The 281,869-nt window shown below is 47.6% G+C and overlaps 2 protein-coding genes and 2 long non-coding RNA genes across 28 annotated transcripts; 2 read left to right on the top strand and 2 right to left on the bottom strand.

Moving 5' to 3' along the window:
- Positions 1-682: 682 nt before the first annotated feature.
- LOC147342854 (uncharacterized) lies at positions 683-154,142 on the bottom strand. Of its 16 annotated transcripts, XR_015156758.1 has the most exons (7): positions 36,626-38,050; positions 30,390-30,561; positions 29,405-29,616; positions 28,903-29,045; positions 11,984-12,132; positions 3,590-3,748; positions 683-1,258 (listed from the first exon to the last, which is right to left on the bottom strand). It is a non-coding gene; the product is annotated as an uncharacterized LOC147342854 (long non-coding RNA). The 16 variants fall into 16 exon arrangements; XR_015156767.1 differs by lacking the exons at positions 28,903-29,045; positions 29,405-29,616; positions 30,390-30,561; positions 36,626-38,050 and adding exons at positions 121,925-122,041; positions 142,354-142,463; positions 154,026-154,142; XR_015156764.1 differs by lacking the exons at positions 28,903-29,045; positions 29,405-29,616; positions 30,390-30,561; positions 36,626-38,050 and adding exons at positions 55,545-55,701; positions 121,925-122,041; positions 135,012-135,453.
- On the top strand, positions 11,219-15,140 carry LOC147342855 (uncharacterized). Its single transcript, XR_015156771.1, has 3 exons — positions 11,219-11,643; positions 12,386-12,456; positions 13,333-15,140. It is a non-coding gene; the product is annotated as an uncharacterized LOC147342855 (long non-coding RNA).
- Positions 154,143-211,757: 57,615 nt separating the features above from the next.
- Positions 211,758-217,032, bottom strand: RPS24 (ribosomal protein S24). 8 transcript variants are annotated; one of them, XM_086381814.1, is made up of 6 exons: positions 216,991-217,032; positions 215,505-215,570; positions 215,204-215,413; positions 214,419-214,529; positions 212,199-212,220; positions 211,758-211,846 (listed from the first exon to the last, which is right to left on the bottom strand). In XM_086381814.1, exons 1-5 carry the CDS (start codon positions 216,991-216,993, stop codon positions 212,218-212,220), a joined length of 393 nt encoding a protein of 130 aa, XP_086237940.1. In that variant the 5' UTR covers positions 216,994-217,032; the 3' UTR covers positions 211,758-211,846; positions 212,199-212,217. The 8 variants fall into 8 exon arrangements, with proteins under 8 accessions (XP_086237940.1, XP_086237939.1, XP_086237934.1 ...); XM_086381813.1 differs by having other exon boundaries at positions 212,199-213,793; XM_086381808.1 differs by having other exon boundaries at positions 212,199-214,292.
- Positions 217,033-218,507: 1,475 nt separating this feature from the next.
- Positions 218,508-265,215, top strand: POLR3A (RNA polymerase III subunit A). Of its 3 annotated transcripts, XM_086381804.1 has the most exons (32): positions 218,508-218,690; positions 224,194-224,329; positions 224,600-224,737; positions 225,257-225,428; positions 225,563-225,717; positions 231,544-231,783; positions 231,898-232,060; positions 232,233-232,369; positions 233,802-233,905; positions 234,688-234,829; positions 237,070-237,210; positions 238,172-238,241; positions 238,606-238,733; positions 238,900-239,038; positions 240,755-240,919; positions 243,893-244,065; positions 245,997-246,108; positions 247,332-247,450; positions 249,085-249,222; positions 251,054-251,224; positions 252,134-252,247; positions 253,186-253,221; positions 256,564-256,650; positions 256,738-256,820; positions 257,989-258,159; positions 259,238-259,331; positions 259,525-259,617; positions 260,280-260,444; positions 260,939-261,103; positions 261,311-261,442; positions 262,668-262,800; positions 264,574-265,215. In XM_086381804.1, the coding sequence occupies exons 1-32, from the start codon at positions 218,647-218,649 to the stop codon at positions 264,720-264,722; spliced, it is 4,209 nt and encodes a 1,402-aa protein (XP_086237930.1). In that variant the 5' UTR covers positions 218,508-218,646; the 3' UTR covers positions 264,723-265,215. The 3 variants fall into 3 exon arrangements, 2 of the variants coding, with proteins under 2 accessions (XP_086237930.1, XP_086237932.1); XM_086381806.1 differs by lacking the exon at positions 253,186-253,221; XR_015156772.1 differs by lacking the exons at positions 259,238-259,331; positions 259,525-259,617; positions 260,280-260,444; ... (2 more) ...; positions 262,668-262,800; positions 264,574-265,215 and having other exon boundaries at positions 253,186-253,766.
- Positions 265,216-281,869: the final 16,654 nt, after the last annotated feature.

Genomic DNA, 281,869 nt, shown 5'->3' on the forward strand with positions numbered 1-281,869 from the left:
AGCTGGTCCAGCCCCAGAGCCTGAGCTCTTACACCCTCCACCACACTGTCCCCACTCACCCACCTCACTCAGGACGTCATCAGCGTGGCGTGAGCACAAAGAGAGGACAGACTATGGTCCGCCGGCCTGTCTTCCCTGCTGCCCAGAGCAGAGCTCTTGCACACCTGCTTCCCAGCACCTGGTGCAGAGCCCACCTGGCACAGTGTGGGGTGTGAGAGGGCTCTGAACAATCAGATGAAGGAAGGAACGCTTGCCTGTGTGTGTGTGAGACATGTGTACAGGAGGGTGTGCATGTACAGGCAGCTGTGAAAGAGTGTGGATGTGAGGCTGTGAATGGGGGTGAATTTGAGGGCTGTGTATTGGGGATTGAGTATGAATATTTGGGACGGTGCTATAGGGGGATGTGTGGAGTGTGTGCTGTGCGTTAGTGTGTATGAGGGTGGAGGGGATGGGGTGCTTGTGTGTGCATGTGAAAGAGAGAGAGGGAGGGCTGTGTGAGGGGCCATGAGAGCAGCGTGGACAGTGCGGGCAGCCTGTGAAGAAGCCTGGGCCCCGGCCATCCTCAGACAACCTCCAGACCCCGCACGGATGGGTGGAGGCCCGCCGCGCCTGCATGAATAGTTAAAGCCCTTAAACTGTGCCGCTTCATCATTGATATTTTTACAAAGTTGTCACAGAGAAATATCATTTTTCTTCCTCCTTTATTTCATTTTCTTTGGGATATAGTAATTAACAAAAGCCGTTAGATGCCAGCATTACTGTTTCTTTTGAAGTTTCTACATGGCTGTCACCCAGAAGATAAAGGCAGATTATTCAATCTTGACATTATAATTGTGGATGCCAGATAAAAGCCTGGATTAGACACTTCACAGCCCCACTCAGAAGGGAGAGTGAGATCCCGGCCGGCAGGAGGGGCACCCCAGCAGAGGCGGCAGGGCGGCTTGCCACGTGGCTGGCTTCTTTTCATCTTAAGTTGGACGGTACCCAAATCACACCATGTCAGGTGGGATGGGAGCATATTCACACAGAGGTGCAACAATCCAGAAGTTGAGGGCAAAGCCTGGGGTAGCCTTGCCTGGCAGGATGCTTCTCACCTGCCAGCCTGGATGCCCAGCTCCTGGAAAGCGGGGCTGGGGTCATCTCAGGGAGGGTGTCTGAGTGTGGCACTGAGTGTGGAACACGGCAGGCACGGGACATGCAGCTCCTGATGGAAGGACTCCCAGGTTCTACTCCTGACTTGCATAGCCTCCCCGTGGCTCTGGAGAAGGCAGGAGAAGCAAGGGTGTGGGAAAGTCATCTGCCTGCTGAGAGCCCACCCGAGGCCCTCGCAGGTCACCCAAGAGCAGTGCCACCTCATTGCCTGGAGGGGGCGCCAACTAGGGAGAAAGGCTGGGCGGGGCAGAGCCCAGAGGCCCCAGAATGGAGAGGGAGGTTCTTTAGTGGAGGCACAAGGGCCTGTATCCAGATGCCCATACTTAAGACTGGACGCTTCTGAAGTACAGGGACCAATGTTGTGTGATTTTCTCCGTCAATCCTAAACCAAGTCACAACCTTGGAATTCAGCTTCTCCAAACTGGGGTTCTCCATACTTGGTCCAGTTCACAGACAAGTCATCACTGTGTTAAGTAATGATAATGATAGGGAAAGACCCTGATGCTGGGAAAGATAGAAGGCAGGAGGAGAAGGGGACGACAGGGGATGAGATGGTTGGATGGCATCACCTTCTCAACGGACATGAGTTTGAGCAAGCTCCAGGAGATAGTGAAGGACAAGGAAGCCTCATGTGCTGTGGTCCATGGGGTTGCAAAGAGTCGGACATGACTGAGCGACTGAACAACCAAAACAACAAATAATAATAATAATGATATATTTTTTAAATGTATCAGTCAGGGTCCAGCCAAGAACCTATCAACCACTCTAGGTATTTAAAGCCGAGGGAATTTAACTCAAGACTGGTTACAGGAGATGAAGAATCAACAGGAGAGCAGGCCTGGAGGAAAGAAGGTGGGAGCTGGGTGACCAGAGCCCAGGGGCTGTGATGACCTGGCCAACCTGGAACTCTGATGGGTCAGAGACAGGAGCACTGCCAGAGATGATGCCCAAGGCAGAGATAGGGAGGGAGACACCCTGGCTGCTCCCTGTCTCCTGCCCTCTCCCCTTCCCATCACCAACCGGAGCCTCTCGTTGACTCAACACAACCCACCCAGGGGTCTGGAGGGGCCAGACCCCCAGGATACAGAGCAAACGGAAGAAAGGCAAGGAGGGGATCTGAGAGCAAGTGAACCAAGGGCCAGTACCCTGGCCAACATTCTTAAATCTTGAGCTGGATTTCCAGCTTCTCATGAAAAAGAACAATTTTGGGTCTGCACTCCCAGATGTAGCAAACATCCAGGGGCATTAGAGGCTGTCCCCTTCAGAAGGAGCATCCTTCTGTCCCCTTCAGAGGAGCATCTTCTTCTCCAGTTTTTCACCATTCCCACCAGGCCTGCCTTATTTGTTCACGGTACCTGGAGGTTCTTCCCTTCGCAACTCCCATACTAAATCAGTGTTCCCATTTCTCAGAGAGAGAAACTGAGGCCCAACCAAAGGGAAGCGACTTACCCAAGGTTACATAGCGGATCCAGAGCAGAGGCAAAACCAGAACTTAGATGCCCTGGATAACATTTCCTAAGCGCTGGATTGATGAGCAAGGAGTGGAAAGCACTTGTGAAGCGACCATGTATGTCAGTGGGGAAACAAGTGGTCCTTTACTGGACCAATGAAACAGTGGCACAGGTGTCCATGGTCCCCTGGTCAGTGAACTTTGTCAGGAGGACTTCAGGAGGATGACCAAGACAGGACCTGGGCGGCGGAGGCTGCTCTGAACCCGGCTCTGCCACCCAACTGGTATGTGACCTCAGTGAAGTCGTTCTTGGAGCACTAACCGTGAGGAGAAAGGACCACACGCCCTCCTGGAGCCTTCCCCACTCCATCAGGCTGGGACGTGATTTCCTGGACACAGGTGGGAGGAAAGCATCCTGCTAGAGAAGCCAGCAGAGTGCAGGAGGGTCCTTAAAAAGGAAGGTCGAGGGAGACACTGGGAAACATAAATCTGCCGGCACAGCTCTCTCAGAAAGGGCTTTAATTAATTGTTTTTATACGACATAAGAGCAACTCATTACCGAACAGCTTTGATTTGTGACACCTGCATTATAGATGATTTTTAAATTAACATTTCCCCAATAAAAGGTGTCAGTAGAGAGCTGAGGGTGCCCAGAGAAGTATAAAAGGATAATAATATGAAAATACAAATAAACACCAGCCCAGCCTAACAAAGAGGGCGGCTTAATCAATTTTACAATTAATTAAGGCTGCCTGGGGTAGCTGGAGCCCGGGAGGAGCTTGGAGGTTCTGGGTTGAAGTGCAGACATCAAATACTAGGAAGAGGGGAAAGGTTTGAGGCTTAAGAGAGAGACACAAGGAGAATGAAAGATGCTGCCAGGTCTCCCCTTAAGGGGAGAGAAACACTCCTCCTGAGCATTCTTTCTCCCTTTGTTCTCCTGGATTTATCATCTATTCCTTCAGCAAGTATTTATAGAGCCCCTATTACCTGTTCCAGGCTGAGTGATGAGCCCAGGCAAAGACACCAAGGTGAGAGAGTGCTCGTGTCTCCTTGGAGATGCTCAGAGCCCATGGGTCTGATCCAGAGTCCAGGGCACAGCAGTTGAGCAAACTGGAAAGGTAGGCAAAGGCAAGACTATAGAGGCCTCTGGAAAACATCAATTACATTTGGATTTGTTTTCAGATGCCCTTTGAAGAGTTTCAGGTATAAGAGACACAGGCTAAGATTTCCATCTTAGGTAGATGCCAGTGAGTACTGCACTAGAAGGGTGGAGGAAGGAAAAACAAGTCACCCAAAATAAGTCACACAGAAAAAGACAAGCACTGTGTGATGTCACTTACATGTGGAACCTACAACATACAGCAAACCAGTGAACATAACAAAAAGGCAGCAGACTCACAGATAGAGAGGAAGATGAGTAGTTATCAGTGGGGACAGGGAAGCATGGAGGGGCAAAATAGGCATCAGGGAATGAGGAGTAGAGACTATTGGTATAAAATAAGCTAAAGGATCTTCTGTACTTTGGCCACCTGATGCTAAGAGCCAACTCATTACAAAAGACCCTGATGCTGGGCAAGATTGAGGGCAGGAAGAGAAGGGAACGACAGAGGACGAGATGGTTGGATGGCATCACCAACTCAATGGACATGAGTTTGAGTAAGCTCTGGGAGATGGTAAAGGACAGGGAAGCCTGGCGTGCTGCAGTCCACGGGATCGCAAAGAGTCAGACACAGCTGAGCGACTGAGCGACAACACCAATCTATTGTACACCACAAGGAATACAGTCAATATTTTATAATAACCGTAGATGGAGTATAACCTTTAAAAACTATGAATCACTATATTGTACACCTGTAACTCTTGAGAGTTCCTTGGACTGCAAGGAGATTAAACCAGTTAATCCTAAAGGAAATCAGTCCTGAATATTCACTGGAAGGACTGATGCTGAAGCTGAAGCTCCAATTCTTGGCCACCTGATGCAAAGAGCCAACTCATTGGAAAATACCCTGAGACTGGGAAAGATTGAGGACAGAAGATCCTGCACCTGAAAGCCAGAGGAATCCTTCTAAAATGAAAGCCCATCACATATACTACTGTCCAAAAAGTTCCCAGGTCTTCCCATGCCCTCAGACCAAAGTCCAAACACTGTTACAATGCTCATCAAGGACTTTCAGAATCTAGTCCCTGCCTACCCACTGCAGCACCACGCTAACCCCTCTCCCTCCTTGCTTTTTGGCCCAAACACAGAGGTCTCCCTTCAGGATCTAGACTAACGTTGCTCCTCTCATCTGTGTTCTTTCATACCCATGGTTCCTCCGCCTGGAACATTCCAGGTGTTCTGTCTTGCATCACCTCACCTTTCCATGGTCTGGTCACCTTCAGCTCCATATCCCAGGCTGCAAGCTAATCAGATGCTTTTGTAATTGTTTGCTGAATTGAGTAGATTCCCCCCAATTTGTAAACTCCACAAGACCAGGAACTATTTCTGCCTTGTTGGCCCCTGTTTCCCCAGCAACCGGTAGGCAGACCACATTGCCGAAAGAATTAACAGATGAACCAAATGATGTCACAGAATACAGTGTGCCTTATCCAAACTAGAAGTTTAGATGTACGTTTAGACCAAGAACCAGTATCTTCAGCTTATCAGCATACCTCTCATTGGTCAGTTTGCATCTTCACATATGCCCAGGAGAGGCATTGGTAGTGTGATGAGAGCAGAGGGTGGACCTCCACTTGAGATGTTGCATTGCCTGCTTCTGTGAAGCCAGTGGGGGTCATGAAGCCAACAGTATGTCCACATGGTCTATGAACCACCTGGTTTCTGCCATCTCCATATTGTCCCAGGCCCCAAGAGGACATGGCTATCAACATGGGCTCCTGGCTGAAGGGTTTGGGTGTTTAGCTCCCCTCTGCCTGGTAGGAATAGATGAGTCCTTCCAGACTGGCCCCAGAATCGAGCACCTCCAGCTCACAATTCCATGCTGGACCCATTTACAGAGTTCAGAGGTAGTGTCAGGGTTTCAGGGTTAGGGTCAGGGTTACAGAAGTGGTTATGGGGAGTCTGCCACCATCAAATCAGCAAGTAGGGGGAAAGACTGGGGTGGAGGTCAAGGTCGAACACTTGGGTCCTTCAGAAAGGGTGAGATGGTCTGTGCCTGGAGGAACCCAGGAGGGTTTCTTGGAGGAGGTAGGCTGGAGCCGCACCAGGAAGGACAGGGAGGGTCTGAGATCAGGAGGTTCCTGATCAAGTTGCTGCTTCCTTCATCTTCAAAACCTTTTACCAGGAGGAAGCATCCCCGAAGGCTAGCTTTCTCCTCATAAGTCCACTAGCAACACAATTACTGATTGTCAGGATGGGAATGGACCACAGTCCAACCCATCCATTTTATAAATAGGGAACCTGAGGCCCAGAGAGAAAAGCAAAAATCATCCTTTGCATTTGAATAAATGCATCCTTTGTGGTGGAAACGGACTTCTTGCAACACACCTGACAACAGGCATTATTCTCTTCATTTAACAGATGAGGGGGCTGCGGCCCCAGGGGTCACCAGGCGAGTAGATGTCACATGGGATCTGATAGAACCAGGACTCAAACCCAGGCTGGTCCGAGTCCACACCTAACACCCCTGGGTGAATGCTTCTGTCTTTGGTTCTAATTTTTCCAAGGCACAGAAAGGATAATTGACAGTTGATATCAAAAATATATGTAGCTATTTTGATTGACAGTATAAGCTCAGTGATGGACAAACACAGAATGATTCTATTTTTCTCAGTAACTGCTGTCAGCTTTGCCCTGCAAGCCCCAACCCCAAAAGCTGGTGGTTGAGGGAGGCGAGGGAGGGATGGGAGAACACAAACTTGCCAAATAATAGTATCTTCATCCTTATGATTTTCCTGGTCCCATTTAATATTTGCAGCAGTCACTTTCTAATGATTAAGGAGCGTCGTCCTGTTCAAAGCTGCCTCCTGCGTAGCTCCCATCAGCACCCCAGCGGGGATGGGACTGTCCTGGTTGTGAGTGACTGACTGCCCCTTGGTAGGTGACTGCATGCTGCCCTGCAGCATCCTGTCTAACTCCGGCCACTGGTGTCCTCACTCCAGCGGACCTCTAGCGTGAGGGGAGGCCAGCTGCCAGGTCCTTACAGTTAGAGTAACACTGGAACCCTATCCACAGCCTCTGACATCACGGACCTCCCAGGGCGTGGCTGCCCCTGCTCCTTGTTCCTGGCAAGCCTGGGGAGAGGAGCATGGCTGTTTCCACTCAGCAAATTCTACTCTTTTCTTTATACAGAGAAGGGGGTAGAGGACACCTTGCTTCTGCTAAAAGGCCCTTCTCTCAGCAAAGCCTGGAGTGGATATTGTGGTGGGACTGCTCACTTTCCACCAAAATTCAATCTCCCCTGACAAAAAAAAACATGGTCAGGCCAAGGTCACCATCCAGACCAGGAGTCTGCACACTCTACTCCACCTGGCCAGACCAGACCACTGCCTATTTATGAATGACCCGTGGACTAAGAATGGTTTTTACATTTCTAAATGGTTGGGGGAAAAAAATTCATGCCATGCAATTTATATGAAATTTGAATTTCAGTATCCATGAATAAAGTTTTATTGGGATATAGCCACACCCATCATTTACATATTGCCTATGGCTGTTTTCAAGATACAAGGGCAGAGTCAGATACCTGCAGCACAGAGCAAACAGTCCACAAAGCTGAAAATATTTCCTGTCTGGCCCTTACAGAAAATGTTTGATGACTCCAGATCAAGATTTCCTTTCCCAGCCTCACTTGCAGGTGGGGGGCGGTGGGGAACGTGCTAAGTTCTCACCAGTAGAACTGGACTGAAAGTACTGGAAGATATCAGGGGTGCCCCTCCATGCTCACTTCCACCTCTGGCTGGAGCCAGGCGTGGCAGTCCCCATCACGGAGACCACCAGCAGGCTCACAAGGATGGAGGGACTAATGGCTCAGAGGACCCAGTCCTGAATGACTGAAAGTCAGAACTGTCCTGCCAACCTGGCTATTTACCTTAAATCCTAAGGTGAGAAAGACAGGAACTTCAGTCCTCTCTGTGCCATTGCATTATTATGACAGAGCAGCACATCCTCACCCTGGCTAGTATGGATGTTTATCTGCAGCTGGGCACTGTCTCCAGAGACCTTCGCTTACAAGTCCCAGTCATGTCATTTTAGGATATTGTTCTTGTACAGGAGGTGATGCACACCATAGATGGGGTTGTGCCCCTCCGTGAATCAGCAGAGCCCTATGAACCTGATAAGAGTATTGTTCCTATTAGAGTTCTCTTGTTTACAAGGGAAAGAGGGGCACTAGCTAAATGAGAGCAACTCAGGGAGAGAAACTAGTTCAATATATAGTTCAATATAAAGCAGATTCTCACCAGGATCCCCAAATAGAAGGCCAAGAGCAGCTAGGCCCCATGGGAACCAGCAATTGCGGCGCACGCCTCCAAGACCAGGGGTATCCGTGCACCTCTTGGCTCGCCTTCTTGGTTGGCCAGCTCCCTCCAGCCACTCACAGCTGGTGACCATGATTGGTACCCAGTTCTAAGTCAAGCTCATCAGCTCTTCCTCCTCCCAGGCTCAGCCTCTTCCCGATGCCTGCCCCAGTTAGGAATCAGATTGGCCCATCTTAGGCTTTTGAGTCAGAATACCCAAAGCATACAGTGTGGAGAAGCCTCTGCTTCCAGTGCCCACCTTGGATCGATCAGCTGAAGTCTGGAGGATGCAGACATAATATAAACACAGCTGCCACCCACGCAGCAGGCACTGGGAGACTGGGCTTTCTCTTAGCCAGGAAATCAGCCCCTTGAGGGAGCTGAGAAGGGCCACAGCTAAGAACTTGGGCTCAGGGCTAGAGTGCTGGTTCAGCCCCAATTCCTTCTTGTGTGACCAGAGGCAAGTTTAGTACACTCATTTTCACCCCTATGAAATAGGAATCATAATTAAATCACCTGCCTCATAGGGTTTTCAAGATGATAAAAGTAAATTAATCCATGTAAAGCACTTAGAACAGTACCCCTGACACATAGTAAGCTTAGAGGGAAGGTGAGTGATTGGGATTATCATTATCTTTTAAACAAGAAGAAAACAGTAGGTCAAAACTCTATTCCTTGCTGTAAAACTTCTCAATGTGTTCTGAGTGAGTGATTCAAGTCAGCTTGAGCAAAGCCCAAGTGGGCCACAGGCGCACTTTCCTAAGGAGCCCAGGGTACATGGCCGCCATCTACTAAGGACTCACTCACTCACTCTATGCCCGGCCTGTGCTCGGCCCCGTACACACATTAGCCCTCTTCATCCTAAGGAGGACATTCCAAGAGGGTCAAGAAGTTGTCCAAATGCACGTACTTCAGGCTTAATCCCACTCAGTGAGTATTTCCACCAGCACGGATGACCCAAAGGGGCCACTGTAGGCCAGTTGCTGAATCGTGCCCGTTTGGAGATAAGCCTGCCAAAGGCAGAGACAGGGTTCCAGGAGCAAGGAGATGGAAGGTGGAATGATGCGGACAAAATATGAGGAGGCCCAGAATTGGGAAAGGAAAAGCAGCACCAGCCTGGGGAGAGCGCATCAGGTTTGGGGGTAGGGGTCACCAGGGTACACGATTATGTCCATGGTCCAACCTCCCCCATAAAGCTGTTCAAACGCATGCATCAGAGTCCCCATTTAGTAAACGGAGAACTGGCCTGGAGCACAGCCGGCAGCCCCGGGTGCCTGTCCCAGCTCTGCCTCCCTGTCTCTGTGTGACCTTGATGGTGACACCCCTCTCCCAGCCATGGTAGTTCTATATGTGACCAGATGACTCTAAGGCCCTCCTGACTCTGGTCCCACTATGGTGATTCTCTAGTTTCTGTTGTGTTCTTAGAGGCAAGCCCTGAGCACAGGCCACCCCATGACTTCCATCCCAATGTGGCACTACGGACTTTCACTCCCCAATTTATCCTGTGCTTAGGAATCATGGAAAAAAAGTAAAACTATTATCCTCAAAACCCCAGCAGGTCTCTTAATGACTACTCCACTAATTAGTAGCAGCTGTTAATGAAGTGTGCAGGTACAAGCCTAGCCTCATCAATTAATCCATACATGCTCCTGGGCTGCTGTAATATTTAAAGGGGAAATCAATACTTGGCAGCTGGGCCTGGGGAGGTCGGTCGCATGGGTAGGGAAGGTGTAGCATTGTAAGGAACTTGTAACTAAAATAGCTTATGCCTGGAGCATAGTGCAGTGGAGCAGAAACCAGGACAACTCTTAAGGGGCACAGGAATCCAGGCATGCCTGTAGAATGGGGGCAGAGGGGATTGAGTGGGCAGGTCAGCTGGCACCTGCTCCACAGATGGAGAGCTCCAGCCAGGCCAGCAGGGGCGCACAGCGGTAACATCCCTCTCCAAACTGTTATCTCACAAAATCCTCTTATTCCTGCAGGCTGGGGAGGCTGGGAGACGAGGAGTCCCACTATCACCTCCTCTTGGCAGATGTAGGGATCAAGGCTCCAAAGGAAACATGCTTTTGTCCAAAGTTGCAAAGCAAGTGAGAGTAACAGTCACTTTTCTGACCAATGCTGTGCCAAACACCCTACACACGTCTTTTCATTTAAGCCTTATGCGTCTGAGACAAGAAATGCCAGTGCACCACTTTGGAGACGGAAGCACTGAGGGTCTGAGAATTTAAAACACCTGCCTAACAAAGCTGGTCTTTAGCAGAGGGTGTTCAAACCCAGGCAATCTGACTTCAGAGCTCATACACTTAGCACACGTGGGCTCCTGAGCAGCAGTAAGCCTTCAGGCCTATAGAGTGAGATCCAACTCCCTTGCATAATTCACAGCATCTTGAACTCTGGCCCTCTACTCTAGTTTCCTATTGCCGCTGTAACAAAGTATCGCATACTCACTGGCTTAAGGCAACATAAATCTACTATCTGGCAGTTCTAGAGGTCAGAAGTCTAAAATGATTTTCACCGGGTTAAAGACAAGGTGTTGAAGGGGCTACATTCTTTCTGGAGGCTCTAGGGGAGAATCTGTCCTCTTGCCTCGTTCAGCATCTAGAGGCGCCTGCATTCCTTGGGTCATGGCTTTTCCTTCCTGTTGAAGCCAGCAATCCCATTACTACAACCTCTGCTTCCATCACCACATCTCCCTGACTCTCTTCTTCTGCCACTCTCTTATAAAGACCTTTGTGTTTACAGGGGACCCACTCATATAAACCAGATAATTTCCTGAATAATCCTGCATAATAGAGTCACTTTTGCTACATGAAGTAATATAGTCATAGGTTCCAGAGATTAGGATGTGGACACCTTTGAAAGTGAAAGTCGCTCAGTCATGTCCAACTCTTTGCAACCCCATGGGCTATACAATCCATGGAATTATCCCGGCCAGAATACTGGAGTGGGTAGCTGTTCCCTTCTCCAGGGGATCTTCCCAACCCAGGGATTGAACCCAGGTCTCCCACATAGCAGGCAGATTCTTTACCAACTGAGCTATTAGTGAAGCCTGATAGCTCTTTGGGGGATATTTACTCTGTATGACATAAGACATCTTTGGGGGATATTTAATCTGTATAATATGGGCTTCCCTGGTGGCTTAGTGGTAAAGAATCCACCTGCAATGCAGGAGACGTGGGTTCGATCCCAGCGTCAGGAAGATCCCTTGGAGAAGGAAATAGCAACCCAGTCCAGTACTCTGGCCTGGGAAATCCCATGGACAGAGGAGCCTGTCAGGCTACAGTCCATGCAGTTGTAACAGTCGGACATGACTTAGCAACTAAACCACCACCCCTAATTTCTATAACATACTGTCTCACTGTCTACCTCTTCACCCTCCTCAAACACCTGTATCAGTCAGCATCCAGGTGGAAAGACCTAAGGATTCTTGGTATTTCAAACAGAAGAAATTTAACATAGAGAATTAGTCCCACATGTAATGAAGAGCTGTGAAGCCAAACAGCGGCTGTTGAAGCAACCAAGAAATTAGCAAGAAGCTTTTTGTGACCTTTCCCACTCCACTGATACAGACACACACAGTTAAGGTCAGTGATCCGCTCCTCCAAACTCCAGTGACCAAAGTGCCAAAGAAATGGCTGAGTTCCCTAAGCCTCTGGGTGGTCTGTGGCGCGTTGCATGTACTGAGTCCGGAGGCTTGCACAGAAGAGGCACTCAGAGAAGGTGACCTAAACCAGGGCCTCCTCCTTCCATAACATCGGTGAGGGCACAGCCACAGCCCCAGACCACCAGAGGAGGTCATGGTGTAGGTGAGGCAGGCAGACAGGATGCAGTGACTCAACAGCTGACTGTCAGCCCCTGAAACCAGGGACTGGGTGTTGAGTGAACTTTACTCTCAATCACAGGCTCAGCCAACAAGCGTCTTACCTTTTTGGAGAAAATGCTGAGAGCAGACAGATCTGGGGGAAGAGACCTTGGGCTGGTTCTGGAGGGCCTGGCAGGAATCTCAATCCACAAGCTGCTTGAGGGAAGTACCAGGTTTGCTTTAGCTAAGCCATCAAGCCCGCTGTCTTCCCCTGTAAGAGACACAGGAGGCACCATGGTTATAATCCTGGGCGAATAACCTTTCCCTCATTGGATGTTATTCCATGGCTCCTCTTCCCCATGCTAACATAAGACATCTGAGATAAGAGAAGGGAGGAGATTAAAAGAATATACCAGGGAGGAAGGAAAAAAGGGAGGAGCAGGAGTCAGGAACCAGCCTTTCCTGTGAGCCTGGGTCAGGGTCAAAGGGGGACATGTACTCTACGAAGCATAAATTCACCTCAGATCTATCCAGGGCACAAGCATCCCGCCCCCTGGCCAGAGGATGATGGTTTACTCCGGGGTCCTCCGTCCTGGTGAGTATCAGCACTCACAGCTCCCCCACCACTAGCAGACCACACCCCTGGTGGGGGAGGTGGCAGGGCTCTGAGACTCGCTGCTCTCCCTAGGGCTCCTCCTGGCACACCAGTCAGTATCCAGGCTCCGGCCAGCCCACCTGTCCCCCGTCCAGTCCTCAGTGCCACGGCCTTGATTAGGCTCCTGCCATTCCCTCTCCTGGGTTCCCCCAACAGCCTCCTAACAGTGTTCCTGCCGCCCACCTCACCCCCTAATCTAGTCTTCATGTGCCACCCAGACTGGTTTTTCTGAAATAGAGCCGGTCATGTCACACCCTTACCTTTCCCGCCATGTCCAGGGGATTCAAGGACTTCACAGTCTGGTCCTCAAGTCCCCCCTCCCAGTCCCCTCCCCGCTGCCACCCGCTTCCCTTCTGTCTCTGATCACCCTCCAGGAAACTAGCTGTAAGATATCTCTCTGTGTCACACACACACACGCATGTCTTTACACTTGCTCTCTCTGTGCCTAAAATTTTCTCCCTCCCCCACTCTGGGGATAATCTCACAACTTAGGGACCTTTTCAATGCTGTTCTAAACTGAGTCTTCGGAACCCCATTCGGGAGTGAGCTCACACCTGAAGGCTGTCCCCACCCCGACCCCAGCCCCTCCTGCTGCTCCCTTCCTGTTTCCCCATGTGGCCTCTACCCGGTCCCATCCGTATCAGCTGCATCACCGTGAGTGCCTTCCTAACTAGCACCCACTCCAGGCCTGGCGTTTGGAGGAAGGTGGGCAGCGCAGTCCCTTGAGAGTGCCCACAGGCATGGCAGGGCAGGAATTGGACTCAAATAGTTGGTGTCCATTCATAACCACTAATGTTCTGCTACATGTTCGAGCAGGACCCTCCTTCCTTTACTATCCGTGGGCCCACGGGGAGCTGAGTAACAGAGAGAAGACAGAAATCAGCCTGGCTGCTCACTGAAGATCAGGAAATGCTGTTGACATCATGACATCTGCCAGCACCTTGGGGAAAGGATATAACCCCTTCTCAATGCTATTTCAAAGGACTTCATTTGAACAAGGCTATGGATTAGTCAAAACCCCTTCTCCCTTGGTGGCATTTTATCACTGCCATTCACTTCAGTCGTGCCATCACTATAGCAATCAGCACCCCACAACAAGCCAGGGCCACTGGGAGAGATGAGAGAAGCCAGCCCAGTGTAGCCCTCAGCATAACTTCAGGATTGTTCTTTCATCTTCCTGGAAGTTTTAAGCATCCTATAATATTCACCACTCACCCAAGAGCATCACGAGGTCTCAAATGAATTTGGGCTTGGCTGATTCAATCAACATCTTACCACATCAACCTGCCCCATGTCGAGGGACCCAAGAATCATCAACCCAACTGCCATTCATTTACTGATTCTTCAAATATGTACTGAAAGCCTAACAGTTACAACAGTTCTCACAAGGCTGGGGTACAGGAGCAGACCAAAGAGTGGGTCCCTGCCCTCACAGAGCTAGGAATCTAGAGCGGGGAGCCAAACACAAAGTGCTCATCAGTGCGGGCAAGGCAGAGGGTTTGCTCCAGAGAACAAGAGGGCAGAGAAGCCAAATGGAAGAATTTCTTCTTATTTTGCAAGAAGAAAGGTAGGGCAAATTATTCCAAGACCAAGCAAATGGCAGCTTTCCCCCTACTGAAGAGTTTAGAAAAAGTAAAATTATTATGTTAAACAGAAAACTGTGTTAACAGTAGCCAGTCCTGGAAATATCACCCCCAGACTGCTGTTCTGTACCTGGAGACCCCAGAATAGGGCAGCTCCAGCTCTCACAAGAGAGTGGTCCGAACAGCCCTCCCCCAGAGCCTGCACAGAGGCACCATCCTGCCCAGCATGCTTGCCCTCACACGCCCCCCACAGGCTTCCTTCTCCTCCTCAGTCCTCCCAAGCTCTGCGCATCCATGCATTCACTCAAGCTGTTCCCTGCCCCTGCAATGACCTTCATCCCTTCTCTTCCAAATGCCAGCTCACTCCAGGTTCAACTCAGCACCATCCCGTAAAACAGCTTCTGGTCAGGCCTCTCACCCCTCTGACTGCGGTGTCCCGGTCCCTCCTCTGTAGCAGAGCTATTTGTGTACACATGCCTGGCTGACCTGCCCAGGGGCCAAGGGCACCCAGGACAGGGCATGCAGAGGACAGAGAAGGGGGTGGTATGTGGGAGGCCCACTCCCTGCCAGGAGCATCATCTCCACCCATCCTCACGTGGGCAGCCCAGAACAGGCAGATGCACGGCCACAGCCCAGTGGCCAGCAGCCAGGTGTCCACGTGACACTCAAGAAAGAGGCTGACCTGAGGGTAACAGAGCTCCGACTGACAGCAGACCTCCTTCTACTCTCCCATGCTGCCGGATCTCAGGTGACGCTCAACAAATATCTGATGGATGAGCGAGTGTCTGAACAAAGGAATGAACACCCTGTCCTCTCACCGGTGTGCTGACTCCCGCTAAACACACAGGCCATGCTGGGCTTTGAGTTGCCGGGGGGAGAAGCTCTTCTGGTGCCTTGAGCAGTGTCGTTACCTGAGGGAGAGCCTTTATCCAAACACTGAGCTGGCTTCTTAACTCGGTCTCCTAGAGAACTTTCTAGACCCTTCCTCCAACACTGCAAATGGGAGCCCAGTTTTTATGAGGTTCTAAAGCTGTACTCAGTGACAGCCTGGAATCAGCAAGTATCAGATTCAAAAGCCCTTCCAGGTCTAATGGGCCAGCCCTCTGCTCTCAGAGGAGGGGTTAGTTGCTCAGTCATCTCCAACTCTTTGCAACCCCGTGGACTGGAACCCGCCAGGCTCCTCTGTCCATGGGATTCTCCAGGCAAGAATACTGGAGTGGGTTGCCATTTCCTTCTCCAGGGAATCTTCCCAACCCAGGGATCGAACCCAGGTATCCTGCATGGCAGGTGGATGCTTTACTGTCTGAGCCACCAGGAACTCAATCCCAAATACAGCCAGCAAGCAGACTGGACCAGGCCACGCTGCTCCCAGCCTCATGCTTCTCCAGCCAAGCCTGTGAGCAGCTCCCTCTCTCACTTCCAGTACTGCTGGGCACACGAAGAGGTAAACCAGACCGTCTTCCTGATCCCATCCTATGACTGAGACGAAGCGGGCATTGTCTGCAGATCACACAGAAGATCTGGATGCACGACGTTCATTTGTCAGTTAGGACGAGGGAGCTTTTGTCACGCAGCCTGGGGCAGGCAGGTGGGGATGCTTCCTGAGCATAATCAGACCAGGGTTGTCATTTCACAAGAAATGGGGTCACGCTCATGTTAATAGGAGGCACACACATTTCTCACCTATCTGAAGGGGAGCTTGAGAAGGGAATTAATTCTCACAGTGGTGAGACATGTTTGATTGCTGTTGGTTTAGAGGAAACCAGCCCCAGCCTGGGGTGAGAGCCTCCATTCCTCCACACCCTTCTCTCCCTGCTCCTTTCCCCCTCACCCCTCCTCAGAGCAGGGCTCAGCCCTCCCTCCACAGAGAAAAGCAGAAAGTGGGCAGGGAGGAAGCCACCACAGTTGGGAGACGGAAGAGACAGCAGAATCTGTGAAATACAGGAATAGGAGGAGAGGAGGGAGGCATGACGGGGATGCTCCTACAAAGACTTGGGAGAATCCACATGTCAAGGTCAGGTCAAGGGAATAAAGTGCCACTCTATCCTGCACCCTCGTTGCCCACACCCTTTAGTCCAGAGCTGATCAAGGGGCCTGGTGGGCTACGGTCCGTTAGCATCGCAAAGAGGTGGACACAACTGAAGCGACTTAGCACACACACATGTACACAGGGGTGACTTTTTGCTGCCCCTCCTCCCCATGAAGCCACCCAGAGGGAGTTCCCAGATGTTGCTGAGTGCTTCCTGCAGACCATTGGGAATGACATCCCCACTCCCAGACCAAACTGTCCCTCCCCAGAGGCCCTTAGAGATGAGCCACATGAAACTGAGGAAAATGGACTGGCCTCATGGGTTCCAGCTCTAGTCTTCTGCAGGATTAGCAGATCAATGCAAAGCAATGTTGGAGGGAAGAAACCTTAGGAAAATGTACCTACTCTTCGGCACCCCCATAGGGAGAGCCCATGCTGTGCCCCAACCCTGCAGAGGAGGGGACAGGGAGGCTAGGTCTGCTTCCAAGGCCTGACCTCCAGTGGCCAGGTCTCCAGCGACCAACTGCCAAACTCACCTGGGCCTTCCTGGTCCATTAATACAAAAACTCCAACACAATTCAACCTCCCTTAATATCACCCATCTCAGTTCAGTTCAGTTCAGTCACTCAGTTGTGTCTGACTCTTTGCAACCCCATGAATTGCAGCACGCCAGGCCTCCCTGTCCATCACCAACTCATGAATTCACCCAAACTCATGTGCATCAAGTCGGTGATGCCATCCAGCCATCTCATCCTCTGTCGTCCCCTTCTCCTCCTGCCCCCAATCCCTCCCAGCATCAGGGTCTTTTCCAATGAGTCAACTCTTCGCATGAGGTGGCCAAAGTACTGGAGTTTCAGCCTCAGCATCAGTCCTTCCAATGAACACCCAGGACTGATCTCCTTTTGGATGGACTGGTTGGATCTCCTTGCAGTCCAAAGGACTCTCAAGAGTCTTCTCCAACACCACAGTTCAAAAGCATCAATTCTTCAGCGCTCAGGTTTCTTCACAGTCCAACTCTCACATCCATACATGACCATTGGAAAAACCATAGCCTTGACTAAACGGACCTTTGTTGGCAAAGTAATATCTCTGCTTTTTAATATACTATCTAGGTTGGTCATAACTTTCCTTCCAAGGAGTAAGCATCTTTTAATTTCATGGCTTCAATCACCATCTGCAGTGATTTTGGAGCCCCCAAAATAAAGTCTGACACTGTTTCCACTGTTTCCCCATCTATTTGCCATGAAGTGATGGGACCAGATGCCATGATCTTATCTCAACTCCATGCAAACCAGAAACCCCTGACTCAGGGGCTCCTCCCACCTTCTCACCCCTCACCCACCCTCGCATTTAACAACTGCTTTCATTTAGTATCCAAAACCTACCCTGCTGAGCGATGTTCTCAGTGCTGGAGACATTACGTGAACCAGGCATGCTCCCTGCCCTCCTGATGCTCACCGACCTACAAGAGGTCCCAATATGGGACCTGGCAGTGACCATGCAACTAGAAAGTGCTGTGATGGGGGAAAGACAGTGTACTGCATATGTGCAGGAGATGGTCAGAGGGTCCTCAGGCGGAGATGGAGAAGGGAGAAGTCTTCCAGGCAGAGGGAGGCATTGGCCAAATCCTGAAGGTCAGAGAAATTGAAAATTTCGTGTGTCCAGTGGTTAGCACTGGAGGAGGGGAGCCACAGGGTGGCAGCCACATCTGATCCAGCCTCCTAAGCCACTCCAAGGAGACTAGAATTTATCCCAAGGGGCAGCAGAGAGCCTTCCAAGGCAGTGGCAGGTCAGGTGTGTAACTGGAGGTGGAATAGAGGGCATATTAGAGGGGCCACCCAGAGGAGGCCAGATCAGGCCCAAGACTATTACCATAGGCGGAGGCAGAGATGGGGGCACAGAGCAGAGGATGGTGAACAGAGTGGCGACCCTGAGAAGGCAGCACCTAGCCTTGGGCAATGGCGGGGACGAGGAGTCAGAGGCGCTTGCTGCCAGTCTCTGAGCACCTGCCAGCCGCTGTGATAAGCCCATGTTGTCTAATCGTCACCATCTCATTGGATCCTGCCACAGCTTTGTGAAGCAGATGTTGCTATTATGCCCATTTTACATCTGTGGAAACTGAGGCTCAGTGAGGTTATCCTCTCTGACTTAACTTAAGTCAAAGGGCCAGAAAGTAGGAGGCCCAGGATGACTCAAGGTTTGGGGGGCAACCAGGTGAAGTGGGTGTTATTGCCCTGAGAGGTCCAGTGGGAGAGGAACGGGCTTGGAGAGGCAGCGAGGGCTCAGCGAGGGGCATGTAGTTTGGGGGCCTGCAGGACACCAAGGTGTTGGGGTCTGGCGGGCAGTGGAATGTGTGGGTCTGAGGGTCAAGGGTGCAAGGTATGTATGGATTGGGGAGCCTATGTTTAGAGAAAGGAAGCCACACGCATGGAGGAGGCTGTCCATGGCCCGTGGTCACAGAAGGAGGTCATGGACAGAGCTCTGGTAACACAGACGTGGGAGCGGTAGGCAGAGCAGGTCTGGGGAGGAAAGGGTTAGCTGCAGGCCACTCTCTACCTTGACTGGGGAAGAAAGAAAGATGACCGGGTCAAATCGCCTCATAATCGCTAATGTCAGAGCCCCTGGCAAACACACTAATGATATTGGCTAGCAGAAGGGTTCTTATCTATGGAATGCTTTTAGCAAGATGTACCATATCTGTCCAGCACTGCTTATGGTAAACAAACCTGGACCCTATGGATTTATGGGGTAGGGCTCCCTGGGAAATGTGCAAACTGTGTAACTATCAGAGAATAAAATGGAGATACTGCATGAACAAGATAGCTCCCTTTATAGCAAGGGATGGCTCGCATGGGTCACATGAGACCTCTTCTGATAACCTGAATGAGGCAAAAAAAAAAGAAAAAAAATGGTCTTAGGGAGTAGTACAGGTGGTCTTGAGCCTCATGCTTTACCTGTGCCTCACAATTATTTTGATCCTTGCAATTTCTGGCGTGCGTGTTAAGTCCCTTCAGTCATGTCAGACTCTTTGCGACCCTATAGACTATAGCCCAACAGGCTTCTCTACCATGGTAGTCAACAGGCAAGAATACTGGAGAAGGTTGCCATGTCCTCCTCCAGGGGATTTGCCCAACCCAGGGACTGAACCTGTGTCTCTCACATCTCCTGATTTGGCAGGCTGTCTTTACCGCTAGCCCAACTTGGGAAGCCCTTGTAATTATTAGTAAAACTTAATACTGGATAAGGGTTCTGATTCTTAGGAAGCTGACTTTTCAGTCTGAGTCACTGTATTTTGTCTCAAGGACAGAAACTTGCTAAACTTGGCCATAATCTTTTGAATTTTCTGCCCAGCCCCAGGACTGTGCCAGACTTGAGAAGTGACTCCTTGATCTTGCTGATGAATGAGCATCTTGGGACGGGAGAGGAGCCATGAAAGGCTTTCTATGCCAGGTAAGGTGATATTTTGTCCAAACAGAGGCAGCAAGATGCTACTGAAGGCCTGAATGTAGGGAAGTGACAAGGTCAGATTCAAACTCCAGAGAGGCCCCTAGGTCAGTGTAGAACCCGCCTGGGAGAAGGTAAGCTTGAGAGCAAAGACCCAGGTTGGAGCTCATCCAGGAGAAAAAGCACGTGGCCCTGGATAGGTCGTGGCAGTGGGAATGAAGAACAACTGGTGAATTTAAGACTTGTTTAAGAGTTAGCATGGATGGCACACGGGAACTGAAAATTTGGCAAGGAGCAGTGAGAAAGAGGGAGCTGAGGTTTCTCACTTGGGTAAGTAGATGGTTAATGGTGCTAGAGATAGGGCTGGGGAGCATGGGGACAAGGAGACTTGGGGAAGATGAGAGGTCCTGCTCTGAACATTTCAGTGTCTTTGGAAAATCCTCACAGAGTTATTTGGATAACGCAGTTCTGAAACTCAAGAGCCATGACTGGGCTGGAGATAGAAAGCAGATTCCAGGTGGTGGATGATGCCTTGAGCCAGATGAGATTTCAAAAGAAATGTGGATGGTGAAGAATGAAAAGGCTCAAGCCAAGGAACACCAAAGATTGAGGCAAGAATTTGCAAAATGGAGTACAAAGACCTCATGCATCAGATGACCAAGGGGGGTGTAAAATGCAGATTCCTGAGCCTGCATGAAAAGCACACGACGTATGGAGGGTAGACTATTCTCTCAATAAATGTGTCTGTGAATGAAGACCAGGAGAAGAACAGCTGAAAGGAGAGGAGAGAGGAAAGAACTCCACTGTGTATAGGGATGAGACACAAACATGCCTGAATGCTGATGGAATAGTTCAGTAAAGGGAGAGCATGAAGACAGCGCAACAAACAGCCCTTAAGACAGCAGCAAGTGGTGGCATTAGCCTTGGTTAAAAAAACATCTGGAGAATAAAGACAGGATGGTGGACAATGTCTTAAAATTTAATTGGCATTGCCACTTGACATCTTCTATTTTCTCTGCAGAGCAAGACCTGGGGTTAACTGCAAAGAGAGAGCGAGAAGGAGGTGATAGCAGAGGTTTGTGGAGAGAAACAAGCAATAGAAGTGAAGCAATACTAACAATGCCCATGGTTCTATAGTGAGTATGCTGCTGCTGCTAAGTCACTTCAGTCGTGTCCGACTCTGTTCGACCCCAGAGACGGCAGCCCACCAGGCTCCCCCGTCCCTGGGATTCCCCAGGCAAGAACACTGGAGTGGGTTGCCATTTCCTTCTCCAATGCATGAAAGTGAAAAGTGAAAGTGAAGTCGCTCAGTCGTGTCCGACTCTTAGCAACCCCATGGACTGCAGCCTTCCAGGCTCCTCTGTCCATGGGATTTTCCAGGCAAGAGTACTGGAGTATGGTGCCATTGCCTTCTCTGCTATAGTGAGTATATGTTGGCTCAAAATGTGAGCCAGTTGAGATGATTTTGTCCAGGTCAACAGAGCCTAGCCCGAGAAAGTTCTTTCTACAGTCTCCATACTTGTGAGCTTTTGCTTGCTTGCTTGCTAAGTCACTTCAGTCGTGTCCAACTCTGTGTGACCCCATAGACGGCAGCCCACCAGGCTCCCCCATCCCTGGGATTCTCCAAACAAGAACACTGGAGTGGGTTGCCATTTCCTTCTCCAATGCGTAAAAGTGAGAAGTGAAAGTGAAGTCGCTCAGTCGTGTCCGACTCTTAGCGACCCCATGGACTGCAGCCCACCAGGCTCCTCCATCCATGGGATTTTCCAGGCAAGAGTACTGGAGTGGGGTGCCATTGCCTTCTCCATAGTGCCCCCTTGGATTGCAGCCTAACAGGCTCCTCTGTCCACGGGATTTTCCAAGCAAGAGTACTGGAGTGGGGTGCCATTGTGAGCTTTTAGGTCACATAAAAAATCAGAGCCTATACTGAACAGACCTTTGCCTCTCCACTTAGCTTCTAGGAGGGACGGGATGAACGACACCACCCTGAGGTGAGTGGGCTGCCATGCCAGCATCCAGGGGATCTTCCTGACGCAGGCTTGAACCCATGCCTCTAATGTCTCCTGCATTGGCAGGCTGGTTCTTTACCACTGTGCCACCTGGGAAGCTCACAGAGGATCTTGAGGGAATTAAAATCACTCAAGTGAACATAGAAGCCAATCAGCAGAATCCACGTAGGGGTTCCATGAAGGTCAGAGGTTCCAGTGGGTTCCATATGAGCTTCAGTCTGTGTAGCTGCTGTTCTCTCCAAGCTTGTGCTCAGAGCGTCCTAGGGGCTGTTTAATGGAAAGGTCTGGCTCTACTCCAACCTCATTCATCAGAATCTCTGGGGTACAACCCATTGGTTACACTGATAACCTCCTAACCTTAGGAGCCCTGGGCCAGGGCCTGACACAGGCATGCAAACCAGAAACGCAGAGTCATCAGTGTCCAGGCTTGACAGGCTCTAGGATGCTGACTCACAGCTCTCACAGACAATGACCAAAGCTCAAGTGCCAATATCTTCATTTGCAGCTGGTTCTGCTGTCTGACCAGCACGTCCTCTCCCCGAGGACCAGCGATACAGGAATCCAGGGCACTAGAGTGTCACTAGGGGAGCCCGTGGCACCAGGCTGTGACAATCCTTCTTCATGACAGAGGCCAGGTGCAGCCATTCAGGGTCTTCAGACACATGCCCCTGGGCCATCCTAATTCCTCTGCTCCACTGGGCTGGTGAGACTCCATGATGAGCACCACCTTCACATGCATTCGGTCAGTTGGTCAGTGATTTCCAAGCTTTCCTGACCCACTGCCTCTTGAAGGGATTTTGTGTCCTTGCTTTGCTCCATTTTATGACTTAATGTCTGGGTTGAGTGGTCAGAGGGCCACTGCATCCCCCTCACATTCAGATTCTTGGGTACACTTCACACTTTTAGGGTACTGCCTCGTCCCCATTCACAGATAAGGGAACCAAGGCCACCCAGAGTAAATGTCAGACCCGAGGCCACCTGCCTTCCTCCTGGGAAAGGCTGAGGTCAGTGATAGCAGAGACAGCCAAGAGGGGAGAGGCTGGCTTGGGGGCAGCAAGGCCCTCCTCCACCACCACCCAGTAACCTGAACACCCTCCCACCCTCCAACTCCTTAGCATCTCTCCATCCACCAGGTCTCCAAGCCAGAAGCCTGACCTCCCCACTCTGCTCAGTATGGCTGCAGCCTCTTCCCACTGGCCATCTCCACTCCCACCAAACTCAGCCTTTCCCAGGAGGAAGCCATGTGCCCTTGGACCTGACACCCACCCTGGGTGGCCTCACAGCTGACGAGATAGTCGGCCTGCAGCCCAGACATCCCGGTTGAATGACCCTCCCTGCCACTGTCAAGTAAACTATCAGTCAAGACCCTGAGTTTCAACATAAGTCAGCTAAATCCAAAAGGCTACTGTGAGGCTCCGATAGCAGAAGAGGCTACAAGCAGTGTTCTGGCTTCAGGTCTAGCTGGATCCAGAAGCTTGACCCACGCCCTCTGGACCTGTGTTTGAGCTCCTGCTCTTGGTTCTCCGTCTGGTCTGTCTCTGGGCTTTGTTTTCCTCTGTGTGATTTTCACTCTCGGGCACACTCTCTCCACATGTGGGAGTCTCAAAGCTCTGGGTTGACAGTATCACAATCCCAAATCCTGAAGGAGAGAGCTCTCCTCTCCAAAACCTCTCAAGAGTACCAGCATTGAACCAACTTTGCCCTGGACCACTGAGAGTACCTGGGGGAGTCAGATGCACTGATGTACCGGGCCTGAGTCACATGCAGTCTCTGGAGTTATCACACCCCATCCACATGGACTCGGAGTGAAGATGGAGTGGATTCCCAAAGAAAAGGGTGCTCTATTGCCAGAAGAAGGAGATGACTATTGAGCCAGCAATCAATATTTTCTACTGTAATGAGCAGAGGTCTCTGTCTGGATCCAAGAGGAGGAGGTGAGGATCAGAGGCCGTCTAGGTCCAGGCCATACCCAAGGAGCAATAACCCATTCTCCTCCTTATGACTGAAGCAGCTTTGCTAGCACCTACAGAGGGCACTCTCCCCCTCAACAGAAGAGACCCCAAAGGTTTTAGGGGATGGTATTTGGTGGGGAATAAAACATGGAAAGAGGAGCAAGATGGGAGAGAATAACTCACCAGGCTCCTAATCCTATTAATGATTATGGCAAGAAGGAGCTGAATTTGACAGAACATGGTCACGCTCAGAAAGAACCATGGGTGGCTGTTTTCTGGGGCAAAGGAGAAGTGGTGTTGTGAGAAACCAGGTCTTTGGGGAGCAGAGCACAAATGAAAGGGGAAGAGGAGACTTGGAAGAAGGCAGAGAAGTGAGGCTGGGCTACAGGTGTGGCCCCTTCAGAAGGATGAGGACACAAAGCTGTTCAGAGACCTGACCGCTGCAGAGCAGAGCACCGCAAGTCTCAGGTTTAGCACCTGCTTTTAATAAACTTCCCTCCTAATTAACAGCGGAGTACAGGATGGGGAAAGAGACTGCCAGCTAGAAAAAGCCAGGTTAGTGCTCTGACAGTTCAGACTTTCAGGGCCAGTTTGAGCCCACCCTGTACACACGTGCTCTCCCCCAGCCCTCAGGAGCCTCCCTCCTCTCAGCTCCTAAGCCCACCCCATCTCATCTGTCACTCCTGTGGTTCATGAAGGATGATCTTGTCTCCCTGACTACATCTTAGACCAGTTCATGACAATGCATACATAAGTCAGAACCACCTAGGGCATGGGTTAAACATGCAGGCCCTGGGCCCATCCTTGAAGATTCTGACCTGGAAGACTGAACAGGTCCTGGGCGTCTGTGCTCATGAGCTCACGACAGGCTCCCTTGAGTGTCCTGAAGCAGAGCCGAGTTGAAGAACCGCAGTCAGAAATACAAGGGTTACTAAAGCAGAGAGGGAGATTCTCCATGACATGAAGGTGACTTACTAGAACAACTTTGACCTGAATGTCCAGGACATGCTACTTGGGGTTTTTTTCAATAAAACTTTATTGAAACAGGGCCAAAACCACCTCATTTACATATTGCCTACGGCTGCTTTCAGGTCTTGGCAGAGTTGAGTCCTTGTGGCAGAAACCATATGGCCCAGAAAGCCAAAATAGTTACTATCTAGCCCTTTCCAGGGAAAGTTTGCCAGCCCCCGAGTTCCGAATTAGAAGGCAATCTCTGAGTTCCAAAAATATATCTCTTGGTCACAGATTTAGAGCCGGAAAGACCTGCTTCTTCCTCTCTTCGCACAGCGGTCATACCACCTCCACTGTTAGGACTGTGTCATGGTGTCTGTTGTTCTACATACTCAGAATCCACTGCCTCCTTCTGGAAACAACCTCTTACTTTGGGGAACCCCTTGCCCTGATTAGATGGAATCTTAATGCAACTGTCAGTCAAAACACACTTCCTTCTTATCTTGGTAGCTGAGCCGATCCCATACTCTCTCCCTGCATTGGGACCTTGAGCTGAGAAGGGAGGAACTGACAGCCTTTAGATCTCCTTTCATCCTCATCATGGAGCCTAAAGAGGCAGCAGGGAACCCAGTTCCCAGGTTCCCAGGGCTACCCTGCTCTGCCCATCAGAGTTGATTTTTCAACCTTTTTTGTGGTTCTATGGATGGCCCCGACTCCTCCCAATATCCCTTTTACCATAAATTAAACAGTGCTTACACCCCAAAAAGCCCATTTGATGCCAGATGTGGGGATTGGACTAGGCGATGGGATCTACCTGTTTCACAGATGGACACCTGGCCTCTAGGGAGGAAGGGGACAGGAGACAGGGCTCTAGACTTTGGTCCTCTGTCCTCACATCTCCTCTAATTACAATGCTACCTACCCCTACAATCAAAGTCAGGAGCATCAGACAATGTCAATCCCAAAATCTTTTTCAGAAATGAATAAATATACAACAAGGAGCACTCCTCAGACAGCAAGCAATGATGACAACTCTGTAGAAAGAATGAACCCCAGCAAGAACTGTGTGTGTGTGTGTGTGTGATGTAATATCAGGAATTAAAAAGCGTCAAGAGATCAAGTGGGAGGAACATGAAATGTGAATGAGATGAAAGACATATTTCTGCGCATGTAATAATGACTCTAATGAGTCTTCTCTCCAAAGTCCCGCATCATAAAGTACAAACGCAGGGAAGGGATCGGGGAGGGGAGTGGAGATTGCGGGGGGAGGCTTTCATGTGCAAGCGAGATTAGCAGGTGGGTGGAGGAGGAAAAGACAAGAGCAGAAAGAACTGCCCATGCAGGGCTGTGGGCCCCGTTCCCATCACTGGCCTCCCAGGAGGTGCCGTGGTCATGGAGGCAGCCGGCAGACCCCAGAGCACTGGAATCCCACCACCCTGTAGTTGATGACCCGGGCCCACCCCAGCCCACTTGGACAGAGGCGATGTAGGTGCCTTCCAGCTGGCCAAGTCCCTCTGCCAATGTGGCCACCTAAGTAGGAGCTCGTGTTGGCATTTCTTGGCCATTGCTGAGGTTCCCCAACTGGCCAGGAGCAATTATGCATGGGGAGACATGGCTGGGCTTTAAAGGCAGACGGAGCATGGCTACCAGCTCAGGCACTGTCATCCCCTGGTGTGGGACTCTGAGCAGGTGACAATACGCTCCAGCTTCTTCAGCATTACTGGGAGGTTCAACGAGACAGCACACATAAGCCTCTCAGTCCAGCCACAGAGAAGATGTTCCCCAACCATCAGTCCCCTTCCCCCCAGCCCACTCTGCTGTCGGACAGGGAGCCACCCAGTCAACAGCTGCCACCAGCATCATTTGGCGCCCATCACCTCATGTGATGTTCACAGAAGCTGGGAGACAGGAGAAGCCTGAGCTGCTCATCACATCAGACAGAAAAAGATGCAGCAGCAGACTGGTGGGTAAGAAAGGCATCTATCTCTGTCCATCGCCTCCCTGAACAAATGGTAAGGCAAGACCCCGTGTAAGGCGCATCCAGGTGGAGCCAGCCCAGAGGCCAGGTTGCAACAACCTGGACAAGGTGCATTTCCATGACAACCTCTCCTTCCACAGTCATTGTCATCTTCCTCCCACTTGTGGAAACCCTCAAAATGCCCAGGCCAAGCATTCATTGCCCTCCAGCAGCCAGCTCTCCCAGGTGACGCAAAAGAAAGATCTGTGGCTCTTCAGGCATGGCTGAGCTCCATGGGGACGAGCAAATGGCCACAAGAGGCAGAGCCAGAAACTTCTGCTGTGTTTGCATCATCAGGCCAACATGCTGGGGAAATAGCAAAGCATAAATGGCACTTACTGTGAATCAGGGACTTTAGTACACTAACTCATTTAACTGCTGGAAAATTTTATAAGATAGACATTACTATTATCTTCATTTTACATAAAAATAATCCAAGGCACAGAGAGGCTAAGCAAATTGTCCGTGGTCACACAGCTAGTAAGTGGTGAAGGTGGGATTCAAACCCAGGTCGTCTAGTTCTGAAGTCCCCAAAGGACTTCATGGTATTAGGTAAGCCCATAAGAGAAGGGGGCTGGTGAGAGGAGGGCTGGGAGGTAGGGATCAGTAAGTCCCACCTGAAAGGAAGCAGAGGGTGAAGCTGGAGGATTATTCTGTTTGCTGTCCTAGATGTCACTCAGGAGAGGCAGGTCAGGGACTGGGGCTTCAGAAGATGACAGAGTCCTGGACCTTCTGTGACATCTCAGGGTTGTTCTTTTCATGGTCTGCTAACTGTCCACCTGTCGTGATCAGCAACCATGCAGTTAAAGTACAAAAGCCTATGTCTTGTCGAGGAAGCAAGCTGTGTGCCAGGCATGGTGGAGCAACTGTGGAGGATGAAATGGACGTCCATACCGCACAGGAGCCAGGGCAGGATGGGCTGGAGCACCAGGCAGGCCTCAGAAAAGGGGCAGGAGAACCAAGCCTGTTCTCGTATCAGGATCCCAAATGTACTTAAATAATGTTTTTTGTATAATTACTGGTTTAATGTCATCCAATTGGCTCTAAGTGAGAAAGTGAGCAAATGGATGTCCATCTTGTTAAACTCATGTCCCAAGGTGCTTGGTTCAGAGCCTGATGCATAGTAGGTACTCAATAAATATTTATTAAATGAATGAGCAAAGAGAATTAGTATAAGCCAGTGTTTCTCAGCCTCAACACTACTGACATTTGGGGCTGGATATGGTAGCTGTCGAGACTTCCCTGGTGGCTCAGACAGAAAAAAAATCCACCTGCAATGCAGGAGATGGGCTTTGATCCCTGGGTCAAGAACCTCTGGAGAAGGGACTGGTTACCCACTCCAGTATTCTTGCCTGGAGAATTCCTTAGACAGAGGTGCCTGGCAGGCTGCAGTCCATGGGATTGAAAAGAGTCAGACATGACTGAGCGACTAACACACCAAGGGGTTGTCCTGTGCATTTCAGAATGTTAGCAACATCCATGGCCTCAAACCACTGCATGCCGCTGTACCTGCTCCCAGACCTAACAACTAAAAATGCCTTCGACACTGCCAGTGTCTCCTGAGGGAACAGGCTGCCCCTAGTTGAGAACCACTAGTATAAGCCAATATCCTTGGCAAGTGCCATTAATTGAACAAAGGAAGTCAAATTGAATCTACTCATTCAATGGGCAGGAGGGGAGCTGAGTACCAAGAGCCAGAAAGGGGCTGAGAAAAGAAGGCATGAAGTCAGGGCCACACACAGAACACCCACATGATTATCAAGGCTGGAGCCCAGTTTGCCTGTTCAGTTGTGAGACATCGGGGGTGAGTTGCACCTATTTGAACACACAGAATCGGGGCAGGTGGGGATAAGAAGGGTGATCAGGGAGAGAGACAGACTGAGACCAGACACTGGAGTGAGGACAGAAACGGTCCCTGGCTTGGGCCTGAGTACAGATCAGACACAAGAAGGCCCTGTGTGGTTCCTGACACAGGGACTTTTGACAGGTGGCCTTGCTACAGAGACCCTCTCTTGTCTGCACTTTGAAGCTTGCCCTGTGAGACATGGCCTCATGCCCAGGAGGCCTGTGGATGAGGTGGTCTCAGCAGACCTCCTCGGAGGGATTAGCCAGTGACATTACAGCTACATGATGGCCTCGTTATTATTACACACACACTCTCCCTGTCTAAGCTTCTGCACCCTGATTTGTTTATTTCTGAAAACTGTTTCCAGCAAGACACCAAGCTGGGCTGTGAGAGATAGCACTGACTCAGCCATTTCCCCATCCTCAGCATAAAAGGGTCTAAAAAGAATAATTTAAGCTCCTCTGGAGTGAGATCATTTAATGAATCTTCTCGATGCTAAGAGGTTTTATATGCCTTTTTAAAAATCCTTCCCCAAGCACAGGGCTATGATATTACCTTGGAGAGTGGAGAGATGAAGTGATACACGTATGCACAGCACACGGGGAGGAAGGAGGTGGTTTCCTTGGCAACAGCATCCATGTTCTGGCTTCCCTTGGCTAAATTGGAATATATTGAAATATCTGCTTTGGGCGCCTCTCCTGCGAAGGGAAATGAGTGGTTTTCTATTTAGGCAATCTCAAAACCATGGGCCTGCAGCTGGGGAGCCATGTTCTGTGAGTCTGACACATTTGATGGGGGCAAGGCAGTTAGCAAGCTGGCAGATGTCCTCGGCCTTCGTCCGTAAAACCAAACCATCCTTTCCAGAGCCAAAGGAAAATGAACGCAGCAAACGCAGGAGGCTCAGCTGGCCCAGCACACAGGACTCCATGATGCATAGTCTTTGTGCTTCTGCTATTTTACTGCTTTCCGAACACGCCCAGCTCAAGAGATCAGGCTCTGACAGTCTGCACACAATGTGCTTAAAATGAGAATGGCTCTAAGAAAAATAGAGACCTACCCAAAAATGTGCTCAACTGATCTGCTCCAATCTTTGGCAATAGAGAGGCAAGTATGGATCCAAAGCATGGTGCCTGGCACACAGTAGGATGCCAACATCTGCATTTGTGGACTTGGGGTCAGGTAGAGCTGGTTTTTTCTCCTGGTTTCACCATTAATATTCCACATGACTTAATACAAATTCCATAAGCCCTGTGGCCTCAGTCTCCTCATCTGTAAAGTGGGGATAGAATTTCTGGGAAGATTATATGTGGTGACCCATCAAATGCCTGGCACAGAAGGGGCATTCAGTCATGTTTCTTCTCATCACCAAGAAACAAGCAGCCTCTTGTTTCTTTAGGATAGAGAAACTTATCAAAACAGAGAGAACAGTATCTTAGAGGCTAGGAATAACTGCACCAAAGGAAAGTGCTTCTTTTCTATTTGGAAATCTTTGTTCCTAGGGTGCTTTTGCAGAGCTGAAATGGCCCAAGCTTGGAAAGATCTGGATAAGCAGGACAGAAGGACCAACTCAAGCCTAACTGGAGAACCAGCTACAAGCCCTAGAGGAACAGAATGGGCCAAAGACACTACAAGATACTGAGGTCCAGGCAGGCCAATGGTGGGGAACACTGCAGAGGCCAGTGGTGGCTGCCAACCAAAGCATCAGCCAACAGCAGGGCCCAAGGTGGGGGTGGGGGGAAGGGGGGCTAAAAGAACAGAGGAGGGCTGGCTCTGTGTGTCAGGGACACAGTCCTTAGAACAAGGCTCTCTATTTCAAGACCCTCACAGAAGATTATTTTCTGCATTATTTTCTGCTCTAATATCTCATGCCCCTTATTGCTAGGAAGGTCTTTCTGGAGCCTCAGTTAAAATCGTGCTTCCATTTAAACGTACACATCAGGACCAAAGATTTCCCATTAGAAGCACAGAGTTCATTCCTGATTCCTATATTGATGCTCTTTCTAGAGACCTCTCTGAATAAAAAACTGCATTCTGATACTTACTGTGTGACCTTGGGAAAAACCTTTATAAGCCGTACTTGAAGTGTACGGAATGACCACCTCTTCCTAAAGTCACAGGATTGCTGCAAAGTTACGGTTACCAGGTAGGCACTGTTGTGAGTGCAAATATACCATCTGTGTCTTTATTCCTCCTGCCTGTATATCTTCTGGCCATCTGTGAAACAAGGGTTTGTTACTTAGCTGAAGAATGTACAAGTAGGGGATTTCCTCCCCTCCCCCCACCCCCCAGGGAAAGGTGAAAGGGAATTGAAAATGCAATAATTTAGAAGTTCCTCTAAGAAAAATTAACTACTACAAGTCATTTATAAATTTCTGAAAAAGAACATCAAAAGGGATATTTGCACTGCAGATATTGAATTAAGTTCTAAAGCTACAATAATTAAAACAGTGTGGTTTCAGCAAAGAAACTGGTAGACAGAGCAATGAAATTGACTCAATAGATTTGAAATTTTAATATGCTTTTAAGACAGAATTCCATAGATGGACAAGGATAGGGTGTCAGGGGGCAATAAGGGGTCTCAAAGTCTGAACAGTGCAAAAGGGACATAAATGAGAATGGAATGTGCCCCAGTGGGGGTGTTGGAGCCCAAAAGGGGTGAGGAGGGCATCTGAGGAGTCAGGGACAGCCCAGAAGGGGATATCACAGGCTGAGTAGAGTAAGGAAACAGCCACGCATAGAGGTGGGCCAGCACATAGTGTTGGAGCTTCAACAAGATAAGAAAGGGATCCTCACTGAGAGGCAGGGGAAGGGTATGCTAGGCAGTGACCACGATGGGAAATTAATTACATACACAGCATTGATCAAACAGTGGAATGTATTATAGACGATGGAATGGGAACCAATTTTCTCATGACGTAGAAGACAGTTACAACAATGGAAAGAGAGAAAGTTAGAATGTACCCATGGGGCATGGTTGGAACTGGAGACATTAAAGTCATGGTTTTATGAACGTGTATGTTTTTAACATATAAAGATAAAATAAATGCAGATGCAAATGTGTGACTGCATGCTTATATCTGCATGTCCATGAAGGAGAACTGGGAGAAGCGACACGGCAGTGCTAACGAGCGCACCCAGGATCCAGACTTTGACTTCTAAGTACTATTCTCCACTGAAAGGTGCCACGCCCCTTAGAGAACCGGCCGATTCCAGGGACATCTTGGATCACCAAAAGATAAGGAAGCACTCAAAGAATGATGGGGACAAAATAAAAGACACGGAAGCTCACTTGAAGGGGCACCTACTGGCAAAACTGAGGACAACTGAAGTACCAGAATAAATAATGACATTAATGGATTATAGTTCACTGCATAATATAAATCTGTAAGTTTATATGATAAACATATACAAATGAATAAGTTGAAAGTTTGAAGAGGAATAAGATATTTACATAGTCTCAAAGTATCTCCCTGTGAAATATGTATTAATTTCCAAGGGGAAAGGTGATTTTCCAGTGGGCAGAGCTGGAAGACACCACCTTAGTCAAGTGATCAAAGCTTCACTCTGTAATGAGACCAATCCAGATCATGTGTGAGCTGATGGGATGCTCAGGATTTTCCTGGCAAGAATACTGGAGTGGGTTGCCATTTTCTCCTCCAGGGGACCTTTCTGATTCAGGGACTGAACCCCAATCTACTGCATCTCCTGCACTGCACGCAAATTCTTTAATGCTGAGCCACCAGGGTAGCCCACCCAACATGGATAAGATGAAGCAAACAAGAGGAAACATGAAAAACACACTTTGATGGGCATTCAACAAAACAACTGATCTATGTTCTTTCTTCGACAGTGTCAAGGTCATGAAAGCCTGAGGAGCAATTTCAGACTGGGGACAGTAAAGAAACACAGCTACGTGCCGTGCATGATTCTGAACCAGATCCTTCTGCTGCAAATGACATTACTGGAACAATTAGCAAAAGTTGAATGTCTGAAGAATAGCTGGTACCCGTATTTCAGTACAAGGTCAGCGTCCTGATGTTGATGGTTGTATTGTGGTCATGTACGAGAAGATCCTTGTTGGTAGGAAATACACACTAAAGTCCCCAAGGATGATGGGCATCAGGTCAACAACTTACCCTCAAATGAGTCTGGATAAAAATGTCTTTGTACTGTACTTGCATTGTTTTTTATAAGCTTGAGATTATTTCAAAATAAAAGCAAACAACCACGTAAAAATGTAAGAGACAAACTGGAAAAATGCAAATCACAGGACAGAAAAATAGTTACATCCTCAACATATAAACAATGCTTCACATTGTATTAGAAAAAAACATGAATGCCCAGATGGGGGAAAAAATGAAAAAAGATGAACAAATAATGCCAAGAAATAAATGTTCAGGAAACATGAAAAAGTTTACCTTCTCTGGAAAAGAAATGAAAATGAGACACTATAATTTGGGTCCCTTCAATTTGCAAAATATATTTTTAAATAATAATATTTCATCTTGGCAAGAGTGTGAGAAAACAGGTACTTTGATTTACAGCTGGTGGGAGTATAAATTCACACAATTGCAGAGGACAGTTTAGCGATTTGTATAAAACGCCTTAAAATTTTGCTAAGCCATTGCCCCAGTAAATCTATTTCTAGTAAAGTCTCCTTAGGAGATAGTCACAAATGTTCACAAATATTTATTACAGAGTTGCTTGTAAAGAGAAACAACTTAATTAAAGGATCAGATAGATTTACCACAATATATCCAAACAATAGAATACTATGACAACCATTAAAAATTATTCAATCAAATATTATTTAATGACAGCTGTGCATATAAATGTAGCTGTATTAGCATTAATATTTAAATTCTGGTGGCTCTGAGCTCCCACCTGCATAACTTCAAAGTGTTATCACCTCCCTCCACTAACCTCCCCCAGTTGTTGCTGGGAGATGCTGTAGGTGGCTCGTGTGCCCTCAGAAGCGACCCACTCCCCTGGGAGGACCGTGGGCAAATCAAAGAGGCTTCATGCACCCAGGACCCTCTACCTGGCTTGATGGGAACTGCCTGCTTCGGGAACTGCTCCCTGACCCCATGCCACTCTGCCATTCAGTTCTAGCCCCACAATGACACTATGCAGGACCTAGCCCCAAAGCCAGCCTCCCTGAGCTCTGAGTCTCACCACAACTTTTATTAGTGCTTTTCAATCAGCTTCTGCCCCATCCCCTCTCCCATCAGGGCCAAAATCCAATTCTTCAGGCCAGACAGGGGTCTCCCTTCTTGTTCCACCCATGTGCCACCCTTCCAAAAAAAAAAAAAATCTCCTCCGCAAAACTGCAGAAAAGTAAATCTCCTTCTGCGTAGATAACTTCTGGGGGTGAGAGAGGCCATGAGATTTTCCAGCTTCTTCTCTGAGGAATAGACTTGTGAGTCACAGGGTGTGAGCATCTCTTGACTTCTCCATATAATTGCTTTCAGTAACCATGGGCCAATTTGCTCTCCCACCAGCCCCCGCCCCCAGCAGTGTGTAAGTAACAAGACCGGGATCTGTTTAGAAGGTTCAAAATGAGGACTGTCTCTGCCACAGTGGCCTCCTTGGGCACATCTTCCTTGGCTGCTAGAGTTGTTCTTAGGAATAAAAAGTGATCAAATGGCACCCCTTACTTAAAAACACAAGTGGCAATCACCCCCATCTCGTCTTTGATTGTTCTTGGTCCTCTCTGGGAAATCTGAGCTGTGTTCTTGGTGGCTCTGGATCAGAGAAGCATCTCTGAAGTGCCCTGGCAGGATCCCTGGGGTGAGCCAGTCCCTGTCCCTCTCACCAGGTGGCCCTGAGCAGGTCACTTCCCCCTGGGGAGTGAGGCAAGGGGATCCGGCTGGACAGTCTCTGAGGCTCCTTCCGTCTTCAAGCTGCATAACTAAATCTTTCTTCTGCCTTTGCACCTGGCAGACAACATCAGCCACAAATGAGCTCTTGGGGGCCACATCCTGGCTCCTGACCAATGCCCTCACCAAGTACATCATGCAGGTTGTGCAGTGGGATCAGATCAGATCAGATCAGTCGCTCAGTCGTGTCCGACTCTTTGCGACCCCATGAATCGCAGCATGCCAGGCCTCCCTGTCCATCACCAACTCCCAGAGTTCACTCAGACTCACGTCCATCGAGTCAGTGATGCCATCCAGCCATCTCATCCTCTGTCGTCCCCTTCTCCTCCCGCCCCCAATCCCTCCCAGCATCAGAGCCTTTTCCAATGAGTCAACTCTTCACATGAGGTGGCCAAAGTACTGGAGTTTCAGCTTTAGCATCAGTCTTTCCAAAGTAATCCCGGGGCTGATCTCCTTCAGAATGGACTGGTTGGATCTCCTTGCAGTCCAAGGGACTCTCAAGAGTCTTCTCCAACACCACAGTTCAAAAGCATCAATTCTTCGGCACTCAGCCTTCTTCACAGTCCAACTCTCACATCCATACACGACCACAGGAAAAACCATAGCCTTGACTAGACAGACCTTTGTTGGCAAAGTAATGTCTCTGCTTTTGAATATGCTATCTAAGTTGGTCATAACTTTCCTTCCAAGGAGTAAGCGTCTTTTAATTTCATGGCTGCAGTCACCATCTGTAGTGATTCTGGAGCCCAGAAAAATAAAGTCAGCCACTGTTTCCACTGTTTCCCCATCTATTTCCCATGAAGTGATGGGACCAGATGCCATGATCTTCGTTTTCTGAATGTTGAGCTTTAAGCCAACTTTTTCACTCTCCACTTTCACTTTCATCAAGAGATGGTGATTTCCCAAGGTCACATCTGGGTCCTGCCTTGGCTCAGGGTTGAAAGATGCATGGGACCCCCATAGCCTCATCTCTCTACCCTGGTTCCCTGAGGTGCCTCCTGCCAGGAGCCCTTCCATAGGAGTTCCAAATGAGAATCTTTGTGCCTTCTTTCTCTCTTGATTTTCTTCCTTACTGTGTTAACGAACAGAGTGATCTGACCTGAGTCCTGGCTGTCTTTTGGGCCTGTGTTGACCTGATCACTTAAACTCTCTGAGCTTCGGTTTCCTCCTGTATAAAATGATGGCAACAGCACCTAGCCCACAGATCTACTGTGAGGTCATAATCTCACAGATGAGATCACACACCTGTGGCACTTAGCATAGAGCCTGGCTTACAGGACACACCCAGTAAATGAAGATAAATACTATTAAACCAGGGCCCCCTGTGGGCAGTGTGGACCCCACCATGGCAAGGTTAGCCTGAGCTGGGAGAATTTAGCTCCTCCCAATTTGTTCCTGTTTACAGAGAAGGGCTTTTGGGAAAGCCCAGCCTGCTGCTCAGCACTGAAGCAAATGGAAAATGATCTCAGCCTGTCCTTGAGAGGAGGACACATTGGCCTGGAGAGGCAGCAGCAAGGACCAAGGGGCGAGGCCCACCTAGGGAGGCAGAGGCTCAGGCAGAAGCATCCAAGCCCACGTGCAGGTCCAAAGAGGCTACACTCTGGCACTTCTCACGAAGGCTTTGGTGTTTTATTTAACTAGATTTGATGGAAGGGTTTTTCCCTCAGAAATCCTCCTTGTACACTGTATGTCCCTCTCCTTGTACACTGACCACAGTCTGCATGCACAGATATGAGCACCCCTGGCAGGCCCTCACCCCACTAATGTAATCACCCTAGTGCAAGGACTGGGCTGAAATCATCCCTGGATTTCCATGAGACTAGTCCAGAGGCTTACATGTGAGCACACTCAACAAGCAGGCTTTCCAGGTGGCCCAAGGGGTAAAGAAGCCATCTGTGACTACAGGAGCCTCGGGAGAAAGAGATTTGACCCTTGGGTCAGGAAGATCCCCTGGAGGAGGAAATGGCAACCCCCTCCAGTATTCTTGCCTGGGAAATCCCATAGGCAGAGGAACCTGGCGGGCTACAGTCCATGGAGTCATAAAGAGTCAGACACGACTGAGCATGCACATAAGCACACTCAACAAACACATGTGTTTATCAAAAATCTTCAAGTATTGGGACTTCCCTGGTGTTCCAAGGGTTAATAATCCACCTTGCAATGCAGGGAAGCAGGTTCAACCCCTGATTGGGGAACTTAGAGCCCACGTGTGGAGGAGCAACTCGGCCCTTGTGCCGCAACTACTGAGTCTGCACACTCTGGAGCCTGCACGCCACGACTAGAGAGTTTGTGCACCAGAACAGAAGACCCCAAGTGAGGCAGCTGAAACCTGATGCAGCCAAATAAATAAACATCTTAAAAAAAAAGAATCTCCAAATATTGATTGAACACCTACTTACCATGGTCCAGGGGCTTGGTAGGTACTGGGCAAATAGATGTGACCATGCTTTGACTCTGACCTCAGGCACCTCATAATCCAGTAGGGAGGATAGGACATAGTCAACTGTGAGAGCAGCCAAAGCAAGAGGAAACAGAGCAAAGGCACGGAGGCAAGAGGGTGCTTCATGTGTGGAGTGTGATGAGTTGGCTGGAGCAGCTGCAGCTGTGACTACAGGGAGAGGCTTAATGTGATAAGGCTGGAGAAATGGGCTGGGCCTGAAGGTCACCAAAAACAAGGGTCTTTTTGAGGCAATAGAAACCCATGGAAATCTTCAATACAATGAGTCTACGATACAGTCACTCAGGGGCAGCATGGAGAATAATTTGAAAGTTAAATGTATGAATAAACAACAAGATCCTACTGTATAGCACGGGGAACTTTATGTAATACCCTATGATAAACTATAGTGGAAAATAATATGAACAAAAATATATATGTGTGTAACTGAATCACTTTGCTATACAGCAGAAACTAACACAATATTGTAAATCAATTATACATCAATAAATTTGTAAATTAAATGTATAAGGTAAGAAAGTGATAAAGTTCAATACAATGATTAGAAGTTAAAGCTGAAGGAAAATTTTCCAAAAGGAGATCAAAAATACAAAGGAAAAAGAAGGAAAAAAAAAGACAAAGCTAGAGAACCAACCCAGGAAGTCGAATATATATAATTATAAGAGTTCCCAGAAAGACAGAACCAAAGAAACAGAGGGAAGGAAGTCATCCAAGAAATAATTTGGGAAAATTTCCCAGAAATAGAGGGCATGAGTTTGTAAACTAAAAGTTCCATTAACTGCTCAACACGATGGATTAAAATAGACCTTCAGCACAGTCTGAAGGTCAACGTTTAGACTTCTGGCAACAAGAAGGGCCCACAAGCTTTCTCAAGGTTTTACAAGAGAGAGAGAAAAAAAAAGAAGGTAGCATACTCAGAATTGAGGAGCAGAATGACATTGACTTCTTTACATCACTGGAAACCAAAACATAATAGTGAAATGTTCACATTTAAGAAAGAAAGGAACTTCAGGCTGCACTGGTGGCTCAGTGGTAAAGAATCCGTCTGCCAGTATAGGAGACAGGTGTTCGGTCCCTGGTCCCGGAAGATGCCACGTGCCGCAGAGCAACTAAGCCCGTGAGCCACAACTATCGAGCCTGTGCTCTACAGCCCAGAAACCATAACTACTGAGCCCATGTGCAGCAACTACTGAAGCCTGCGTGCCCCAGAACCCACGCTCTGCAACGAAAGAGGCCACCGCCATGAGAAGCTAGCACACCACAACCAGAGACTAGATCCTGCTCGTCGCCATTAGAGAACACCAGCACAGCGACAGAGACTCAGCCAGCACAGCCAAAAATAAATAAATAAAATTTTTAAAAAAGAAAAAAATGAACCAACGCTGAATATCCAACAAGTGTGATTTTCAGAAAGGCAAAACTTTTACCTCTTGTAGATTTTTTCTTAAAAGCTATTGAAGGAAGTGCCCTGCCAAAACAAAGTTGTAAACTAAAATAGAGGGATAACGAAAATATAGGAAATGGACACAGGAGAAACAGGAAGTGCATCTCCAGGATGATGACAAAGGAAGGCCCCAGGAGGAGGCGGTGGCCAGACACAGGGCACCGCCCGTTCTGAAGGCACCAGTCAGAGAGTCTGAGTGACAGTTTCAGGACGAAGACATTGATAGTGTGTGTGATGCATGTGAAAGCCTGGGAGAAAGCACAGGGAGCAAAGACTCCGGAGCAGGATTAGTGATCCTCAGATAGATGGGCAAGCAGGCAAAAGAACAAGATAGTTACTAGCTCTAGGTAAAACAAAAAGTTGTGCATGAAAGGAAAAGGAAAGTGCGCTACGTGGAAGTAGTTGTCTTCTTAAACGAGAAACATACGTGACCCTGACAGTGCAAAAACGGCAACAGTTCACCTGTTCAAATGTATACATCTGAGTCCTCCTCCCCTCTGTCCAGCTTCCCCAAAGTGCCCGAAACGGACCAAGCTGAGGAATCGATGCTTTGGAACTGTGGTGTTGGAGAAGACTCTTAAGAGTCCCTTGGACTGCAAGGAGATCCAACCAGTCCATTCTGAAGGAGATCAGCCCTGGGATTTCTTTGGAAGGAATGATGCTAAAGCTGAAACTCCAGTACTTTGGCCACCTCATTCGAAGAGTTGACTCATTGGAAAAGACTCTGATGCTGGGAGGGATTGGGGGCAGGAGGAGAAGGGGATGACGGAGGATGAGATGGCTGGATGGCATCACTGACTCAATGGACATGAGTCTGAGTGAACTCTGGGAATTGGTGATGGACAGGGAGGCTTGGCGTGCTGCGATTCATGGGGTCGCAAATAGTCGGACAGGACTGAGCGACTGAACTGAACTGAACTGAACTGAACTGAAACTCAGATATCACCCTCTGTTCCTTTCCAAGTAGGCAGTTTCCCTTCCAGGAACAGGAGTTATTTGGCCCCAGTGGGGGGAAAGAAAAAACAAGAAGATAAATTTGAAAAGAGACCTGTAAGACTGAAAGAGAGAAACCTGGTAATTAGTGCTTCAGACAGATAATAAATTCTGAATCTCACAAATAAAGCTTTACGAGTTGAGTGTGTATAATTGATACCCCAGTCTGGAGAGTCTATCAGATTGCCTTAATCCCACTTTTTGTCTTATGCATTTTAAATTATGCAGCTCTTTTGAAAACCAGAAATACTGCCTTTGTACAATCAGACAGCTCACTCCACAGGGTGCCAATTTAGGATCTCCACAGTGGGTTTGGCCAGAGACGCTTGCCTTGAAGTCTGGAGATGTGTATCCAGTCAGACCACGGCAATCAGTGTCGGGGTTCAAGCCTGCTCCATTCTGTCTGCATCTGCTGCCTACAGACCTCTCCAACCCGGCAACTCTGCAGGAAGACAGCCATCTGCGGGTCAGCAGGCAGAATGAGAACAGTGCCAGCACTAGGCAGGTGAAAGGCTCAGAATTCTCAAGCTATCTGGCTACCCCACTAGAAGCATGTCCAGCTCCAACCACCCTTGTAGCGCAGGGAGCAGGTGCTGGACACTTCTCAGGTCCAGATGTTTCTCACTGCAGAATGGGTACAGGACTCGGCCTTCTCCATTCGTAATCCCATTTGATCCTCATTACAGCCCTGTGTAGTAGGTGACACTATTAGACCCATTTCACAGATGAAGAAAGTGAGGTTCAAAGAAGCACTGTGCTTTGCCCAAGACTATACAGCTAAGAGACAGTAGAACTGGGATGGGAATGCAAGTCCACCTGACTCCAAGCACCACTGTATTATGCTACCCTTGAGGACTTGCTCTGGGCCAGACCCAGGGCTGGGCCTTGGAGATTTAAAGAGAATTAGGATGAGGTCATATCTTTTTTGCCTTCTCATACTGTTCATCACTATAACCAAAGCTAGTGGAGGTGATGGAATTCCAGTTGAGCTATTTTAAATCCTGAAAAGATGATGCTGTGAAAGTGCTGCACTCAATATGTTAGCAAATTTTGAAAACTCAGCAGTGGCCATGGGACTGAAAAAGGTCAGTTTTTATTCCAATCCCAAAGAAGGGCAATGCTGGAGAATATTCAAATTACTATACAATTGTGCTCATCTCACATGCTAGCAAAGTAATGCTCAAAATTCTCCAAGCCAGGCTTCAATAGTATGTGAACCATGAACTTCCTGATGTTCAAGCTGGATTTAGAAAAGGCAGAGGAGCCAGAGATGAAATTGCCAACATCCGCTGGATCATCAAAAAAGCAAGAGCTCCAGAAAAACATCTACTTCTGCTTTATTGACTATGCCAAAACCTTTGTGTGGATCAAAACAAACTGTGGAAAATTCATCAAGAGATGGGTATTCCAGACAACCTTACCTGCCTCCTGAGAAATCTGTATGCAGGTCAAGAAGCAACAGTCAGAACTTGACTTGGAATAACAGATTGGTTCCAAATCAGGAAAGGAGTAGGTCAAGATTGTATATTGTCACCCTGCTTATTTAACTATATGCAGAGTATATCATGCAAAATGCCAGGCTGGATGAATCAGAGCTGGAATCAAGATTGCCAGGAGAAATATCAATAACCTCAGATATGCAGATGACACCGCCCTTATGGTAGAAAGTGAAGAAAACTAAAGAGCCTCTTGATGAAAGTGAAAGAGGAGAGTGAAAAAGTTGGCTTAAAATTCAACATTCAGAAAACTAAGATCATGGCATCTGGTCCCATCACTTCATGGCAAATAGATGGGGAAACAATGGAAATATTGAGAAACTTTATTTTGGGGGGGCTTTAAAATCATTGCAGATGGTGACTGCAGCCATGAAATTAAAAAGCCTTGCTCCTTGGAAGAAAAGCTATGACCAACCTAGACAGCATATTAAAAAGCAGAGACATTACTTTGCCAGAAATGTCCATCTAGTCAAAGCTATGGTTTTTCCAGTAGTCATGTATGGATGTGAGAGTTGGACTATAAAACTTGAGTGCTAAAGAATTGATGCTTTTGAACCGTGGTGTTGGAGAAGTCTCTTGAGAGTCCCTTGGACTGCAAGAAGATCAAACCAGTCCATTCTGAAGGAGATCAGTCCTGAATATTCACTGGATGCTGAAGCTGAAGCTCCAATACTTTGGCCACCTGATGTGAAGAACTGACTCACTGGAAAAGACCCTGATGCTGGGAAAGATTGAAGGCAGGAAAAGAAGGGGACGACAGAGAATGAGATGGTTGGATGGCATTATTGACTCAATGGACATGAGTTTGAGCAAGCTCCGGGTGTTGGTGATGGACAGGGAAGCCTGCTGTGCTGCAGTCCATGGGGTCGCAAAGAGTCGACATGACTGAGAAACTAAACTGAACTGAAGATGAGGTCCCTACTATTAAAGAACACATCTCATAGAGGAGTCAGGCACATAAACGGTTTCAGCACACCACAGTGATCTCGTTAGAGGGCTGGTGCGCACAGGTCCAAAGGAGAATGACGGGGGGCGACAGAGATGTGTAAGGGGCTGTCCTACTCCCTCCTCGCTGGGATAAACCTGAGAAAGGGTAGATTTGAAGAAGTAGGAAGTTGTCTTCAAATCCCTGTTAGGCATGGTCATTCTAAACAACCCCCAAAATTCAACCTGACCCAGTGTGCAGAGACCGTGGAAAAGTCAGTTGGCTGTGTGGAGAAGGAGCTGAGTTGGGAGGGGCTGCTTTGCAAGAGAGCAAGGTCCCTGGTGTGGAGAAGTCTTTGAGCTGAAGCCAGGCCTCGTTTGTCAGGAACATAGCTCAGAAGATTCTCAAGCTGGAAGAAGGGGACAAAGGAACTGATTCTCTGTTCTGATCTATCTTCCCGTTCTCAGAACATTTTTTACCACTTTTAGTCATCTGAAAAACTGGGATGTATGCCCGTGCCTCACCAAGTGGTTGAAAGTGAAAGTGAAAGTTACTCAGTCCTGTCCGATTCTTTGTGAACCCCATGGACTATACAGTCCATGGAATTCTCCAGGGAATACTGGAGTGGGTAGCCTTTCCTCTCTCCAGGGGATCTTCCCAACCCAGGGATCAAACCCAGGCCTCCCGCATTGCAGATGGATTCTTTACCAACTGAGCTATCAGGGAAGCCCCACCAAGGGGTTGGGAGGACTAAATGGGAAACGAGGGCTCAGAGCGGTTAAGTAATTTGCCCAAGGTTACAATGCATGTGAGCAGGGGCACAGGATCCCTTTCACTGCATTTTTAAAATTAATTTATTTATTTTAATTGGAGGCTAATTACTTTACAATATTGCGGTGGTTTTTGCCCTACATTGACAGTCATTGCGTTTTTTTGAGTTGCTAAGTCATATCTGACTCTGTAGTCCACCAGCCTCCTCTGTCCGTGGGACTATCCAGGCAAGAACACGAGTGGGTTGCCATTTCCTTCTCCAGGAATCTTCCCAACCCAGGGATTAAACCGTGTCTCCTACGTCTCCTGCATCGGCAGGCAGGTTCTTTACCATTGAGCCGCCTGGGAAACCTTTTTTCTGCGTAGTTTTCCGTTTAAACCAGCAGGCCATCCCTTCCTCCATGGTGGTCCCATTGCGTTGGTGATGCTATTGGTGTTTAAGGTGAAGGAGTGAAAAAGATGGGAGTTAGATCTCTCTACCTGGTCACTGACCTACAGTCACCATTCACAGATGTTGGCCCAGGCTTGAGCCCACACTGAGCTCAGAAATTCTGCAGGCTGGTACAGCAGGAAGAACTGACTCTTAGAAAATATGGTTCATGTCCCGCATTTTCCACTTAATTTCCACAACTTTCGCCTCTGTTTCTGTCTGTAAAGTGGGGATAATAATTCCCAGTCTAGAAAAACTGTTATGGTTAGCATACACCTCCAGCAAACAATATATAGGAAAGCCCTCTATTAACTAATAAACCTGACAAATGGGGAGGGGAGGGAAGGGAATGGTGCACGTTGAAATCCTGCTGTGTGCCATGCAAGTCACAAGCAGACCCTGAAATGGTGATTCCTGTGCAAGCGATGTATCACAAAATGTATCCTGGGAGAAGCTACTGAGGAAGTGCGGAAAGCCAGACAGAGCAGGGCAAGAGGCCATGCCCTGATACAATCACAGATACAGTCCCAGCGTGGCCTGACCCCACAGGGAGCTCTAGAGGGTAAGTTACACCAAACTTGCTCAACCTTGAATCAAAGCGTCCGTACTCCTGCCTCGTTGACCATGGCTTACAGGCCACTCTGAGAATAATTCTTGAGTGAAGTTACTGCAGTAGCCCAAAGGTGGGCCTCTGCAGAAGCTTGCAACTTTGACATATTAGGAGGGAAGCCTTCAGAAGCCGGGCTGGACACACAGAACTCATGAAGGAGATCCAGGGGGATTCAAGGCAGAGAACCGATAGTATCCACTACACAGATCCTCAATATACATGTTCTCATTTAATTAACACTCAACTCAACAAAGAGGGTGTTATTTGCCCCACTGTACAGATAAGGAACTAAGACTCAGAAAAGTGACTCATTCATGAGATCAATTCTACCTACTTCCCAAGTCAGGCTCTCACTGTAATGACTTTACTGCTCCTTTCCCTGTGTTTCCAATCTCCAGATCCCCTCACAGTGAAATGGAGCAGGACCCTATGGTCCTTGCCCCCCATATTCTCAGCCTGCCTTTTGTCAGGGGGGAAATTTAGCCAAAGAATAAATTTAATCAGAGACGTGAAAACATGCAGAAGCAAAGGAAAACAGCCAAAGGAGACCAAATAATATGTTTAGTCAGTAAGCACAGTCAAGGACATTCGGTCCCTTCTCAAGGGCTATAGGTAATACTCTGAGCCATATCCTAAGAGCTGTCTTGTAGATACTGAAATCCCTACCAGGTGGAGAAGTCAACTGCATGATGACTAGACCGTAACCATGACACAAACTGCCACAATTTTGAGAACTGGCCTCCAGAGATGGAAACAAACCGCCCTTGGAACTGAAGATTAACTGTACCTAAAACAATCAAGATGATGCTGGTCAGACCACTAAGGACCAATTTCAAGATGACTGTCAGAACTGGCTGTACTGTTTTTCTGAATGTAGCCCACTCCCTCAGCCTATAAAAGCCCTAACTCACTGATTGTCACTAGGGAGGAGGTGGTCTTTGGACAGTCCACCTTTCCCCCGAGGTTGCTGGCATCCAAAATAAAGCCAACTTTCTTTTCCACCAACTCAGCCTATTTATCAGCTCTTCAAGCAGCAAGAAGCCAGACCCCACTTTCAGTCACAATGTCACTGGCCACCTGGGCCCTGCTGTCCTCTAAGGTTGCGTTCAGTCCATCACTAAGGGTCAAGGTTGTCATGGAAGCAGAAGTAATGGAGAGCGCAGGGTTGACAGTGGAAATGATGGCAGTGGTAATAACGAAAATAGTGATAATTCTGATGGTGACAACACTGGTCGTGGGAATAGCAGTGCTCAGTGGTGGAGGTGGTGAGGGGGTGGTAGGGATATGACGGAGATGGTGTTGGGGTGGGTGCAGTGTTAGTAACGGTGGCGGCACGGTGGTGGAGCTGATGCTGGTGACGATGACAATCATGGTTGTGGCCGCAGAAGCATCAGCATGGTAGAGATAGCAGAGGTGATGATGACGGAGGTGATGAGGGCGGTGATGGTGGAGGTCGAGGTGGTGTTAATGGCACTGCTGGTAGTGATGTTATGATGATGGATATACTGTTCAGACAATGTCATTGTAGTGATTACTGGTGACACCGCTGTCCAAAAAGATAGCGGTCAACCCTTGCCTTCCTGGCTGCATTGGAAAATGGAGCCAGTGGGTCCACACACTGTGGCTACAGGAAGGCCAGGGAGCCCTCTGACGGATCAGGGCTACAAGGAGAACAGAGTCTGCTATGACGCGGCTGAGTCTGCTATAGAGCCAGAAGTCTGCTGAGGGGCAGAGGATGGCAGAGCCAGCAAGACAGCAGAGCAAGTCAGTCACATCATATTTCAGTAACAGCGTGTAGCTGCTTGTTAGCAGAGATCTGCTTTCCAACGGCAAATAATAAAATTATGCTTTTTGTGCAGCTAATGAAATGCAAATTGAAGCTGGATGCACATTAATGCAAAGAGTTGAATATCCATTTAATCAACTCCTCCCTGCAGGGGCCAATGATAAAAATGACAGAGGAATTGCATTGCTAATTCTGGGCCTGTCACATCTTATACGTCCTTACCTTGTAAACCCGCTATTCCTGTGGCCGACACTTGCCTGCAGGGCCCCAGCTTTATACATCAGGGTTCTGGGAGCCTGGGGATCCCTCTGTGGGGAGGATTAGGTGATTGGGTCTGGATGGGGAGTAGGGAGGCCTGAGGGGGGAGTACAATGAAATAGATCAGATTTCTCCTGTATTCCCAAAATAAATGGCCACTGTCCTCTCCTCTGTCCCCCACCAGGTCAGCCTCTCTTGTATGGGGGTGGGTAGGATGATGGTCAGAATATTTCTTCCTGTGATAGAAATCAAAGAAATCAGACATCCTCAGTATCAGACTGATAGCGAACACGTCAACTGTCCACTCTGCCAGGGGCCGCATGCCATTCACTTGCATCTGCCCAATCACTCAGCACCCGGAAGGTGGGTACATTACTCCTATTTACAGACAAGGACACTGAGGCTCAGAGGGCTGAGGCGCCTTGCCAAAGGACACACAGCTAGTACGTGGTTTAAACCCAGACACTATGACTCTGAAGTCCATATTCTTTACTATAGTATCCTATTTTCTTTGCAGAAAGTGAGACTGGGGCAATAGTCCAGGGCAGACCACCCGGTAGTCAGTGTCCAGTAGTAGAGAAGGGCTTGGAGAGGAAGAGTGGTCAGGAGTGGACCTGAAGGGGGCGGGACTAGTGCTGGGGAGTTAAGGGCATGAAGCTTCTGCCTAAAGAGTAGAGGGGCTGGCAGTCCTTCCTGCCTGGCTCCAAAGGCTGCCCGACCAGCTACTTTGGGGCAGATGAAGCAATGCAGCCTGTCTGGAGCAAACAGAGAGGAACTGGGCCAGACATGCACTCAAGTAAGCCCAAGAGAAAGGCAGTCAGTGCTGACCTGTGAGTCACTGATTCCAGGGACAACGAGGAAGACAGGTCACAGGGACAGAAGGAGCAGTGAGGCCTGATAGGGTGGTGGAGGCCAGAGGTGGTGGGCTGGGGATGAGCTCCATCTGGGTGCATCTTTCTGGGCCTCCACTCTGTCCTGCCAGAGTGGCAAGAAGATGCTTCGGCCTCGGGTCCTCCCCCCACCTCTCCACCAGCACTGAGAACAGCTCCAGTGGGCTCCAAGGGGCTCCGGCAGACACGTGTAAGTACACTGTGACACGGGGGTCCTTAACCCTCCTGGAAGCATTGGAGGTAAGGGTGGGGAGGCCGTGCTTGAACAGCACACGCTGCCTTCACAAGCCTCTGCCGTGACAACCTGTCTGCGGATGTTGATGGGACCTGACAGGCTCCTTCCAACCATCACACCACCACTCTGGCAAGATTTCCCCGTTGCCTGGCCTCTGACGGGACACAGATGAAGAGGTGCGAGCTCCGAGCTCTGTTGTAAACAAGGACAGAGAGTAAGGTCATCCCCAACACTTCCTACCCCACCAGCTAAAGGAGAGACGACCTCGCAGCCTACCTGTGTCACGGCCACGCTGATGCCCGTCATTGCTTTCATTTCCGCCACTCAGTGGCCACCTACTGTGTGCCATTCGGCACTCTAGTGAAGCATGGCAATAACAACCCTTCCAGAAAGAGATTCTTATCGTCCCCATTCTACAATATAGAAACAGAGGTCACACAATTCACTAAGAACGCGGTTCCACTGATAACCAAGGTCGTGCTGTGTCACGCTGCGCTCAGCTCCAGGTCAGACCGCGCTCAGCTCCAGGTCAGGCCCTGAGGGCGGCCACAGAAGAAGAATGCGCAGTCCCTGCACTCGAAGACCTGGTGGATTCATCCGGGTGACACTCTTCCAAAAGAGTGAATAAGTCACACGCACACCCAGCGTCCTGTAGCTTAAAACACAGCTTAAAAGCCAAAGCTCGGAGCCGTGAGCTCACTGTGCTGCTGTGGGGGTAACACACAGAGAAACGAATATATGTTTGCATTTGCTTTAATGTAAGCACATTAAAAAGAAACCCTCTGGGACCTGAGAAATGGGTAACGGTGTCCAGCTGGAGGGTAGGAATGGACAGATTGGGGATCTTTTCACTTTATTTTTATTTTTGAATACACAAATATACCAGCCATTCAAACTTCATTAAATAGAGTCTTTAACTTAAAAAGTTAAGCATCCTTTCACATAATGCCCACAGACGGTGGAGGTGTTCACAGCAAAGGACCTGAAGCTTAGAAAGGTTGATCTGTGGTTCAGGCACAGGGGAGCCAGAGCAGGGCCAGCCCACCCAGCCTTGCACTCCACCAACATTTGGTCTTAGTTCAGCACCCAGTGAGTCCAGACACAGAGAAGCTCTCAGTAAATAAGCTGTCACCCCTCCCACTCAGACATCAGATAAGAGGGCCATGGTAAAGTAATCTTGCTCCCCTAAAAAAGGAAAACCAGCTAAACCCCAGAGCCTGCAAAGCTGGGACAGAAGAGCCCCTCGGTAGGCAGGGAGGCTGGGCCAGGGCATGCAGACATGATCACCTTGAGCCCTAACTTCCTGGGGGTGGGGTCTGACCTCAGTTCCCACTGCCACCACCACAACCACCTAGGCCTTCCTTACCACCACCAACACCAACATAACTTTCCAAAAAGCTCCACTGAGAAAATCAAGGGCCGCAAGACCAGGAGAGGGAGGTTCTGCTGCTGGGAACTTGTTTCCAGGTGTCCCATCCATACACCTGCTGATCTGCCCACCTTGGCCATGTCCTGACTGCCCACCTGGTGTCCTTGCCACCCCATCCCATCTGCCAGGAGCTGCCCGACTCCCTGCTCCCAGATAAGGCTTCTGAGCCTCATCTCCACAGGAAAAAGGCACCAGTCAGGGCCCAGGCGCCCTGGCGTCCTGCCTGGATATGCCTACCCCTTAGAGGCCCATACTTACCCACTCCCTATAGCCAGGCAATGACAAGTGCTGAATAACAAGAGTTACACACGGGCAGTGTGGGCAGGAGGGTCACCGCCTCTCAGGACACGCTGCCTTCAAGTTTGTTTGTGTTGTGTTTGGTTGCATCACACAGCTTTCAGGATCTTAGCTCCTCGACCAGGGGTTGAACCTGGGTCCGCAGTAGTGAAAGCACCGATTCTTACCCACTGGACCACCAGGTAACTCCCTTCAGCTTGTCTTTGATGTGCCCAAGAGTGATAAGACAGACACTGAGCTGGGGAACAAGGCGGATGAGGAAGGGAGAAAGGCTTTCACAGCAGTTTTGAGCTAGGACTTCTCCACCAACACTCTAGATCATGGCCTGTGATTAGGGGCCATGAAATGAATGAAACAGGGCTCACCAGGGCTAGGGGAGACTGGAGTGAAAACAACACAGGCTAAAGAGTGTCAGAAACACAAGAGAAGAGCAAGGGAGTGATGATCACTGGGGACGCCCAAGTGGCCCAAGGACAAATACAGTTGCGTTAACCGGGCAGACCAGTGAGGAGGAAACTTCCAAACAAAGGAAACTTCGAACAAAGCTCGATCCCAAACTTCCAGACTTCCAAACAAAAGGAAACCCATTTCCTTTTGCTGTGATGGTCAAGACCAGGTCTGTGCCAGAGAAGCAATGCTTTCCACTGTTTCTGCAGTAAAGATACTCTGTATCTGTACAGCCCAGCATGGTAACCACCAACGGTATGTGTGGTTCTAGGGCACTTGAAATGTGCCTAGTATCCTGAGGAACTGACTGTTTAGAATGTTGTTTTGATTGGTTCCTTTGTCTATTTATTTATTTTCAGGGGGTGCCATGCCATGCAGCATGGACGATCTCAGTTCCCCAACCAGGAATCAAAACCATGCCCCCTGCAGTGGAAGCGTGGAGTCTAAGCCACTAGATTGCCAGGAAAATCCCTGTTTTCATTCATTCATATTTAAATAGCCACACCACTTAGTATCTCCCCTGGTGGCTCAGACAGTAAAGAGTCTGCCTGCAATGCAGGAGACTCAGGTTTGATCCCTGGCTGGGGAAGATCCCCTAGAGAAGGCAATGGCAACCCACTACAATATTCTTGCCTGGAGAATTCCATGGACAGAGGGGCCCGGTGGGCTACAGTTCATGGGGTTGCAAAGAGTCAGACATGACTGAGTGACGAACACTTTCACTTTCACTTAGAGGCTAGTGGCTACCATATTGGACAGCCAGGTTTCGAAGTTTCTGGAAGAATCAAGGCAAGAGAAGCTGCCAGTGCTCACCAGTCACTTGTCAGCTGTGTCACAAGAAGAAGAAATCTCTGAGGATTAAGGCTGTGAAGGAGAGGCTAGTCAAGGAGAGAATTTGAGCATGAGTGAACTTCTAGACAAGGTTGGGGTCAAGCTCACCTCACACACCCAAGCCGAACACGGGCCATCTGGTTTCCATGAAGCTGAGGACAGTGACTCTCTGAAATCATCAGTCAGCTGAGTTTGGGGTGGCCTGAATTGTCTTTGTTTGGGGCTGTTTGTTTTGAGTGGTGTCATTATTTTATTTTTAAATTACCTATAATGTACCCTTTAAAAATTCCCTAATTACAGATAGGATAAATACATAATTGCAGACTTTTTAAAAGCACGTATTATTTACTCAATGCTCCATAATTACGGTCTTTTCCATGAAATGTATTATTTCCTGGATGGTCCGTAATCGCTCCTTTGAAGCCGGCTGGGGAAGGCCGAATTGTTCCTCAGATTCGGTTCACAGGTCACTGGTCCCATCCCATCAGGCGGTTTATGAGCCCCTGAGGTAGGTGATCAGAGCCCAGCAGGCCTGCAGGAAGCAGCAGGTTCGGCTACTGCGCCAGCCGATCGCTCCACCGTTGGCGCGGGACTAGTTGAAGACGGCTGGGGTTTGGGGTTTGAGGTTGCCATCTCCTGTTTCTCTCTTGATCCTTCTGCTGACAGGAAGATGGTCAGTGGTCATGAGCTCAGGCTTAGGGCTGGCCCGGTATGTCTCCCAGCTCATCACTGACTCACTCTGCAACTTGAGACAAGGCTCTTTGTTCAGGTTACGTATATAAAGCAGTCCCTGAGCTCAAGTTTTGTGAGAGGTGATCCTGAGGAGTCCAGGTGAGGGAGTGGGAAAACGTGAGGAAGAGACCAAAGGCGTATACATGTGTCTTTGTAAGCAAGCTAACGACTGTCGTACACACCTCAAGAGACTATAGAAGACAGCTCAGAATTGCCCCCTGAGGGCCAAGGAAGCTCGGGTTTTTACCCACCACCTTTTGAGCATTGTCACCGGGCAAAATTAACTTCCTGGCATGCCCAGGATGTAGGTAGCTTGATGCAGGAAGCAACTGACACATAACAACCACTCTCCACCAAGGCTGCAGGCGACCTCCAGGAGGGACCAGAGGGTTATGGGTGGGCCTCGGAAGTGTCTCGGGAGAAGCATGTCACTTCTCCTCTCTCTGCCTCGGTTTTCTCATCTGCCAGTGAAAATCAAAATAGTACTTGCTACTCAGGTTACGGGGGAGAGAAGAAGGTAAGACTGGATAAATGAAACTTACTATTGAATAAACGAAAGTTGCTATTATTGTGAGTGATTGCAGACAAGGCCTTTGCTTGGCCCTGGGTCTGCTCTTTCTCCACTACTGCCCTTGGCAGCCCTGGTGGCAGCCGCCACCAATTCAGACAGGCTTTCAGGAGTAGCCAAAAAATTATCTCAGGGCCTGCAAAGCTGACCCCGGCATGATGGCAGGGCCTTTGCCACACTGCTCTGTCCCCATATCTGTTACCCTGAGTCAGACACTGTTGGCTGGTTCATCATTCCATTCCTTCCTTTATCCCTATAGATCCCCAGCTGGTCCAAGAATGAGTGGCTTAGAAAGCAGAATCTGGGTTAGGCCGAGCCAATCATAATAACTCCATTCTCCTCTTCCTGAAGTGGTGCGTTTACACATTTGATCCATTTCCAGCTGAAGAAATGTCAAGAAAGATGTCATTTGGGAAAACTTTCTTCTCTCTTAAAAAAAAGGCAAAAAAGATATTCTGTCTTCTGGTAGCTTTGGACAGTGTTGTATGAGGAGTAATGTTTGATGCAACTGCAGCCGTCTTGCACCATGAGGGCACAAGCCTGAGGACAAAGTCAGAGGCAGAGTGACGATGGAAAAAAAGACAGAGTGACAACCACAGAGCAGATAATGGAAAAACCCAGTGCCTGCGCGTATCGCTGAGTCCCCACATTGAGGAGCCTCAGGATCGTCCTTGCTCGGCCATAAATAATGGTCAATGCTAATGTACCACTTAAGTTGTGCCAGGCGCTGTTCTAATCACTTTGCATTTGTTAACCCATTTAATCCTCACAAAAGCCCAGGAAGGAAGGAGTTATTGGTAGTGCCATTTGCAGATATGAAAACCGAGGTGCAGAAAGGTTAAGTAACTGCCTCAAGGTCATAAATCTAGCAATTATTCTTCCGTACGCAGCCTAGTTTTGGGCTCTAAACTCTTTCTGATTATAGTAGAGTCTGCCACCACTCCACTATTTTTGTAATGTGCAAAAATAAATCTATCCTTCAAGCCATCTTACTTGGTTCTTCTGTTAGATGAAAGCATCCCAACTGGGATGAGGATGAAAAAGAAAAAGAAAGAAAGAAACTCAAAGTTTTTAATTAAAGGGGCTTGGGTCAATCTCTGATATGTGCCTCAAGAAAGTGGTGCCTGGGTGTTTGTTTCTCACACACGTCTTTGGCAGGACCCTCTCTTTGTGATGGTAACATGCGCGACAAGGTACGACTGTCACTATGAGGCCAGCTTCACTCTGAGTCAAAATCTGTGCTCAGCACTTTTGTGGTAATCCTCAAGATGACTCCACAAGGCAGGTGTTACCACCCCTGGCTCACAAATTAGGAAGTCATAATAATACTCCCTAGCATGTATTGAGTTCTTACTCGTTGCCAACTACCAGGCTAAGCATTTTGCAGGACTTTTCTCACTTAATCTTCTCAACAATCCAATAAAGCTATCATCATTTTACAAAGGAGGAAATCAAAGGCTCAGAGAAACTAGGTATCATGTCCAAGGTCACAAGATGAGAGGAAAGGCGACAAGTCAGACTTGATCTCCCTGACCCTCAAGCTAGGCAGGCTGTGATCTGCAACAGGGAGGAAAGTCACAGCCAGAGAACCAGCCACCACCAGCCAAGAAATGGTCTCGGAGCTCGGTCAGCAGGAACCCAAGTGGCCCTGAGTCCGGAGTGATGGTTATCAGAGGAAGGAAAGAGAACTTGGCATTAAGTGGTATGGCCAGCAGCAGGGAGGAGTGAGCTCCCCACCACTGGAAGTATTCAAATTAAGGCTGAGTAAGAATTTGTGCCAGGAGCAGGAGGGTCTCCAAGAGACAGGGACTTTAGGATTCTAGAATTCTGTAGCCCCACATCCAAACTCTCTCCAGAGTCATGGAGACCTTGTAGCCTGTGTGTTTCCTGCTTATTCTAGAGGGAGGCCATAGAAGTAGCACTGGAGGAGGAGTGCAGCCATCTGACACTCCCTGGCTCAGGGACTCCAGGCCCCTTCTTGTTGCCTTACTGAGTGCCAGGCCAGGCACAGTGCCAGGTGTGGCTTTCTGCAGGTGCAACGAGGTACAAGATGAGCTCAGATCTCAAGGGGCTTACCATTTAAACACCAGCCTGTAGTATTTCCAGAGAGATTCATCTACTGACTAATGAACACCTCCCTCAGTCCTGTCTAGGTCTGAGGGCCTGTGACATGTCCTAGACAGGTCTTCAGGCCTGTGAGGGCTGCTCAGGGGTAGAGAGCAGCCATCTTCATCCTGGCTACTCCTCAGGAGGAATCTGAGGCAATTCTCTATTCCAGCCTCAGTCTTCTCCTCTGCAAAATGGGGGTGTAAACAAGAAGTTCCCAAGATCACATCTGGTTCTGGAGCGGAGGTGATGGATGTCTATACAAGGTTGCCACATGGGTCCCAGGTCTTAGAAGAGAGTGAGTAATTCCCTGGCTTCTAAGTGCTCAGTCTGGGGAACAGAAAATCGTAGAGTTCCCCTGGGCCTTGTCAATCCTTTGTACTCACAAATGGGCTCCCAGACTCACCCAAGAAAATGAGTTCTAAGGTGGTCAGGTTCACTCTTCAACTTCATCACTTTCTCTTTTTTTTTTAGTGTTAAGTCTTACATATTGCTTTTGCTTTGTTTTGGCCATGAGGGATGTGGGAGCTTAGCTCCCTAGCCAGGGATTGAATGTTCACCCCCTACATTGGAAGGCTAAGTCTTAACCACTGGACCACCAGGGTAAGTCCCCACTCTCTAGCTATGAAGGCATCACAGACACAGAAGGACCCAGACTGAGGTTCCCCAGCCCCGCCCCTTCCTACTTATAACCTTGGGTAAGTCTGTGTAAGACAAAGGTAACTTTGGTTTCTCATCTTTGAAATGGGAATATAATATCACATCACCCCACTATTGGGAAAATGAAATAAAGCATTAAAGGATCTGGCATAGTAATAACTAAGTACACAGCTGGTACTCAGTAAATACCCATTTTCTGCCCATGGGCAAGGGCAAAGCTCCTCCCCTTTCTCCCGTGGAGAAGGACAGCTGGCCTTCGGGCAGCTCAGGGCCTGCTTTGATGCTGTCCAGGATATAGGTGATGTCCCCACCCCTAGAGACAGGACTCACACAGAGGGGGAGCCAACTGAGGCCGCATGTTCTCAGGGCAGATAAAGGACAAAGACAGGTCCAGGGCAGAGCTGCGTCAGCAGTTAGGAAGGGCAGTGCTGTGACAGGGACACTGAGCACAGCCCACTCTTCTGAGCAAGGCCCAAAAAAAACACACTCGGCCACAAGAGCGTGCACCGCCTAACAATGAGCAAGAATGACTGCTAGGCCCCCAGGCCTCTTCCCGGCCCTGACAGTCCTGGATACAAAATCGCAGGAAGACGAGGACAACTACGGAAAGAGGCACGGGGAAGAGAGAGTGAAACAGGGCCCTGGGGTTCACTCAACAGTGGCGGACGGTCCTGCCTCCTAGGAGCTCCCAGTCCAGGAGGGAGACAGGCACAAAAGCAAAGAGTCCCAGGCTCAGGGTGATGGGTGGGAAGCCGGAGGTGAGCAGGAGGTACAGGAGACAGCCGGCGTCTGGGCCCAGGAAGGGCTTCACAGAGGAATGGTGTCTGAGGGTAGCTACCTATGTAAAGATGCCAAGAAGAAAGGGGAAGGAAAGAGAGAGAGCCAGCCAGACGCTCCACAGCCATGAGCAGGCTGGCCCAGAGCCCATCTCAGGATAAATCATGACTCAGTGCCTGGCTCCTCCTGTAAATCTGAGAGACAGACAAGCGCACTCTGGAGGGCCTGCCGCTCTCCGGGGAGGGCCCCAAGCTTGTCACCAGTGATAGGAGATGCAAACGTGTCCATTTGTGTGTGCAGAGTTATGTAAGTCTGCATGCACACTCACGCTCATCCGCTTTTACACACATACACCAAGGCAGCGCACAGAGCAAAAGGGCAATTGGCTGCCAAGGGGTTTTTGTAATGAGACTTCATGATTCATCCCTGCTTTCAAGATAGGAGCTTCAGGGAAGAGACCTGCACAGTTCAGGCCCAAAGCCACCTCTTTCAGCAACAAGGTTCCTTTGGCCCCTGTTGCTGCTCTTACAGGGAGAGACGAGAGTGAGCAGGAGGGTGCAGGCTTGGGAGATGGATCGCTGGGCTTCCAGCTTCAGCTTATCAAAACTTTTTAGGTGACCTCCCCTATCTGGGCCTCAGTTTCCCCATCTGTACATTGAGGCAGTCAGTCTAGATCATCAACAGCAAGGAGCTATTATTTTACAACCAATCCTAATCAATTGGTAGTGGCTGCCTGGAGCATTCTGATGACAAGAACCTGGGGTCTGTGCAGAGACATGATTGATTAGTGATGTCTGCTGTAGGCAAAGGTGGGAGCAGAGGTGGCATGTGTGCTACTTACCATCCCTTGCTGCTTGAGCCTTGACATACCATGAATCTCCGATCTGACTTCATCTGGGCTGAAATGGGGCTCTGACCAGTGATGTGCCAGACCAAGCTCATACCCAATCATAAGAGACTTTGTGTAGCTCTTCCCAACTCCACGATCAGTGATATAACACTGCTAGCTTGAAATCAGCCATGATGGGAGTAGTTACACCAGGGAAACTGGAAAATTATACAAATCAAAGTATTTTTACCCCCAGAGATCTGTTGTTAAACATTTACCAGCACAGCACTGGCTCTATTCACCCTCACAGCCCTGGCCAGCTACGAGGAACAGAAAATCAAGGTACCTCTTCAGTCCTGAGCTCCATGGATAAGCCTTGTTCACTGGTGAGCGACTGGTACCTACAGGTGCTGAAGTCCAGACCACTTTATCCGAGACTGGCAATCCCTGCATCCCACCTTGTTTGTGATCCTGTTGCTGCTTGTCTCAGTCCATTGGAGCTGCTGTAATGAAATACCACAGGCTTTGTGCTTTGTAAATGACTTTCGTTTCTCACAGCTCTGGGAGACTTGGGAAGTCCAAGATCCAGACATAGCACATTCAGCATCTAGTGAGACCCTGCTTCCTGGTTCATAGACAGCAGTCTGCTCCCTAAATCTTTGCATGGTGGAAGCGGTAATGGAGCTCTCTGGGGTCTCTTTTTTAAGATATTAATCCCATTCATAGGGCTCTGGTTCCATAACCAGTCAACTCCCAAAGGCCCAATAAACATTCATCCCATACCACTGCTCTGGCAGCAGGCACCCCCATTCAGTGGTCCACTCCATCACCCTTGAGAATACCCATGCTCTCCTCTTCCAGGAAGTCACCTCAGACTACTTTAATTTGCAGTGAGCCCCCCAACTCCAAGCTCTCATTTCCCTTTCTGTGTTTATTGGTTCTGGGATGAAGACTACCTCCCTGGAAAAGCTTCTGGGTTCAAAGCCTATGTCCCCTCCATCTCCAGTCCCCACAGTCAGTGTGCCAGTTTGGCCTGGCCATGAAATAGATGCTCGGGGAGATGCCAGTTGTGTCATCCCCTGCCTGGGACCAAGTCCTGAAATGTATGTAGCCATCATCCCAGTCAGACTCTCATTTTCCAGATGGAGAAACAGAGGCCCAGAATAGCATCCCCTGCCTGTCAACAAGCTGATCTGAGAACCAAGGTCTCCAGGCTCCCCACCAGGCTGCCTAAAGAGTCCCATTTACAGAAACAGAGGCTGAGGCCCACACAGGGCAAGAGATTTACCCAAGGTCACAGCGTAATCCAGTAGCAGAGGCAGGGTCCCAGATCCCCAGCATCCGTGAGTGGGGCCATGTCCCCTACATCTGTGTCCCCTTCCTCACTCTTTGCTCCACCCCCATCCCACCTAACCAGGACTTGACTTGTCCACAGCGGGGCCGTGGCACCCACGCCCACCATTCTCTCCACCTGCAGCCCTGGCACCCAGTAGGGAGCCAGGCCCCATCTGGGCTGCACAGCCTGCACTGGGGCCATCTCCTCCTTGCTCTTTTTCCTCAAGCTGCTGCTTAACATGCACACGGGAACCTCGACGCTGAGCGTATAGATTTCTCTTTGTCTTTGGTGGTAATTATTAGCTGTCTCGGCGGGTGAATGCAGGCAGAAACAAAGGCAGCAAGGGTTGTAAAACCTTTTATCTCTATCAGGCCGCATTATTTGATAAGGTGCTAAGCTAATAGCAACGCATGTCAAATTGTGTTTAGACAGATCGAGGGGCTGGGAATGGAGGGTATATTTGTCTCCGGAAACGTGCCCATGGAAGGATAAAAGAAAGGCGCCCAGATATCCGCAGCCCATGCAGAACGCAGACAGCCCAGTCCCTGGGGCTCCCGGCATAGGGACTCCCTAGAAAGGGGCAAAACCACAGGCTGGGGAGGGAGAGAGTGGGTCCATGTTGTCCTCATTCCCACTCAAGCCCAGCTGAGGGCCTCTGCCCTGAGGCCACATGCCCACACCCAAGGTCAACAGCAAAGGTGGGATTCGCGTTAGAGCTCCCTGGTTCCCAAGCCAGGGCTCTTACCGCAGCAGTTACTAAACCCCAAGCATGTAACTCTGTCCTGTGCCTGACACTGACTCTCAGACAGAACCTCTACCCACAGGATGAGGCTTGGATCTTATAAGATTAGTATTGAATTGTGTGCAGCCTCCGGGAGAGGTTCAAAGAGCTGGAGATATCAAGGAAGGCTTCCTGGAGGATATGGAGATTCAGCTAGGCCTTACAGGATAAGAAAGGTTTTGAACAAGAACTTGGGAAGAGGCACCTTAATCGCCAAGCTCCAGACCCCTTACTGTGAACTCCCAGGCGAATATGTGGTTGTCTCCCTGGATCCTGCCAGGCTCCTCCTCTAGCCAGCCTTTCCAGTCCTGACAGATCTTCACTGACCTCCAGAGCCCCTGAGCATACCCAGGCTGGCCCCACTGGGCCCTCTGTGGGCTGCTACTTGGTATTTCGAGCAAGATAAGAAGGGGAGGATGCAGATGCCACTACCTCCCAAAGCCTTAGAAAAATGTGCGCCTTTGAACCAATGTCTTTATGTCCAGGAACAATCCCTAAAAAATAATTAAGAAAGACAAGGGCTTTCCTGGTGGCTCAGTGGTAAAGAATCTGCCTGCCAATTCAGGAGACACGGGTTCAATTCCTGCTCAGGGAGGATCCCACACGCCACAGAGCAACTAAGCCTGTGGGACACAACCATTGAGCTCTAGAGCCCAGGAGCCTCAACTACTGAGCCCATATGTGGAGACTACTGAAGCCTGCGCACCCTAGAGCCCACGCTCCACAACAGAAGCCTGCACACTGCAGCTAGAGAGCAGTCCCCACTCAAAGCAACTAGAGAAGCCCACACAGCCACAAAGACCCAGCACAGCCAAAAAGAAACGAATATTCTTTTAAAAACAGAATGTGCACAGCTAGTGAGCTTCAAGGATGACGATCAGGCGACTGTTTATAATAGCAAAAAAATTTTTAGAAATAACCTTTACGTCCAACAATGCAGGGTGGATTGAAGAAATACTTGGGACATTCACATGATGCCATTAACAAGTAATCAACCCATCAGAATCTTAGCTACGGGTCTCCCTGGAGCAGACCGAGGACTCGAATGCAGGTACATGTAAGTGTGTGGGAGGTGAAGGTAAGGCAATGAGGAGGTGAGACATGAAGGAAGGCAATAATGACAGGGGTGTTTTCAAACCAGCCACCACGGTGGGCAGCTGCAGCCTAATTCCTCTAGGTAAACTCTGGGACCAACTTAAAACATTTGCCTCAGAGTTGTCCTGCCCAGAGGGTGAGGGAGCTGGGGCATTTATACACTGACTCCCTTCAGTCATTGACAGAGAGCTGTCAAAGGCAGGAGACAAGAGCGTTGATTCTTCAGCACTTCCTGCTGCCACAGGGCAGCCGAGCAGTCTCCTACAGCAAGAGAAAGTCCTCAGAACACAGAATTCAGGTGCCAGCCGGTAGAAGGAAGACCAGCCATGTGCTGAAGTGGCAGAGCCATGGGGATGTGGGCAGAGCCTGGCCACTGTCTGCTACAATCAATATTTCCTCCGCCACAGCCCTCAAATGGGAGAAGCCAGGTTAAATGAAGAGAAGCGTGTTTCTTGACTTCAGGAGGCCTCCTGACATGCTAATGTGCAGGAGTGAAGAGCTCGGCTGCACACCTGCATGGTTTTTCCCTCCCCAGGCACCCCTATTGTGTCTCACTCAATGTCAGGGTCATCCAGAGCAGACTTTGGGAAATGCTTATCACAGCTGCCTGTTTATTAACATAGAGAAGTGAAGAAGCCAAGTTCTGATGGCAGTTGCTCCAAGATGCTCCCATCTTCTTAATATGTGTGAAAAGAAAATGACCAGCAATTTCTCTTCTCAGCTTTGATCTTAGAAAGACATTCTCACCCAAGGAGGCATGTTCAAGAGCATGGAAAACAGCCCTGCAATAGCAAAAAAAAAAGAAAGAAAGAAACGTGGAAGCAATCTAACAGCGCATCACCAGGGGGATGGCTAAATAAACTCTGATGTATCTGTGCCAAGGATTTTTTACCGAGTAGTTAGAATGAACGAGTTGGAGCTATAAGCACTGACATGGAGAAAACTCCAAGACTAATAGTTAGGTGACAAAATAAAAGTACAGAACAATATATACAGTGTGATACCATTCTTGTTGAAGAAAAAAAAAACCATCTGAACACACTAAAAATAAAACCATGTATCTCTCTATGTACTGATATAAATGTGTGTGTACACTTAGGGAAAGATCAGGAGCGATATACATCAACATTGTAACTGCGGTTACCTCTGCTGGAAGAGAAGAGGGAGAGAGGGGAGGGGGTTAGTTTGGTCTGTATTTTGTGAATGTTTCCAACAAGAATGCATTCCTATATCTTATGTGTAATTAAAAATAAATGAAAACGTTTTAAAGAAGAAAAAAAGGAAAGCCTGGCTGTCTATCCACCAAAATACCAAAATATTTACAGGGTTTATCTTTGTGTTGGGATTAGGGGTGTTTTTAATTTCCTTCTGTTTGCTTATCTGTATTTTTAAATTTTCTACAAAGAGCATGCATGTTTTCGTAATAAGAGGGAAAAAAAAAAACTGAAGTAATGTTTAATTAAATATCTACATGCCACACAAGCCTCCAGCAGGGAATGCTGTCCCTGCCCCTGAACAAGGTTTGTGTCCGCTGCTGCTTTGCTCGCGCCACTCCCACACCATTTTGGACTTCGATTCCAGGCGTCCTAGACATCACATGCTGCAATGGACTCTCCAAGGACCGAGGTGTGGGCTCCCCTAAGGGCCAGCGCTGTTCTTCCCTCTCTGTGCAACCTTGAGCCCCACAACATCCTCTCTGAGCCTCAGTTTCATCCCCTACCTAACAGGAGTCCTAAGACCCACCCTGCCTTCTCCACATTGCAGCTGGGAGGCCCCAGGAGAGGACAGCTGGGCTCTTCTGGTGTAGGACCCATACTTCTATGCAGGTCACCATTTCAATCATAGGCAGAGGGAAGAAGAGCCTGACCAGAATCCCAGGACCCCCAAATCCCAGGACCCAGGACCCCTCCCCCGAGGCTGTCGGCCACTTCCGGAGAGTCCACAGAATTTGAAGTCAGACTGCATGGAGAAACGCTGCTGCTGCTGCTGCTAAGTCACGTCAGTCATGTCCGACTCTGTGCGACCCCAGAGACGGCAGCCCACTGGGCTCCCCCATCCCTGGGATTCTCCAGGCAAGAACACTGGAGTGGGTTGCCATTTCCTCCTCCAATGCAGGAAAGTGAAAAGTGAAAGTGAGGTCGCTCAGTCGTGTCCGACTCCTAGCGACCCCATGGACTGCAGCCTTCCAGGCTCCTCCGTCCGTGGGATTCTCCAGGCAAGAGTACTGGAGTGGGGTGCCATCGCCTTCTCCAGCATGGAGAAACATGATAGGTGCAAACCAGACACTTGAACGATGCCCGGCTGGAGGAGCAGTGCCTCCCTCAAAGCAGGGCTCTGAGTGTCAGATTTTCCACTCTATTTCTCTGTGGCATGTTCTGCACATCCCAGCACTAAAAATAACTGCAGCACATGAGTGGGGGGCGGCCCCAGAGTGGCTCTGAGAGCCGCTAGGGACTGGCTTGGCACGACAGCCTCCCATCATCTGGTCAGGACGGGGCCCTGTTGCACAGACCCCTCCTCACGATGCTCTCCTCTCCACCCTCATTCCCCCGGGGCGCATAACTCCTTCGTCCCCTAGGGCTCCAAGGACCCAGGGAGCTGGCAACCTGGAAACCCCAGGGATGAAAACCCCCAAAGAGGTCATCTGTTTCTTCACCAGAAGGGGTGCAGTTCTTAAGGATGACAGAGAAGATCTCCCAAGCCTAAGACCTGTCCCCGAACTCTAATCCATCACTAGTTGGAAAGCCACTCCAAGTCTAGTGAGGTCTCTGCTGCTCCAGCTGAAGCCGTTCTATTGCTCCTCTGTCTCCCAGGGAGAAATAAGTAGGGGAGTGCTGGTTCCAAGTTCAACTCAAGTTGAATATGGGGCAGATGTACAGTCCGGGGACGTCTACTGTCCTGAGTGCCTGGGACTGTAACACCAAGGCCAAGAGTGAGTCACAGGTCCCTGGGAGACTCTGACACCAAAGCCAAGAGTAGGTCACAGGTACCTCGTCACCTCAGGGTGAAACTCCAGCATGTCAGCCGGTTGCAAGATATCAAAATCCCTTTTCCTCCTGAGCTTTCCCAGGGCCCACTGCCCACCAACCCAACCACAAGACCGAACTGTGCTGGGTCAGGGAGGGTGTCAGGAGACACGCAGGCCTGAGACGCAGGCCTGTGTCTGCAAAGAGCTTGTGTTTAGTTCCGGGCTCAAGACTGGCGCATGAAAGGGCAGCTCATGTAATATGCAACCCACCGCAGAGGGAGACACGGCCATCACAGCCCACCCAGGGAGGTGACCCCTGGCTGGGGGTGTCCCTGAAGGAATGAAGGGAGAGGTCTGAGTGCAAACAGGGAGAGGAGAGGCCACCGGTCCTGTGTGGACCAGGGAATGCCAGGGAGAAGGATTCTTTGAAATCCAAGAGACAGAAAACTGAAAATGGGATTGAAGACTGCTATACCACTCTTCCTTTCAACACCAAAGCCAGACATTTGGGCTTTATTGCTTAGGCCACATTTGTTAAAAAGTATTCTGAAAACAGGTGTTAAAAAGTGACTTTGTGAAACAGAAGAAGGTGTGTGCGTGGAACCAGGAGGGGCGGCGCTCTGATTAAATTTGGCAAAACCTTGGCTTAAGACAAAGTGAACCCGTTTCTTTTCTGGGGGTCCTCAGGGGCCCTTTCACTGCGACACACAGGGTGGGTCCCTGAGAAGGCAGGGATGAGGGGAGCCATGTCTCCCAGATCATCTGACCACAGACACTTCGTCACGGAGCTTCTCGTGGGAATAGAGCTCCAGCAAGCACAGTCAGGAAACATGGCAGGGCTTGGAGAGCCGGGAACGTAAGGGTACCATCATCTCGGGATGCAGGTCGGGAGGCTCATGCAGGCCTGCTGGAGGGAGGTGAGAGAGCAGGGGCAGCGGGCAAATGCCCAGGGGAATTGGAGCTGCAGCACCCCAGCCCTGGGGCACTTGGGGGAGCCGCGTGACCTCTCCAGGCCTCAGTTTCCCCCTGGGCAGCTGGGAGGACCCGGGGGCCCGGGTGGGAGGGGAGTTGGGGAAGCTGTGAAATGACTCCCCATTGGGAGGAATCAGGAGCTGGTCCCACCACTGCTCCCAGGAGTAGGGGCCAGAATCAAAATGGGGGCCTTGGGACAGAAGAGTCAGCGATGAATCAGGAGACAGCCTGTGAGTCTGGATGTTGACATGACCTAGAACTTGAGCCAGGACAACGACTCCCTCAGCGCCTAGTCTTCCATTTTCTCCCTGCTCCCTAGCCCCTCTGAGCTCTCTCTCAGCAGCACGAAGCCTCCAGAGAACAGCATGGAGTTTAGACGGACAATGCTGGCATTCCAGGACCGGCTCGGGCATTTCCAAGCTGTGCAGCTCTGGGCAACCCCTTAACTTCCCTGAGCCTCCATTTCCTCAGCTGAAGGGCAGGCAAGGATGAAGACAGTAACAGGGACACCTCTGAGGCCTCGCTATGCACCCGGCGGTATGCTGCAAGCTGGCTGGGGCGGGCTCTAGTACCATCCTCCCGCTTTACAAATGTGCCAAGTAAGATGCTGGGGAGTGAAGCAAGCTGCCCGAGATCACACAGGGAGAAAGGAGGCCAGGGGAGCCCTGCCGCTCAGAGAGCTGGGTGCAGTGACAGAGAGGAATGCTCTGGAGGTCGTCCTCTTACAGCATCACGACGATGCTGCGGGGGGTTGCATTTGCAAAGATGCCCATGCCGCCATCACCTGCCCCCAGGCTCCCTGGGAATACCACTTTGCTCTCTTCCATAGAGAAGTGGCTTCTGTTTCTCTGCCCTCTTTAATTTGGGTGGGCCCACAACTGCTTTATTCAATTGCTGTCATTTAGTTGCTAAGTTGTGTCCTACTTCTTTTGTGACCCAATCTATTGTAGGCCACCAGGCTCCTCTGTCCATGGGATTTCCCAGGCAAGAATACTGGAGTGGGCGACCACTGCTTCTCCAGGGGCTCTTCCTGGCCGAGGGCCCAAACCTGTGTCTCCTGCATTGGCAGGTGGATTCTTTACCACTGAGCCACCAAGGAAGCCTGCTTTGTCCAGCAAAATACAGAAAATGGCATGGTTGGTACAAGGCACAGCCCCTAACTAGCCCAGTTACCTCTGTTTTCTGTACCCTGGAGCCAGCCTCCAAGTAAAAAGTGCAACTACCCTGAGTCCACCCTGCTGGGAGAGGCCCAAGTCATGCAGAGGGGTCAGGAGGAGGGAACGCTGCCCACAGTGAGAGGGACCTGAGGAGCTGAGCACAGGAGGGAGGCAGGTGGGCATTTCTCAGGTGTGCTCCAGTCAGGCCACGCCAGGAAATCCCAGCTGAGCCCCATCAACCCACAATCGGGCACAATGATAACAAATTTTTCCCAGACACTAAGTTTGAGGATGACTATTACACCTCAGTGGACACCCAGAACAGATGTCTCCCCATCTTCACGTCCAGCTGTAAGAAAGTGTTATAATAGACAAGGAAGAAGAGGAAAAGAGACAAGAGGAAGGAGCTAAGGTTACTAGGAGTGGAGCCTCTCCGCCCTCAGGCCCCAGGCTGGGAATCAGCCTGACTTAGTGTCCTCTGACACTGGCCTGGCCCTGACTAGGCCCTGGCCCCTGGGCTGCTCTCTCCCCTCCTCACATGAGGAGCTGAAGTCATGGCCCCTGACATCCCCTCCAGTTCTTGGGTCTCCACCATGGGGGTCCATCGAGCCCTGGTTCCGTCCTACAGACTCAGGGAACTGTGGGAGGCCCCTGCCCCACCCTGGACCTCTAAGCTCCTGGAGAGAGCAGCATTTCAAGCCTCTGGTCCTGCAAGTCCAGCCTGGCCAACCAGTGGAGCCAGAGCAGGAGGCCATGGCCTGCTGACCCTCACACTGTCGCATCGTGGCTCTGAGACTGTGACGGCACCCTGCCAGGCCCTTGATGGGGTGCTCATACTTCATCTTCATAGTCATCCAGAGAGAGACGTATTATTATCAGCTCATTTTTCACATGAAGAATCTGAGACTCAGAGATATTAAGTGACTAAGTCAAAATCACACAGCTACAAATGTGAAGCCAGAATTTAAACCCGGAGGCCTGAGTCCATGGCTCCCTCTTATCCACTGTGCTAAGCTGCCACCAGAGGCATGTGTAAGAACACAAATCCATCACCTGCGATCCCCACACAATCCCACCCATGCACCTATGCACTCACACACTCGCAGCTACACACACACACACACAAGCACAGATCCATGGGCCCAACACTGACAGATACGCAGATACAGACACCACTAACACTGGTACAGACTGAGCCCCTGAAAACCCACAGTCACAGAGCTGCACACAAACAGTCCTACACGCACACCTCCACCACACACGTACACATGGACAGGGACACGCTGGCCATGTGCTCACACACCCCTAACACTCCAGCCCTACAGCTCATGTGCAGACATCTGCGTTCACACACCCACACGCACACACACAAACACTGCACCTTGTTTAATGATGCCCGGGAAATGAGAGTCATTATTTTTATTTAAAAAAAAGAAGAGAGAGAAGGACTCTCAAATGCCAATAGATTCCAGTGCATTTTTTTCAGTCCTGAAAGATTTCACAAGCAAAAGTCGCCCAACAGTGCCACCTGCTGAAGGCCGGTGGTTCTCTGTCTTCTCCTTTCTTGCCCCTCCCACCCTCATCAGAGACCTTCCCTCAGTTTGCCCTAAAGTGCCCACCAGGAGCTGGGAGCTGAATGAGGGGAGGTGGGGGTGGATGTAGATGGGAGAAGAGAGGAGGTGTAGAGGTGGAAGACCGTGGAGAAGGGGAAAGGGAGCCGGCTTCCAGGAGCCAGGCAAGGAGAGGGAGGTGGAGGCAGCGATCCCCAGGGAGACAGAGGCAGGGAGGGCAGGTAGGAGGAAGTCAGACCAAGAGACTATGAGAAAGCACACAGAAAGAACCAGATGGGAGAACGAGTCAGGCATGCAAGGGAGGTAAACAGAGAGGAGGAAGGAGAGACAAGGGGAGAGAAAAGGAGACGGGAAGACGAGGCAGGAGGTCCCGACATGCCCGAGCCGCTGAGAGCCCCCACACCCCGCCCCAGGACCCACAGATGCAGCGAACCTCCCTCCATGGGGTGCCAGGACCTGAGGGGGCAGTCTGTTCTGAAGACCTGGACATCCATGCCACCCCGGCTCTCCAAAATGTTTGTCCAGCAGCCCCTGCCCCAAAGGGGCTCAGATCAAGACGGGCTGACTCTCAACAGGAAAATTTCTTATGTGAAATATCTACTTTGGTTTCGAGGTACACAGAAACCCATCGGAAAAGACCCTGATGCTGGGAAAGATTGAAGGCAGGAGAAGGGGGCGACAGAGGACGAGATGGCTGGATGGCATCACTGACTCAATGGACATGAGTTTGAGCAAGCTCTGGGAGATGGTGATGGACAGGGAAGCCTGACGTGCTGCAGTCCATGGGGTCGCAGAGTTGGACATGACTGAATGGCTTAACAACAACAACACAGCAGATTGGGAAGAGTCAGCCCTGGAAGCTTCCAGGGTCCAGGTGCTGCTCGCCACCCCATCCCTTTGTCATGTGGAGTGGAGGGGAGGGGGTGTGGCGTGGGCAAAGGGTCCTTGTCATCTTGTTTCTTGATAGAATCCCTGAGGAAAGAGAGAGTCAGAGTGAAAACTCCTCTCAGGATTCCTCAGTGGTCCTGGGCACCCAAGCCCACAGCAGCTCTCCAGCACAGCTCAGGGGCATAGGAGGGCCCTGTGGAGGAGGCTACCCCCTCCCCAAGTCCCTTGTGAGGAGAAACAGCCTGAAATACCATCCCCGTCTCAGTGATCACCCCCACCCTGTGGGGCTCAGAGGGGCCGCAGAGCTGGACAATCAGCAGAAAAGTACAGACCCCTGACTCACTCAATGTAGATCTCACTGATCCCTTCCTGAGGGGGACATGGAGTGCAAAGGAGCGGGGCGTGCAGTGGGGATGAGAACCCAGCCTCCCAAGCCAGCCTCCCAGCCCATCTCCTGGCCCCAGTGGAAACCACATCCGGGAAATCCTGAGTCCTGTGCTCTCTCTGGGTGGCAACCGTGGGCCTTCATCCTGCACTCTTAGGGCCTAAACTCCGGGCCTTCGCTCTCCCTGTGAGACACTGCCTTCTATAGAAGGGCTCCTGGAGGGAAAGTCTTGGGGCAACTGTATTTTTCTATGGAGCCTCTGGCTGCGTCCTGTAGCTCAGCTACTTTTGTTCACCTTTGTTGGGATGCACAGGACCCTCCCTGCTGCAGAGCCGGCTGACAGCACAATGCGGAGCAGGTGCTGGCTTGCATCTCATTTGCATGTGGTTTGCATATGCTTCCTGACTTCTCAAAATACCAGGAAACCCTCCTCCATACTGTAACTTCTTGGCATTCACAGTCACTCCCGACTGACAAGGGCCATTTCAGAACCGTGGACTTGCATTTGCTTAGCTAGAAGAGGAGTTCAACTGCAAACCGGGCAGAATCTAAACTCTTTTAAACAGACAATCCTGCTCCTCCTCCTCCTCCTCCTTGGAGGCGAGACCTCCAAGCAGTCTCCCCTCCCACCGACTTCTGTGGTCTCTCCCCTCCTGCCAGACTGGACAATGCCCCCCTCACTGAAAAAAAATACCCTGCTCCTCCCTGGCTAATGCTGCTCCCTCTGCCTGGGATGCTCTTTGCTCTCCTTCTCTACCTGAAAAATTCCTACTGACCCATCAAGACCCAGTTCAAACAGAACTTGTACAAAGCTTCAGCATCTCATCTTCCCCACCCTGGCACTGGTACCAGTGAGCAGAGCTATTGCCTCTCAGTGGGCCCAGTGCTTCAGCTCCTTAACAGTCAACCATTAAAGAGATGATTTACTGTATCATAAAGTGATGATGTCCAGCATGTGTCTTTCCTATTAGACTGTGAACTCGTTGAGGGCAGACACCACAGAGTGTGCATCCATCGCAGCATAGCCTATAGCTCCTTGCAATGGAGAATGGCTGTTTAATCAACTGTTTGATGAACAAGTGAATGAATGAATCATTTATTGTTTTCTCCAAGGGCCTTCCTGCTCAAATACACAGATTTTTCCCTCCATAATGGCTCACCCAGATTGGGTTAAATGGCACTGCTAATCCACTCAATATTTTACAACATGAATCAGCACAGAACAGAGGGCCCTCAGGGCTCCAGCTCCATATAGATCCCCATCTACTTCTGAGCACCCAACTCTTCACAGAAAAAACCCTAAATCCGAGGCTAAAACCCCAGGAAGGGCCTTAGGCCCAACTGCAAGTGAGGCAACGGGACCAGGCCTGCTGCTTAAGAAGCGAATAACCAAGCGGGGAGATTTACAGTCAGATAATTGGCAGCTCTGGTGCACAGTCAAATGCAGTAAATTAAGTGTTTTCCTGTAAATCAAGTTTATGATTTGCACTGGAGATGCAATTGTTAAAACTGTTCATTTTAACCACAAATAGCAGCTGAAAGAAACCAATTTAGGAGTGACAGATTGGTTTTGATTCTAAATGTAGTGCTAAAACAGTTAATTTTAATAACATCCATTGGACAGGAGTCTGCTTGTTACTTAATATCATAGTCAACAATTTGAAAACTGCACGTTCAGCCACTGCTGCTTCCGCTAAAAATTAATCCCATTTTTCCCCCGAATGGAGGCATTTCTCAGCAGGAAGTGGCATATCCATGCAGGAGGGCTTTCCTCATTCATGAGGTTATGGCCTTCCTACCCTGGGGAAGAGTGGCCACAAGAAGGTCAGCTGTGGATGGAACAAAAAGTAGGAGCACCCTTGATGGTAAGCAGGACCACGGTCACCTGCTTCTGTCTACGCATCTCCAGGGATGTAGAACACGCCTTCTTCTCACCTCTTCTCCAGGAGCATCTCTGAGGCTGCATAGACATCAACTTTTTTATCAATGGTCCAGACCTCCAGGAACTGGAAGACAGTCTCCTTGTCTCTGCCTCTCCTAATGGCTTCTTTTATTCTCTGAGTAAAACATGTCGATGCCCAAGCGTACAGCAGGGTAGTGTGGGAGAGGGCCTTGGGGACCAGTGGTATTTATTGGGTAATTCTGAACAAACAGGACAAAGTTTCATCTTCCAGATTTTTCACCATCATCCTTGTCATTTCAGGACACACAAACCAGTTTATCAATATCCAATCTTTCTTTGTGCTGTCCAACACTGGCCAATTTTTGTCATAAGCCAGCTTGGGTCCTAAGCATGCCTTGGGCCTACAACTTCCCAGGGTGAGGAAACCTTTTGACTAAAGGAACTCCTGAACTCTTTCAATGGCTTGCCCTGATGTTTCACAGGCTCCAGGCTCCAGTCTCAAATTTTAGCATACACTGAAATCACCTGGAGGGCTGATAAAACTGGTTGCTGGACCCCACCCTCAGATTCTGATAACAGCCGGTCTGGGCAGAGCCAGGGAAACTGCCTTGCTGGTAAGTTCCTGGGTAATACTGAGGCTGCCTGCCTGCAAACCTCACTGAGTAGCACTGATCTAGGGGATCCATATTACTGTCACCACCTTCACTCTTACAGATGAGGAAGCTGGAGGCCAGAGAAGCAGGATGCAGAAGGGAGGACGAACAGCCCCTGGACATCAATACAGCATCATCACCACACCTCCTGGGCCTTACCTCCCACAGTGGGAGAACCACCCCTCCCCAAGACATCGCCAGGAGCTCCAGATTCCCTGAGAGGAAGGCGCACAAATCAGCTCATTTATCCAGCTCTCGTTCAATAACTTCAAAAGGTATTTAAAAAGGAAAACTTCTGTAAAAGAAGCAAAAGCCTGTTCACTTTCATGGCCACCACTTGGAGGAATGGTTCTTCTGGAGCCTGGGCAATCGCTTCTAAGAGTCTATTATAAAGTGAAACCTAAATCACATTTATGGCTCATACTGTAAGGCAAATGTAGGTATTAAAATTGTTCCTTTTAAATGATAAACACCCGCTGAAATGGCGCAATAGAGCTGCATCAAAAACTATTTTCACCCAAAACTAACTGACTCAGGAAAGGCAGTAAATAGTGAATTTGACTACAATCCCCATAACTGCTGTTGATATAAGGAGTGGGGAGGGATGGGGCTCTGTAGAGAAATTAGCACATGGAGACCATATTTGTGTAGACGACATTCACCACCTTGCCTGCCCCAGCCTTCTCCAAGGTGTGACAGGTAGAGTTTCACCCCAAAAGGGACACTGGCTACTTGTTTTCTCCCCTGGTTTTTGATAGCGAGGCCTCCATTTTACTGTGCATATCACAATCGTTACAGTTTTTATTTGGAGAGGGAAGTAATGGAAAAAATAGTTAATCGCCCATTCATAATCTCTTAAACATTATTTTTAAGCTGATAGTTGCAAAACAAAATGCAATCTTTCTAACATCTTCAAACAATTACTTGTCATTTTCCCAGTTTCCATAATAAAAGAAAATGGGAGGGGGGCAAACTCTGATTCTGACTTTGGGAAAGATGAAGGACAAAGCAAATTCTGCCCAGAGTTTATTCCATCAAAAAAGAAGGCCGTACCAAGCAAGGACAAGTGGTGGGAACTGGGGGCAGAGCCTCTCCTGGTCTACCCTACTCATCCTAAAGATAATGTAAAGTGGGTCTAATTACCTGAGCCTTGTTAAGCAAACTTACTTCTGCCCATCCCCTGGAGGAAATGTAGGGACGTGCCCACCTTCCTTCTCTGCCCCAAGAGACTCAATAAATGAGGAATCACAGCCAGGAGTCAATTTAACTCCTCAGAGCATCATGATGAGAGCCTAACTCATAATGGATGGATGGATGGAAGGATGAACTTCCATGCCAAGACAAGGCTTCTCAAATTCTCAGCGTGAAAGGACCACTTTTCATTTGCAATCAATTCATCCTCTAATCTGTTAAAGATACTTTTGTGAAATAAGTTAAGATGTCATGGTAACGCCAATTGCTGAACCACTGTCTAATTCTTAGTCTTAGTTTCTGTAATAAACTTAAATGTGCATTAACTTTTTAAACACCATCCTTGTAGAGAAGGGGGGCAGAAAGAAGCAAATGTATAAAAATACAGGAACCTATTGAAAATGTGTTCATTTCTCATTTCCCCAGTACCCCTCGATTCCCACATCCTGCAACATAAATTCGTGCAGCTCACATTTTCGTCAAAATTCCGCGGTACTAAACAGTGTGGAGATGGTGCTGGTCCTGGGGCCAGGCTTGGAGCAGAGCTACACTGGGGCTCAATACTGGGCAAGTCACACACATTAACCGCTCTGTCCTCCAGGCCAGAGATGGGTGCTCTCATACCCACTTTCCGGATGGGGAACCTGAGGCCTGGGGATGGTTAGTGAGTTGCTAGTTTGCAAAAGCCAGTGGATAGACAGTTAAGCTTTACACCCAGATCTTTCACACTCTGGGGCTTCCTAGGTGGCTCAGTGGTAAAGAATCCACCTGCCAATGCAGGAGACAGGAGTTCAGTCCCTGGGTTGGAAAGATCTCCTGGAGGAAGAAATAGCAACCCACTCCAGTATTCTTGCTGGGATCATCCCATGGCCAGAGAAGTCTGGCAGGCTACAGTCCATGCAATTGCAGAGTCAGACACAATTGAATTGAGCACACAAACATACTCTCAGGCTCCAAACCTTTGTATTTCCTGACACTGGGTTCCAGAGGTGGCCTTAAAGGGTGGAGCAGAAGGATAATCTCCCTTCTGGTCCAGGGAGGGCTCCTCCAAGGACAGAGACTCAGGTGAGGAGCTAGGAGAGGAGGAAGATGTTCAGTGGGAGGCAGGGCACCCCGAAATCCAGAGGCAGGAATGTGCTTGGTGTTAGGTGAGGAGGACCACAGAGGAGCCAGAGCGGGTGGTGACGGGGACAGGGAGCCTGGCCGGAGGTGGCCTGGTGGCTGCTCTTCCTGGGCAGCTGGAGAAGGCACTGGCCCTGAGCCCAGAGCAGGGAGTGAAAAAGGAAGTCAGCCACTGGCTCTCTGCCTGTGCCTTGATCCTCACCGTGGAGCCCAGCATTCCCATTTTGAAACCCGTGGAGCGGTAGTTGGCATTAAAAAAAAAATGTAAATCTGACAGAAGACTCTCTCGTCAGGGTATTTCTCCTTTACAAGAGTTTAAGAGACTAGAGGGGTCAGAGCGACTCTCGCTTCCCGCTGAGCTGTGTCTGTGAAGCTTTGAGCGCAGAGGACCAAGGGCGCAGGGCCGGATGTTCAGAGAGGCCCGAAATGAAAGGGAGGATCAGAGAGGACGTGCCAGCTGCCCCAGCCTGGCCGGGCCGCGATTCGTGGGCCCCGAGGGATGGAGGAGGCTTCGTTCGGGGAAACCAAGGGCTCTGGCACAGCCCACGAACAAAGTCAGGCCTGGAAAAACAAGTTAAAATCTCACTACCCTCAGAGGGGGAGGGTCTCACCTCTCTTCTCCTGGACACCTGCCCAGCTCTGTCATTCAAAGATGCTTCAGGAGGAGCCTCACAGACCCAGAAAGCAGGACTTCCATGCCCTGCCCCTCCCCTTGCCCCCAGGAAACTGCCCTAATCAGAAAGTCCAGAAATCTGCTCCCCTTGTCTAATGTTAGGGCACTTCAACTAATACTGAGTGAGGCCTTCTCGGACCAGGCTCTCTATTAAGGATGGAAGTTCCAAGATGCAGGACACACCGCACCTGCCCTCTGGATGCTCCCAAATGGTGGGGGCAGGGGGCGGGGGGAGGGATGGGGGAGGCACAGAAACTGTTGTACCACAAAGAGATTGTACGTTGATGGAAGGATATCTAAAGTTTTGAATGCCCAGAGAGGGACCCTAACCTATCCAGGGAGAGTAGTCAGGGAAGGCTTCCTGGAGGAAGAAGGCATACCTGAAGTGAGCCCTTCCTGAGCAAAGGAGGGAGAGTGACATTCCAGGCAAAAACACACACACAATAACAGCAGCAACAACTCTGAATAAAAGACTTAGTTTTCTTTTCCTGGTTAAGAGAAAGAGAGTTTTCAGAGTTTCTTAGAGAGTACAAACTCTTTAATCCCTAGGTAAGGAAATTGAAGCTCAGAGAGGTAGAGCTTTGCACTCAATGTCACACAGCAAGCTGGGGTGGGATGGAGGTTCAGAGGCTCCCCAGGGTCCCAGGCCGTGTCCTCTATGCCTTCTCTTGCTGTGACTTGAGCTGTGCTTTCCCCAGACAGGGATACCACCTGGAAAGTAGAGAGAAAGCTTCTGGAGGGAGCAGAGGTGTCTGGAGCAAAGGAACTCAAGGGAGCCAGGCAGTCCTGCTCGGTCCCCAGGGACCTTATCTGACGAGTAAGACATAGGGAGGCGGCACAGAAGCAAGTCACAACATCAAGGACCTTCACAGCAAAGAGGAGACTGTTGTTTCAACATCACTGGCCATTCGCTGGCCCTCTCCTTCAGAGCCACCCCTGGAGGAGAGAAGGGCATTGCCAACTCCCCTGGAGAAACCCTAGCACACCTCCATTCTTAAAATCTGGCTGCTGAGCCAGCCTCCGAGGTGGGAGGGAGATTGGTGAGGGCAAATGGGATTTCAGGACCAGGAAATCCCACTTATATATTGGCAGTGGGTCTTGGGAGAATTGATAACCACAGCAACAAACATAACAACCATAGTAACAGCTCACACTCAGCCCTTAGGAGAAGCCACCTTCAGACAGCTTCTACAGGTCAGCTCACATGACCGCCATAACAACCTGTCAGGTAGGCGTCATTAGCATCCCCATTGCACAGATGAGGGCACTGAGGCTCAGAGACACAAGGTCACTTGCCCCAGGCCACAGAGGTCAGGAGTGCCAGAGCTGGGAATTGAACCTTCTTTGAGGCTCAGTTCTCTTTTCATGAAGATGGGGCTGATCACCTCCTGGGGAAGCAAGGGGCCTAGACCACCGGTCTAAGGGGAATTGAAGTGGGAGAGAGACACGCAAGGGCCACAGAGAGCAAGAGCAAGAGCAAGTCCCCTGGAGTGGTGGGAGATAGCAGATAGGAGCCAGCAGAAGGAGGGCCTGCACTTTAGGGCACGAGGCCCTCAGGGGGCACCCAGAGGGAAAAGCCTCCAGTCCAGAGAGATTCTGAGAAGCAAGGCAGGCCAGGAGAGCTGAGCCGTGAAGCGTGAGCAGGTGGGACTCAATGCCCAGGGGTTGAAGGACATTCAGGCAAAAGGCACAGTGCATGCAAAGGCTTGGAGACAGAGTGTTCCAGCAGCGCTAAATGCTTTCATCTTTGGAGCACCTGCTGCCAGGATGGGAGCAATGATACTATGAACAACCAAACAAACAGCAATGCTAAATGAAGATCATGGCATCCAGTTCCATCACTTCATAGCAAATAGAGGGGGAAACAATGGAAACAGTGACAGATTTTATTTTCTTGGTCTCCAGAATCACTGCAGACAGTGACTGTAGTCATGAAATTAAAAGACCCTTGCTCTTTGGAAGAAAAACTATGACAAACCTAGATAGCATATTAAAAAGCAGAGACATTACTTTGCCGACAAATGTACGTATAGTCCAAGCCATGGTTTTTCCAGTAGTTGTGTATGGATGTGAGAGTTGGACCATAAAGAAGAACTGATGCATTCAAACAGTGGTGCCAGAGAAAACTCTTGAGAGTCCCTTAGACTGCAAGGAGATCAAACCAGTCCATCCTAAAGGAAAATCAGTCCTGAATATTCATTGGAAGGACTAATGCTGAAGCTGAAGCTTCAATACTTTGGCCACCTGATGCAAAGAACTGACTCATTGGAAAAGACCCTGATGCTGGGATAGATGGAAGGCAGGAGGAGAAAGGGATGACAGACGATGAGATGGTTGGATGGCATCACTGATTCAATGGACATGAGTTTGAACAAGTTCTGGGAGATGGTGAAGGACAGGGAGCCTGACGCGCTTGCAGTCCATGGGGTCGCAAAGAGCTGGACACGACTGAGAGACTGAACAACAGCAACAACAGCCTTGCTCTGGAATCCAGGTTTCCTTGTGCAATGGACAGAGCCCAGCCTGGGGGTGCAGAGCCTGGATTTCTGTTGTGGTTGTCCCTGATTTCTCGGTGACCTTATTTATTCATGCATTCAACAAACATTTACCGTGTGCCTACCATGTACTTGACATTGTCCTGAGCCCTGGGGCATGCATTAGCCCACAAAACAGTCACAGTTCCTGCCTTACTAGAGCTAATGGCTGAGTGAGGAGACAGACTACAAGAAGTTAACAAGTAATCTGCCCTCCAAACCTTCGTTTCCCAAACCTTACACTGAGATGCTAGCTGGTGGGACTGGTCAAGCATGCACTACATAGAACAAGATGACACCAGAGGTCAGGAGGAACTCTGTACCTCTGATTTGATGAGCGATCTTGGAAAATCACTTCATGTCTCTGTGCCTCAGTTTTTAGATCTGGGAAATGGGGATATTGTGTATTGATATCTACTCAGAAACATATAATCTGTTCTCCCTCATCTGAGAACATGCGTGATTTTGAGGACATGAGGCCTGGGCCCTGTCCACAAGCACTTCTGAGAGCCCTCACCCCTCCAGCTCCTCTGTGACCCTGAACACTGACCTTGCACTGCTCCCTATGACCTTTCAGGCCTCAGGACATTTGCACATGCCAGCTCTTCCACCCAGTAAACCATCCCCTAGCCCATTTCTTTGCCTGGATGATCCTTTAAGGTCCAGCTTCACTATAACCTCTTCAATTAACCTTCCCAGCTCCCACTTCACTCCAGACAGAAATAGCTTCCTCCTCTGTGATATGTGGACGTGTGGATGTGTGTATTTAACTGATTTAGAAATAAAAGTATAAAATGCCTTTGATAAAAATGTTGAACTTTTTTCCTAAAGATGTATAGATTAAAAAGGAAGTCTCACCTTCCCCATGGACTCCCTGCCCTCAGTACCCAAACTAGCCCCCTGCTAACATTTTGTGCTTCTTTAAGGAGAAAATAAATTATGTAAGTATATATAGTGGCTTCCCAGGCGGCACCAGTGGTAAAGAACCTGCTTGCCAATGTAGGAGACCTAAGAGATGCCTAGGATCAAGACCTAAGGTTCGATCCCTAGGTCAGGAAGATCCCCTAGAGAAAGAAATGGCAACCCGCTCCAATATTCTTGCCTGGAAAATCCCATGGACAGAGGAGCCTGGCGGCCTGTAGTGCATGGGGTTGCAAAGAGTTGGACACGACTGAAGCGACTTAGCACATACACACAGCACATACTCAATAAGCCCTTTTGATGTGCCACACGCTGCTCTAAGCAACTTGCATTGTTAGCCCTTACTAACATTTTGTGTTTCTTTCAGGGAAAACAAATTATACAAGTACATATAGTAACAAGACTAGCTAACGAGGACTTACTCTAGGCCCGGCACCAGTTATGTTCTATGTATATGAAATGCACTGAAACCTCATAACGGCCCTACGATCAGACGCTATTATTAGCTCCATTGTACAGGCGAGGTAACTAAACCTAGAGAGGTCAAGCGACTTTCCCAAGTCACACAGCTGGTAAGCGGAAAGGCAGAAACTTACACCCCAGTAGGCTGTGCCAAAGGCCACACTTTCAACAGTCCTTTTTTGATAATACAAATGTGTTCCTATATACCCGCTTCTGCCCCTGGCTTTATTTTGCTGAAAATCCAACTCTGAATCTCTCCATATAAGCACAAAAACAGCTATATTCTCTCCTGCAGCCACTTGGCACGGAAGCATCATATCTTATATACTCAGCCCCTGGGTGGACACTTTCGTGGCTTCTAGTTGCTGTTACAAACTTTCATTAATACTCAGGCTTGCGTCTATATCTTAATGCACTTTTGCAAACACACCTGTGGTCTGTGGCCCTGAAACAACTGTGCCAAATGGCATGGGCTTTGCAAACTTTGAGAGATGTGGCCAAATTGTCCTCCAAGTGCTTGGGCGACTCTGGGTTCTCACGAAGGCTGTTGTACCCATAATACTGTGAACCCACTTCTCCTAGAATACTGAGCAGGGTGCTGGTCCATCAGGGTCCCTTCCAGATCTGAGCTTCCTGGGGGCTGGGGCCGGGGTCGGGGGTGGGACTTGCTGTCCTCCAGAATCCCAGGGCACTTAGACTAAGCTGTGAAAAGGCTTGAAAGAAGTTCAGGACCTCTTTGGAGAACCATCTTGAGTCAGTTTCATGTAACAAACAGCAAGAATTTCTTGGGCACCTTCCTTTGGTACAGGAAGCATAGACTAAACCAGGGTTCCCAAAATCAAACACTTGCAGGGGCCAGGCAGGCTGCCTAAAAGGGTGACATGGGCTGGTCGAAGGTGATGCTAAGGAGAGCAGCCACAGGTCAGCTCCAGCGATGCCAGGCAGGAATGCCAGGTCATGAGCTAGATCTTACAATTTTTACAGAAAGACAGAAACCTGGATTTTTAGGTGAATTTATCCTGATACTTAGCAGAACAGCTGGCACTTGAGGACTCCTTATGTCCTGAGTGAATAAAGAAAAAATGAACAACTCTGAAGCGCATGTTCTTCCCTCTGCAGCTCAGTCTGGCAGAGGGATCCTCCTCTGCAGTAAGAGATGCAAAGCCCTGTACTCACCTGGACTGGTGGGCACGGCAAGGCCCACCATGCTTCATTCCCTCTCCGTGTCCCCAGCAGCGGTCTCCCAGAACAGGGGTCTCCAGAAACCACCAACCCCGACACACACAGACCCACCATCAAGTGGATGTGAGTTTTCCGGGGGCTGCATGGGGAGAAGACACTCACCTTTTTGCAAGGTCACTGTGGGTTTAAAATCAGTCTTGTTCAGCAAATCCCACACCTTGATCTCCTCCCCTTCTGAATTCCTCCCCCACTCACCAGAATTGCACAAGGACTTTAAGTGAGTTAATGTCCTCTACACCTCGAGAGACATTCATCCTGTCTCTCCTGTCAAGAAGGAGGGATCCTATCTTACTGCAATTATGTATCAGTTTTCAAAACTAATGAATGGTCAGTATGTGGTCCTCATTCCCATGGTTATGGGTTTTGGGTTTTTAGGACTCATAGGGAGTAGACTGTGGTGCCACAGCCAGGGCATCCCCCAGAAAACATCACCCCAGGCAGCCAGGCTGTGAAACGGGTGTGTGACTCCAAAGTTTGCCTTTCAGAAGGACAGAAAGAAGCCCTCAGGGCAGAAGACTCAAGTGGAGGCAGGTACAGATGGGCTTCCCTGGTGGCTCAGCAGTAAAGAATGAGCCTGGCAATGCAGGAGATGTGGGTTTTGTCCCTGGGTTGGGAAGATCCCCTGGAGAAGGAACTGGCCACCCACTCCAATATACTTGCCTGGGGAATCCCATGGACAGAGGAGCCTAGCGAGCTACAGTCCATGGGGTCACGAAGAGTCGGACATGACTTAGCGACTAAACAGCAAGAGAAAAACACTTGACTTGGGAACAGGAGCATGGGGCACCCAGGGAGCCTACAGCTCAGCCTCTGTGAAGCTCAGTAGCCCCAGGGAACATTTCTCAGCTCTCTGGGCCTCATTTTTCCCATCAATAGACTAAAGGGCATTTGTAGTGCCAGATATCATTTATCATATAAATCAGGGAACTTCTCTGTTTTTTTATTCAAGGTTCAAAACAGTACTTTATGGTTTTTTGTTTTGTTTCCTTTTTTGATTTAATTGTCTTATTCTGGAGTATCGTTGATTTGCAATGTTCTATTAGTTTCAGATGTACAGCAAAGCGGCTCAGTCATACACACACATATATCCACTCATTTTCAAATTCTTTTCTCATATAGGCTATTAAAGATTATTGAGTAGAGTTCCCTGTGCTATCCAGTAGGTCCCTGTTGATGATCTATTATATATTAGGGTATGTATGTTAATCCCAAACTAATTTATAACTTTTCTATGTTTTGAGTAAACCATGTGGAATTGCTATTTTGTAGGTCAAAAATAGTTGGACATCGGCAATCCCACTTGATCCAATCTCAGAATAATTACTCCAGGACACAGCATAAAGCAGGGCTGTCCTGAGCAAACTGGGACGAGCTGTCACCTACGGCTCAGGACCGTACTGACTGCGTCTCTCCATTACTTGAAATACAAAGCACCACCCCCCACCCCCAGCCCCTCTGTCATTAGGCTGAGGTATAAAGATTAAGTTAATGGCGGGCAGAGAAAATCAGCTTTGTTGGCAAATTGTCTCTGATATTTATTTTGAACATTAAAACAAATCATTCCGACTAAAGAGGGCTGTAGTGCGCGGCCCATTAAAATGCATGCATTATGTATAACTCTCTGGCTTCACCTCCAAGTATTATCAGCCTAAAAAGCAAACATGGTTTTTAAAGCCCCTTGTTTACGACATCCCGTGACAGCTGATTAATGGCCACAGTTTCCAGATCTGAAAGCTCAGTAACCCAAGCTAGAAAATTCAATCTTATTTTAATATAGGAGAGGGGGTGAGCAAGGGGGAGGGCAGCAAAACAGGAACAGAGCAGAGCTCTTCAAAGGAGTCCAAACTGGGGCTTGTAACCATCGGAACAGCATCAGTCAGGTCTCTCCTTGGGCACTGTGGTGTTTCCTAGGCTACTATAGCAAATGGTCACAAACTCGATGGCTTAAAACAACAGAAAGGCATCATCCCATAGTTCTGGAAGCCACAAGTCTGGAGCCAGAGTGTCAGGAGGGCCACACTTGCTCTGACTGCTCCCTTGCCTCTTCCAGCTTTTGATGGCTTCTGGTGTTCCTTGACTTGTGGCCGCATCGCTCCCATCTCTGCCTCTGCCTTCACATCCCCTTCCTCCTTGGTTTCTAGATCTTCTCACTCTCTTATAAGGATGCTTGTCATTGGATTTAAGGCCCAGTCCAATTCAGAATGGAGAAGGAAATGGCAACCCGTTCCAGTGTTCTTGCTTGGGAAATCCCATGGACAGAGGATCCTGGCGGGCTATAGTCCATGGGGACGCAAAAGAGCTGGACATAACTTAGGGACTAAACAATGAGAGCCACCAGTTCCGAATGACCTGACTTTGAGAGTCTGACCTTCACTACATCCACAAAGACCCTTATTCCAAATAAGATCACACCCTGTGGTTCTAGGTAGACACATCTCTTGTGGGGGGGACACCATTCAACCCAGCGCGCTTCTCCTTCCGTCTCCCAGAGAGCTTCCTCTGTTCTTAGGAAGGTCAGGGGACCAACCAGACCGCAGATCCTGCCGGACCCCAGGACGCTCTCTAATCTGTCCACGTCTGTGCCCTCTCGCTGCCACCTCCTGGCTCGGGACCCCAGCCAGCCTCATCACTGGTTCCCTGCTGTCATGCCTACCCCTCCAGTGGGTCCCCTACCAGCAGCTGGAGCAGTCCCTCCAAAGAGCCCACCTGACCCTGTCACTCCTCCTCTTGGCCCTCAGTGGCTCCCCAGGGCCAATAACTCTACCCATCACGGCCAAGAGGGCCTGCCAGGTCTGCCCTCTGACCATCCTGCCACCCTTACTCACAGGGCACATCCCCTATGGGGTCAGTTTGGGCCACATCATCCCACCACCCAGCAGGAGCCCTGTACACCAGTGTCCCTGCCTGGATGCCTCAAGATCTCACCTCGATGCCACCTCCTCTGACACAGCCAAGTCCCCCACCATGGCCACCAGACATCCTTTATTTCTTCTTCAGTATATTCATCACACTTACATCATTCATGAATGGACTTGCTTATCTTTTCAACACCCGAATATGAGAATGCTAACTGGCCTGCCCCAAAACCCTCCTGTAGCATTTACAAGAACCCTCACACAGCCCTGCATGGTGGGCCCCACCCTCCTGCCTGTGTCCTCTCCTCCCACTTTCGTCCTCTCCTCCTGCTTCCTCCCTGTCCACTCACTGTCCAGCCATAGCGGCCTCCTCCTGTTCCTCCGGAAAGCAAGCCCTGCCGGCCACAGGGCTCTGCACAGGCAGTTTGCTCTGCCTGAAATGCTCTTCCTCTAGATTTAGCCTATTTGCACCAAGCAGGAAAGACCTTCCCTTAATCCTCCCTTTTCTAGTACATCCTCCAGACCCATTATTCTTACCCTCTTTTATCATCTTCATAGCAATTATCACTAAAAATCACCTCACAGTAATGGTTTCAGGGAACTTTTTTTGCTTCCTGACTTATTCTCTGTGCCACCCAACTAGGAAGTGAGCTGCTAAACACAGGGACCCTGACTGTTTCATTCACTGCTCTATCCCCAAAGACTTAGGATGCTGCTGCTCCCATTCCCACCAACATGTTGTTAGATAAGTGAATGTTTGCTCCAGAGTCTATCTCGCACAGGTCCAAAGACACAGCAAGGATTTACAAATTCCCTCTGTGTAGCTCTCTTTGTTGTGGGTGAAGGAATACCCTTCCTAGAATTCCTAAGACCATCTAGATCTTATTCTAAAGGCAACACCACCAACCACACACACACACACACACACACACATACACAATGCTTGGACAGCTCCCACATTCATCCATTTGTTCACTCATTCATTCTGTAAAAGTTTACTTAGCATTTGCTGTGAGCCAGGCACTGTTCTGGCCCCAGCAGTAAAGTGCAGAGCAAGGTGACCCATCTCTGCCCTCTCTGAGCTGACACCCTTATTCCATCAGTGCCTATCCTAAGAGATTTCTAGAAGAGCAGCAAAGCACTCTCTTTTTCTGAGTCTCAATTTTCTCATCCGCCCAAGGGGAAACAAAATCTGGTCCACTGGCCAGGAAGTTCCAGGACTGATGGGGACTGGAGACCGATCTCTGAAAGTGTGAGGCCCCAGAATGTTCCTGGCCTATCCCCCCCCTACTGCTTGCCAACCACGCCCACTCCCTACTCCACCCAGGCCCTGCGGTCCTTCCGGCCTGCACAGGAGCACAGGCATTAGACACACCTGAGCTCACATGCAGCTTGTGAATGAGCTTGGAAAATCACCTAACCTGGCACAGCCCGAGTTCCCTCGTCCGTAAAATGGAGATCGTAACATCCGTAAACTCTGTTGGGAGGATAGAATGGGACATGCTTCCTAGAGATCCTGCGCTCCCTGGGATGGGGAACGTCGGTCACTCCCCCGGAATGTCCTCACTCTTCCCTGCTGCCTGCCTAACTCCTGTCCATCCCCAAGACACAGGCCAGGTGACCCTCCTCAAGAACCCTCTCCTGCCCTTCACCCACTGTCTACACTGCTCAACCCTGTCAGCCAATCAGCTTTCCTCCTGGGCACAAGTTTAGGGCAGTGATCAGACCAGTCCTCAGCATGCCACACATGCCTGACATGGCTGGGCACACAGTAGGTGCTCAGCAAGGATTCCACTTACTGCTTGTTCACAGAGCATCTGCTCCTGCCAGGCCCTATGCCAGGCTCTGCAGACAGCAATGATGTGGTCCCCTTGCCAGGGACATTCACAGCCTGGGAAGGACACAAACACACCACAAATAACCCCCCTGTGCAGAGGTGTAGACAGAGGCATGGCATATGGAGAAATCAAGGGCCTTCCTAGAGAAGCTGGACCTTACATCAGCCACCCTCTTGGCCGAGTGGAAACTCTCACTTGGCAAGTTTATTCCTGGAAAGAGGCACCGGGATTAGCATTCCCGCTGGCATCTATGTCAGTCTATGGGTCCTAAATCCTGATTTATGACGACTTCTTTCATTAGCAAAGGCTGACTTTTGATCAGTCTGTTCCCAGTTCTTCACCATGTAATTAAAGACCTTAGAACGAGTACACAAATGGGGTGGGGTCAGAGGTCCATTTCAGGGACACCCGGATGAGGGAAGGAGAGCGCTGGCCTCAACCACTCCCTCCTTACTAAGTTTATTATGACAGACTAGAACTGTATTGCTTCTAAATTTTCCAAAATATTCAGACAGAACATATGTCTTAAAAAGCTCTTTCTTTTTCAATATCAAAACCAAAACATTCGGCCTCCCCAATAAACTCGATTTTCTTGTTTGTTACAGGGGAAACTGAGGCCCAGAGAGACCTGTTGGGCCCAAGGTCCCTTTGTGATTAGGGGTTGAGCCAGGACCAGAACTGGGGCTCCCACAGCCCAGGCCAGAACTCCACCTACCACCTCTGGGTCTCACTCCTAGGCCCCAGGAAGGGTTACTCTTGCTGTGAGCATGCACCTTAAACAACCTCTCTCCTCTCTCCCTGACAGGTGTGTTTTCTCCGGCCTCAGCAGATGGGGGAGGATGTCCCTGCCACCTTCCCACCTTCCGAAGGCCAGGGAGCGGGGCGAGGTGGCACCAAGAGACAAAAGCCGCCCGGCGCGGTCTGAGAATTGACGGAGGGTCGGTGCCATGCTGTGCTCTGTAAAGGCAGTCATTTAAGTTAATAACTGTGAATTTGGGACTGCAGTGATGCTGCCACTGTGCCTGGGCCCCCGCAGGGAGACCGCTGGGCTGAGATCTTAGCAGGCCGCCCCCCCAGAATGCCCTTTGTGGCAAGAACAACAATTGCCTGCTTGTGCTGTCTGCTCTTATCTAGTCATCAAGCCGAGGTCCTAACAGTCATCTCACCGCATCTGTCTCAGCGTTCAGAGGGCGGGGGAGCATTTGCAGCAACCCCTGCTGGTCCCTGCAGGCCCCGGTGTGTGCGTCATTAAGACACGTCGCTGTAGTGGTCAGACGCCGTGCACCTCCAGCTGTAGGCTCACACGCAATCTGCCCGCTGGCAGGAGAACATCAGCAGCCAGGCTCTAAGCACAAACTCCAACCTGCAGGCTGGCGCTCAAGGCTCTATTATTCTCCAGTTGGCTTCCACCAATCCTGGCTACTCTTCCCATTATATAAAATCCCAATCCCTTCCCTTCTCTCTATATATATCCAAGCCCTCTGTCAAGTCCCAACCCATAGTCTTCCTCCACCAGGGAGCTTTCCATGAGGGCTCATTGTGTGCTTACCCAAGCTATAAGCTTCTGGGGAGCTGGGGTTCTGTTTTACTTGTCGCTGAGTCCACAGGGGATAGCAGATTGCTTATCACAAGGCAGTTCTCAATACATATTTGTTGTTTCCCTCTAACTGGGACTTGGTAATTTAGATTCAAGGGAGGAATGCCGTCTGAATGCCACAGCTGAGTTCTAGGATGTCTAAAAAGAAATGTAGGCTATTCCTTCAGTTCATGACGTGTTGTAGCTCATGAATGCGGCTGTACATCAGGACTGTCTAGAATTCCCTTCCCCCTTGTCCACCTGGAGAAACCTGATCTATCCTCAATGCCTGGCGTGACCACTGCCCTCTCCGGAAGCCCTCCCTCAGTCCTCTGGGCAGACTCAACATGCCCTTCTCTTGGCTTCCAAACACACCTGGCTTTGAATTCTGTTAGGGGTTGAAGCAAGGAGATCAAACCAGTCAATCCTAAAGGAAATCAACCCTGAATACTCATTGGAAGGACTGATGCTGAAGCTGAAACTCCAATACTTTGGCCGCCTGATGCGAAGAGTCAATTCATTTGAAAAGACCCTGATGCTGGGAAAGATTGAGGGCAAGAGGAGAGGAGGGTGACAGAGCATGAGATGATTGGATGGCATCACCAATTCAATGGACATGAACTTGGGCAAACTCTGGGAGATAGTGAGGGACAGTGAGCCCTGGTGCGCTGCAGTCAATGGGGTTGCAAAGAGTCAGACACGACTTAGCGATTGAACAACAGCATGGGTTGAATTGCATTCCCTCAAAATATGTTGGAGTCTGAGCCCCCAGTACCTGTGAATGTGACCTTATTTAGAAGCAGGGTCTTTGCAGGTGATCAAGAGAAGATGAGGTCATGGTAAAATGCACACACTATATAAAATAGATAACCAACAAAGGCCTACTCTACAGCACAGGAAACTACTCAATATTGTGTAATAAGCTATAGTGGAAAAGAATCCATAAAAGAATATATATTTATACATTCATGTAACTGAATCACTGTGCCATACGCCTGAAACTACCACAACATTGTAAGTCAACTATATTTCAATAAAGATTTAATATATATACATATATATAAATATCATGCCAAAAAAAATATACATAATTAAAGATGAGGTCACTGGGGCAGGTCCTAATCCTATATGACTGGTGTCCTTGTAAAAAGAGGAAATTTGGATAAGAGAAAGACCTGCACGGCAGGAGGACAATGTGCAGACCCAAGGAGAACGTTATCTACCAGCCAAGGAGCCCCCGAGGCTACCAGGAGCCAAGGGATCAGATTCTCTCTCACAGCCCTCAGAAATACCCAGTCCTGCTGACAATAAAAATGTATGTCTCAGCATTCAGAGTCTGGCCTTGACTTTGGCCATCCAGCCTCCATACAGTGAGACAATAAATTTCTGTGGTTTAAGCCACCGGTTTGTGGTACTTGGCCTCAGCAAGCCCCAGCAAACCAATACAAATTTCTGCCTCTGCCTCTGCCTCTTACTGGCTGGTTGACCTTAAGGCGATCTGTGTAAGTCTCTAAGTCTCAGTCTCGTTCTCTTTAAAATGGAAACAGCAAATTTAACGCAAACCCCTTTCTCTTTTCCCATCTTCATATATCCAACCTGCATTCCCAGCATCCTTTGCAGATAGGGGTGGCCAGGTGGCTGAGTCCTGGCCAGTGGATGGTGGGTGGGAGTGATAATGCCCCAGCTGACCTGCTTCACAGAGTCCTCCACACTTGCTCTCGTGTCCCCATCTGCCAGCAGAGAATGGTGAGGCCTTGGGAGGTGGCAGAGCTATGAGAACCCCTGAGTGACTGCCAAGTGGCACAACCTGTGGAACACTGCATTATCTTTACTATTGCAGGAAAGGCTGAGGTTGCTCACAAATGCAGTTCCCACATCCTCACGAAGAGAAATACTAGTCACATAGCATGCTCATGAGGATTAGAAATACTATGGCAGGCAAGCAGTTAATAGTCAGTTTTTGATATCATCACTACTCTTTCCACCTGCTCTAACACAGAGCCTGGAATAAGTAAGGGAACAAAAAATTCCCAGTGAACTACTGTCAATTAAAGAGCACTGACATCACAAATTGATGTTATTTGGATTTTGTTTTTCTAAGCTTGTACTTGCACGCTAAGTCACTTCAGTCATGTCTGACTCTCTGCGACCCTCTGGACTGTAGCCCACCAGGCTCCTCTGTCCATGGGGATTCTCCAGACACCAATACTAGGGTGGGTTGCCTCCTCCAGGGGGCCCCCACAGGGATTGAACCCATGTCTCATGTGGCTCATGAACTGCAGGCAGATTCTTTACCACTGAGCCACTAAGGAAGCCCTTTGTAAGCTTACTCTTATTTAATTCATAAATAATTTTTGACCTATGGTTAAGGGGAAAAAGCACTGGCATCACAAGTCCTCATCTCTAGCTTTGTCCCAAACTTTGGCAAAGGCTTAAACCTCTGGGCCTCAGTGTCCTTGCTTATAAAATGAAAGAGTCAAGTAATATTCAAAACTGCCTATATACAAGAATTCCCCGATGGTCCAGTGGTTAGGACTCCAAGTTTTCATTGCCAGGGGCTCAGGTTCAATCCCTCTCTGGGGAACTGAGATCTCACAAGTAGTATAACCAAAAAAAAATTAAATAAATAAATAATAAAATAAAATTGCCTATATGCTATAGCTCACTAGTCAGTGAACACCTGTGCTGTGCTCAGTACTTGCTAAGTCATGTCCAACTCTGCGAATCCCATGGACTGTAGCCCACCAGGCTCCTCTGTCCATGCGATTCTCCAGGCAAGAATATTAGAGTGGGTTGCCATTTCCTCCTCCAGTGGATCTTCCTGATCCAGGGATCAAAACCGCATCTCTTGCATCTCCTGAATTGGCAGGCGGATTCTTTACCACTGAGCCACCTGGTAAGTGATAGTCGCTCAGTCATCATTGTGATCCCATGGACCGTAGCCTGCCAGGTTCCTCTGTCCATGAGATTCTCCAGGCAGGAATACTGGAGTAGGCTGCCATTTCCTACCCGAGGGAAGCCCACCTGGTAAGCCCAAAATGAAAGCTTAATTTCTCCTTAATCGAAGACTCCTCATGGCAAAGAGAAGAGGAGAAACTGGAAGCAGGGACAGATTTTATTTTCTTGGGCTCCAAAATCACTGTGGATGGTGACTGCAGCATGAAATTAAAAGATGCTTGCTCCTTGGAAGGAAAGCTATGACAAACCTAGACAGGGTATTAAAAAGCAGAGACACATCATTTTGCTGACAAAGGTCTCTATCATCAAAACTATGGTTTTTCCAATAGTCATGTATGGATATGAGAGTTGGACCACAAAGAAGGCTGAGAACTGAAGAATTGATGCTTTCGAATTGTGGTGCTGGGAAGACTCTTGAGAGTCTCTTGGACTGCAAGGAGATCAAATCAATCAATCCTAAGGGAAAACAACCCTGAATATTCATTGGAAGGACTGATGCTGAAACTGAAGCTCCACTACTTTGGCCACCTGATGCAAAGAACCAACTCATTGGAAAAGACCCTAATGCTGGGAAAGATTGAAGGCAAAAAGAGAAGAGGGCAGCAGAGGATGAGATGGTTAGACAGCATCACTGACACAATGGACATGAATCTGAGCAAACTCTGGGAGCTAATGAAGGGCAGGGAGGCCTGGCGTGCTGCAGCCCATGGAGTCGCAAAGAGTCAGATGTGACTTAGCGACTAAACAACAGCAAAATCAAAGACTCCTCTTCGGAATCCTCTCAATACAGAGCCCTAGATAGCTTCTCCCAGTTAATCTTAGTTGTTCTCTAGATGATACACGTTAGCCATCTCTTGACCACCTGTGATGTGATTCTGGCACTGACCTGCTTTACTATCTATTCTGAGGACCAGAATCTCAGTTCCCAAACTAAAGCTTACAGGAAGAATCACATTTAGCCTTTCCTACACATCATTTTCATTTTGAATTCTGGAGGCCTGATCCTGGTGGCTAGAAATGTAACCCCAGTCACTTATGACCAGGAGCCCTTCCTCCTAGGCAAAAATGATGCAAAGGTCCCTGGGTCTTATACCAGGTATAGGCTTGGGGAGCACCTCCAGGCTTGAGCAGTTCTGCATACACATCACTGTCCCCAGCCTCAATCCTTTGGGATGTCCTACGCTCTGCCTCTGTCCCATACTGGGGTTGGAACTCTTCAGGGAGGCTAAAAACCACACAGCCAGCCATTCCTCCTGGGCTCCCTGCAGAGAGATGCAGGGCCCTACTGATTGCACAGCTGGAAGCCACTCTTTGCCCTGGTCTGGAGACGTTGGGGTTAAAGGGGTGGTTGAGGGACAGCTTCTTTTCTCTTTTTCCCTGTTTCCCTCAGGGCTCTCCCATCCTCCACCTCCCAGTATCACTGCTTCAGTGTTAGTCGCTCAGTCATGTCTGACTCTTTGCGCCCACATGGACTGTAGCCCGCCAGGCTCCTCTGTCCATGGAATTCTCCAGGCAAGAATACTGGAGTGGGTTGCCATGCTCTTCTCTAGGGAATCTTCCCGACCCAGGGATCTAATCCAGGTCTCCCACATTGCAGGCAGATTCTTTACTGTCTGAACCACCAGGGAAGCCCATCACTGCCTCAAGGTAGCTTTAGAAAGAAAAGCCAGGGATGGAATTATCTTTTAGACAACTCTTTCCTCCTGGCCACTGCTACCCCTAAGGGCAGAAAGCCCAGCACTACTGCCTAATTCGAGGAGAGTAAAAATATATACATCTGGGACTAAAAACCATACACAGCCTCAACCTGAGAAATCTCCTTCCAGTAAAGGCATCAGGTGTTTTCAGGGCATGAAGGTGCTGTGAAAGCAAAGGCAGTGAAGTCTCCTAAGTGGAAGCTTTGCCTCGCAGGCTGGGTCTACCTCCCCTTAGATAGTTGGACTGGGGTCCACACTGAGCTTCATCCAGCTTCCCCCACAATGCCAGTGAGAGGCTGACCCAAACATGACACGTGGCAGCATCTAGGGCTACCAGCCCTGATGACGCGTCACTCAGGGTCCCACTCAGGTGGGAGGCGTGTCGCGAGTCATAACAAATGCCACATCTGTAGTGATTCACCTCTTCTACAAATGTCACCCTCAGCCCCGTTCCACTATGTTCTCTGGAGAGGAAGTAGAGAGGCTCATGGCATTTTGCAGCCACTCCCAGGAAATTCCAGAGGACCCACCGAGAGGGACCCAGGTAGTCTCCAAGTCAAGTGTCTCCACAGCAGGCTGCTCAAATGTACCCCTTAGAGCCAGGACAGGCACAGGCTCTAAAACGCCCCCAGGATGTCAGCCTACATCGGAACACTGACCGTTCTCAGGCTGTGGACAGCCACGGGGCTCTCTCTGCCTTCTCTCACTGACCGTCCTCAGGCTGTGGACAGCCACGGGGCTCTCTCTGCCTTCTCTCACTTAAACCTGGTCCTAGATGAGCCAGACCTGATAGCTCAGGGTTCCGAGTTGAAGTAACTGGCTTGGGCTGCTGAGTCCACGTCTTTACCTTTGAAACAGGGACTAGATTTAGGTGACAGCCCTTTCTGGGCCTGACCCTCTGAGGTTTTCTGTAAGTGACTAGTCACTAAAAGTGAGTCCATTCTTTTCAGTTGCCGGAAGTCCTCCCCATTTGGTCTCTCCACAGCTTGTCAGCACATGACAATCTCAGTGAGACCAGTATGGAAGGCAATGTCCCTAGCCAGGAGCCAGCATTAGGCCACCATCCGTCCAGTTCTTCGGACCCACAGGCTCCTGGAGGGCTAAGTGTGGGCTAGAGGCCAACAGAGAAAAGGATGGATTCACTGGGTTATGCTGTGCCACTGTTCTCAGGGAATCACAGCATCCCAGAGCCCAACCACTGACCCAGTCTAAGGGTTTGCAGGAGTATGGAGCACAGAATGCTGGGTCAGGCTTCTTGCATTCACACCGCCTGGGAACTTACATAGAGATTCTGATTCTGTGGGCCTGGAGTGGTGCCTGGGAATCTGATTTTTCAAACCCTCAGGTGACTCTGATGCAAGATCCTAATGTATCCTTCCCAGAGAGGAAATTTTCTGTCTTCCACATATGAGGGTATTGGCAGCCTGTGCTTGGACACCTCTCAGTCTGCCCACACCTCTGTACTTACAGCGTCTTATTTTCCCTGCACATAAAAGCCCTCTCCCTTAGTAAGAATTCTATATACTGTCATTATTTGGCTCAGAGAGGGTGAGCAACTGGCCCTGGGCGGCCCAGCAAAGGGAATGCAGAATCAGGACCAGAAGCAGGTCCTCCTGCCTCCCAGGTAAGGGCCATCAGAATTCAACCAGCCGGGCTGCTGCGCCTGCTCTGTGCCTGGGCCCCAGCCGCCTGGCCGCCTCTGCAGCACAGGAGGCTGTTGATGCAAATTGACAGCTCCAATCCGCTGAAGGCGCCCGCTTCCAGCTCAGCCTCTAACAATAGCTCTTCCTCGGAATTCCTCCCGTCTTGGTGGGAACGGAATATTTAGACATATCAAAGATTCTTTCCCTTTCTTTCATCGAGCCAACAGTGATATGAAAGGAGTACAATGAAAAAGACAGGTCTCTGTGACAAGCTTCAGAGAGCAGCCAGTTCCCTGACAGCCCTCAAGACTCCCATTGACTCTGCGCTCCTCTGATGGGAGTCAGCGTGGGTACATAATAATAACACCTTCCATGTCTGTGGTGCTATTGTGGGGTTTTCGCCAGAGTGCTTTTGCAGGCATTACCTTATTGAGCCTGCAAAGCAGGCGGGAGGCAGGCAGGGCAGGGATCCTTCTCCCTGGTTTACAAATGAGAAAATTGCTGTGCAGAGAGGTTAAGTGACTTGCCTAAGGTCACACAGCAAGTGAGTTGCTAATCGTGGAGTCCTCATAGCCAGGGACTCTGGAAGGCACTGGATCTGACATGGCCATCCCTGGAAGATCCAAGAGGGCCTCCGCTGGTTGGTGGGCCCTGCCTGTCCCCCCACCTCCTCTCTCCCTCATGTTCCCTCCCTACCCTGCACCAGGTTACACAGACCTCCTCTCAGTGCTTCCAAACCGGCCATCTTTTCAACACTTCTGGGTCTTTGCACATTTTGTTCTCTCCACTGACACAACCTCCCTGCTTCCTCTCCCCCTTTCCTATGACCAGCTTCTCCCTTTCTTTCTGCACTTGGCTCCAGTACTACTGCCTCCTCCAGGGAGCCTGCCCTGATGTCCACCTGGCTGAGCCAGGTGCCACCATCCCGGGGCGTATCTGTATCATGCTGTGTCATCACCAGCAGCCTCAGTATTTCTCCCACCAAACCGTGAACCCCCTTCATCAGTTTACTCAGGCTGGCATTACAAAGTACCACAGACTGGGTGGCTTAAACAACAGAAACTTATCTTCTCATTGTTCTGGAGGCTGGAAGCCCAAGGTGCCGCTGGAGTTGGTTTCTGACGAAAGCTCTCTCATAGCTTATAGCTGACATCTCCTCCCTTCTCATGGGGCCTCTTCTTTGTGTGCTCTTGGGAAGAGAGATCTCGGGTTTGTCCTCCTTTTCTTATAAGGCCATCAGACCCATCTGATTAGGGCCCCACGCTTATAACCTCATTTAACTTTAATTAGCATATTAAAGGCCCCATCTCCAGATATAGTCACATGGCGGGGGGTGGGGGCAGGGATGGGAGGGGGGACACTTAATTCAGTCTGTAACCACCAGGTCTGCCTCTTCTTTCAAGGAGATAGCGTCTGGCCAGGGCCTGGCCAACATGTGTGTGTGCACATGTGTTCAATCATGTCCAACTCTTTTGCGATCCCATGGACTATAGCCCACCAGGCTTCTCTGTCCGTGGAATTTCCCGGGAAAGAATACTGGAATGGGTTGCCACTTCCTACTCCAGGGGATCTTCCTGACCCAGGGATCGAACCCACATCTCTTGTGTCTCCTGCATTGGCATCTGGGTTTTTTACCCCTAGTGCCACCCGGGAAGCCCCATGTGGGGAAAGCCAACGTGAGGGCTAGACATATGTCCCCTGCAGGAGTCCCTGTTTACAAGTGCCTGACACATCACCCATCTGCTGGACCCTCCCCTCAAGATGGGAAACTCACCATCTCATCCTTGTCAACTCTATCGTGACTCTGCAGTAAAGCAAGAATAGATAAGGAGATAAGAGGTTAAAAATGATACCATGTACCTACAAAGCCCACTTATTCCTCTTGAAGTCATCAAAAAAGTCCATCCCTCATTCCCATTATTTGAAAATGACATCATTTTACCCCTGAGTCTTTGTGGCTCTGGGCTTATCACCTCTAAGCCACCCAACTGCTCAGCAAGTGTCTACCCCAACCGTCTTCTGACCCCCTCCTCGGTGGGTGCACAGGACCAAAAGAGACACTGCCTCTGGAGACCCTTCTTCCTCACTGCCAAGGATAAACTGCAGACCCTGACCGCAGGGCCGGGCCTGAGGTGACCCATCTGTTCCCCTATCTAGTGACAAACCGGTACAAAGACCAGCACAGACGCCTCCTCCTCCAGGAAGTGCTCCTGATTGCCTCTGCAGCGCTCCCAGGACAGCAGTACCCCGTTCTCATATGTAGCACATATTCTACCCTGGTGTATATTTTTCCAGTCACCTGCCCCACGCTGAAGTCCCATGAGGGCAAGTCTGTGTCACATTCATCTCTGCCTCCAACACCTAGCCCACTTGGGAGGTCTTCACGGAACCTTCCTGCTGTAGGAGGCTGCCCCTTTGGCAAGGGCGTGGGCAGTAACGGCCCCTGGAGAAGTCACATGGGCTGCCTTCCCATCCAGACCCCCAAAGCCAGGCAATACCCGGAACCTCACTACTTAGCCACTGCTGAATTTTAACAAACACTCCAAGAGATAATGGTTAATTTCACAGAACCATGAGTGGAGGCTGTTAAAATGTTAATATTATTTAAATTGTTTTACATTTTCAACAGTTTGAGCTGCAAATATAAATGTTTTCTGTGCTTTCCACGGAGCTGAGCTCACAAAAATGATTGATGAGGCACCGAATATGGAATTTCCCACTTTAAATTAAGAAATGCAATGTGAGGGTGATGAGAAAAATACTACCCGCCATATGCAGCCCCCTGTGGCTCCAGAGGCCAAACTCCTTAACACGGGGCCCAGGCCAGGTCACTCATTCCTTTGGTCACAGTGGGCTCCTCACTTCATCTCCCTGGACCTGATGTCCTCGTCTGGAGATGAAGACTGTGTCTCCCAGCATGCCGTTGCAAAGATTCCATCGTGGGCTCACACATAGCAGCGCTGGGTGATTCTCTCACACTGTCGCCAGAGCTCACCACAACGATCGGGGGAAACTGTCTTATTCCCAGTCCTTACAGTGTATACACAGTCACAGACCCAGAATTAAAGATGCCTTTCTGACATTAAAGCCAGTGCTCTTGGGACTTCCTTGGAGGTCCAATGGTTAAGAGTCCGCCTTCCAGTGGAAGGTACACGGGTTCGATCCCTGGTTGAGGGACTAGGACCCCACAGGCTGCAGGGCAACTAAGCCTGTGTGTGGCAGCTATAGAGAGTGTGTGCGCCACAACTAGAGAGAAGCCCACGTGCTACAAGTAAGGCCCGATGATGCAGCCAATAAACACATGCATTTTTTAAGCCAGTGCTTTTAACCATCATGTAAAATAGAATTAAAAGTGTCTGCATGCAAGAGTGACAATTATTAATCAGTAAATGGTGATCTGCTCCCCTCTCTATGTCCCACCTCCCTCACCTCCACACCCCAACGTTCCAAACCCTCTCTGAGTGAGACCCTCCGCTTCCTCACATTGTAAAACCTCAGTCTTCCAGTTCTAACTCTGGCTAGATGCGAAGGAGTGATGAGCTAAGGATGGGAGGCAGCCTGCGGGCGGCGTGGAGAAACTGCCAGGCCTGGTGCTGCCCTCTCCTTTATGCTCCTGGTCGGTCCAGGCTTCAACGCCTGCCTGATTGCAGAGCCCAGGCCTGTCAGTCCCACCTTCAGAGAAGCCTCCAGCCTGGCCCTGGTCTCATGCCCAAGGGGGACGCCCGGGCATCCCCGATGAAGGGAGAAGGGGTTCCCTGCTCCATCCCAGAAAGAGCCCCGTTTCATCCTCTGCCAAGCCCAGGGCTAGGCACTGTACAACCACTGTGTCCAGGGCCTCTCTCCACCAGGTCCCAGCAAAGGAGTTATTGTTATTATTTCCGTGTTGCATATGAACAAACTGCAGCTGGGAGAGGCTAAACCCAAGCACACCCAGCTTGTAAACAGGGGGGTCTGGTGATTTTTCATTTTGTTTTATTAACTTTCATTGAAGTACAGTCGCTTTACAATGTTGTGTTAGTCACTACTGTACAGCAAAGTGAGTCAGCGTATGTACACATACATCCCATCTTTTTCGGATTTCCTTCCCACGTAGGTCACCACACAGCATAGAGTAGAGTTCCCCGAGCTATGCAGTAGGTTCTCATTAGTGATCTATTCTATACATAGTAGTGTATACATGTCAAGCCCAATCTCTCACCCCCTTCCCCCTTTGGGGTCTGGTTTAAATTCCAAAACTCCACATTGCCTCCTCCTGCTGGCACTGCCCTTGGGTCTGAGCCGCTGACCTGTGCCACACTGTCAGGGCCCCACCGTGGCCTTATCAGTCTTCATTTATTCATTCATCACATGAGTCATTCATTCACGTAGTGCCTACTACAGAGCAGGCCCTGTGCTAAACTCCAAGGGAACACTGGTAGGGGGCACTCACAACCTCCCTGCATCTGACAGTCACTAGAGGGTGGCAACCAAGCAGGGAAGCAATTGGGACAGTTCAGACTGTGCCACAGTGGAGGGAAGAACATGAAAGGGCCCCTTGAGCCCAGGCTGGCAAACCAGGGAAGGCTCCCTGGAAGAAATACCATCTAAGCTGAGATTTGAGTAGTAGGCAGGAATCAGCCAGGAAGTGAGGCGTGAGATGGTACCCCCGCCGAGAGCAAAGCAGGAGCGGAGACCTCAGCATGAGCCTGGGGTGTGGACAGAGGCAAGGGGGAGAGGGGCATGGAGAGCTGAGCGGCCCCCAAGTCTAGCCAAGTAAGACACGTGGGCTCTACCCCAAGGTGAGTTCAGGTTTTTAAGCAGAGGGGTGAGGAGCAGATGTGGGCTCCAGAACACATCTGGACCTGTCTGGCTCCAGTGGGGAGAAGAAACAGAACCTGAAGGTGAGGCCAGGGACCAGCAGGGGCTGGAGCAGTCCCCATGAGCAGCCGTGATATGTGAAAGGGGTCTGGCTTAAGGATTAAAGAACACTCAGGAAGAGGAACTGAGAGACTGCAGACTGACTGAACTGGGGACCAAGAGTGAGGGAGGGGCCAGGAGGGGCCCAGTTCTGGCTGGAGTAACCGGGTGGAGGGAGGGACAGGACCCCACCATGCACAGAGGCTGTCCTGTGGCTCATCCAAGGCTGGGATCCTCCACTGGGCACTGAGTAAAGTGCCCGCCCAGTTGGAGTGCCCACCCAGGACACCCTGACCTTCAGGCTCATCCCCTACCTCCCTGCTGAGCGCCTGTCCTCCCAGCCATCCCCAAGTAGAGAAGGGGTGAGGGGAGGGACGGGATTCGCATGCCAGGGCCCAGTGTGGCTCCAGCACCCCCACAGTAACCAAACCTTCCAATGTCAGTCTCCGCATCTAACGAAGGGCAATGGTAAGTGTGCCTTTCGGTGGTGGGAGGGGTGGGGTTTGGGGGAGATGAACTCCAGAAGGCGCTCCGGTCTGCTCGGCGCACTGAGCATTCAGTAGACAGTATTCTTGTTAATATCAGGGCTCAGTCAACCCTGAAGCTCCTCCTTGGGCCCTGTACAAGGGAAGAGGTGGTCACGGGCACCTGGCCATGGCCATGTCCCCTCTCTCCCACTCCACTTATACGTTGGCCATGAAGGCAGAGGCCCCACTCTGGGAGCAGGTCAGAAAGGCAGAAGGAGGCAGGCGGCCGTGATGGATGGCTTTCGGCAGCTCTGCGATGCGTCAAATGTTTAATGGAAGTCAGCGGAGTGAGCCAGCCCTTCCCGCAGCGCGGGGCGCGGGTCTGGGGGCCTCCTTGCCTGCCTTGCTGATGTTCCCTGACGTTCTGGGAGCACGGAAGGCACTTAGGTGCTTTGCTGAGGAGGGAGGGAATACCAAATGAAGCTGAGACCTCGAAAAGGACACATTCCTTCCGGAAAGGAGAGGGGAGCTGGGCGAGGCGCCCTCAGAGGCAAGAAAGGAGCTCAGACGCCAGACGCTTGGGTTCCCCTCTTCCTTGGCTTCTTCATCTCTAAAATAAGGATGATAATAATAATAACCCCTACGTTGCAGGGCTACAGTAGCCTTAAATGGGGAAATATATATGAAGAACTAGAACAGCACCTGGCACACAGTAGGCGCTCAATCAGAGCTAGGTTTAATAACAAAGGAAAGAACAGGTGTGAGGAGCTCCAGGCCATGCCCTGCCCTGCAGCTGACTTGCTGCGTGATCCTGAGAAGTTCCCTGCCCTCTCTGGGTCTAGGTTTCTTCACTCTAAACTAGGGTGTTGGTCCACCAGGGCCCCTCCAGGGCTTTAAGGCTCCTCTTTGCACACAATCAGGGCCACACTTGCCTATGACCAACAGGAACTCATGCACTGGGGCTCAGAGTGGCTCACCCAGAAGGCCGTCTCAATTCTGGTTCCCTCTAAGGCGAACTCAGCCTCTCATGAGCAGTGGTGCCCAGATGGTGAAAAGGAATAAAGAAAGGAGGCGCTGACTTCCATCATCCCCTCCTCTCCCTTCCCCTCCCTACAGGCTGGCTGCCTGACCCTCCCGCTTGCTCATTCTTACCCTCAAACCTTTTCTCTACACCCCTTGTTCCTCTGATCCCCAGGTCCTTCCCACCCTTCAGTCCACACCTCCTCCAGGCAGCCTTCTAGCTCAAGCTGACGCTCCTCTCCCTGGCCCCTCCCAGGACAGGTGAAGTAGGGCAGGATTGGGCAGAAGAGAGTGAGGCAAGGTGGGCCAGAGCTGTTGACCAGAAGTGACACCCCAGAACCATAGCAGGGGGTCATGTCTGACAAGCCGTGCGTCAAGACGGGGCACTCCATTACAATATACTAATACCTGTCCTATATAGGGCACAGACTCCCTGCCAGGCCCTAACAACCCACTCGGATGAGTTGATGGGCAGAGGAGGAAAACTGAGGCTCTGAGGGAGTAAATTGCATGTGGATTAGAAAGTTAGTAAATGGCAGAACCAGGATTCTCACTAAAGCCATCAGGTCCAGGCCCACCCTGTTAAACACAGTACCAGGCTCCCCAGCCTCTCCTGAGGACCCACAAGGAACCACAGTGGGAAGCTTAGAAACACAGCTGGTCCAGGAGGCAGATCTGTGAGCTCAAGCACGGGACTCGGTCAAACCATGCCCACCCTCCTTGCTGGGCCTGTTTTTATGAGGGAAATTTTTCTCACTGGGTCTTAACGACCACTCCACCTCTGACTGGAGCGATGAACTGAGCAGGCGCTCAGAGATGTTTCCAAAAGAGTGACAGGCAAGGCTTCTGGATGCCAGCAAGACCCCTGGGACACAGCAGTCACCACCACACACCCACTTCTCCCCCAACCGCGACAACCGACCAAGCACCACCCTGGTCCTAAGGTGATTTTCTGAGAACCACAGACTCTCCCGCCTGCTCCATGGAGGCCCCTGGCACTGGGGGGTGTGTTCACCCCTTGAGTAGCTGATTTCTAATAGCCAACTTCAATTCTCTTTTTTTCCTCTTCTGCCACCTCTCTTTCCCCCAGTAAATAGCCCTAAGCTGGCTGTCCTGATAAACTAGGGGCCTGGGGACTTTCTTCAAGTGCCTTGTAAATGGAAGCGTCTCAGGCCGACAGCTCTCGGTGTTCAATGAGATTATATTTCTTATTTAAATAGCTGATTGGAGGATTGGTTTCAAAGTAAGACGCCGTCTGCCCGTGGCCTTCTCCAGGCTCCCGGGGAGAAGCAATATTGTGTGGCATTGTGCAGCGGCAGGAGCCTCTCCTTCGAGCTCCTGCTTCCATTCAGATGCCTCCAGGATGAGGGGGGGGCTGGGGGGTGGGGGATAAAAGCCTCTTGGTTTGGGGAGCTGGAGATTATGCCTTTCATTCGAGAGCGCCTTCTCCAGGGCTCCCCACCACGCTGGGTACCAGTTGTCTCCCCCCTCAAAGCGACAGGGAGATAAAAGAAAATGCGTTGGCTTCGTCCCACCTCCGGGGAGAACTCAAACCAGGCTTTTGTCAGCGGAGGATAAGCGCCACCATTTTAGGAAGGGTTGTTGTTCAGCTGCTTTGCTAGAAGAGTTCATGCAGGCTCTCCCCTGCCTCCCCTGGGCCATGGTTTCCCTGCCCCAAGTGGGGGCCCGGGGAAGCTGGTACATGCTTTCTGATTGAGTGCCTACACCCGCCAGTCGTGAGACGGGTGGCATCATCGTGGGTACCAGGCAACCCCTGGACCATAGTGAAAGGCGAGGATTGCACCAGATCAAATTCTGCCTGAACTGTGCCATGCAGACCCCACGAGGGCTCGAGCTCTTTGCTTAGAGCAAATTTGCAGTTAATTGTGTGTCAGAATAACGTATTAGAAACAGCAGCGTCTGGACCATGTGCAGTTCCTCTCCTTTCAAGCCTTTGTCTGCCCAGGGCTGGAGGGGCTTGTCAGAGCATCTTTGAGACAGGCTGGTGGCACCCCCCGATCAAAAGCAGCCCCAGAATCGCAGTGACTGTCCTGGAGCCCCAGGCAAGATAAAAGGCCAGTGGTGGCCTTGAAGGATGCCCGGCTCTGTCCATGAGGCCAGGCGGGGCCAGAGATCTTCTGGCAGCTGCGGCGCCGAGGCAGGCAGTTTGGTATTCCAGGCACATCCGGTGTCTCGTGCATCCAGGGACTGCAATCAGGTAGCTTATGGGGATGCAAGTCACATCGCCTGGACCATTGCCGCAGTGAACTGATTCATGCTGCTACTTTGAGGCGGGGAGAAGGGACAGCGGGGCCCGGAGACGAACCAGCCTGGCTTTATTATACAGCTGCTGTTTTCAAGCTGAAATATCCCAGCCTCTCCTGTTCCCTCTCTTTCTGCCGAGCCAGCACTAGATGTCTACCTGCAAAGACAGTGCTCACTCTGGCCCTTAGCTCTGGCTGAACAATGGCATTATGTGATGCATAAAGAGTACCCGGGCAACGGAGACAGGCACAGCTTAACTCACTCAGTGCCCAGTGGCTTTTGAACACCCCTGCATTCAGCCTTTATCCCCAGCAGCCTGGGGCCTCCCTACCCTTTATTCCCTGGCCCTCCCCATCACGTGCTTCCCTCGGTTTCTGCACAGGTCTGAGATGGAGCTGATGGCCATGAAATGAGGGGCACAAAGGAACCAGGAGACAAGTGTGCTCTCTGACTGGGAAAGACTCCTAGAGATGGGTAAGGAGACCTGGGATTTGGTCTCAGTTTTGCCATCAACTGACCAAGTGGCCGTGGCAAGTCCCTTCCGAGCTCTGAGTTTCAAGTCTGTGTCTGCAAATAAAAGAAATGGGAACATAGTTTCAGAACAGCTTTTCCAACTCTGACTATGATTCAGATTCACATATCTCAATGGCTTTGTTCTGGCATCAATTATTGATAACAAAGGATTCTCTGCTGTATCAATGATATTTTCCTGGACTGTGACCTTAAGGCCAGGCCACCGGTCAGGACAGTCAATGAATGAAGTAAGCTAGGAGACCCCCATGTCACACAGGTGCCCACCTGCCCTGTCCGCAGAAGCAGCCACTGCTTGACTCCAGCTTCGAGCTGCCTTATAGGGAAAAAAAGCCCAGTCTTACAAGGTCTTCCAGTTTTTTTAAAAAGAAACTAGAAATAGACATTTTAGGCAAAATGTCATAATTTTAAAATGTTAGCTCAATTTCCTGCTGACCCTAGCAGGTCAAACAAAGTCCCTATTAGGGACTTATCTGCCCGATAGGCTTTCAGACTGTAAAGTCAGGGCCTGGCCTGGCAACTGGGTGGCAGTGGCGGCATCACACAGAGCCCTGGAGTTGTGGAATGTGCCATACCTGGGACTGGACGAATCACACTGGGCAAAGACACCCTTTATGTTTTAAGAAAAAAAGAGACCAGTGGAGAACAGAAATCAAACTGAACCCGGTACCTTCAGATCTCCTGCCATCTAACACCCAGGCTGACCCCAGCCCAGCTCCTTCCTAAGGAGCCTGCTATATTTCACCACTCATCCCAGTAGGACCAGACGATGCACCTAGATTCCTGGCACCCACGCCTCTGATTCTACCACCTGAGTTCCTACCTGCTCATCCAGACACTGGCTTCCTGCACTCCGGGGTCTTAGTCTCTGAATCCTGCCTTCCTGATACAAGCGCCACTGCCCAGCAGGGGACACCTCCAAGCAAAGTCACATGAGGACCTCAGGATCTGGGAGGGACTACAGAAGAGTTTCAAGCAGACCTCTGCCCAGGGAATCCCAAACCGGCTGTGATGTGCCATCAACCCAGCGTGTAAACATACATCCTAAGAAAGAGATGCCACATCTTAATAACATACCTGGTGGTCTCTGAAGCCACAAGTTCATCTTATTTCAACAAGTATTAAACAACTAATACTTGCCGGCAGTGAGGAAAAATATTAGGTACAAGGAGTTCCTTGAGGGCCTGGAGAAAAGACAGACGCATACACACGTTCAGTTGGAAAACAGCCGGGGAGCAGGCAATCTGGGGCTAAATGCAGCCGTCTTCTCTGGTGATGGAGGGGTCATTATATTACAGCACCACACGTGCTGTCAAAAACATCTTTACCAGACACAGCATTAATATGAGGCACAAGGCTGACTTCTTACTCACCACTGAAATGTGAAATCAAAAAGCCTCTGTAGCAAAAGGAGGTGAGAGGAGAAGGGGGTGATATTGATGTTCTCTAAATAGACATGTTGGAGAAGGGTATGGCAACCCACTCCAGTATTCTGGCCTGGAGAATCCCGTGGACAGATGAGCCTGGTGGGCTACAGTCCATGGGGTCACAAAGAGTCGGACACGACTGAAGTGACTTAGCACAAATAGACATGTGGAGGTACGAGAAGGGTGCCCCTCCCCACGAATAAAGGCCCCAGTGGGAAAAAAAAAGATGGGGGTGTATGTAGAAAGTGGAAGGCTTTGGACAGTCCATTGGGTGAGCAGTCTCCAACTCCAGGGTCGTTCACGCTGACTGGAGTGGTAGGAACATGGAAGGAAAGAGTTCAAAGAAAAAAAAAAAAGAGAGAGATCAGTTAGGGCCCAATAACTGTTGACTGTAAGCCAACAGAAGGGTTTGCATTTTATTCCTTAAGCAATAGGGAGCCAGTGAATGTTCGTTGAAGGAGAGATTCCATCAGCATTGAGTTTCAGAATGAGTCTCCACATGATATATGAGAGCAGACTGGCAGCTAGGAGCATGGCCAGGAGATGGAAACAACAGGTTAAGGGAGCAGGATGACAGCCTGAGCCAGGGCAGTGAAGATGGGATGGAGAAGAGGAGACAGATGTCATAATGATACAGAGAAACAATCCAAACATCTTGGTAATGGTTGGGCACTGATGATAACAAAGATGCCTGCAATGTGGGGAGGATGATGGTGGCACCCTCAGAAGGAGGAGGAAGAACAGGTTTGAAGGGAGAAGACGACAGTTGCAGACCCATGCTCTGAATGATTAGTCAAAGACCAGTGAGCAACCTCAGGGCTTGGCTGCATCAGTTAGAGGGTCCTAGAGTGGTATGGAACTGGAGGGTACTGGGCAGAGGAATCCCCAAGGGGGTGCCATGGAGGAGCCATCTTCCCACCAACACTCCCCATGTGAGCTCCAGTTTCTGGGGGCCTGCAAAACCAAACCTTGAGCACCTATGGGAACTGTCAATATTTGCCTGGTTAAGAGCCCCAGCTAGAGACTCAGCAACAGCTCCTCCACACACAGTAATCGGCATCATTCACGGGGGCTTAGGGGAAACCGTCTCAAGTGATACCACTTCACACTCAGCACTTGACATTTCCAAGACACTCCACAGGCATTAGCTAATTAATCCTCGAGTCTGTTTAGCCCCCAAAAGAACTCCCAGAGGCTCCACTTGTACCCCACGGGAGGGGAGTTTCACACTCTCTGAAGCTCGGGATCCCCAGCATTGAGAAGACAGCCTTGCAGACAGCCACTCGCCCACTCCCTTGCCTGCTGGTGACTCAAACAGCTGCCAGGCACACAGCGAGAGGCCCTGAGAGAAGAGGTCCTCACTGAGGCAGATGCTTCCCGGGAAAGAGACAGGAAGATGAAGAGAGACATAGGAGACCAGCGTCCACCCAGCTCAGCCCCTACCAGGTACCCTCCCTGTGCACTTAACTCAGCGTATTTAGTGACTGCTCAGTCAGTCCTCAAAATGATCCTGTGATAGAGACATCTGCCTTAGGCTGGATTCCCCTCAGGAGTCCCTGAGAAAGGCATTCAAGCGCAAGTAGTTTATTTGGGATGCGATTCCAGGAACCACCCTTGTGAGAGAGGGGAAGAGAAACAAGGGACAGAAGCCAACAGAAGGCAGGTCAAGGAGCACACCATTCCTGCAGGCAAGGGAGGGTCCATTCTATGCAGAACACCACAGTCATCCCTCGGAGGGGCCAGGGAGCTGGGGGATTGATCCTCAGCTGCCAGCCATCACGGGTGCATTAACTCCCCACTGCATCCAGCCCATGCCAGGTGTGTGTTCAGATCAGCCCCTTAGCCAGATGCCCCCGAGCGCTTGCCTCAGACGCAGCCAGGCCAGAGTGCACAGGGATGGTAGTGCCCAGAGACACGAACCAAGTTTCAGCAGCACCTGCTACAATACCACTATTCCTATTTTCATAGATGAAGAATTCAAGGCTCAGAAATGGACCTACTTGGCCAAGGTCACACAATGAGAAACTGATGGAGCCCAAACACGAACAGTTTGCCTCCAAAGCCTGGGTCTTTTCCACTGCCTTCCAGGTCTAGCTTTCCTCTTCCCCCTCTTCCTCTTCATCCCAGAGACATAAAACAAGAGACAGGCCTGTCTGCTGGCAGTGTTCCCTCTCTCTGAACTAGCCTCTCAAACAACTCTTCCCAGCAGCTTTCCCCGAGATAAAGGCTTGATGACAGATCTGCCTGTTGACAAAATCCGGAACAAAGCAGGGCATCTTCTCTTAGCAGCATCCATTCCTCCTTTAATCCATTTGATAACGTTGTGCAGTGCGGACCCGCAGGGGTTCAAAGCGCTGTAAACTCCCCGTGCTGATGCCGCGGCTCGTGCTCCTGGTTTGTGCTTGGTTTGCCCCTGTGCGGACCGGTGGTGGGGATCTGCCACCAGTTGGAGGGTTGCATTTGGCAGGAGAGGTTTCTATGCATTTGGGAGATTCATTTGCCAAGCACCAGGGACTGCAGTCAAGTGTTGAAGGGAGCAGGCAACCGGGCAATCGTGAGCCAAACCCTATTTGGTAGGTGGTTCTCTCTCACCCTGAGAAGAAAAGCAGCATTCCTCTGCTTTCACACCCCAGAACACACTGTCTTCTCATCCACCCATTAGCGCTGTCCCATCAGGGGACAGGAGGGAAGCTGGGGGTCAAGGAAGTGGTGGGTGGCCAGAGAGAAAGAAGGGACCAGGGATGCCCCATAGGGCAGGGCACATACTTAGCCTTGCTACCAGCCTTGGCAGTAGGTAAGGATGGCCAACAGTGAGCATCGGGTGGGGCTGATGCTACAGGTAATGGGCAAGAGGGTGACCAGAAGTCTCAGACTGGGGACTAGGCAGAGATCTGGCAGACAGGCAGGTGGGCGACAGTAGCCATCCTCTTTCAAAGGGATGCCGACATGGTTTATACTGTTGTCAAAAGGCAATTGTTACATTTTCAGGAAGTCTACCAGTAGTTGTTAAACATGGCCATTAGTAAACATCAAATTATATAAACTATAATTAAATTAAGAACAAAGATAAAATGTACTCAAAACATATTCCTTCCTACTTATTTTACTGCATCTTACTATTCTCTATATTGCTGAGTTTACTTAAATTGATTATATCTGTATGGTGGAAATTCTAAATCATAGTGGCTACTGTGCTTCTCTTGAAATGAACCATGTTGGTAGTCTTTAGACCATGGAATTTGGCAAATATTATTAATGAAAATTGGGTCTCCTTTTTTTTTTTCCTGCAAAGCCTGTGTGCACTAGCATTTATCAGCACACTAGTGGTATTTGCTACCCTAAATCAAGCGGTTCCTCTCTACCTGGCATCATGCTGGACATCTGACGTTTGTCATGTGCAGCCTGGGCAGCACACACCTGTAGGGCATGTGGGCTGTTACGGTATCAAACCACGTTCATTTGGGCTGGGAAACAACGGCTGTCCCATAGATCGCCAGTGGGAATTTGCCGTATGACTTAGGGAGCTCAAACCAGCGCTCTGTGACAACCTAGAGGGGTGGGATGAGGGTGGAAGGTGGGAAGGAGGTTCAAGAGGGAGGGGACATATGCATACCTGGGGCTGATCCATGCTGATGCGTGGCAGAAACCAACACCACATTGTAAAGCAATTTTCCTTCAGTTAAAAGCAAACAAACCAAAAACATAATAATAATAATAACTTCTGCCCCAGGGCCCTGCTGTGTTCCTTCCATCCTAGCCACCAGCCCCTCCCGCAAGGCCACTCAAGGTTAGTGCCTGAGCCTTTTCTAGCACTAGCTGATAGCCATTCATGCACTACAAGTTGATAGTATTTTTACTGTAACCTTTGCTTATAACTATCCTGTAAGTTGGGTATTATTATCACCCCTGTTCTACAGATGAGGAAATTGAAGCTCTGAGAAAAAACCCAACTCACTCAGAGTCACACATCTAGCTCAAAGCAGAGCCGAGATGAAGCTTAAGTTAGCCTGAGCCCAGCCAAAGTTCCCAACCACAAGACAGGACCATTCCTCAAAAGCATGGAGGTCTGAAAGCTGGTGGCCCAGGCTGAGCTCCAAATCCTAGGAGACACACAGAGCGAGCTGAAGCCTCAGCTCAGGTTAGCTGTGTAAGGCCCTGGATTCAGAGCACAAGGGAGAGACCCAGTTCATAAAACAGCAGCATTTGTCTGATAGACAAGGCAAACCCTTGTTATTAGAATTGCACAGCATGCCAGAGAGGGCCCTGCTAGCAAGGATGTTCTTGAGGTGAGAGCTCAGAGATCCAGCCTAGAACTCCTGAGGTCTCAAGACAAGACTTACCTTTGAGGCCAGGGTGGTTCAAGAGGCCTCACAGCTGAGCTGCTAGACTCTTTCTAGTGGTCTCCCCTCCCCTTTCTCTCCTCCCCTACCCTTCCCTTCTGTGCCCAATCTGAGTCCTTGAACAGTGAATATGAAACACCATGACTGCCCTCAGGAAGCTTACATTCTGGACTATGGAGAAGCTGCACATCTATATGAAAACTATAAAAACTAAATATTTGATGAACACAGCACAGTTGAGGTCACAAAGCCCATGTCACAGCTGAGAGACAACAGGAAAGCTTCCAGATGTCCTCCTCTGTTGTTAGACATGTCATCTATTGGACGACACAAAGGTTTTCTATTACTTCACTTCTCAGACATAATGTATAGCATGACCAACTCAATGGGCATGAATTTGAGCAAATTCCAGGAGATAGTGAAGGACAGGGAAGCCAGGCATTCTACAGACCATGGGATCGCAAAGAATCAGACATGACTTAGTGACTGAACAACAATTGTAAGACTGAATCACCAAATTAGCAGTTTTCTGAAGGAAAAACATCTACTTTATGTGACAACTACAAGAGCCACCCTGATTTCAGAAATGCACGTTGTAAGATAGAAAATTGTATCCTCATGCTCCAAGGTCACTTGGACAAAGGATACAGCAAAGAGGCAGTCTCGTCAAAGTTCCCCTTGAGGTTCAGTCGTTCAATCATTCGACGAATATTTCTTGAGAGCCCAGTACTGGAGACACCATATAGAGCAGAAAATGCAGGCTTGCTCCCTGTAAGACCTCCAGCCAAGCAGTGGACAGTCATCACGTTAGTAAAGCAAACAGATAATAGTGCACTTAGAAATACACTCTAAGGAAGTACTGGATTCTGTGAGAGAAGTGAAAAGGCAAGGACTCCCTGCAACAGGTAGTCGGGGAGGGTGACGTAGGGAGGGTGCGCCAGGGAGAGGGGTGCCCTGTGATGGAGAGAGTCTGGTGTGCACGTGTTATGGAAAGCAAGCCAGTCCAGGGAGCACAGAGTGTGGGAAGGGAGCCAGTACATGGCACAGAGCAAGGCCAGGTCAGCTACAGCTGTATCAGCCATGCAAGGGGCTTGATTCTAATCCAAGCACAACTAGAACTTAGATAAAAGTTTTATGCAGAAAAGTGACACATGCTGATGTAGGTTTCAGACGGACTGACTGGGCACTGGATTGAGAATAGGACCACTGGGGAGGACTTCCCTGGCAATCCAGCAGTTAAGACCGTGATTTCAATGCAAGGGGTGCGGGTTCTATCCCTGGTCAGGGAACATGCTCTGTGGCCAAAGAAAATTTTTTTAATTAAAAATTTTTTTTAAAATTAGACCTGTTGGGGATGGTGGGAAGGGTTGACATGGGAAACCCAGGGACAAGGCTGTTCCAGTGATCCAGGCAAGCAGTTGTATGCCTGGGACTAGGGTCCTGGCTACTAAGGAGAAGCTTCATTCAAGATTTGGAGAGAGCCAAGAGTCTGTTGTGATTGACTGTGCATGGGGGAGAGGAGGAGGCTTTCATGGGTGTTGCCCTCGAGTAGCTGGAGTTGCTGTTGACTAAAGAGGTGGGGGAGGGCAGCTTCCCTGGTGACTCAGATGGTAAAGAATCCACCTGCAATACGGGAGACCTGGATTCGATCCCTGGGTTGGGAAGATCCCCTGAAGGAGGGCATGGCAACCCACTCCAGTATTCTTGCCTGGAGAATCCCATGGACAGAGGAGCCTGAAGGGCTACAGTCCATGGGGTCACAAAGAGTCAGACACAACTAAGCAACTAAGCACAGCACAGCACAAAGAGATACTGGTATGCACACAGCTGCCACTTCTTATCCGAGGGGAGGTGGAGAAACGGCCAGGACAAGAGTGGCAGAGGCCTTGCGAAGTATGAACAGAGCCTGGGAGAGCAGGTACTGGAGCTGGACTGAATTCTTCTTCTTTGTTTTCTCATCACAAGAAACACAATCAATGATCTGAGTGGTAACATATAAAACAGATGCTGTGTGAGTATCAAGATGAAAAAAACCCCAAGTTTGCTGTGGTCTTGGAAGGCTTCATGGAGGAGACAATTTCTCCTCTAGATGTAGAAGGACAAATAGATCCTAAATAGGTGAAGTGGATTGGGAAGGCATGACCCGACCTAGGGGACGGCGAAGGAAAAGTAGGCAAATGCAAACTAGGGAGACACTGGAACTAGGATCCCTGTCTATCTCTCCCCTGTTGCCTGGACAGGACAGCAGCTTTCTCAGGCTGCCTTACCTGGTCTAGGGAATGCTGGCAGAGTTCTATTCTCCCTTTCTCTTTTGATTGCTCTGGGTCTTTGTTGCTGCGTGCACACTTTCTCTAGTTGCGGAGAGCAGGGGCTACTCTCTGTTGCCGTTTGTGGGCTTCTCATTGCAGTGACCTCTCTTGTTGCAGAGCCCAGGCTCTAGGTGTGTGGGCCTCAGGAGTAGCAGCATGTAGACTTGGTAGCCTCAGCTACCCTAGCTGGCTCTAGTGCGAGGACTACGGTGGCCCACAGGCTTAGTTGTTCCAATGCCTGTGGAATCCTCCTATACCAGAGATCGAACCCGTGTCCCCTACATTGGCAGGTGGATTCTTAACCACTGTACCATCAGGGAAGTCTTCCCTTTCTTTTTAAAACAGTATTATTAAGATGTGTGTGTGTGCGCACACACTAAGTTGCTTCAGTCGTATCCGACTCTTTGCGACACTGTGGACCATATATTGACATACAATAAACTGCACATAATTAAATTCTAATCAGTTTTGACATGTGTAGACACCATGGAAATGATCACTGAAGTTCAAATCATGAACATATCCATCCACTCCAGAAATTTCCTTCCGCCCCTCTCCACCGGCCCCTGTCCTCATCCCCCCGCACTACCAATCTGCTTTCTCTATCAATTTGCTTGCATTTTTAGAATTTTATTTAAATGAAATCATATAATATTACACTTTTTTCCTGACTTCTTCCACTCAGCCTAACTATTTTGAAATTCATCAATGTCACAGCATGTATCAATAGTCTGTTCCTGGGACTTCTGCAGTCCAGTGGCTAAGACTCTGTACTCCCAGGGCAGGGGGCCTGAGCTTGATCTCTGGTCAGGGATCTAGATCCCACATACCACAGCTAAGACTTAGAGCAGTCAAATTAATAAATATATATTTTTAAATAGCTCATTCTCTTTTATTACTGAGTAGGATTCCATTGTATGGATACACCCCTCATGATATACCTGTTCATCTGCTAAAGGATATTGGGTTGTTTTCAGACTGGGGCTATTATGAACAAAACTGCTATAAGCAACTGTGTACAAGTCTTTGTGTGGACACGTGCTTTCTTTTCTCTTGGGTAAATAGCTCGCTGTGGACTGACTGGATCACATAGTAAGTGTCCATTTAACTTTATAAGAAACCATCAAGCTGTTTTCCAAAATGTTGTAGCATTTTACTTCCCACCAGCAGCATATGAGAGTTTCAGGTCTCTCACATCCCCAACACTTGGTCCGGTCAGTCTTTTTCATTTTAGCCACTCTAAAAGGTGTGTAATAATACTTCACTGTGGTTTTAATTTGCATTTCCTAATGACTAATGATGTCGAGATTCTTTTCATGTGCTTATTACCCATTTGCATATCTTATTCAGTGAAATATCTACTTAAATCTTTTGTCTATTTTTAATTGGTTTGTCTTATTATTATTGAAATTTCATTGTATGTTATAGACACAAGTCCTTCATAAGATAAATTATTTGCATTTATTTTCTCTGTCTGTGACTTGCTTTTTTAATTCTCTTTACAGTATCACTCAAAGAGCAGAAGTTTTTAATTTTGATTAAGTACAATTTATTATTATTTTTCTTTCATGAATTGTGCTTTCAGTGTCATATTTAAGAACTCTGCCCAAACAAAGGTTACAAAGACTTCTGTTTTCTTCTAGAAAGCCTATAGTTTTAGGCTTTATATTTATCATCCATTTTGAGCTAATTTTTGTACATGGTGCAAGTTATGGGTCAAAGTTCATTTTTAATGGATATCCAATTGCACCAGGCTTTCCTGGTAGCTCAGCTGGTAAAGAATCCACCTGCAATGCAAGAGACCGAGATTTGATTCCTGGGTTGGGAAGATCCCCTAGAGAAGGGATAGGCTACCCACTCCATTATTCCTGGACTTCCCTGGTAGCTCAGACAGTAAAGAATTTGTCTGCAATGTGGGAGACCTGGGTTCGATCCCTGGGTTGGGAAATCCCCTAGAGGAGGGCATGGCAACCCACTCCAGTATTCTTGCCTGGAGAATCCCCATGGACAGAGCAGCCTGGCTGGCTACAGTCCATAGGGTCGCAAAGAGTCGGATATGACTGAGCACATCCCATTTTTCAGCACATCCAATTGTACCAGCACCACTTGTTTAAAAAAGAAAAAGACTCTTCTTTCTCTGATTGAATTGTCTCTGCACTTTTGTCGCAGATCACTTGTCCACATATATGTAGGGCTACTTTTGCACTTCCAATTCCATTCCATTGATCTATTTGTCAGTCTTGATGCCCATAGCTCACTGTCTTGATTACTACAGCTTAGTAATACGCCTTAAAATCAGGCAGTGTTAGTCCTCCAGCTTCCTTCACTTTCAAAATTGTTTTGGTTATTCTAAGCCCTTTTCATTTCCATATGAATTGAAGAGTCAGCTTGCCAGTTTCTACAATTGCTATGCTACTGCCCACCTCCTCCTTGTCCTTGAACCATTTGACAAGAAAACAAATAGGAAAGAGACTGAGGTGGAGTTGGTGCCACAGCTCCGAACAAAGCAAGAACTCAGGAAGACTGACTGCATTGAAGGAATGCTCTCCCAGTCTCCAACACAGAACAAGGGTGGTTTTGTGCTTCAAACAAAGCATCCCAGGGTCAAAGGTCATGGGCACAAGAGCTCTCCATAGCCTGTCCCCTCCCTCTGGGCACAGGGCATTGCTTCTTGTTCCTCCATTAGAACACTCTGTCTTCTGCTCTGGTCTTTCCTGGTTGTTTGGTGTGGTTTCTGGCCCTGAGGAGCTCCCAGGCTGTCAGCTTCTACATCTGGGTAACCATGGAGTCCAAAACAGAAAAAAATGAGCCCTCAGTAGACACCAAGGGGAAACGATAGAAAAGTAAATGGGCGTGTACACTGGGAAATCCAAAGGAATAACAATTGCTGGGCATTGCTTCAGTAGCTTTAAAGGCAGTTTGGGGAGTTCTCTAGAAATAATAATATAGCTACTACATAGGATAAGCTATGCTCTGTGCTAAACTTTGCTCTCCATAATCTTTTCATTCAGTCCTTAAAGCATCCAGTAGGAGAGGAGTATAATTACACCCATTTTCCAAATAAATCAAGACCTGGAGAGGTTGAATAACTTGCCTCAGTCATTGCTTGCAAGTAGCAGAATCAGAAAACAAGAATCCAGGTCTGTTCGATTCCAAGACCTGCACTCTAGACTGAACCCCAGGATGATTCTGCCTTTAGGGATGAGGAATGGAAAAGGCTCATAGATGTGTACAGTCAGACTAGCATGATTTAATAAGCTGCTACTATGAGCCAGGACTGTACTCAGGACCGTCTGATATAGCCATGTGTGACAAGCATGCAGGGAGGACGACTAACTCTCCTCTGGACAACTGGGAAGCCACACCCTGACCAGAGAGGGGAGGCCTTCCATGACAGATTTGAAAACAGAAAGGAAAGACCTAGGGGTGCCAGCATCTTGTGGAAGAGGGTAACCTGCCAGTCTTCACCCCGGAGGCTTCTTGAACTGGCTTAAGCACAAAAGAGGAATCATGGCGTTGGGCGGGCAGAGACCCCGTGGCTTTATGCACCAGGGGAGTCACTCGCAGCAGGCTCTCTCCAGATGGCAGCTGTGTGGCCACCCACACCTCCAGGGTTAATTTCCCCTGCTCAAAAGCCTCTCTTAAAGAGTTCCAGCAAAAATTTCAAGTCAGACTTTGTTGACTCAAGTAGGATCTTTCTGCTTCCCTGGTGGCTTAGACGGTAAACAATCTGCCTGCAATGCAGGAGATCTGGGTTTGATCCCTGGGTCAGGAAGATTTCCTGGAGAAGGAAATGGCTACCCACCCCAATATTCTTGCCTGGAGAATTCTATGGACAGAGGAGCCTGGTGGGCTAAAGTTCATAGGGTCACAAACAGATCGTTCTAGAACCTATCCATGTGACACTACTGGATCAGAACCAATCCTCCTTGTCCTCTTCCAGACAATGATCAGGTAGTGTCACTCCTGACTCACTGGATGAGAATGACTCAGTTAAACCACTTTGCCCGGGAACAGAAGAGTGAAACAGCCCTGAAGGAAAGTGGAGGGAGCGTTGCCAGAAGACAACAGAAGTCAGTGCAGCAGGCAGAACAACAGATGTGTGCTCTGACTTCTCCCAGACTCAAATGTCCAGGGCAGCCCCACACAGCACACAAGGCATCAACCCATAACACTGTGCTTGCCTCTCCGGGCTCCCCTTCTGTTATGGATCTTCACAAACTCAGAAACACGTGTCTACTTCCAGCAGCTGAATCCGCCTCCTTGTCCTCTTCCAGACGATGAAGTCCAACTCTGGCACCTGCATCTTTCAGAGAGGATGGACTTCTTTCTGCTTTAATGATGACCCTATCTTAGATTTATACATGCCTGTCCTCCATACATAGAAATTGTGTGTCTTCTCCCAGAATCTGGACCTGTAATGTGATACGCACGACTAGTGACAATGAGACAGGCATCTGGAACTAGAAATGTCCCCAACACCTAGGCTGTATGGTCACTGTGTCCACTGTCCTCTACCCAGGAGCATGTGGAGGAGGCCAGGAAGCAATGCTTGGACTGGCAGCTCTTTACCCCTCGCCAGGTGTCTCTGCAAAATCACTCTTTGTCCCAGGTTCCAACAGGCCTGAGGGGCTTCTTCTAAAGCTACTGTTGGCTCCAGTCAACTGGACAGTATAACAAAGGACAGATGAGACCAAGCCAACCTCCAGGACATCCAGGAGAGGTGACCAGGTCCCAAACTCCTGGGTCTTCTCTGGCCCACCAGTCTCCAGGCAAAGGAACACCAAACAGGGTAAGACAGACCCATCCCTCCTGGAGAGAAACAAGTGTGTGAGATGTTTCACATGCAGCGGCAACAGCCACGGCAGCAAAAAAGGCAAGTTCAAAGGTAATTGGACGAGGAGTTTTAAGCACGGCTATTCCCGCAGCAAACTGCTTCATGAATACCCATCGGGATCTGTCCATATGGACAGCAGAAGGGCTCCTGCTGTTCTTTTGCTAATAAAAACTGTTGTGATTACATTTCCAATCCTTTTGGAATGGGGCCTCAGTGAAGCCGCAGCATGGCGTGCTGAGAATGTGTCTTCCTGGCTGATAGGCAGCATCCCCACCCCCGGCGGCCCCAGCCTTGAAGGGGTGCAAAGATCAGCACCCTTTGGCTGCATAAGGAAGGTGCTCAGGGGAGTCTGGGACTGAACAGGTGTGTGTGTGTATGTGTGTGTCTGTGACTGTGCCGTCTTACACATGCTACGCACACACGCAGGAAAATCTTAATTAATGGAACAACCTTCTATAAGTGGTTCCAGTCACTTAGTGGTTTCCAGTTAATTAGAGGATAACCTGCGATTTTTTTATTTCACTCTCCTTGTGGAAGTCCATTAGTCTGGTTTCACCCCTACATTCATGCCAGAGCCCCAGCTAGTGGCTTTGTTAAGAATGGCCTCCCTTACCCTGCATTTTCTATCAAAATTCTACCTGTTCTTTGTGCTCTGAGTCAATTTGAATGCTTCCTCCTGCATGAGGCTCTCCCAGATTGCTAGCCTCAGGTGGGGAAATTTTCCCGCCCTCAGAGAATACTCTTCTAAAGCACTTAACACATTCTGATCTTCTCTCCCCCTGGAAGCTCCACGCTCCTGTAGGTCATTGTCAGGGCCTTGCCTCAAAGGCCCCAATGTCAGTAACATAGGACTTGGGATACAGTTCAGTTCAATTCAGTCGCTGAGTCATGTCCGATTCTTTGCGACCCCATGAACCACAGCACTCCAAGCCTCCCTGTCCATCACCAACTCCCGGAGTTCACCCAAACCCATGTCCATTGAGTCGGTGATGCCATCCAACCATCTTATCCTCTATTGTCCCCTTCTCCTCCTGCCCTCAATCTTTCCTAGCATCAGGGTCTTTTCAAAAGAATCAGCTCTTCGAATCAGGTGGCCAAAGTATTGGAGTTTCAGCTTCAACGTCAGTCCTTCCAATGAACACCCAGGACTGATCTCCTTTAGGATGGACTGGTTGGATCTCCTTGTAGTCCAAGGGACTCTCAAGAGTCTTCTCCAACACCACAGTTCAAAAGCATCAATTCTTCAGTGCTCAGCTTTCTTTACAGTCCAACTCTCACATCCATACATGACCACTGGAAAAACCATAACCTTGACTAGATGGACCTTTGTTGGCAAAATAATGTCTCTGCTTTTTACTATGCTGTCTAGGTTGGTCATAACTTTCCTTCCAAGGAGTAAGCGTCTTTTAATTTCATGGCTTCAATCACCATCTGCAGTGATTTGAGAGCCCAGAAAAATAAAGTCAGCCTCTGTTTCCACTGTTTCCCCATCTATTTCCCATGAAATGATGGGACCAGATGCCATGATCTTAGTTTTCTGAATGTTGAGCTTTAAGACAACTTTTTCATTCTCCTCTTTCACTTTCATCAAGAAACTCTTTAGTTCCTCTTCACTTTCTACCATAAGGGTGGTGTCATCTGCATATCTGAGGGTATTGATATTTCTCCCAGCAATCTTGATTCCAGCTTGTGCTTCTTCCAGCCCAGCATTTCTCATGATGTACTCTGCATATAAGTTAAATAAGTAGGGGGACAATATACAGCCTTGACGTACTCCTTTTCCTATTTGGAACCAGTCTGTTGTCCCATGTCCAGTTCTAACTGTTGCTTCCTGACCTGCATACAGGTTTCTCAAGAGGCAGGTCAGGTGGTCTGGTATTCCCATCTCTTTCAGAATTTCCCACAGTTTATTGTGATCCACATAGTCAAAGGCTTTGGCATAGTCAATAAAGCAGAAATAGATGTTTTTCTGGAACTCTCTTGCTTTTTCGATGATCCAGCAGATATTGGCAATTTGATCTCTGGTTCCTCTGCCTTTTCTAAATCCAGCTTGAACATCTGGAAGTTCATGGTTCACGTATTGCTGAAGCCTGGCTTGGAGAATTAAGCATCACTTTTCTAGCGTGTGAGATGAGTGCAATTGTGCGGTAGTTTGAGCATTCTTTGGCATTGTCTTTCTTTGGGATTGGAATGAAAATTGACCTTTTCCAGTGCTGTGGCCACTGCTGAGTTTTCCAAATTTGCTGGCATATTGAGTGCAGCACTTTCACAGCATCATCTTTCAGGATTTGAAATAGCTCAACAGGAATCCCATCACCTCCACTAGCTTTGTTCATAGTGATGCTTCCTAAGGCCCACTTGACTTCACATTCCAGGATGTCTGGCTCTAGGTGAGTGATCACACCATCGTGATTATCTGAGTCATGAAGATCTTTATTATACAGTTCTTCTGTGTATTCTTGCCACCTCTTCTTAATATTTTCAGCTTCTGTTAGGTCCATACCATTTCTCTCCTTTATTGAGCCCATCTTTGCATGAAATGTTCCCTTGGTATCTCTAATTTTCTTGAAGAGATCTCTAGACTTTCCCATTCTATTGTTTTCCTCTATATCTTTGCATTGATCGCTGAAGAAGGCTTTCTTATTTCTCCTTGCTATTCTTTGGAACTCTGCATTCAAATGGGTATATCTTTCCTTTTCTCCTTTGCTTTTCACTTCCTTTCTTTTCACAGCTATTTTTAAGGCCTCCTCAGACAGCCATTTTGTTTTTTGCATTTCTTTTTATGGGGGGTGGTCTTGATTCCTGTCTCCTGTACAATGTCACGAACCTCCATCCATAGTTCATCAGGCACTCTATCAGATCTAGTCCCTTAAATATATTTCTCACTTCCACTGTATTGTCTTAAGGGATTTGATTTAGGTCATACCTGAATGGTCTAGTGGTTTTCTCCAATTTCTTCAATTTCAGTCTGAATTTGGCAATAAGGAGTCCATGATCTGAGCCACAGTCAGCTCCCGGTCTCATTTTTGCTGACTGCATAGAGCTTCTCCATCTTTGGGATACAGCAGGTGCACAATAACTGCTCCTTAAATGAATGAACATTCATTCTTTTTTTGTACACCTAAAACTAATATAATTTGTAAATCAACTATACTTCAATCTTTTTTTAAACTGAACATTCATTCTTGATACAGTCTGAATGTTTAGGGGCCTGGGATCGAGGAAAATTCAAGACCTCCATAATACTAAATATTTTTTCATTTTCAAAGACAAACTCCTGCTTTTTTCACTACTTTCTTCATTCTCACAAAATTATTGTGTGTGTGTTCATGCTCAGTCACTCAGCCATGTCTGACTCTTGTAGTCTTATGGACTATAGCCCACCAGGCTCCTCTATCCATGGAATTCTCCAGGCAAGAATACTGGAGTGGGTTGCCATTTCCTCCTCCAAAGGATCTTGCTGACCCAGGGATCAAACCAGAGTCTCCTGCATCTCCTACATTGGCAGGCAGATTCTTTATCACTGAGCCACCCCTAATTAAAAAGCCCAGCCCACTGGGTATGTATTGATTAAGAATGTATGCTCTGCAAGTTCATTGTCTTCCCTTGGAGTCAGCACACATAAACTTGCAAACATACGTACGTACACACAAGTAGATGCAGCATCACCATTTTTTTTATCTCCAATATACAAAAATTCTTGTTTGCAAACATCAGTAAGAAAGCAGTTATTCACTTTCTCAAAGAGTTCTTATTTCACTTAAGGAGTCATCCCAGGGTCCCCTTCAGAGGGGGTTCTCCCACCATATCTGAGGGTTCGTTCGTTAACATTAACTGCTTGAATACAAGTGTAAGGAAGCTTCCATTGGCTGTGGTTCTGTAAACTTCACTTAAGCCTAATCAAAATGCTGATGAAGCACCTCTGAGAGGACTGAATAAAGCCAGCGGGCAAATGAAGTTCTCTTTGCAAAAATATATCCATTTACAGACAACACATTAAGGCAGAACTTGTAAGGTATGACTCTGCCTCTAAACCAGTCATGTGGACTCAAGCTTGTCACCTCTCTGGGCCCTGATTTCCCTGTCTGTTGAGTGAGGTCAAGAGGATTGGTAAGGCAGCTGAGCTCTAGGGCAGGAGTTTATCCCTAGAATACAATATAAATGGTACTTGACCAAAAATATTTGGTTGAGTCTAGGAAACATCAGTATCCTCCCACATCATTGCCACCAACTTCAATCATCCCGAGTGTTCACTTCGCTGAGCAAACAACTCCAAAGTCTCTGTGGCTCAACAAAACAAAGGTTTGCTGTTGCTGTTCCTAGATTCATTGGAAAAGACCCTAATGCTGGGAAAGACTGAAGGCAAAAGGACAAGGGGGGCAGTGAAAGATATAATGGTTAGAGCACATCATTGACTCTATGGACTTGAATCTGAGCAAACTTGGGAGATAGTAAAGGACAGGGGAGCCTGGCGTGCTGAAGACAATAGGGCTGCAGACAGTCTGACGCAACTTAGCAACTGAACAAAGAACGAACTTAAGTCTCAGGAGAACTCTGCTCCACACAGGGACTCTGGAATCGAGGCCAACGGTCTCCTCCAGGTTAGAGCTGAACCCCCTAAAATGTCTTAGCCTCCTCCCTCACTGCAGCAGAGGGAGGGACAGCTGTAAGACCTTCCATGTTCACTCCAGAAGGGATTCCCCCAACTTCAGTTGACTGCCCATGGCCAGAGTAGTCACATGGCTCTGGAGAAGCAAATAGTCTATCAGTGATGTGATCACCATGGTCTCTGCTACATGCAAGGACACCCCTGACTCCTGCTCTCCAATCTACAGAGTCTTATAAGTCTTTCCCTTATTTCCTTAGAGTAAAGCCAGACTGTCCCCCATAAGATTATTCTCTGTAAGAAAGCCAACAGGGCATCAGTGTCCCCAGTCACAGGGCCAATGTCATCAGCCCTTGATGAAAGGTCAACAAAGCCCTCGTTTATGGCAAAAAAGTGTCTAGTTGGTGCCAATTCCAAATTAAGCCAAGTCAGCCACTCCCAGCTTCAGAGCAACCCCAACCCCTACTGCCATGGCTGCTGTATGCCACCTGGGCATTCTCTACTTCTAGCCCAACCAAATCATCTAGTGACTAGACCCACCACTGAAATGGGCTTCCGCAGCCAGACCCCTGCCTCCAGCTCCTCCTACCCCTGCCAGTTGCAGCTGTCTGCCCACTGGAAGAGCCTAAGGCTCCCAACACACACTGGCCATCTCCCTGCCTCAGCTGGCAACCATCCAAGGCAGAACCTCCTTCCAGGCTACTGAAGCCCTCCCTCTGGTCCAGCCCCCAATCCTCAGCCCACAGCCCTGGTGGACTATGGGACAGGTGGAGACAGGGGCATATTCACAGCCCATCAGTCCTTTGAGGGACTTTTTCATATGCTTTTATTCCTTTTACTTCCTGGTCCATCTGGAGGTCGATTTCATCAAGTTCACAATAAAAAGAGGCTGAAGGGAAATGACTGACCTCTCTATTAGTAAAGCAGAGAAGTCCCCCTTTCTACAGTCAGAGGACAGAGTTGACATGAGACAGGGAAGATATGGGAGAGCTTCCACCTTTTTCTGATGCCCCCAAGTGAGTCATATCAACTCTGAATGGATAAAAGAACAAGAGAATGAATGAAAGAATGTCACACGACAGGTGCTTAATGAATATCCATTCATTTATTCTTTGTAGTGTTGGCTGACGTAACATGTCAGTAGATCCCTGGTCCTGCCAGCAGAACTGGACAAGATTGCCGAGAAAAGAACAAGCATCTCCTGTGGATAAATCCTTTTTAGCATTCATTATGCAGCAGGCTGTGTAACACACATGGCATTAGTGCTTGTGATCCTCACAACAACCTCACGGGATAGACAATACCTACATTATGAGTATTACTCCGATTTTTAACTCCCATGAGATATAATTCCTATGATTATTCCTACATTACTGAGGCCTGATGTTTGCTATGAGCCAGCCAGCAAATGGCAGAGCCCAGCTATGAGTTCAAGGATCTAACTGATCTGTGAAGTACATCCAGTTACAGAATTTGATTGGAATTCAATTCAGGCGGAACCTCTCAGGCCCCTACTGTGTGCTCGTGTAGTCTACACTAGGTGACTCTGCACATGGGGAATATAGAAACGATGAGTCATGAGCCCTGCCCTAAAGGAGCTTGTGACTCAGCAGAAGGGACGGTGACAATGATGCCACACCCCACACCCACCTGGAGAACACCCTGGGTGACGGCGTGGAAGCACCAAGCAAACATAAACACTGATCAAAAGGAGAGCGTCGTAGTTGCTATGGCTACACACAGGGCACTGAGGGGAGCCACACCCCACCTGTGAGTGGTGATGAGGCGGAACCCACTGGACTCGGGGGAGGAAGACTGCCCCCTGCTGCCACTGCCACCTCGGAGAGCTGGAGACACAGGTTGAGTCAGGAGGGCCTGCCACTCCCGGGGACCCGTAGACAACAAAGACAGCTTAGGCAGAGTGATATGTGCCCTCGAGCACCATGATGACTAAAACCCAGAGATGCAGGAGGGATAGAGCATCGCAGCTGTGCCTGCTAAATATAGCCTGACTCCAGCTCCCCACGGAGAGGCAACCAGAGCCATCTTCCAGGGGCGGCTCTAAAAATAAAGCTGCAAACTAGCTTCACACTTCCCTCAGCTGCTCGGGGCCCACGAGTTGGCATCTGCCTCTGAGAGGTTGGCAGAGAGGGTGGAGATGAGGTGGTGGACCGTAGGCGGACTTTGAGGTTCCTAGGACCCTCCTAGGAACACTGCAACGCTTGTGGTCCTGTCTAAGGAGCTCAATGAGTGAGTGAATCAATGTCACTGACTTTAGTAAGTTCACTAAGCAGTTGGATTTGTTATTCCCACTTTACAGATGAAGAAACTGAGGCTTCTCATAGAGAAGACATGACTTGGCCAAGGTCACACTAAGAGTAAACAGGAGTCAGGACATCACTGCAACTTCTTCAACCAGATCCACCGATTTTTACAGCTCACGGCCTGTCTTCACCCTCTGCCCCTTCTCTCTTCAGCTCCTCCATCAATTGCACCGGCCCCTGCCTTCACTTTCTCATCCCATCCCCACTAGAGCCCCACACCACCCCAGGCTTCCTCAAATGGGCAGAGAAGAGATACAGACTGTAAGTTCCATGAGGAAAGAGATAACATCTATTTTATTCTCCACTATTCCCTCAGCCTCTAGAGTAATGCCTGAAGAGAGAAGGCACTCAATATTTCTTGAAAAATAACTCCATTTCCTCTTCTCATATCAGATCCAATCCATTAAAATCCCCATAGGCTCTGAGTCCAAAACACATCCAGGGGACATCCCTGGCAGTCCAGTGGTCAGGACTCTGGGCTTCCATTTCAGGGGGCAAGGGGTCAATCCCTGGTCAGGGAACTAATATCCTGCATGTTGCATGATGTGGTCAAAAAGAATAAAAGAGAAAACATCTTTTTAAATGTGTTTTAGAAACATATAAACAATTTTTAAATTTTTTTTTAAAGAAACACTTTTTAAATGTTCAGAACATTTATTACAATGGCTGAATTAAAAAGGCTGACCACACCAAGTGTTGGTAGGGATACGGGGAATTGAATACACTGCTAGTGGAAGGTAAAATGGCTTGATCACTTTGGAAAACAGTCTGGCAGTTTCTTACAAAGTTAAACATATACTTACCATATAATGCAATCATTTCACAACTATTTAACCAAGAGAAGGGAAAGCATATGTCCACACAAAGACTTGTACACAAATGTTCACAGCAACTTTATCTGTGATAGCCACAAACTGAAAATCACTCGAATGTTTGTCAGCAGGAGAATGGGTCAACAAAATGTGGTGTATCCATACAGTGCAATATTACTCAGCAATAAAAAGGAATGAGCACGCAACAGCAAAAGGAATGATGTGTGCAACGACATGGCTGCAACTCAAAATAATAAAGCTGAGAGCATCATTAATTATTAGAGAAACACACATCAAATGGATAAAGAAGACATGGTCATATAAATACAACGGACTATTACTCAGCCATAAAAACAAATGAAATATCACCATTTGCAGCAACATGGATAGATCTAGAGATTATCATAGTAAGTGAAGTAACTCAGACAAAGATCAGATGATATCACTTATATGTGGAATCTAAAAGAATTAATACAAATGAATTTATTTATAAAACAGAAACAGATTCACAGACATAGAAAACAAACTTGTGGCTATCAAAGGAGAAAGAGTGAGGGAGAGATCAATTAGGAGCATGGGGTTAACAGATTGCGGTTTAGTCACTAAGTGGTGTCTGACTCTTTGCAACCTCATGGACTGTAGCCCACCAGACTCCTCTGTCCATGGGATTTCCCCAGCAAGAACACCGCAGTGAATTGCTATTTCCTTTTCCAGGGGATCTTCCCGACCCAGGCATTGAACCTGTGTCTCCTGCATTGCAGGTGGATTCTTTACCACTGAGTCACCTGGGAAGCCCATGAGATTAACAGATATCCACTACTACATATAAAACAGATGAACAACAAGGTCCTACTGCATAGCACGGGGAACTATATTCAATATCTTATACAACCTATAATGGAAAAGAATCTGAAAAAAAAAAAATCTGAATGACTTGGCTGCACACCTGAAACTAACACAATGCTGTGAATCAACCATACTTCAATAAAATAATGATAACAATGCTCAGTGAAAGAAGCAGAACAAGAATAAATCAGTACATACTTTTTTTTATATGACTTCATTTATGCAAAATCCTAGAAAATGCAAACTAACCTATAGTGACAGAAAGCTTTGTAATTGACTAGGATTTGATGGGTGGTGGGCAAGGCATGATGAGAATGGGCAAGGAGAGATTACAAAGAACAAAATGAGAGTTTTTCAAACTATGAATTTGTTCATTATCTTGATTATTGTGATGATTTCATGAATATTTACCTACATCATGCTGCAGTCCATGGGGTCGTAAAGAGTCAGACATGGCTGAGCGACTGAACTGAACTGAAGACATGTTAAATTATATCCTGTACATGTCGTTTATTGTATGTCAATTATATCTCAATAAAGTTGTTTTATTGGGGGTTGGGGTTTTCTTTTTAATATCCAAAATTCAACCATTTTGGGTATCAACCTCCACTGCCAACCACTCTGATCTAAAGGCTACAGCTACCTGGATGCCTCGCTCTGTAGGCCCCAGCCCTGCTGAAATTCCTCCTCTTCCAGAATATCCATCCTCTCAGGAAGATGCCAAGGTTCCCTCTCAGCAGTTCCACCACCCACCCCCAGCCACTCTGTTAACTGACTGAGGACAATTCACAGCTGCCCCTCTTCCAGAGACTTGGCTGAGCCACGTCCCCTTGCCGGGGAGGTTACAGCTCCATCCCAAGGACACCAACAGCCAATGACTAATTGATACAGGGATACAGAAGTCTAGTCCCCTTGCTCAAAGATCAGATGATTCCTGCCGCAGAGCCCCACCACCATGGGTCAGGCTGAAGGTAGACTACTCACAAGCACATCCCTGCTCAGTTTCTTCTCCTTTCCTAGGCTTACTCCCCACCCCAGGCTGTACTGAAGAGCACCCGCTGAGAGAATCACAGAAGCCCGAATCCCTTTTCAGGCTCTGGGAAATCAGCTAAAGACAGGCGGTATCAGGGGTGGACCTAGGAAGCAGATCCCAGGATGGGTCTGGGGCGCATCCCTCAGGGCCAGGAGGCAGGTAAGAACTGGGAGTCTGGAGCATGAGGTGCGGGGCACTTGCTGCTTTTCACCTGTGGCGACCGGGATGGGACACAGGTAGAGGAGGAAGCACAGACTCACGCAGCATCTCTGGAGCCCGAGTGATGCGGGAGAAAGGCTGGAGAAGGAAATGGCAACCCACCCCAGTCTTCTTGCCTGGGAAATCCCATGAACAGAGGAGCCTGGCGGGCTACAGTCCAGGGGGCCGCAAGAGTCAGACATGACTTTAGTGACTGAACAACAACAAAAAGGAGAAAGGACAAATATAAGGGCCATAAAATTGGTAGCTGCTGCAGAACACTCAACGCTTTGAAGAGAAAATAGCAAGTTTGAGACAATCAATCACTAATTTAAAGCAATTACAAGAGGCAGACAACTTGTTCAATGGCATTTACAGAGTTAGAGACCCCCACCTCCTGCAGTTAGATGATAGACCTGGGGCTAGATCCAGGACACAATCGTAAGAGTAGCAGAACTTGGAGAAGGTTGTCTTCTCAGGCCCAGCAGTTCTCATACACCAAGTCAGAGCCCTGAAAGGAAGAAATGGGATCCTGAAATTGGAGATGGAGACATGTAAGTAGATACACTTGAATCCCTTGACTCCCTATCTCCCCTAAACATTGAGTGTACTGAAAATGCCTACACGCTATGCATTTTTTTTAATTGAAGGATAATTGTACTACAGAATTGTGTGGTTTTCTGTCATACATCAGCAAGAATCAGCCATAGGTACACCTATTTCTCCTCCCTCCCGAATCTCCCTCCTATCTCCCTCCCCATCCTCCCTTCAGCCTGTCACAGAGCCCCTGTTTAAGCTCCCTGAGTCACACAGCAAATTCCCATTGGCTATCTACATGTGGCTATTTACATGTGGTATTGTAAATTTCCATGTTACTCTCTCCATACATTTCCCCTTTTCCCTCCTCCCATCCCCTGTGTCCATAAGTCTGTTCTCTGTGTCTGTTTCTCCATTGCTGTCCTGCAAATAAATTCATCAGTACCATCTTTCTAGATTCCACATATATGCATCAGTATATGATATTTATATTTCTCTTTCTGACTCACTTCACTCTGTATAATAGGCTCTAGGTTCGTCCACCTCATTAGAACTGACTCAAATGTGTTCCTTTTTATGGCTGAGTAGTATTCCAACATGTATATGTACCACAACTTCTTTATCCATTCATCTGTTGATGGACATCTAGGTTGCTTCCATGTTCTAGCTATTGCAAATAGTGCTGCAATGAACACTGGGGTACATGTGTCTTTTTCAGTTTTGGTTTCCTCAGGGTATATGCCTAGGAGTGGGATTGCTGGGTCATATGGTGGTTTTACTCCTAGCTTCTTAACGAATCTCCATGCCATCTTCCATAGTGGCTGCATCAATTTACATTCCCACCAACAGTGCGAGAGCACTCCCTTTTCTCCACACCCTCTCCAGCATTTACTGTTTGTAGACTTTTTGATGAGAGCTATTCTGACTGGTGTGAGGTGGTACATCATTTTCATTTTGATTTGCATTTCTCTAATAATGAGTGATGTTGAGCACCTTTTCATGTGCTTGTTAGCCATCTGTACGTCTTCTTTGGAGAAATATCTTCTTAGGTCTTTCTCCCACTTTTTGATTGTGCATCCCCCAGTCTCCCACTTTAAGTCTCTACAGACTCAGATGAGGTTGGTGGCTTAGAGGACAACACTAAACCTCCTCAGGATGCGCCCCCACCTCCTTTCCTGGCCACCAGAGCCACGGATAGAACCAAACTGCAGCATGGCTCACTGGGCAAGAGCTCAGCCTGCTCAGAGAAAGAGAGAGATTAAATACCAAAGCAGCTATAAGACCCAGCTAATACAAACCAGCACAAACCTGAAGAGTATATCTGGAAGTGGATGCTGAAGGAGAAAAGCAGAATATAAAGCTGGATTCAAAAGTTTATTGACATGGAGGCACTCCTAGATCACAGGATTTAACTCCCTGGCAAAGAAACCTAGAGGGCGGTTCTGACATGCTGCTGGTATGGCTCTCAGAAGCTGCTGTCACAGACTTGTAGAGACAGGGATCCAAAGGCTCAAGTGAAACTACTATTCGACCAGCAGTGGAGGACATATGACCCTTAAAGCGTAAACCGTGTGCTCTCCGGCCTTTATGGAAAAATGTGCTGGTTTCTGTTGCATTGAGATGGTTAATAATAACATAAGGTTCCCAATAGCTAAGGGTATTAATATAGAAAGGAATGAGATGAACGGATGAGTCCAATGCCAAGATTAGATACTCCAGTGGAGATTTATAGTTCTTTGCCCAGTTTCTAGACTTGAGCCAGTTCTTTGACCCAGAACCCATTAACCAGTCCCCATAAGACAAATCTTGCAACTTTATAGTAAGAAACACATGGAAGCCATTCACCACTGGAACTATTATCATTTATTCAAGGGTAAGGAGAATTACAATGGGGAGATGGAATCTCTAGACTCTTTAAGGGATGTTAGATACAGGATCTAAGCTACCATGGGTACCTTGAGACCCAAAGACCTACCATGATTCCTTCATTATAGTAGAAGCATATGGCGGTCAAATAAAATATTGAATAGCCCAGGATCAGTGGTCATTTCTCAGTTCCCAAGTATATAATTGGAGTATATCTACTTAGCAAAGTTTCCTTGACAAGTAGAGTAAAATCCCTTTTAGTACAAAGGACCAAGTGGAAGTTTCTAAAGCTGTCCCCATTCCTGGACCAAAGTGGTAAATCAAAAACATTACCACTTCCTGCAGGAATGGCAGAGATTAGTGCCATCCACAAAGACTTTAAAAGTGCAGAGGAGATGGTCCCTGTCATATTTCACATTTAACACACTAGTCTGGCCTCTGCCATGGCAGATTCCAGTGAACTACTCCAAACTTAACCAAACAGCAGCCCCATGTGCAGCTTTTCAGCTTGATGTGTTATCTTAACTAGAGTGAATTAGTATAGTTGCGGTATATCCCATACCCAGCAGAAAGGAGTACCCAGGACAGTTCATATTCACAAGGGATGAACAGCAGTATTCATCCACAATTCTCCTTTCATACTCTCACAGGACTGTGTTCATTCTCCTTCATTCTGTCATCATATATCCAAGGGGGCCTGAAACGTCTAGATATTCCACAGAACATCACTGGTTCACTATACTTATGATATCATGTCATCAATGTCATCAAACCTTTATGAGTAAGTAAGCAGTAACAAGAGTATGTGGTCATGGGACACCAAGTAACCATGAGACCAAAACAACCCACTGTGATCTGGGAATGTCAGCAATCCATCAGAAATTGGACATGGTACATCCGGGATCATGTTCCAACAGGTCCAAGGATAGACGTAACTGAACAAACAGGGGTCCCATACTCCACGGCACCAAACACGTTTGCACCAGTGTCTCTCCCTCAACTCACACCTATAGTCCTGTGAGAGGTTCCCCACGACCAGGAGGCAGAGGAAGAAGGAGCCCGAGTTTGGTTCACAGATGTTGGTACACATAGAAAATAGACACTGTTGCACCACAGCCCCACTCAGGGGACCCTAACAGACAGTAGTGAGAAGAGGTCCTTCTAGTGCAAAAGCTTCAGGCAAGGCATCTGATCATCCACTTCGTGTGAAGAAAGAAGTGGCCTAAAGTTAGGACATATGTAGATTGATGGGCAATAGTCAACAACAGGGCTTGTTAGCCAGGAGCCTGGAAGAAACGAGATTGAAGTCCAGGGACGAAGTCTGGTGTAGAGGCACGGGAATGGGCTCATGGGAGTGAACACAAGTGTGCAGATCCCTGTGTCATATGTTAACGTACACCAGGGATCACCTTCTGTGAAAGACTAAACAGGAAGACTTAGCCAGACAATGTTAGCCAGTCTCAGTTCTTGATCACCGGTAGTGTGCGCAGTGAGCTCATAAACAAAGTACCCACGGTGGCAGGGACTGAGCTAGGCACAAACCCAACAGCAGGGGCTTCTTGTTAGCCAGGTTGATCAAGGTTCTATCATTGCTTCCCGGGTTACTAGATCAGCAGGCACAGAAAGAGTTTCTACAGTGTCAGGGATCACTGGCCCTGGTCAGCATAAAGAAGTGTGGTTTGTGTCCATATAATGGGAACGTAGAGAAATGTGTTTGGAACTCGTGTGATTCACTGGAGTGTGTCTGGTACTCCCGTACCTAGTATTGTGTATAAGTAGCAGGTGCCACAGCCACAGCCTGAGGATGGCATAGTAACCAGGTGCTCAGACTCCTTTAGAGATGAGTGCCTGGGCCACCCCACCTGGCAAGCCACCCAGACCAGCAAAAGTGCTAGCCAAGGATAAGAGGAATCAAAAGCAAATAGAAGAGGAGGAAGATAATGATGACCAACTGTGGTCTTGAGATTGTGGAAATAGGAACTGTAGCATGTCCCACTAATCCTCCTCTTTAAAGTTTCCCCAGGAGTTACAACCACGGATTTCTAGAGAAGCTGGCACCAGGTGGAATGAACTGAATGTGAGAGTCAAGAGGATCTCAGTGGTGCAAGTGGTGGGATGTGGTAGACAAAGTCAGTGCCTGGCACAGATGCTCTTACCTGGCCAGGATACCCATCTCCCAACTGCTGTGAATGTTGGCTGCTAACAGTCACAGCTGCCTCCCTTCTCCAGAGAACTGTCCTTGGCTGGCAGAAGCTGCTTTGCCCAGAGATCACACAAGCCCGGCATTGGTCCATAGCCGATGCCTGATTGAATTGGGAGTATAAAATGTTGCTCCTTTTGCCTGAAGGGGGAACACTTTACAGTGTGGTTTACAATTCAGGACCCAATCACCTCCTTGTGGATCAGATGGAGGCAAGATTTGACCTCAGCCTTTTCTCTTTCTCTATTCTGCTTTACTCCCTCCATTAAAGGTATTTCCTAAGAATATTCACTAATAAACCACGTGCACTTGAACCCCTGCTTCAGGCTCTGCTTCTGGGAAACAAGACTAAGACTTTCTTTTGTCTGTCTTATGTATCACTAAAGCCTCATCATCAAGTACCACGACGCCTAGCAAAAAATAAATGCTTGCATGAATGAATGGAATGGGGCAGCTCAGAAGTCAAGTGCTTGGCCAAGGTCACCCACATCTTAAGCAGCCAAGCCTTGACCTTGATTTGAACTTGAGCTTGATCTTTAGAGACCAAACTCTGACACAGCAGTGCCTGAATGAATGAATGAATGAATGGCAGAAGGAATGCATGCCTAAACAAAGGTTGTCTCTAGAAAGAACCGTTCTAGTTTCCTATGGCTGACCCACTAATACAAATGACTCAAAGTTCTGAAAGCTTTAGGGAGACAAAAACCAATATCTTTCAACCCCTGCCATGTGCTGGGCACTTTACATGCATTACATCATTTCACCTTAATAAAAACTATTTTAGGGACTTCCCTGGCAGTCCCATGGTTAGAACTCCATGCTTCCACTGCAGGGGGCACAGGTTGGATTTCTGGTCAAGGAGCTAAGATCCCACAAGCCAGGCAGTGCAGCTAATAATCATTATTTTCAATAGATTTTATTAACATCCCCATCTTATAAATGTTCAAGGGATTGCCAGTAAAACAGAGATCTCAAATTCAAGTGCCTACAAGGACCAGAAAGGTATGAAATAAGCAGACGGGCCCCAAAGGCCTGTCATCGCTGTAATCATCAGGACTGCACCAAGAGGTCTTCTCCTCCCCTTTCCCAGACAGGACCTCCTCCTACCCCACAATTTTTATGTCTGCAAGCCTGAAGACATCGTCAAGGCTCTGGGGAGGAGGGAAGGTTATCTCACAGCTTTCAGGATCTGGTTTGCTTTCTCCAGCAATAGGGGGCAGAGCATTACAGGCCAAGGAAGGAAACATTCCTAACCACTGACACCCATCATCACTCCTCACGCATTTCAGACACCTGCATGCTCTGATCACTTTTACACCTCCGCTTGGAAAGGTGTTACCACCAATCTGGCAGGTGCAGAAGCCAAGGCTTAGAAAAATGCAGTGGCTTGCCCAAGGTAACCCTGCATTGTTGCTAGTGCCAGACTTAAGTTTCCTGAGATTTCATCTACTGCTCTTTTCACAAAGCCATACCATGTGTACCTGGGAGCCACAGAGGGTTCTGCAGGCCCTCCTGCCCTCGCCCGGGGTTCTCTGGGAACCTCTCTAAACACACCCCTGGATGTGCTGGCTTCCACTGTGGCCCTGCTATCTGTTCCCAATCCCCAGCCTGTACTGAGAGGTTTATTTGCTTACTGAAACCTTGGGCATTGAAATGGCCAAGGAGGACTCTGTAATCACGGGCTGCTGCTGTTGCTAAGAAACAGGTCCTTTAAATTCAATTTACAAAAGAGATAGAGTGAGCGAGCAAGTGAGTGAGAGCAAGAAAGGGATGCTTGAACATCTGGTTCTCCTCCCTGGCTGTCTCCGGTGACTGTGAAAATGAGATAAGTACATTCCAAGATGGATGCTGGCCTTCTCTAAGCCATTTTCCGACTTTCCTCTAAGCTGGTATTTCTGGTCAGCCTTGGATTTGACAGGTTGTGGAGAAGGGTAGGGGGAGTGCTCTTGCAGGAAGCCTGGTGGCTTTAAGAATTCCAGGTACCTTGTCTCCTCCAGGAATGACTCAGATGCCCCTGAGCCACTGAACTAACCTGGTTCTTATGTCTAGGGCTCTCCACCCCCACTCCCACTGTCAGAATAATCATTCCACATATTTATATAATCCTCTTCAGCTCACTCTGGATTTCACACATGTTACCTTAGCTCTTATGGAGGAAATATTATTCTCTGCATATCACAGATGAGGAGGAAATTACAACAGCTAGAAAAGGCACCTGGGCCAGGAGTGGAGGGGCCAAAAGCCCTAACCCCAGCTCTGCCAAGAGCAGGCTCAGCTACTCACTCCCTTCTTTGGGCCTCAGATAACGCAGCCTTAAGCTGTGAGCTAGGGTTAGATCGTGGTTCCCCACAGTGTGTGCTGCAGAGCATCGCTTCATGGGCGGTTACTGGGTACCAGGTTAAAACGGAATCCTCTGGTCAAACAAGTCTGGGAAAGTTAGTTTTAAGTTAGTTAGGTGGTTAAGTTAGTTAGGTCTCACTATAAGATTACTCAGAGCCTTGAATGCTTTAATATGCTGTAGAAATCTCCAAGAGCAGCTATCTTAGCTTGGGTTTCCCCAGAAGCTGGCTGTGATATAAGAATTTGAGTGCCAGCAGTTTATTTGGGAGGTGATGTCAGGGAACCCTGGTAGGGAAATAAAGAAATGAGATAGGGGGACTTCCCTGGTTGTCCAGTGGTTAAGAATCTGCCTTGCAGTGTAGGGGACCTGAGTCGACCCCTGGTGGGAGAACTAAGATCCCAACATGACTCTAAGCAACTAAACTCACACAGAAACTACTGAGCCCATGGGCTGCGGAGCATACATGCCACAACCAAGACCTGGTGCAGCCAAATAAATAAATATTATTTCTAAAAAAGAAGTGAGATAGGAAAAGGAAGGCAGCCATGAAGGAGGAGTTACCAAGCAAGTTATCACTGTGGGCAGCAGGAGCTTCATCCACTGGGGATCTCTGGGACATGGTGGGGGATACGTGCCTCAGAGTTATCCCATCAGGAGTGAGGGAGCTGGGGTATTTACACCCCAACTGTGGCCAGTCACTGAGCTGGGCTAGGGAGGGTGTCATTAATTGTCATTAAAGGTCCTGTACTTCTTGTTTCCCAGGCACAAGAAGAAAGCCTCAGAGGGGCTGCTCTTCCAGATGCTGATGGCTGGAAGTCCAGCCCAGTGCACTGGCTTGGCAACTGCGGGAGTGACTGGTGGTACCCCAATAATATCTACCATATGGAGGAAAGCTGCAGTTTTCAAGGCTGATTCAATCACAACACTGAGGAAAACAGCTCCAGGTCCTCATGTTCCATGGAAGAGTCCAAGGAAATATCAAGCTAGGCCCTCTCCAAGGGATGATGGGTGGCTCTACAAGTCTGAGGCAATAACCTTATGAGGACCAAGGAATCACATTTGCTCGTCATCAGTTCAGTCACTCATTCGTGTCTGAGTGGATTGCAGCACACCAGGCTTCCCTGTCCATCACCGACTCCTGGAGCATGCTCAAACTCATATCCATTGAGTCAGTGATGCCATCAAACCATCTCATCCTCTGTCGTCCCCTTCTCCTCCTGTTTTCAATCTTCCCCAGGATCAGGGTCTTTTCCAGTGAGTCAATTCTTCTCATTAGGTGGCCAAAGTATTGGAGCTTCAGCTTCAGCATCAGTCCTTCCAATAAATACTCAAGATTGATTTCTTTTAAGATTGATGGGTTTAATCTCCTTGCAGTCCAAGGGACTCTCAAGGGTCTTCTCCAACACCACATTTCAAAGACATCAATTTTTTGGTGATCAACGAGAATTCCCTGATAGCTCAGTTGGTAAAGAATCTGCCTGCAGTGCAGGAGACCTAAGTTCAATCCCTGGGTCAGGAAGATCCCGTGGAGAAGGAAATGGCAACCCACTCCAGTATTCTTGCTTGGAAAATCCCCTTGGACAGAGGAGCCTGATGGGCTGCAGTCCACGGGGTCACAAGAGTTGGACATGACTTAGCAACTAAATGACAGCTTTCTTTACGGTCCAACTCTCACATCCATACGTGACTACCAGAAAAACCACAGCTTTGACTAGATGGACCTTTTTCGGCAAAGCAATGTCTCTGCTTTTTAATATGTTGTCTAGGCTTGTCATAGCTTTTCTTCCAAGGAGTAAGTGTCTTAATTTCATGGCTGCAGTCACCATATGCAGTGATTTTGGAGCCAAAGAAAACAAAGTCTGCCACTTTCCATTGTTTCCTCATCTATTTGCCGTGACGTGATGGGACCAGATGCCATGATCTTTGCTTTTTAAATGTTGAGTTTTAAGCCAGCTATTTCACTCTCATCTTTCACTTTCATCAAGAGGCTCTTTAGTTCTTCTTCACTTTCTGCCATAAGGGTGGTGTCATCTGCATATCTGAGGTTATTGATATTTCTCCTGGCAATCTTGATTCCAGCTGGTGCTTCATCCAGCCCTGCATTTCACATGAGTTAAATAAACAAGGTGACAATATACAGCTTTGATGTATTCCTTTCCCAATTTCAACTACTCCATTGTTTCATGTCTAGTTCTAACTGTTGCTTCTTGACCTGCATACAGGTTTCACAGGAAGCAGGTAAGGTGGTCTGGTATTCCCCTCTCTTGAAGAATTTTCCACAGTTTGTTGTGATCCACACAGTCAAAGGCTTTAGCATAGTCAGTGAAGCAGAAGAAGATGTTTTTCTGGAATTCTGCTTTTTCTATGATCCAACGGATGTTGGCAATTTGATCACATTTGCTCACCACCTCCCCAAAGCTGGACAGATGAACCCTCACAGACATGAGATAAGTTTGCCTCTGATCTGCCCCCAGTTCATCCTTCAGCACATTCAACCACATTTCTAAGATGCTGCCTTCTGACCTAGGTTATAGTCTGGACCATCCCAGTCTGACCACACACCCATACAGCAAGCTCCTGCTACTATGTATATGCAGGATTATCATTCCCTACCCCCAGGAGCCACCATCCCCTTCTCTGTTCCTTAGGTTGGCTGGAAACAAGGAAACTATTTCAGACTGCCTCCTCTGCTCACCCCCCTCCCCACACTGGTCGGCTAGATCTGCAGCCTGATTTTTGAAAGCCAAATAATAATACTAATTCCAAGAGAATTAGTAGCAGGGGGTAGCAGGGTGGTTTAGAGCATAGGTGCCTGGAATCAAATTATACCTCCACTGCGTACTACCTGTGTGGCCTTGAGCAGGTTACTTAACATCTCTGTGCCTCAGGTTTCTCTGAACGGGGTGATGACAGTGCTGCCCGTGTGGGACTGTTGTCACAATGTGCTAGTTACTATTAGAACGCAGTGCACCGTCCCTGGGGCAGGAGGTACTCAGGAATGATATCATTAAGACAGCCATACGATAGCAACTCAAATGGCAACCCACTCCAGTATTCCTGCCTGGGAAGTCCCAAGGACAGAGGAGCCTGGCACGCTACATCCATGGGGTCGCAAAAGAATCAGACACAACTTAGTGACTAAACAACAACAATGCTTTTGAGCGCTTATCCCATGCCAGACACCATGGTAAACATTTTATATATATTAAATCATACAATCCCAACTATCTACCTATCAAGCTATGCTATTATCCACAGTTTACTGATGTGGAAACACGGCTCAGAGTAGCTATGCCACTAGTCCAAAGTCACCACACGGGTAAGCAACCAAGAAAAATCTTTTATGTCTCCAGGAATGGTTGCCCAAGGGTGGAATCCTGGAAAGTGTGAAACAAGGTTTGGTGCAGCTCAAACGGTACTGAGGGTGCCTTCTAGGTGGTCAGGCCATGGCTAGTTCTTTCTCTTCCCTCATCCCAGAAACCTACAGAAAATACATAGTTCTCCTTGGGCCCCGGATCTGATACTTGGAAGTCGAAACTTTCCAGCTCTGTCTTCTCTGCCTGCCAGAGCTTGTCCTGAGCCATAAGGCCCTCTTCTGCCAGGAAGCCTTTTAGAATCTTTCCCACACCCAACTGCAAAGAGGTTTCCCTCCTTTCCTTCCCTATTAGATTTCTACCTCAATTACACTCTTTTGGCATATTCACTTCCTGACACCTTCTTTATGTAGGTCTCTTAGCACACTGGATCTCATGAGCAGGTGTGGCTACCCCACAAAGGCAGAGGCATTGCCTTCAACCCTAGGCTACAAGGCCTAACCCAAGTGGTATCTGTCACAGCTTCAAGCGGCCTAACACTGAGATGGACCAGAGAAGTCATCTCTCCCTGAATTTTATAGCAAGAGGCACCAACTTGCTTCACTCACCCAGTCAGGCAGTGGAGGAACCAGACTCAAACCCAGGACTCTTGACTTCTAGCCCAGAGCTCTCACACTGAGGACCTGGAGGACTGTCTCCAGGATGATTCAGGATATTGAATTAACAGGCAATGTATACAAGAAGGGACTTATACACACGCATTTCCCCACCACCACCATCCTCAGGATACTGAGTTCCCTGCTCATCTCCCTGGCCTGCTCACAATTATAGTCCAGTGTCTGTGCATTTGCGTCCCATCGATGAGACTGAAATGCCAGCCATTAGTCTCCATTCTTCACACTCTTAAATGAGAGGGCCAAGATTAATGAAGCATCTTCTCTCAATCAAGAAGCCATTTCAGGCTGTGCTTCTTAAGCCCAGCGAGTTGTGCAGATGAATTAATACTGACCTTTTTATTTTCCACTGGAGGATTGGTGGTGCTCCCCCTACCCCTACACTGTTTGAGGAGCAATCCTGCTCCAGCCGCTTGGTTCAGCAGCCAGGAGTGTGAGTGCAAAGTGATGGTGTCACCTCACAGCACTGAGGGCAGATCATTCCCAGGAGCAGTTGGGTGGGGCAAGCAGGCTGATGTAGCTTCTAGAGCCTCCTCCTACTCAATACACCCACACCTAACAAAACACAAAAGCAGACAGAGGACCCAACAGGAAAGTGTTGCCAAGCCAAGCCCTTGATGTGCAGTGGGGGTCCCGGAGCCAAGACTGGAGCTAAGCCAGGGTAACATTCAAAATAGCTAACAGCAAAGTGTGGCATGAGCACCGACCAATCAGGGCAGACGCCCGCCATGAACCACCATAGGGCCAGCCAGGCGCATCCCAGGGGCTATCAGCTGTGGACAGAGCATTTGTTCTCCCAAGAAATGAAGAAGGTTGGGGTGCTGATCCAGAGAGAGAGAAAAAGTAGGCGGAGAGGGAAGAGGATCAAGTAACATGATGGGAAGAGTTAAACTCAAGTCGTGGAAACAATCAAGGGACATTATAAAAAAGCAACATCTAATCTTAAATCTTAAGTTGCTTGTGTTTTTGCAAGAGAAATTGCTCCCCGTTAGTGAAGGACTCTACACACAAATGTCTGTCTATGTCTGTGTGTGATATAGCAGGGTGGGAAGGTTGTGGGGGGAAGGGGCTGAATTATACATCTGAATCCCCACATTTCTGGACAGGAAGGCATTCTAGAATAGGGGGCAGATGAGCTGGAACTTTCAGAATGAGTAGAAGCTTTCCAGTGTGAAGATCTCTCTCTCCCTATGCTTCAGAAGCGCATCTGCTCCTGTTTCTACCACAGAATTAGCTAAGCTTTGTCTGTATCTGTACAGGTCTCTTCCTAGGACGTGAGTTCCTTATTGGAGGGGTCCTGCTTCTTTCATCTCTGCATCCTCAACACCCAGCATATGTTTGACCCAGAATCACTGGCCCATCTTTCCCTCTAGAGTATAAATGTATTCAATCAGGAGCGTGTCAGAAGGTGGAAGAGAGGCTGATAATAATCATGGCGAGGGAGAGGTCATATGCAAGATGACGTTGATGAAGGCTATGCTCAAGACAGAAAGTGCTGGAAGAAGAAACTGTGGATATTGGGCGGATGAGTAACAATTTCTGTCTCATTATCTCTTATTTCCTGAGTGAAACTTGTAAATGCTCTGTTTCTGTGTCCACTGAATGGACCAGTGTCACCACACATGCAGTTACACACACCCACAGACACACACACACACACACACACACCCCGATAACAATAATGATGATGGTGGTACGAGTAGACCAGCGTTCAGAATCATAATGCATGTTCTCAGTGGTACACATTTCAAATTTTTTTTTTTTTGCTTGCATTTCTGTTTATTCATTCAGCCAACCGAGCACCTCCTACGCGCCAGCAGCTTCGCTAGGTGTCAGGATTAAATACAGTCCCTCGACCTCAAGAAAAGAAAGCGGCCACTTCACACACGAATCACATGAGATTTTTCTTAGTTTATGATATGTCATAGGAGCACAGGGAAAGGAAGGAGGAAGTGTCAGCTAGCTGAGCCCGGAAAGAAAGATGGGATTCAGGCAGGAAACGGAGCAAAGGGCATCCTGGGGAGAGAGGCAGCATGAGTGAAAGTCTTATTGTCTTCATTCGTATTTGGTACTGCTTTTATAGCATGTTAATACATATTTTTTTCTGCTTAAAAATTAAAAGCAGGGCTTCCCTGATGGCTCATTGGTAAAGAATCCGCCTGCCAGTGCAGGAGATATGGATTCGGTCCCTGATCCTGGAAGATCCCACATGCCATGGGGCAATTCAGCCCGTGAGCCACAACTATTGAGCCTGTGCTCTAGAGCCTGTGAGACACAATTACTGAAGCCCACGTGCTCTAGAGCCCGTGCTTCACAGCAAAAGAAGCCACCACTGAGAAGCCCACACACCACAACTACAGAGTAACCCCCACTCACCACAACCAGAGAAAAGCCCACACAGCAACGAAGACCCAGCACAGCCAAAAAGAAAGAAAGAAAGAAAATTACTTTTTAAAAAGAAAATGGCATTTAGAGCCTGGAGTAAGATACCAAAGTTGTAGCAACAGATGAGCTACCAGAAGAAGCTGCCCTGGGAAGGCTATGCTTACCACCTGCAGTCCCCTGTGAAGGAATCTGGACTTTATTCAGCATGACACCATGGAGGCTTTCTAAGCTGGTGATGAGGGAACAGGACAGCCAGAGGCAGACAGCTGGCCATTTCCTTGAGGCTGGGAAGACCTGTTTCCAAGGCAAGCTCCACTGGAAGGTCCACGCATCATCCCCAAGGCTGCCGTGAGCACCGCCCTCCCGTGCAGACATTAGTCCTTGGGCTGTGTGAGGGCCAGGGAACGCTTCACTCACATAAAATCATCCTTCTCCCACACAGTTTCTCTTTTCCAAAGAGAAAAGAAAAGCTGGTCTCTACCCAAGGTTGTGTGCTCAGGTGTGGCTATCCTCGTGAGATCAGTGTGTGGGGTGGTCTCCATGGAGATGCCATGTTGGTTCAGGGTGGAGGAGCAGAGCCACCCCACACCTGTCTGAGCCTGCACCTGGGCAAGTTCTGCATTTTCCAATAGGACCAGGCAGCGCACATCGTCGAGAATGGGTGGGTCCACCCGGGAAAACTTGCACTAAAGACAAAGTTAGAAAACTAGGCAGCAGGAGGCAAAACCCATTCATAACATGAACAGAACCCAGCCACTCACCATGGCCCTAAGGCTGACTCACAACTGGAACACCCAATCTAAATGTCTGCCTCATTTGGTGCTGCTTTTCATAGCCTATCGATAAATATTTTCTGTTTAAAAAGATGTTTTGACTTCCTTGCAGGAACATGTACCCTTCTTATACAAGAAAAAAGAAAACTAAAGCTTAAAGATCAAATCTTTTAGCAAACTGATAGAATCCAAAAGGGAAATATATTCTAAAATATGCAAAAACAAGGCTACACACACACACACACACACACATTCACCAAAAAAACTCACAGCAGCATATAAGCAACCCCCAATTCATTCTCCAGAGCTCCAGAAAACCTCCTTGCCCTTGGCAGCCAGGCCATGGAAGGCCCCCCCAAATCCCCCACCATCTGGCATTTTTGTCTGCAAAGCACAGGCCTTTCTACCCTGGGCTGCCTGCCCACCCTGCGGATGAGGCCAGGCACTGGTGAGGGCTGCCTGGGCTTTGCCTCCCTGCCATGGTAACCACCACATGCGCGCACGCGCGCACACACACACACACACGCACACACACACACACGCATATGCATACGCGCACGCACACTCTCAGCCCTGCCTGCTTTCTGGCCCCGTCACCATAGGCTCAGGCCAGGGCAGCCTTGACTGTCAGCTCTGTCCTAGTCCCACCTACCCCACACAGCAGCCAAAAAGGCACACATGTCAGGGAGGGGGCAGGGAGAGGAGAAACAGCCACAGGAAGGCAGCAGGACTCACAGGAGGGAGCAAGGCCCTGGGGAGGAGGGCACGCAGGCAGGTGGCAGAGGGGCCCTCATTAGCCAGACCATCTGTCAAGAGTGAAGGAAAGGCACCCCGCTCTGCAGTCCAGGGCCCTGCTGTACATACACTCACGCACTCTCACACACGTACAAGCACACACACAATTACACACACACATATATTGACATCCACCCATGCCCACATGCCCATAAAATCCTACACAAAGATATACACATCCTCCCCTACGTGTGAACACAAAACTGTACACAAATGACAACTGCACACACACACACGAACGTACATACGCACCGATACGTAGTCACACACTCATGCGTAACCACGCACAAAGACAAACATGACTGTACGTACACATGTGCTTAAACCTACACCATATGTAGTCAAACATACATGCACAGACTCACACGCATAAGCACATACTCCCACATGGCTACATTCTCTCTCCCATGCAACCCCACGCCCATGCACAAATCCACTCAGACCTCTTCCCCACTGCCATCCTGCCAGGCCATGAGTCCTCCACCTCCATGCTCTATGCCCCTTTCATGGTCCATACCCTCTCTTCCACCCAGCAGTCCTACAAGGCCTTGCTGCCCTGCCACTCACGAGTCAGGAGAGCAAGGGGTGGCAAAGACTGGGTGAGGAAGAGTTCAACACCATACTGAGAAGCATTGATCACAGTCTTTTTTCTGGAGATGCTTAAAATGTAAGGAGAAAGAGAAGGCAGCTAACACGATCGATGGCTCCCTGACTTCACTACTTTGCTAAAAGCAAGACCTAGACCACCAGAGGGCTACCTCCAAGGTCTGAGGCACTGTTAACACACCGCTTGATTGTGGTTGGGAAGATGGTAGGATACGCAGGTTCAGGGCACTGAGCTGGTCTCAGTAGCACCATACTTGGGCTGCACGATCTTTGTTTCTAGCATCTCTGAACTAAGATGGGGATTATACCTTCTGCACCAGAGTTCTGTGTAGTCTCACGAGATCATACCTGGACCGTGATCACCTGGCACCTGGCACATGCTAAGAACTCAATAAACCTCAACTATTTTCCTCTTGAAGACTATTATCCATATTTCCAAGTTTTATTAAAGAACCATAATCCAGGTGAGGGCTCCAGGTTATTTCAAAGTTATCTTTTATTTAGAGAGATGCAGATGTAGAGACTTGCACACATAGTGGGAGAAGGAAAGGGCAGGACAAACTTTAAGAGCAGCCTTGAAATATATACACTGCTGATGCTGTTGCTGCTGCTGCTGCTCCTGCTGCTGCTAAGTCGCTTCAGTCGTGTCCGACTCTGTGCGACCTCATAGACGGCAGCCCACTGGGCTCCCCCGTCCCTGGGATTCTCTAGGCAAGAACGCTGGAGTGGGTTGCCATTTCCTTCTCCAATGCATGAAAGTGAAAAGTGAAAGTGAAGTCGCTCAGTCGTGTCTGACTCTTAGTGACCCCATGGACTGCAGCCTACCAGGCTCCTCCGTCCATGGGATTTTCCAGGCAAGAGTACTGGAGTGGGTGCCACCGCCTTCTCTGAATATATACACTACCATGCGTGAAACAGACAACTAATGGAAGCTGCCATATAACATAAGGAGCTCATCTCGGGGCTCTGCAATGACCTAGAGAGGTGGGATAGGGATGGCGGTGGGAGGCAGGTCCAAGAGGGAGGGGGTATATATACGTATTTATATGCATATACATATATATATATATATGGCCGATTCATGTTGTAAGGCAGAAACCAACACAACATTGTAAAGCAATTATCCTCCTACTAAAAATAAAAATAAATAAATGAAGTATCTTCTATTTCAAATGAACCAAAATGGTGCCCATGGGCTGGACTCTGAAGTCAGTGTGGCCTGGCAGGACCACACATCTACTGTTTGCTGATTACGGTCTCCACCTGCAGCCGTGGAGGAGGCACAACCTCTGTTCCCAGAAAGTTTAGCCTCCCCTGGAGAAGAAAGAGAAGTTTGGAAACAAACACAATAAAAGGAAATAGATTAAAAATGGAGAAAACAACCCACATTCATTTGCCAGTAAGGAAAATGAGACTTGGAGAAGCAAAATGATAATTTGCCCAGGGATGCACAGCTGATAAAGGGCAGAGCAGGGGCCTGAGCTCAGGCCTACCTTGAGGTCAGATCTCATGCTCTTTCCACTGTAACGTGGAGCTCAAGGGAGTCCACCTTTAGAGCAAATATAAACTCTGGCCGACTGGGTGGTGGGTTCCTAGCAAGCATGGCCTAAACCTCTCAGAGTGACTCAGACTTGATAGAAATAAAAAGTCAGAGAGAATGAATAAAGAAAAGAAAATAGGAAGTTTTAAATCTCTCATCCATAAACAAAGCAGAATACATAAACAACCCAGGAATGGCCCTCACGGGAGGTAACACCATGCACTTTTACAGAGGGACTTACAAGACCTGAATAAATGGGAAGATGTGCTATATTTACACATTTGAAGGCTGATTATGAAGAAAATGTTCTTTTTTCCAACTTTACACAGAACTTTAACCAATTCTAATCAAAATCCTAAGGCCATTATGTTTTGAACTTAGAAAAACCGTTCTACGTTTCATCTGGAAGAATAAATAGATAAAGTTGGGCAAGAAAATACTGAAAAATGAAGCCTAGTGTGGAACTTGGTATACTGGGTATGAAAACTTATTTATACATCTATTAAATTTTAAACATTGATATTGGCGCAAGAACACATAGGTCAATAAAACAGAATATGTAGCCAGAAACAGATATTGGTACATGCGAGAACTTAATACCAAATCAAGGATGCTTCACAAACCAGTGAGAACAGGATGGATGATTCAATAACAGACCTGGGGAAACCGGATACCCAGGGAAAATCCTGTTAGCATCTCACTTCACAGCATATATCCAAATAAAACAAACCTAGACAAAATGTAGGTGACTGTGTATCCAGTTTCCCTCTGAACACAATCACATCTATCAGGAGGAGCCACAATAGAAAAGATGAAGATTGAACTCTGAACAAATTTGAAACTTTGAAAGACAAAAAGCAACATAAGACAATGGTTGCAGCTGGTTGATGGATACAGAGATGTATTCATTACTGTGTTCACTCTGCTTTTGCATGTGTTTGAAAATGACCATGGTTAAAAATAAAAGTTTAAAAAACAAACATAAATTTAAAAGGCAAACAACCATAGAGAAAAATACTTTTTTAACATCCGTGGGGCTATAAACCACTGTTATCTTTAAGGTGCAAAGTGCTCCTCCAAATGACTAACAAGCATCAGCAATTCTTTGGCCACCTAATACAAACAGCTGACTCACTGGAAAAGGCCCTGATGCCAGAAAAGACTGAAGGCAGAAGGAGAAGAGGGCAACAGAGGATGAAATGGTTGAGAGGATGGCATCATTGACTTGGTGACTGAACAACAAGCATCAGCAGACGGGAAGTGGCTGTGGATTACTCTCTGAGCATCCAGGCCCCCTTCCTTCTTCCTCACAGTCCTGGATTTCTATTGAAACCCACAAGTTCTGGGGATGCTGACTTCATCCCCAGCCCTGAGGAGATCGTGTGACCTGACTACACCAATCAATGCCTCCCAGTCCCCAGTCACTGTGATTGGTTTGGAAGGGGCACGTGACCCCAACAGGATGAATCTCGGGGCTTTTAATGGGCATGGGGACTGAGAAGTTACTTCTTTCCCGCTGGACTTTAGTGGAGTTCCAGAAGCTCTAGGAGACCCCTAGGGCTGGGAGTAGCGAGAAGTCTCTCTGAAATAAAGCCCATGCTGGAAAGCTGAGCCAAGAAGAGATGAGAGAGAGAAAGAGGGCTCAGTGATATTTTTTTGAATCCTGGACCAAGTCTCACCTAATGTTATATCTACTCCTGTGTAAATGCAAATAGACAACAATTACATTGGGGGATTTCTGTTACCTGCAACCAGAAGCAACCAAACTAAAACGAGCTAAATGAGCCTGGGAGTGTAGAGATTGGCAAGCAGGCACCGCCCCCAAAAGGGAGAAGTTGGTAGCTTTTTGCATGTGCCCCACAGGTGGGCAAGGAAGTTCAGCAGAGCTGATGTGGGCAGGCTTCCCCTCATGCAGAGGTTGGGTAGGTCTCACCCATGCTCTGGTTTTGGTTCTGGCTCATCTCCAAGCCGCCCCATAACGCCCTTCTTCTCTCTCTGATGGAAGAGACTCGGATGCCACTTGGGCTCCTGGAGTCACCACAGCAGGCAGTCCCCCTCAGTAATGTAACTTGCTCTGACTAGGAAGATGCTGAAGCATCTGGGGGCAGGTGCTCTTGGGTTATTTTGTCAGAGATCCATAATATCCAATCAAGCTTCCTTCTCCTGCCCTGAGCTTGGAGACCAGATCAGGGACTCTACCAGCAGAATGCCACCTCACTGGAGTGGTCAGTGGGGCTTGGGGATTACCAAGAGATATCTGGGTGTGGCCTCTTCAACTTTACAAGGCCAAAAGGAGCCTTCTCTATGTACCCACAGAGGCCCAAACTCAGGGACAGTTAAATCAGGACCCCTGTTGAACAAACCCAGTCGTCAATTGTGTTCATCAGCCGGGGCGAACCTTTCTTTGTGGACCTGGAATGTCCGGGCCCATAGGCAGGCTCCCTGCATGCATCTCAGTCCCTGTGGCAGCCTAGGGAGCCTGATACTGGGGCCAATGAGGACACAGGTCATCCCCCAGGCGTGGGGAGGGCTGATGGTGTGAACTGCCCACAGTCTAGGGTCGGTGCTGAGAGGACTCACCTTCTATCCTGGTCCCGGAATTCTGCCCCAACGTGTATTTGCCAAATTTGCTTCTAGGAATCCCACTTTTTAAGACAGCACTTTTCCACAACCACTCATCTTTTTAAAAATTATTACTTTTCCTAGCTGTTATTTTTGCATTCTTTTATAAATCCATTTTGAACAAAATACTTCATAGACACAAAAGAATGTAACAAATATGTTAAAATGCACAATATGAAAATGACCTCCCCACCCCATTTGAAAGCTAGAACGTCACCAGTGAGTTGTATCCGCCTATCCCTCTGTTATACTTTGCCCCACTCAAAGCAGCCAAATCTTGATTTTTGTGTTTATCATTCATTTGCTTTTTGTGTAATTTTTTCACGTGAATGATTTATAAAATTGGAATCAAATTCTCTGTATCTTCTTACTTCACTTAACTTAATATGCCTCTAAGATGTATTCATGTTGTTCCAAATAGCTGAGGTTCGTTCGTTTTCATTGCTGCATTACATTCTTTTGTGTAAGTGTATTCTAATTTATATATCCGTTCATCTGTCTACAGACATTTAAGTTGTTTGAGTTGGGAGTTTTCTGCTAAACCAAACATGCTCCTAGAAACACTCCTAAAACACTGGTACCCACAGGCAAGAAGCTCTCTGGGCATTGCTGGGTCAAAGTGAAAGAAAGTGAAAGTCACTCAGTCATGACCGACTCTTTGCAACCCGATTGTCTATACAGTCCATGGAATTCTCCAGGCCAGAATACTAGAGTGGGTAGCCTTTCCCTTCTCCAGGGGATCTTCCCAACCCAGGGATCGAACCCAGGTCTCCCGCATTGCAGGCGGCTCTTTACCAGCTGAGCCACAAGGGAAGCCCAAGAATACTGGAGTGGGTAGCCTATCCCTTCTCCAGCAGATCTTCCTGACCCAGGAATCAAACTGGGGTCTCCTGCATTGCAACTGAGCTATCAGGGAAGCCCAATGCTGGGTCAGTCTATACTCAAATGTTCAGTTTCACAAGATTAGTTCTAGCCGCATTCCCACATTCTCCCTTTAAGTGTGTGGTTGCCTGTATTATTATTCCCCATTACTCACTCCCCAAACTATAAGGGGATTGATTATTCATCTCCACTGATATCTGTGGTATGCAGTGTCTTGCTTTGGGGGACATGTCCCTACCAAGTGACTTGCTTTGACCAATGGAACATTAAAAAAAAAGTACCAAGTACCTTATCTAAGCAGAAAGTTTAAGAGTCATCACGTGTTCTGTCTTTGCTCTTTTTCCCTCTGCCATGAGATTTTCATGTTCCCAGTGGGAGCTGTTGCATCAGCCCGGACCCTAAAACAAAAAGACATGGAGCAGAGCTGCAGCCAACATAAATGATAAAAGACTTTGAGTGAAAGATAAAACTTTGTTGTTATAAGCCATTGAGTTTACAGGTTGATTGTTACAGCATCATAACACAGCAAAGCCTGCCTGAGACAAGACATTCCACTAATATTTACTGAGCATCTCCCACAAACAGGCATGTGCTGGGCTCTGTGAAAGCAATGATGTCCAAAATAGACAAGGCTTGTGGCTTCATGGATCAAACTCTGGATAAGCAGCACATCAAAAAGGTTCTAGAGATTCCCTAGTATACCTCTCAGGGACAAACTCATCAGTTAGAACTCCTCCCATCAGAGGTAACATGCCTGATAAAGAAACGTGCAGTTTCCCCAAATCCTAGTCAGAACAAGGATGCTTGCTGAAGTTTGGACAGAGGGGAAAAAGGCATGGTTGGGAAAGGCAGCTAAGAACTGAGCTTCTGCTCCAGAAGTGAGTAGACCTGAAGGAGCCCTGCTCCACAACTGGTTCTGTCTGGACACATTTTTAAAAGTGAGGCATAATTGACATAATAAATGCACAGACTTTTTAAAAAATGAAACATGTTCATTGATTCTCAAAATGTCCAGGAACTACTCTTGAAGCTCAGATAGATCCAGAAGCAAAAAACAGACTCAGGGCCTGTTCTTTCTAGTCTCTCAGCTCTGTTCTCCTCTGCGTGTGTCTTATTCTCGACAGCCTCTTCTCTCATGGTGGCAACCTGACCACCACTCGATACAAGCTCCTTCATAGCTCCAAGACCACCACTTCAAACAAAGGCCCTGGGCCTGACTCCCAGGGCCGAGTTGGGCCACAAGCCCAACCCTGAGCCAATCAATGTCCGGGGAGATGAAATGCACTGATTGGCCGAGGTCTGGGTCCACTCCTGGAGTTGGTGATGGGGAAACCCTAACCAAACTCCATGGGCTGAAAACGGGGTACAGGAGGGCACCCTCATGGAAAATTAGGGTACACTTACTAGAAAGGGAAACAGATGCTGGGCAGGCGAGCCGCAAATATCTATAACCACCTCCATCCCCCTTCTCAACGGTACACTGGAGCCACAGAAACTGGCTTTTGAGAGGCAAGCGTACATCCCTTCCAAACTTCACATTCAGTGGTATCACGTTAGTATGAAATCGCCGTCATGAAAGTGCTTGTATCATGGGAATAGGCAGGTGCTACACATCGGGGCTTTCACTTCCCCAGAGGTTGTTACACATTTACTAACCCACCACTGCCCCATCCTTAAGTCTCCTATTGTTATCATTCCAGCTCTGCCTGGTCTCACAGCACCAATTGCACAAGTCCCTGGCCTCTCTGGGACTTGGTTTTTCCCAATTATAAAATGCAAAAGTTAAACTCACTCCTTTTGAAGATATCTTCCATCTCTGACAGCTGTGAGACCCTGAAGAGTGTGTGTGTGTGTGTGTGTGTGCGCGCGCACAAGTTCAGTTTGCATTCTCTGCATCAGAAATCACAAATGCAGGCCTTGGCCATAAACTCCAATATAATTTGGTGAGCTGTACCTCTTGACTTGGGCTATTAAATCATTTTCCCTCCAAAGGTACACATGTTGTGGCATAAGGAGCAAACTGTTGACAGATGGTGGAGAAACTTCGCAGGCCCATAATTGAGACTTATTTTCATACATTCGTGCCAGTTTGAAATCTAATTGCCAATAAAACAATACTGTGATACTGCCACATCTAATACCTCTGCCACTCTCCAAAGTTACACTTGAATCCACTAGTAAATTCTAATCTCCCAGAGAAAAATATTTCCCCCTCTTCATCAGAAAAGCAGTGCTATAAATCCACGTACAGTGGTTCATTTTCAAATGCGAGCCTACTCTCCCCGGTCCCCAAAGAGCCCTCACTCGGCTAATGTTAGTGCCTGCCTGAGAGCTGTAGATATTCTTTGTTTACTTGACAGAGCACAGATGTGGTTTGGCGCAGCAGCAACGAGATCTTTTGCTGAGAAACGCTCTGATGGGCCAGTTTCTCCTCATCTTAGAATGACCCAGTACCACGCTTCAGAGATCTTTTACCCCCGTTAAGGTAACGTGGCTAGAGACCCAGCACCACCCACTGAGCAGGGTGAGATGGAGGAGCCCTGACCTCTCCTCCCCAATTTTCCATTTTCAACCCTCCTGATGAAAAGGTTTGCAGACAGATCAACCCAGATCAATCAGGGCTGTAAACAAAAAAGAGGCTTTTGGTGCAATGAAGACATGCAGGGACAGGGTTCATTTGTATCTACTGAAAACGCAATCTGTCACCCCAAACCACAAGCCTGCTGACAGTAGTACCAGCCATCCTTCACATGCCAGAGCTCTGCCTAGTTTACAAAGAAATCCTCACTGCGGACGGAATCTATGCCATGTCTGAGCCCAGGGAAGGTGTGGTAAATACAGTGATTATTGTCCTTGCCTACGTGGTCTTCACATTAGCCCTGGCATGTGGGCTGTTATTTTTCCCATTTTAGAGACAATAAACTGAGGTTCAGAGTGGCTAAGAAATTTTTCCTTGAGGTTGCACAGTGATTAGTGATGATGAAATCTCAACTCGGATTATCTGGGTTAACTCCAAGTCCAGTTCTTTCGTTATGAGGATTAACTGAAACGAACTATGGCAGCTTAAAAAAGCTCAGTTCCCTTTCTCCCACCGCAGCCCCACCGCCACCTGCGGTCTCAGTTCTTCCACCTGATCTTTCCCACTTGCCACATATGGGCCCTTAAATGTCTGAAAATTATCATAGTCTCCTGAAGTTTCCTTTTCCCATGTGAAACATGGTTTCTTGGCTTCTTCATATATTCCCCAAGTCATCACCTGACATCTAGATCACTACTTCTCAAGTGAGCACATGAATCGTGCAGAGAATTTGCTGAAGTGCAAATTTTGACTCAGGAGTTCTGGGTGGAGCCTGAGCATCTGCACCTCTAACGACTTCCCAGAGGATGCAAATCTTGTTGGTCCATGGACCACATTTTGAGTAGCAACCATAGGGTATAGACCTTCCCTGTCCAATTTCAATAGCCACTGGCCACACGAGGTTACTGAGTACTTGAAGTGCTGTTGGGGCAACTGAGGACCTCAATTTTTATTGTGCTTAATTTTAATAATTTAAATTTAAATTAAAAAACAAAAGCAGTATAAAATATTTTTCCACTAAATACAACTTTTTCTTTCAGTGAACTACATTTCATTTTGACCATTGAAAATTTACAGCTTGAACTGAGATGTGCTGGAAGTATAAGATACACACTGGATTTCAAAGACTTAGCACATAGGGGGAGAAAGAGAATGTAATATCTCAATAATTTGTTTATATTGATTACATGCCAAAATGATAATATTTTGGATAGACTGAGTTATCTAAAATATTGTACTGGCTACTAGAAATTTTTTTTAATTTTAGATAGATAGATTGATATGGCCTGCATTGTAAAGCTGTCTCATGGGAAAAGACCCTGATGCTGGAAAGGATTGAGGGCAAGAGAAGGAGGTGACAGAGGATGAGATGGCTGGATGGCATCACTGACTCAATGGACATGAATTTGAGCAAACTCTGGGAGATAGTAAAGGACTGGGAAGCCTGGCGTGCTGCAGTTCATGGGGTCACAAAGAGTTGGACTTGACTTAGTGATGGACCAACAGCAGTATTTCTATTGAACAGTTATGGTCTAGACCATTCAACAGCCTGATCGCTTTTTTCTTTCTGCTGAGCTCCAGCTTATCAACATTCCACTGACACAAGGTCTAGACACTGTACTCATACCAATACCACCTGAGGGTTATTGGATTGTTTTGCATGAGTTTGGGGGTCAACCACACGACATCAACTCCCATGTCTTTTTGGCATGACCTGGCATTCATCCAGCTCTACTCTAGCCCTGATGTGCATAGTCTAGATTTATCATTAAGACACTACAGTTTTCCCAATTCAGTCTCTCCTGTTTGCTTCAGCCCATTCTTCCTGCCATTCAGGGTCTCCCTTGCATCTTGATTCCATCATTCAACATATCCTTGCCAACTTCACAACATTCTCATATTTGGTAAGCTTGCCTTCATGTCTTCAACCAGGGCAGCAATTAAATTGTTAAAGGAGACAGATCACATCTTGAGATTGATCTCAGGCCCCCAGAGCCCTGCTTCCTGAATGACAGCAAGCCATTCATCAGCACCTTTCAGGTATCACACTTCACTCTGCCTGTCTGTGCTGTCCCCTAAAATCCTCTTCCTCTCTATATATAGCCGTGTGAAAGAGCTTGCCCACAGGTCAGCTGAAATTCCACTGCCAGAAAACTTCCATAGGGAAATAACCATGGATGTATGTGAAAATACAGCTGAAAGGAAATGTTAACAGTGTAATTTATAATAGAAAATAGTAAGGAGCAACTTCCATGTCGTCTACAACAGGAATTGGTTAAAATACAGTATGGTATATCCACCTACTGCAATGATCTGCATATATTTAAAACATGATGTTATAGAAAAATTGTTGTGGAAAATTGTCCTCAATATATTTAAGTGCTAAAAGCATGTTATAGAAGAGTATGTAAAGAACAATAGTATTTTTAAGTATGTGTTTATATTAAGTGGGAAAAAGATAGGTGCAAAAATACATTAAAATGGTGAATACAGTTATCTCTCAGTGATAGAATTGAAATCACTTTTATTTTCCATGCCAAGGGTTCTGCTTACACTTATTGTTTAATACTTGTTGCAACTCTGCAGAGTATGCAAAATCATCTTCATCTTACAAGGAGACCAAAACCAAAGCTCATAGAGGTTATCCACCCTGTTCCAGGACCCTCTGGAGGAAGTACAGGGCCATTGGAAATCAGTCCTCCTGGCTAAGGCCCAGTCTCTTCCCCAAGACCCACAGCCTCCCCTCTATGGCCTGGAGGATTCTGTAAGCATGGGATATCTGGATTCCAGCCAAAGGTCTGATTACAGCCATTCCTTCCATCTGTGTTTTAAAGCTATCCCCATCTCATCTACTTGAGGACATAGCTTCAGTCATCTTATTTCAGCACATGCCTCCTCACTACTGATCATTCCTTTCAGCATACTAACATACTCTTATTATTTATGTGTTTAGTCATTCATTCATTTGTTCATTGATTTAAAAACAAACAAAAAACTGCCTCTCCTAATCTCAATTTTCCCTTCACGTACCACCTCACTTCTCTTCCTCCCCTTTAGAGCAAAACTCCTTCAAAAGGAGCACAAAGGAGTATTTGACAAATGGTACCAATGTTTAGGAACCCCATCAAACATGGAAATGAGATGACAGGTGACCAGCTTTGCAAGACCTAATTATCTCATTTGCCGCTTAGAGCCAATGACAGAACATTCTACTGATTTAGAGCTGATGCCCATTTGTATCAAAGCTAACTGGCAGGAGTAGCTTCAAAACCATGGCTCCCGGGTCCCAGAGGACATTGACAGAGAAAATATGAAGAGACTCCCAGGACCCAAGTCCCAGAACATATCCTGCCTCTTAAGAAGAACACCCAGCAGTGAATGTTCCTCCCCCAGACAAACGTCAAACCCAAATCCCCCCTGTTGTGTAAATCCTAAGAGCATCATCATTTCAGGAGACGGTAAAGAACTGCCTGCAATGCAGGAGACCTAGGTTCGATCCCTGGGTCAGGAAAATCCCCTGGAGAAGGAAATGGCAACCCACTCTAGTATTCTTGTCAGTTCCCTAAAGTGCATAGTCTCTGGCGTCAGACAGATCTGCATTTGAACCCTAGCTCTGCCACTTGCCATCTGTATGATTCCAGGAAAATTTTCTAAACTCTGAATCTCCATTTCCTCAGTTGTAAACAAATTCTCATGAACCAACAGAAACAATGAAAGCCCACTGAAAACTTGGTGCCTAGTCCATGAAAAGTGAAGTGAAAGTAAAGTCGCTAAGTCATGTCTGACTGTTTGGGACCCCGTGGACTGTAGCCTACCACGCTCCTCCATCCATGGGATTTTCCAGGCAAGAGTACTGGAGTGGGTACCATTTCCTTCTCCAGAGGATCTTCCCAACCCAGGGATCAAACCCGGGTCTCTCGCATTGTAGGCAGACGCTTTACCATCTGAGCCACCAGGGAAGTCTACTCCAGAAATGTCCCTAAAACTGAAATGATTAACAGCAGCAATTGACTTTCATGACAGCACTGAGGGGTAATGTGGTGGTAGGGGCCCCTTTCTGTGGGGGAATGGCCCTCTGGACAAATGCCACCTTCAAGAGATGTCTCCCTTTAGGTCACCAGTCTATCCCCTGGTATAGGCTGAAACCTCTAGTCTCAAGTCATAAAGAAGAACACATAGCTCTGTTAGAGTACAGTGGGATTAATTCCCATGCAAAGGCTACCATAGGATGGTAAGAGTGCATTAGGATTGCAGTGACATAGCTCAAAAGGATTCTAGCGGGCTGACTCCCTGGTACTTAAGCTTGCAAAGACTTGGCTGTCTCCCTGAGAACAGGGTTACTCCCAGGTAGTCCCATAAAAGAGAGTCTTCTCCAGGCCACAGAGTGCTGTCTGAGATGCTGCTGTTACACCCATTGATGGAAGTTCTCTCCTGCCCCTGAGCACACATGGAGGACACAGAACTTGCCCTGCAGAGACCTTCCAAGATCAGGCCCCATCATCCTTGCGCACTACACCCTGCCTGGAGGAGTAGGTCTAGTAACTCTGCTCTCCCCAGGGATGAGGCTCCTCCCCATTGTTCTCAGCTGAATCTAAAGGGGGAGAACCTGCATCAATCCTCTATTTGTTTCCCGACATGTAGGGAGGGTGTGTTCTCTGGGTGAGGGCCAACTTGGTTAGAGGCAAAATGATGTGATCTTGGTTTCCCCTTTGGACTAAGACAGAAGTTTCTCACTCTAGGCTTGAAGAAGAGAGTCTCACTCCTTACCACCCACAGTCACCTGCAGACCACTGTCCCCCTGCAAACATTCAGGGGAGTCTCTTGCTCCTGCCATTTCCCAACCTCACCACCATCCTACTCTACCATGCTTCCCAAATCGTGTTCCACAGATTGTGATCCTACAAAATGCTCCACTGAATAAGGGTTCCATGATTCCATATGTTTGGGAATCTCAGATGTGTATCTCGATCCTGCAGAATCATCAAATACAGAGGCGTGTTAAAAGCAGGGAGAATTTCGTAGTAAAGACACCTGGCATTTCCCAAACTTCCTCCTCCACAGAACCTGTCTCACAGGAACATCTATTAATGCTTGTTTGAACTGGCACTCAGTGGAACTCACTTTGGGAACTATCTTACCAACTTATGTGACACACCCTCATGCTCCTTACTAGCTACTGCCTCACTGCCTGGCACAGGTGCCTCCCTTCTTCCACAGCCCTTCTCTGCCGGGGACCAGCCCCGGCTGATCCAGGGTATTCGAAGGAGAGACGGCATAGGCGAGGATCAGGATACAATAGCTTAATTAAATATTAATTAAAGATATAAAGAGTAATAGAATAAGGATAGCTCAGTAGGAAAATTCAGTGGAGAAAAGAGGCTGAGTAGCTTGGTTTACTCGGGAGGCCAATAAAACTTCAAGACAAGAAGTTTGCACCACTTACGTAGGCCGCAGGCGTCCTTCCGTTCTCCCGAAGGAGAGGAGACACTGAGGCCTCCCCGGTCGGATCTTAGAAGCCCAGGCATAATTAGTAAGCATGGTGGGTTCCGCGCTCCAGATGGAGACTCAGCCAGAGTGAGAGAGAGAGCGACATGGGGAGACCAGTATTTCGAGAAACTGATCCCAATTCTTTATTTTCCATGGTCTACTTTTATACACTGAGATGTTATGCAAAAGTCACGCGGGGTCAGCAGTCCTGACTTTTATCAAAGTCAGGTGCTTCATACAAATGTATACAGAGGTCTTAGGGGTGTTACATCATCTTCTGGCCAGGGGGGCCTGCTGACAATTTACGACCCTCTCCTTGTGACAGCGGTCAGTCAATCAGGACACTTATTTCTCCAGGGCTGATTATTCTCAAAACAGACGCCACCCAAATAAAGTTACATTCCTACAGGGTGAGGGTGTAGTGGGTTTTAGTTAAGGAAAGAATTTACTTAGCCTAAGGTCTAACGTGATTAATATCAAAGGTTAATACTTATTCCTTCTATATATTCATTAATGTGTGTAAGGGCAGGGGATGTGGAGACGTAGCAACAAACATTGGCTCAACAAATGAAAAACCCTTCACCAACACAATTTCTAATTAGCCCACTATACTTATACTTATAGTTTTCTAACTTCTCTAAAGAACCTGTTTTTAGAGGGTTTAAAGCATCTCGTGCCTCTCATGGTTGGGAGGCTGTGAGCAATCACATGTGGCCGGACGAGCCTGTCAGGCAGGCTAGAGAACCTTCAGAGGAGTTTGTAGGTTAAAACACTCTTGTCACACCCAAGAGTTTTTATTGACTGGAGCTCTAGGTTAACTCCTTCTCCAAAAGAGGTGGTGGGGGACAGCCCCCCGTAAAGTCAGAGGCGTAGGTAAGAGCACAAAGTAGTAAAGTAGGCAGGCTCTGGTTATGGGGGTAGACGCTCGAGGATTTCCAGGGGGACTCCTGAGGCTCGATCCCGCCTTTGCGTATGTCGAGCCTCCTTCCTCATGACCTTTGCCATGGGCGGAGTACCTCACTCTGGCTACCGGCAGTGATAGAATTCCAGTTGAGCTATTCCAGATCCTGAAAGATGATGCTGTGGAAAGTGCTGCACTCAATATGCAATATGCAATATGCACTCAATATGCAATATGCCGGCTCCCGGCACTTCTCCACTTTGCGCCTTCTGCGGGTGTCGTAGAAATGACTTTCTACTTGCCCAGTATCCTTATTCTTCTTCTGATAAAAATACCTCACTCTTTTTTTGGGACTATCCCCTCACCCCAATCTCAGATCATGTGGTTCAGCTGTAAAGCTTACATGTGACTCGGGACTGGCCAAGGACAGCACTGAGTTCCCCTAGCCACAGTAATCAGATCACTGATGGGCTGGGAACACCAGCCAGGCCAGTAAAAGCCAACTCCAAAGCCTTTGCTGGAGCTTCAAGATAAAAGGAGCTCTGTCTTCTGTGGGCATTGCTCAGAAAGTAGCATGTGAGCACAGAGAAGCAGGTGGCCACCTTGTGGAAAACCTGCCTGAGAAGTAAACCAACATGGAAGAAGGTGAAGCCTCGAGATATTCCTGAAAATAAACTGATTTATAAATGCTTGGTTTCTTATACTGTCAGTTACAAGAGTCAATAAATCCCTCCCTCTTCCCTAATCTAGTTGTGTTGAATTTCTGTTACCTGTAACCCAGTCATTCATAATAATACTAACACATAATAATAACACTTGTTTAATGTTTACAAGACCAGAGACATTACTTTGCCAACAAAGGTTCGTCTAGTCAAGGCTATAGTTTTTCCTGTGGTCATGTATGGATGTGAGAGTTGGACTGTGAAGAAGGCTGAGCACCGAAGAATTGATGCTTTTGAACTGTGGTGTTGGAGAAGACTCTTGAGAGTCCCTTGGACTGCAAGGAGATCCAACCAGTCCATTCTGAAGGAGATCAGTCCTGGGATTTCTTTGGAAGGAATGATGCTAAAGCTGAAACTCCAGTACTTTGGCCACCTCATGCGAAGAGTTGACTCATTGGAAAAGACTGTGATGCTGGGAGGGATTAGGGGCAGGAGGAGAAGGGGACAACAGAGGATGAGATGGCTGGATGGCATCAATGACTCGATGGACGTGAGTCTGAGTGAACTCCAGGAGCTGGTGATGGACAGGGAGGCCTGGCGTGCTGCGATTCACGGGGTCGAAAAGAGTCAGACATGACTGAGCGACTGAACTGACTGACTGAATGTTTACTAGGTTCCATGCATGTTTGTATATGCTTGACACAGATTTTTAAATTTAATCCTAACAACTATTAACAAATATTAAGATATCAATATTAATATCATTTTTTATTCCACAGGCAAAAAAAATCAAGGCACAAAGAGGTTAAGCAATTTGCTTACATTCGGAGACCCAGTAAATGGCAGACCCAGGAATCAGATCCAAACCACTGCTCCGAGCCCATCTTCTTAAGCACAAAGCCACCCACTTCTGTAAGTATAATTAAGAACTTTAACCAATGCAGCAGGCTCTGCCCCCAAACACTGTGTCCTATCCTATCCTTAATCAGCAGGGATTTCAGTGGCTGATTAATTCAGGAAAATTGGCCTCAAATTATGCCAGGCTCAGAAAACCCTTTCAAGTCCCAACTAAACTCTCAAGATATTCTATGTACACTTGGAAAGAACATGCATTTTGTTTTTGTTGGCTAGAATGCTCTCTAGGTATCTGTTAGGTCTATTGTTTTAGAGTGCTGTTCAAATGTACTTCTTTTGTTGATCTTCTTTATTTTATCCATTATTGAAAGTGGAGTACTGAAGGCCCCAGCTGTTACTGTTGATTATCTATTTCTTATTCCAGTTCTATCAGGGTTTTTTTTACCTTCATGTTTTTGAGGATCTGTACATGCCTCCTCCTCTCTTTACTCACTCAGTTGTGTCTGATTCTTTGCGAACCCACAGACTGTAGCCTGCCAGGCTTGTGAGGTGCATATATTTTTATAATCTTTATGTCTTCCTGATGGATTGGCCTTTAGTCATTGTAAAATATCCTCCTTAGTCATTAATAATAAGTTCAGTCTTAGAGTCCATTTTGTCTGATGATAGTATAGCCACCCCAGCTCTCTTTTTGGTTACTGTTTGCATGGTATATTTTTTCCATCCTTAACTTTCATCCTATGTGAATCTTGACTCTACGTGTGCCCCTTTTAGATATCCCACCAGTTTATTTGAAAGCAGGTACCAAACACTATATCATTTTATCTGTAAATCATTCAGATGAAGAATGTGTATATCTAAAAGATTAAGACTTTTTTTAAAAAAGCATAAACACAACACCATTATCACATCTGAACACATCACATAGTTTTTTAATATCAACAAATACCCAATCAATAATCAGCATTCATTCTTTAAACTCTCATCTTTGAGACCAGTGCTCTCCTGGTCCCCTGCTGTGTCACAGAGCACTTTCCTCTTTCCATGGACTACAATTCTAGCCTAAAACTTCAAAAGATGCTTCTCTTCCCTAAAATCCTGTCCTCAGCTCTCTGATCTGTCTCCACATTCCCTTACACATCTCGTCCTCTCCATGATACAACAATCAGCTCAGTAACAGAGACATCCAAGATTCTCTCCCATGTAGGAACTTCACGTGTTCAACTTTCTGACAGAGCGTCTCTATGGAATTTCCCAAGCCTAACACCTCATCTGCGCACCAAACTCGCTCTCCTGCCAAATTCTCCATCCCGGTCATCACAGCATCCTCCAATCAGCTACACTTAAAATCCCTGTCCTCTTGATCACCTACCTCCCGCTTTTCATAGGTGCTAGTTGCCCCTGGCCACCACTACATGCCTCTACCAAGTCTTCCCTGATAGATCCCTGGGGTTTCATCTCCCTTATCCCATCCTACCTGCAGGGAATCCTTGTCCATCAGTGCTCAGCTTTTCTCTTTATAAGCATGAAATCCTCCTCTTACAGTGACTTCGGTTTGGCTCAGTGGTAATGAATCCACCTGCAGTGCAGGAGACATGGTTCGATTCTTGGGTCAGGAAGACTCCCTGGAGAAGGAAATGGCAACCCACTCCAATATTCTTGCCTGGGAAATCCCATGGACAGAGGAGCCTGGTGGGCTACAGTCCATGAGGTCACAAAAAAGTCGGACACAACTTAGCAACTAACAACAACAATGAAATCTTCCCCTCGCAGTTTATTAGGTTCGTAAAAGCTTTATCATCTTATTTGTGTCTCAAAATGCACACAAGGTAGTGGTAGACCAGAGAAGGTAATTTAGTTTTCTGAGGCTGCACAGCTATTGACTGGCACAGCTGAGACCTCAGTCAGGTCTCCCCATCTCCAAGTCGTTCCATCATGCTTATTAGCAGATGGGAAGTACTACACCAGCCAACCTTCTGGGGGAAACTAAGATGACTAAGCCACAGTCCTTCCCTTCAAGGAAATTCTGATGAGAGCCAAGACACAAATAGGACAGAAGTCTATTTTGTTAAACAGATTTAAAACTCAGCAAAGGCAGCAGCAAAAGAGACAAGAGAGGGATTCTCCAAGTGCTTGAGGGTGCCATTTGCTATAACACAGTTATCAATGGTGGGCCCTAGGGACTACATTTAAACGCTGTTCCAATCAGCCATAAAGAATTAGGACCAGGGGGACTGGTGTAGACTGCGTGGCTCGGCTAGGGCAAGAGGGGAAGGGGTCTGAGGCAACAGGTGGACAAACCAGGTGGGAGTTGGGGGCAGAGACTTCACCCTGCAGAGGGTCTGAGCTGCCAGGATGATGACTCTGTACTTAATTTAGCAATGGCTGTGCTTCTATTTTGGAGAAGGCAATGGCACCCCACTCCAGTACTCTTGCCTGGAAAATCCCATGGGTGGAGGAGCCTGGTAGGCTGCAGTCCATGGGGTCGCGAAGAGTCAGACATGACTGAGTGACTTCACTTTCACTTTTCACTTTCATGCATTGGAGAAGGAAATGGCAACCCACTTGCCTGTGTTCTTGCCTGGAGAATCCCAGGGATGGGGGAGCCTGGTGGGCTGCCGTCTATGGGGTCGCACAGAGTTGGATATGACTGAAGTGACTTAGCAGCAGCAGCAGCAGCAGAAGATAGAAACTGCCCAGATATGGATGGAGTTGGATGGAAGAAGAGGCAGTCTAAAACACCTGAGAATGAGGTTATAGCTGATGAGGAGGCTATCCTGCCATGTCCAGGTACAGAGAGGCTTGTGATTCAAAGTTACCAAGTAAGGAGGATCAGAAGGTAGATCTGGGGATGAATAGAGAGGGTTAATCTTTATAAGGCTCATTACTCCTCCTACGCCACATCATGTACAGTGGGCTCTATATCGAAGTATGCATCAAGTAAGAAGGAGGATCAGAAGGTAGATCTGGGGATGAATAGAGAGGGTTAATCTTTATAAGGCTCATTACTCCTCCTACGCCACACCATGTACAGTGGGCTCTATATCAAAGTATGCATCACTCAGTGACAAGGAAGAATACACTCCCATGAGCTAGAATGAACTGTCTGGGACAACCAAAAATAGCTCAGGGGGTGGGATATTGCACCCTATATCTATGGCACTCGAGTCTTTCCAGGGTAATAGCTTCCTGTTCACCCATCACAGGGGAATGCTTCAAGCCCTATGTCCTCAGAGCTCCCAAGCTGCTCTTTCTTAAACATGAATGGACAACTCAAGAATTGTCCATTTGAGGCAAGTTGCCAACAAGAAAAGGGCTTCCCTGAAGGCTCAGGTGGTAAAGAATCTGCCTAGAATGCAAGAGACCTGGGTTCAATCCCTGGGTCAGGAAGATCCTTTGGCAAAGGGAATGGCAACCCACTCCTGTATTCTTGCCTGAAGAATCCCATGAACAGAGGAGCCTGGTGGGTTACAGTCCATGGGGTCACCAGTAAGAAATCAAGAAATATAGAAAAACAGACCTACAAGGAAGCTATAATAATTCAGAATAAAGAAGAACAGCAAGATTTAAGAAGCTACTTCATTCATGAAGCAAGAAACATAAAACATGAAACAATACAAGATACAGTGAAAAACGGAATTTTTAAAAAGAGCTGTTGGAAATTTAAAATGAGATAAAATAGAATTTTCCATCAATCAGTTTAGTCACTCAGTCTTGTCCAACTCTTGGTGACCCCATGGACTGCAGCACGCCAGGCCTCCCTGTCCATCACCAACTCCCGGAGTCCACCCAAACCCATGTCCATTGAGTTGGTGATACCATCCAATTATCTCATCCTCTGTTGTTGCACTCTCTGCCTGCCTTCAATCTTTCCTAGCATCAGGGTCTTTTCAAATGAGTCAGCTCTTCGCATCAGGTGGCCAAAGTATTGGAGTTTCAGCTTCAACATCAGTCCTTCCAATGAACATTCAGGACTGATTTCATTAGGATGGATTGGTTGGATCTCCTTGCAGTCCAAGGGACTCTCAAGAATCTTCTCCAACACCACAGTTCAAAAGCATCAATTCTTCAGCGCTCAGCTTTCTTTATAGTCCAACTCTCACATCCACACATGACTACTGGAAAAAAACCATAGTCTTGACTAGATGGACCTTTGTTGACAAAGTAATGTCTCTGCTTTTGAATATGCTGTCTAGGTTGGTCGTAACTTCTCTTCCAAGGAGTAAGCATCTTTTAATTTCATGGCTGCAGTCACCATCTGCAGTGTTTTGCAGGCCCAAGAAAATTAAGTCTGCCACTGTTTCCACTGTTTCCCCATCTATTTGCAATGAAGTGATGGGACCAGATGCCATGATATTAGTTTTCTGAATGTTGAGCTTTAAGCCAACTTTTTCACTCTCCATAGGAATTTTCCATAGGAAGGGTTGAAAGATAAAATCAAGGCAATCTCCATATAGAAAAACAGAGAATATGTATAGAAATAGAGGGAATATAGTGATTAATCTAATTAATTAATCCAAATGTTGGATTAATTTAGATTAATTTGACCAAAAGGAGTTTGAGAAAGAGAAAAGAGTAGAAAGACCTCTGCAGAGAGGAGTCTTCTGGTAGGGACCCGACAGGCATTCCAGGCACAGGGAACAGCCTATGTAAGACACAGAGTATGAGCTGGGAGTAGGAGCTGTTTATGGAGCTATGAGCAGCTCTGTGTGACTGAAGGACAGAATATCCAAGAGGAAGACAGGGGGATAAGATCTCAGAGGTAGAGCCTGAGAGTCCTTGAATAACACATGAAGAAGTTTGGTCTTTAACCTGCAGGCTCTTGAGGACTTTTTAAGCAGAGGCAAGATGGTCAGGTTTGCAAATAAGAAAAGATTAGCCCAGAGTGCAAGATATGAGAGATGAACTGTCCTAGATATCAACTGCTGTATAACAAATAGCCTCAAACGCAGTGGCTTAAAACAATAACAATCTTATATTTGCTGGCAAATCTGTCATTTGGACAGGTCTCAGTGGGGACAGTAGTCTCTGCTCCACAGAGCACCATCTGGGGAGACTCCGAAGCTGCAGTGACTCAGAGGCCTGGGAGTTCGAATCACAACATGGCAGCTGCAGCTCCTATTTCACACCCTTTGGGAGGAGTAAGAGAATGGCTTTCCCTAGATTCCCAGCAGATGTCTCAAGTCTCATGGAGTCTGATCGGCTCACAAGTGCACCTCCCTGTACCAATCACTGTGGCCCAGGCAATGACTGGCCCAGCTTTGGGCTACCTGCTCTCCCTCCCAACTTGAGGGAGAGAGGAGCCCCACCCTTGCCTGGACTGAGAGTGGCAAAGAGGCACATCTCCAAATGATAAAGCAGGGGAGGATGGGGGATGGATGCTGGTAATGCAAATATTAAGTATGCACACCTCTGTCTTCAAGTTCTTCCCCTCCTCCTCTCACCTGCCCTTCAGTGGAAGGAAACTTCCTGTTTCCAGGTCTTGCTGGGTAGAAGGAATGCTAATTGTCCTAACTGGAGAGTTCTGTACCCAGAAGGGCCATTTACACTCTGCTCAATACAACTGATGAAGCATAAACTACTTAATTCTTAGAGTGAGAGCGTCTCTATCAGGTTTTGCCCAAATAGTAATGAGTCATTATCAGCCCAGACCTTAACATCTGCTTACTCAATCAGTCCATGGCTAGTCACATGCTATTAATGTCATCTGCACTGCTGCCCCAGTCCCAGGCAGCCTGTGTGCCCGGCCCCCAGAGTCTCATTAGCCGGTGAAGCCAGAGGACCTCAGGCTTGAGGATGAAGACTTTATTATGGGCACTGGGGTGCACCTTGTTAGGGGAATGGGTGTGGGTGCAGTCAAAGAATGACCTATTTCTGACTCTTATAATCAAAAAGTCTTGGAACTGATCTTTGGGCCAAAAGGTCCTCCAGTCTCTTCTTACATATCTCTGATGGCAGTGAGCTCATGACCTCACAAGGCAGCGTATCTGTTACAATTTCTCAATCTGTGCCCCCATTAATTAGTTAATTATATGCAAATTTGAGGCAGCTTGACTGGATATGTCCAACACAAAGGGATAAAATTAACAGCAAAGGGACAAAAGGGCAGGAAAAAATAAAACAAGGAGTAAGATTAGCATGCAGAAAAGCAGACCAGCCATTCTATAGAGCTACAAATTTGACATTAAGCTTCCTTGTAGCTAAAAGGAAGAAAGAACCATTACCAGTTACAAATTCACAACATCAATGAAAGAGAGAGAGATCCCCAAAATTGATTGCTAAAACAACTTGTTATAGAAGCCTAGTTTTCCTGAAAGTGTTTGTTCATACTGAACCAAAATCTGATTTCTCTCTAATTTCTACATATCAATTCAACTCAACAGACATTTAAGAAAGCCCCAGTAGGGCCTTCCCTGGTGGTCCAGTGGCTAAGACTTCACACTCCCAGTGCAGGGGGCAAAGGTTGAAGATCCCACGTGCTGCAGCTAAGACCCAATGCAGCCAAATAAATAAAGGTTTTTTTAAAAAAAAGAAAGCCCCAATCACTCTTTCACTTCCATAAACTTCCAGCATCTCCTGTGATGGGCAAGACGTTAGACTTCAGGCTCTGGGGGCTCATGTTCCCCAGCTTCTACCATTTATTACCTGTGTGACTTTAAGTAAATCCCTTAATTCACATGCCTCAGGTTCCTCATCAGAACATGGAAACAAACAATGCTAAAGTACCTTCTTTACAGGGTGGGGAGATGCAAACGGTATAGGAAGCCCACCGTGTTCCACAAGGAGTTAGCCCCACGCTACCCTTCCAATCATATTGTCAATCTCCCCCTTCATAAACTCTGTTCAAGGTGAATCCAACTTCCTGGTGTATCCCCAAATTTCAGCTTCTCAGTTTCTCTTTTCAAAAGCTGTGCCTTCTACCTGGAATGTCTTCCTTCTGACTCTTACCTCCACCTCCTGTCTCTAAATCCGGGGTACCATTCACAGCCCACCTCACATGGTAGCTCCTATAGGTAGCCTAGTGTGAGTTCAACAGCTGCTCATCATATTTACCTTACCCAGATCCTCTAGCTTACATCTGCACTTCCCTCAAGACTAGCCTATCTTGTTACTTCTCAGGGAATTTAAATGTTCTTTTTGAAACTCAGTTCAGTTCAGTTGCTCAGTCGTGTCTGACTCTACCACACTCTTTGTGAACCACTCTTTGTGATCCACACAGTCAAAGGCTTTGGCATAGTCAATAAAGCAGATGCTTTTCGGGAACTCTCTTGCTTTTTCGATGATCCAGCAGATGTTGGCAATTTGATTTCTGGTTCCTCTGCCTTTCCTAAATCTAGCTTGAACATCTGGAAATTCACAGTTCAAGTACTGTAGAAGCCTGGCTTGGAGAATTTTGAGCATTACTTTGCTAGCGTGTGAGATGAGTGCAATTGTGCGGTAGTTTAAGCATTCTTTGGCATTGCCTTTCTTTGGGATTGGAATGAAAACTGACATTTTCCAGTCCTGTGGCCACTGCTGAGTTTTCCAAATTTGCTGGCATATTGAGTGCAGCACTTTCACAGCATCATCTTTCAGGATTTGATATAGCTCAACTGGAATTCCATCACCTCCACTAGCTTTGTTCATAGTGATGCTTCCTAAGGCCTACTCGACTTTGCATTCCAAGATGTCTGGAATGGTGTGAGTGATCACACCATCGTGATTGTCTGGGTCACTTTTTTGTAAAGTTCTTCTGTGTATTCTTGCCACCTCTTCTTAATATCCTCTGCTTCTGTTAGGTCCATAGAATTTCTGTCCTTTATAGAGCCCATCTTTGCATGAAATGTTCCCTTGGTATCTCTAATTTTCTTGAAGAGATCTCTAGTCTTTCCCATTCTATTGTTTTCCTCTATTTCTTTGCACTGATCACTGAGGAAGGCTTTCTTATCTCTCCTTGCTATTCTTTGGAACTCTGCATTCAAATGGTTATACCTTTTCTTCTCTCCTTTGCCTTTCACTTCTTTTCTATTCACATCTATTTGTAAGGCCTCTTCAGACAACCATTTTGCCTTTTTGCCTTTCTTTTCCTTGGGGATGGTCTTGATGCCTGCCTCCTGTACAATATCACGAACCTCCATCCATAGTTTTTCAGGCATTCTATCTATCAGATCTAACCCCTTGAATCTATTTGTCACTTTCACTTTATAATTATAAGGGATTTGATTTAGGTCATACCTGAATGGTCTAGTGGTTTTCCCTACTTTCTTCAATTTAAGTCTGAATTTGGCAATAAGGAGTTCATGGTCTGGGCCACAGTCAGCTCCTGGTCTTGTTTTTGCTGACTGTATAGAGCTTCTCCATCTTTAGCTGCAAAGAATATAATCAATCTGATTTCGGTGTTAAACAATCTCAACTTCCAAGAAAAATCATGCAAGGAAATAAGAAAATATAACATAATTCTCCTGTGCAAATTAAAGCATATCAATATAGAGACATTTTGGATTGAAGGAACACAGCAATCTCAAGTCACAGCCAAGAACAGACAACTCGGACATATAGAGTTGAAGGTCGCAGTTGACATGAGTCAGTCTTGCTCATAGCTGTTGTCGTGTTGTCTCTGTGTGTTTGAGGCTCTTTTTGCTAATAATGATGAGTTGTTCTTGCAAATAAAATAAATATTAATAAGTCCATATGCATAGTATACTTTACATAAATCCTCTGAGTGGTATTCCAAGAAATAACAAGTCTTGAAAGACAAGAACTTCGTGCTGTCAGCCTTATTAGGACATCCCGATGTTACATTATTCAAACACCACCCCATAATATTCACTGGCATTTTCCTATGTTGTAAAGCCAGTATAGTCTATAGTTCTATTCTACAAGCTTAATAGTAGCAGAGGGGAGGGAAAGAGGAGGAAGGGGAGAAGAGAATTAAGCAATGGGCTTACTCCTATTAATTTTCACAGCTCAAATACTATTTTTCCTTCATATCATTCCCAGCCCCATGGGCTTCTCTACTATTACTCATACACCAAGGCCACAGCCTCCGCAGGACCTTTGCACCTGCCATTCCCACAGCTGGGATTAATCTTCTCATAGAATCCACATACCTTCCTCCAAGTTTCTGTGGAAATTCTCAAGGTTACTAAGAGGCCTCTCCTGACCAGCATGTAGAACATGACTCAAAAGACCCTTCCATTAATGGCTTCCAAGGGGGCTCGGTGGAAAAGAATCCACGTGCTATTGCAAGAGACACAAGAGAAGTGGGTTCAATCCCTGGGTCAGGAAGATCTCCTGAAGGAGGAAATGGCACTCCATTTCAGTGTTCTTGCCTGGAAAATTCGGTGGACAGAGGACCCTGAAGAGCTACAAGTCCATAGGGTCACAAAGAGTTGGACATGACTGAGCACATACACGTAGTTAATTTATAATGTTGTGTTAGTTTCAAGTATACAGCAAAGTGATTCAGTTATATATGTATATATATATATATATTCTTTTTCGGGTTCTTTTCCATTTCAGGTTATTGCAAGTTATTGAATATAGTTCCCTGTGGTATACAGTAGGTCTTTGTTTTTTATCTATTTTATATATGATAATGTGTATCTGTTAATCTCAAACTGCTAATTTATCCCTTCTTCCACACTTTCCCTTTGGTAGCCATAAGTTTGTTTTCCAATTCTGTTGAGTTTTTTTCTGTTTTGTAAATAAGTTTGTATAATTTATATAATTTTTTAGATTCCACATATAAGTGATATATTATATTTATCTTTCTCTGATTTATTTCACTTAATGTGATAATCTCTGGGTTCATCTATGTTGCTGCAAATGGCATGGTTTTATCCTTTTTATGACTAAGTAATATTCCATTGTATATATGTACCACATGTTCTTGAAACATTACTTTTTTTAAAAAAATCATGATATTGTCTGCCTTTTACCACAAGGCTATAAGCACCATGAACCTAGGAACTTACTTTACTCATTCACAGGACCAATACTGGCCTGGCATATAGTAGGTATTCTTTACATATTATTGAATGAATTAATTAATGAATGTTGATATTCTTCTTAAGACCATGGCTAGAAAAGATTGTGTATTGAATTTGGGATTGAGGAATATTTTTTTAATCACTTAAACACTTTGCTATTCATTCATCCATCCATTCTTAAAATAGACTTTTATGTTCTAGAATATAGTGATATCATTACGTTAATCAGAGCAGGCAATGGCAACCCACTCCAGTACTCTTGCCTGGAAAATCCCATGAATGGAGGAGCCTGGTGGGCTGCAGTCCATGGGGTCGCGAAGAGTCGGACACGACTGAGCAACTTCACTTTCACTTTTCACTTTCATGCTTTGGAGAAGGAAATGGCAACCCCCTCCAGTATTCGTGCCTGGAGAATCCCAGGGATGGGAGAGCCTGGTGGGCTGCCATCTATGGGATTGCATAGAGTCGGACACGACTGAAGTGACTTAGCAGCAGCAGCAGTGAGGAAACTGGCACCCCTGCAGCTCTCACTCGTGGGAAGTTGGAGTAAAAATTGGATACCCATGTTTTTCTTTTCTTTTTTTTGTTTTTCTTTTCTTCATAGGCATGGAACTCATACTCTCACATACACAGGAGTCTGCACTGGATTAGTCAAGACTCTCAGCTGCAAATTATAGGAATCCAGCTCAAAATGGCTTACCCAAAAACAAACATACATATTGTTTCCAGTGACGTCCAGGATATCTCTCTCTTTTTATTTCTCTTTCCCCCCTCCTCTCTTTCCTTATCTCTCTTTAGTTTTCATCTCTGCTTCCCTCTTTTTATACATAATTTTTATTATCTTTTGGCCACACCATGAGGCATGTGGGACCTTTGTTCACTACCCAGGGATGGAGGCCTGTCCCCTGTAGTGGACGCACAGAGTCTTAACCACTGGACCACCAGGGAAGCCCCATGCCCCACCTCTTTTGAATTTACTCTCAGGGACACCATCTCCCCATGGTAACCTCTGCATGGCTTACCTCCCACCATGCTTAGCAAACACTGAAAAGAGAATCTCTATAGGAGCAACAAACAGTGGGAAATGAAATTTTAAAAAACTGTTTACAATAGCAACACAAAATAAAATACTTGGGAATGAACATAATGAAAGACTCTACACTGAGAATGGCATAATATTGCTGAAAGAAATGAAAGAAAAACTTAAAAAATGGAAAGAGATATATTCATGGATGGCAAGATTCAATCTGGATAAGATGTCAACTTTTTCTAAATGGATCTATAGATTTAATGAGGTCCCAATCAAAATCCCATCATGTTGTTTTTTGAAGAATTGAAAGTGTTGTTTCTAAAACTGATATGAGGGGAATTCCCTGGTGGTTCAGTAGCTATGACTCCACAGTCCCAATGCAAGGGGCCCAGGTTTGATTCCTGGTTAGGGAACGAGATACCATATGCTGCAACTAAGACCCTGTGCAGCCAAATAAATACATATTTTTAAAATAATAAGATAAATAAAAATTGATATGAAAATTCAAAGGACCTAGACATTTTTTAAAAATCTTGAAAAAGACAAAATTAGAAAATTCATACTACTTGTGGCAGAAAGTAAAGAGGAACTAAAAAGCCTCTCGATGAAAGTGAAAGAGGAGAGTGAAAAAGTTGGCTTAAAGCTCAACATTCAGAAAACGAAGATCATGGCATCCAGTCCCATCACTTCATGGGAAATAGATGGGGAAACAGTGTCAGACTTTATTTTTCTGGGCTCCAAAATCACTGCAGATGGTGACTGCAGCCATGAAATTAAAAGATGCTTACTCCTTGGAAGGAAAGTTATGACCAACCTAGATAGTGTATTCAAAAGCAGAGACATTACTTTGCCAACGAAGGTCCATCTAGTCAAGGCTATGGTTTTTCCTGTGGTCATGTATGGATGTGAGAGTTGGACTGTGAAGAAGGCTGAGCGCCGAAGAATTGATGCTTTTGAACTGTGGTGTTGGAGAAGATTCTTGAGAGTCCCTTGGACTGCAAGGAGATCCAACCAGTCCATTCTGAAAGAGATCAGCCCTGGGATTTCTTTGGAAGGAATGATGCTAAAGCTGAAACTCCAGTACTTTGGCCACCCCATGCGAAGACTTGACTCATTGGAAAAGACTCTGATGCTAGGAGGGATTGGGGGCAAGAGGAGAAGGGGATGACAGAGGATGAGATGGCTGGATGGCATCACTGACTCAATGGACGTGAGTCTGAGTGAACTCCGGGAGTTGGTGATGGACAGGGAGACCTGGCGTGCTGCGATTCATGGGGTCATGAAGAGTCAGACACGACTGAGTGACTGAACTGAACTGAACTTCAAGGCAGTATATCAAGGCAGTGTGATATTGGATAAAGGAAAGACAGAGAAGTGGAACAGACTGTAAAGTTCTAGAACAGGAAAAGTAAGTTATGGTGATAAAAAGTCAGAATCGTGATTGCCTCTGCTTTGTGCACTGGGGAAAGAGTGGTATTGACCGAGAAGGGGCAAGTGGACACTTCCTGGGATTGACTGGAAAAGAGCCAGAGGGACCCTCTTAGGTGATGGAAATGATCTGTACCTTGATTTGCGTGTTAGTTACATGAACATGTATACAGTTGAACCTTAAACAACACAGGGGGCTAGGGTCACCCCACACAGTAAAAATCCTCTATAACCCTACAGTCGGCCCTCTCTATTCACAATGCCACATCCACAGAGGCAACCGTGGACCTTATAGTACTTCAATATGTATTTTTTATTGAAAAAACTCCATTAGTAAGAAGACCTGTGCAGTTCAAACCCATGTCTTTCAAGGGTCAACTAAACATTTGTCAAACTCTTCAAACCAAATACTGAAGATCTGTACTTTTCACTCTGTATAAATTATATCTCAAAATTACAAAATTTAAAAGAGAGCCTCTCTATTCTAATTAGTTCCCAGAGCTGTGTCTCATTACACAAATGTGGTCACATGTTTATCCCTGAACCAGTGCCTGGCCAGGGGAAGGGACTAACCTGGTCGTCCAGGCCTAAGGAATCTGTCCATCCCTAGGGTTTAGGCATGGAGTCAGCACCCCAAAACGCATGGTCTAGGGTGCTGTATTTCCCCAGCGTAAAAGCCAATGTGTTCATCCCTTCACATTCAAGAAGTGACGAGAAAGAAAAGATGGATGGAGGAAGGGAGAGAAGAATTGACAGGAAGCTGGCTATCATGTTCTACCTTTCCCCTCTAACTTCAATCTCACTTTGAAGTGATAAATTAGATGAATCAAGAGGAAAGCCAAGACCATTCAAAGAACTAAAGACCCACTCCCCATGTCTACTGGCAGGAGTCTGTAAGCCTCCAGGAAAAGCCCCTCATAAGAGAATTCCAGCACAGTAAAGGGTGATGGCTCAGCAGCGTCTGCAGGAAATGGCCAGAGGACTGAGCCTGAGACAGCACCCCTGATCCTCCACCAATAGGGGGATCCAAAGAGGGCACACAGAGGTACTGAGACGGCAGAGGCCCCCCAGGATCCAGAGACAGAGGCCACCATGGACAGGAATTGTATGACCCAAGGACAAACGGCCAAAACCAGAGACATCCCTACAAGTCTGGAAGAGATCAGTCATACCTAGCGGCCGCAGTCCAGGGGCAGAGCAGACCAGCTCTTGGGCCTGGAGGACACCTGTCCTCACCGCCCTAGGAGTGCAGAAAAGCAAGAGAAGGAAAGAAGCTGGAAGACCGAGCATTGACTTGAAGAGCTATTCAGGAGGGACTTTTTTTTTTTACCATTTTTTTTTTTTTCTGGCTGTACCACACAACATGTGAGATCCTAGTTCCCCGACCAGGGAGCAAACCCATGCCCTCTGCAGTGGAAGCTCAAGTCCTGACCACTGGACCACCAGGGAAGTCCCAAGAGGGACCATTCAATCAGCTCTGAGAACAAAATCAAATGCTGAACGGGGACATTTGCACTGAGAAGAGACTGAACAGACTGGCAGAGGCTGTCACTGGCATGTTGGGTTTCCTATTCTCCTGCAGAAGAGCAGCTCAGCAAGAAGGTCAGGAAAATCAAAGAGGCTACCTTTTTGAGCAAGTCAAGTACAGTAAAATACAGCTTCTACCACACAGATCTCACTGAATTTAAGCGTCATAAAAGCAGAATTATGTGCCCAGTGTCGCAAAGACACTAAAAGACACAGCCGAGACCAGAAAGAGACCTGTCATGTGCCAAAAACACACTCTTTCTGCTGCCTTATGCATCCTGCCTGCTTTGGTGCCTTCCATTGTCTGTCTTCTGTGGCTGGAATCTTCTCCCACCATCTCCCCCAACCCTGGCCATGCCTTGTCCTGAGGCAGTCCTTTCTGCCTGAAGTACCCCTTCCTGTCTTCCACCTGTCCAGAGGACCATGCCTCTATGTGCAGAAAGCCCCTGCGCTAAGGCCTGGGGCTTCCTAGTCCTCCCCAGCAGCTTGCCAGGCTTCACTGCAAATGGTCTCCCAAGACCTGCAGGAACAAAGCCAAACTCTTCATCCCGACATCCCAAACAAGACCCCATCTGGCTCCGGATCGCCTTTTTTCTCACCTCCACTGTTTTAACACACTCCAGGTGACAACCAGATCTGTCCACTCTTGAGTCCCCAAACTCTCATCTCTGCACCTTCACTTGCAACCTTTCTTGCTTTATCACATCCTCTCATTCTGGAAGCCCTTCTCAACTGTTCCACCAAGACCACCCCCTCCAACTCTAACTCCTCCAAAATGCATTCATTGGGAATTGCTGATGGGTGGAGAGAGCTTTGCAAAACAGATAGAACTGGATTTAAATCTTGCCTGTTAGTTACTTGACATAGGGCAAGTCACATGGCCTCTTGATGCCTCCATTTGACTCACCTGCAAAACTGGAATGGAATTCCTTATCTTATAGAGTTGCCCAGGAGGTAAATGAGATAATACATGCCAAGTATGTGGTGCACCTGGCACAGAGCAGGTGTCCCAGAAATGTGGGTTCCCTTTTGCTACATCCTGAAGATCTTTCTAAATTTACCCTCCTACCCACAAAGGGATAACTCCCAGTGTAAGTGAGTCTCTTCTTGTTTCCTTTAGAAGGGTCACTTATATCAGAGTACTATGGCACAGGGACGCAAGTGTGACTTTTAAAAGTATACTTGCATGCCTGTGCAAGCCCAGTCACTTCAGTTATGGCTGACTCTTTGCAACCCTATGGCCTATAGCCCACCAGGCTCCTCCATCCATGGGATTCTCCAGGCAAGAATACTGGAGTGGGTTGCCATGCCCTCCTCCAGGGGATCTTTCCCAACCAGGAATCAAACCCATGTCCCTTGCATCGCAGGCAGAATCTTTACCACTGAGCCATTGGAGATGCCCAGAAGTGTACTTGCAGACAAATCTGAGTTTGAGTTTTGGCTCACTGCTAGAGCTGTGTACCATTGGACATGTTACTTTACCTCTCTGAGCCTGAGTTTGGTAATATATAAAGTGAAGGTAATAATAGTGACTACTTCAAAGGATCATTCTGAGGATTAAATGCATTGGTAGTTGGTTTGCAAAGCTGAAATTAGTGGGCCAAATAAAAAAAACTTTATTTTCTAAGTACTGCCTTCACCCACCGGAGAAGGCAATGGCACCCCACTCCAGTACTCTTGCCTGGAAAATACCATGGATGGAGGAGCCTGGTGGGCTGCAGTCCATGGGGTCACTAAGAGTCAGACACGACTGAGCGACTTCACTTTCACTTTTCACTTCCATGCGTTGGAGAAGGAGATGGCAACCCACTCCAGTGTTCTTGCCTGGAGAATCCCAGGGACGGGGGAGCCTGGTAGGCTGCCATCTATGGGGTTGCACAGAGTTGGACACGACTAAAGTGACTTAGCAGCAGCCTTCATCCACAGAGAAGGCGATGGCACCCCACTCCAGTACTCTTGCCTGGAAAATCCCATGGATGGAGGGGCCTGGTGGGCTGCAGTCCATGGGGTCACTAGGAGTCGGACACGACTGAGCGACTTCAGTTTATTTTTTCACTTTCAAGCATTGGAGAAGGAAATGGCAACCCACTCCAGCGTTCTTGCCTGGAGAATCCCAGGGACAGAGGACCCTGGTGGGCTGCCGTCTATGGCGTCGCACAGAATCAGACATGACTGAAGCTACTTAGCAGCAGCAGCAGCAGCCTTCATCCATGCCCTGATGAATCTCAGTTTCTTATTTTGTAATGACATCACAGGAAGAACCTCCCATATCCTTTCAAAATCTAAATGAAAAGCCCAGTGTGGCTTAAAATCTCAGTTGGATAACTAATTCAATTGTCACATGCTACCCTTCCTCCTATACTAGTCAGGCATCAATCTGAGAGTCACTCCACGAGGGAGGGTACATGCTCTGCTCTTTCTCCCTCCTCTCCTTCCTCTCCTGGGATCCTTTCTCCTCAGGAGCTTTATGGGCCTGGAAAGAATAGAAACGAAAAGAGGATTGGTGACCATTGGTTCTGGGGGTTAACTATCCCCAATTATAGCCCCAGGCATATAGTAAGATTACAGTTTCCTTTCCCCTTGAAGTTAGGTGGAGCCATGTGGCATGCTTTAGCACATGACATGTGAGCATGGATCCCAGAAGGATGAGTAGAGATGGACATGGAGAACTCATGGGGAATATACTCCATTGTTACAAAGTGCTAATATTTGTGGACTATTTGTTACTTAGCATTAGCCTAGTCTAACTAACTGATAGAAATAGCTCTTCCATGGCCCAATCTTCACTGTCTCTGGTAATAATCTCTGTGTGACAGGTCCCAAACTGATCCTGGAACACATGCATGAGCTCTTCCGGAGGCCCTACAGGAAGCAGGACTCTGCATTGCACAGCCCCCACATCTGCTCCAACCTAATCTCATTTGATCTTTCTCAGCTGTCACCCTTGGTGATCTATCCCAAAGCCTCTTACTGCTAAGCTCCTTCCCCTGCATCTGGGCTCTTGGATATGTCTTGGCAGAATGGTTCAAGCCTGGCTGTATTCCAAGATGTCCACTCAACTCATGAGCAACTCATGCAATTTTACTGGACCAAATGCTGTACCCTCTCTCCAACCTCATGTCTTTCTCTATATTCACTTCCTATTGCTGTCATAACAAATAACTACAGACCGTGACTTAATACAAAGGCCTCCCAGCTCTGTAGGTCAGAAGTCCAAGGCATGAGCGGGCCTGTGTCATTTCTAGAGGTTCTAGGGGAGCATGTTTCCCTGTGTACCCAACTTCTAGAGGCCATCTGCATTGCTTGGGTCATGACACTCTTCCTCCAACGTTAAAGCCAGCAATGGCAAGTCAGGTCCCTTTCATACTCTGATTTCTCCTGCCTCTTCTGCCATCATCCCTGTCATCCCATCTCTCTCTGAGGGCAGCCAGGAAAGGTTCTCCACTTTCAAGGACTCTTGTGATTAGATTAGGCCCAGATGGATAATCCAGGATAATCACATCGAAAGGTCTTTAACCTTAATCATATCCGCAATGTCCCTTTTGCCATGTAAGTTAACATATGTACAGGTTGCTGGAATGAAGACAGAGACATCTTTGGGGTGAGGGGGGTGTGGATTTTTCCATCTACCATGCTCCCCAATTATCTTTTCCCCCTGTTCAGACCAGCAGAGGGAGCAGTTCTCCTGATAAATTAAGCCAATAGATAAGATGCCAGTCTTCCTTCATCCAGCACTCGTCCACTGCTGTGAGTGATTCTCTTAGAACCCCTTACATTCGTAGGGACAGACTCCCCTCTAGTCTCCCCCATGAGAAATGGGGGGGAAGTCACAGCACCACCACCCTGGTACTCCTTATTCCCACGGGATAAATTATTTCCATATTTACATATTTCTATTTCCAGTAGAAATAAAATATAAGACACATATCATGTTAGATTTCCTATTAGTCACATTAAAATAAGGAAAAAGAAACAGGTGAATCTAATTTTAATATAATACTTCATTTCACTCAATCTATCCAAAATAATATTTCAACATCTATTAGTGTTAGTCGCTCAGTTGTGTCCAACTATTTTCAGCCCCATGGATTGTGGCCTGCCAAGCTTCTCTGTCCATGAGATTTTTCAGGCAAGAATACTGGAGTGGGTTTCCTTCCTCCAAAAGGTCAAGATCTTCCCAACCCAGGGATCAAACCCGTGTCCTCCAATCTGCAGGCAGACTGTTTACTGTCTGAGCCACCAGGGAAGCCCATGTCAACGTCTAGTCATATGAAAATTATTAGTGAAATACTTGACATGCTGTAATTGTACTTGCTGTTGCAGTCCAGCGTGTAGTACACACTCACAGCACTCCTCAGCCTGGACTGAATAGCCACCTGGGGCTAGTGGCCACCATATTGAGCAGCTCCAGCTCTAGACTTCCATTTGCATAGGCTGGGACAACTCGGGGCCCAGGGGCCAGGCTACAGTGATGGGTGGAGGGAGAGGGGCCCGTTCAGTAGCTTCTGGATGGGGGGCGGAGGCTTCGGGGTCTACACCTCTCTGCTTTGGCTGTTCTTTATAATACAGGTGTTTTCTGCCTCTTACCCCTAGCTTTATTTCATGATGGCCCATGCGTGCCTGCTCAGTCACTTCAGTCGTGTCTGACTCTTTGCGACCCCATGAACTGTAGTCCACCAGGCTCCTCTGTCCATGGGATTTTCCTGGCAAGAATACTGGAGTGGGTTCCCATCCCCTCCTCCAGGGGATTTTCCCAACCCAGGGATCAAACCCACTTCTCCTGCATTGTAGGCCAGTTCTTTACTGCTGAGCCACCAAGGAAGCCCTCGTGATGGCCCATTCTTAGACAATTCATCATGCTCTTAAACATGCAAAGTGTTTAGTTCAGTACTTAGTACATAGTCTATATTCATATGTTACTGTTATTCTACACAATGCCAAGTGTAGGGATGGACACACAGCAGGTGCCCAGAAAAGAAGTCTATGAATGAATTGGCTTTTACTTAATCTCCAAGTAGAACTTCTCAACTTCCATCAAGTTACACCAGTGTGAGGCTCAGGGCCAATCACAAAGTAGGACTCAGTGAGCACCACCCACCTCACATGCACCCACGGCCTGGTCCTGGACACTGACCACAGCAGGTGCTCAACAAGAGTGCACCTTCATTTCACAGAGAAGTTAGACAGGAGGGTTACCGTCTGGATATGGAAGTTAGACCCTCTTCCTCAAAGCAGGAAGCCACAGCCAACCGAGGAACTTAGAAAGTAGGTGACAATGAGGAATGTCAAACCTAAAATAAGCGGCATCTGGGACTTTCCTGGAGGTTCCCTGGTTAAGAACCAGCATGCAGTGCAGGAGACTCAGGTCCAATCCCTGGTCAGGGAACTAAGATCCCACATGTCTTGGAGAAACTAAGCCCATGTGCCACAATGACAGAGCCCATGCACTGTAACTAGGACTCAACACGGCCAAATAAAATTTTTTTTTTTTAATTAAAATAAGTGGCTTCTGAAAGTCATCTCACCCAACTGCTCTGTTGTGTAGGTAGGGAAGCTGAGACTTGGAAATTGAAAGGAATACACATCCCAGGAGGCAACCCAAGTCCCCTGACCCAGGAGTGAGAGCTCAGATGGGAATTAAAGACTCAGAAATGCTCCTCGTGGATTGTAGTGCAGGCAAAGATAAAACATTCTGGCTAGAAGACAGAGGGGTCCTGAGAAGTGGGTCTGAAAGGTCTCATCTTGACTCTGCCTCCAACTTCCCGTGTAATTTTGAGAAAGCCCCCTTCTGGGGTCCCCATCAGCTTCAAGAGGACACGAAGAAGAAGCCAATCAAATGAGACTCTGCTGAGCTGCTACCAAGAAGCTCAGCCCAAGACCCACTTTTCAGACGGGAAAACTAAGGCCCAGAGATGGCAAGGGACTGAGGTAAGATCACGCAGCAAATCAGTGGCAGATCCTCACTTAGGGCTCTTTTCTGCTCTGCCAGGAAGTAGCCCTCAGATAACAGCACTCACTTCCTCTTTACTTCTGAGCTGAAAGCAGGGGCAAGTACCACTCCTTTGGAAGGTAGAAGGGGAGTAGGAGGTATCTGAAGGACAGGTGGACAGTAAGCTGATTTTCTAAGCAGGGCTCTGACACGGGGGAGAAAAACTGAGTGTTCAAGGAGCAGGCTGAGATGAGAGCTGACAGCCAACAATCAGCCCTAGAGAAAAATGCAAATGAAATGAAGCCAAGGAGGAGAAATGTAGAAACCTGAGGCTGGTTCCACCAAGTACACACACACGCACACACACACACAGCCTCGCATCCCACGTCATTCAATTCCCCTGCGTGTTCTAAACCTAGATGATCAGATAATAAGAGGTTGAGTGGTATGCATAACATCAAGTTGATTAAATTTGTTTACTGATAATTCTTTCAGGTTCCCATGAATATCGTGTAATTTCCTTGCTGTATTTCAAACAGATTTGGGCTAATGCATTATTGACAGCACCCTTGCAGACCATCTCGACAATGTCATTCAGGATAATTATTTCACAACAGATTTCCAGAGCCCCTGGTTCCTGTTGGGATTCACTTGGGCATAAATTACAGAGCCGAATATTTAATCAGTGTCCCCATTAGAACCCCGTGGCTTATTTTTAGGAATTGAGGAGGGAGAACAGGAGGGAGAGGGGGTATTTGTATTATTACAGCATGAATACATTTCTTCTGTTCTGGGTTTTTTGTTGTTGTTTTTTTTTTTTTCTACCCCCAAAGCTCAACCAAGCTGAAAAGCAGCCTGAAGCATCCTTGCCTTTTTTTAGAAATAAACACAAGCATTAATCTTTTGACTGCATTAAATTAAATATTAATGTTAACGGATCACATAATGCGGAGTTAAAAAAAACGATTAACATTTACACCACAGCCTCTCCCTGTGACTTTTCCCCTATACAAATTAGTCCCTCTCCTAAGTAATGACACCTAAGCAGTGGCACCTTGGGAAGAAGGCAGAACCGGGAGACAGGGGCCAGATGACTGTTCGGAGCATTTCTCAGGGAGAACTGGGGCAGAGGCAGCCAATGAGCAGACGGGCCTCCCCCTCAGGTAGTTCAGCTGTAACTGAGGTGTGATGTGGTTGCTCCCTTGCAAGGAATAATCTCAGGGCTAATTAGCAATGCCAAGAGCTGTGCCGGGAGGGGCAGTGTTTACATTTCCAGCTATTTGGCTCAAGCAGCAGAATCAATCATGCAGTGAGCCTGTGCTGGGCCCATTCCCAACCCCCAAGCGATGCCTCACTGCCCGCCTCACACTGCCATCCAGCTTCTCCACCATCATGCCCGGAGAGCCATCAATCCAGGCTACGTGGCCTCCTAACTGCCTGTGCCAGCCACCTCCCCGAGCCCTGCACAGACTGACCTCCTCTGAACCCTGTGAAGTCGGCCATCACCCCTTCTTTTTAAAAGGGTGCTCCCTGGGTTTTGAGACTTCTTTGACCCCTCTTTTTGGCTGAAATAACGTGTTATCCACTGTGGGGCCCATCAGAAGCCACCAGACAATATAGGTCCACCCCTCCCCTTCCTTTCTCCTCCTTTTTCTCCTCCTCACTCTCTTTCCCACTAACTGCTGATTCCAGCTCTGGCTGCCCCTCCCCAACTGCCTCATTCAGACCTATCCCACATCCCAGGCCCACTGAGTGGCCTGGTTGTCCACATGCAGCCTCTCCCTGTACCCCCAAGCTTCCACCTTACCACTGCCAGAGACCACACAGGTTAATTCAGCATCTCTGCAGTGCGGGGAGCTGCCCGCGAGAACGGGGTCCTTTGTCTGAAGGACACAGCTCTGGGAGCTGCCTCAGTCCTTGAGGGTTTGCTTGCAAACATAGCTCTCTGTCCCGCCACCCCAGAGATTAGGCGCTTATTTACTGCAGGCACCTGGAGTTCTGTGCAAACTTCTCACGCACAGAGAAATGTTATCTGGTGTAAGAAATAATAACAGGGTGCCATTCCCATGCTCTCAAGATTTCTTGTGACTTTCTGTAAGATGTATAGGTCAACCAAGAAAAAATGTCAACTGTCTTGTCTTTCTCACGCTCTTCTGTATAAATATAAAATGCTGAATAAAGTTGGTGTCAGACTGCGTCCCTTCGTGGAGACGTGTCTGAACCTCTCGACCCCATCTTTGTAGTCTCTTGCTTTAGTTTCTTTCTTAGCCCCGCCGTGTACGTTCTCGGGACCTGATCGACTTTGCCGGCTGGCACCGGCACTGCAGGTCCTAGGGCCTCCAGGAGAAAATCTCCCTGCAGCCTTCACAACCAGCCCCAACTCTTGAGTCACTCACTGCTAAACACCCTCTGTCCTGGCCATATGAGAGTCATCATCATAAATGACTTCTGTCTGTGGAGAGGAGAGATGAGGCCAGGACATCTTTCAGCCTTCACGAAACCTTCCTGTGAACCCAAAGGTGGCCATAGCGTGGGCAACCTCTAGGACCCTGCCCTGAGGAGGGAACTGTGTGTGAACCTGCTCTGCAAGAATAAAGAGATCCAGTGCCCTGGGAGTGGTCTGAGAATCTCTGTGGAGGACTGGCATTTGGGCCAGGCCTTGGAGAAATAATAGAGTTTCCCAATAGGCAGAGAATGTTCACTTTATCCACTTATCTAGCCTGACTGGCACTTGCCAACAAGAAGAGGGAAATGGGACCAGGCCATGGCAGAACCTCTCACAGGGTCCCAGAATCACCTTCCTCTTCCCTATGAGGAAGCAGTGGCAGTTCTAGTCCAAGGAAGTTCCTCAAGGTCAGCAGTTGCTGCTGAATTGTCTGCTTTACCAAACCTGCTTCTCAAACCTGGGACCCTGAGCTCTCTCAGCCTGGGCCAGAAGAGGGTGATGCCCATTTCCTGCCCAAGTCATCAGCAACCTCTTCCCACCATTCACTGCATGGGACATGGACTGAGTTCCAAACCCAGCTCAGCCATGTACCAGTGAGGTGACCTTGGACAGGTCTTTGGAACAAACAAGCCTCCGATTCTTCATGTGCAGAAAGGGATTAGCAACACTCCCCCATCACAGGCGTGCAGATGACATATGGAGAAGGGCGCTGGGAATGCAAAGCCCTGGGCTCCAGCACAGCCACCTCTGTGGTCCTGGGAGCCGGCAGGGACGTGCCCAGCTGGAGTCCACGGTGACACCGGTGCCCCGACTGCCTGGCAAGCACACCTCTGCCCTCCAGAGCTCCCCTGCTCAGCTCACTACACAGCCTATAAGCGGGGGCCCTCTGGGCCTCCACACCTCCCCCTCCTTTGCAAGGTGCAGACAGAGGCCTGGAGAGCTGGGCTGCCTGTGAGCATGTTAACAGTGAACCCGGCCCACACCTGCTGCCTCCTGTCTTTCAGGCACCACAGGAGCCTTGCTCGTCTCTGGCATGCAGCCTTGACTTGCCAGTACTCAAGGGCCAGACCAGAGGGCCAGGCCGGCCTGTGGCCCTCTGTTTTTGCTGCTTTCTGTTATGTTTTCATTTTCTGAGTAGTACATGTATGTGTTTTAAAAACTCAAATGGTACCAAAGGGGATATGGTAACCAGTAAGTCTCACTCCCATCCACCTTCAACACCAGTGCCTGAGATGCCCTGTCCAGGGGCATGTCCTATAGCCAGAGACGTCTTACATATATTCAAACATGTCTATATCTTCTTCATACAAATTTTAACATATTATATACAGTTTTCTACCTTGTTTGTTTCACTTACCATATCTGACGGATTAGCCCAAATCAGTACATGAACATTCTCCTCATTTCTCTGTCGTGTCTGACTCTTTGCAACCCCATGGCCTGCAGCCTGCCAGGCTCCTCTGCCCGTGGGATTCTCCAGGCAAGAATACTGGAGTGGGTAGCCATTCCCCCCTCCAGGGATTCTTTTTGACAGTGCAGGATATTCGATTGCATGGACGCATCTATTTGTGGATCTACAGCTGTTTCCAGTCTGTGTGCTAAGCCACTTCAGTCGTGTCTTTTTGTGACCCTACGGACACGCCAGGCTCCTCTGTCCATGGGATTCTCCAGGCAAGAATACTGAAGTGGATTGCCATGCCCTCCCCCAGGGGATCTTCCTGACCCAAGGATCAAACCTGTGTCTCTTACCTCTCCTGCACTGGTAGGCAGGCTCTTTATCACTAGCACCACCTGGACTTGAGTACAAATGCTAAATTGTTTCTTTTGCCAGATTTCTTGGGTATCTGATATATCTTTTTCCCACAGAAAACTTATATTGAATCTTGATTCTATGCAGAAAATCCTCTCTGATCCCAACACAGTCCTCTACCTCAGCACTGATATTTCTTGACTAAAAGAACATCCCAATGCACATTTGGAGGTAGCAGTTTTGATATGAACTCATCACAATAGCCATCAATACCAAGACAGTAGACACATCCCTGATTAGTATTCCAGTAGTTCACTGCGTCTCTGAGCACTTAACTAATTTTGAACTTTACCTCAGTCTTTATCTCTTGCTGAGCTTCAGCCTTTCCTTAGGCCTTATCCATTCCTCTGGCCTCAATCTTATCTATTTTTCTTAGTCTCTGTTTTCATGAAGGCGTGAACTGATGCTTTAGTCCATGAATCCACCAACATACAATCCTTATATGTTTTCCTATTCTGTCTCTATAGCTCCAACTGCAGAATATCACCATTCCAGTAAAAAGAGATTTCTTTTTTCCTATTAGTTCCTATACTCATTTTAGGCAGTTCTACACTCCTGAATATTCATTGGAAACACTGATGCTAAAGTTGAAGCTCCAATACTCTGGCCAGCCTTGTACTTTAAAAATCAGAGCTGCACCTCAGAATGGGAGAAAATAATAGCAAATGAAACAACTGACAAAGGATTAATTTCCCAAATACACAAGCAGCTCATACTACTCAATACCAGAAAAACAAACAACCCAATCAAAAAGTGGGAAAGAGACCTAAACAGACATTTCTCCGAAGAAGACATACAGATGGCTAACAAACACATGAGAAGATGCTCAACATCTCTCATTATTAGAGAAACGCAAAGCAAAACTACAAAGAGATATCACCTCACACTGGTCAGAATGGCCCTCATCAAAAAATCTACAAACAATATATGCTGGAGAGGGTGTGGAGAAAAGGGAGCACTCTTGCCCTGTTGGTGGGAATGTAAATTGATACAGCCACTATGGAAGATGGTATGGAGATTCCTTAAAAAATTAGGAATAGAACCACCATATGACCCAGCAATCCCACTCCTAGGCATATACCCTGAGGAAACCAAAATTGAAAAAGACACAAGTAGCCCATTGTTCATTGCAGCACTATTTACAATAGCTAGAATATGGAAGCAACCTAGATGTCCATCGACAGATGAATGGATAAAGGAGTTGCGGTACAGACACACAATGGAATATTACTCAGCCATAAGAAGGAACACATTTGAGTCAGTTCTAATGAACCTATAAACTATTATACAGAGTGAAGTGGAGTCAAAGAGAAAAATAAATACCGTATTCTAACGCATATATATGGAATCTAGAAAAATGGTACTGAAGAATTTATTTGCAGGGAAGCAATGGAGAAACAGACATAGAGAACAGACTTATGGACATGGGGGAGGGGAGGAGAGGGTGAGATGTATGGAAAGAGTAACATGGAAACTTACATTACCATATGTAAAATAGATAGCCAACGGGGATTTGCTGTATAGCTCAAGAAACTCAAACAGGGGCTCTGTATCAACCTAGCGGGGTGGGATGGGGCGGGAGATGGGAGGGAGTTTCAAAGGGAGGGGATATATGTATACCTATGGCTGATTCATGTTGAGGTTTGACAGAAAACAGCAAAATTCTGTAAAGCAATTATCCTTCAATAAAAAATAAATAATTTTTTTTAAAAATTAGAGCTGCAGGAAACCCCCACTGCAAACACACCCTGGCACACGACAGGTCCACAGTCGGCCTGCAGAAGTCATCTATCCAGTCCATCCCCAGGTCCTGCCTCCTCCATGAAGCCATCAAATACCTTTCCTTTGATGGATAAGGAAACTATGCCCAGGTTTTGTGACTTACCCAAGGACCCTCAGCTGATTGATAACAGAGTGAGAAACCCAGGCTTTTCCACTCCAGGAATTATTTGAATTTTCAGTTTAAAAAATCATCCAAATAACTTAAAAAGTAATAATTGCGCATTTACTTGGCTGTGCCGGGTCCCCGTTGTGGCACACCAGATCTCTCAGTCGTGGCACGTGGGATCTAGTTCCCCGACCAGGGGGCAGACCCGGGCCCCCTGCAGTAGGAGCACAAAGTCTTAGCCACGGGACCACAGGGAAGTCCCCATCCAAATTCTTCACCTTACTGATAGGGAAACTGAGGGCCTTCAGGAAGGAGAATATACCTCCTCAAAACCTAAGGCAGTGGTTCTCAAATATCAGCGTTCCCTGAAGGGCTTGTTACAGCAGTGCTGGGCCCCACTCCCAGAGTTTCTGACTCAGCGAGTCCGGCATGGGGTCCGAGAAGCTGTTTTTCTAGTTTCCAGGCGCCGCTGAAGCTGCTGACCACACTTTAAGAACCGCTGTCCTAAGAGGCCGGGTGTTGCTTCAGGGGACACAGGGGAGGCTGTGTGAATTCTGACCCCACACCCAACCCTCCACTCACCCAGGGTTTTAACAGAGCAATGGTAATTTTTTGTGCTGTGGATCAGATTGGCTTTTTTATTTTTTAATTGCTGTTTGACTGTTTAAATACTGTTTTGTGGGAACAACCGGAATATATCACGAAGATGCCTTATCATTTGGTGACAGGAAGCTACCTTTCATTTCCCTGGAGCATGGTGGTCACCCACTGCAGGGAATGGGGATAGGGGATGGGGGTGAAGCCCCAGGACACGAACGATGCTGTCAAGGCAGGACAAGGGCCTTTTCAGCCAGTCTCCTCCCCACGTACATCATACGGAGTGGGGCCTGGTGAGGAGGGGTGTCATATCTGGTGTGTCCCCAGAAGGGCAGCATGGCAGCCCCCCACCGTGGCTGCACCTCCGGTTCTCCTGCCACCCTGCAACCTGGGCTCTGACTCACTGCTGCTCCGGAGAGAGACTGTGCTCACGGCCTGAACTTGTTGACCAGCTGCCCCCACCCTCACTCCCAGAGCTCCCAAGCATCCTGTCATCTGAAGATCTGGGCCTGGACTTCCAGGAGTCTAAGCCCCTTTCTCTACAGGACAGGAGGACAGAAGCAGCTATCAGTGCAGAAATATGCTGGAAATGTGCCAGGTAAGGTTTCAGCAGCATCATGGTCCACGGGATGGGGACTTTGAAGGCCTCTAGCATTTTCCATTGACATACACCAATGGCTGCCCCATGACCAAGTGTTCTTACTATGTAATAAACACCTGTGTGACTCTTGGGGAGACACAGCCCTCCTCCCAATTCAGAAAACAAGGCAGGCCTGACAGGCGTTTAGTATTCCCCTACTCATCTGTGCAGCGGAAATCCAGTATGTCACCCAGGAAGAATGGATCAGATATTCAGGATGTGCAAGAGGCACAGAGAGGCAAGGTCAGGAGAGAACAGATGCCAGAGATGAGGCAGCTCCTGTGTCCCCAGGGTGTCTGTGTGTGACCCCAGGCACAGTGAGGTCAGAGGCAGCACAGCTGTCCCCACCTGCCTTACCCTGGTTTCCCAGCTTTCTCTGAGACACCATACTCTTTCAAGAAAGTCCTTTCCTACTTAAACCAGCCAGAGGCCATTTCTGTTGCTGGCGACAGTGAACTTGGCAATGTTCACCCCGACATCGGAATCCTGTGAAACTGAGAGGAACTTCCATCCCCATGTCATCAGACAAGCTGACAAGCTCTGGAGGGTTCTAGGGCTTCAGCTTAGCTTATTGGCCATAATCATCTCTATGCTTAAGCACGAATTATGTCCTCTTCAGAGCTGTCGCCTCCACTATCCTGCCTCACTATCACGACGCACAGGTCGAGGAGACATGCAGGTCTGTTATTGACAGGGGAGGCAGCAGGAGGACAAAGGACAGGCAGGCATAGCGACCTCAGGGCACCTGAGGGCATTTTATTCCATTATCACTACTATTAACGATAATAATAAAAACTGCCGCTTTTTTTAAACTTTACATAATTGTATTAGTTTTGCCAAATATCAAAATGAATCCACCACAGGTATACATGTGTTCCCCATCCTGAACCCTCCTCCCTCCTCCCTCCCCATACCATCCCTCTGGGTAGTCCCAGTGCACTAGCCCCAAGCATCCAGTGCTTTTAAGTTGACTGTGCAAGCTCTGTGCTAAACACTTCCTACACATCACGCGACTCTATAAGGCAGATACTGTGATACACATTCTGGTATTAAGAAAATAAGCCCAGCGAAGTTAAGTTATCTGCCTAAGGGCATCCAACTGCTAAGCACAGAAGCTGGACTTGAATCCACATCTGTCTGGCTCCAAAGCCAGAACTCTTGGCCATTGTATTGAATGGCTCTCCACTGTCCTGCCACTGTCTCTGGACAAGCCACCTAAGCCCCTCCGGACTCCAAGATCACCAGCCACAGTCACTGCAACAGTGCAGTTTAGACTCTGCAGGAGGAAACCCAGAGCCCTTAAGACTAGGTTCTCATGAGTCCAGCTCTGGTGAGGGAAGACATTTCCTTAGAAGTCAGATGTCCTGAACCGCAGAGCCTAAGCTTACTAGACAGGTTCACATCCCCCCAACCATGCAGCCCTGATTCTGCAGCCTCAGCACTAAAAAATCCTCTCCTGCTCTTGGGGCTGTCTTAAAGGCAAGGTAGCTGGGTTAGACAGATGGGCGTGGTCATATGGTTAACTTGGATGCTGATTCACTCCACCTCCTAATTGAGAAGGATTCTAATTACAAAGTTGCAAAGTGGCGAGTCCTGGGGACTGGTAGGATCAGCCCGCTAAGCTCCTTCTCTTGCTTTGCCCAAGGGGCAGTGTGGAAAGATGGCACAGGGCGAGGGTGTGGGGGCCAGCTGGCACAGAGGAGGGGGCCTGGATGCTTGGCAGCTTGGCTGGGGGCCCAATCAGCTGACTCTGCCCTTTCACGGGGCTCAGAGGAGGTGGAGCCACACCCCAGCCCCAGCCCGGCGGGGCCAATTAGAGCATTTACGGTAAAACACGCAGAGGGGATGTACCTCCATCTCCATCTTGCCGCGTTTGCTGAAGAAGCACCTGTGACATTACACAGATTAATACTCCACTGAGCAAATTAATCCTAGGGACTTCACTCACTACCTGTGGCTTACACATTTTAATTGGCTCTAAATCACCACCTTAACTGAGGCAAGAGTGCGGTGATGCAAGGAAAGACATCAGAAGCAGCGCCGACCACAGGTGTAGTCTCTGGAAGGAGGAAGGAGGGGGCACCGCATCCCCTGTGCCAAAGGGGTGAGGAGGAAGGGGCCATCTTTCAGTTGCCCATGGTATTTCCATCTGCGTTCCAGGGGGTGGGAGGAAGGATGAAGAGGCAACCCATGGCCTCTTCTCTGCCTCTGACCCTCTCATGCTGTCCATGGTTCAAATCTCACACTGATCCAACACCTTAAAAGCTTTGACTGCATCTCTATTCCTGCCTAGCAAATAAGTTCATCAGCACCATCTTTCGAGAGTCCATATATGCACAGTAATGTATCTGTTTTCCTCCTTCTGACCCACTTCACTCCGTATGACAGACTCTAGGTTCATCCACATCTATACAAATGACCTAACTGCGTTCCTTCTCACGGCTGAATTGTATTCCATTGTGTATATGTACCGCATCTTTAATCATTCATCTGTCGTTGTATAGCAGAAATTGTAACAAAACATTGTAAAGCAATTAAACTCCAATTTTAAAAATAAATTTGTAAATAAAGGCAAAGGCTCTGATTGGGCACCTGGTGTGTGTCACTTCCTGGGCTAGGCGGTAGGACACGCTTAGAGATGGCTGCGTTGTAAGAAAGAAGAACCCAGCGAAACTCCGTTGGTTAGGAGTGGAGGCAGTCTTGCTGTGAAGGTGCAGAGCGGGGACAGGATCTCCTGGGAAGCGGCAGGGGCTCAGAGCCAGACTCTCAGCCCATTCCTTCCAGGGAGTGGCCGCTCCCTTTCTCTCTACACATCTGCTCTTCTCCTCTCCCTCCACAAACTGGCTTCTCTTCTGGCACACCATCTTCCTTGCATCCTCCCAAACATAGCAGTCTCAGCTCTGTCCCCCAAGCTAATGACCTTCCAACTCAGCTCCTGCAGTTAATGGGCTCAGTCACTGTGTCTCAACTCAGATTTCCAGGAGAAAGAACTGACTGGCCAAGGTGGAGTCTCCTGAATATCCCTGCTCTTCCCAGGCTCACCAATGGCTTTCACTTCTTCAAACTGTCCTTCTTGGCCTCTAGGACTGAGCTTGAGTCATCTTTCCTCTGACCCCTGACCATCCCTCTCCAGCAACTCCCATTGTTTATACTCTGCTAGCAACCTCTGGGCATGGCTTCCACTCCACCCAAGTGCTACCCTTGAACTTGGGATCTGGCACTTTGAGAGGGCTCCACTCTGGCCCTCCTGCATTACACCCCTCTCTCCCTGTGGCGAGGAGTCCACAGACCCAAAGAGATGTAACTACCCAGACATCAGGCTTCCCGTCCAGACTAGCACCGTCCGGTAGAACATTCCACAGGGATTTTCTCTAGACACTGGCCAATGGAAGCCACTAGCTTCATGTGGCAAAGAAGTCCTGGAGACACGGCCACTACAGCTGAGGGACGGAAGCTTTTATGTGACTTAAGTCTGCCTCCCAGCTGGTCTCCCAGCCCTGCCAGACTTCTTTTCTAAGCCCTCACCACAGCAGTCTTGAGTCACTCCCCCGACTATAAAGCACCAAGTGACCCTCTCATCTGTATTTCAGGACAAAGTCTAGCATTGCAGCCTAACAGTCAGTTTTTGTAATCCTGCTTCATTGTCCACTCTTCCTCCTGCTTCCACACAGCAGTGCCTGCACAACGTTCTTTGAACAAGCCTTGCCTTTCTCACCTCCACCTTGCAAAGACTGTCCCCTCAGCCCAAAGTGGTTCTCTACCCTGTGCTCACTCCAGTGCTGGTAAACTCCTATTCACCCCTCAAAGCCCCAAGTGCACCGTCCCCTCACCAGCTTCCTGTGTCCTGCCATGACCCTGTTCTTCTCTCTCCAGCTTACCCATGTCCTCTTCAGTGCTCAGATCCCAAGCCCAGGCCTACATAAGCTTTGGGTAGACCTGGACCTGTGGAGATTTAACACTGAGATGCTGTCCATACCACTGCTATTTAAATACTAATTCCTCTCAAGGTCCCACGTACATGCAAGCATCCCTGGAGGCCTCTACAAAGCATTGTTTGTCATTTCGCACAAGCGTGTGTTTGAATCTCCTTCTGGAAGGCTAGTGTGCGGGAGGAGCTGTGCAGCTGTTTCAGAAGCCCAACTTAGACACTTGACGCTCATTTCTCAACACATATTGGTTATTCTCTGTTATTTATAAGATAAAGTAATTTTTTAAAGGAAAAAGTCTTTATTCATGAAAAAATGCCACTCACATCTACCAGCCAAAAAGAGTTATACCAGAGTTCTATACATACAAACTACGATGGCCTCAGGATGTAGCCTCCTATATCCCATGAGTCTCCTGCAGTGGTTCTCAGAGGGTAATTCCTGGACCAGAGCATCAGCATCACCTGGGAACCTGTTAGATATGCCAGTTATCAGCTCCCCTTAGACCTGCTCAATCAAAAACTCTGGGGTGGGGCCCAGCCCTTTGTGTTTTAGCAAGGCCTCCAGGAGGCTCTGGGCTATTTACCTATTATGAGCACTCCTGAAGGCAGGGGCTCTGCCATGCTCAGCTCCCCACGCCCAGCCCCTGGCCCATTGCTCGAGCGATGGGCCTTCCCTAGCTTCATATGTGCGCACTGAAGGAACCAATGAGTGCATGCAGGAGTGAATGAACAAAAAGTTAAGAACAAGTAGAAAAGAAACTGAGCGACAGATGCAAAAGACACTGAGACCTTCTTGTTAGGCATCCGTCAGTCCTTCTGACCCAGTGGGCAGAAGGAGCAGTGTGAAAAGACAACGCAGGCGCTGTGGCCCCCTCAGACCTCCTTCTCTCCAGCTCTTCATCCCCACCCCTGCTGTACTGAGACCTGAGTGACAATGCTGGGCCGCTCACCCTCTCCAACCCATGTCCCAGGAGAAAATTCCCGTCCAAACGACTTACTCGAGAAAGAACCCCAGGAGCAAGGGAGCACTTGGTCTGAAACGGCCTGTGCAGGACCCCTAAATGAATTAAAATCATTTATAGAAGGCCAGTTGGTCTCAAGATGAATGGAGCTAATGCTGCTCTTGGCACCCAACTTAAAGATTCAAGGTGCCAGAAACAGACAAGAAGGCCTTTTTCAACTTTCAGACCAGACTGCTGAATAAAGCTAGAAGGACGGAATGGGGGAAGAAGGGGCCTATTCAAAGGAGGAATAAAGCTTTCCTTGGTGAAGAAATATTAATCTCAATATTCACATGGTGTTAAAATATATGTTTGAGATCTCCAGAATGAGATGTTCATAAATAGATAAGCTCTAAGTAGATGATTTTTTAGCCTTGATTTTCCTTTACTGAAATATAATTAACACTTCCTGAAACCAGAGAGCTTGGAATAATTTAGTTCAATTGTAAGTATGCAAAACACTTAACAATTAGCTCCATGAAATGAGACCAGCCAGCACTGAGCCGACTTCATTAATGCCCTAAGCGCATGTGCCCTATTATAACAGCTTTCAGAAATATTGTATAAATCTGAAATGTCCCCATAGAATGGAACAGGGAGGGAGTTTGCGATTATTTTCATTCATTTGAAGGCTACCTCTCATAAACGCAGCGGTCTGAAAGATGACGGCAATTGGTTTTAATATTTTTACTGCCGCTTCCGAGGTGGTGAAAAGAAAGAAACAAAGGTATTGTAATGGGGTCTTTAAAGCTGGTATGATTTAACCTGCCACAGAGAGGGGCAGCTTGAAGCAGGAAAAGTTCACGGGTTCTGCGAGTCAGGGGTCCCAGGTTCAGCTGTGCGGCCTGGCTTACATCCTTCACCTCTCTGAGTTTTCACCTGTGAAGTGGGGAAAATCAGGGGTACTATTCAAACAAGTAAACATCAGTGCAGCATGGGCTATTACCAATCAGAACGGATGCTGGCAGGACAGGACCAGACCTGGGGCACGGTGGTATGGTCCGATGCCCCATGCCCTCACCTGTTCACCTGGTTGAGCACTGGATCAGCAGGATAAGAACACCTTCCTCAGAGGCTGCTGAAAGCATTACAGGAGATAATGAATGGGATGGGGCTTCAAAGGAGGAAGACTCTATTCAAATACCGCAGATTTGGGTAATTTTTGTATTTTTTTCCTTCTTTTTCAGATACTGGCTGGAGGCAAAGTCTTCATGAAGTTAAGTTCAAGTTAGGCTAATTCCTTTCCTTGAAGCTCTGAGTGAAAAATAAAGAATTGCCGGGGCGAGAATTTTAAAAGCAGGGGGTCGCGGGGAGAGGAATTTTTAATGTGTACATTTACCAAAATATTGTTTTCACCCACCAATCCAAAACAAAATGCAATGCAGTGTGATTGCCAGTCAAAAGATGGAGCCTGTATTCTTTTTATTGAAGTATGGTTGATTTACAATATTGTGTTAGTTTCAGGTATACAACAAAGTGATTCAGCTATATATATTTTCAGATTATTTTCCATTACAGGTTACTGCAAGATATTGAATACAGTTCCCTGTGCTATATAGTAAATCTTCATTGGTTATCTATTTTATTTGTAGGCGTTTGTATCTGTTAATCCCATACTCCTAATTGATCCCTCCCCACCTTTGGTAACCATAAGCTTGTTTTCTATGTCTGTAAGCCTCTTTCTGTTTTGTATATAGGTTCATTTGTAGTATTTTTTAGATTCCACATTTAAGTGATATATATTTGTCTTTCTCTGACTTATTTCACTTAGCATATTCTCTAGGTCCATCCAGGTTGCTGTAAGGGCAATATTTCATTTCTTTTTATAGCTGAGTGATATAACATTGTGTGTGTGTGTGTGTGTGTGTGTGTGTGTACACATACATCTTCTTTATCCCTTCATCTGTTGATGGACACTTAGGTTGCTTCCGTGTTTTGACTATTTTAAGTAGTGTGATGAGCGCTGGGATTCATGGATTTTTTTTTTTTTTTCAAATTAAAGTTTTCATCTTTTCTAGGTATCTACTCAGCAGTGGGACTGCTGGATCATATGTAGCTCTATTTTTAGTTTTTTAAAGAACTTCCATACTCTTTTCCATAGTGTCTGCACCAATTTATATTCCCACCAACGGTGTAAGAGGGTTGTTTTCTCCAGACCCTCTCCAGCATTCCTTTTCTTTTTTTGGTTAGTTGTGCCCCATTTAGCATTTAGGATCTTGGTTCTCCAACCAAGGATGGGATCCATGCCCTAATCAATGGAAGCCATGGGGTCTTAACCACTGGATTGCCGGGGAAGTCCCTCCCACATTTATTATCTGTAGACTTTTTGATGATGAGTGTTTTGATCAGTATAAGGTAGATGCCTCTTGTGGTTTGGGTTTGCATTTCTCAAATCATTACTGATGTTGAGCATCTTCTCATGTGCCTATTTGGCCATCTGTATGTCTTCTTTGTTGAAATGTCTATGTAGGTCTTCTCCCCATTATTTTGATTGGGTTGTTCAGTTTTTTAAATATTGAGTTGTCTGAGCTATTTGTATACCTTGGATATTAACCCCTTGTCATTTACATCATTTTTTGTTAATGGTTTCCTTTGCTGTGAACAAGCTTTTAAGTCTGATTAGGTCCCATTTTGGGGTTTATTTTTGCTTTTATTTATTTTTTATTTTTTTGCTTGGAAGATTGACCAAAGAAAATACTGCTACAATTCCTGTCTAAAAATGTTTTGCTTATGTTCTCTTCTAGGAGTTTTATGGTGGTGGTGGTTTAGTCGCTAAGTCATGTCTGACTTTTGCAACCCCATTGACTGTAGCCTGCCAGGCTCCTCTGTCCATGAGATTCTCTAGGCAATAATACTGGAGTGGGTTGTCATTTCCTTCTCCAGGGGATCTTCCCGACCCAGGGCTGGAACCCGGGTCTCCTGCATTGCAGTCAGATTCTTTACCAACTGAGTTACAAGGGAAGCCCAGGAGTTTTATAGTATTGTCTTATATTTAGGCCCTTAAGCCATTTTGAGCCATATTTCTATATGTGGTGTGAGGGAGTGTTCTACTTTCATTGACTTACATGTCCAGCTGTCCAGCTGTCCCAACACCATGTGCTGAGGAGACTGTCTTTTCTTCATTATATAGTCTTGCCTTCTTTGTTGTAGATTAACTGAACACAGGTGTGTGAGTTTATTTCTGGGTTCTCCATTTTGTTCCATTGATCGATATATGTCTTTGTGCCAATACTACGATAAAGCCTGTAATCTTGGGAAGTATGGAGCACTACAGATAGCAAAGACCAGAAAGCAAACATGAGTTCAAGACTCCACGATGCGTGTTGTTTGTTTCCTTCAGTCCCAGCAGTGGGCTCTGTGACTGCATCTGTGACCCCATGAGGGGATGACTCCCAAAGTCCACATCTTCACAACCTGCACTGAGCCACTATCCTTCCCAGGCCCCTGTGGGACAGAAAGTCGTAACACCCGGGCCCCCTGAAGACAAGGAAGATAACAAGGAGCTGGTTCCACATCTGGAAAGTTCTGGCTACAAGTGAGTTCTTCCCCACTGCCTGGCACTAACCCTGTCCGTGGGCCAGGCCGCCTCTCTTCAGGAGAGCCACAAAGCATGAGGCGCTGAACCTCACGTGCCCGATGCCTAGTGCCAGCGTTCACCGGACAAGAGAGCTCTCCTGGGAAGCGATGCGGAGCACCCAAGGCTGAGAGAGGCAAGCAGCAACATTAACTGGGTCAGGATCTACTGAGTGCTGGGCCCACGTCAAGTATTTCTCATGTGCTGAACCCTACTTAACAGATTTGTAAACTAAGGCTCAGAGAGGTCAGGTGACTGGCCCAAGGTCACATTGCTCGTGAGCAGTAAGACTGGCACTCCTGCTCGCATCTTCTACATCAAAGCCCACACTCTCTAAACTCACTCATCACACTGCCTATAGTAATGCACAGAGGTGAAGTACCTTGCACGAGCCTGGTCTGTGGAGGAGGTGCTTATCATTACCTGTGAAATCTGAATGGAAGACATTAAATAAGGATCCTATAATTTTTTGTGTGTGGAAAAACTGAACCATCATTTATTCAGAAAAACTAGAATATCATTTATTCATTGACACTCAGGATCCCGTGAAAGTCAAATAGTCTATTTCAAACAAAGGTACAGTAAGATTTGACAAAAGAAGTATAAGCTAGACCCAACCAAGTCTCCTAAATGATCTTTCTGCTGTGGTATCACCTGGATTCAGCCTTTTTGGTAAGGATCTTATATTGATTTCCTACTGTGGCCTAACAAATTACCACAAATTTAGTGGCTTAAAACAATACCAGTTTATCACCTTACGGTCCTACAGGTCACAGGTCCGGACTGGGCTGCATTCCTTGTGGAGGCCCCAGAGGAGAATCTGTTTCCTGGCTTTTCCCTAGCTTCTAGAGGCACCCACATTCCTTGGCTCATGGCCCCGTTCTTCACCTCAGAGCTAGCAGCAAATCATCTTCAAATCTCTCTCTCTCTCTCTGAACTTTGCTTCCATTATCATATCTGCTTCTCTAACTCTGTCCTTCCTGTTTCCTTCTTCTAAGGACCCTGTGCTGGCCTTGGCCTACCCAGATAATGTAGATAATCTCCCTGTCTCAAGATCCTTAATTTAATCACTTCTACGAAGTATCTCTTGCCACATAAGTTAACACATTCACAGAGTCTGGATTTAGGATGTAGACATTTTGGGAGACCCTTTATTCAGCCTATCACAGACTTAATAAAATAAATCATAATAGCCGTTCCTTCTTTAGAAATTGGCCAAAAGCTTTAGCATTTGGTCACAACAAACTTAATTCTAGATGTCCAGGACAAGACTCAATATCAAATATTGGGATTTCTAATCAATAATAAAAATTTAGTGGCTACCACTTACATATTTGGAATCATAAGTGCCACCCAAGGGCTGTCTCATTTCATCCTAAAAATTGCTCTGTGATTTAGACATTATTACCCTCAATTTACAATAGAAACTGAGGCTTCAACAACTGTTTGCCTTACTCAAGGCCACAGTAAATGGTGGAGCTGGGATTTGAACTTGGGCTATCTGATATTGGATTGACCATCCAGATTGTTGGTTCAGGAATTATGGCCACCAGCCTGTGCGTGAAAGAGAAAGTGCTCTGGAAAATACAAAGGCTCTTAATATTACAAGAAGGAATAATAAGGAAGCATTTGGGGCCAAATTCTGCTTCTGCTAGTTTGACCTCAATTTCCTCATCTGTAAAACTGGCTTAATAGCACTCCTCTCCTGGGGGTTGGTGTGATTAGATAAGAGGCAATGCATGCAACACGCCAGTGTTCCATATTATTAGTGGGCAAGGAGAAAGGCCAAGCATGGTTCTAGGAGTCCCAACACAAGGACTAATGCTGACCACCCTGGAATACTCCCTTCTCCCATCTGGACCCCAAGTGCAGTGAGAGAGAGACTAAGGTGCTCTCCCTCCCTGACTTCCTGGAAGAAGACTGCACAGCATCCTCTGACTCCAGGCCAAAGGCCTTCAGAGCTGGCTTCCCAATGCTGCAAGCAGTCTCATTGCTCAGTCCCAGGGCAGCCTCAGAATGGATGGGAATGTGTAAAAAGGTCTTAAAGAATCTTGCTGAGAACCACTCTCCACAGATGCCCTTCAAACCTCTTCCAACAGAATCATTTATCAGGTATGTGACTACGGAGTCTGGAGCCTGGTCCCGAGCTGCGTTTTTCACGGGGATTAATGACTAGTGTGATCAACCAGGGAAGGCTGGCTTGCACAGCTCGGTGATGACATCATTTGGACAGCTCCTTTGTCCCTGGGAAGAAAAGCTCCACCCCTCGCCATCTCACAACCCTGCAGAGAGTCCCAAGGCCAGACTTCAGGGTCAAAACACAGCGGACGACAACGGGCAGGGCACTGCCATACCAGCCACTCCTCGTGAAGAGGCCCGCGGCCGGCCCCAGGCCAAGCGGCAGACCTGCACGGCTCCTGACGGTCTGACTAGCCGCTAACAGGCGATGCGCCCGTGGGCAAGGCACTCACCCTCCCCACGCCTCAGTTTTTTCAACCACGAAACAGACAGGGATGTACCTGTTCCATTGTGTTGTTGTAAACCCCAAATGAATTTAAAACACAAAAAGTGCTAAGCACTATGATATTATCAGTCACTATCTTCTTAGAGCTTGGCTCCACGCCTCCAGCTCTTACATTCATGCTCCTTCAATGATGTCAAAGCACAGCCTTCTGCCAGCTCAGCGCTCTGACGCAGCCGTGTCTCGTTTCCTCAGCAACAGAGACCACAGGGCATGCTTTCCTTCTCCCCGCTCATCCAAAATAGGGCCATTCTTTCACCAGTCCTCTCCTCTCCCTGATGGCTTCTGGGCTCGTTACAACATAGAGCAGTCAGTTATAGTAGCCCCAGAGTTAGGGACTCCCAATCAGAAGCTCCTTCTGTCTGCCTTGATGGAGGCAGTCAGACCGAGGGAAAAGGGCCTTCAGCCCTTCCAGAAAGCTGGCCAAGCCGTTAAGTCCTTGCTGGGTGTCAAGCCTCCTGGATTACAGTTGTGGTGTGGGGAAGGGATGGTCCCATTTCCAGCCCTGCCTGACTGTGCCTCACCTCCTCAGGCAAGCAGGAGTCCTGTACAAATGTGGTGGGAGCTGGCTGGCTGTTGTGACAGCCAGTTAGGAACAGTCACCTGGTCACTTAGCTCATCATCGGCCCTGATGTTAAGGCCTTCCTTGATGCCTAACCCTTGCCCTCCCTCTCCTTCTTTCTCTCTCTCTCACACACACACGGCTTGTTTGTCCTGTGAAGACACGACCCTGACATAGAGAGGTCCATGGGAGCAAGGAAGAAGAGGCTGGCAGGGTCAGCCACGGACAGACACGGCTCTGTGCAGCCAGCTGGGCCAGCAGAGCTTCCAGATGTGAACAGGGTCCGAGCCTATTCGTGCTACGGTGACAACACACCACAAACCGGGCGGCTTATCAACCCCAGAAGTCCATCCTTCAAGTCTCTGGAGGCTGGAAGACCAAGACTGTGGTACCAGCGGCCAGTGCAGGCCCTCTTCCGCTGCAGGCTTCTCCCTCTGTCCTCACATGCTGGAAGGGCCCCGAGTAACATGGACACGTGTCTCTTACCGTGTCCTCCCTACCCGGAGGGCTCACAATGTGAACCCAGAGACAAACCCAGTGAACTGTGGTCTTGGGGGCCTCTGCTGCTCAGAGCCTTCGGAAGGCAACTGCCCACTTGGAGAAACCTAGACCACAGGAAACTGAGCCTGGTTGTGCCCTCTGCCCGAGGTCTGAGTGAGACAAGGGGCTTTAGCTTGCCCTGATCCACAGCAGATGTGTTCAGGTGTACCTGCCCTGCCCACATCCCTGGCTGAAGGGGCAGCCCCAAGTGGCCATGTCTATACCACTTGTTCTCTTCTGAATGGACGGGAGATGGATAAGATACCTGACCTAAGGATATCAAGTTCACTGGCTAATCAGTGACCAATCAGATTTTTTTCTCTCAAGAATTTAGACCAAGTTAGACGGTGATGGGCATTTGAGGTTGTGTAGAGTTATGCTGACCCTACAGCAAACCAAGCAAAAAGAATGGAGAAGAAAGGTATACCGAGCAGAGGAACCATAAATAAGCAAAGGAGTCCTGCCTGCAGACGAAAACAGCACAGAGGCTCAGAGGGAGGCAAAGGGCAAAGACCACACAGCCCAGGAGAGACAGGAGACTTCAGAGGGGCAAGCTGCCTCACTCTCTGATGGCCTATCAGATCTGGTCCCCACGAGCTGCCTGGCCTCACTTCCCACCTAAGAACTCTGTACCGCTCCAATAACTGCGGTCTGTCCGACCCCCAGTGCATAAGCTGGCTCACACAGACTGCGTTCCATGCAACCCAGGGATCCCCACCTACAATAATGAGGCCAAGGGGCATCCACCAAGGGGCGAGGGTGCATCTTTCAGGGGCCTCTTGGTCCTGGTGTGAGAAATTGGTCTCTATGCCCATCTGAATGTCCTCTCCATCCTTCCCATGGGCCCAAGTCCCATGTGCCTGTTAAGATACCCCCAAGTTCCTGGGCAGTATGCAGATCAGGCAGCATACTGAATTCAGGGTGTCACAGCTCAGCTGTCTAGAGAGATAAGGGGAGAGGTCTACAAAACCATCCTGGAGTCACTGCCCTTCACTGAGAAACCTTCAGTGTAGCCACATGATGGATTGTTTCTCTTCTGGAACCAAGACAGTCTCCTCCACCAAATAAAAATATGACCCTTTAAGGCCACTGCATCATCAGCATGGCAAGCCACTGGAAGTCAAAAAACTTGGATTCAAATTCTGGCTGCATGACTTACTACCTCGGCGACTTGGAGCAAATAACTTAGCCTCTCTGTTGCTCAACTTTGTCATCTCCTATGGAGATAGCATCTGACTGGTATGGAGAAGATGCAGCAAAATAAGGTATCTAATTAAACGTATTGTAGGAGGTCGCCTACAATACTGCCTGCCTAACTGCCTGCCTTTCTTTGTACCTGACTGGCAACAAATAGGTATGAAATAAATGTATTCTGATGGACAGGGGCAGCTGCTCGGTTGATTGGTTTTTAGAAATCCACTAATCACAGAGAAAAACCCACTGAAATGGAAGAATTTCAGGTAGCAGTGTGAGTAATGTTTTACATTTTTGTAGGAGTTGATCTTCTAAAATACCATCTCACAACCACTCTGGGATACAGAGGCAGAACTACTGTCCTCAACTCACAGATAAAGCATCTGACTCCCCCATTATCTTTCCCATCCCTCACCAGGGTGAGCCGGTTCTTCTTCGTGCCCAGAGGGAACCTGAATAAGCTTAGGTAGACCATTTGTCCCTGTCTTGAGCGCTGTCTTTTCCAGATTCAGGACTATAGGGATGTCCACAAAGACGTGGAGCTGCTTTTTTTTCTTTCTTTGGCTGAGCTGTGACACGTGGGATCTTGATTTCCTGATCAGGGATTGAACCCATGCTTCCTGCAGTGGAAACTCAAGAGTCCTGATCAGTGGACCACCAGGGAATTTCTTCCCTTGAACTACTTCTTTTTGTCCCTGGCATTTAGAGGGGCTCTGTGGACCTCCAAGAGCCAGGCCAGGGAGCCCCTGCCCAACGGAACAAGTCACCTTCACAAACTCCGTCAGGTAGACGCAGTTCAGCGCCTGTCCCCACAAGGAGACCAGGAGCCATCAGGAATCAAGAGTGGGGTTTCTAGAAACTGGCTGTCCACACTCAAAGGCTGTCCCTGTGTCCCTCAGACACTTTGCTTACCCTCCCTAAGCCTATTTCTTCTGATGGAACAGTACTGATCTCATCAGGCAGTTGTGAGGATGAAGTGAAATAATTCAAGAGAGGTCAGCCCCAAGGCAGGTGCAAGGTAAGGGCCTGACAAACATCAGCCCCTTCATCCTATGGAGGTGGCTATCTGTGATGCCCAGGACCACTAAACATGCACAGCGCAGAATGCTCTCTCCCAGCCTGCACCATGCTATGAACCCCTTGAGAGCAGGAGCTGTATCTTATTCATCCTGCTACCCTCCAATTCCCAGCACAAGCTCTGACACAAATTGTAAGAAAGAAGGAACAAATGAACAGGTTCCTTATAGCACATTCAGCTCTTGAATTGTTTGGCTGTGATTATCAGGAAAATGCATTTGAAGCCACACCTGTCACCTGGGAGGGTCAGGGGCCTAGGCATGGGCTTGGGACTAGGGTTTCTAGCCCCCAAAAATGTAATACTCCTATCACAGATAATGCACTTATTGATGATTGGGAGCCCGGGCCAGTGGGAGGGATGCCCAGTTTCCTCTGAGCTCCAGGAACAGATTCTCAGCTGGGACACTGGCTCCCTGCCAATCCCTCTCAACACAGACAGGCAGACATGCATTTATATGCATATGAATACACAATCAGGGCAGGGAAGGAAGTCTCCAGGCTGACCTCACCTAGAAGATGCCAATCCTCCTGGACAACAGGAGCTGTGGGATCCAGGTAAGGTGGGGATCTGTAAGAATACCTTGGGGCCACAGGTGGGTCCTTTTCTCTGAGGTCTGGGCATGTGAGATACCAACAGAGGTGGATCTATCTACCTTGCCTACTCTAAGAGATCAGATCGAATTTGGGAAGTAGATTCTAAAATAAAGTTAGAGACTAAAAAGAATGCAAATGAAGTCGTGAATGAAGGAGATTCAGAATTCAGACCAAGAGCTGAGCCCAAAGGAAGGCCAGGGTGAAGGCACAGGGTCTAGCCCTAGGATAGCTTCCCACCTTCAAATGGTTCCACCAGGCCACCTCCCCCAGGAGAGACATCACCATACTTACCTACTGGTGGCATGACACCAAAGCAGGAAGATACCGTGTGACCAGCCACTTCATCACTCACCCTACGGTGAGACGGACTGCAGGGCTGAAGGCTTGCTGAAGAGGTGTCAGCCACAGCTCTTTAGGAGGAGGAGGGCTGGGAGGAGGAATAGGCCAGAAACAGAGACAGGAACCAGCCATCTCTTACCATTCCCTACCCTGCGTATTAGATGCCAGGAACCCAGAACAGCTCTTCCATGCCTCCATGTCTTTCTTCTTGCTATTTGCTTTCCTCGGGATGTCCTTCTCACATTTCTTACCCTGCTAGTTACTACAATTCCAGCCTGAGCTTAAAGGTCATCCCCTCCAGAAAGCCTGAGTGCCCACATGCTTAGAGGTTAGTGAAATACTTTTAAGAGCTCTCCACCTCCATCCCTTAGCTCTTACCTTTTCATATCCAGAGTCTCCCTTAGGTCCATGGACGCCACTGAGCCAAGAGCTCCTTGAGGGCAGGGAGCATTTTTAGCCATCCTTGGATCCTCAGTGCGTATCACAGGGCTTGGCATATAGTAGCTGCTCAACTAAGTGCCTATTGAGGAAGTTCTCACAACAACGAAAACACTGGTTTGGACTGTGGAGGTGAGAAGAGATGAGGACGTTGAAAATGAGCATAATGAAATTTAGTGGGACGTCCAAGTGGAAAGAGAGCCACAGAGAGAGCTCAGGGCTCCTGACAGAAGCTGGAGGTCTCCATGTGGAGGTGATAATCAGAGGCACTGGAGCTCTCTGGGTGGGGGGTGTCTTGCGGGGTAGGAGAGAAGGATGGGAGCCCTCATGATGCTCCAAATACGGTTCCAGTCATACACAAACCCTCACTCTAAATGTGTACAACAGGATGTCATGGCCTCAGAGGGGGGCACCTCCTAAGGACATCTTCAGTGATGGATGATGCTGGAATGAGATGGACTCTGCCCCCAGGGACTCCAGCCCCCCATCGACACAGAGACCACCAGGTCAGCCATGGCAGCAAGCCAAAGTAGATACCTCCCACCACCCAGGGGACTGCTTCCCTAGGACACCCTGCCTCCGCAGCGCATGGTCCCTGCCCTTGAATTTGAAGGAGTGAGACCCAAGGCTCTGGAGCTGGAGGAGGAGTGAGACAAACCCCCTCCCCACTTCAGTTGTCCGAGTCGGGTCTGGTCTGCAGGCCAAGGGGAGAGGTTCTACCCAGAGATGAGCCAGGAGTGAACTAGCCTGGACTATGTGTACTAAGTTGCTTTGGTCGTGTCCGACTCTCTGTGACCCCTGCACTGCAGCCCGCCAGGCTCCCCTGTCCATGGGATTCTCCAGGCAAGAATACTGGAGTGGGTTGCCATGCCCTCTTCCAGGGGCTATTCCCAACCCAGAGCCTGGACTATAAACGACCATAAAACTAAGGACTCCACTCCAGCAGATGTTAAGGGTAATTTGACAGAGTTCAGCAGAAAGCAGTGACTGGAAGAAAATAAACCATTTTACTTCTCTGTGCCACCAAGTCGAGACTCGTCAATAAACCAGTTACACAGAGGCCAGTGTGGAAGCCCCCTCTGGGCTGATGGGCAAAGGAGAGATGTGGAGAGTTCTTGGCCCCCCAACTCTGTTTCTCAGTAAGACAGAACTTAAGTCAAAACCTCCTCAGTCTTAATTACCAAACAAAAAAATAACCAGGCGAGCCTCTCACTGTATGTCTTTATTTATACTGTCATCTGCTCCAGCATTTTAATATCCAACTTTCCGTTGGAAGGCAGATGCCTGGATGTTCACACCCTGTTCTAATGGTTTAATACCCTGGGTATTGGAGGAGGGAGGGGGCCGCAAGGAAGGAGTGGGGATGAAAGCCGCCACCACACTGAGCGCAACTTTGGAGCAAATGGGTTTGAATATTCATTAAACAACATTTAATTTAAACACCCAAACTCTGAAAGCAGCAGCATATGGCCGGTTTTATTTTACATAAACTGAATAGGAGGCTGGGCCATTAGTTTCTGCAGACACAGTGTTCATCACCAAAGAATCCTTCCTATGGGGACAGCCCTGCACAGTTCTGGGCCCAGGGCCCTGCTGCCCCACGGGCTCAGAGTCGAAGCCGAGGGTACCCTGGCAGCCCACTCGTCATGGCTCAGCAATGTCAAGCAAGCACCTGTCGCCCGTTAGGGGCAGATTAGGACTTCATTAAGGAAAGCAAGATTCTGGAGGGCTCCTGGCCCCTGGGTTTGCACCTTGGGAAAGTAGATTAGACAGAATTCTGGGTGTCCTGCGGGGCTGGGTGGCAGTATCCAGACAGCATGGGCCTGACCTCTTCTGCAGTGGCCATACCAGGCCACTGAGGGCAGGTACCGTTTTTAGTCATCCTTAGATCCTCAGTACCTATCACAGGGCCTGGCATACAGTAACTGCCCAACTAAGTGCCTGAGAGCGAGTTCTCACAACAGAGAAAACACTGAAGTCTGGACTGTGGAGGTGAGAAGAGGTGTTAGGCCTTGCCTTGGGTGCTCTACTGGTGGGAAAGGTCAGCAAGGCACAGGGGAAGCAGGGAAAACTGGGGGCTTGGTTTCTGGCCAGTGCCCTTTGCAAAAGGAACCGTTCCTCTGCTTAACATCGTCCCATGGTGGCCTGGCCCTGCCCACCCCTCCGCCTCATTTCTCAAGCCCTCCCAGTCCTGACTCTTTCACCTTCCACAAATCCATCTGCTTTCTATTGCCTCATGTCTTGGCACCTGTTCTGCTCTTTCCAAGGCTTGCAACTCCAAGCCCCAATTCCCTCATCTACCAAAAGGTGACGGGGAGTACAGCACCAGATGATTCTCAAGAGACCTTCCAGCTGCAGCAGTCTCCAGTCTGTGGCCTTTGGTTTCCGTGCCCTTTCTTGCCTGGTGCCAGGGAAGACTAGCAGCACTCAGAGTCCAGCCAGGAGTGTCCCCACTGCAGGCTGGGACACTTACCGAGGGCCAGCCTGAAACAGAATGCCAAGGCTTAAAGGGAAAGAGCTTGGCAGGCACGGAGAAGCCAGATGCCCATGAGAGTAGAACAGAGGCAGGGGTGACAAGCAGCATGGTCTGGAGTGACAAGGACTTTGCCCAAGCAGACACCTTTACCCGGGGTCCTCTTCCCTCCATCCCTGCTCAACCTTGACAGCAGTTCCAGCACCTCCTCCTAAGCTAGTCCACAGGTCCTCCTCTGCATGCCCAGACTCTTTATCCATCCCTGCAACAGCACTCAGCTCACAGGCTCAAAAAGTTAAAAAACACACAAGGCAAGACCCGCCCTGGGAAAGTGAGCCGGGGGTAAGGACTTTACCCACATTACACAGCTAGTTGTAGGAAAACCACTCAACTCTCTGAGCTCCAGACTGTAAATCCAAAGTTCTCTCCAAGACTTCAAACTTGGCTCAAATGTCCTCCCCCAGGAAGCCCTCCTGCTGCCTCTACCCACCCCCCGCCCCCGCCACTAGAAGTTACTGGTGGACACGATGGACACTGGTCTTCCCCTTCTCCTTGGGGCTCAAGCTTCATTGCTCTCCTCCATACACATCCACTCCCACTCATGACAGAGTTGACCTGGAGCTATATGCATCATGGAGATGTCTTAAACTTTCTGTGGAATCACATCACCAATATGCTCTGCCCAAGACCTGAGCTTCCTGCTGGGCAGACACATCCTTTATCCAGTGGGCAACTGCTTCTCTGTGTGTGAGGGTAAGGGGATGGGTGGGGAGCCGGAGGGGCCGTGCTCCAAGCCACTCCCCCAGCCCCTGGCTAGCTCCTAATCCCACCACCTCCTCTCACCTTCAGGATGTGCAGAAGTCAGAGAGATTCCTTCTCCTCTCGTGCCCTCCCTCACTTTCCGCTCAGGGATGTTATAAGAATTAATGGGATAACAGATGAAGTGCCTCCAAGGAAACAGGCTACATAAATCCCAAGTGTTGTTATTAAATTCCAAATTTAGCCCTTGGGATCAGTGAGGCATGACAGATCTGAGCTGGGAGCAATCCCAGATGCATAGACAGGAAGTCCCTGTAAAACCGGAAGCCATGACACATAAGCTTTTGGGGGTCAAAAGAAGCCTTAAAAAAATCCCACAGGCTTACACCTGACAGAAGTCCCCAAGAGCCTCTAGAACAATCCCCCAAGGTGAGCAGCTAGGCTCTGCCTGTACACCACCTGTGACGAGAGCTCATGACTCCCCAAGGCTGCCCCTGCCACCTCCCACTAGTTCTGAGTTTTAAAAACTTCCTCCTGTCCAGCCAAACCATTTCACCATGTTTGGCACAAATCGCACCCTTTTTCCACACGACAGCCCTTGCACCAACAGCAACTCTCTCTATTCATTTCCAAGTTAAATACCTTCCAACCTTTACTTCACAGTCCATTATCCGAAGGCAGGCCACCATCTTGATACTCTTTCCTTACTCTCTTCTTAAAGCCATGTACTTCATGGCTTCTAAAATAACATAACCCCCAGGAGTGGCCCAACAGGGCACGACAGGACCCACCCACCATTCCTTCACTTTAGGTGCCCAATTTCTACAGTGGCAGCTGGAGGCAAAAATTTGCTTTAAAAAAAAAAAATTACAAAGTACACTGTGAAATCATATAATCTACGTTCAGGTTTCAGGCCATAATGTTGCCATACATATACCTGACTAGTCATGGCCTCAAAGAATCCCAGAAATGACACCTAAATTGGATGGGACCTCCTGGGAACAGAGAACCATAGCACAGGGTCAGGCTCTGCCCTTGGAGCCACAGTGATCTAAGTTCAAGGCCCAGCTCTACCACGTACTAAAGGACCCTCAGCAAATGGCTGAAATCCTAAATTCCAATTTGCTTATCTCTGATATGAGGAGAGTAATACTCACCTTGAAGAATTATTGTGAGGACAAAAGAGAATACATATAATGTGCCTAGAAGTGTAAATGGTAGGTGTTCAATACAAGAAAGGCATTATCATCATATTCAAAGTCTCATGGCGGCCCTGACAGCAGTTTCCAAGGACAGAAAATCCAGTAAGTGGCTACACACAAAACCAGTTTTCCACAAGGATGCCAATACAGTTCATGGGGAAGTCGACTTTTCATGGCCTCCCATTACTTCATGGCAAATAGATGGGGAAACAGTGGAAACAGTGTCAGACTTTATTTTTTTTGGGCTCCAGAATCACTGCAGATTGTGATTGCAGCCATGAAATTAAAAGACGCTTACTCCTTGAAAGGAAAGTTATGACCAACCTAGACAGCATATTCAAAAGCAGAGACATTACTTTGCCAACAAAGGTCCGTCCAGTCAAGGATATGGTTTTTCCAGTGGTCATGTATGGATGTCAGAGTTGGACTGTGAAGAAGGCTGAGTGCCGAAGAACTGATGCTTTTGAACTGTGGTGTTGGAGAAGACTCTTGAGAGTCCCTTGGACTGCAAGGAGATCCAACCAGTCCATTCTGAAGGAGATCAGCCCTGGGATTTCTTTGGAAGGAATGATGCTGAAGCTGAAACTCCAGTACTTTGGCCACCTCATGCAAAGAGTTGACTCATTGGAAAAGACTCTGATGCTAGGAGGGATTGGGGGCAGGAGGAGAAGGGGATGACAGGATGATATGACTGGATGGCATCAATGACTCGATGGACGTGAGTCTGAGTGAACTCCGGGAGTTGGTGATGGACAGGGAGGCCTGGCGTGCTGCGATTCATGGGGTCGCGAAGAGTCGGACACGACTGAGCGACTGAGCTGAACTGAGACTTTTCAACCAGTGGTGTGAGGACAACTGAGGAGCCACGTGGGAAAGAGTGAAGTCAGACCCCATCCTGACACCATCTACAGAAATGAACTCAAAATGGATCTCAAACCTAAATGTTAGAACTAAAACTATACAACTCACAACAGAAATCAGTCACCTTTGTGACTTTGGGTTAGACTATGACTTCTTAGCTAAATATCAAAAACATGTAACAGAAGCAAAGAGTTCGGAATTCATCAAAATGTAGAACTTTTCGCCTTTTAAAGAACACAATCAAAAAAGTGAAAACACAACCCAAAGAATGGATGAAAATACGTACAAACCATATATCTAAGAGATTTATATCTAGAATATATGAAGAATACTTATAACTCAACAATATTTGCAGCAACATGGATAGATCTACAGAATATCATACTAAGTGAAGTAAGACAACAACCAAAGACAAAAATATGATAATATGCAACCTAAGAAATGACTCAAATGAATCTATATACAAAACAGAAACAAATACAGTACCTAAGGGAGGGAGGGGTGACAAATTAGGACTATGAGGTTAACAAGCAGATATACATAAAACAGATAAATAAGGATTTACTGTGCAGCACTGTGCTATGCTTAGTCTCTCAGTCGTATCTGACGCTTTGTGACCCCATGGACTGCAACTCGCCAGGCTCCTCTGTCCATGAGAATTCTCCAAGCACGAATACTGAAGTGGGTTGCTCTGCCCTCCTCCAGGGGCTCTTCCCAACCCAAGGGCCAAACCCAGGTCTGCTGCATTGAGGTGGGTTCTTTACCAACTAAGACACCAAGGAAGCCCAAGAATACTGGAGTGGGTAGTCTATCCCTTCTCCAGGGGAACTTGCCAACCCAGGAATTGAACCGGGGTCTCCTGCATTGCAGGTGGATTCTTTACCAGCTGAGCTACCAGGGAAGCTGAGGGGATTATATTTGATATTTTTAAATAATCTATAATGGATATATATATATATATATATGAATCACTTTACTGTATACCTGAAACACAATATTGTAAATCAATTATACTTCAATTTTTTTTTAAAAAGACAAATAATCCAATTCTAAAATAAGTGAGACTTATATGCTTTACTAAGTAAAACATATAAAACAGCCAACAAGCACATTAAAATATGCTCAGTAACACTGATTATCAAATGCAAATTAAAGCCATAATGAGAAACCACTTCATACTCACGTGATGGCTGAAATCAAAAGTACAGATGATAAAAAGTGCTGGTAAGGATGTGAAGAAATCACGACCCTCACAGATTGCTGGGAGTTACATAAAATGGTGCTGTGTCTGCAAAAAAGTTTGGCAGCACCTCAAGATGTTAAGATATGTCCACACAGAAATTTGTACGTGAATGTTCATAGAATTATTCGTAACAGCAAAAACACAGAAATAATTCAAATGCCCATCAACTGATAAATGGATAAACAAAATATGGTATATCCATACAACTGAATATCATTTGACAATTAAAAGGCATTAATTGTACTGCTGCTTGCCACTACATGGATGAACCTTTGCTCTAAAATTAGACAGTGGTGAGTGCTGCACAACTCTGTGAATATATTAAAAACAACGCAGGGCTATATACGGTGAATTCCATGCTACGTCAATTATAACTCAATAAAGCTGTATTTTTTAGAGGAATGAAGTAATGATACACACTAAAATATAGATGAAACTTAAAAATACTAAGTGAAAGAATATAATCACAAAAAGATCACATTTCATATAATTCCATTTATATGAAATGAGTATGTCCAAAATCGGCAAATCTATACTAGTGGTAAAGACCCCACCTGCCAACATAGGAGGCCTAAGAGGCGCTGGTTCAGTCCCTCAATCAGGAAGATCCCCTGGAGAAGAGCATGGCTACCACTCCAGGATTCTTGCCTGGAGAATCCCATGGACAGAATATCCATGGACAGTCCATAGGGTCGCAGAGTTGGACACAACTGAAGCAGCTTAGCATGCACGTGTGCCTAGCAACAGAAAGTAGATTAGCAGTGGCCCAGGGTTAAAGGGTAGAGGCTGGAGTAAATGGGGAGAGACTCCTAGCAGGCACAGGGTTCCTTTCTGGCATGATGAAAATGTTTAAAAAGTAGGTGGTGATAATAGTTACAAAACTCTGCAAAAATACTGAAGCCCACTGAAACGTGAGTTTCAAAAAGATTTTGGTATGTGAACTGTACCTCAATAAAGCTTTTTGTTTGTTTTTAAAAACAAAGCGTTGGTTTTGTCTTTAAGTGGTAACATGGTGATCTGGGAGTGACAAGGAGAGACAGCAAGTCTTAGCAGTACGAAGGGCAGCCGCCGTGGGCGTGTCGGCAGCCCCTGATCTTCACTCCTCAGCAAGTGCCCCCTCAGTCCTGGTTAAGAGGAAAGTGGGCTCCATGGGCTGGCAGGATGAGGAAGGGACCCTACTCCTGGGCCAGGCCAGTCAGTGTCTCATTCTTGGGAAGTGGTAAGTGGGATGCAGGTTCGAATCAACATTGTTGGATGCTCAGAAAGGAAGGGAATGGGAAGCTGAAATGAAAGCTCTGGGGAAGAGCAAAAAAACGCCAACCTGAAAGGAGTGATATAGATTCAAAGATGGCGAAGGAAGAAGAGCTGATTTTTACTGGAACAACTCCCAGTCCCAATCCCAGAAAAGCCATCAGCACTGTCTACATTATGGCTATTAGACACCTCCAGCTTTCCAATAAATTCCATTTGCTTGAGAGGCTTCTGTTCAAAGGGATCCCACAAAGCACCCATTTCCTTTGTCTTGCCGTGGCAAAGACTAGCAGACATGCCCTCAGACCACTCTCCTGGCCTCTGCCTGGGACGGAGCTGCCTACATTCCTCATCCCCCATGTGGTTAGGCGTGTCGGGGGCTAAGCTGCAGCCGGCAGAGTAGGAATGGAGTGCTGTGGGTGGCTTCTGGTCAGGCCTTTATGGAGAATAGGTGCATCTCCTCTGCCTATCTCCTCACTCTGCAAGGCAGATGCAGGCAACCATAAGGCCCTGAAGATGGCAAGGACCAAAGGAGACAGGTGTTGGCAAAAACGTGGAGAAGACGGACCCTTGTACACTGTGGGTGGGAATATAACTGGTGCAACTGCTACCGAAAACAGTATTGAGTTTCCTCAAAAATTTAAAAATAAAATAAATTAATTAAAAATAGAACTGTAATATGACCCAGCAATTCCAAACTTGGGTATATATCCAAAGGAAATGAAATCATTCTCCAAGAGGTGTCTGCACTTCCACGCTCGCGCAGCGTCGTTCACAACAGTAAAGACACAGAGACGACCTTAGTGCCCGTGACTAGATGAGTGACCAACGATGCCACACGCACACACACGCACACACACAGATGGAGTACTCTTCAGTCTTTCAGAAGGAAATCCTGCCTTTTGTGACAATACAGATGGACTTGGGGACATGATAAGCGAAGTAAGTCAGCAAGACAAATGCTGAATGATCTCACTTTTACGTGGAATCTAAAACAAACCAAACTCACACAGACAGCGAACAGGGTGGCAGCTGCCAGTAGCAGGAGGAGGGTGAGAATGGGGAAGGTGGCCAAAAGGTACCAACTTCCAGCTGAAGTTCTGGGCACGTAGTGTACAGCATGGCGACTACATGGACAAAATATAGTATTGTACATTTGAAAGCTGTTGTTAAGTTCTCACCACAAGAAAAAATAAAATTTTTAACTATGTGAGGTGATGGATGTTAAATAGACTTACTGTGGTAATCATTTCACGATTTCACGATATATAGATCTTTCACATCATGCGACATGTCAATTATATCTCAATAAAATGGAAAAAAAAATTTTTTAAAGAAACAACTAAGGGTAGAATACTTCAAAAAAAAAAGAAGAGGAGAAACTGGCACCTGAATAGCACATGGCTCAGCAGCAATCAGGAGGGGAGCAGCTCAAGGTGAAGAGGCCTTATGCGCATTCCTCCACCACTAGAGATGAGCTGCGGGGCTGGGGAAAGCCACTGGACCTGATGATGCCTCAGCGGCCTCGTCCATAAACAGGAGAAAAGAGCAGAATCATGTGGACACAAAACAGAGGTGCCAGATCAACTGAAGAGCTTTCTTTCCTTCTCCAAGGAGGCCTGATGGAAAGAGATCTTGTTTAAGGAGCTTCCTCCACCAAAGAGAGCTGCAGCTTGACAGTGTTTGCCCATTGGGTGGGGCAATTTCTAACCAAACGCTCTGAACATCACTGTGTATACACAGGGGCAACCAGCAGAGGGCTAGACCAGACCCTCTCTTTAATTCCCTCTGGCTCTGAGATGAGCACATTTACAGCTCTCTGAAAACACAATTCCAGAAACAAAGTGCCCAGGCAGAGTAGCTCGGCTGGGTGAGCAGTCACCATGAGGTGTAGAACGCCAACCCCCGGATTAATGAGAATGTCAAAGCCCCCATGCTGCCACAACCCCAGTATTTTAAGAAATACACACTGCAGCTAAGAGAACAAGGTGTAAATCTTTCATTCTTCAGAACAGAAATTTATAGAGGCAAATCCTTACCTAAAGATCTGGACTTAAAAAAAAAAAATCCAATTTGACAGGTTCCACCTTTCTGCCTTATACCAAGTACCTGACTTACTTAAACGGATACAGGAGATGGATGTAGTGCAGCCGGGCTTACTGCTGCCCTGCATTGCCAGCTCCTTGAATAATACAGGCCTAGCTCCTCCTCAACTCCCCAGGGCAGCATTTTATACGTAGAGAGAAAGATGCTGGAAGCCACCCTCTCCGCACTACTTCTTTATCTAGCACAACCAGAAACTCAAGCCTGAAGAAAGGGGTCTTTCTCAAATGCCTGAGATCACGAAGTATAGTTGGAGAACAGCTAAGGTTTGAAGACGGATCTTGTAACCCAGCATTGCACCCTGCTCCCAAACTATCAAAAAAAACTAGGCAGAGGCATCACCTATAGGCAAAACACTGAACTAGAATCAGGCTGCTGGGGTTCAAGCGGTCTTTCTCTCAAAGAAACTACAAGCCCCTTGGCTGGGCAGCTACAAGAGGAATGCTATTTGCAGGGGATCTGCAGAGACACTGCAGCACAGACAGGTAGACATAGCTGTGCACATGTGAACAGCAGAAAGCCCTGCAGGTTCAGCTTCCCTACGAGGGCCGAATCCTATAAACAAGATTACCACCCCCATTAGACCTTTTCTGAGAACAATGAATGATCTCTCCAGTTGATGTGACACCAGGCTTTTTTCACGCTTCCACCAGGGTAGCAGCCATGACAACAAAGCAAGCAGCATCCAAGCCTGAGCCCACAGCGCCCCCACGTGGGAGCCTTCGTGGCTCATCTGACCTCTTGCTTCCACCAAAGCTAAGGCCCGTGATGGGCCAGCCTGCAATCCTGGAATGTTCTCGCTCTCTAGCTCAGGGGTTCTTCAAACCTTAGCCTGCATCAGAACCTCCTTGAGGACTTGTTAACAGAGGTGGGTGGACCCCACAGTCTGATTCAGTGGGTCTCGGCTGGGGCCTGAGAACTTGCATTTCTCACAAGCTGCAGGGTGATATAGATGCTGCCTGTGTCACACATTCGGAGAATTGCTAGCTAACCTCTCTGCACTCGAGACTCAGTGCAAATTATACCTCCTTACTGGGAAATTCCAAAAATGCCCACAGGTGTATCATAGGCTGTCAAAGCTGCACCGCATGCATGCTCATACTTGACTTTTTGTGGCCCTATGGCTGCAAAACTTTGACCGAAAGAGTTCACCTCTTGGAGCCTCAATATCCTCATCTGTAAAACAAGGATATGAATACGTCCCTCACAGAGTGGTTATAAAAGGCAAATGAGAGAAATCAGTTCAGCACCAGCACTTAGAAAGCACTCCAAAAGTGTTAGCTCTTCTTTTTACTTTTATTAGCAGCAGTAACAGCAGTACTACTGTTTCTTTGCCAGCTTCTTAATGACAAGAGAATTCAGAATGACAGAGACACAAAATTCTGAGGCAGAAGGAACATTAGAGACCTTTCGAGTCCAGTTTCCCTAACCAAGCTTGTGAGCAGCATCACCTGGAAGCTGTTAAAACTTCAGATGTCCTTCACTCCGACCCAGACTTCTGGAAACAGGAAGGAGGCACGGGCATTTGCTTTTTTAACAAGGCCCCAGGTACCAGTTTGGGAAGCACGCATCAAGCCCTTGTATCTCATCTACACACAGGCAAATAGAGGCCTAGGAAAGGGAAGCCCCTTGTCTTTCCAGGGCCCCAGGTGGCTGGAGGCTGAGTAGTAGTCAGAAACTAAGTCTCCTGATTTCCAGTCTAGTCCTTTTCCCACTAAGCTAGACTGCTTGGATACCATCTCATCAACACCTAACTTTCTGTGTAAGTTCCCTCTCCAACATAAATGAGCAGTCCAAGGGCTTTGGTATCCTCCATGCAGAGGAACTTAGCACGTGACAAGGACAATCAATTCACTGCCGAACATCTAGTTTTAACTCAACCAAAATTCTGGATGAGACCTCCTTAGCCCAGCATACAAGATTCCTCCCTGACCTCTTCCCTGCTGACCTCGTCTCATTTCCCACCAGAAGCTCCCTTGTGCACTGATCCTCAACCAGACCACAGACACTTGTTCTGTGGGTATGACTTCCACAAAGTCTAGCATATAGGAAAGGAAGTTCAAGGGTGAGAGGAAAGGAATGGACAAATGAAAGTCAGGTGTGTTTACTCCCTTGGCTCACACTATAGGGCTCCAGAACCCAGAACACCTCTACTTTGCCAGCATAAATAAATCAAGTGTCACACCTCTGTGCTCTTGCAGCCAACCTGAAGTCTTATTTTTGAAACAGAATTTCTCCTACCAGAAATGCACTGGCCAACACTCTGCTGGAAGCCCCCAGTCGCCATAGGGCCACCTCACTGAGGATGACAAAGCCTGCCTGCACTGCGCCCCTACTCTCTCGTCTCATCCCCTCTTCTGCAAGATGACTGTTGCACCTCGTCCTAAAGCTCCCTGCTGCATGACCCTTCTCCACTTTCACAGCCTTCCTGTGAGACACCTGCTCCCATATGCCCAGATCACCACCTCCTGCCCTAGTCAGTTACTCTCGGGAGACTTCCTGCCTTTGGGTTCCCATCACGTGACTTAATTACAGTCTGCTGCTTCAACGGCCAGGAACAGAAACCTGGCCACGAGCCTCGGGGTAAGTGGCTCAAGCCCCTTTGAGCTCTGTGGGCAGGGACAGCTTCTCCAGCATCTCCCCAGATACCAGAACAAGGAGGACTGTGCACTGCAGGTCAGTAAATGGGAGATTCGATTGGCCATCAATGTGAGTGTTCAATAACACTCCTGGTAACAGGCACTCTAACTACAAATAAGAGTTAGACAAATACAGTACATAATAGGTAGTCCTGCAGGCTTCCCAGGTGGTCCAGTTGTAAAGAATCCACTTGTCAGTGCAGAAGACACGGGTTTGACCCGAGTTGGCAAGATCCCCTGGAGTAGAAAATGGCAACGGACTCCAGCATTCTTGCCTGGAGAATCCCATGGACAGAGAAGACTGGTGGGCTAGTCCATGGGCTTGCAGAGTCACACAACTGAGCGACTGAGCAGAGCACGGCACGCACACACACAAATGCACAATGAAGTCTCAACTGCATTCTAATCCCACCCCATCACTGAGCTGAAAGTTGTTTACCTGCTCTAAACCCTCCAACATAGGTCCAGTGAGACCGGCCTCTTTGAGTTATTGTACAGATTAAAGAACTGTTCATACAGTACCTAACTCAGCTCCAAAAGTATGGTTTGTCAAGATACCATCTTTCAGCAGAGCCCAAAATAATCAACCTGCCATTTGATCTTTTCTTTGGAAGAGAGTGTAGCAGTTAGAAGCTGATTACCTGGGCACAAATGAGAATTGATACTTTTGAATTGTGGTGTTGACTGAAGGCTCTTGAGAGCCCCCTGGACTGCAAGATGAAACCAGTCAATCCTAAACAAAATCAACCCTTAATATTCATTGTAAAGACTGATGCTGAAGCTCCAATACTTTGACCACCTGATACAAAGAGCTGATTCATTGGAAGACCTTGATGCTAGGAAATACTGAAGGCAGAAGAAAGGGATGACAGAGGACGAGATGGTTGGATGGCATCATGGACTCAATGGACTTGAGTTTGAGCAAGCTCCGGGAGATAGTGAAGGACAGGGAAGGCCATTGGGTCACAAAGAGTCGGATAGATTAAGCAACTGAACTCCCACCTGGGCACCTGCAGCTGCAAGTGGAAAGAAAGGGTGCGGTCCTAAGCTCTTCTCATCAGACTCTTTCTAGCTCTCTTCACGGCACCACAAGCCTCACAAGTGCCAAGCAAAGGGAAGGGATGTGCCCTCCCTGACTGCTGATCAGTAAAGTCAACTTTGTTTTCATGGAGGCTCTTTCAAAGCCTGTTGACAGCAGAACTTGATCTGGTTACTATCAGAGCCGACAGAGCTCAATCTCTTAAGAACCCTCAAACTGCACACAATTGGGCACAACTGAAAGAGAGTCCTCACTTTCTGGCACAGTTGTTCAGCACTTGTTTCCAAACTGTTCTCATAGATGCTTTTATCATTTGAGACTCAAAATGACCTTGTGTCAGGTCAGCAGAGCACACACTGTGCGCGTTCAGTCGTGTCCAACTCTTTGAAGCCTCGTGGACTTTACCCCACCAGGCTCCTCTGTCCACGGGATTTCCCAGGCAAGAATACTGGAGTGGGTTGCCATTTGCTCCTCCAAGAGATCTTACTGACCCAGAGATCAAACCAGCGTCTCCTGCCTTGCAGGTGGATTCATTACCACTGGTGCCACCTGGGAAGCTAATGCACTCTTAGAGGGCCCCGATATAGAGAAGCTAACCCAATCAGGGGACTAGGCAACGTGCCCACCCAGCTGGACTAGATGGAAGGCTAAGCAGCATGCAGATGGGCCATAAGAACAGAGGGTAGGTGGCCAGCTGCAGGAGCAGAGGCCACAGGGACAGCAGAATATCTACCCTGAGGCACACAGCCACCCTCTACTTTTGCCAGCTGTCACCATGCCAGAAGGTTGGGCCTGCTGTGGACTCCTCCAACTCAAGAGGTTAGAACTCTGGATCTTTTATATACAACCCCCTTCAGAGAGACTACTGGCTGAATGACTGCACCCTGCCTTTCCTGAGCATATCCCAATAGAAAAGCTTACACATCTTGGGACTTGCATGCCAACCCTCACCTGGTCAGGTTCCCTGCAGTGTCTATCTTCACATCAGCCTCTAGTACCCTACTCTGAAAACCACCTCCTACCCTTCAGTTCTTGCTCCATTGCTTCTTTGAGCCTTGTTCCTTAACTTGGTGACCACGGGAACTTAGGGCTACCCCGTCAACCGTGCCCACCACTGCTTCCAGCTTTACCTTCTGCCCTGTCCTGAGCCTCCCAGGATCTTCTGCTTCTTGCCTACATGCTGCTCACCAATCGGTCTCTGTTCCCACACCCCCAGTCAGTAGTGGGAAACTGCATCTTCACCAGGCTTAGATGACTTCTTCTGACCCCCACGCACTGCTCACTGAAAACTGCCACTCACCTCCAATCCCCCAGGGATTCCACGCCACCCATTAGCCATTTTGGTTCAAGTGTAGCATGCAGGCCCAAATCCCCCACTTCTCTACTCTTCCTACAAGTAGACCATCAGGTCTTATTTCCTGGTCCTATTAAGGAAACACAAAGCAGATTTCCTAGTAAGGGAACCCACAGGGCCATGATGTTCCACAAACCCAAGTATCTAGCCTCAGCATAACTACAAACGGACCTACACCCACGCTGCCCTCTGTATCCTCGGCCAGCAGGTTCAGGCCCCTCACTTACCTGGTCACATCCCTGCCCTCCCAGCATATAGCTCCTTCAAGTCAAGGCTTCCCAGCATGCTCTCTTCAAAATATCTTTCCTTCCTACAACCCTCAGATGCTTTCTGCTGGAAATTCTTACTTCTCCTGGCTCCCCCATCAAAGCAACCAACCAAACAGTCCTCTGTTGCTTCCTGAAGTTTCTCTGGAGCTTTCCATCCACTGACATAGTTCTTAATGGCATTTATAAGCTTAATTCCTACATGTACAAATCAATCACACCAACTGTGGGGAAGAATGAATGATACAGAAAACCCAAACTATTAACATCCCTTCTGCCCCCACTCAACACTCAAGCCCTCCCAACTCATGAACCCTCAAGCCCGCCACCCCCACACAACTGACCAGTAAGCCAGTTCAGCCTCTCAACCTGATGCCTGAGAAAGCCAATCTGAGAATCAGCATTTGGCAAAGAAAAAGCAGCACCAGATAATCCTCCATACCTCATAAATCCCATGCACAATCAGACTTACCAAACAACTACACACTACACAAATATTCACCACTTGAGAGCCTCTTCCAAATTCCCCACCCACAACAGAACACCCATTTATCACATAAGCACAAACCTGTGATAGACTAATGATTGTGTCAGATCCTATTTACTCCAGGGTAAATAATGAGAATGCAACCTAGTAACTTTCATTTTCATCACAGCCAGCACATTTTTTTCCTTAACAACTAAGGTTTTGGTTTTAGTAAGACCAAAAAGCAATTCAGGTTTCAAGTATCTCTTTCAGAGACTGACCAACTACAATACCAAGTATTAACATGGCACACTGGACTGGCCCTACATGCCCCATGCTACAGATACTCTACACACTGACATCTTTGTGCTAGTAAAGGAAAGGACAAACACCACCCCAATATAGCAAGTTTTCACTGAATGCTTAATGCAACATGTGATCTTGGGCTGTTTAATTCTGTTAAATAGCAAACCAATTTACAACACTCCCAGGAAACTTCAAATATACTCCAAACAGCCAGACATGTAAAAGGTCTTAGTTTATTCTCTCTTTCATGAAAAATCTGCACAATCACCACAGATACAGTCACTGCAGAATCTTTACTCCTTCTGTGAATCAAAGAAAAAAGAAATTAGTTAGCAACTACCTTTAAAAGTCTTTAAAAATTAACAGTACAAAGTCTTCAACAAACTGCAAAATTAATGACACTCATGCACAACGAACATTAGTAACCTAGTCCATATTAAGTCTGTGTAATCGTAACACAATGCAAGCATCAAGAAACAAAAAACATTCCAGTTAGGGATGAGACAAAAAACAAGTTTTGAAAACAAAACCATGACACTGCTAGTTTATAAAAGGCACAACTCTTGAGAGCAACTGTAAATATGCTTCTAAGTCGTTTCACATGCTTTAATACTGTCAACCAAAAATCTAAATCTAAACGAAAAGCTTGAATACCTGTTGTCCAATCTCCAGCTCACTGAATAGTGGCAGGGAAGGGAGAAAGGAGGGAAGAGGGAAAAGAAACATTTCGTTAATAGTCCCTTTGCAAACTCCTAAATAATCTGCATGCAATCAGGTACCTTAATGATGATTGTTTTATTCTTTGCAATCGTATATAGAGCACTCCCTAGATGCACTAACTGATTTTATTCTCCCCAATTTTGAGAACACCCTGCCCGATTTCTATGCCCACTTTAGGAGCCTCAGCCCCTCTGCTCTGCTCAGCAACAACATGCTGGGCATGTTAGCACCATCAACAGACTTGAGAATCATCCCAGACTAAAGTCTAATTTAACCAAAGGGAGAGCTCTAAAGGATCAAGCAAGTCTTTAAGACCTGTCTCAGGTTCAGTAATTTAAAAGCCACTATTCACAATCAACAAAAGTAGCAAATTAGTATTTTAAGAGACAGAATTTAGCTGATGTAAAAATAGTTCAGTCGCTGCTCAAACACAAGACTATTCTTTTAACGTAAAACTCTACAGCACCCAAAAGATGCAATTCCAACATGTGGACAAAAATTAAGTTAAAAAGAACAATTACGGTGCCTGACTTTCTGCACCTTGTCACCGCTGAGCACTAACACATGGCTGAATGAAGGAAACAAAACGTAAGAACATTCTTCAGATCATCCAGATCAGTACACAAATATTGACTGCTTTCAACTTCTGGAATGTCTGTCAACAGGTTTAGGAAGCCTCACAAACAGAGAGCAGTTCTAAGCAGCAAGCAGCTCCTCTGGCAGTCCGTCCGACAGCTCCTCGGCACCAGGAAGTGGTCAGAGCCTGAGGGCGCACACCAGGTGCCTGCCTGCTCTGCAGGGAGTCACGATGAGGAAACACAGGGCTGTGACCACCACTGCTTCAAACCCTGCTAGCCCCAATCCACTCCCAGCCCACTTTTCATGCTACATGTTGAGGCTGCTCACTGTACAAATATATTTAAATATCTGTGGGAAAAGCTTATCAAAGGTTTTGATGTGAATACTCCATTATCTTGGAAATTTTTTAATTAAAAAAAAGGGGGGCATCAGGTAGAAACCTGGAGATCAAATAATAAGCAATGGGACAGTAGAGAGATGGTGAAAGGCAGCTTTGGGTGGGTGTTCTGAGACAGAGGCTTTGCCAGATTTTCTGGGCCAGTTTACTGAGCTGCCAGTCAATCAACCAGTCTCCAAGAGAGACATTGCTCATGACTGGATCAGAGAACCCTTTCGAAGCCCTTGTTAATGAAGTAAAGCCATTCATTTCCTGGGTATGTGGTGCTCTGGAACACAGCAAGTGCCAATTAAAAGGGGCCACCTTCCTCCACTGGGACACCTCACAACTTAACATGCATTTCTGAGTTTCCAAAACAAACACGATTTAAAGTTTCTCTCCTTTGCTCACAATATACTATTTTAAACCACAGCAGTAGTGTTGTATAATAGACTCTGCTACAAAACTCTCCTCTGAAAGCCAACATGCAAAGCATCAAAGCAAACTCAGTGAAGGCGATGCATCCATCCCCACACCGTGCTCGTAATCTCAGTACCTGCTAGACACTTCATTTCTGATGAACAAGAATTCCAAGATAGTAGAGGGAAAAGGCAAAAAAAAAAAAGTTCACAGAACACTTAATTATTTGTTAATTTGACAACCCAACACCTTAATTCCATTCAACTACTTACAATTAGCTAGCCAAGCTGGTAAAAAGCTGAGAATTAAAACCACTCAAGTCCTGACTAACTGGAGAGGAAAGCAATGGAAAACTGTGCTGCCTCTCCAGCGTGCCAGGAAAACACGGGCCACATTGATTCAGCTGCTTCCTCAATCAGTTGCCAATTTTAAGGACATCAGTCTTGGGAACCTAGATCCGCTCCCTCTTTACAAACCTTTGCAATCAGCAGTAAAATGAAAACTTTCCTGGTAAGACTTGCAAGGCACCCACCAGGATCACTGAACCGATGTGGCCCTGTGCTGTGCTAATCTGTGAGCTAAGGGGTGGGCAAAGCTACTCTACTGAGGTGTTAAGATACTACGTTACGTGGCTTCTCAAAACAGGTTACCTTCTGTAATCCAGAAGAAGTGGGAAAAGAAGAAACATTAAGAAAGGTTATTAAGAAAACAAAACCCCACCTTTCTATAAACTAAAAACCTGAAACTGACATTTCTGTATTTTCCTCGATAAACTATACCTTTTTGCCAGCACCAACGTTGGCCTTTGCAGTCCCCCTGACTTTCTTCATTCTGTTCTTGCGTTCCTTCCGCTGTTTTCGTGAGGTCTTTTTCTTCTCATATAGGCCATGCTGAAGGAGAAAGGTGTGTATATGAACATACGACTTGCAAACATCAACTCATCCAACTCCAGGAATAAGACATCAAATCTCGACAGCCGAGTGTCTTAGTAGAATGTATGGCTGGCTTGGCCCTCCACATCCGCTTTCTTTTGCCACCATGCATTCAACCAACCTTGGATCACCATACTATAGACTGTACGACTGAAAAAACATCTGCATATAAGTGGACGTTCAAACCAGTGTTCTTCAAGCATCACCTGGAGTTCACAATGTACCTGATACTCAGGAAATCACCCCAAGCTTTTCATGGCTCCTTGCTCAATGAACCTAAACTATGAAGCTAAGTCCAAACTCTAAGACATTTGGGAATAAAGATTTCACTTCAGGTAGGGCCAACCTATGCTTTCTAAACCCATCCCTCTACTGCCAGCCAGTTCCTACCTCCAGGAGCACTTCACTTGCTCTTCCAGACCCAGCTCAAAAGGCACCTCCTCAAATCCTGCAGACACCATCTGAACCCCACTCTCTATCTGTGCGTTTTATCAAAGAACCTCTTCTGTCAACCACTGAAGAGTTAGTGTCATCCCTCCAGACTGCTTGCTCTTGCTCATTCTGCTGCACCCACAATACAATGCCATTAAAAACATGTCTTCAGCAGCGCCTGAACAAATGAGGGCACCTACTCTCGCAAGCCTGTGTTTGGGCTCATTCTTCTTCGCGTAATCCAAGGAATCGTAAATCATGCCAAAGCCAGTTGTCTTGCCACCACCAAAATGCGTTCTGAACCCAAATACAAAGATGACATCTGGTGTGGTCTTGTACATTTTGGCCAGTTTTTCCCGAATTTCTGTTTTAGGTACTGTTGCCTTTCCAGGGTGAAGAACATCGATGACCTACGAAGAAATTATCAAGTTTAGAGTATATTATAATGAAATACGTCTTCTAAACTGAGTAACAACCAAACTTTGACCTACCCCTCCTTACCATTTGTTTCCGCTGAAGCAGTCGGTTGGTCATGAACTTCCTAGTCCGGATAGTTACTGTGTCGTTCTGAAAACATAACGCTCGTTTTAGTAATAGTTTTAATAACTAGTCAATCTTTTCCTGACCCTACTGTGATTTTCCAAGACCTAGAACTGCACGGTCCACATCAATAGCCACTGTCCGTAAACAGTTAATTTAAAACAAAGAAGTCATATGCATCAGTACCAGGAAACCTTGAATAAAAGGGGAAAAAAAAAACACCAATTCCCATCTCCTCCTAACACACTTAGCAAACTGCCTAACTCACAGGTCACCCCAACACAAAAACAGTACCAAGAATATGTGCTCAACAGCCACACACTGAATCTGTAAAGGCTTACTTCGTTTTGTTACAGAAATCACTCTCCAGGTTTCTCGAACCTCAGATGTCTTGGCCCAGCTACTACTCTGTTGTGCGGATTGTCCCGTGTATTTCAGAATGTTTAGCAGCACACCCACTTCCTAGTTCTGACCAAGAATGTCTCCAGACTCTGCCAATTGTACCCTTAAGACAAAAACCACCCCAAGTTCCACTTCTCTGGGGTGAAGCTGTGATTCTACGAATGTTATTGTCAGACCACCCTGTTTGTAGGAGCCCGCAGAGATCTGACAAGCATCGCACTATCTTCATGTAAACTACCCTTCTTGAATGACCGACTCTACATACCACAAAAATCGTACTCCCTTCTGAATGGCCCCACTGCTTTTACACAGTAACTACCAAAGAATGTGGGCATTCAGCATGTTTACACTACGAACAAAACCGGTAAGAAGAGCTCTCAGAGTAAATTGACAGCTATTTCAACTACAGTTTAAAAAAACTACACCAAACTGAATCCACTTAACAAAGTTCAATTCTTTAAAGTCGGGATCAAGGAAAAAAATAGGTCGAAGATGGAGCGGGGTTAAAAACTGGTGAACCTTCAAATGAGTGAACTAGCAATGGCACGCAAGCCTTAAAGTGGCTCCACACCCGGAGGCCTCCGTTTCCCCCATGAAACAAGAGAAGCCATTCGGCTGACAATAACTGTACCTTACACATGAGTTTCACTCATCGCAACTCGCCCGGGCGCTGCTGGCACCCTCTTCACTTCCTGGGCTGCCTTCACAGGCAAACCGTCTACCACAAGTTGGGAGTGCAAACATGATGTCTCTCTCTTCAACCCACCCCACCCATTAGAATCCACGAGGACGACAAAGATAGTAGGTACTCCCGCAATCCCCCACTCCTGGGACTCTTGAAAGCCCGGCATGTCTAGGTAGACAGCACACAGCCCGGACTCCTCGCCGAAGGCTCCCAGGCCCTCGGCAACAGGTCTGCCCGGTCAGACTCGGCCATGGAAGAGTAACCGGGCTATGCGGTGGGTGTAACGCCAATGTCAGAACCAGGGGAGGGAGGATGGCTCAGATATGCGGCGGATGGATGCACGGGTCCGGAGAGACTCACCATGATGGCGGCTGATCTTCAAGCAGCCAGGGAGGAAAAGAGGGCTAAACTTCCCCGGCCAATCATATCAACGCTCACGGAAGGTCCCCGGACGGCGCCGACGTGGGGGCGTGGCCGGACCGTGAGGCCGCCGTCGCCAATGCCTGTTTGAAAGTGCTTAAGATCTGATCTCTGTGGTCTTTCGCCACACCCACCCCGAACGGGAACTAGCCAATCCCGAGGGTACACAGCTTAGACGGAGCAGGTTTATGCTAGCACATGTTCCACTTCGATTCATTATTTTGGACTGTCTGGACTTAAAATTAAGTTAAAGCAGATTAAAGTTAAATCCCCTCCACCCGCATTAGCGGTTGGTAAAGCTGGAAGGCATCCTTGGCGGTCCCCTCGACCAGCCTCCTCATTTTACCTCTGGGGAAACTGCAGAACTGACTCAAAACCTTTTGTTATTTCAAGTACGCAGACCCGACCGTTGCTATTATTTTTGTGAGATTAGAGAATCTGATTGTCTAAATTTTTTTCCAAAACTTTGTCTTTTCATGAAAATCTTAGTCCCTACAAAAGTGAGCTTTTTTTTTTTTTTGGTAAATTTATTTATTTTAATTGGAGGCTAATTACTTTACAAGATTGTAGTGGGTTTTGCCATACATTCACATGAATCAGCTATGGGTATACATGTGTCCCCCATCCTAAACACCACCCCCCCCCCCTCCACCTTCCTCCCCATCCCAACCCTCAGGGTTAGAGTGAAAAGTGAAGTCGCTCAGTCGTGTCCGACTATACCCAACCCCATAGACAGGCTCCTCTGTCCATGGGATTTTCCAGGCAAGACTACTGGAGTGGGCTTTTAATCAGTTCAGTTCAGTCGCTCGTGTCCGACTCTTTTGCGACCCCATGAACCACAGCACGCCAGGTCTCCCTGTCCATCACCAACTCCCAAAGTTTACCCAAACTCAGGTCCATTAAGCCAGTGAGGCCATCCAATCATCTCATCCTCTGTCGTCCCTTTCTCCTGCCCTCAATCTTTCCCAGCATCAGGGTCTTTTCCAATGAGTCAGCTCTTCGCATCAGGTGACCAAAGTATTGGAGTTTCAGCTTCAACATCAGTCCTTCCAATGAACACCCAGGACTGATCTCCTTTAGGATGGACTGGTTGGATCTCCTTGCAGTCCAAGGGACTCTCAAGAGTCTTCTCCAACACCACAGTTCAAAATCATCAATTCTTCGATGCTCAGCTTTCTTTATAGCTTTTAATAAGTATTTGCTATTTGAAATTTGTCCGTTGATTACAGGGAGATAGACGTGTAGCAATAAAATAAAGAGTGCTGGTTCAAAGAGAGACAGACCAATAAAGCAGAAATAGATTGGAAATGGAACTTGGAAAATACAGCTCGGACTTCGCGGCGGTTTCAACTAGGTGCCGCCAGATGGCGGTATGGAGAGAAGGCGAGAAGCTGCGGGCCTGAAGCCTCTCTTGACAGACTCGCGCTAGCGAGTAGCGGAAGTGGGGGCGGGCACGTGGGGCGTGTTACGGTGGCCGAAAAAATGCCGCAGATGTGTTAGCAACCGGTCAAGAAGCAGCCACGGGTGGTACGGAGAACGTCGTATTTCTAATCCAGCTCCAGGAGTTTATAGGAGGGAGCCCCGGCAGCCGTCACCATGGTGAAGGAGCAGTTCCGGGAGACAGATGTGGCCAAGAAAATGTAAGATGGAGCCAAAATCCCCAAAGGGCAGAGAAATTAGGAGTAAAGGAATCCAAGGTCAGGCGTCTTGGGTCTCGAAGCGTCATAGCTGAGGGTCAGTTGGAAGGAAAGGACCAAGAATCATTGGGAGGTGTAGGCACAGCTCAGGATTATCAGGTTAGATTAATGAATATTGATTGGGCAGGGGGTATTTCAGCATCTGGGGAACCGCAGGCCAGGGGTGTTCCTTTGGGTTTCGGCAGAGAATGGGAGATGTGGGAACCTTGGCGATAAAGTACACCCTGGGTCGAAACTAGAGTTTTTCTGAGGTCAGATGATGACCCCTTTCTGCGAATCTTTGGTCACTACAGCTTGGGAAGCAGCCTGGGGCGGGGACTCATTTTGCTGCAGGATACATGACACGGAGGTAATATTTGTTGACGAAAAGAATGGAGTTACCAGCTAGAAAGCTGTGTCACAAGCGCATGGATAGCAGTGCCCCAAATTGAGGTGAAATTTAATAGGTCACAGCCTCGCCTTAGAACTTCCGGTAAAGAAATAAATCAATCGTTCTTTCAGGAGACACTTAGTTGAGGAAGGTACTGTGTGCTGGGCCCTCTGATAGGCATTAGAGATGTGACATGCTAAGCTAAGCTGAGTCGCTTCAGTCGTGTCCGACTCTCTGTGACCCCATAGACGGCAGCCCACCAGGCTCCCCCGTCCCTGGGATTCTCCAGGCAAGAACACTGGAGTGGGTTGCCATTTCCTTCTCCAATGCAGGAAAGTGAAAAGTGAAAGTGAAGTCGCTCAGTCGTATCCGACTCTTCGCGACCCCATGGACTGCAGCCTACCAGGCTCCTCCATCCATGGGAGTTTCCAGGCAAGAGTACTGGAGTGGGGTGCCATTGCCTTCTCCGGATATGACATGAGGAAGACCTTACTGCTTAGTCTAGTTGGAGAAGGTAGGCCAGCCAGCGGTTGAGCTGGACAAGTGCAAGGACAAGGGTTGGCACCAATGGGAAAGGGGTTCAGACGGAAGAAATCAAACCAAACAGCCTTCCTACAGGAGCATAGAGGAGGGAGACATTACAGTGATGAGAAGAAAGCTGATTTTGCAGCTTTGTTCCAGAGTCATCTTGCAGGCAGGGAGGGTTTTTTTGTCAATTGAAGTGTAGTTGATTTACAATGTTGTGTTAGTCAGTTACATGCATGTATGCTCAGTCACTTCACCCGTGTCTGACTCTTTGCGAACTGCCTGGATGGTAACCCACCAGGCTCCTCTGTCCATGGGATTCTGTAGGCAGGAATACTGGAGTGGGTTGTGTGCCCTCCTCCAGGGGATCTTCCGGACCCAGGGATCAAACCCACGTCTCGGGCAGTTCCTGCAATGCAGGCAGATACTCTTTTATAGAACCTATAAGGGAAAAGAATCTAAAAAAGAAAATGTGTATGTAATCTAAGAAAGAATGTATATGTATAAAGTAGCATAATATGCCTATAATAGATATAAGAAACAACACGTATAATAATATATATCTGTTATTATATCTGTTAAAGAATCTAAAAATATACCTTTTATTATATATATACTATATGTTATTTTATACACATGTTCTTTCTTAGATTATATTCATATTATTTTTATAATCATATTATTTTTTAGATTCTTTTATAGGTTATACAAAATATTAAGTATACATTTCTGTGCCATACAGTAGCTTCTTGTTGGGTATCTATTTTAAATATAGTAAGGGTATATTTTCATGTCAAACTCCTAATTTATCTCTGCCACCCCCACCTGCCCCTTTGGTAACTGTAAGTTTGTTTGCTGTGTGTGTGGGTCTGCTTCTCTTTTGTAAATAAGTTCATTTGTATCTTTTTCTCCCCCACATATAAGCAATATCATATGACATTTGTCTTTCTCTGTCTAGCTTACTGTACTTAGTATGATAATCTCTAGAGCGATCCATGTTACTGAAAATGGCATTGTTTCTTTTTTATGGTGTGTGTGGGGTTTATGTGTGTATACACACACACCGCATCCTATCCATGCATCTGTTGATGAACTTTTAGGTTACTTCCATGTCTTCAGTTCAATTCAGTCACTGAGTCGTGTCCAACTCTTTGTGACCCCATAAACTGCAGCACGCCAGGCCTCTCTGTCCATCACCAACTCCCGGAGTTCACTCAAACTCACGTCCATCAAGTCAGTGATGCCATCCAGCCATCTCATCCTCTGTCGTCCCCTTCTCCTCCTGCCCCCAATCCCTCCCAGCATCAGGGTCTTTTCCAGTGAGTCAGCTCTTCACATGAGTTGGCCAAAGTACTGGAGTTTCAGCTTTAGCATCATTCCTTCCAAATAACACCCAGGACTGATCTCCTTTACAATGGAGTGGTTGGATCTCCTTGCAGTCCAAGAGACTCTCAAGAGTCTTCTCCAACACCACAGTTCAAAAGCATCAATTCTTCAGCACTCAGCTTTCTTCACAGTCCAACTCCCACATCCATACACGACTACTGGAAAAACCATAGCCTTGACTAGACGGACCTTTGTTGGCAAAGTAATGTCTCTGCTTTTGAATGTGCTATCTAGGTTAGTTATAACTTTCCTTCCAAGGAGTAAGCGTCTTTTAATTTCATGGCTGCAGTCACCATCTGCAGTGATTTTGGAGCCCCCCAAAATAAAGTCTGACAGTTTCCCCATCTATTTCCCATGAAGTGATGGGACCAGATGCCATGATCTTCGTTTTCTGAGTGTTGAGCTTTAAGCCAACTTTTTCACTCTCCTCTTTCACTTTCATCAAGAGGCTTTTGAGTTCCTCTTCACTTTCTGCCACAAGGGTGGTGTCATCTGCATGTCTGAGGTTATTGATATTTCTCCCGGCAATCTTGATTCCAGCTTGTGCTTCTTCTAGCCCAGTGTTTCTCATGATGTACTCTGCATAGAAATTAAATAAGCAAGGTGACAATATACAGCCTTGACATAATCCTTTTCCTATTTGGAACCAGTCTGTTGTTCCATGTCCAGTTCTAACTGTTGCTTCCTGACCTGCATATAGATTTCTGAAGAAGCAGGTCAGGTGGTCTGGTATTCCCATCTCTTTCAGAATTTTCCATAGTTTATTGTGATCCACACAGTCAAAGGCTTTGGCATATCAATAAAGCAGAAATAGATGTTTTTCTGGAACTCTCTTGCTTTTTCGATGATCTAGCAGATGTTGGCAATTTGATCTCTGGTTCCTCTGCCTTTTCTAAAACCAGCTTGAACATCAGGAAGTTCATGGTTCACGTATTGCCGAAGCCTGGCTTGGAGAATTTTGAGCATTACTTTACTAGCGTGTGAGATGAGTGCAATTGTGCAGTAGTTTGAGCATTCTTTGGCATTGCCTTTCTTTGGGATTGGAATGAAAACTGACCTTTTCCAGTCCTTTGGCCACTGCTGAGTTTTCCAAATTTGCTGGCATATTGAGTGCAGCACTTTCACAGCATCATCTTTCAGGATTTGAAATAGCTCAACTGGAATTCCATCACCTCCACTAGCTTTGTTCATAGTGATGCTTTCTAAGGCCCACTTGACTTCACATTCCAGGATGCCTGGCTCTAGGTGAGTGATCATACCATCGTGATTATCTTGGTCGTGAAGATCTTTTTTTGTACAGTTCTGTGTATTCTTGCCACCTCTTCTTAATATCTACTGCTTCTGTTAGGTCCGTACCATTTTTGTCCTTTATCGAGCTCATCTTTGCATGAAATGTTCCCTTTGTATCTCTAATTTTCTTGAAGAGATCTCTAGTCTTTCCCATTCTGTTGTTTTCCTCTATTTCTTTGCATTGAGTGCTGAGGAAGGCTTTATCTCTTCTTGCTATTCTTTGGAACTCTGCATTCAGTTGCTTATATCTTTCCTTTTCTCCTGGCTATTGTCAATAGAGCTGCAGTGAACACTGAGGTATAGCTTTTCATATCGTAGTTTATGTTCTCCAGATATATGCCCAGGAGTGGGCTTGCTGGATCATACAATAACTTTTTAGTTTTTAAAGGAACCTCTGTACTTTCTCTATACTGGTTGTACCAATTTACATTCCCACCAACAGTGAATGAGGGTTCCTTTTTCTCCACACACTCCCCAGCATTTATTATTTGTAGAATTTTTGATGATGGCCATTCTCTCTGTTGAGAGGTGTGAAATCGACAGTTTTGGTAGGGATGGGTAAGGGAGAAATGAGACTGATGCACAGAATTTCTTGCTTGGGTGACTGTTTGGAGGTTGCCATTCACTGGAATGGGAAACGTGCCTCTTTGCTAGATAAATTATCCCTGGTGGTCCCTCCAAACCCATCCCAACCTCCAACTATATTCACATGTAGATATAATCTGTTTTCCTCTGACCACCTGAAGAGATTCTATTAAAATGCAAATTAGATCCCTGACACTTGAGATTGAACTCTTCAAGCAGCTTTCCCTTGGACTAACATTTAAGTCGCCTGTCAAAGTTCCCAAGCCCTCCTAAAGCCGGTCTTTGCATACCTCACGGACTTTTTCTTGTTCCGTTAGCTTTCTGTGCTCTACAGTACTGGTTTCATTTGGTGCCTTGAAAATGCCAGGCCTGAGCTGGCTCTAGAACCCTTGCCCTAGTTAAGCTGTACTTCTATGCATGACTTCTTGGTCATCTTATGACTGGCTCCCTCTGATTCAGAATTCAGCTGAAATGTCAATTTTCCAGACTTTCTGACCACATAACATAGTCTTGTCAAACTCTCCCCTAGGCTTCAGTTTGTTCAGTCTTTGCATCTATTCACTTTTGTGAATCTGTTTATTTATTCTCTGTCTTGCCCTCCCTGAAACTGAGCCCCATGTTGGAAGGGAGTTTGTCTTGTCTAACCTGTACCCTCAGCCCCTCAGGATGGTGCCTGGCACATTATAAACCCCCAGTTTGTTGGGAAAATGAACAAAGGAACAGATTTGGGAGAGAAAGTGCCGAGTTTAGGTACTTGTGTAACTGTCCAAAGGAGGTATGTGTATGAGTCGGAATAGTTGGGCTACAGATAGAGATTAGACAGACAGCACTCGGGAACAAGGTGTAGAAGGCCAGGAGGAATGGGGTTGTAACTGCAGGTAAGGAGAAAAGCCAACATCTGAGAGAGGGCAGTAGGAGAGGCCACAAAAGAAACTTAAGATGTAACAGCCAGAGAGGGGAAAAACTCAAAGCATGGATGGTGTTACCAAAGCCAGGGAAAGAAATTATTGCAAGATAAGGGGTGAAGAAGTTACTGTCAGTGCTGCAGAGAGACGTTAAAATGAGAAATTCTTCCTGGATTCAGCAGCAAGGAGGTAGGTACAACTGACCACCATCCTTAGATAATGAAGGTGAGAACAAGTCAGCAGGATGAAGGAACATTTAGTAATGAGAGAGCAGAGCCTGTCAGGCATGGGAAGGATAAGGTTGCTTATGGTGGGTCACAGGCATAAATGCTCTTCCTGGTGAGTGGTTTTGATGTAACTGTTCCCCTATCTCTTTCCATTCCAGAAGCCACATCTGTTTTGGAATGAAGTCAGCCGAGGAGATGCGCCAGCAGGCACACATCCAGGTTGTGAGTAAGAACCTGTACAGCCAGGACAACAACCACTCCCCACTGCTATACGGGGTGCTTGACCACAGGATGGTAAGACCTGCTGCCCTTCATGGTTCCATGTATTTTGACTGGCCGGTGCAACTGGTGACTTACCAACTAGGAAGAAGCCAAGTCTTCCTTCCACCTCCCCCCTTCCCCAGCGTATCTCAGGGACTCCAGCCTTCCTTGGTCCAGTGAACATGAATACCCTGCACTTTCCCAGGTGATTCTGACTCTGGGTCCCCTGGCCACCTGTGAGGGCTCGTCCCAGTTTCCTCTCCACTGGTCTCCACTGATTATTGATCATACTTTTATTCGCAGGGTACAAGTGAGAAGGACCGTCCTTGTGAAACCTGTGGGAAGAATTTGGCTGATTGTCTGGGCCACTATGGGTACATTGACTTGGAACTGCCGTGCTTCCACGTGGGGTACTTCCGAGCAGTTATAGGCATCTTACAGGTAAGCGTGTATGTGTCCATCTCCATACAGTAACTCCATCTCCCTGAAAGTTACTGATCCTCAGACATGAGAGTGAGCTTGGTGGGGGATACATGTAGGGAACATTTTTATATTAAACATGTATTATTTGTTTTGTTTGAGGGGTTTGTTTTTTTGTTTTGGTTTGATTTGTCTGACATAATATTTCATCCTGCAATAAGTTAAATTGCTTAAAGATTCTTTTTCTTTGATTTTCCTTGAGTAGGTTGTAGATATATATTGTAAAAAAATAATAAAGCAATACAAGCACAAAATAATTCAAGCACAAGAAAGGGAATAAAGCTAACAAAAACCCCACCTTCCAGCTGTGGCTACAGCCAGCATTCCAGTGAACATGGGCTGCCTCTAAGCATGTCTTCCTGTAGATCTGTGCATATAATTAAGTGTCCTGGACAAGGGATGGATGCAGCTTTTTAAAAAAAAAAGAAAATACTTTTTCATCCTCTCATCCTTTTATCTGTTTGGTTTAATTTTCAAAAGATGATCTGTAAAACCTGCTGCCACATCATGCTGTCCCAGGAGGAGAAGAAGCAGTTTCTGGATTATCTAAAGAGGCCCGGCCTGACCTACCTCCAGAAGCGAGGGCTAAAGAAGAAAATCTCTGACAAGTGCCGGAAAAAGAACACGTGCCATCACTGCAGCGCCTTCAATGGTGAGCCAGATGCACGTCTTGTTTGTCATCGCGACGGCAGTTTCCGTAACTGCATTTCCTAGATCACGACCTCAGACCAGCCTAACCAAGAACCTGATTTTTCCAATCATGGTAGAATGGATTAACTCTTACAGGTACTGTCAAGAAATGCGGGTTACTGAAGATAATCCATGAGAAATACAAGACCAACAAGAAAGTGGTGGATCCCATCGTATCAAGTTTCCTTCAGTCCTTTGAAACCGCCATAGAGCATAACAAGGAAGTGGAGCCTCTGCTGGGAAAGGCCCAGGTGAGCCTGCCCCTGCCTCGCTCTGTCTGCATCACACGTTGTCTCCTCACCCTCTGGGTACACCCTTCCTCCAGAACCGGAGGTCCACTGGGGTTAGATCTCCAGGGATACTTCACGTGACAGGTATTCGCCTGGCACTCAGTTTATTGTGAGCTGTCCTCGTAACTAACACACGTCTAGTTATATAGGTAACACATGTTACATTTTCATTGTGAAAGATTGTAAAAGCATAGCTGTGTACAGCATACACTGAGGGATCCTGGGTCTCACATGGATGTGGCGTTAATAGAATTTGTAGGTAATTCCCATTGCTTTACTTGGCACAAACTTAATTAGTAGGATTTTGTGACGTGTCTTGTTCTACCTTGTTCTGAATTCGATTAGTACTTGAGACACATGGTACCTTCTAGAATTGATAGTATACAAAACTAACAGTTAAGTGGCCACTGAGTACCAAACTGCCAGACCTGTGGGGAGCATCAGAAACCACCAGGCAGGTGGTCTGCACCCAGGAATCCCATGGTTTTAAAGGTGTTGTAGGACATTAACCCATGAAAGTATAGCCAATACCATGGGACACAGTGCTGACTGTCACAGGCATGGAAAGGATAGGAAGGAGTGGGAAATCAGGGGGCTTGGTTAGGGAGGACTGTGAGGAAAGGTGTGGTTTGTTGTGGTCCTTAAACCTGAGTAGGGTTTAGAGAGTCTCGGGCAGTGAGCCTGCCACATCCAGGAGGCTGTGCTGGGGCTCCTTCTGAAGCCGAGTTCTGTTCAGAAGTCCCAGCGTTTCGCTAACAAAGCGCCTCGCACTTGGTGACTGCTGTTACTGTCCGGTGTCGGTCCAAGTTCTTTCCGTGGAGCGCCTCGTATTTTATCCTGACAGCAACCCTGTGAGGCCGCATCGGCCAAAATAACAGTAAGTGGTGGAGGGGGAATCCTCGCTGAGGCCATTGGGGCGCAGGCCTGTGCTGGAGAAAAGACAGACAGCTGAACCCACTTTGTCGAGGTCCTCCCACTCTGGAGAATGTGGAGCCATTCAAGTTTTAAGCAAGGGAGAGACATAAACAATGACATTTTAGAACAGCCTGACTGCTCAAAAGACACTGTAACAAAAATGAAAAACCAGGTCACAAGCTGGGAGCAAATGCTCAACTTTCATATGTCTGACAAAGGACTCTCATGTCCGGAATATAAAGTCCTGATTTTTAAAAGCAGAAGCAAGACTTGAATAGGCGCTGCACAAAAGGATATATTCAAACAGCCAATCAGTAGATGGAAAGTTGTTCCACATTATTAGTCATCAGGGAAATACTAATTGAAACACACACCCTCTTAGAAAAATTAAATGTAAAACAACTGAAAACCGAGTGCTGGCAAGGATCTGAAGCAACTGGCACTCCTATATCAATAGTAACCTTATAAAATGTTTCTACCACTCTGAAATTCCTTACAAAGTAAGACCTACACTTACTGTATTTTCTAGCAGCTTTATTCTTGGGCATGTACCCAAGAGAGGCAAGTGCATACATCCACAAAAATATTTGTGCAAGTATGTTCATTGCAGCTTCATTAATAAAAGCCAGAATTAGAAACAACCCAGATGCCTGTCAACAGGAGAATGTGCAGATTGTAATAGATCCACACAGTGGAATACTGTGCTGGAATGAAAGGATCAAGCTGACACACACAGCCTGGCTGAATCACAGAATCCTATTGAGAGGAGGCAGCCTTATATGAGAGTCCATGCAATTGCATTTATATCAAGACCAAGAACAGGCCAGACTGAACTGGGGTGAGGGCTTAGTACTGAGAAAGGGGTATCGGTATTTTCTGGAGAGGGGCACATATTCTTTGTCCTGATTTGAATGGTGGTGTTTGTGTACCTGTGTAAAAATTTAGCCGTCTCTTTAAAATGTGTGCAGTTTACTATTATATATGTGAGTTATGCCTTGATTTAGGGAGTGAGATGTAAAAAGGAAGCAGGCCCTGACCCTGGGCAGTGATAGTGAAGCCAGAGGTCAGAGTGTGCAGTCAGAATGGATAGTAACTGATGACCAGCCACTGTGGCAACGGGTGTGAGAGGAGGCAGTCAGAGGCGAGCGGGTGTCCATGTGCTGGCGTCTGGAAACTGGTAGTCCCCCTGGACTCCATGATGGGGCACGGCATCAGCCGTGCATCCCAGTGGAGATGTCTTCAAGCTCCTGCAGATGAAGTGAAGGTGCAGACTGAGAAAGCTGATCTTGTCCTCCGCCCAGCGTGAGTGTAGAGGAATTCCACCCTCCAGGCTGACAACTGTGCAGAAAGCGTTCAGTGAGTCTGAGGGCTGCTCGGCTCTCCTGGGTGTGGCCTTAGCTGCGGCCTCCTGTGCATTCCCTCTGCTGCCCCCAGATCAGCCTCCCTGACGCCCGTCACCACTTTCCCCTGCCAACTCTCCGCCTGGGCCCCTGAGGCCACTGTCCTTACGTGCAGAGGACCAAGTCTTCTCTGCTCCCCGCACCCTCAGCAGTAGAAGTGTTTAGGGCCTAGGAGGCATCTTGTTTGGAAAAGTCTCTTAAGTCAGAGGTCCCCAACTTCCAGGCTGTGGAGCAATACCTCCTTCAAGATCAGCAGAGGCATTAGATGAGAAGGAAAGCACACAAAAAATGTAGTGTGCTGGAATCATCCCAAAACCACCCCTTCAGCCCAGGTCCGTGAAAAAGTTGTCTTCTGTGAAATCAGTCCGTGGTGCCGAAGGTTGGGGCCCACTGTCCTGAGTGACTGGGCCCAGGAGGTAACCTCCTCCCACTTAGGAGCCACCTGTCTAGCGTGTACATCTTGTCTCTCTGTGCCCCCCACTGCCTCCACCTCTCTGTCCACCCCAGCCCACGTGACCCAGCTGACACCCTCAATGTGATTTAGGATGGTGATGGTTGAGAGCTTTGGGGCTTGCCAGGCGGCTCAGTGGTAAAGAATCTGCCTGCCAATGCAGGAGACTTCCTTCCTCCTGGAGGAGGAAATGGCAACCCATTCCAGTATTCATGGTGGGAAAATCCCAAGGACAGAGGAGCCTGGCAGGCTACAATCCATAAGGTTACAAAGAGTCAGACATGACTGAAGTGACTTAGCACACACGCGCACTGCCACTTACTTACTCTATGATCTTAGACACATGACCCAACCTGGACTTGAGTTTCCACAACTATAAAAGGGATTACAAGAGTGTCTGCTTTAGGGCCATTATGAGGAGTAAAAGATGGATTCCAGATCAAATGCTTAGCAAATAGCAAATGCTTCAAGCACGTGACCCAGTTACTGTGGTTTTCTTATTACTGATGTTCCTGTATTAACAGAAATAATGATGGAGAGGTAAGGCTTCTTCCGTTTCTTATTTGTGTGTCCCTTCAGCTTAAGAGAGCCTCTGCGCCCTCCCTCTCTCCCGAATCCCCCATCCCTGGGCTTCCATGCAGCCTGCTCTCTCTCTGCAACGCACCCCACCCCAGTCTTCACCTTTTCCTCAACCACGTGTTCATTTGCTGTGCCCCATACACCTCTTGTGTTCCGTCTTATGTTTCTGCTAGTTTCTCCCACTTCAGTTTAGTCCCTCACAGGATCCTTTGCTCTGAGGTCCTGTTTGATGCCAGTCACAGTGCTTGGAGTACTGGCGGGTCCTCCAAGATTACCAGTTTGTCCTGGGCTTTCTTGTGCCATGGGTGAGAACAAAGCATGAGTTCACCAATTGCCTAATTCCAAGCAGCCCCTCCTCAGAGAGGGCCACTCAGTAACCAAAGTAAACAATTATTGAGTTAACATTTACCTTTTATAAAGACAGGCAGCAAAAAGGTGTCTCATTAATCTCAGGATGGCCCGTGTCCTGACATGGTGCTTCCCTGGTGACTCCGACAGTAAAGACTCTGCCTGCAGCGTGGGAGACCCAGGTTGGATCCCTGGGTCTAGAAGATCCCCTGGAGAAAGGAATGGCAACCTGCTCCAGAATTCTTGCCTGGGAAATCCCATGGACAGAGGAGCCTGGCGGGTGACAGTCCATGGGGGTACTAAGAGTCAGATATGACTGAGCAGCTTTCACTCACTGACATGTGTGCCTGCCCATTGAATTTTCAGGAATGTGCAGCCCCATGCCATTATAGGAGGCACAACATGATTGAAGTGGAAGAGACATTAGAGCAGTGGTTCTTGACCTTTTGTGGGTCACAGACACCTTTAGGAATTGGACAGAAACTCTGGACTCTACTCCAGAGGGCTGACGTATATCCACTCCTGTTTTAGTACGAATCTGGGGATGGGTAAACCTGCAGATAAGGTCTCTCCATAATGACATCATCCCTGCAGACTGAGTACCAGTCCTCAGCTGTGTCGGCTCATCACCACCCGAGGCAGCCACGCTCTATGTCTAGAGAGCTTGGGCTGTTCGGGTCTTCTGCCTCATGCACATCCGGGCCCTGCTCTGCCGTCCGTCAGTCCCTGACCTCCGTTTCCTGGTATTTAACAGTAAGTCAGCGGCCTCTTCCTCGTGCCTCTGAGGATGCAGTTGTTCCTATCACTTGCTGAGAACTGGTTTCCAGGCTCTTGCCAGCCTTCCTGCCCTCCTGGACAGCCTTCAGCTCCTTAATGTTCTCGTCCAGGACTGACTGTGTTACTACAGGCAACGTCTCGCCTTCGTCCCATTCTAGAATTTTGTTAGATTTAAGCTTCCTCCTCCCTGACTGTTTCTGATGGCAGTGAGGTGCCCATTGCTGCGAGATGGGAGCCAAGGACATGCATTGTTCTCTGAACAGGGGCCCAGACTCGAAAGCCTCCAGTGAGATTCCTTCCTTCTGCCCAGCCACACTGCCATCTTCTCCAGGGCAGGACTGTAGACACTTTTCCTTGGGTGGTGTTCTAGGAGCTGATCATTCATCTTGGCTTTGTTCCCTGTTTCATTAAGTCACGTGCGGCGAATTGTACTGACAACGTCCAGTCTCAGTCACAGTCTGAGCCCAAGAAATCTAATAACCAGCATTTTTACAGCGTGGCGCCTCTGTTATGTGACGTTAATACAAAGACAATACAAGTTCATTACAGAAAGGTGAAATGTATAAAAAGAAGCAAAACGATAACCCAACTCAGCTAAAGATGGCCCTGTTCACACCTTGGTAAACTCTTCCATTCCCTCTTCTCCGTAGATGTACATCTTTGCCCAAATTAGATCACATTGTAAACATACCTATCTCATTTATCAATATTTTGTGAACACCTTTCATGGCATAGGCCACATTTTTGTGTCTTCATTTTTTTTCTTTAAACGGCTTCATAGTTTTCTACATACGAATGTACCGTGATTTTATCTGGCCAGTAACTTTTCAGGCTGTTAGCAGCTTTCACAATTCAGATCTGCTTTAGTGAACATCCTTATAGCTAAATCTTTGTGTTAATTTCTAAAATCATACCCTTTGGAAAAATTAAGTGGTATTATTGGCTTAAATTACTGGAATAAAAGTCATGCACATTTTTAGGGCTCTTGCAGTATATATAGCAAGTTATCAGAAGCCGTTGTCATCACTTGTACGTATTTTCAGGTAAGCGGTTAGAGCAGGGGTCCCAGCTCCTGGGCCGTGGGCCAGTACTGGTCAGAGGCCTGTTAGGAACCGGGCACGTGAGAGGTGAGCGGCAGGCAGGCGAAGCTTCATCTGCTGCTCCCCCACTGGCAGTCCTGCCTGAAGCATCGCCCCCTTAATCAGTTCCTGGTGCCAAGATTGGGTACTGCTGGGTTAGGGGGCATGGGGAAGTAAACCTTGGCCTAAGCTGTGGAAAAAAAGCTGAGCTCTCTCTGCTCTTCCCTCCTTTCCATAGGAAAACTTGAATCCCTTAGTAGTTTTGAATTTATTTAAACGAATCCCAGCTGAAGATATCCCTCTACTTCTGATGAATCCGGAAGCTGGAAAGCCCTCCGATTTGATTCTCACACGACTCTTAGTGCCCCCTTTGTGCATCAGACCCTCTGTCGTGAGCGATTTGAAGTCTGGCACCAATGAAGACGATCTGACGATGAAGTTGACAGAAATCATTTTCCTAAATGACGTCATTAAAAAGGTCAGCACTTCCCATTGGCATTTCCAAACCCCAGGTTTTAGAGTCTATCCCTGCAGACAGAAGTGTCTGATGGAGAAAGTCAAATTGACCAGGCTTGCTTCTGCTCATTCTTAGCATCGGATATCCGGAGCCAAGACCCAGATGATTATGGAAGACTGGGACTTCCTGCAGCTGCAGTGTGCTCTCTACATTAACAGCGAGCTCTCAGGCATCCCCCTCAATATGGCACCCAAGAAATGGACCAGAGGGTTTGTCCAGCGCCTGAAGGGAAAGCAGGGTACGTGTCCACCTACGTGTGCAGAAGACAGTCTGCTGCCTTGGGTGCGTTTTGGGGATGTGTGTCCAGCTTACCTCGTTGGAGATCGCAGTCTTCCCTTGACCTTTCTGGTCGCATTGCTCCCAAACGGCACACGTTGTGCCCTGGAGACGATGTATTTTTATTTATTTAGGTCGATTCAGAGGCAATCTCTCAGGAAAGAGAGTGGATTTTTCTGGTAGAACAGTCATCTCACCTGACCCCAACCTCCGAATTGATGAGGTAGCTGTGCCAGTTCACGTGGCCAAAATTCTAACATTTCCTGAGAAGGTAAGTACATTGAACTGCTCAGTACTTTGTCTGAATCCAGTGTTTTATGTTATGTTCTGAGGTTCCAAACAATCTCAACAGTGGGGAACCCCCAGTAACCCACCCAGCCCACAGTTTGGCACGTGTGTGTGTGTGTTTTTCCAGTTTGTTTCACACGTGTGTCACCATATATAACATCTACAACGCGTACACAGTGGTGTCTGCTTTATATTCAAATACTCAGATATGCATTAAACATTCAAGTCTACTTTTTTCCATCTTTGATATTTTTCTGTGCTAGTTCATACCTCATGCCTTAAATAACTAAATGATAAACATCCACACCCAGTTAATTTTCTTGGGATGAGTTAAAACATTAGAATTTTTAAATGATTTTAGAATCATTTTTAAAACATTAGAATCATTGACTCAAAGACTCTGAATATTAAAAAGCTGTTGATGCATAACCAGAAAGGCTGTACCACTTTACACTGAGTTCATACTCGTCGTGAGTGTAAACTGGTATTTATAGTATTTTCTTTTTTAACTGAGGTGTAGATAGTTGAAAGGTCTGATAACAGGAAGATATTGATTGGCTTTGACTTTGTTCTTGAAATTCATAATTAGCCCAGACCATAGGTGCTTCTGGTAAAGCTTGTATAAAAAGTATCCTTGGTTGGGACCTGGTGGTCCAGTGGTTGAGAATCCGCCTTCCAATGCAGGGGACACCGGTTCAGTCCCTGGTCAGGCAACTAAGATCCCACATGCTACAAGGCAGCTAGCCTTGCACACGCCTCAAGGAAGAGCTGCAACAGAGACTCAGTGCAGTCAGAATTTTAAAAAAGTAGTGTCCTTGGATGAGTTCCTTCTCTGAGACAGTGCCCCACGAGACTCTTGTCCAGTAGGCTGCAGGACATGCTGGTGCAGTCCAGGACCTGCTGTTCTGGTGTTAACAGCTTTTAAACCTTAGAAGCCCATGGTGAATCACTGCAGATGAAGCCGCCACCTGTTTTTAGGGTCACAGAATATGCTGAAAGGTCCCTGCAGATCAGTCCAGCCCAGTCATTTTATCAGTAGAGAAGCCAAAGGTCAGTCACGGACCTGGCCCTGTCACCCAGCAAGTGAGAGGCCGAATTCAGACGTGAGCCGTTGTCCTTACACTGAAGACCTCGGCAGCAGCGTGCCGCAGGTACCTCTCTCCTAGAATTGCACAAGGGGTTCAGTTATGCTTTTTTTTTTCCTGGACCCCACAAGTGGCATGTGGGATCTTAGTTCCCTGACCAGCGATCAAACCCTTTCCCCATGCAGTGGAAGTGCAGAGTCCTATGCAAGGGGCCACCAGGGACACCCCCTAGAATCACTTAAAGTGGAGGCTGAGACTCAATTCAGGATGGCATGCGAGCGTAGCGAAACCTAACAGTGCCTCGCTCTGTTTCCTGCTGTGGTCCTCCAGGTGAACAAAGCAAACATCAACTTTTTGAGGAAACTGGTTCGAAATGGCCCTGAAGTTCACCCAGGAGCCAATTTCATTCAGCAGAGACACACGCAGATGAAAAGGTAATGCTTTCACAGTGTGGTTGGATGTGATTATCTCCTCGTGACCAAGTTCACTGTCGCCATACTCAGCCACAGAAGGCAGTCCAAAGTACAATTATTGTGATATGTTGACATGTGGAAAACACCTGTTTAAATTGCAGTTAGCCTAGGTACGTTTTGTTTCCTCTGCTGGCTCTTTGAATGGATGCACAGTGTTCGTTTATTCAATAGCATTTAAGATTTAGGTAGATACACCGCATTGGGGTGTGAAAGCAGGTCATTTTCTGGGCCACCTGGGTGCTCTGGGTGCACTCATAACCCAGGAGGCACACACTTTGTCAGTTCTGGCTTTTCACAGTGACATGAGCTGATCACCAGTGCTTTTCGTTTCATGAAATTCAAACATCACCAGGGCCCTGTGCGAGAAGCTAGTTTATTACTCAGTTTCTGTGACTCTAAGACACACTTTTATCACAGTTGGACATTTCTAAAATTAAGAGGTGTCATACAATCAATTTGTTGTAGTTTAGGGACTTCCCTGGCGGTCCAGTGGTTAGGGCTTGGCACTTACACTCCCGTGGGCCGGGGTTTAATTCCTGTTTGGGGAGCTAGGATCCCACAGGCCACTTGGCGTGGCCAAAAAATAAAGTTACAAAAACAATTTTGTTGTTGTTACGGTGGTTTACTTGACAGTGGAGGGAGGCACCTTAAATTCAGTGAAACGTGGTCATTTTAGATATGAAGAGGGAGAAACGTGCTGAGGAAACTGTTCTCACAGGTTATGTCCATTATTGTATGTTAAGGTTTCTGAAATACGGAAACAGAGAAAAGATGGCCCAGGAGCTCAAGTTCGGGGACATTGTGGAGAGGCACCTCATCGATGGAGACGTGGTCCTCTTCAACCGGCAGCCCTCGCTGCACAAACTGAGCATCATGGCGCACCTGGTGAGCAGGAGACTGGTGTTCGTATCTGCTGGGTGGAGCTTTGCTGTGTGCGCCCTGCTCAAACTCCAGACATCTAAAGTTTAAACTGCCAGTAATCTCAAAGTTTATAACTTTTGGTTTTCCTCTTCTCTTCCATTTTAGTTTGAGTGAAACTCTTCAATTTCAAGCTTCCCTTCAATGTTTTTAATATTTATAACATACTTTTCACACAACAGTGAAACAGGAACTAATTGAAAATTAGTGTGAAAGTGACGACTGTGATTTCACTTGCAGACAACATAGATGCATATCTGTGTGCACAAAATTATGTAAAATAGACATGGCAGAAAATCGACTTGATTTAAAACAGCATATTAACTAAGAAGCTAAAATGCTTACAGGATTTTTCTTTGTAGTCATCCTCCGACCAAGACCTGAAGGCATATTTTTTGGAGCAGTTTACTTTGCAACAGCAGCAGTTTCCTTTTCTGGAGATTTCAAATGGAAACAAGATGCAACTTCAATTTGTTAAATATTCATAAATTCTCCTATATGAAAAAACCATTAAATCCCTGAGCATTTGCAAACAGGCTCCTAAGGTAGTGTTTTTCTAGATTGATTTTTTTTCCAGTAGTTTATGGAAACATTACATCAATCTTTTTGCTCAATGGCAGAAATACCAAAGATAGATTTTATGATTATGGAGCTCTAGGAGGTGAACAAATGGAGAAGGCGATGGCACCCCACTCCAGTACTCTTGCCTGGAAAATGCCATGGATGGAGGAGCCTGGTAGGCTGCAGTCCATGGGGTCGAGAAGAGTCAGACACGACCGAGTGACTTCACTTTGAGTTTTCACTTTCATGCATTGGAAGAGGAAATGGCAACCCACTCCAGTGTTCTTGCCTGGAGAATCCCAGGGACGGGGAAGCCTGGTGGGCTGCTGTCTTTGGGGTTGCATAGAGTTGGACAGGACTGAAGCGACGCAGCAGCAGCAGCAGCAGCAGCAGGAGGTGAACAAAAGCCTTCCCTTTCTGGAAACTTGGCCCATTTAACATAGAAATATTTTTATTTGAAAACTTTCAAGTATATACAAAAGTAGAAAGAGTACTGTGATGAACTCACATATTCCCATCCTTTATATTCAGTAATTTTCAAGCTTTTGCCACACTGGTTTTCTCTCTCCCTTTTTCCTTTGATGAAACCAGGTGCCATGTCTTTTTCCCATGTGTTTTCAGCTTGCTTCTGCAAAACACGCATAGCTACAGTGCCATGATCACACCTCACCAAAATGAAGTCATTCCCTGGTGTTGTCTAGCACCCCGGCCATAGTCAGATTGCCCCATGTGTCTCAAAAATCTTTTTGCAGCTAGTTTGTTCAAAGTGAGATCTAAAATCTACACATTTAATTGATCCATGTCTTAAGCCCCTATTACAGTCCTCCCTCCTCCTTTTAATTTCCATGTCATGTCTGAAAAAACCAGGTCATTTGTCCTGAAGAACGCTGCACGTTCTTTATTTGTCTGCCTGTGTGTGGCCGTAAGGGTTCCTGCATGCTTCGTTGTTTTCCTGTAAACTAGAAATAAACTCTCAAAGCATAATCAGATTCAAATAGAACTTTTTTGGCAATAATAACTCATAGGTGGTGCTGGCTGCTTCCTCTTGCCATATTTCAGGAGGTACACGCTGGCTGGCTGGCTGTCTTAGCCATGTGAAGAAGGTCAGATGCCTCGGCGTGGTGCCTTCCTTGCAAGGTTCCTTGTCAAAGACTCTTGATAATCCCTGGGACTGCAAGGAGGTCAAACCAGTCAATGCTAAAGGAAATTAGTCCTGAGTATTTATTGGAGGGACTGATGCTGAAGCTGAAGCTCCAGTACTTTGGCTACATGATGCGAAGAACTGACTCATGAAAAGACCCTGATGCTGGGAAAGATTGAAGGCAGGAGAAGAATACAGCAGAGGACAAGATGATTGGATGGCATCACCAGTTCAATGGACATGAGTTTGAGCAAGCTCCAGGAGTTGGTGATGGACAGGGAAGCCTGGTGTGCTGTAGTCCCTGGGGTTGTCAAGAGTCTGACACAACTGAGCAACTGAACTGAACTAATGACCTCATCCATACCAGAACATACTAGGAATTTTCTTCCTTAATGTAAAGTGTGCACGTCTGCAGGAAGCCTTTTTTTTTAAATAATGGGACTAAGAAGATTTGAATAAATGACTTATGTCCTTTTCCTGATTTGCTTTGTTTTGTATTCCACAGGCCAGGGTCAAGCCCCACCGGACTTTCAGATTTAACGAGTGTGTCTGTACACCCTACAATGCGGATTTTGATGGAGATGAAATGAACCTTCATCTTCCTCAAACAGAAGAAGCTAAAGCAGAAGCCCTTGTTCTCATGGGGGTATGTAGGGTGGTGCATCCCAGCTCCTGAGAAAAAGGAGGAGAAGGGAAACAAGTCTTGTTTGAAAACACCCGTAGTATGTAAGGGAGTTGGTTTCTCTCATGGGTGGGGAGTTGAAAGGACTGGGTACCTTCCGACCTGTACTGTGGGTTCCTAGGAGAATACACACACATGCGCACCAGTTATGAAAAGGTAAGACAGGGTGTGTCAGAAGCGTGATTGCTGGATGTCATGGTCCATTATACTTCAGATAAAGGATTGGAGCTGATGCACCTTTTTTTTCCCCCCTTTTGGCTGTGCCAAGCGGCTGCTTACAGGATCTTAGTTCCCCGACCAGGGATTGAACCCACACCCTCAGCAGTGAAAGCACAGAGTGCTAACCACTGGATCACCAGCGAGTTCCTAAGCAAATGCACCTTGATATACAGAACCTTCTTTAAATTGGGTGCTTATGCAGTGAACAGCTAGCGCCTGTTTTTGCTAGTGTAGGCACTCATTACATTTGGATGATTAATAAATGCTGTTCTAACTTAGTGTCTCAACCAAGAGAAGCTTGACCATTCTGCCATTATTGTAACCAGTGTGGAGTTGATTGACTTCAAAGATAGCACAGTGCTGCCCATCATTCATAGAAGGAAGTTTTCTCTGGAGGAGAGCATTTCTAATTACACTAACGTCTTTTACCCAGAGAGTTCTTTATAAGAATGCAGAACGACTCCACACAGTATTTAAACATAGGGACCTCTGAGGTCAATCTTGCTGCTATTTTTTACCTCTGCCGTTGACAGATGACGATATTAGTGACAAAGCTGCAGTTAAGAACCCCCAGCCTCCCATTCGTAGCCTTACCTTCCTGCGCTCTTCACTTGTCCATAACCATTAAGAGTGTTTGTGGTGAAGATTTTGGGGCCGCATCACGCATCCAAACACGGCTAACGTACTGTGTTCCTTTTTCCTTCAGACTAAAGCAAACCTTGTAACACCGAGAAATGGAGAACCACTAATTGCTGCTATTCAGGATTTTCTGACAGGTGGGTTTTGTGGAATTTACTTGAAAAGAGACTTTGGAACACGAGGATTCTCTTTCACGTGTTCATGTGAGCAGTTGAAAAGCTGTGTAATTCTGTTGTTTGTTTACTGAGTGTGATTGTGTTCATGAACCATACACGAGATATTTTTTACTTTTCTAAGTGCTGGGGACATGGCAACGGGTAAGACAAAGTCCCTTTCCCTGTGGAGCCTGGATTCTCGTTGGAAGAGAAAGCCAGGCAGCAGCTGTGTTTTACCTCACTCTTTTAGTGATAGTCTGTCTGTATTTTTAAAGTTGAAACCTTGTGATTTTTCTCACAATTTCATTCCTTTCCTTCTTTTTGTGTTCTTTCTTAACATCCTCAGGTGCCTATCTCCTCACTCTTAAGGATACTTTCTTTGACCGAGCCAAAGCTTGTCAGATCATCGCTTCAATACTGGTGGGCAAGGATGAGAAAATTAAAGTTCGTCTCCCACCCCCTACAATACTCAAGGTTTGTGCAGGAGCTGTGACGGTGTGTGCGGACGCACCGGTGGTCTGGGGTACACCTGCTGGTGCCAAGTAGGCTTGTGACCGCAGTACCATCTTGGCTCATTGGTGTGAAGGGCAGGTGAGAGCAGGCTCGGCCCACTGACGCTCTGGCTTCTCTCCTCCTCCAGCCTGTCACCCTGTGGACGGGAAAGCAGATCTTCAGTGTCATCCTGAGACCCAGCGATGACAATCCAGTGAGGGCCAACCTCCGAACCAAGGGCAAGCAGTACTGCGGCAGAGGCGAGGACCTCTGTGTCAACGACTCCTGTGAGTGAAGGCAGCAGGTCGGGGCCAGCAGTTCCCTTCACTTTGCGCGTAAACCCCGTGTTTCCCTAAGGCCTTAGGCAGGAAGTTTGTTCTTCAGGGAAATGCAGCTGGTGTTTCTCCAGAAGGTAGAGGTCATGTGGACACATGGCCAACCCGCAGTTAGAGTGCTCTTCTCCACGTGCTTTGTCTCAGGTGACTTGTTTCTGCCAATTAATGAAATTCTTTTCCTCTTTTTTTGTTATTGGTTTGTGTGTGTGTGTGTGTTTTGCTGTACAAGGGTCTCATTATTTAAGGCTTATAATTTGTTATTTTATGTCCAAAAATGTGTTCATTGTTTAGAAGTATGACTAGAAGTATATGTAAGTGGGTTTCCCAAGTGGCTCTGTGGTAAAGAATCTGCTTGCCAATTCAGGAGATACAGGAAACAGGTTGAATTTCTGGGTCAGAAAGATCTCCGGGAGGAAGAAATGGCAACCCACTCAGTATTCTAGCCTGGAAAATCCCGTGGCCAGAGGAGCCTGGTGCGCTACAGTTCACTGGGTCGCCAGGAGTTGAATACACATGAGCAACGGAGCACACATCCATGGCTGTAAAGTATTACTGAAAGGCTATTTTTTACCTGCCTCAGCCGGTCAGTGGATTTTTGATCACATGTGGATCAGGTGTAACAGTGCTGTGTGTGCTAAGTCATTCAGTCATGTCTGACTCTTTGCGACCCTATGGACTGTATAGCCCACCAGGCTCCCCTGTCCATGGGATTCTCCTGGCAAGAATACTGGAGTGGGTTGCCATTTCCTTCTCCAAGGGTCTTCCTGACTCAGGGACCAAACCTCTGGCTCTAGTCTCCTGCATTGGCAGGCAAGCTCTTTACCACTAGCGCCACCTGGGAAGCACCCATGTAACAGTGAGAACATTTAAATATGAGTCCTCTGAGTCCCCTAGACTGATTCAGCCCAAGAGTGTGTTCCCCAGACCTATGCTATTCAGGCAGCATTTACTTTCTGGGTCCCAGGCTGCTAACAGGCAGTTCCCCAGCAGACTGCTTTGAGTAACACTGATTTAGAATGGCCTTTGCTAGCAAGGCTTTGTGACGAGAGGTGGATCTGCAGGCCTCTATAGAGACGACTGAACCGCAAAGACTCTCTGAAGGTCAAGGATTCTCTGCTGTCTCATGATGAAGAGCACTGATTTTTTTTCTCCCCCCTACCCCAGGTTTCATAAATGTACTCCCTGGACTTTAATGTATTTTGGCTTCTTGTTTTATATTGTGTTTTTGTTTCTAAATACAAATTTCATTTTGTCGTCTAGGCTTTTCACGATGGTGCCACTCCTAGTTTTCAATGCCTTAGTGAATAACGAAGTGCTTTATAAACAACACTTTGTTGTACATGATTGAATTCGTGCCCAAAACATCCCCGTGACATAAAGATGGCAAGAGCTTGATACTGCCGTCCACAGATCACAGATAAAGACGATGAGAGTCAACTAATACCTTTCAGAGTCAGGGCTATAGGGTAACGAACTAGATCTTTCCTGCTTTTCAAAAGTTGCTAGATTTCTCCTTTTCCCCCCTCAAAAAGAAATTTTTTAGAGAGCATTTCTATTTGCTCTGCTCTAACTTAAAAAACAAATTTTCTCAACTGCCTTAAATTCATTTTGGAATGAGACAGAGTAACAGATAATCATTTGTGTGAGTCCATAATCTTTTCCTTCCAGACGTCACAATCCAGAACAGCGAGCTGATGAGTGGCAGCATGGACAAAGGAACGCTGGGGTCAGGATCCAAGAACAACATTTTTTACATTTTGCTGCGAGACTGGGGGCAGAATGAAGCTGCCGACGCGATGTCACGGCTTGCCAGGCTGGCTCCCGTCTACTTGTGTGAGTGTCTTAGCGTCCTTGTTTTATTGCTATAGGTTATTGATGTTTTAGGGGGTTCTTTTCCTATTTCATCCCCCTGCCCCAAACACATACAAACACAAAGAAAAGGATACTTGTTCCAGGCTAAACCATTTATGCTTTTCTTAATGAAATAAACTTGATGCTGACCAATTTGACTGCAGATTCGAATTTGCTTTCCAGTTCTCTTCTCAAAACCTACAGTAGCTCCCTAATGCCCATGACATACATGGGCTGTTACACAAAGGGCCTTCATGGGCTGCTTCCAAGGTAGGCTGTGCAGAAGTGTCACCCTCTGGTCCTTCCACAGTTCAGCCCTCCCAGCTGACTCAGTGTTTCCCTACTGGCCTGTGCACTAGGCCAGGAGGTTTTCTTTGCGTGCCCCCGGATATCTTTAGTCTGTCTTTAGTCTACTCTTAGACTTGACTCTTCGGCTGAGTGCAGAATTCTAGACTGAATGTTATTTTCCCTGAGAATTTTGAAGGTATTACTCCATTCTGTTCTTTTAGGGTTGCTGTAAAATGTATTTCCCTTCTTATTCCCAACTTTTTGCATTTGAATTGTCTTTTTTTTAATTGCAGTATCCAGTTTTTGGGTAATCCAGTTTAGTTTACCCAGTTATATACATACATGCATTCTTTTTTTTTAAATATTCTTTTCCATTGTGGTTTTTTACAGGATATTGAATATGACTCCCTGAGCTGTACTTTAGGACCTTGTTTATCCTGAATTGTCTTTTTATTCTAGAAGCTTTGAGATCCTCTTTGTTTCTGGCATTCTGAAAGTTCACAGTGATGCAGCCTTGGGATGTTTATCATTCATTGTGCTGAGCGCTCTGCAAGCTCTCTCAATCTGCAACATGTGTCCTTCAGTTCTGGAAATTTTCTTGTACTTTTTCTGATCATAGTCTCTCTTTTACTTTCTCCGTTCTTGCTTTTTGGAATTTCTGTTAATTGTCTGGTAGAGTTCTTGGAGTGATTCTCTGATTTTCTCTTTTTCCCTGTTGTCCATTTATTTGTTTCTGGATTCAGTTTTCTTTTTAACAGTTTTTTTTTTTTTTTTTTTTTTTAAATTTTCAGTATCATATATTTAATTTCCAGCCATTGTTCTTATTTGCCAGTAGTTCTTTTCTCTTGGTTTCCTTCTTTGCTTTCTTCTCTTTTTAAGACTTCCTATTCTTGATGCTCAGACACCTCTTGTATAGCACTCTGTTTCCCGTAGCGGGAAGGGCCTGAGGCCTCTTTTTTTATAGACAGACCTCAAACATTGCAGGTTTGGTTCTAGATACCATGATGAAGCATATATAACAATCAAGCAACTCATATGAATGTTTTGGTTTCCCAGTGCATGAAAAGCTTGTTTGTACTATAGTCTTATTAAGTGTGCAATAGTATTATGTGTTAACATGTTGTTGTTCAGTCGATAAGCTGTGTCTGACTCTTTATGACTCATGGACTGCAGCACGCCAGGCTTCCCTGTGTTTCCCAGCGTTTGCTCAGATTCTTGTCCATTGAATCAGTGATACTATCTAACCACCTCGTCCTCTGCCACCCTCTTCTTTTGCCTTCAGTTTTTCCCAGCATCAGGGTCTTTTCCAATGAGTCAGCTCTTCATATCAGGTAGCCAAAGTATTGGAGCTTCAGCTTTAGTATCAATCCTTCCAGTGAATGTTCAGGATTGATTTCCTTTCGGATTGACTGGTTTTATCTCCTTGCAGTCCACCGGACTGTAAAGAGTCTTCTCCGATACCAGTTCGAAGGCATCAGTTCTTCAGTGCTCAGCCTTCTTTATGATCCAACACTCACATCCATACGTGACTACTGGAAAAACCATAGTTTTGATTATACAGACATTTGTCAGCAAAGTGATGTCTTTGCTTTTTAATATGCTGTCTAGGTTTGTCATAGCTTTTCTTGCAAGGAGCAGGTGTCTTAATTTCATGGCTGCGGTCGCCGTCCACAGTGATTTTGGATCCAAGAAAATAAAATGTGTCACTGCTTTCACTTTTCCCCGTCTATTTGCCATGAAGTGATGGGATCAGATGCCGTGATCTTAGTGTCTTACATGTACACACCTTAATAAAAAAAGACTTTATTGCTGAAAAATGCTAATCTTTTGAGCCTTCAGTGAGTCATCATAACAACAGCCCAGAGCATCATAAAAATATAATAATGGAAGTGTTTAAAATACTGTGAGAGTTACTGAAATTCAACACAGAGACACGAAATGAGCAAATACCATTGGAAAAATTGTGCTTTTAGACTTGTTCAAATACAAGGTTGCCACAAACCTTCTGTTTCTAAAGAAACACACTATCTATGAAGCACAGTAAAAAAAGGTGTACTTGTACAAACTTTCCATCCAGGTTTCCCCATTTGCAGCTCGTACATTACCTCCAACAGAATGTGAGGATTTGTTTCTGAGACTTTCAGACTCAGTGGCCCTCCACTCCACAGCCACTTTTCAGCATCCCCTTCCCCACCCTGTTAATCCAGTTGCCCCTCACCTGCCCAGTTGCTACAGGTGTTAGGGTTAGGATTATTGATGGTGTATAGTTCAATCAAAGGTAGAGTTCACATTTGCTTCTTAGCCTCTATTTTGGAACGATTTCTGAAAAAGAGAATTGGAGCAGAGAGGTGTCTGGGATGCTGAGCGCCAGCCATCCGGTAGCCCACTTTCTGCAACTGGCTGTCTCAGTCTCTCTTTCCTGTTCAGTGGCTGCCTGCTTTATAATATAGTTGGGACATCCCTGTGCTCCATACCAGGTTGTGAGCTCTCTGAGAGGGGTTAGTGAGTCTTAGTCATCTTTGTGTAACAACCTAGGGACCGGTACAGTAAGTTTTTGTTTAACTGGCTTGCAGCAAGTTCTCTGAAGGTATAAACTTGTTTCTGCATAACAGGTTGACTAACATCAATGGTTCTCTCTTCTGGCTCTCCTTGCCAACCCTTCTGCAGCTAACCGTGGATTCTCAATCGGGATTGGTGACGTCACACCTGGCCAAGGGCTGCTGAAGGCCAAGTATGAGTTGCTGAACGCTGGCTACAAAAAATGCGATGAGTACATCGAAGCCCTGAACACAGGCAAGCTGCAGCAGCAGCCCGGCTGCACCGCCGAGGAGACTCTGGAGGTGAGTCTGGCTCTGAGTCAGGTTAGCAGCCAGTGGCATTGTAGGCCCTGAAGAGAAGCGACAGAGGTGAGCGGAGAGGAAAGGCAGTGGCTTCAGCCCGTCTGTGAGCTGTGCAGCTCGTGTGTGTTCTAATGATGGGAGGGCCTCGCATCAAATCTGTTCCATCGCTTCCAGCTTTCGTGTTCCAGGTGGTGATCAGCTATCTGTTCATTTGGCCACATGGGGCTGCTCTTGTTCCATCGTCACACTTGGGCCCCTTCTGTCCCTCGTACTTCAGTGCTTTGGCCCTATTACCAGCATCCTGTGACCAGACTGACACCACAGCTTTGAAAGGATGGTCTTTGAAAGAGACGTGGTTAAGTCATGTTTGAGAGTCACAGTCCAGTCTGTTGCACGTTCCAGGCACGTTCCAGTCTGGAGCTAAGTTAGCTGAGAACTGGACCTGAGGTGTCAGAGTCAGAATGGCAGGAGAGTCCTGCGTTTTCTCTGAAGCAGCCTGCCTTCGCAGTCTGACTGCACCAGGGCCCTGTCTGACTCTCTTCTGCCTCCCAGTAGCCTGGCGCTCAGGGCTTTAACTCAGTAAGTAGGGAAGAAAGGATTTTTGAACAATCAAAAATAATTTTTTTTATTTTATCTGTACGTCTTTTGGTTGCTCTGGGTCTTGGTTGGTGCGTGTGGGCTTTCTCTGGTTGTGGTGAGCACGGGCCGCTCTTCACTGTGGTGCAGTGGCTTCTCATTGCGGTGGCGTCTCTTGTTGCAGAGCACAGGGCTCCAGGGCACACAGGCTTCAGCAGTTGCAGCACGGACTCGGTAGTTGCAGCTCTTGGGCTCGAGACCACAGCTTCAATAGTGCTGGCACATGGGCTTAGTTGCTTCAAGGCATGTGGGATCTTCCCAGACCAGGGATCAAACCCGTGTCTTTCTGCATTGGCAGGCAGATTCTTTGCCACCGAGCCACCAGGGAAACCTCAGTAAGAAATTTTCTGATGAACTTTTTAAAGCAAAAAGAAAGCAGAGTTGTGTGAGGTGTTCACAATTAGCTCTTTCTTAATGTAAGTCTTAAAGAAAAACCAAAAGAGAGAGAAATGGGGTGTTTCTCACCTAGAAGATTACTTGAGGCCTCAGCTGCACTTCTCTTTAGTGAAAGCATGATTCCCAGCTGATTGAGCATCATAGGTTGTGGGTTGAGGGATGGCAGTCTAGATGAGCTCATGGACTAGAGTATTCTATTGAGTTGCCTAATCACATGCCCAGTTGGTGGGAATTCAAGTGTGTGCTTGGCAGAGACAAATTTTAGCAACAGTACACGCCACTCTTTTAGTACGTATAACATAATGTCACATAAAGTGCAAAGTGTTACACATGTGTATACACAGTATACACAAGCGTGTGTATATACAGTAACGTATATAATGCACATACAGAGACACCACTGTGTAGGGTATATACACAAAGCTGCATGTATTCTACCTCATTGACCATTTAAATACTTTTCTGAGGTTTTGTTACTATCCATTTTTCCTTACACACTGATTATGAAACCCGTGGGACTTCCCAGGGGGCACTAGTGGTAAAGAATCTGCCTGCCAATGCAGGAGACATAAGTGACGTGAGTCCTATCCCTGGGTCAGGAAGATCCCCTGGAGAAAGGCCTGGCAACCCCCTCCAGTATTCTTGCCTGGAGAATCCCATGGCCAGAGGAACCTGACAGGCTACAGTCCATAGGGCCTCTAAGAGTAGGACACGACGGAAATGACTTAGCACATGGAAAATGTCAGTCTGCAGAGATAGGACATCTTGGTCTTCTAAGGTCTGAAACCTTTTATCTGCTGGAAATCTGACATCTCACTCGAATTCTTCACGTTCTCTTAAATGTCACGTTGAACATCAGTAATCACATAGGCACCATGCATCTCTCTTTCTCCCACCAGGCTTTGATCCTGAAGGAGCTGTCCGTGATCCGTGACCACGCAGGTAGCGCCTGCCTCCGGGAGCTGGATAAGAGCAACAGCCCCCTCACCATGGCTCTGTGTGGTTCCAAAGGTGAGCACCTCCTCTGGCCGCTGCTGTCACTGCCTTCCATGCAGGCTGGCTGGTTGTGCTCTGGAAAATGTGCATCAGAACTTCAGGTCTAGAATTCCCTGGTTGTTCGTCCAGTGGTCAGGACTCAGTGCTTTCACTGCCCAGGCCCAGGTTGAATCCCTGGTCAGGGAACCAAGATCCCACAAGCTACACGGCAGCCCGCCTCCACCAACCTCAAAAAAAAAAAGAGCTTCAGGCCTTTTGTTTATAAGGGTGTGAAAGTGAAAGAAAGTGAAGTCACTCAGTCGTGTCCGACTCTTTGTGACCCCATGGACTGTAGCCTACCAGGCTCCTCTGTCCATGGGATTTTCCAGGCAAGGGTACTGGAGTGGGTTGCCATTTCCTTCTCCAGGGGATCTTCCTGACTCAGAGATTGAATCTGGGTCTCCTACATTTCAGGCAGATGCTTTACCATCTGAGCCACTATATCTTTTCAAATAATGCTTAGAGAAAGAGACGGTTATTTGCATTTTTAGAATGTCTAACTCCTTTGGAGAAACTTGTTTATCATGTGTGTGGATTTCTGAGTTTGAGGCTGCTTTGAGTAAACTTGGTCTTATTTTTTTGAAGAAAGAAAGAAGAGCCAGGGATTTTTAAAATAATGTTTGATGATAATTAAATACCCTTAAATTTTATAGTTAGCCAGGACCTGAAAGTGTTAGGTTTCATGATACTGCACTGAAATTCAGAACCCTGAGCTTTCCAAACTTCCTGTTTTCACAAATTTCTGACAGAATAAAGTCCAGTCTCTTTAGCCTTGCTGTCCTTCACCCCATAGTCTCCTCCCTGCTCCTGGTGCATACCCCACACTCCTGTCCTGTGTCTCTGCTTCCCACTCTCTGACCCATTTTGGAACTCCTCCCCCATGTCCTCTATGTGGAAGTCATAATATCTAAGAGTCCAGCTGGTTAATGCTGCCTTCTCAAATACTCCCCTGGGAAGTCTCTCCTCCAGCCCCAGAGTGCTCACTCGCCCCTGAGCTCTAGCCCTGCCTGGCCTTCCTTGTGTTGCTGACAGCTCCATCCTTGCTGTTCTGGTTCTGTCCTTCACCGTCCCTAGAGTATGAACTTGTTGAGGATGGGGGCTGTGCCGTGTTGTATTCCTGTTTTACCAGCAGATCTGCTTGTACTTCAGTTACTGTGATTCTGGTAAATGAATGTTCCATTTCTGACCTGCTTCCCCAGGTTCCTTCATTAACATATCACAGATGATTGCCTGTGTGGGACAGCAAGCTATCAGTGGCTCGCGAGTGCCAGATGGCTTTGAAAACAGGTCCCTGCCTCACTTTGAAAAACACTCAAAGGTAAGCAGGAGTGGATCAAATACAACTTTGAAGGACAACCTTCAGCAGCACGAAAGAATGACCGAAGCTCTGGGGCTGCCGATTAGGCGACTCCTGAAGCTGGCATAGAGGGTGGGGACCACTCAGAGTTATTCCCTCTGCAGCCCAAACTTGACTGAGTCCTGTAGAAGGAGCCTCATGAAACTCGGAGCTGAAAGACTTGGACCCGTGCCCTTTTGTGTATTTTCTCTTCTAAGGAGGAGGATGTCCGTTTCCCATCGAACTTTACCCTAAGTAATCTGACTGTGTTGTTACCATTTGTGTGCGTTCAATCTGTACGCTCATTTTAGGGAACACTTACATAAAAGTAAAAAGGTTTTAAACAGTGAACACGTGAACCACAGTGAAACAACCAGGAAATTCCAGGTTCTCTCTGGAATTCCTAAACTGCCTGTAAATGACTTCTGAGTTCCGTTGGGCCTCGTGGTCTGGGCACTACTGTCAGCAGAGTGAGACAGACAGGCCTGTACTGGGGTTTTCTGAGATTCTGGGGTAGATAGCCATTAAACGAACAGTTGAGGAACTTAGAGCTGATTTGGTCACTTAGTAATTCTGGATGGAGTCAACTGTTATTCACACTAAAACACAGATGGCCCAGCTGCTCCTGGCCTGAGGAGCTACAGGACTTATGGCCAGCCCCTCCTGGGGAGAGGGGCCTGCTGTACTGAAATTGACAGACGCTGTCCGTATCCGGTGGCCCCAGGAACAACTTGGGCTCTCCGTCCAAGATCAGAATTTACTAGAGGTCAGGCAGCCAGCAAGTCACTGGAGTGCTTATATGGCTGACTGTGCTTATATGGCTCAGAGTCAAAGCCTGACCAATTTAGAAAGATGCCAAGGACATCTAGTGCCAGACTTTGGGGAAGATGGTACTTGCCTAGAAGTGCTTTTGAGTATGCCAGCTGCCCCTTAAGTGAAATGGGGCAAAAGAATTTTAGCCTGTTCATCTGAGTTGTCCTCCAAGGAACACGAACCTGTCCAGATCAAAGGCCATTGGGCATTTCATAGGGTGTTTTTTATATGTGGGTTTTTTTGGGTTTTTACAGTTTTTTTTTTTCTTTATCTTAATATTCACCCATTTAAAGTGTAGAGTTCAGCAGCTTAGTGTGTTCACCGAGTTGTGAACACACATAATCTAAATTGTAGGATATTTTCAACAGCCCAAAAATGAATCCCCATAAACCGTAGCAGCACACATCTATGTTTTGGAGGTGGACAGGTCCAGCCTGCCGGCAGGTATCTTAAAAACAGTCGTTTCCTGGGAGAAGGCCAGGGTGCCCTCTAAACTGAGATCCGTGCCTGCCTGCCAACTCTAGGAGTAGCAACCCAAGCTTCGGTGTCCCTGTCCTGAGCCACCTGGCTGCCACTGGCACGAGCACCAGCCCTGGCTGGGAACTCACTCTCCTTTTCTCTGGTAAGGATGATTTGAACTAAATTATTTCTTTAGGAAAGGGCATAAAACATGGGAGTGCATTGGCCAGGTATTTATGGTCTAAAGGTGAGGTATTTTCTGATTTGAATGGGTCTTGGAATTGGGGACCTTAAACTTTTATTTGTTAGATTTTTCTTTTTTTTTTTTTCCTACCTCTCTTCAGCTCCCAGCTGCCAAAGGCTTTGTGGCTAATAGCTTTTATTCTGGTTTGACACCAACCGAGTTTTTCTTCCACACGATGGCTGGCCGGGAAGGTCTGGTCGACACAGCCGTGAAGACAGCTGAAACAGGATATATGCAGGTAACCTGAAGAAACGTAGGCCATTAGCAGTGAAGCTGGACAGGTCTGCAGATCTTGACTGCTGAGTGTTCGCTTCTTTTCTACCTGACTTCTGATGTATTAAGTCTTGGCATTTAAAAGGAAAAACAGAGAGATGTAGATGCCGTAAAAATAAACAACACAAAAAAGTAAGATGTTCAAAAAAAAAAGTTCAAAATCAGTGTCTCCTTCGAATGGTGCAGACCAGGCTGGAACCACATGTACCAAAGCCCTGCTGGAGGAGAACATGGACCAGAAATTCCCCGGCACGTCATCACACTGAGCCACTACTTGCTAATACACAGAGATAGGGGACAACACCCACCTCCTGATTACACACTGAGAGGGCTGTGCTCACTGCAGCGGTTTATGTAATCTATCATTAATGTCACTCTAAGGGACTCAGAGAACCTGTTCCACGGCCCACAGGAGGGCTTGGGCACTTGGAGGGCGGACTCGTTCTCCGCTGTGTGTGTGGTTGCAGGAGAGCAGTCTTGGGGGACAGGGCTGAGCTACCTGCTTTTTATGCCTGTGTTTCTGAGACTGCCACAGGGGTACATCCTAGACAGCAGAGGGGTGAGAACACATCCTACTTTGTGCTTCCATAAGACCACAAGCGAAAGATCTCTCTCCGTCTCTAATTCTCATTTCTACCTTGTACTCCATAATCTACGTTTTGTTTTTTGTCTTGTGTTTGGTTTTGGTTTTGGTTTGGTTTTTTGATGATTTTATCTGCTTACAATACATGCTGAGGTTAACACTCCAAGTTGCTAGGCCATGAACAGCTGTGGTTTTGTGTCCCTTTTCTCCCCACCATGGACTGAGAAGCACAGCCCTTGGCAAGCAGGGGAACCAGGCCTGATAACCAAAGATGAGCAATGAGTGAATGAGTAAGCCAGGATACACAAGGTTGATGAGAGCAAAATGGACTCGAGTCAGTACCCACCAATTTCCATAACCTCTCGTCTGTCCCCTGTGTGGCATTACTGATAGTGCTTCCCTTTTAATGATCTTTTAATGGGAAATCGCCCTTTAGCTTCAGAGTGTGCTTTTGTCAGAAACCTAGCAGACTGTGAAATGCTTTTAACACTCTTGCCCGAATGTCTTTTGACTTTATTTTTTGTCCTTTACCTTTCTGGAGTCGAGAGTATGACTTTCCCAGAGTGGCTTGTTAACCTGGAACAAATTACTTCTGGCATGAGGGATTTTTGTTGTGAAGTTGCCTGGAGGAAGATATCTTTCCCTTTAACTCATTGAACCCCTTCACCCCGCTGGCTGGAGGGTTCTGCTGGTGGAAGGTTCTCCCTAAGCAGGTTTGAGAAATGGCTGCTGCCTGCTGCTTCAAACAACACTAGTCCTGTTCTCTCTTCTTACCCATCGGTCCCAGAAGAGGGCCTGCACCGGATCCTCTGTAATTCATATTGAAGTCCACAGGGGTCCTGGATTAAGTTGTGTTTAGAAATGCAAAGCAATTGCATTAGTTTAAACCTTAGAGAGACAGAGAGGGAAGGTAAAGCAGCCTAGGAAAACAGTGTTTGCAGAGTCCTTCGGGGGTGGTGGGGTTTAAATTGCTTGTATTCTAAAACAAACTGGAGCGTGGAGCATATTCTAAATCCCATTGCACAGGCTAGTGAGGCACTTGTGGGGCCATTCTTGAGGTCAGGGACTCTTTAAGGGATTTCTAATACAACGTTTTTATGTGATTAAAAGCACTGGTAGCCTTGAAGCTCAGTTGCAGATATCAACCTTCGTACATGTGACTAGCGCTCTCAAAGCACCTGAACTTTTATCTCCTCTCCTTCTGTCCCTTCAGAGAAGGCTCGTCAAGTCCCTGGAAGATCTTTGTTCACAGTATGACCTCACAGTCCGCAGCTCTACGGGCGATATCATCCAGTTCATTTACGGGGGAGACGGCTTAGATCCTGCAGCCATGGAGGGAAAAGATGAGCCCTTAGAGTTTAAAAGGGTTCTGGACAACATCAAAGTAAGATTAAGCATTATATCTGTGAGCGTTTTCAAGGACATTTCCTTAGAATGGATGTGCCTTTGGCATAGCACACAGTCAACGCTGTCGTATCTACCCAACCACTGCGATGGTGTTTGTCTTTTGTATTCACTTTGCATAACTTTCCCCAGGTATTAAGGAAAGAGAGTTTCTCAATTTCCAAGTCTAGTTATTGGTAGTAAACCAGTGCCAGCGGAAGAGGGCTTTGTCTTCTTGTCAGTACCTAGTAAAGTGCGATAGAGACCGTGTAAAAGTCAAGGGTGTGGAGAAGCAGGCCTGTTTCACATGGTTTTACGGGATATAATTTAGAGCAAGCTTTTTGAGAGGTAGCTGGACAGTGTTGATCTGGAATTTAAATCTGGGTGCCCTTGAGCGATACTTAAATTTCGCTTACAGGAATTTGCCCTCCAGAAATGATCTAAATGTGCCGAGAATGTTCTTCCAGCATTGTTTATAGCAGATACAGGCCATCTGTGGAGGACAGGTCAAACATGGAATGGTCTGTCCACGTTAGGGTGCAGTGTAGCCATTAAAACTTTGAGGGAAAACCCATGAGCTTGGGGGTGGGCAAGTATTTTCACACTTGAATTATTTCTTTTATAACAGCAGTTTATGGTTTTAGTGCAGATCCAGGGCGGGGTGCAGTTGGGAAGGAATGACACAATACCCACTGAATAGCCCAGAAGCTGTTACGTAAGGGGGAGTATCAGTTTATGCTGTTCTCACCTTCGTGTTAAAGGTAGAGTCTACAATGCGTTTTGAAAGACAAAAACATCACAGGCTGCTGAAAGCTCACTCTGGGGGAGGTTGTTTTGTCTCTTATAAACTCCTTCACTGAATACTGCCCCTGCCCGCCTCCAGATCACACTGTTTCCTTTTGATACTCAGGCAGTCTTCCCGTGCCGGAGCGAGCCTGCTCTCAGTAAGAACGAGCTGCTCCTGAGCGCCGAGTCCATCATGAAGAAGAACGAGTTTCTCTGCTGCCAGGACAGCTTCCTGCAGGTGAGCTCTGCGGGGGCTGCGCACCCGGCGTGGCCGTCACCAAGGAATCATTCTCCAGGTGACAGTGACGTGTATAAGCTGGGGGTGTTTACGTAAGAGTGTTTCTTGTTAGAAGGTTTAAGAGCGGCGCAGGCAGGAGAATCTCAGCAGTCGGCATAAAGGATTTGTCTCATGTCTTTTTTAGATTGTCTTTTGCACAAGTGTTTCTCTGGTAGAAGGCAAGTGCTCTGGTTACGAGAGCTGATTTTTTTTTAAACCCTGTCCCTATCACCCCCTGCCACCCAGTCTCTCGTCCTGTAGGCCAACTCCTCCCTCCGTGGTTTTGAAACCCAGTAATTCGTAATAGTAAGAGCATTGTTTTAATGCCATTTATTGTGTTTTAGACAATAAATGATGCAGTAGTGTTTAATACCATCATTATTTTAAATGGCTTTTTTTCTTGCCACAAGATGGGTTAGAAATGTACAGTCATCCTTCCTTTTTCTTCCAGGGACCTGTTACCTTGACATCGTCTTGTTTTTAGTTTGTTTTTATTTCACAGACCTCCTCCTTTCTGTTGATAATCATGTTTATGATCAAAAGCAAAGGAATACAGGAATACATGGTTCCCTGCGTATACTGATTGTGATTCAAATATAGCACAAAATATATCCCTTGAAGTATATAAAAAATGAAAACAGTAAAACACTTACATAAGGATATTTTAGTTAAAAGCTCTTCACTCTTTGACGTGGTAAGATACAAAAGGTGAAAAAGAGACTCTTCCGGATTTTAATACATTTAAAATTAAGAGCCTGGCTAAGCTGAGTGCCTTCATTTTGTTTTTGTTACTTCACAATTTTTTTTTTTTTTTTTTTTTTAAGTAACAAATGAGAGGTGTGATTTGGTTTTTCTCCATGACTGTATTCACTTATTTGTGTTTCTGTTTCTCCTCGAAGACCTTAACTGAGACAGGCTATGAGAGATACAACGAGGTAACGTGCTTCCGCGCTGTGGCTGCCGAGCAGGGGGCGAAGCTGTGCTGCACCCAGCGGTCTGCCAGCCCCAGGCTCTGCAGGGCGCTGTCCCAGTCCGGCCGGCAGGGCTTCCCCTTCGTCACTTGGCTCAGGCCCTTTCTTGTCTTATGGTTTGACAGTGGTCCCCTGACCAGCAGCACTTGTGGGTTCAGTGAGCACTTATTCATCCGTCCTGTCCCCATCTGTCACACGCCCCACAGATGCAGGGCCGCAGAGGTGGCGGAACGCGTCCTCACCCTCCAGTCACTCAGTCTGAGCTCAGGTTTGCCGAGGGATTCCAAAATTCACCAACCAGAACAGATTCACCTGAGCCGAGAAAACGTTGTCTGGCTGTGATGTCAGAGCTGGGGAGGCAGAGAGAACTCACGGGTGGCACTGCGCCCTAGCCCTGCCAGAAGCCGACAGCCAGGCCCACACACACGCTGCGGGCTGAGTGTGAGCGTTAGCTGCTGGGCAGCCGTGTGATTAACAGCCTGCCAGTTGCCGTGTTCTGAGTTCCCTTGGTATGCATGGGTTGATCCTGCTGAGCTCTTAGTAGCTTGTCTCAGTTTCCCCTTCCAAAAAGGGAGCTTTTTTCCTTTTAACCTAACTTCCAGAATATCTGCCATAACTCTTAGGTGAGGGAACTCATTCCTTTTAGCAAAGCCGCTGCCAGAAGCATGTCCACATGGGTGGCAGCTGAAAGCTGTCCTTTGCAGCACCCAAACTGGGGGATGGTGTGAGGTGTGTGCTCTTGACTGCTCGTATGTATGGACTGCCTCGACAGATGAAAACCCCCTGGATCAGCTTGGCCTTGGGTTCTGGCCCCGGTTTCCCGGTGCCAACAAGTGGGGCAGCCTTGAACACCTAGCAGGCAAATGGCAACATCTGGGTCAGGAGGGCTTTCAGAGGCTCGCCTTAAAGGACACGACCACAGCTAGAAAGTAGGCTCAGGGAGGAAGTCACCCATTGAAGGAAGCTCTTAATACTGAATGATTCAGAGGAGACACTAGGTGGCCGCGGGTTTTATTGCTGATGAGGATCCCACTGGAAGGCAGAGCCTCCCCAGGGGAGATTGTCCCACCACCGTCTCCAGCTCTGAGTTCTACCTCTGATTTGTAACAACTAACTGTATCTGAAAAACGTGGCCTCAAACCTGTAATTAACAAGTAAGCCTGTAGAGTCTCTCGTTAAAAAGAGTCTCTTGAGAATTTTCAAGTTCTTTTAAATTAGTTTAAGTTCTTTCTTAAATAAAAGTCTTTCTGCACAGAATGATGGCTGAGTGGCATGGTAACCTTCCACTCTTTGTCAGTGAGGGGAGTTGACCAACAAGTAGAGTCATGGGAAGCCTTGTGTTCATGAACAGGGGACAGCCCAGGTGTGATGGAGTCCACCCTTATAGCCCCTCAATCACCTGGGCTCCTGGGAGCCATTCTGAAGTGTCCAGTGGGCCGAGACAACTTTGCAGAAAACCCCTCCCCTGAGTGTAGACTGGGCAGAAACATTTGACTTTGTAGAGGGGCCTGTTCCCTTAGCCAAGCCCTGACCTTAGTCAGCCCAAATGGCCTCTGCTCTAGAGTGATGGAGCCAGAGTCCTGCCGCCCCACAGGGAGAGCGCACCACACTAGACAGCAAGTGACTAAGAAGAGTTTGTGGTCACAGACCCTGTGGACCCCAAAAGTTTTAGTTTTTTGCTTTCAGTAAAGATAGTAACTAGAAATTGCTCAGTAGTCTATGGGAGGCTAGAGAGATTTATTTTTGCAATGTTAGAACAATACCCGGCTAGTTAAGTCTCAAGCTTTCTGTAAGTGCCTTATTGAATTTTATTTTTGCAAAAGTGGGCTTCTGGTCCAGTCTGCCCTTTGAAACATTTCTTTCAGTCAAAACTTTAGATATTTTCAGCTGTGATATAGATTGAGTAGACACTGGGCAGGCGTGCTGGTCTTCTGCTACAGTTATCCTCAACTGAGAAACAAGACCTGGTGAGGCTTTGCAGCCATCAAAACAGTTGTCCACCCTCGGACCTGCCTGGGGATTTGTCCAGATGTGTGGATCCGACCTCAGCCAGCCGCACAAAGCAGCTGGATGCCTGCACTTGGCCAGAGTGCCCCCCAACCCCCAATTTGTCCAAAATCATTGAGAGAAATCATATTTCCCTGAGGGTCGCTGAGAGGAAGCATAGTCTATCCACCCTTTCCCTTACTGTCAGAAACACCCCTGGATCAAACCAGAGCAGCGGATGTGCTTTCTTTGAAGGATGCAGCTGCTAGATTCCATGTGTCCTCAGCTCACCTGAAGTGCTCTAGGAGTCAGTCCCATGGTACGTGGTGTGTGCTGGCAGCAGGACATGGATGTGTGTGGCCCATTAAACACCACACCCTCTGTGAAAACTCCTCAAAAGGAGAGCCTGGCTGATGCTGGTTCTAGGAGCAACCACAAGGCTCTTTCACAGACACATACCAAAGTATAACGCATATGGGTCTTCCCCTTAGAGTAGTTACCAGAAAACTTAGGCCTGTCATTTCTAGCTGTGCCCTGTGGATCTTCCATACAATGTAAAGTCTCTTCACCTTCTTTCTTGCTCCGTTTTGTCATCATCCCAGGGCTTAGAGCCCTATTCTTAAAATACAGCGGGAGCAACAGATAGGCTGATGTTTCATTTGCAGCTTTGAGGGTGATTTCCTGGAGGCCTTACAAAGTTCTGACTGTGTGTGGGAAGGGAGCATGAGACAGGCGAGCAAGGCAGAGGTGAGGGTCAGAGATAGAGCTGGGACCTGGGCGTGTTTCCTTTGAAATGAAGGCAGGCTGAAGGCATGTGCTTGAAATGTGCATAGCGTCTACAAAGCCAAGCTCTGTAGTATTTATGTTGAGCAGAACAGCTTCAGAAGAAACCCTCAAAAATGTATGAGTCTAAAGGCTTAGAGGTACAAGTGGTGCAGCAGTACTTACTCTGAGCTGCATGAATGTGGGCAGCGAGGTGTCCAGGAGAGCAGGAGAGAAGGCAGCAGGTGGAAAGGGTCATCCTGTGTCACCCTCACGTGCTGGGTTAGCACTGCAGATTCACAGGAAGCATCTCAGAGTGAAAAGACCTGAGAAACACTGCAATGGATGAACGTGTCCAGGGTATGGGGAACGTGGTGTGTTCTTTAGAAAAACATTTTGTAATAGAACCTGTATCCATGTTATATCTCTTATAGTGTCTTGTTTAGCCACCACTAAAGTAGGAAGGATTCATCACTGACTAAAGTTTACTAAAAAATGAATCAGGTCGTGCAAATCACTGAGAAATATATATCTGATGTTTGTTGTGTAATCTTTCAGGAGATAAAAAAGTTTATCAAGGAGGTTTCTGAGAAGATCAAGAAGACCAGAGATAAATACGGCATCAACGACAACGGCACGACAGAGGTAGTGGCCGTCCCCCGGGGGTCAGGAGATGCAGAGGGTTTCCCACGCTGCCGGCCCCGGCCCTGAACTCGGCTTTTGTTCCTCTAGCCCCGTGTGCTGTACCAGTTGGACCGGATCACCCCCACCCAGATAGAGAAGTTTCTGGAGACGTGTAGGGACAAGTACATGAGGTGAGGGCGCTAATTGTCTCAGGCTGCCGGGCAGTCCAGTGGGTCTCTGGCATCTTTCCTGTTTCCCCAGGAAGCAGAATCCTGTGCCCACATCACTTACCAGCTGCCAGCCTCAAGCAGGTTCTGTCACCTCCTCTCTAGGGGCTCCAGTGGGTAGGCAGGCTGAGTGCTCCAACATGTGGGAAGAAGTGCAAACAAATTTCCGAGCATCGTCTTTTCATAGGGAAGCTACCAACATATTTGGCCAGGGCTGGCTGCTTGTCCACCTGCGGTACCATGTGTGAGCGGAGCCCGTAGGTCTTGTCCGGTCACCCACGCTGACCACAAGTAGCCACGCGGTTCCCTGTCGTCGTTGGGCCCCTCTGAGCAGTGCTCCCCTCCTCTGTACCTGTAACTGATCTGTGTCCGGTTCTTCCTCTGTCACAGGCCCAACCTGGGTCCTTGCCAATTCCTTCCTGACCCTGACGGCATATGTATTTTTTCTGTTGAAAGATAATCAGACACCTCCCCAGCAGTTTGGGGGTTTTAGTTTTGTCTCTTTTTTTTTTTGGCCGTGGCACAAGGCTTGCAGGATCTTAGTCTCTGGGAGTTGAACCTGGTCCCTGGCAGTGAAAGGACAAAGTCCTAATCACTGGAGGGCCAGGGAATTCCCTGGTTTTGTCTTTTAATTGAGGTATAGGTGACCTATATGTAAAAGTATATAAAATGGGTATATTTAAATGGGTTTTATATAAGATAGTTGCATCTCTTTTGTTTAATTGTATTAATGGAGTAGGGGCTTCCCAGGTGGCTTAGTCGTAAAGAATCCTCCTGCCAAGCAGGAGACTCGGGTTCAATCCCTGGGTCAAGAAGATCCCCTAGAGAAGGAAATGGCCACCCATACCAGTATTCTTGGTTGGGAAAATTCCATGGAAAGAGGAGCCTGGTGTGCTGCAGTCCATGGGGTCACAAAGAGTCGGACACAACTTGGCCAACTAAACAAACGACAGATAGTTGACCTACAACATTATGCAAGTTTCAGGCGCAAACACAGCAATTCAGTATTTCTGTATATTGCAAAAAGGTCACCACGATACATCTGGTTACCATCTGCCGCCGTACAAAGATATTGCATCGTCATTAACTGTAGCCCCTAGGCTGTACATTTCATCCCATTTTGTCTTTTCAGGGCACAGATGGAGCCAGGTTCCGCAGTGGGCGCGCTCTGTGCCCAGAGCATTGGTGAGCCAGGCACCCAGATGACCCTGAAGACTTTCCACTTTGCGGGCGTGGCCTCCATGAACATCACCCTGGGCGTGCCCCGCATCAAAGAGATCATCAACGCCTCCAAGGCCATCAGGTGCCCTCATCCCTTTGCCTCTTGTTCTCACACTCGTCTCTCATGTCCAGGAGAAACAACGTGTCCCTTGTCACGAGTGGGTGTCTGATAAATGCTAGCGGACAGTATCTCAGACTCTGGAGTGACACGTGCTAGTGTTAATCATATCGTGGCTCTTAAAAAACACCCAAGACAGAACGTCCAAACTGGAGAGGGTCAAAGCCGAAGCAGTGGTTCTTGTGGCCACAAGTCACATGTAAGAGAGAAACCTAAAACAATGCCTGGAAAAATTGGAACCATGTGTCATTGTAGACTTCATCCTTTTGATGATGTTATTCCCAGCTTCACTAGTCCTGATGTGTCTGCGACTCAATTTTGGGGCCGTATTCTGTGACAACACTCCCCCAGCCCAAATCCCACCCCCTGGTGGTTCCATGATAGAATTTGTAGGTGACCTGAAACTAGGAAAGAGAAATATTTTATAGCGCATTCAGTGACAAAATCATGTCCTACCTATGATCGGAATGTAGCAAAATGACAGTACAGCGTTAAAGGAGAGAACGCTGCACTCGGTTCTGGAACAGCACCTGTCCATGTCCAGGGTGGCAGGAGCTCTGCCCGCCTCTAGGTCAGTCAGATCACCCAGGAGTGTGCGTTCAGGGGATGCCATCCAGAATGGCAAGGCTGGAAGCTATGAGCTAGTAGTTGGAGCAGCCAGAGGTGTCCTGGAGGGGAGGTTGTGGGAGCGGGGTAAGCTATAAGTGACATGATTTTGTCACCACACATGCCGTAGTATACAAACCCATCGTATACAAAGGGTCAGTTTACTCAGGGAACAGAACTGAAGTAACTACGTATTAGGACCAAAGAGGAAAAGGTAGGTGTGCTTGGCCAGGAAGACTGTTCTGAAAGCCACTCACTCACTGATGGAGTGGCTTGCCTCATGAGCACTGGGGTGTGCAGCCCTCAGGACTGCGCCTGACGCCAGTGAACGCACAGGACAGTAAACTGCAGTTGCTGTTAGGGTTCCAAACTCACCCGGACGTAACGCAGCGTGGTCTTCAAGCAGCCTCGTGATCCTGTGCCCTCCTCCCCACAGCACTCCCATCATCACAGCACAGCTGGACAAGGATGACGATGCAGATTATGCTCGTCTGGTGAAAGGCAGAATTGAGAAAACCCTCTTGGGAGAGGTAAGAAGAAATCCCTCTCGATAATAAGAAAACTAACCCAGCAGCGTTGCCAGGACGTGTGAGAACCTCCTGTAGTGGGTTTACCAATCCGTGTGTCCACGCTGCTCTGTGTCCTTAAAGACGAGAGGGAGCCTCGTATGCTCCGAGGGACAGGGAAGTGACTGACGGATGTTCTGATCTTTTGACACCACAGATTTCAGAGTATATCGAAGAAGTGTTTCTTCCTGATGATTGCTTCATTCTCGTCAAGCTCTCCCTAGAACGGATCAGACTTCTGAGGCTGGAAGTGAGTCCCGTAATTAAATGCGTGAAGGAAGTCATCCCCTTTCAGTCCCAGGACAGGTGTGATGAACTAGGGCAAGAGCTGTGCGTAGCACAGGAAGCCCCAAAGAGGCTTCCACTCGGCGTCTGTCCTCTGGATCTGTCGTGCCTTCACATTCTGTCTACCCCAACCCCGGCACAGATGTGACCACCTAGAGACACACAGGAAATTAGTGGAGGTGGTGTGCAGACCACGGTGCCCATTTGCTGTGACCCAGCATGCCAGCAGTTGGAAGGACCATAGTGCCAGCTGTGTCTTACCCACCTGTGGGCCCCCAGCGCAGCAATGGCTGGCTCAGGATACGTGGGTTGACCTGGCTTCTTACTGGCATTTATAAACGGGTAACCGTGGCAAAATGGATTTAGGAGGGGCGGGTGGATCTACTTTTTTAGTGAATAAGCAGAGGTGTATATACAGTATATACAGTACATACATATACATATATCTCTGGTATTAAAATACCAAAGTACCAAAAAAGACATGATGAGGAGAGAGACTGGGGGGTGGGGGGTGGGCGGGGATAATTAAAAAGGCTCCTTAGAGGGGCAGGATGCTGAAAGGCCAAGAAACACAGAAACTGCAGCCTCCAAATCCCGCCAGTAACCTGGGCATGTGACCCCTCACAGGTGAACGCTGAGACAGTGAGGTACTCCATCTGCATGTCCAAGCTGCGCGTGAAGCCCGGCGACGTGGCCGTGCACGGCGAGGCAGTGGTGTGCGTCACCCCCCGAGAGAACAGCAAGAGCTCCATGTACTACGTGCTGCAGTTCCTGAAAGAGGATCTCCCCAAGGTGAGTCTCAGGTCGCCTCCCCAGCTGTCAGGCCTCACTCCTGAAGATGCATGACAGGAGGGAGCACGTTTGTCTCTAAGCTGCAGAGCCAGGCATCGGGGCGCGGAAGGGCTGCTGAGACTGCGGGTGGCGCCCGGTTCCTTCGTTTCTTTGCCACATCCCCGAGGAGTCAGGCAGGCTTAGGTTGCCTTCTTCACCCTGCTTTACCATTCTGCCTGTTCAGCTTTTCTCTTCTCTCCTAAAACTGGTGGTGGAAGAGGGCACGACCCCCTGCGCTTCTGCTTTCCCACCTCCCCACCCTGCAGCGGCTCAGGCAGCACACAGGCACTCCCCGCTTTGGCGCGTTCCTGACAGTCACCTCCGAGATGGGGTGATCAAGACCACAAACAGGCTGTGACACCCCCAGTTCTCGCAGCCACTGGTTTCCCAGGCTGCTAGGTGGGCGGGGCCGTTCGCACTGCGGGGTCTGGAGCCCTCTGTGTCTCTATGTTCAGGTGGTGGTGCAGGGCATCCCGGAGGTGTCCCGAGCTGTCATCCACATTGATGAGCAGAGCGGGAAGGAGAAGTACAAGCTCCTGGTGGAGGGGGATAACCTGCGGGCCGTCATGGCCACCCACGGCGTGAAGGGCACCCGGACCACCTCCAACAACACGTACGAGGTACCGCTCACAGCCGGGGCTCCTGCAGTTGGCCCAGCACGTTCCTCTGACCCTGCCGTTCACTCTGGGTCTGCACCGAAGACTACCCCACACTCCATCTCTGTGGAGGGACACAGGGTGCTGGGAACCTGCAGGGCAGAGGAGGATGTGAGGGGAAGCTGAGGAGCCCTGGAAGTGGCTGCCTCCATTCATCTCTGCCCTCCGCAGGTGGAGAAAACCCTGGGCATCGAAGCTGCCCGGACAACTATCATCAACGAGATCCAGTATACAATGGTCAACCACGGCATGAGCATCGACCGGCGGCACGTCATGCTGCTCTCCGACCTCATGACCTACAAGGTGCGTGGGGCCTCGTGGCTGCTATCGCAAACCCAGTCTCAGGAGCACCAGGCTTGGAGGACATATACAGTGCCTGGCTGTGATGACCACTATTACCCCAGAACCAGAGTACAGTGGTCCAGCTGGGCGTGCTGGTAAAATTCCAGTGTGAAAATTGCAACCACATGGCAGGAGGCAGGGCATGGTTTCTATCCTAAAAGAAAATTAGCCATTGCCAGAAGCCTAAGGATTCCATGACAGACTGAGGTTTATGTCCTGCCGAACCCATTTCTCATACTCCTATAGCCATTTCTAGGTGAAAATCTGACTGGGGACTGAGTTTGGTTGGTTGGTTGGTTTTTGTTTTTGTCTCTTGTACCAAAAATCTTTCCTCTCTCATCATGCCATAAGGCATGATGCCTCCACAGACACACTTGTACTGCAGCAAATTCAGAAGCTGGGTGGGAGAAGTGACCCATTTCCTACCACCCCGTAGTAAAGACAGTCATTTTAAAGTCTTCCTTTCCATTTTTGTTCTATACGCATATATTAGATTACTACAGGTAAACAGTAAAAGTGAGCATGTCATTTTTATTGAACATTATAAGTGTTTTCCACATTGCTATGTAGTTTTATAAAGATACTTTTTTAATGATGGTTCAGTATTCCTTTGAATGAAAGTACCTAAATATACTTGTTTCCCTACTTTGAGGTTTTTAAATTATTTGGGTTTTTATTTCTTTGAGTCATAAGAAACATCTTCAAAAGTTATTTTTTTTTCTTTTAGGGGGGAGGGGTGCAGTTTAGTTCCCCGACCAGGATTTGAACCCGGACCCTCAGCAGTGAGAGTGCAGGGTCCGAATCACTGGACCAGCAGAAAATTCCCCACTTTTCAGCTTTTGTTCGGTTCGTTTTCATTGGTGTGTAGTTGCTTTACGGCGTTGTGTCAGTTTCTGTTGTGCAGCAGAGTGAATCGGCTACACATACACGCATATCCACTCTTTACTTCCCAGTTCTCGGTTCTTTGTTCCAGTGGCCCCTGGCCGTGAGTGCCAGGATCTGTGCTGTCAGCGCCAGTGACCCCAGAGGGACACGGGTGGGACAGATGGTCGTTAGGGTCCTTCGCAAACCTGGATTGTGACTTGAACAGCAGCCTGGCTGCTTTTTGCTTCTTCTGTTGAGGGGGGCAGGGGCTGCGTTCTGGTCCTGGCAGGAGATCCCACTCTGGCTCTCTCCCTTGACACAGGGTGAAGTCCTGGGCATCACCAGGTTTGGCCTGGCCAAGATGAAGGAGAGCGTGCTGATGCTGGCCTCGTTTGAGAAGACGGCCGACCACCTCTTTGACGCTGCCTACTTTGGGCAGAAGGACTCTGTGTGTGGTAGGTTTGGTGCTTGCAGCAGCCTCACCAGAGGCCTTTGTGGGGTTTTGTTGGTTTTTTGTTTTGTTTTGTTTTTTACAGTTTAGACCATGGCCAGGGCTTCTCAAGAGAAACTGAGCAGGGAGAGCTTTGCCTTGTTTTAAGAGTCAAGTCGCAGCTCACAGAATTAGAGCTAACCGATCTTTTATCTCCAAAGCCTGATTGCGGCAGCCTGCGTCCCCCACATCCTTTAGAACCCTGCTCAGTCAGGACAGAGAAGAGGTCACCCCTGGGCAGGTAGGAATTTTCTAGCCTCCAGAATGAGAGTCAGCCACTCTGGTCCTGCCCCAGGCGCTCCCGCTGTCCCAACTCCCTGAACGAGGCAGCTGGCACGCTTCCGCCGGGTGCCTTGTGTGCCATCTCAGCACGTTGCTGAGGCATGGATATCAGCCCTTTCACGGGGAGAAGACCAAGGGCACTAACTCGTTATCAGAGTCTCGCCCTGCGCTGGCCTGCCCTCCCCACACAGAGCAGGTCTGGCGGGCCTAGGGGAGAGGGGTGGCTGTCACAGCCAAGTTCTGCTCCCTGCGCCCCAGAGTGCCCACTTTACTCCAGCCTTTCTCGTGCCACAGCAAGACCCTGTGGCCTGAGGTGGGAGTTTGGGGTTCAGACAGTGACGCCGCGCCTGGCCCCAAGCACTGCCGCCAGAGCTCCGCTTCCTAGTGGCCGTTTCCCTTCTCACCTCCTTGTGTGGACTCAGCACCCGAGATGATGGGCAGATGGGACCAGGCAGTGTGTGCCTACTTTTTGCTTCTAAGATTAGGGTGACAGGTTGCAAATAGAGGGAAAGAGAAATTAGGCAGTTCTTTACTATAACGAAGGGTGAAAGGAAAGAAAAGCAGGCAGAGATGGGGGCAGGAGAAGGGCAAGGCCCAGCCAAAAGTGAGAGCAAGCCTGCTTGCAGGCCTGAGACCCAGCACCCCGCTCCACCTTTAGGGGCCTGGCATGGTTGCCCTGCCCCAGCTTTAAAGTCCCCTGGTCCTCTGCATGTTGTAACTTAGTGTCAGCCCTCACTCTATGTTGGGTTTTAGTTTGATTGCCTCTCTGGCCCCTGATAGCACAAAGCCCAGAACACAGCAGATACACACTTGCTTACTATAGAACCAGAAGCCTCATGCAGAGCCCAACATTTAGATCTTAGAAAGCTGAAAGGGAGCTTGGAGAAAGGATCTACACTGTCGCCTGACTCCTGTCACTCCCATGAGGGACCCTGCCTTCTCAGTGTTTCTGATTCAAGCTGTGGACTCCGAGGTTGGGGTGGTGTTAACCCCTGGCCCACCCCTGACCCCTGGGCACAGAACAAATCTGTGCTGCTGTTTCCATGGGGATTGGCATCTGCTCGCTGCGGTCCCATTTGCTTGTTCCCTGGGCCCTAAGCTAAGGACATGCTGGGTGGCAAACTTGGGGTTTCCTGAGCATCATTCAGTGTATCCTTGCTGTTTGAGTTTAGTGCTCAAAGGTGAGGCCACATGATGCCTTTAGCTTGGGCAGAAAGGCTGCTGAGGCAGCAGCGGGGCTGTGAGCAAGCACTTCCCTTCAACCAGATGCAGGAACTCCCCCCGCCTGCCCAGGAGCACCAGGCCATGCCTTCAGCATCCATAGAAGAGGAGTAAAGTGAGCAGCCCAGGTCCAACACGTGGGGGCTGGGACTCCAAGTCAGTAGTCTTTCTGTCCTGTTTGAAGACTTCCCCAAGTGTAGAGACGCTCTCTCACCTCCTTTCTGGTTGGTTTCAGGGGTGTCTGAATGCATCATCATGGGGATCCCCATGAACATTGGAACTGGACTCTTCAAGCTGCTCCACAAGGCCAACAGGGACCCCAGCCCTCCCAGGAGGCCCCTCATCTTCGACACAAACGAATTCCACATCCCCCTTGTCACCTAGTCCAAGGAAGAGGGGGCTGTTCCTGACCTTGGCTCCTTGTCACCTGGAAAAGGCTGGAGGCCAGCAGCCAACTCCTGAGCTTTGTGCTCCCCAGGACCGAGGCCCTGCTGCCCCTACCATGCTGGCTGTTGGAGAAGGTTCCCTGAGTGCTGGGAGCTGCTCATCCCATGACCCCAGCCATAGCACAGTGCTTGGTGGGGTAAACCGGGATTTTTCTGTCGGTTTGAAACCTGCTTAATCTGGGGACAGCTCTGCACCTCCTGCCTACTCCACCTCCCTGGACTTGTAAGGAGGCCCCAGCCAAGCATCTCTGCTCATTTCCACCTCCCCTGTCCCTCCATTCACTCACAGGAGTCCCAGCCTGACCAGGAGCCAGTGCTAAGCCCCAAAGCCAGGGCACATTCTCAGTTCTTCCGTTCCCTGGTCATGCTGGAATCTCCCAATGTGACATACTAATGTAAATATTGTTCGTAGTATTTATTTGCTCACTGAAGAATTTGGAGTTTTTATTGTTATTTTAGTTTTCCTTTTGAAACCAAGAAGCTGTGGAAACCAAGAGAGCCAGCTTTGAAGCATCCTTGGAAAAACTAGTTAAGCAAATGGGGCTATCTAGGATTTGAAACTGTGTTGAAACTGTCATGAGGCCAAGCTGCTCTGAAACACCTTTTGCAGACTCCCATGCCACCCTCTTTGTGTATATTTCCGATGCCCATGGGGGCACATGAGTCAAACTCATTCTTTGTGGCCTGTAGAAGCCTCTCCAGAGTTTAGAGCTGGCTGAGGTGGGGACTCCCGGTGTACATGGAGATGAGGAGTGGGGCAGGGCCCTGCCCTGCCTGGGGGCATCCGCACTCCTCCTGAGGAATCCACACGTGTGCTCGCCTCCCGCAGCCGGGGAGCACACAGGCAGCTGCAGAGCCGGAGGCCTCGTGAGTGCCCCGGGGCCTGGCGTGAGAGGGCCCTCTGGGCGCAGGCAGGCGCCGGCTCTCAGGGGTGAAGCGGCCACCCAGACAGGAAGGGTGGGGCCTGCACGGGGGTGGGCGCCCGCTGGAGTTGACGTCCCCCAGGTGGCTGCAGCAGGTTTCTCAGAGGACATCTGTGATGATAACACACGTGAGGCGGTAGGAAGGACCCGGCAGGGCGTCCCAGGAAGCCCGTGTTCTGCTGCCTGCTTGGGCCTCTGCTAGTGACCGCGCCTTCCATCGCTGGTAGGGTTTTCAAGGCTTACAGGGGGTTTTGTGAAACACCAGAAAGAAACGTACACAGCTGGTCTCCTAGAGCACAGGGGTTTGCTCACAGAAACGGTGGTTCTTTGTGCCGAATTTGCTCCTTGGGATGGGGCTGGAGCCACAGGGAAAGAACTGGTGGCCACAGCTCTCCTCCAAGAATGTTCCCTGGAGCCTGTCCTTCCCTTCCCTGCCCGGAGCCAAGCTTCTCACTCTGGCTTTTCCTTCCCTCCCTGGGGGGCCTTGGAAAACCTAGACTGCTTGGTCAGAAGTGAGATGATATGAAAAGTGGAGCTGTGACCCTGTTTCTGGCTCCCTGCTCTTGGGAAGAAGATCAACCTCTGAAACGATAGCTGGTGCATCTCGCTGTTAAGCTACTGGAAGACACAACAGTGCAGACCGAAGAGACGAGCATCTGGTTTTGAGTGAGAAGATGGTTTGGATGATTAAAGAGGGTGTGGTAAAAGAAGAAGGGGAGGCCCAAAGAATTCAAGCAGTATTTTATAGAAGTACATTCTTTGGTCATTCCCTAGTTGATTTCCCACCTTCTGAGTTAATGCTGCTAAGGTACTCTGCAAAGCCCTAGGTTCTCGGGTGCGTGTTTGGAACGAGGGCTTTTTTTCCCCATACTGACATAAGTTAGGAATTCTTGACCTGAGTTATTTTTTGTCAATGCTCAGGTTTCAATTCTACCAAAGTGAGTCTGGGCTTCTCAGGTGGCACAGTGGTAAAGAATCTGCCTGTCAATGCAGGAGACACAAGAGACGTGGGTTTGATCCCTGGGTCAGGAAGATACCCTGGAGGTCATGGCAGCCCACTCCAGTATTCTTGCCTGGAGAATCCCATGGACAGAGGAGCCTGACAGGCTACAGCCTATAGGGTCACAGAGAGTTGGACACGACTGAGTGTAAACTTAGTTTGGCCCCACACCTATGAGGTTAACCTACACACTTAGGGTACCGTTGATACGGAAAAAAATACCATTTTTCACATTCAGCTCCCCCTGTATCTTTGAACTGATCTGGCCTAGTTTAAGACAAATGGTTGAGCCCATTAATAATGCTTATGCAGGTTTGCCCCATGCAGCCTCACCATGGACTGTGCTTCTCTCACCCAACCTGCCAGGAGCCACAAGACTGGCTTCCTAAAACCTGAGAAGTAACTTCTGGGCCTGATCAGATCCAGGACTGCTGGACTACACGTGAGGGCCAGGGAGGGTGGAATTGGGTGATGGAAGGGGCCACAGTGCCCATCTTGCTCTGTGACACAGAAGCTGGAGAGACCGTGGCCACAGTTTTCTGCTGTGCGTGACAAAGTGGGCACCTCTGGGAGCCTGGCCCGGTCTCTGGCAAGCACTCTGACTCCCTGGGTGAGACGTGGCTGCAGTGGATACAGGTTCTGGGTTGGATTCAGACCAGCACGTGGTTCTGGGAAGGGGCACACCCCCAGTGACAGTGAGGTACCCTCGCCACCAGCCCTGCCACCATAGGCGGTGTTGACTCGTAAACCCTACTCCGGCCTCCCCACTGCACATCCTAGGGGTGGGAGTTAAAATTCCCCCTAATCTGATCATCTACCCTGGCCTTGGGCTTTGTGCAAACACAACTCAGACACTCAATTAGCAGTGTATACTGAAGACCGAGCTGAACAGAAGGTTAGGATGTTATTCTGGCCTATTTGGAAGAAGTAAAATGTTTAAATTCTGCCTCATCCATTAGACACGTATTTCTGACTGGTGATCTGTCCAGTCCTTGACCCTTTTCCCATCCTTTGTACACAGGGATCGAAATAGTGACTGGCTCAGTTACAGCCCTGCCCCACTTTGTTCAGCACTTTGGGGGCGGGAGAGACATTCTGGAGTGTTTCAGTGTCTGTCGGATGAGAGCTAAATGCAGAGCTGTGTGTCTACTCCAGCTTCTGTCCACGTGTGTTCACACTGATGAATGAATGATTCAATCTGACACAATGTGGTGGTGATTTTTTCTTAAAGTTTTGTTGTCTCTTGGCAGAACTCTTATTTTTCTACCAAAACTCAAAAGAAGGAAACGTGCTATACAAAAAAGTGTGGCAGTTCAGCCCAGAGGGTTGTGAAACAGGGTAGTTGGGTTACAGGTGGGCTTCAACTCCTAAAATGATGAATGTTCCTGCTGCAGGCCCACCTCTAAAGGTCAGCAGTAAGCATCCAGCCCCCTCCCACCCCATGTGGCTACTTCAAATCCAGTGAATTGTGGGGCAGCATCCCCCACACCCATCTTCTGGAGGTGCTGCCTGGCCAGGATCAGGTATCTAGCTTGACTTCATTCATTCAATTAGTAAAGACCTGCTATGTCCAAAGTCCTGTTCTAGGTACTGAAAGTACAACAGTAAACCAAACAGGTAAATCAGATACTAATGCATCTAGAAACAATTCTTTGGCAGAAGTGGGTGGGGCGACAAAAACGTGTCCAACACAGTCTAGGGTTGAGGCTTCAGAATTGAGGGCCTGGCTCCTGTGGGCAGACTCAGCACATGAGGCCTCACCAGAGCAAAGAGAAAGGTCCCTCTGAGCCAGCACAGCCCCCAGGTTCCAGCCCCTCCCTACAGGGCCCTCCATGCCTCACTGGCCTCCTTCCCTTGGACTTGGGTTCTGGAGGATGTGCCCTGGGCAGAGGACACCTGCCCATGGTCAGTGGGGAGGGATGCTCCATCCTTTCCCCACCGTCAACATGCAGTGTTAATAAGCAGTGTTAACAAGCAGTGTTATGCTTTTGTTCTGGCCCAGGTGGTGTGCTGGGCCCTCGGAGGAAGTCCCTGCACGCATGGGGTTTACCATCTGCCCGGGGTCATCTTATGGTTAAGAGCCTGCGTTCTGTGATCAGGCTGTCAGAATTCAAATCCCAGTTTCCCCTTTTTATCTGGTGACCTTGAGCTAAAGACCTAGCCTCTCTGCCTCTACTCATTTATAAGATAGAAATGCCATTTATTGGTATCTACATCATAGGGCCATTGTGAGTTTCAACATGATTATGCATATAAGGTCTTAGTACAGCTTGGCACAGAGTATATGCTCATTAAGTACATTGCAGTTATGATGACTATCACTATTTTGACTGAAAAACATGCTCTGTGAATTCACAAGGAAAACCCAATCCTTTGACTCTTTAATTCACTCGGATGGAGCTGTGTGTGGCTTTGGAAATTGGGCCTCCTGGATATAAACCCTGCCTCACTCTGCTCAGTCAGTAGATCCCAGGAAGTATTTCACACCAGGGACAAAGAAGCCTCAGGAAGGGGACTGGCACTTAGCAGTCATGTGGATCAGAGCTTGAACGTTTTCATGTAGGCCAGAAAGTAAATGTGGGTAGTAATACCAGAGAACTCAGAGGCTCTTTACAGAGAGATGTAGACATTAATACGCTTATTTATATAGATGTGTTATATAACAGGGTGTTCCTCTCTTTAGGCTTCCCTGGTGGCACAGCAGTAAAGAATCCGCCTGTAGTGCAGGAGATGCAGGTTCAATCCCTGGGTTGTGAAGATCCCCTGGAGGAGGGCATGGCCACCCACTCTAGTATTCTTGCCTGGAGAATCCGATGGACAGAGGAGCCTGGCGGGCTCCAGTCCATAGGGTCACAAAGAGTCAGACACAACTAAAGTGACTTAGCATGCACACACGTCCCACTCTTGAAGAGAGAGGTTGCCACTGAAAAATCATCAGCAGAAAATATTACCAATAAGAAATTGGTAATCTTGACCACTTTACTTCCCACTCTGTCCGGTGTACCTTTCTAATGTACCTTCTGAAGGTATTGCCCACCCCACCCCCGCTTTTTTTTTAAGTCTGATAGTAAAGAAATCAAATCATCTTGGACCAAACTTTGCTCTGGAAAGTGCTGAGTGTTCTGCCCTGAACATAGTAGAGTGGTCATTTCCAGTTATATAAACATAAAGCAAGTAGGCACCAAATATTCAGGGAGCAGGACATTGTTATCAGCATAAGTTAACAAAAAATCTAAGTTAACACAGCCTTAAATACCTAAGGTTGTTGTTTTTATTTAAAAAGACCATAGATGGTATTGCAGGATTAATACCGTAGTTTCACAAAGCTGTGGGAGAACCAGGCTTCTCCCAACCTCCCCTTCCACCCTAGCATGTGGCCCAGCCCTCATTCCTCATGGTCCAAGGCGGCTGCTTGAGCTCCAGGCATTACAGCCAGAAGAAACGGAGAAGGAGGCATAGCACTTTGCTTTAAGGAGAGTTCCCAAAAGTTAACTTGGCATTTCTGTTTACATCCCCTCAGCCAGAATTAGCCACAGTTCCAAAGGAGGCTGGAGGATGCCATCTGGGTCTGGGTGGCCATGTAGGGGCTTCTGTTAGCAAACAGCACGGGGAGGTACAGAAGTGGGCTATGACCATGTCTGCCTGCAAAGTATAAGGATGCGTTGTGGGTTTTTGTTTCTTTGGGGGGGTTTTTTGCTTGATAAAGTTCAGAAAATTCCCCTAAGCCTCTTGGAACTGGAATATTTCTAGGATGCGTACAACCATGGGACCTCTTCCTCTTCAGAGGGACTAAGAGCACCTCCTCCCTGACCCCTAAGCCCTTCACTCTCCCCTTTCTTTTCCCTTTCTTGCAGATTTCATGCCTGAGTTTTTGTTGTTGTTTACTAACCTGACATTTAAATTAGATCTCCTTCCCTTAGCAAGATGTTCAAAATGTTTCTGGACTTAATGGAAAATGCAGCTGTCAAACATTCATTCCATAAATAACACTGTTCATTGCTCACCTACTATGTCCCAACCCCAGTGCCAGGTACTGAGTGGTGAACAGAATTTCCATGACCCCTCTTTTTAGCAAATTAATGTAGTCACAGCACTATCCATAGAAATATAATACAAACAACATATGTTCCCATTTTCTAGTATCCACATTTCTTTTAAATGGTGAACTTAATTTTAGTAATCTATTTTAGTTAATTCAACATATCTACAATATACCAATATGTGACCAATATAAAAATCATGGATGAGATATTTTACACCCCATATACTAAGTTTTCAAAATCCAGTGTATGTTTTAAGAGTACAAGTTTCAGGTTCTCAGCAGCCAGATGTGGCTAGGATATACTATATTCAGTCCAAAAAACAGTCTGGGGAATTCCCTGGGGGTGGGGGGATCCAATGGTTAGGACTCTCCACTTTCACTGCTGAGGAGCCAGGTTCAAACCCTGGTCGGGGAACTAAGATCTCACAAGCCACACAGCCAAAACTTTTTTAAAAAGAAAAAGAAAGAAAAGCATAGTCTAAAAGAGGCAGTAAACAAACGGACAATTACAAATGGCACTAAAAATCAAGGAGACAGCTGCAGTGAGAAGGAAGGGGCAGCCTCTGTGAGCAGGGCCCGAGCTGATGCCTGAAGGATGAGCAGAGCAAGGGGAAGGGTCCTCCAGGCAGGAGGGCTTATGGAAGGAGGGAACTGGTCCCTGGAGAGCTGCTGGCGGGAGACCAGTCCCATGGTCTGCTGGAGATCTGACCTGGGAGTGAGCCGAGGCTGGGCCCCCAAGAATGCCCACAGTCTCCTGTCCATCCTGAAGCTGCCCACTCAGCTCCTCCATTCACTGTCCAGGGAACTTTCAGTGAACATCTCGCAAGGCTTAAACTGGACCCAAATAATTTTCTGTTGCCTCTGAACCTGGCCCCAAACCCAAGACCTATTTAAAGGTGGATAACCTGTACTCAAGGAAGCCAGAGCCTAGCGCTGAAAGCCCCGTTCTTGCTGCCTCAGGAAGCTCGCTGGCACAGAGCACACACTTTGTATACACTGTGCACTCGGCCCTGTGCTTCCAAACTTCTGCATTCCTTGGAGGAGGGATCGCATCCAGGGGAAGCCAGGAGTTGGAAGAATCACCCCGCCATGCCCTTCCTCTGCACCACCACCAGAGCACAGGCCGTCACATACACCAGAGCTTGACAGAAGTAAGCAAAACCAGACTTCCTGGATCGACTCCAGCGGTCTCCCAGGTGCTCAAGACAAGCAGCATCTTCAGCCTTTTGTGACACAGTGCTCAGTGTAGGCACACGTTTGCAGATTTGCCGATAAATCCATGGGTCCAGCAGAAACAGTCCTGGACTTTCCAAGATCCAAACTGTCGCCCTCACTCTGCCTACCATCAGCAGCACTGCCTTAGGCACACCGCCTCCTGCTTTGGGTCTCAGTTTCCCAGTCTGTACAGATTAAACCCTCAGCCATGCCTGTCTGCTACAATGCTTCTTACGAGGCACCCAGGAAGCTGGAAGACTAAACCATTAGCCATGCTGCCAGAACACTGAAAGGAGCCCGTCACTGCTGATGGAGCCTCCAGTCTCAACCAGTTCTCATGCCTCACTCTCGTCCCTTGGGGGAATGGTCCCAAGACCACTGTCCCAAAAGCTGAGTTCCAGGGGTCCTGGCCCTTGTGGCAGCGTATGCCACTGCTTATCCTGGCACTCCTGAGCCCCCTTCCCTAATACTGCACTGAAACCACCCTTTAGCCTACTGAGTTCATTCTTTTATCTCCCCCAGCAGAATTTAAGTTCCAGAGGGACAGGTATTTGTTTTACTCACTGCTGTAACCTCAGTGCTTAGCACTGTACCTGGCAGGTACTAAAGGCTTTAAAAATATTATCTCGAGTGAAGGAGCGGATTCCGCCTGGAACCCCCTCTCAGCAGCTGGAATCTAGGAGTGAGGGCCTTGGAGCCCAGCAGGCATGGATTTGAATCCCTGCCCCATCACTTTCCAGCTTCCTCACAGCTAGCCACCCCCAGTCCTGAGCCCCAGCCCCATCGAGGGTCTCCTGCTGGCTGCTGGATCTGATCAAGGACTGCAGGAGCCTGACTGCTGCTTGTCCTCGCACTGCTTCCCAAAGGCTCAATTCCACCTTTGCCCAGAGAGGCCCTCGCAGGGCTAGAACCAAGGGTGAGGGGCCCCGACCACTGCCGCCTCCCCTCCTCCCATCTCTGCCTGCAGGCTCGGGCCCCAACCCTGGCCCCAAACATAAGAGCCAGAGCCAAATGCTTCTAGCATATACCACCGTGGGTGATTTATTTAAGGGTCTCCAAATAATCACTTAAGTGTCACCATGGCAACCTGGAGAGTTGCCATAGAGATCGGAGCAGGAAACGTCCCCATGGAGACCCCTGGGAGACTCTCTAGGAAATCATTACCAGGTGGATGGGGCTTGGGAAGGGGGAGCTGGACAAAGAAGGGAGCCCCACGGTTCTGTGTGCTGGCAGGCGGAGGGGGTGAAGGGGCAGAGTGGGAAAGACCAGCTTAAAAAGGCAGGCAAGTTAATGATCTCCACCAAGTCTAGGGGCCATGTGATAAATAACTTCTGTTGTGTGCACAGAATATATCTGAAGGAAAAGACAGGAAACTAGTAAAATTGGTGGCCCTCCAGAAGGGGGTAGAGGAGAGAGATTTTTCACCATATGTTCCTTTGTATACTATTTGAATTTCTTTTATCAGAGGTATGTAGGTATTAAATATTCCAAAATTATTAAAGTTATTTACAAAGCACTTACTACGTTAGATGTTTTACATCCTCAAAGCAGCGCCATAAGGTAGGTATTATGTCTGTTACACAGATGGGGAAATGGTGGTTCAGAAAGGCCCACAGCCACACAGATGAGTGGGAATCAAACCCAGGGTTCTCCAGCACCCCTCAGCGAGTCTGGATTCTCTGATCTGCCAATGCCACACTGAGCACTTTAGGTAACCTTGGCCCCTGGAGCTCAATTTCCTCACCTATAAAATAGCTTGGCACTTTGGACAGGATGACAGCTAAGCCACCAGGGAAACTCCTGATCCCTCCACACACCCATTAAGATGGTTACAATCTAAAACGGCAACAAGTGTCTGCGAAGCTGAGACATTCATGCACTGCTGGTGGGGAAATCAGAAACTTCACACAGAGCTGTAAAATGGGTCAGCTGTGTCTGAGCTGCTACAGCAAAACCCCACAGACTGTGTGGCTTAAGCTACGGACAGTCATCTCTCAGTTTTGGACAGTGACAGACTTTATTTTTTGGGCTCCAAAATCACTGCAGATGGTGACTGCAGCCATGAAATTAAAAGACGCTTGCTCCTTGGAAGGAAAGTTATGACCAATCTAGACAGCATATTAAAAAGCAGAGACATCACTTTGCCGACTAAGGTCTGTCTAGTCAAAACTATGGTTTTTACAGTAGTCATGTATGTATGTATGTGAGATTTGGACCATAAAGAAAGCTGAGCACCAAAGAATTGATGCTTTTAAAAAAATTTTTATTTATATATTTTTATTTGTTAATGTTACATTATTTATTTATTGGCCACACAGCATGGTATGTGGGATCTTAGTTCCCCGACCAGGAATGGAACCCATGCCTCCTGCAGGGGAAGCACAGAGTCTTAACTACTTAACCACCAGGAACATCCCAGAATTGATGCTTTTGAACTGTGGTGTTGGAGAAGACTCTTGAGAGTCCCTGAACTGCAAGGAGATCAAACCAGTCAATCCTAAAGGAAATCAGTCCTGAATATTCACTGGAAGGACTGATGCTGAAGCTGAAACTCCAATATTTTGGCCACCTGATATGGAGAACTGACTCACTGGAAAAGATCCAGATGCTGGGAAAGATTGAAGGCAAGAGGAGAAGGGGACAACAGAGGATGAGATGGTTAGATGGCATCACCAACGTGATGGACATGAGTTTGAGCAACCTCCGGGAGTTGGTGATGGACAGGGAAGCCTGGCTTGCTGCAGTCCATGGGGTTGCAGAGTTAGACACGACTGAGCAACTGAATTGAAGTCCTAGATCAAGTAGGTCCTAGCCTGCTTGGTTCCTCATGAGGGTCATCTTGCTGATGTGCAGATAGCTAGTTTCTTGCTGGATCCAGGATGGAGAGAGAAAGCTCTGGTGTCTATTCTTCTTAAAAGGACACTAATCCCATCATGTGGCCTCCACCTCATGACCTCATCTAAACCTAATTATGTCCCCAAAACCTTACCTTCTCATGCCATCACATTGGAGGTTAAGGCTTCACCTATGAATTAAAGTGAGAGGGGCAGGCAAACACTTAGTCTATAATAAGCTACTTTGGGAAAACAGTCTGGTAGTTGCACAAAAGGTTAAACACAGGTTTACCACATGATGCAGCAATGCCACTCCTAGGTATGTCCCCAAGAGAATGCAAAAACATTTTAACACAAAAGCTTGTACACGAATGCTCACAGCAGCATTATCCATAGCTGATATATTCAGCCACAAAAATGAATGAAGTACTGACACATGCTACAATGGGAATGATCCTCAAAAACACTCTACTTCATGAAAGAAGCCTCTGACAAAGGACCACACGTGACCAATAAATGTTTAGAATAGGGAAATCTATAAAGACAGAAAGTAGATCAGTAGTTGCCTGGGGCTGGGTGGATAGGAAGATTCGATGGTGACTGTTAATGAGTATGAGGTTTCTTTTGGGCGTAAATGTTCTAAAATCGATTGTGGTGACTGATGCACAGCTCTGAATATTCTGCGTGCATGCTCAGTTGCTTCAGTCATGTCTGACTCTTTGTAACCCTATGAACTGTCGCCCACCAGGCTGCTCTGTCCATGGGATTATCACGGCAAGAATACTGGAGTGGGTTGCCATGCTTTCCTCCAAGGGACCTTCTTGACCCAGGGATCGAATCCTTGTCTCTTACAGCTCCTGCATGGGCAGGTGGATTCTTTACCATTGGCACTGCCTTCTAAAAGCCACTAAATTGTTTACTTTAAATGGGTAAATTGTATGGTGTGTGAATGATATCTCAATAAAGCTATTTTTAAAAGAGTGAGGGAATTCCCCGGAGATCCAGTTGTTGGGATTCTGAGCTCTCACTGCCAAGGACCTGGTCAGGAAACTAAGATCTCATAAGCCATGTGGTGCAGCCAAAGACAAACAAACAAAAAGGAATAGAGAGTGAGAGGGAACGTACTCCCTCAAGGCTACACAGCCTTAGCAGCCCCTCTAAGACCTACCTCCAGGCAGCCGCCTCCCACTCATTCTGTTCTCTATAAGGGTGTCCAGCAGGGCCTCTAAGGCTGTTTCCAAAATGAGAAGGTGCCAACTACTGAGGGTTTCCGATTGTGACCCCCACCCCCTGCCCCCAGCCACAGCAGCGTTCTTTTTTTCTTTAATCGAAATATATATATTTGACTTACAATGTATTCATTTCAGGTGTAGAACCTAGTGATTCAATATTTTATATATTATGTATCATGAAATGATCACAGTAAATCTAGTTATCATCTGTTAGCATCAGAGCAGCATTCTTTAGTAAACTGGGCAGCCTCAAGATCTCATTTGGAGAAAGAGTTCCACTGCCAAAAAGAAAGAAAAGTAAAAGTTTGAAAGCCATCGACCAGAGACAGTATTAAGGAGGAAAGCAAAGTGATTAAGAACCTGAGCATGGGCCTTGTACGAAGCATCTCTTCCGATTCTGATTCTTTGACATCTTAGGGCCTTGCTGACCCTGGAGAGACTGTGCCTCCCAGAACTAGCCAGTTTGCACAGGTAGTCAAGGGCTCTCCAGTGAGCACGCCTTTTACATGCAAACCAGTCAATTCAGAGCCCATACCCCAAGCATTCTCTTCATCAAGTCCTTACAAAGCTCTCTCAGACTAGGCAGCTATTTCCCTGCCCTAATCAGCCCAGGGCCCAGGATCAGACAAGTAGAGGGCCCCATGCCCCAGAGCCCACTGAAATTTTTCAAACTAGTCAGTCCTATGCCTGCTTTCTGGTCTCACCTGTGCTCCTGCAGAGACCACAGTAAAGGCTCTTGCTCCTGTTCTGTCTCCCTTTCTGCCTCCTGACTGATCCCAGTGCTTGCTAGTGTGACCCTGCATGGTGAGTAAAATACTATCTTTTCTTTCTTTCCTTGTTCTAAAGTGAGGTTGAACTGACACATAACATTATATTAATTTCAGTTGTATAACATAATGATTCAGTATTTGCATATAGACTGCCCTCCATATCTAAGGGTTCAGCATCCATGGATTCAACCAACCATGGACAAAAGTATTCAAACATACACACACACACACAATTCTAGAAAGCTCCAAAAAGCAGAACTTGAATTTGTTGAACCAACAATTATTTACATTGTATTTATAACTATTTACATGATGTTTACACTGAATTAGATATTATAAATAATCTGGAGATGATTTAAAGTATATGGGAGGATGTGCATAGGTTATATGCAAATACTACACCATCTTATATAAGGGACTTGACCCAGATATTCTCAGAGGTCCTGGAGCCAATCCAGAGAAAATACCAACAGATGACTATGAGTGCAAAATGATCACCACAGTAAGTCTAGTTAATGCGTGTCACCATAAAGAATAACAAAAAAAAACCTTTTTTTCTTGTGATGAGGATTTTTTTGTGTGTGATGAGGATTTTTAAGGTCTATTTTCTTAGTAACTTTTATTTTTTTTTTTGCTGAAACCCATGACTTGTGAGATCTTAATTCCTTGACCAGGGATGGGACTCTGGGCCCGCAGAAGTGGAAGAAGCATGGAGTCCTAACCACTGGACCACCAGGGAATTCCCTCTTAACAATTCTTAAATACGCAGTGCAATATTAAGAATAGTCAACATGCTGTACACATACTGTCTTCTCAATGACAATCATCTCCTGATCTGCTGGCCTCATCATATCTAAATAAGGTCTACAATTTTTTAAAGCAGACCTCAACATTTTAAAAATAAAATAAAGCAGGCTTCATTCTGCTCTGAGCTTGCCTTGGCTCCTATGACCTCAGGCAAACTCCTTCAGCTCCATGCTTCACTTTCTTCAGCCATAAACCCGGTTACCCAGTTACCCGCTGAGCCCGCCGAAGGGCCCTCATATATTATCATGTTGTATATATATAACTGGCTGTGGCTTGCACAGGGGGGCTGTGCCAAAGGCGCAAGGGGACACTCCCATCCAGACCCTGCTCTGCTTGCCGAGTTATGGATCTGCCAGGAGGAATGAGCATCTCATCCTACTTTCTGAAAAGACCCAAATGGGTCACCAATGGTCCTGGCCCACCTCCTGGGGCTGCTGTCAGGCTTAAAAGGGGAAGAGTGGTGGAGTACCTAGGACCGCACCTGGCGCTGCAGAAACTGTGTCACTGTGGTCCCTGGAAGGCAGGAGGGGGCTCCAGCTACTGTGACGACATCAAGGAAGGCTTCCGTTTTTTCTTTTAGGGATGGGGACTGTAGGCATACCTCAAGCTGATTTTATTTGCCTCAAAGGAAGATGACCTGAATTAACACCCAGGCTATGAATGAACAGATACCTGTACGATTTGTATGATCACATTCATAGCAGCTTTATTCCCATTAGCTAAGTGGAAGGAACCCAAGTGCCCACTGATGGATGAATGGATAAAGATGTGGTGTATCTATACAATGCAATACTACTCATCTCTAAAAAGAATGAAATCTTGCCATTTTCAAGAACATGGAAGAACCTAGAGGGTATTATGCTAAGTAAAATAAGTCAAAGAAAGACAAATACTGGACTTCCCTGGTGGTCCAGTGGTTAAGAATCCACCTGCAAATGCAAGGGACACAGGTTCAATCCCAGGCCGGGAAGATCCCACATGCTGCAGGGCAGCTGGGCTCAGTGCCACCACTACTGAGCCTGCGCTCCAGAGGCTGAGTCCCAGCTACTGAAGCCTGTGCCCCTCTAGCCCGTGCTCCACAACAGAGAGTATTCCCCGCTCACTGCAGCTAGAGAAAGCCCGCACGCAGCAACAAAGACCCAGCACAGCCAGGAGTAAACAAACAAAAAGAGAGAAAGACAACTATTATATGATTTCAACACAGTCAAAAATAAAAAGCAAGACAAATCCTGTATGATTTCACATATAAATGGACTCTAAAAACAGAAACAAATGAACAAGTGTAACCAAACAGGAATGGAATCACAGATACAGAGAACCAATAGGTGGCTGCCAGAGGAGAAGGGATACAGGAGAGAAACAGGTGAGGAAAATGAAGAGACATAAATTTCTAGTTACAAAATACATGAGTCATGCAGTATGAAGTATACAGAGTAGAAAATACAGTCAATAACAATGTTATCACTTTGTATGGCGACAGAGGACAATTAGACTTATCATGGTGATCATTTTGAAATGTATAGAAATCTGGAATCATGTTGTAGGTCAATTATATTCAAAAACAAACAAACTCATACAGAACGAGATCAGATTTGTGGTTATCGTAGGCAGAAGGTAGGAGGGGAGGGACTTGGTGGTCAAAAGATACAAACTTCTAGTTATCAGATAAATAAGTATTACGGATGTAATGTACAACATAACTCTAATCAACACTGCTGTATGCTATATATGAAAGTTATTAGTAAATCCTGAGTTCTCATCACAAGGCAAAAACTATTTCTTTAATTTTGTATCCGTATGAGATGAAGGACATTTACTAAATTTATAGAGGTAATCATTTCATCATTTCAAGTCAAATCATTATTCTGTCCACCTTGAACTTAAACAGTGCTGTATGTCAATTAAATCAATAAAATGGGAAGAAAAAAAAGAAAGAAAAAAGGAAGGAAATTTTGACATATTCTACAACGGAGGTGAACATTGAGAAGATTATACTAAGTGAAGAGTCAGTCGCAATAAGACAATACTGTATGATTTTCACTTACAGGATGTACCTGCTGCTGCTGCTGCTGCTAAGTCTCTTCAGTCGTGTCCGACTGTGCGACCCCATAGACTGCAGCCCACCAGGTTCCCCCATCCCTGGGATTCTCCAGGCAAGAACACTGGAGTGGGTTGCCATTTCCTTCTCCAGTGCATGCAAGTGAAAAGTGAAAGTGAAGTTGCTCAGTCGCGTCCGACTCTTCGCAACCCCATGGACTGCAGCCTACCAGGCTCCTCCGTCCATGGGATTTTCCAGGCAAAAGTACTGGAGTGGGGTGCCATTGCCTTCTCCGAGAGCAGTCAAATTCAGAGACAGCAGATGTGGTTGTCAGGGCTTGAGGAGAGGCGGGAATGCGGAGTTATTGTCTAAAGGATGCAGTTTCAGTTTTGCAAGATGAAAAAGTTGTGGAGATAGACTGTTCAACAAAGAGAATGTACTGAATGCCACTGAACTATACCCTTAAAAATGGTAAATTTATGTTATGTATATTTTATCACAAGTTTTTTGAAAGTACAGACAAGTCGTACTTCCCAACAAATCCATGCATGAGGCAATAATTACTGTTCACCACCTTGTCCTATAGCAAAACTGCTCAAGGCAGTGGGAAGTGATCTTTAAACTGTTTCCAAACTGCTGAGGTCACAACACTTGTTTAGACTCCCTTGGGACTGGCAGGCTGAGCACTCTGTGACGTGGGTGAGATGCTTTGCCCACACCAGCGATTATACTTTAATTACACACACACACACACACACACGTACAGGTGCATTTGCTAATAGGACAGTAGAAAATTATATCTATTTTAACTGGGATTTCTTTGTCTTCTCCCAAGACTCAACTTTTTATTGACCATTTGTTTTCATTTTTCACAAGCTGCTGTTCCTAATGACACAAGATTATCCAGGAGAGCAGGTGGGAGCACTTTTTTCCTAGTCCCATTGGTGTTTCAAACATCATTGCCCTAGTTTCGATAACTTCCTTTGCCTTTGGCATCAGGTTTACTAACCAGAGTTCCTGGTAACAAGAAACAGAAACCAAATCCTGCCAATGACGTGGAAGAGTTTTGTTTTGTCTTTGGAAACATATCAGGCAGCTTAGAGAATCATTGTGAAGACTGGAAACCCACAATGAGAAAATGGGCAAAACCCAAGGGTGAATGGTGACAGAGAACCAGCTGGATCTGGTAGGGACCCGAGGCACAGTGCCAGTGGGCTTGGTGCTGTCTTAGTCCCTGCTGCCAAAATAAGGCTCTCCGTTCTCTTTACAGGAGCATGCGGTTGGTTGTGATGCCAGCAGGGACCAGGGGACAGAGGTAGTGAGGGGTGGTCATTTCTGTCCTGGGGAATGGGAGTCAATGGAGGCCCTCACTCAATGGAGAAAGGGGGGATTTAGATGCTGGGCTGTTGAAAAGGTGATGCCCACCAAGTACTTAACAGTGTACAAACCATCATATCCATAAAAATAGTGACCAGTGGTCACCGTTTTCTTTAGTTTTGCCATGTATGCAGCACCCTGCTGAACCTATTCAGTGCTATGACTGTTAATGCTTACAGTGATCCTCTGAGCTTGCTATTACTCTTGCTGTTTTGTAAATGAGAAAGCAAAGTTCTAGCAAAAACTACAACAGAGAAAATGGAGTGGAGGAAATGATCAAAGAAATCCTTGAAGAAAATTTTCCAGGGACTTCCCTAGTGATCCAGTGATTAAGAATCCACCTTCCAGTACAGGAGATGTGGGTTCAGTCCCTGGCCAGGGAACTAAGATCCCATGCACCACAGAGCAGCTAACCTGAGAAGCACAACGAAAGATTCCGTGCGCCCCAACTAAAACCCAACACAGACAAAAATAAATAAACAAATAATTATTTGTAAACTTTTTTTCCCAAAACTGAAGGACATGCATTTCCAGATTAAAAGGGCCCATTGAGTACCTGATGCAATGAATGAAAATAGACAACCCATATCAAGACAAATCATTATGATTCAGAACACAGAAAACAAAGAGATCTCACCAAAGGAACGGAGGATCAGGTCAGAAATTAGAATGGCTTGAACAGTCTCAACAGAAGCACCGAAAGTGAGAAGACCCTTCAGCAATGGTTTCAAAAGTCTGCAGGAAAATTACCCACAACTTAAAATTTTATATCCAACCAAACTATCAATCAAGTTTGAAATTAAAAAAAAAAAAGACATTTCCTGCGATTGAAATGCTGTTAAATGAT

Source organism: Bos grunniens, chromosome 28 (assembly GCF_055505025.1).
Source record: "Bos grunniens cultivar Pamir isolate PY7600 chromosome 28, Bosgru_T2T1.0, whole genome shotgun sequence".
Classification (NCBI taxonomy): Eukaryota; Metazoa; Chordata; class Mammalia; order Artiodactyla; family Bovidae; genus Bos; species Bos grunniens.

What these genes read in the sequence shown, in the direction of transcription:
- RPS24 (XM_086381807.1), bottom strand. An exon ending in TGCTTCAGCGGAAACAAATG is followed by an intron (nt 215,414 to 215,504) that starts GTAAGGAGGGGT and finishes ATTTCTTCGTAG; the next exon opens with GTCATCGATGTTCTTCACCC. An exon ending in CCAAACACAGGCTTGCGAGA is followed by an intron (nt 214,530 to 215,203) that starts GTAGGTGCCCTC and finishes TTTCTCCTTCAG; the next exon opens with CATGGCCTATATGAGAAGAA.
- POLR3A (XM_086381804.1), top strand. Translation starts at nt 218,647, where the DNA reads ATGGTGAAGGAGCAGTTCCGGGAGACAGATGTGGCCAAGAAAAT. An exon ending in TTCTAACATTTCCTGAGAAG is followed by an intron (nt 232,370 to 233,801) that starts GTAAGTACATTG and finishes GTGGTCCTCCAG; the next exon opens with GTGAACAAAGCAAACATCAA. An exon ending in GGCTCTGTGTGGTTCCAAAG is followed by an intron (nt 246,109 to 247,331) that starts GTGAGCACCTCC and finishes CTGCTTCCCCAG; the next exon opens with GTTCCTTCATTAACATATCA.